The 283158-nt window shown below is 31.4% G+C and overlaps 5 protein-coding genes and 1 long non-coding RNA gene across 11 annotated transcripts; 2 read left to right on the top strand and 4 right to left on the bottom strand.

Annotated features, from left to right (window-relative positions):
• The first annotated feature begins 22525 nt into the window (after nucleotides 1-22525).
• Nucleotides 22526-48074, top strand: LOC139521841 (pantothenate kinase 3-like). 3 transcript variants are annotated; one of them, XM_071315498.1, is made up of 7 exons: nucleotides 22526-22649; nucleotides 33414-33766; nucleotides 34420-34670; nucleotides 35279-35455; nucleotides 36591-36714; nucleotides 37179-37304; nucleotides 42013-48074. In XM_071315498.1, exons 1-7 carry the CDS (start codon nucleotides 22631-22633, stop codon nucleotides 42082-42084), a joined length of 1122 nt encoding a protein of 373 aa, XP_071171599.1. In that variant the 5' UTR covers nucleotides 22526-22630; the 3' UTR covers nucleotides 42085-48074. The 3 variants fall into 3 exon arrangements, with proteins under 3 accessions (XP_071171599.1, XP_071171597.1, XP_071171598.1); XM_071315496.1 differs by lacking the exon at nucleotides 22526-22649 and adding an exon at nucleotides 27295-27540; XM_071315497.1 differs by lacking the exon at nucleotides 22526-22649 and adding an exon at nucleotides 32943-33110.
• Nucleotides 48075-55819: 7745 nt separating this feature from the next.
• LOC139519643 (salivary peroxidase/catechol oxidase-like) lies at nucleotides 55820-96923 on the bottom strand. 3 transcript variants are annotated; one of them, XM_071311848.1, is made up of 13 exons: nucleotides 96821-96923; nucleotides 70854-71059; nucleotides 68764-68899; nucleotides 65770-65984; nucleotides 65228-65407; nucleotides 63218-63275; nucleotides 62569-62675; nucleotides 62051-62152; nucleotides 60652-60744; nucleotides 59450-60167; nucleotides 58888-59057; nucleotides 58002-58104; nucleotides 55820-56907 (listed from the first exon to the last, which is right to left on the bottom strand). In XM_071311848.1, exons 2-13 carry the CDS (start codon nucleotides 71050-71052, stop codon nucleotides 56733-56735), a joined length of 2256 nt encoding a protein of 751 aa, XP_071167949.1. In that variant the 5' UTR covers nucleotides 71053-71059; nucleotides 96821-96923; the 3' UTR covers nucleotides 55820-56732. The 3 variants fall into 3 exon arrangements, with proteins under 3 accessions (XP_071167949.1, XP_071167947.1, XP_071167946.1); XM_071311846.1 differs by lacking the exon at nucleotides 96821-96923 and adding an exon at nucleotides 80175-80209; XM_071311845.1 differs by lacking the exon at nucleotides 96821-96923 and adding an exon at nucleotides 72725-72859.
• A 9672-nt stretch (nucleotides 96924-106595) lies between these two features.
• Nucleotides 106596-150724, bottom strand: LOC139519642 (TP53-binding protein 1-like). Its single transcript, XM_071311844.1, has 33 exons — nucleotides 150654-150724; nucleotides 142750-142907; nucleotides 142185-142257; nucleotides 141450-141531; nucleotides 140902-140990; nucleotides 139922-139973; nucleotides 139316-139455; nucleotides 138851-138935; nucleotides 138376-138437; nucleotides 137207-137280; nucleotides 136281-136385; nucleotides 135560-135641; nucleotides 134956-135054; nucleotides 134137-134428; nucleotides 133631-133716; nucleotides 129287-129404; nucleotides 127581-128451; nucleotides 126209-126790; nucleotides 125562-125684; nucleotides 124083-124311; nucleotides 123265-123519; nucleotides 122434-122521; nucleotides 120965-121041; nucleotides 120496-120571; nucleotides 117618-117818; nucleotides 116261-116391; nucleotides 115454-115651; nucleotides 114725-114805; nucleotides 113125-113271; nucleotides 112233-112330; nucleotides 110823-111016; nucleotides 109907-110037; nucleotides 106596-108440 (listed from the first exon to the last, which is right to left on the bottom strand). The coding sequence occupies exons 2-33, from the start codon at nucleotides 142873-142875 to the stop codon at nucleotides 108253-108255; spliced, it is 5235 nt and encodes a 1744-aa protein (XP_071167945.1). The 5' UTR covers nucleotides 142876-142907; nucleotides 150654-150724; the 3' UTR covers nucleotides 106596-108252.
• Nucleotides 150725-161929: 11205 nt separating this feature from the next.
• On the bottom strand, nucleotides 161930-173560 carry LOC139519640 (uncharacterized). The gene is made up of 5 exons (XM_071311843.1): nucleotides 173498-173560; nucleotides 168530-168745; nucleotides 167850-168079; nucleotides 167116-167476; nucleotides 161930-165998 (listed from the first exon to the last, which is right to left on the bottom strand). Exons 2-5 carry the CDS (start codon nucleotides 168735-168737, stop codon nucleotides 162298-162300), a joined length of 4500 nt encoding a protein of 1499 aa, XP_071167944.1. The 5' UTR covers nucleotides 168738-168745; nucleotides 173498-173560; the 3' UTR covers nucleotides 161930-162297.
• A 9614-nt stretch (nucleotides 173561-183174) lies between these two features.
• On the top strand, nucleotides 183175-226679 carry LOC139519639 (arrestin domain-containing protein 3-like). 2 transcript variants are annotated; one of them, XM_071311841.1, is made up of 7 exons: nucleotides 183175-183429; nucleotides 190371-190511; nucleotides 219255-219478; nucleotides 223411-223593; nucleotides 224315-224494; nucleotides 224982-225183; nucleotides 225720-226679. In XM_071311841.1, the coding sequence occupies exons 1-7, from the start codon at nucleotides 183312-183314 to the stop codon at nucleotides 225878-225880; spliced, it is 1209 nt and encodes a 402-aa protein (XP_071167942.1). In that variant the 5' UTR covers nucleotides 183175-183311; the 3' UTR covers nucleotides 225881-226679. The 2 variants fall into 2 exon arrangements, with proteins under 2 accessions (XP_071167942.1, XP_071167943.1); XM_071311842.1 differs by lacking the exon at nucleotides 223411-223593 and having other exon boundaries at nucleotides 225720-226009.
• A 23831-nt stretch (nucleotides 226680-250510) lies between these two features.
• LOC139519638 (uncharacterized) lies at nucleotides 250511-252745 on the bottom strand. The gene is made up of 2 exons (XR_011663636.1): nucleotides 252092-252745; nucleotides 250511-251007 (listed from the first exon to the last, which is right to left on the bottom strand). It is a non-coding gene; the product is annotated as an uncharacterized lncRNA (long non-coding RNA).
• Between the last annotated feature and the right edge of the window lie 30413 nt (nucleotides 252746-283158).

The following is a 283158-nucleotide window of genomic DNA, read 5'->3' as shown; positions in this document are numbered from 1 at the left end:
GGTTAGAGGCCTCACAACTGTTGGATAGATCATTTAACGAGGAAGACGAGACTGACGAAGAGCTGACACAGTTGAGAAAGTCGTTTCAAGTAGCCGGGGAGAGTTTGAAAAAGCAAAGAAGAGAAAATGAGAAACAGCGTCTTCGAGTGGAGCTTAAAAAGAAGCAAGATGAGCTAGAGCAGGAGAAAGATGAGATAGATAATGAGAAAGCTAAGAATAAGAAGGTTACTAGGACTCGGACAAAAAAGTCTGAAATCATAAGTAAAACTGACAAAAAACACGATTAAAAAAATCAAGATAAGCTAGTTGCTGACACAAGCAAACCGGATGAGGCAGTTAAGCTAGACGATTTGAGAAAATTTGAGTTTTTAAATGAGTTAGTTGACAAAAAACTTTCAAAGCTTGGTTTGATTGAAAACTCAAGTGATTCGAGTTCAGATTCTGAAGACAATACTATACGACGTAGTGAGAAAGCTATTATCATTTCTAATAGCTCTGATTCTGATACAGATTCACAGAGTTTATCAAAGCGTGAAAAACACAAGAAATCAAAGAAATCAAAGAAAACAAAATCAGGTATTAAAGCAAAGTCTTCGGATAAGGTTAAAACTCAGTTACTTAGCCTAGAGTGCCTTACAATATGAATATGTCAATGAGCAGGTGTCCTTTAATAACTTAGACATGAAGCTATTTACAGCTGGAGAGCTGGAGATTATCACCCGAGCAGATATTTCTGAGATTGAACGAAAGGGTCGCTTAAATTTGTTGAAAAAGATTACGTACTACAGTCAATTTATTCTTGGAAAGGCCTTTTAGACTTTTACGCAGCCTGGTTAAGGAAAATTGAACTCGGACAAAATAAATGGTCTGATGATCCTTCTGTTATCGAGCTTCCTATTTTAACACCATATGTTTTATCAAAATCAAAATTTTCAAACAGCTCGCTCAAAGTTGAAAGTAAAGATGAGACAATTTGGTTTTGTACATTATACAACAGAAATCGATGCACTTATCATGGTTCTCATCAGACTTCTATTAGAGGTGTCCAGCGAACAGTTCAACATATTTGCGCTGTTTGTTGGAAGCAAGACAGAAATAAACTTTACCACCCAGAATGTTCCAGTTCTTGTCCTCAATTTCCTCAAAAGAAGGAATGACTAGGTAAAAAGAGGGGGGGCAAGGGGTTTAACTGTTATGCTGTTATGGGGCAATTTAATTCTTTGTTATCTGTTATTTTGAAAATGTATTTGCTGTTAGCTGTTATTGTCTTATTCTTTGTTAGCTGTTATTGGGCTTTTAGTTTTTTTGTTATCTGTTATTGTGATAATGTATTTGCTGTTAACTGTTATTGAAAATTGGAATGTTAGCATTTTTTTTGACAGTCAATATTCGGTATAAATTGAAGATCATTGGCCATTGGGGTCTACCACTACTAATATGTTTGTCCCGTATTCAGAGAAGGATTCCATTAACATATACCCATCACAGTAGTGAGGTCCAGGACAATTCAAGTATATCTTATGATTATCCTTTGTAATAAATTTCATTTTTTTTTTATGAATGTGTATTAAGAATTATCTTAATTTTTTGTATGAGAATAATGTTCCTTGTTTTCCGTACGAACATATTAAATTAAAACAATTCTTAATGTGACAAAAAGGAAAACATATGGCCAGGAATATCTGACAAGGATCTCAATTAAGGACTAGGTCCTAACAACCACTTAATCTTTTATATAATATGGTACATAAACTCAGCTCTGTGATTCTTTTTCAAAGCAGAACCAAATGCATTGTACAATGAAAGTTCCAACCATTTACTTGGGTCCGAAGCTGCACATAACTCATTACAAACAAAGATTTATTTCGTTTCAAGCCACTGTTTCCCTACTAAACTATGTATTCTACTTACTAGTACACTTGGTACAATCAAAAACCTTAACTGATAAAAAAAATTTCAAATAAGGCCTTTGAAAATAGTGGAATAAATTGCTTTTAGAGTGTCAAAATTCCTTCGAAGTACTTGATAAATTGCATGCTTATAATTGGTGCTTTTGATTTTTCTACCCTTTATACCACTTTGCCTCATAGTTTTATTAAGAAAAATTCACACACCTCATTAAATGGTCATTTAGAAAAAGTCAGAATATTCAAACTCTTTTAGGTCACTTTTTTGATTAGCAACAAAGGGAGCTTCAGTCAATATATATAAACAATACACCAACGTTTCATGAGAACTGGAAACAGTGACCACGACATCGTACTATTAGACCTAGCAGCTAAAGTAACAAGACCTAAACCTACTAGTAGAACCATCTACCTCTGGAAAAAAGCCAATATGGAGGGAATTAACAAAAGCCTTACTGATAACTTCACTGAATTTCAAACCACCAATTTCAGTGATATCAACGCAATGTGGAATAAATTCAAGAGCATCATCATGAAAGCAATGACCACATACGTACAACTAAACAGACCAAGGAGAGATACAGCCACCCTTGGATGAACACACAGTTACGTAAAATTAGCAACAGCAAACAGCGTGCATACACCAAAGCTAAAAGAACTAAAAACACTAAAGATTGGAAACGCTACAAATTTCTCAAGGCAAAGCTACAGAAAGAATCTAGGATTGCTCATGGAAAATACATGGAAGACATCATAAGCACAGACCACAAGGAGCAACCAAAACGATTTTGGTCCTACATTAAGAGCAGGAAACAAGAATCCACAGGCATTGTTACACTCAAAGACAAAGATGGACTTCTCCACAGTGATACACCAACTAACGCTTCAATCTTAAACCAGCAGTTTCAATCTATCTACACCAAAGAAGACATACATAACATGCCACATATAGGACCAAGTCCATACCCAACTATGGACAACATCAGAGTCAGCCAGGCGGGAGTTTACAAGCTACTCCGTGGACTAAGACCATTCAAAGCCACCGGGCCTGATGAAATTCCAGCCTATATACTCAGGAAGCAGCTGAACACAAATCACCATATCTGACCATACTTTACCAGAAATCTTTGGACACTGGAATTATTCCTGACGACTGGCGAGCTGCCAACATTGTCCCAGTCTTCAAAAAAGGAGAAAAACACAAAGCTTCTAACTATCGGCCAGTCTCATTGACTTCAATCTGCTGCAAACTATTGGAACATATTGTTCACAGCACCATCATGGATCACTTTGACCGCCACCAGATCCTTTGTGACCATCAACACGGTTTCAGATCCAAAAGATCTTGTGAAACACAACTCCTGATAACACTAGACGAAATTGGCAAGAATTTAGACCAAGGAGAACAGACAGACATCACCCTGCTTGATTTCTCCAAAGCCTTTGACAAAGTGCCCCACAAGAGACTCCTCCAAAAAATGGACTATTACGGAATACGTGGAGTAACACTCAAATGGATACAAGACTTCCTAAGCAAGAGAACACAATCCGTATTCCTTGAAGGGCATAAGTCTGGCCCCCTAGACGTCATCTCAGGGGTGCCTCAGGGAATAGTCATCGGACCCCTATTATTTCTGGCTTACATTAATGACCTGCCACAATCAACATCTTCTGAGGCAAGGTTATTTGCAGACGATTGCCTAGTTTACAGAAAAATAAAAAATGTAAAGGATAGCGAGACACTCCAAGACGACCTTAACAAACTCCAAGAGTGGGAATCACGATGGCAGATGAATTTCCATCCTGAGAAGTGCATCTTGATACGGATTACCAACTATATGGTCACACACTAGATGCAGTCGAGCATGGGAAATACCTGGGAGTCACCATAAACAATGACCTACAGTGGAAGACACATATCAACCAGACGGTAGGCAAAGCATCAAGGACACTAGGCTTTCTGAGAAGGAACCTAGGACGGTGTAAACCAGAAGTCAAAGCTAACGCCTACATCACCATGGTCAGACCTACCCTGTAATACGCCTCCACTGTATGGGACCCTTACCAACATACCCTTGAAAAAGACCTAGAACAAGTACAGAGAAGGGCAGCTAGGTTCGTGTACAATGAATACCAAGATGTATCCCCAGGTTGTGTCAGCTCCTTAATGGAGAGACTAAAATGGGAGCCTCTTAAAGATCGCCGCTGCAAAGACCGACTCACCATGGCATACAAGATCCGCAATAGATTGGTGGATATTGACCCCTCTAATTATTACAAACCCGGAGATTCAAGGACCAGAGGAGGCCACCGCATACACCAACAGCGTACTCTAAAAGACCAATACAGGTACTCCTTCTTCCCAAGATCAACCAGGGAATGGAACACTCTACCGGAAAAAGCCACAACAGCAGCTACACTAGAAGAGTTCAAGGCCAGCCTTACCATCCTGCCAGAGGCCTTGACAGGAGCTTCACACACCTAGATCTCCTTTGACCCCAGATGTACATAGTTTTATTTGTAAATAATTTGTCCTGTAAATAGTTTTTATTAAGTGAGGAGGGAAGGCCTCATGATTTCACGAGCAAGAGTCATTTATACACTCAAGAAGAGTCCGACTCTGTACTGAAAGAAGAAGAACTGCTGAAAACATTTTAAAAATTTGTGTTAATGTCTGAAAACTGGAAAATCACCCCTTTTTAATTAATAAAACCCGTTAACTCGGAAACGTAAAATCTAAAATTTATAAAAATTGAAAGTTACCTCATGTTAATAGATATATTACAATTCACCAAAATTCCTTGCTTTGTGAAAGCATTTTTGAGATATTATCAGAAAACTGAAAAAAAATCTCCAATTCTATTGAATAAAAACTCGTTACCCAGAATCTTAAAATCTAAAATTTATAAAAAAAAAAAAAAACCAAAACCAAAAAGGGAGCTCACGTCAATAGATATAAACAATTTCCCAAAGTTTAATGCAAATGGTTAAAGAGTTTTTGAGTTAATGTCCGACATGTTGACAAAAGACGGACAACAGTTTACCATAATACGTTCCGTAAATGAGCGTATAAAAATATTATAATATATTGAGTAGTAATTTAAACACATTCTAGATACATAAATTAATACTAAAAACATAGTCATAAAAAATGGAATGCATTACAAAGGATTATATCCGTAATAAGAAATATTGATTTGTCAAAGACCGAATTATTTTAATATTTCATTTACTGTTATCTGTTTTTGTCCATTTTAATTCCTTGTTATCTGTTATGAGCCAAATCAATTTGCTGTTTTGCTGTTATTGGGACCCCCCTTGCCCCCCTCCTAAAAACATTTCAGAACTAAACCCTTCAGCAGATGTTTTTATCCGGAATATATGCGTCGCCAGAACAGCGATGTTTTCGCTTGTTCTCCTGTTTTTGTCGATGGTAGGCGTAGTAAATATTGTAAAAACTAATAACGAAGAGAAGGATAAAAGATCTGATGAGTTATCAAATAAAATTTTAGATGAGTGTACTATTTGTTCTGATTTGGTTTCTAACACGTCTTGGTTGCCTATTCAAGATAAATTTATCTCAGATCACGAAATTATTTTTAGCTCGAATATGTATAACCATGAAGGTGTTCGCATACCATTGGATACTCATTTGAATATTGAATTTTTCAAATTTATGCTCTCGGATTACCATGGCAGAGATATATGCGCTTTACTAGAGTTTGGATGTCCTGTTGGTTATGATTATAAAAAACATAGGCACTGGCTACGGTTACATGGAAATGTAACAATAATAAAAATATTATTGTTACATAGGAGACTAAATGCCAGAATGCAAAGGCGGATAAGGAACCGATTAATTACGAATGTAACAATAATTACTGAGGCTACGGTTACATGGCGTTATTGTTACATGAAAAACAGCAATCATTCAACTTAAATTTTGTCTAGTTTTGTTGCCTTAATCTTGCATATGTACGAAATAATACTTGTAATAATGATAAATAATAAATATTATCGTTAACAAATGGTGTTTAAATTGTTTTTTCTAACGTATAAATGGTTTTGGTGTTTTAAAGATATTACTTTAGATAAGTAGTGCCAAAGGCGAAAATATAGACCAATGGTTTGTTGTTGAGAACTCGGGCTGAGAAAAGTGTTCACTTTAAGTATTTAACTGCACACCTACTCGTATTACTGTCATTATACAATGCACAATGGATGAAGAGATTCTTGTGACCAATCGAGTGAAAAAATATTTCTCACCGGAAGCATGGCAAACATTAAAGGTTGCATTATCATCAAAAAGGGATATCGCAGAATGGAACTGTACAGTATGTGATACGGACGTTCACAGTGCGGCATCACTGGTGTGTGATGGCTGCTTGGAGTGGTTTCACCAAAAATGTGTCGGACTCAGAAATGCTCCAAAAACCACTTACCATGCTTACTGGATATGTAGAAAATGTCATTGCAAATAAATATTTAAAGAATTAATATTTAATAATTGTATGTATTGTAAATATAAAATAAATGTCTTTAATTTTTATTATCTAGTACATTTTAATAGACCCATCGTATATTGCTGTTTTTCATGTAACAATAACGCCATGTAACCGTAGCCTCAGTAATTATTGTTACATTCGTAATTAATCGGTTCCTTACCCGACTTTGCATTCCGGCATTTAGTCTCTTATGTAACAATAATATTTTTATTATTGTTACATTTCCATGTAACCGTAGCCAGTGCCAAAAACATATTCATGGTGCTTCTTGTACTGTACAAAATCTGACAGAGCTCCAGATAAGCTGCGTAATTTGCGTGATCACGCAATACAAATAATAAAAAAAACCAATGCAATTGCCCATTGCAGGGTTCAATAACCCAATTAATTCAAAGGAAAACCCAATTATATTCAAAAACCATGAGTTCTCAACCCCTTTATTGGTTACCATTTGCGTTATTTACCCTTATCTGTTTACAATCGTCGCGTAAACTATTTTTATAATATTTACAAGTGTGGACACATATGAGTGTGGATAGTATGTTTGGATGTTTGACAGTGTCTTATGACAAAAGAACTTCTATGTTTTTCCTATATGGTGTTATTAGTTGTGTTGCACGATGACAAACAATCTGAGCATTAGGAGTGGTTTATTTACTATTTAGTTTTTATGTTCAAGACGGGCATGGAAGAGACATTAATTGCATTAGTTACCAAATGATTATGATAGAATATGTTCCACATCTTTGATTTTGGATACATTTTGTAGCTAGGAGAGCAACACATAATACATTTTTCTAGGTTCATTTTTTCGTGTGTTTTTTTTTTCTAAATGGGAGATGATATCTAGATTTGAGAACATGATATAAGGAGCCTGTAATTCAGTGGTTGTCGTTTGTTTATGTGTTACATATTCGTTTTCATTTATTTTTTGTACATAAATAAGACTGTTAAGTCTTCCCGTTTAAATTGTTTTACATTGTCATTTCAGAGCCTTTTATAGATGATTATGCGGAATTGGCATTGCTCATTGTTGATGGCCTTACGGTGACCTGTAGTTGTTAATTTCTGTGTCATTTTGGTCTCTTGTGGAGAATTATCTCATTGGCAATCATACCACATCTTTTTTTATATGTATTTGCTTACTATTTGTATGGTTCTATTTATATTACTTTGTGGAGGATCGTCAGTATCATTAGTAAAAAAAATTGTTAAAAGGTCGAATTGTTCCTCAGATTAGAATACATTTATTGGTTTTTAGTAATGACAATGCCTGACAAGATGCTAGGGGCTAGATGAGCTAGGAAGTAAACTTCTGTGCTGATTTTTATCAATTCTTTGATAATATTTCCTCCAAAGCTGGTCGAAGCAAAAAAAAAATTGACAAATATGAAAATGATTTCACCAAAAGAACTTTTTTGAGCATGCTTCAAAGACTCAAAACTGCTCCAAAAGTAATCTAAAAGAATTTCAAGCATGTCAAGTGGATATTATCAACATCTACTTAATTAGTCTTAATATGTCTAAATATCTAAAAAGTTATAGTATACAAAAGGTATTGCAAAATTATTCTCTTTTCATTTTTGTTTGTTATATAGATACAAATATAAGTGATACATGTACCACAAATACAGTATTTGTTGTGGTATGAAAGTGTAGTAATTAACATTTACTGTTACAATGTTAATTCACACAAATTTATTAGAAATAAACAATTGAATGAAAAATGTTGAACATGTACAATGAAACATAGTTTTAGAAATCAATTAGGCCAGATAGGCCTTATAATTTTTTTTAAACATATAAATCGAATGACCATTTACACTCAGGACCAAGTCATCAGTAGGCAGTACAGATGTATTAAAACAACCTAGCATCATATTGCTAGTAGCGGGAGTAGCATTGTCGGGTAAATTTGTTCTTTTTATAAATTTGGTCAAAGGACATATAATGTTTGGTTCAAATCGATATATGCTTTTTATCTCCCTATTACTTACATTGAAGAAAGAGGTGATACTACTTTGACAAATCCTTGTACATGAGAGTTGTCTGTCAAATCTTTATTTCACAAAGAATGAATTGCATAACAATGAACTGAGCTCAAAGCAAAGTACTTTAATAATACACTTAGACAAAGAGCTAAATCCAGTGATATACTTTGTACTGCAGGTTAACGTTCTTCATGAACATCCATTGACCAAAACCATATCTCAATAAAATGCCATACTACATGGTTGGATCAGAAGTCCTGAAAAAGACATGTTTTTTTTCATATTTTAAGTATGCACAGGTTAAAACTTTCTTGTGGTATAATCATTCAGTATCTACCAACTATCAATTTGCTTCATGCACAAATTGATATAGGTTGAGCGCTCCTCTGTTAGAAATAAGAACACACCTCCTGGCTCCACCTAATTTAAGTCAACTGATGAAGAAACATTCAAAACTATAAAATATTATCCAAGACTTTTCAGTGTCTATTTACCATTGCCACTGAAACACTGATATATTTGTACACATATATATAAGACCAAAACTGATATTCGGTCTTAACTACATCTTCATTCCCCAAGTCATTTTCAAATTTTCCAAATTTAGCTATATTTAAGCTAACTACTCCTCACACACATGTATAGATTATCAGTTTTTCTACACATGAGTATCGTAAGATATTTGCTAGTGAGCCGCAATGAATATTTTTAGCGAGTGAGCCCAGCTAATGAGCTAAAATGAATCAAATTGTGTACTCAGTCAGAGTTGTTGATATTTTAAGGTACATGTATCTTTACAAAGAAAACCTGCAAATCTCAGTGGCAATTCAGCACTTTTCATAAAGGGATGGCCTCTGACTTTCCTAAGGGCTGCCTACCTGTCAAGTTTTGATGATTTCCTATATAATCAACTAAATTTTCCCCACTAATAGGAGGATCTAGGGGGCAGACCCCTCCCCCCCTTTTTGTTGGAAAAATTTTGTTGATTATATAGGGAATCACTGAAGCATGATTGGAGCGGGCCCCACCTTATGAAAAGTTCTGGATCCGCCACTGCCACCCCCTGGGTCTGTCTATGCATCTGTTTATGGTTCTGCGTAATAGTACCAATACTGGTTTTTTTTTCACCTTCCTTACTTGGCCCTAGACAGTTGCTTATCTGGTTTAGTGGTTAAGGTTCTATCACTAGCTTTTTTTAGACTAGAAATTTCATGCGTACAAATTAAACCGGACCTCAAACGCATGTACTACAGACGAAAAGAGACAAATAATTTTATATAATAACCTTGAGATTACTTTGACTACTGATATGCAAACCAAAAAACAGACACAAAAATATCATAAAATAGCGATTGAAAGATTGATTGCACTTTGAATGTATAGTTCAGACTGAGACACGTGTTACATGAGGAGCTGGTTTGTTTACAAATAATAATGTCACGTGATCACTCACTGTCACTGACGTCACAATTTGCACCGATCTTGCAGTACACTAGACAGTTCGCTCAAACAGTACCCATTATCATGCAACGCAAATGTGATTGGTTATCAAATAATATAGAAATAATGCATGTACAGTTTTAGAAGAAATTTAATAGTTCATCAAATAGATTAGATTTTCACTTTTGACACGAATAGGTCGGGTTGACATTTCAGTCATCGGGGATAATATTGAGATAAATGGGATTAAACTGACCGTCAAAGATGTCTAGAGAAGCACATCTGGAGAACTTTAACATAAATGAGCCATACTTACCAAAAATTACTCTATATTAATAAACCCTACATGTATGTCAGTGAAATTTCACAATGATTACGATAAACAATTTTGATACTGACGATGATGCTAGTCACGGTTAAATTGGCGCAAAAAATATTCTTACTCCTATTGCTTTACGTAATAAAGTTTGTATAGAATTGAATTTGACTGAAGTTCAGCATACAAAAAAACGTGGATATGCAGAAGCATGACAATATATTACTGATAAAGTGTGTATATATTTCTGTAAACGAAGTTGCCTGTATACTTCACTTGAGCGAAAGGATATCTCTATTTGTGAATCGGTTTATTAACCCTTTGAACCCAGGGTCGAAGTTCAAGATGTTAACATATTAACGGAAATTTTTTGGGTTGCTTTTACATCATTGAGGCTATCTACATTGTATTTTCATTGCGGGGTTTCACATATTTCAAATGGAATTATAGAAAAAATAGAATGTTGTTAGCAGAATCAAAACAGAAAATGATGAAACACTTGATTATTTTTAGCAATACATAAATTGGATTGAGGGTCTGTGTACTCACATTATTTGTAAAACTCTCCTTAATTATTCCTGTGAAGCGTGTGCTTTACATAGAGGCTTGCTATGCTTTACATAGACGCCACAGTGCTTCAACCAATCAGGGAATGTTTATTTGGGGCATTTGACCTTTTCTAACTCAGATTTTTGAACATTTTAATCCAAATTATAGAAAAATGGAATATTGTTAGTACATATAAAATAGAAAATGATGAATACTTTTAGTTAAAGATGAATTGGATGGGGGTTCTGTGTATTCACATTATTTGTACAACTCTCATTACTGATGCCATATTTTGGAATTTCCGTGACCTAAATGGTTCGCGAAAATTAATATTTTTATATATATAGTATAGTAATTAAACTTCAAAAAGTAAATTGGTTCGATTGAAGTATTATAAGGCGGCTTCACTGTTGTGCCTTTAAAATACACCTATACTGCACGTACAAACTATGCTAGAGGAAAAACGATGATTTTTCAGTGTTATTTTCAACCCTTTTCAGATGCATAAAGCATTATATTTAGGACTATTTGGAAATGCCCTTAAATTGTCTGAAGATCAAGAATAACTGTATTTACCAATTTCATTCACAAATTATTTCTAGAACGGGTTTGTTGTGACGCCTCCGGGTGTGGGAGCTTCTCGCTGCATTGAAGACCCATTGGTGGCCTTCAGCTGTTGTCTCCTCTATGGTCGGGTTGTAATGGGTCTTTCCCGCATAAGCAATTTCACACAGCAAAATATAATGAACATGTTTACTTTTATATAAAGTTTCTTTAATATTAGGGAGTTTATTAGTAAATTGAGTTGTTTTCGCATCACTTAAGTAATTACATGTAACGAACTAACATAGGTCCAAGTAATGTGCAGTGGTTGATCCAGGGGAGGGTTTTCAGTTGGAACCGCCCCTTTTTTGGGGTGATCAATGCATTTGAATGGGTACATGGTTGAACCCCCCCCCCCCCCTTTTCACAAAATGGCCTGATGTGTTTCAGTTTAGATTAGAGTAACTGAGACAGATCCAACCATTTTTTAAAAGGGGGACCTCACCCAGAATAAGCAGAGGCGGATTTAGTAATTTTTCAAAAAGGGGGGCTTAATGTGAATTGAGTTTTTTCGCATCACTCACTAAATTATTAATAACATAGGTCCGAGTAGTGTGCAGTGGCGGATCCAGCAGGAGGGTTCCCGGTTGGAATCGCCCTTTTTGTGGGGTGATCAATGTGTGACGGGATTGCTTCCCTTAGAAAAATTTAGTAGATACTTAGTCAGCCGTAAGCGGTTGAGCTAAGGTAGTACTTCTTTAGCTCAGTCGGTTAGCGCGCTGCCTTGTAGACTTCAAGACATATGACTGTCATGTGTTTTTTTGGCCGTTTTAATTACAAACCATCGAGTTAAAATTAGCATGGTTCTTATATAAAATGGTTGTTCAAAATCCAACTATTCAATATTTCATTGACAATTTTTTTTTATACATCCTTGATACATGAAGATGAAAACAGTCTTAACTTTTTATATTTAATCATAAATTTTGAAAACTGCATTTTATTTTAGAAAAAATAATGTATTTTGTACAAACCAGGTGCCAATCTGAAAATTAATCAAAATCTAAAAATTTCATCACACGAAACACCAACCTTACACTATTTACTAGTAATTTTTAGTACTGAAAAGTATTTAATTAATAACTTTTTTTATGATTCAAGCGATCACCAGAACCACGACTTTAGAAAAAATTTATTTCCGGATTTTGTAGTCATTTCCTGTCCGTGTACTGATCCAATTTTTATTTCATACGAAAACATACGACGCCGTTTTTTTGACATACAAAAATCGCAAAGTAATCGGAAACAGTAAAAAATCGTAGAAATCATTGACAAAAAAACTAGATACCTAAAATCAATCTACAGGACATGCTTTTTAAATCTGAGTAAACACCTAAATAAAAACTCAACAGTAAAAACCGTAAGCAGTGAAAATTGTTATTAGTACGAAAACACATTACACGATGATATAATGACTCTTGAGGAAGGGGAAGTGTGACGGGGTTGCTTCCCTTAGAAAAATTTAGTAGATACTTAGTCAGCCGTAAGCGGTTGAGCCAAGGAAGTACTTCTTTAGCTCAGTCGGTTAGCGCGCTGCCTTGTAACACAGAGGTCCCGGTGGAGACCAGCAATTTTGTAATGAAATTCGTGCTCTCCGGTTACAAATGAATTTGAATGGCATCGGGATCGTTCGCCCTGATTACATGTTCGCCCTAGGTTCGTTCGCACTGAGTTTGTTCGCCCTGGTATTCCGTTCGCCCTGAGTTCGTTCGCCCTATTCTCATAAATGATATGTATATGTTATATGTAATATGTTTCATTAATAAAAGAAATGTATATTTATATATATTAAAATTTATGTTTATCTATTAAAGCTGAATACAGAATATTAATTAAATAAAATTCGTGGCTGCATTGTTACACTTTATTTTATAATTACTTTTAATTACTGTTGATTGAATTTTGATTGCTGATTAGGTATAATTTGAAATCTTTGATATCCCTGATTGTTATATGAATTGTCTTTGATGGATTAATAATGAAAATAAAATTTTTCTCAAATAAAATAGTCAGCTTGGATGGGTAAAAACACTGTAGGCATGAAAGGGAAATTATTTTCGCAGCTTGGCTTCTTTGATCTCAAGTGTGTTTTGACAAATTTGTTATATATGGAAGTGGATTATGGAACCGGTGCATTATTCCATAAACTATGGAAGTGTACATGTGTATTTCTTGTGACAGAGAGGTCCGACCTCGTCAACATGCAGTATCATGGGGACATGGTTGGACCCCCTTTCAAAATGCGGCTAGATCTGCCACTGATGTGTTTCGGTTCTGACTTGACTTGCTGAGACAGATCCAGCCATTTTTAAAAGGGCATCCTAACCCAGGATAAAGGGTCAGTTCCAACTGATATCCCTATCCAAATGAATTGATCGTCAACAAAAAAGGGAGGTTCAACCTCCGGAATCCCCCCTCCCCTAGATCCGCCACTGACCAGAGACTTAATGTGTACAAACCTGACGTAAAATTATGTACTATTGAATAATAAATAATATCACATTACCTCCAAAAATCAATAACTGTTACAGTACATTTCACATGTTTCAATAATCCAAAAACGATGTTTATGTAAGAAGTTCCCGCGCAAATGTCATGTGTTACCGAAACGGGAAACACACAAAAGAATTGTAGGTGCATGTTGTCATTCGCATTCCGATTAATTTACACAGTTCAATAAAATATATATGTTAACATTATCTATATTGGTTTTGAATTTAGTTACTAGATCAGAAAAATGATTTGTTTCTCGCAGACAACACAAAACAATATACATATTAACTCGACACTTAATCTAAACATCCCTACAACAAAATGGGACGACCAAACAGATTTCCTAATTTTGATAAAGGTGAAATAGGTAGAATAAGAATTGTGCACTCTGGAATAAGATCATAAATAAAGCCCTATTTAAAGTGTAAACCCAAAAAAAATAATGTATGAAATCATTGTTTATTACATCTGCTTGCATAATAACATAATAATATTGAATATATTGTTATAGTGTATGTTAATAATTGGAAATTCCTTTCGTTCTAAAAATAGATCCCTGCATCAAGTAGCTGAAATGGGTCCCTGTTAGAGTTTTCCGTTGCTCTAGGTACACATGTTTTTGAAAACATTTCGATCTTCTCGGCGTTTTTCCAATTAGCGTTTGTCATGAAGTCATATTTTTTTCGCATTGCTTGGGATTTATCATTGTATACATTGAATTAAAACAAAAGTGAATGTCCGGTAAAAATATTGAATAGAAGCATGTTTTCTGCTTCTTTTGAAAAGCTTAGGGGAAGTTATGATGAATACAAGACTCAGCCAGTGTTTTTAGGAAGCGTCCATCGAACACACGGGCGTGTATACGAACCTTAACGAGAACATTGCTAATAAAAGCAGGGTTTCCTCAAAAACGAAATCAGTTGAAAAAAGTGAAAGGCCAAATTAATTATGACATGATAAAGCATCAGAAACCAAAAGTTCTAATAAAAGACACCTAAACCCAGATTTATGAAAATTGGAATAAAACAAAAACATTCAAGTATAATTAGAGTTTACTATTTTTTTTCATTTACTGATATACGGTTAATTAATAAATGAGGGGGAGGACAGGGGTAAGGGAGACCGGGAGAAAGGGGGTAGGAGAAAGGAGAAAGGGGGTGGGAGAATGGAGAAAGGGGGTAGGAGAAAGGAGAGGAAGGCTGGGAGAAAGGAGAAAAAGTTGGAGAAAGGAGAAAAAATAAAATATCTCTCCTTTAAAAAAAAATTCTAATATTTCAAGAAAAAATATCTCAAAAGGAGATGTTTTATTCTAATGGGAGAAAGGAGAACAGGGGTAGGAGAAAGGAGAAGAGGGGTGGGAGAAGGGAGAAGGGTACCCCCCTGTCCTCCCCCTCATAAATACACACACAGGCACTGGTCTCAGAATTTATTATATATATAAAGGTATAAGACGAGTGCCTGTGAATACACATATCCGTTTTTTTACAGTTTATAGGAGAAAATACAAAACTGGCAGAAGGTTTGAAACGGAACACAAATTAAACCTACAATTGCTTCTCAGTGAATAAACCAAATAAAACAGCTAAACAAAGAAAGAAACATATTTAAGATGGAAAAAAAATCTGGGGTTGATATTGCCTAAATATTCAATATTGTGTTGATGAAAAAACCCAATACATTAAGGAGCTTGGTGGTGAAAAACCCAATTTGATATTAACATGAGGGGTGAATTGGAATTAATAATTCAATCAAAAAACTTTATCACCCAATTATATAAGAAAATGGTGGGTAAAAAACCCAATTTATGAATTCTTATCTGGAGCTCTGAAATCATAAAGGGGCGATACAATTTTCTAATGACATTGATAAATATCTTCGAAAAGAAATAGAAAAAAAGGCTTAATTGGGTCCTTTTCATTCGAACCCATTTTCTCACGAAATCATCATTTCACCTCTGAACAGCGTTCCTAAAAATGATACTGTGGAAAGACGTATTATTTTAGATCCTATTACTCATGGAGGTGGAGGTGTCAAGGGTGGTATAAACAAGGATTTATATTTAGGTGAAGAAGTTCATTTAAAGTATCCAAACATTGATGCTTTGGTTGAAATCATTAAAAGCAAGGGTCCTGGTTGCCTTTGTTTCAAACAGGATTTGAGTCGTGCTTACCGCCAAATAAATATAGATCCACACGATGTTCATTTAGTAGGTTACCGCTGGAGAGATCATTTGTATTTTGACCGTGTGTTATCTATGGGTCTATGTTCAGCAGCGTAAATTTGCATTTAAGGAGCTTGAAAATTTATTTCTGTCTTGTGGTATAGAGGAATCTACACACAAGGCCTTCTCACCATCCCATAGAATGGAATTTTTAGGTATTATTTGCGATACAGTCAAGTTAACTTTAGAAATCCCTGACGATAGGGAAATTGAATTTTTTAGCAACATATGTGCGTCCTGGAAGTGTCTTCATGTCTCGTTCACTTAACTGGCTACGTGAGGTATATGACAGAAAGGGTTACATTTTCATTCCGTCAAACATTAATAAAGATTTATGTAGAATACGCAAAAACCATAATAAGCATAATTAAGGGGTTTCGGTAAAACAATTGCATGGTTTTGTTATCATATAAAGTAAATATTTTGGTTTTAAAAAAAGTATAATACCGGTCAATCGTTTTTTATTGTTGTTATATGATCTATTGATTTTACGAATTGGTCATTATTTGATCCATCTAAACACTTCACATATATATAAAATTAATTTGAAGACTCGTGATATAATTTGATTTTTATTAAGAAAGCATAAATTCCCAGTTTTTATCAAAAATACTTACATTTTCACCCAAAATTATCACTTCCTATACTTCAAAAATCATCATAGTTTATATTTCTTTATTATTGTTATAAGATCTATTGACTTGATTAAAAATTATGTACGTTGCTATTTTCGATTTTTAGTCGCATCAAATTTTCAGTTTTCGGCGATTTTTCATCAAAATCCAAGGTTTTCACCCAAAATTTTCAATTTCATGATCTTTGCAGTTCATCAACATTTACATAAATCATAACTATAATAAGATCTAATGACTTTCTTAAAAATTGTGTCCGTTGCTATTTTTGTTTTTTAGTCACGGCAAATTTCCAGTTTTCGGCGATTTTTCATCAAAATCCAAGGTTTTTACCCAAAATTTTCAATTTCCTGATCTTTGCAGTTCATGAACGTTTAAATAAATCATTACTGTAATAAGATCTATTGACTTCATTAAAAATTATGCAAGTTGCTATTTTTGTTTTTGAGTCACGGCAAATTACCAGTTTTCAGCGATTTTTCACAAAAAATCAAGGTTTTCACCCAAAATTAACAATTTCCCTTCATCCAAACATTCTCGATTTTTTTTATGTTCAACAGAACACCTAAGCCAGCTTGGAAAACTAGAAGAACATTCTGTTGCAATTAGTTTGAGGTTTGGTCATATTTTGGCTAGAATGGCTGGACTATAACAAAGATATCGTATGGTGGCAGAAGTTCGTCCCGTTATATAATGGGATCTCTATGATGTCGTTGGAAGAGTGGTCTAAACCGGATGAAATTTTCTCCTCTGATTCATGTATTACTGGTTGTGGTGGATGGTTCAGCGGTCGATTTTTTTTCACAGAATCGTTCCAAAGTTTATTCTAGAATATAAGCTTCACACTAATTGTCTGGAGTTATTAGCAATTGTAATTTGTTTAAAACTCTGGGGTCAATTTTTCAAGGGCCGAAAAATATGAATATCGTGTGATAATCAAGTGTCAGTTACAGTGATAAACACAGGAAGATCCCGAAATGAGTACTTACAAATGTGTCTGAGAGAAATATGTTACGTATGTGCACTATCAGAATTCGAGGTACGAGCATGTCATGTGCCCGTAAGTGATAATAGAATCAGTGATTATTTGTCTCGTTGGCAATTGTCTGATTTGCATCGAACTCAATTTTTTAACTCTGTTTCCTCGAATTTAGAGGAATTTGAAGTTGAGGACAGTCTATTTTCTTTTAGTCACAGTTGGTGATTTATATATATATACTAGAACACACCCGTGATATCGCGGGTCCGTGACTGAATTAAAGTATATAACTATGCGTAAGCCTTATTTTAGTTTTGGTATTGTCATCTGATAAAGTCGTGCCGATTATAAGATACACAGTTTTCTCTGCTTTCAAATCTTTCTGTTTGAACCCGTCGACCTGGAACTTTTCAATTATTGGTAATATTCAGGTTCTGGAATTGAGTATTTTTTAATCAACAGCATTGTCCAATAAAGTTCAAATCTTTGATTCGCTGTTTTGCGTCATGCCCGCTAACAAATTGAAAACTGTACCTATACGCCTTAGTCCAAATTTTTAGTATTCGTATTGTTATCTTAGAAACTTTACTAATTAAAAAACTACAATAGGGAACAATTTGACAATGATTGAATTTAGTTGTGTCGACTTTGTGATTATGACCCGTGTATATAGTAAAATCAAATACACCATTTGGTGGTGCGCCTGTTAGATGTGGAACGTACAGATAAGGTAATGGGTAACAGGTGAATATACTTTTGGTCTCGGTACCGGATTCGACCCGGAACTTGTTAATTATTGGCAATATTAATTATGTGGAAAACAAAAGGGTCTGGAGTGGTGTAATTTTTAATCTACACAATTGTCCTATATTAGCTATATATAAAGTTGAATTCTTTGATATGCCGTTTTTACCTGATGCCGGCTGATAAATTGGACCTCGTAATTTAAGTATTATAGATATACATATATATAATTCCCTTTTTTCACCAGATGTTCAGTTTAAACAGTTAGAGAAAGTCGTAAAAAGTCTACTAAGTCTGCGTTTGCAGTAGGAACTAAGAAAAATTTGGTTTCACAATGGAGAGCCTTTTTGCTCTTTTGTTTTTATTTTGATATTGCTCCTATTCCTGTCACTTTTAAAACGATTAACTGTTATGCGCAATTTTTAAGTCGATCATTCAAATCGACTGATTCTATCAGGAATTATATCAATGGTCTTAAAATTATGCATTTTTATTTAGATCTTCCATTTCCCCCTTTAGATAATTTTGAATTTAAGTTGTTAATGGCGGGAATTTCTAGAGTCAAACAACACTTTCCTAGACAAGCTAGGCTATTACTCCCGATTTGCTGAAAGAGATGCTTAAATTGGTAGACCTTGATAATTGTAGATATTGTGTATTGGTGTTTATTTTTATTTGCCTTTTTTCTTATGTCTCGTAAGTCTAATTTAGTGCCAGATTCTGTAGATTTTTTTGATTGCAAAAGGCAACTCACTAGAGGCAAAGTTTTTATGCATCAAAGAGTATAGCTATTGTGGTGTTTGAATGGACTAAAACTATACAATGTGGTGAACGAATTTTAAAAATACCTTTGGTCAAAATAGATGATTCTATTTTATGTCCCGCGCGTTACTGCATACAATAGAGTGTGCCGCATGATTCCTGCTCCTGAAGAATCTCCTGCTTTTGTTATCAAGAGAAATGCTAGTCTTAAATCAGTAACTTACAAACAGTTTCAATCTAAACTTAAGCGTATCATTTCATTTACTGGGCGAGATCCTCGCCTTTACTCTACACATTCTTTTAGACGGAGAGTTGCGTCATTTGCCTTTCAGGCTAGAGTCCCTAGTGAACTGATACAGCTGCACCGTGACTGGGCAAGTGATGCCTATAAGCTATATTTGAATTTTACTATGCAGGAAAAAATATCTGTTACAGAGTCAATGGCCAAATTTTTATAATATTTTTTTCAGACATAACCAACAAACATGTACTGGTGTGATCTGATTCAATCTGTAAACATTTATCTGGCATTTCTAACATGGACCTTCAAGCTCACAGTAGTGCTCGTATTTCCTCTATTAAGAAGAAACTGGATAAAGGTGAAATAGACTTGAGTAACTATTCTTACTGTCTTATTCATGTTGGAACTAATGATTTAAGGACTTTTCTGTAGATCGTATCATTGCTGATTTCAGAGAGTTATTTGTAATTTAAATCTTTGTCTCCGACCGCATATCAAGCTTTATATATCTTTTATTTTACCAAGACCTGTAGATTTTGATTTAACTGGTTTTAAATGTGCTAATATTAATAGGCAATTACTTTCTGTATGTTCTAAATATAACATTATTTTTTATAAAATCATATAAAAGGTGTCTTGTAAGAGGGCATCCTATTATGTCTCTTTTTGCCTTTAAGGAGGGAGGGTTGCATGTTAATGAAGCTGGTTTATACGAGCTTCGCAGATGCTTTCAACATGTTATCAGTCATATATAATCTGTATTATCTACTTTTTGTTTTATGATAATCATCTTAATTTTTGTTTGTATGCTTTGTATATTGTTAGGAGGTTATCGATGTTATGTTATAAGGGAGCCTTCTGGCTCACCTGATATTTTACTGTGATAAAGTCAGTATCAAAAACAAAAAGTCCTTTATTCTTTATGTATGTCACAAAAAGGCTTTTGAAATTGTCTGAACTGTAAACCCCATTTTGGTGAAAAGAAGTTTGTAATATATTTTTTGTGTAGCTGATATGCAGTTGAGTCTAACAAAACTGGCATTGATCTATATATGAACGACGTGCGTATATTGCCCTGAATATAGCGCTGAGCTCAAACTTGTGTTTAAAAAAAAAAGACAAAAAAGATTACTCTAATTAAATCTAAATTTGGAGTGATAACAATGACAAATACCAGACAGTTTGATATGAGAGGAATACTATATGAACATCGGGTGTAAAGATGTTACAAGATGATACTGGTCTCAACGTCAATGTTAAACGGGAAACAAGTATACAGAAGACCAGAAGACATCATGGCCATTCGTGAGTATTGAAAGTAGTTAAATAAAATAGAAAGCAACTTTCATTTATCTGTTTCTACCGGATTTTAAACACGTTCATTTGTGCACACACCAATAGACAATACTCCATCATCCGCAGGAAAACACTTTTTATCAAGTTAAGACAACAAACATTGTAATTTTGTTTTCTACTTTTCTGTTCGAGGCAGAATTTAAAATCCCATTTCTAACCATGTTTATAAGGTACTCTTGTATCAATTGATGAAAGAAATACACTGAGATAAACAAAACTACTTTTTCTAAAGAAACACACAAAACAGAAGTCTCTGAGTCATATTTTGTTTAAATCTGAAAGGGAAATATGCTAGCATGCACGAAAGTCGCATACACAGCGAAAAAATCAAGTAAAAAGGATGTTAACTATTTAGATGAGGTTAAAACTGAGGAAGAATTATAGCTTCTAATTTTTCTACAAAATCCTGTCTATGAAAGATGGTAGAAATGGACCGAATGTTAGTTACAACACATGGAAGTTTTTAACGACCTTGACTGGCTATATACAGCCCTTGCACGGTCGGTCAACAGAAATGTTAGTTGTGTTGTTGGTGTTGATTTTATTCCTGAACAGATTAATTAGATGCTGATAAAATTATTCATTTTATTTTGTCGGATGCATGTTACTATAGCGCAAAACAATTTAGAAACTACTCACTTCTATTGCTATTTAAAAAAATTCAGAGCATTCCGGCGAGTGCAAATTGAGCCGAAAAGTATTGTTTTGTCGTCACATTTTTCAGACTCAGAACAGACTATTTGTAATCTGCTAATTAAGCCGTTTGCGCGGATTTCAAATTTGTTTTAATTTTTCAAGTTTAAAAAAGTCCACTGAAAACTTAATAGTGCAGATCGATGCATTGAAAAACAAACCGTTCGTAATTCCTCGTTTACACTGGCAACGAAATTGAATCGATCTTTATTTGAATCGATCTTAAAAAGACCAGTTTGCGTTTACATTGCACAAGCAAGATCGATCGATCGATCTTATTTAATCCAGTGCGTTTACACTACAACATAAAAAGAGCCGATCTTACCTTCATTTTCACATCTAACTACAACATTCACCTGAAAAAAGATCGATCGCAATCGATCTAAGCGTTTACACCAACAAAAAAAATTCGATTCAAATAAGATCGATCTTTTTAAAACCATCTCTAGAGGTAGACTTTTTAATTCCGATTGAAGATCGATCTAACCCGTTTTACACTGGATCAATTCGCAAAGATCGATCTTTTTTGTCAGTGTAAACGGGGTCTTATACGCATCCTATGTCTGGTATTGAGACGTTAAAATTAAATTCGATGCTTCGGTAAGTGCCACGCTCTTTGCACGCCAAAGAAGCCTTGTAGCAATTATTTGAAGCATATGTAGGTGTCCGTAGCAAATTTGGTTTCAGCATTTGGGAACTACTAGCATTAAATCATTTCTTCATACATGGTTAACAGTTGAATAGAGTCGGACGCTTGTTAGAATATTTATAGTAAACTGATTTCGGTTGTAAATTATTTTGACTCGGGACTATTACATCATAACAAACAACAGATAATTCGATAATACAGCTTGTTTTAATATGATTTAATTCAACTTAGGCAGGTCCGGGATTATATGTAATATGTTGGTATAAGTAAATAAATATATTGAGTACAACGGAATTTACGAAATATGTAAACTTTAAGATATGATTCAATATTTCAATGTAACATACATTCATTAAAAGTCATCATACTTTCATCTAGAACGTCAATGAAGTTATTTTAAACTGAAATTCAAATATTAGAAACGTGCATTATATTGATGAATTATTAATTTTGGACTTAAATGGAACCAAAAGAATTTTACCAGCAACAAATTTGGTATTGTGTAATCGTCTAAAAGTGATCAACCGAAATTCTGAGAGAGAAAAAGACATGTTTGGACTTTTTGATTGTAAGTATATTTCTTGTGTGTAAAACGATTGATGATTGCTTTACGTCGCATCAACAATTGGACAAACATTTCCGCATTTGTGCAACTTTCTTCCTATGAAACATAACGTACAGCTAGCTTTACTGTATACTATTTTGTTGATATCAAGAGCTGTTAGATCTTCTGAGACAAAAAAAAATATAGATGGAAGTGGTAGATTGGCTTGAATAGTAAGATGACTTTTTATTCATGCTAATTACATGATATTTTTTTATCATTAATTTCAACCTTTGATTTTCGATATTTTGGCTAACAGGAAGGTCGAAAGACATGCATATAATACCAGGTAGTAATACGAACATGCAGGAACTAAAATACATGTCTGTGTCACCGGGAAATCATTTCGTCATGACATTTATAGGAAAACAGGGGCCGGTTTCTCGAAGCTGTCATAGGACTGGTTTTATGACATATCTTAGTCCTAAGTGGGTTTCACAAAGTGGTCGTAACTTAGGACATCTCTTAAAGTTGGTCATAAAGTTAGGACTACACGAGAGGTGTCTTATGGTGGTCTTAGGATAGTCATACGTTTATTTATATAATTTACACTTATTTTATATATTAATTTTGCAAATTATTTATCTATTATCTAATTAGCAAATCTCCCTTTACTGCTCTTAACTAATTTTTTACAGGTTGACAAATTATCAACAATGATTCATCAATAAAAAAAACCATTCGATATATGTTTAGGAAGAATGCACGATTATTAAGTCTTTCCACAAAGACCTTTTGTTTTTCTTCTGATTATTAGGACTTTCCACTTTTCATGGAAAGACCTTTTGTTTTTCTTCTGCCGTCTGAGATGCTTTTTTGTCTTACAAAATATCGATTGGATTTTTGGCCAATGATGTTGTACAGTGATGGGGGTTTCAAAACTCACCCTGTGTGACCGAACACTTATTCTTATGGGAGTTATCTCCCGGCGTCCCCTTTTTCTTGTTATCGCTATATCTCTAAAATCGTAAAAGATTTTAGCAAACTGTTTTCACCAAATTGTTCGTCTACCCTTAAGAATGATTTGGTTAATTTTGACTTGAGTGATCGGAAGACATCTTATGGGAGTTATTTCCCTTTGAAAATTTAAGATAGGCGATTTGTTGGATAAATTCATACGTAGAGGCCTACAGTCTTTTGATATGAAGTCCTTGGTCCATTTGAAGAAAATTGAGGTCAAGGTCAAAGGTCAAGGTCATGTAATAAATTTCAAGTTTGCTTGTTATCGTTATTCCAAAGAAACTGTGACAGTGAATGATATGATGTGTTTGCCAAATAACTGTTTACAAAAAGGCGAACGTCAACCTATTTAAGTCGAAGAGTTTTGGTTAACCCTAAGAGGAGTTTTCTCCCCTTTTGTATTTGAAATCAGTATTTCTCTAAAGAGATCACTGACCTACGACCTCAAAATTGAGATCAAGGTCAATTTGACGTTCTAGGTTTTGACCTTTGCTAAAAATTCTTTCTGGTTCATTATAAAACAATTAAGTCTTCTGCATAAACCTATAAATCTTATTTTTTTTTATATCAGTTTGATTTACCACATAACATTAACACGTAGTGACATTTTCTAACCTCGTTTTTTAAAATTTCATTTTTATTATCGAGGTGGAAAGACCTAGCTTCAATTGTTCTCTGAAGAATTGGGTTTTTTTTTCTTCTGCCGTCTGAGATGCTTTTTTGTCTTACAACATATCGAATTTTTGGCCAATGATGTTGTACAGTAATGGGGGTTTCAAAACTCACCCTGTGTGACCAAACACTTATTCTTATTGGAGTTATCTTAAGATTTTAGCAAACTGTTTTCACCAAATTGTTTGTCTACTCTTGAGAATGATTTGGTTTATTTTGAGTTGAGTGATCGGAAGACATCTTATGGGAGTTATTTCCCTTTGAAAATTTTAGATAGGCGATTTGTTGGATAATTTCATACGTTATAAGTTGGAGAGGCCTACAATATTTTGATATGAAGTCATTGGTCCATTTGAAGGAAATTGAGGTCAAGGTCAAAGGTCAAGGTCACGTTCTAAATTTTTAATTTTGCTTGTTATCGTTATTCCACAGAAACTGTGACAGTAAATGATATGATGTGTTTGCCAAAGAACTGTTTACAATAAGGCACAACTTGAACCTATTTCAGTCAAAGTGATTTGGTTAACCCTTTTACTGAGGAGTTTTCTCCCCTTATGTATTTCAAATCAGTATTTCTCTACAACCATACAAGTGATTGACCTCCGGTCTTCCGTTTTGAGTTCACTGACCTATGACCTTGAAATTGAGATCAAGGTCGAAGGTCAAGGTCATGTAATAAATTTTTGGATTTTGCTTGCTATCGTCATTCAAAAGAAACTGTTACAGTTAATGATATGATTTGTTTGCCAAATTACTGTTTACTAAAAGGCACAACTTCAACCCATTCCAGTCGAAGTGTTTTGATTAACCCTTATAGGAGTTTTCTCCCCTTATGCATTTGAAATCAGTATTTCTCCACAACCATACAAATGATTGACCTGGGGTCTTTTGATTTGAGACCTTGAATTTGAGGTCAAGGTCAAAGGTCAATTTGACGTTCTAGACTTTGACCTTTGCTAAAAATTATTTTCTGTTCATAATAAAACAATTAAGGTGGCTCGTGGGTACAAAAATTTTAGCAAAAAATTAAACCTCTATTTTTTCATTACAAATTTTATTTATTACACTATTAGTTGTTACTTTATGATATGGTACAAAAAAACAACCCAAAAAAATGATTTGGTTTGGCCCCAGATGACTTTAAAAATTGAAAAAAGCTCCAAATTATCTCCCTTTGGTGCAAAAATGCCATTTTTTGGCCTTAAATTTGAAATATCTTTTTTAACTCATCGGTGACCTATATTTTTTATTATTGTTTTCAAATAAGCTGTACATAAACTAAATAATTGTAAAATTTAAGCGATTTCTTATATTAGGTTATTTTTTTATTTCGATATTTCCTCTTTTTCTCCTATTAGTTCAACAGAAAAAAAGGACATTAACAAAAATGTATGCCTCTTCCAGAGGCAGATTTTAGCTTAAATGAACGGTGACCCCATTTTTTTATTTCATTTTTCTTTTAAGTATATGATAAAGTTCATTCATGAAAAAATATAGCGAAATCCTATATTAGAAAAAAAAAATTATTTATACCCAGGAGCCCCCTTAAGTCTGAATATACCTATTAATCTTATTTTTTTTATATCAGTTTGATTTACAACATTAAATCAACACGGAGTGACATTTCAACATCGTTTTTTAAATTTCATTCTTATTATCGAGGTGGAAAGACCTTCAATTGTTCTTTGAAGAATTGGTTTTTAATATCCTTTGACCTAATTCATTTACTGTAACCGATACAATGACAAAATGAATTACATCACTTTTACCCGCCCCCCCCCCCCCCCCCCCCCACCCAACTGAATTTTTATATGTAAATTGGTGCATTATTAATAGATTATTTTTATATATTACACTACTATTTTATGTTAGTTTTACAAATTATCTAATAATGGAATATTAATCAATACGTTAAGTAATTTATGCTAACCACATGCTACATGTACATGTACATGAATGTTTCAATAAATCCATGTTGATATTGAAAATTTGAACTTGCGACAGGTTTAGTATATCTTAGCTAAGATCATCCTAAGACAGCTTCGAGACGAGGTCTGAGATATGTCCTAGGATAGTCATAAGAGGATCATAAGACATGTCCTAAGACATATCTTAAGACAGGTCTTAGGATAGCTTCGTGAAACCGGCCCCAGTACTTTTAAAATCATTAATTAAAAAAAAACATGTAGTAAACTTTGCTTTTAAAATTCCTTTGCTTATAAATAGGACAACAAAATAATGTTGGAGATGGTGTCATGATATAAAAGTTCTGACACAATATTTGTTTTTAATGGAAGAAATATAATTCTGGAATGCCATTAGTTTCTATACTAATAATGAACATTTGAATAATGGATAATATACAATGTACACTTAGTAATGGACATTTGATATTACACCATTTGTAACTAACGGAATAAGGAGTGTAAAATATTTGCTACAACAACAGTTGCCAGAAATTAATATGGCACTGTATTTATAATAAGAAATTTTCCACTTTACAATAGGTGTCAGACCACCAATTAAAAATCCCTATCTGTTCAACCAATTTTGCAATTTTCACAGCTTTCTAAATATTTTACATTAAGTTTAACTTCAAGGAAACCAGGTATATCCTGAATTGTACATGTATCACCTTCCTACATGCCAATTTTCAACCAATGTTTAAAGTCTTGTAACAAATTTCTGATTTTGAAAAGACAGGTACTACCAAAATAACTCCCGGTTTTCTGGAAATCTTAAATTAGTGTACTATGTAGCGCATTAATCCTGAATTTTTAATGCAAACTCATAGACAAGTGAATTTTGGCTCAAAATGGTCTAAATATATTCCCCTTTCACCAAAAGTTTCATTTCTGCAAATTTGTTGGTTAGTTTAAGTAAACAATGACATCAAAAGCACTATTGGAGGGAGTAATTGGTGGTCTGACACCAATACGGAACTTAGAATACGCTCCGTGTTTGTGTATGGCTTTACATATCCATACCTAACTTCCGGTTATTTTTTTGTATGAAAATCCAGTTTTTCAACTCGAAATGTCTTACCTGTGAAAATGCAAAGGCTACAATGAATTCATTTGAATCACACATTTTGGAATAAAGTAAAAATTTGAGATGTCAGACAAACCATTGGTCATAGATGTCAATGGTCATGATAGCAACGATTTCCTTGGAAATGGAATGGATAACGATTTGCTCAGTCCCAGGGATGCCCCAAAGCCATGTATGTTTACAAAGTCACATTTCGATGATTTAACATTAGGGAACGCTCTGTACATTTTGTAGTGGTTTTGTTTAGGTGTTAAAATTTCAATTTTTGGGAGATCTGTAACGATACCAGCTGCAGAACATGCTCTTACGCAAACATGTGTAGGTGTCAACAGTAGTCAGTACACCTGTCAGTTATTAGTTTAAATTAATATTAGAAAGATGTCATTGAAACAAGTGGCAGTATTATGACATATTCCAAGTTCAACCAATAAACAGATAAAGTCGTGCATATATGATAAACAATTTAAAAAAGGACATAAGAATTATAGGATTTCGCTATTTTTTTTTCTATAAATGAACTTTATCATACATGTATCTATACTTAATAGAAAAATAAAATTAAAAAATATGGTCACCCTTCATTTAAGCATACAATCTGCCTTCAAAAGAAGCATGCATTTTTGTTATGATACTTTTTATGCCCCACCTACGATAGTAGAGGGGCATTATGTTTTCTGGTCTGTGCGTCCGTTCATTCATTTGTTCTTCCGTCTGTTCGTCCCGCTTTTGGTTAAAGTTTGTGGTCAAGGTAGTTTTTGATGAAATTGATATCGAAGTCCAATCAACTTGAAACTCAGTGCATATGTGCCCTATGATCTGATGATATGATCTTTCTAATTATAATGCCAAATTAGTGTTTAAAGAAGTCAAAACATATACACTGTATTTATTATAAAAATGTGTTTTCAATTTTAGACTTATCTAAGTCAGAAAATGGCAAGACTTGTTTAGGTCTATTTATATTCATGAAAACACTTAAACTTACTTGGTGGCCAAAGTACACCACCTATGACAGCAAAAACCTGTCTGAGAGTTCACAAGGACTTGAGCTATCTAAATTAAATTATCTAATTGAATAAACTTACTAAACACAGATGTTGTACATTTTTTACCTCATTAAGTGTGGTTCCAGGTGGTTGCAATGTAAGGTTAATTAACTCCGAATTTTTTACTCTCATTCATATTTTTCTTTAAAAGACAAAGCATTGTCTTTCAATGTTGTCATTATTTGATTAAGATGCATGACCTTTTTATAAATATGCGTTGGTCTTAAAGTTAACCAATTTTGATAACTTATCGACTTGTAGGACAGGGATGGGGTTGATTACTTTAAAATGTAATCTATTAAATTACAATTACTTTGCTAATAAAATTTAATCGATTACATTACAATTACACCCTACTTCATATGTAATCGATTACATTAGATTACTTTTCTTTAAAGTAATCATGATTACTTTAGATTACTTATGATTACATTATATATTGCAATAATAAAGGTTTCTCTATAACTTTTTATCCTCACAAAAAAGCTAATTTTGGTGATTTTTTTAAAAGCCTTAATTTATTCATCTTATTTAAAATAATTTTTAGACAAGTACAGTGTACATGTAACATGTGCAATTTGATAACATAGCTATAGACAAGTGTCCTTTCTCTATGTAACATGTGTAAAAGATATAACTTTATTTTTTTCTACAAATTTTAACCAACTGTCTAATTAACAAAAAACCTGCACAAATAAGGAAAAATTAATTAATTATAGTTTTATTGTCTGTTGGGACATAATTGACACACCCATTAATGTTTTTACAGGTGTTAATCACTACTTCCATTTTTTTTTACAAACAATAGGTGAGCTTGGGTATTAAAAATTTATTGTCTTACAGTGAGTTGACTGTTAGCGTTGCTCTCCACCAATTGCAACTCATTCAAAATTTTGACCAAATTGCAATTTGTTTTATAAAATCAAATTGTTCAACTGGTCAGAAATTTGAACCAACTGCTGTAGAAAGCCACAGCCAAGTCATTAAAGTGCAAGGTGATAAAATAAAACATACTTACAATCCTATAAGACTTTAACTCCACTTTAATGATGTTGTGACAAAATTAGTTTATCAGTTTGTATAGTTATATGATATTCATTTCCATGCTGAAGGGGAACTGTTTATTTTGAATTGCTATTAAATTGTCCAAACTAAGCTTTCATATAGTTTTTCTTTCTAAAAGTATTCTATATTTATAAGAATCAGACATTATGTGAATTAAAACATTTCATATTCAGTAAAATATGTGTAAAATTGAAATATATGTTTGTAGGAAGTTTCCATGGGGGAGATAATAAATTTTCTTTCAAAAAGTCTTTATTCAAAAGAATAATATTTTAGGTTATCTCCCCTGAAAACTTATCAATAGCATATTGTTATTTCACACATATTTTACTGAATATATGATGTTTTATTTAAAATGATATCTGATTGTTATAAATATAGAATACTTTTAGAAAGAAAAACTATATGAAAGCTTAGTTTGGACAATTTAATTGCAATTCAAAATAAACAGTTCCTCATGGAAATGACTATAATATAACTATACAAACTGATAAACTAATTTTGTCACAACATCATTAAAGTGGAGTTAAAGTCTTAAAGGATTGTAAGTATATTTTATTTTATCACCTTGCACTTTCACATTTTGACTGAACAATTTGTTCAATATTCTGACCAACTGAACAATTTGGTTTAATAAAACAAATTGCAATTTGGCCAAATTTTGAATGAGTTGCAATTGGTGGAGAGCAACACTAACAGTCAACTCACTGTAATATTATTCTTTATTTACCTTAAACAATACAGTTTATCCGTATAATATGCATAAATATACAGTTTACAAGTTATATAGCGTTAACATACACATAAATAACAAACATCAGAAATATCGGTTACATATTATACAGATTGTGAGTTTCAGACTACATAATATCAATAACAATATCAACATGATCAATAAACATGTAAAGCTAAAAGTTGTTGATTGTCATTATTTGTTTGAAAATTTTTAATACTTGATCTAATTAATAATTGATAGATTTATTGTCAGGTGAAAACACAAAGCAGCTTTGTAACTTTTGAAAGTATATACATTTCTCTTTAAATTAAGAAACAGTTTATTGTATAAAAGATATTTTGTATTGATGAAACTTCTGACATCACCTATTGTTTACTATGTATATTGTTTGTAATATTTTGCCATATGTATACACTATACATGTACTTATTTATACTGATGAGCCGTAAGGCTCAAAGTTAATAAAGAATAAAAGTTAGATAGCTCATATTATACACAAATTTATCGAAAACAAAATTTATTCAATTTGTCAATAAATGAAATCTGGTTTTAACTTCCATTTTGAATTAAGTGGGCTCATATATTTATGTCGACCATCAAAGTCAAATTGGAACTAAATGTTTTCTGCTTTGAATTTCAATGTAGTTATGAAAAAATATTGGGTAAACTTATATGAAATTGGAGTTAATATCAGATGTTTTCAATCAAGGAAAAACAATGCTTTCAAGGCATATTCTTGTATCATAAGAGCTCAATCTCACAACAAAATATTGGAGAGGCAATTTCCTTTAGTTAACTGTTAACCATGTTAACAAAATAAAACACTTGGTTATCCAAATTTGTTATACATGTTATATAGATGATACAATTTATCACATTAAACAAGGTCCCATCATTGTGAATACTAGTTTAATGATTTTTCATTCAAGCTTTATATTTTCTTATTTTCATCTTGTCTATCAAAAACTGTATGTATGAAATTCATATATATATACAAGATTTGTAATCAGCAAGTAATCATATGAATGTAATCTTAAAGTAATCTAAAAGTAATCATGATTACACCTGTTTTTGCAATGTAATCGATTACATTACAATGACTTGTAATCAGAAATGACATGATTACTGATTACATAGGATTACACTGCAAAATGTAATCGATTACAGCTGATTACGATTACTGATTACGATTACCCCATGCCTGTTGTAGGAGTCGATATTTGCAACTTTTTGATTCTGTTTTTGGTGAAAATAAGATTAAAACTTTTTGAGTTACAGGACTTTGTAACTAAAACAGGGGTGTGTTTTTTCCACATGTCACGTCATATCTCAAAAACGATTTATGATTATTGCTTAAAACTTTACACACTTCTAAGTTATATTTATTTTAAGATCTGTATACTTTTTAGTGATGATTCAAAATTTATTTTTGAGTTATTGAGTATTTTGTAAAAAAGGCGGAGGTTTTTTATACATGTCGCACCATATCTCAAAAATAATTTATAATTATTGCTTAAAACATTACACACTTCTTAGTGATATTAATCTTGAGATCTGTATACTTTTCTGTTTTGATTCAAAATTCAATTTTTTAGATATTGAGGTTTTTTTCCACATGTTGCGCTGTATCTCAAAAACTATTTATGACTATTGCATAAAACTATCACATACATGTAAGACTATGGCTCATGACACAGCTGTTTATTGGTTATCATCTTGAATATTATTATAGATAAAGACAAACTGTAAACAGCAATAATGTTCAGTAAAGTAAGATCTACAAATAAGTCGATGCCTTTTATAGTCAATATTTATAATTTTTTGTAATCTTTTACAAAAAATCTTCTCCTCTGAAATTAATAAGACAAATTTAACCAAACTTGTCCACAATCATCATTAGGGTATTGAGTTTCAAACGTTGTCCCATGACCCTGCCCACAAACCAAGATGGCCTACAAATGTACATGGCTATAAATAGTACATTAAAATGCAGTTTTTGGCTCATTTCTATGAAACCATAGCATTTAGAGCAAATCTGACAGGGGATAAAATTGTTCATTAGGGCAAGATCTATCTGCCCTGTTATTTTCAGACCAATACCGGCAACGGGTTGTTGTGTTGCAGCCCCTTGATTGGTAATTTTAAGAAAATTTTGAAGCTTTTGGTTATTATCTTAAATATTATTATAGATATCTTGATAAACTGTAAACAGCAATAATGTTCAGCAAAGTAGGACCTACAAATAAGTCAACTTGATCAGAATTGTCAATTGACCCATTAAGGAGTTATTGCCCTCTATAGTCAATTTTTAACAATTTTCATTAATTTTGTAAATTTTTGTAAATTTTACAAAATATTTTCCACTGTAACTACTGTGCCAAGTTTATTAGAGATAGAGATATATGTAAGCAGCAAGAATGTTCAGTAAAGTAAGATCTTTAAACACATCTCCATCACCAAAACACAATTTTGTCATGAATCCATCTGTGTCCTTTGTTTAACATGCACATAGACCAAGGTGAGTGACTCTAAATCATGTAAATTATTGCAAAGTAATTTTTTTTTAATTTTAAGCAGGGAAAGTGTTAAAGATTATAATATACAACAAGTCAACATACATGTACATATGTATACATGTATGTACGTTACATACATTTCTTGCATACACATGTCATGTATCTTTATTTTCCTCCTTATGAAATCGAAACTGCACACATCATGTTTTGTCAACACACTAAGCTAATTAACAATACTTTAATACTCTAATGTTCGATTTGAATGAAAGATTGAATAAAGGTTCAAAATAATATATATAAAGAATGATTACTTAATTTCAGGGTTCTTTTGAAGCCATGGCAAGTCCAGCAGTGAGAAGATGAAATTTTATTGTTACATGTATATGATATAATTTCAGTCTCCATGACAAAATAGAGCAGGGAAATGATATCAAATTTAGATTATTCTTTAACTTTTGTTACATAATGATGACATGTTAATATGTGCTCAGTGGATACAATATTTTACCATTTTAATGCATCTTTGGACTCAAAAGTTTTAAAAAAAAAGTCCAGACAGATTTTTATGAGCCAAGGACTCATTGAATCGCCTTACCAAGAACTCTGATTAATTTAATTACTTTTTTCTTTTATCCAGCTATGCCCTGATTTGGTATGGACTAATCTATTTTCTTTTATCCAGCTATGCCATGGTTTGGTATGGACATTGGAGGAACACTTACCAAGTTAATATACTTTGAACCTAGTGATATGATGGAATTAGAACAACAAGGGGAAAAAGAAACACTAAAAACTATACACAGGTACTTGGTCGGCAATATAGCTTACGGAAATACGGGTATTAGAGACACACACCTAGAAATGTCAAATCAGCAGATTGGTGGTAAAAAAGGAACATTACATTTTATACGATTTCCTACCAGTGAAATGAATGCATTCATTAATTTAGCCAAATCTAAAAACTTTTCAACTTTAGCTTGTGCAATATGTGCAACTGGCGGTGGTGCTTACAAATTTGAAATGGAATTCAAACAGGTAAGTCATTATACATACATGTATATGAATTAAACCTTCAAAGAAACAGTCATTTGCCTATTATATAATTACAACAACATAAAAGAAAATAAGAAATTGGAAATCAAATGAAAAAACATACAGGAATTATTAAAAAAAGAAGTAAAAAATATGTATTTTTCAAATAAGGAAATACAATGACCATCTCTCTGGTTCATAAGGTAAACAATATTTCAGCATTAAAATTAAAGCTGAGTGAGAGCATTTGGCTTGGACAATGTTAGATTAATATATAAAATTAGATTAATATATAAAATTGATTCATAAACATAAAACAGTGCATATCCAGCAATTTTCATTAATGGAGGCCCACTGACTGCCTAAGAGGGGCCCGCTCTGGTCAAGCTAAAGTGATTCTTTATATTATCAACCAATTTTTTTTTCCAGAAAAGGGGAGGTGGGCCCAAGGCCTCCCCCTTAACCCACCTCTGATTAATGGAGTCAATAAGGCATTTACATTCAAAATTTTCAAAACTTTGATAATTTTTCTTAAATTATTGATATTACATGTACAAATGTATAAACATAACTCATTTAGGAGGGGATTTTCAAGGATCTATGATTTGCTATGAATAACAATATTTTTTTAATTCTAATTGATATTTGTTTTTCAGAGGATAAATTTAACACTACATAAATTTGACGAACTAGATTGTCTCATCAAGGGTATTCATTATATAGATCGTAATTTTCCATTAGAATGTTACTACTGGAAGGATGCAGATAGTGACAAACCAAACAGCTCAAATAAGGTCCCGTTTGACTTCCATAACCCTTATCCTTATCTTGTTGTGAATATAGGATCTGGTGTCAGTATCTTAGCTGTTCGGGGACCATTTGACTATAAAAGAGTTTGGGGATCAAGGTAAAATATATATGCTAATTAGAATGTGTTTAGAATAAATATTACACTGTCAAGATATATACATATTGATAAACCTGTTTTTACAGAAAAAAATCATAAAAAGTTATAGGTTTAAGTGTCTCTTTGATGAGCCAATTGAATACATGTATGTTTGCATTATCATGATTATGAGCAAATTTATTTAAGAAGAAAGTAGGTATAGGAAGATGTGGTATGAGTGCCAATGAGACAACTCTCCATCAAGGCCCGTCTTGTTCTCTCTTTACCCTGATCACTGGCAATATTAGTAAATGGAGAGTTTTCAAATGATAACCAGAATTGTTTTTCTGATGCTTAGGGGAAACACTGTTTATTATATGAGGTTGTGGATTTTGGAGTACTATGGATCTATTATTTAGCTTGTACCAATTTTGGTGATTCCATTTGTATAAGTAAATCCCAATTGAAGTTCAAACATAAATGAACCCACAGTATCAGTAGTTTTTTAGTAGAATTTAAACATACTGCTTTCTTTTTAATAATTTTATAGTTAATTAAAGAGTAGGTACATGCATATGAAGTAGTACATTTTGTACTTTGTCATATTATATGTTTATTTTTCATTTTAGTTTAGGTGGAGGTACATTCCTAGGTTTATGTTGTTTATTAACTGGCTGTACTACTTTTGAAGAAGCAATAGCATTAGCTGCTGAAGGAGACTCACATAAAGTAGACAAGCTAGTCAAAGATATATATGGTGGGGACTATAGCAGATTTAACCTCAAAGGTGCAACTGTAGCTAGCAGGTATATACTTGAATAATTTTTCATTTCATCTATAAATGTAAGACAACAAATGTAAATGAGCTTATTTATATTTTTTGTCTAGCCATATCACTATACGTGTGATCCTGTTCTGCCAAGGGCCTTTAAGCATCATGGTAATGCGAAGCTTTTTGAAATGATTTCCTTGTAGAATGTGTTATAAATGGGATGCTATAATTTCTAATTTTTCTCCTAACCAGGATGATTGAGAATGATTTATGAAATATGTGGTATTAGCTCTTGACTAGTCCTGACCTCAACAGTGAACGTTTATATAAATGAAAATCTTTTGTTTATTTATTTAAGCAATCTGATTAAAGTACATATCCTGGTCCCAAGCTTTGAAAACTAGGACTGAACCTTCTGTTTAAAAGATTTTTCAAGATCCATGCATTGAATAAGTTAGATTAATACACACCTTCAAAAATTTGAATGCTGAAATTTCATTGGCTGTTGTAATCATTACCAGAAAGTAGAATGGAGTGTTGTCAGATCCTTGTATGCAAAGCTTGGACACATGATCTGTATTTTAATCTGATTGGTCTTTAAAAAACAGCCAACAGTTATAAAAAGAGAAATCTTTTGTACATGTTTTTATATGGAATTGACCAATTACAGGAAATTTGCAAACATATAAAATTATTAATACTGTATCACCATGATCACAGTTATTGTAAATAAACCCAGAGTTGTTAAAGTTGATACATTTAGATATTGGGAAAGTTCTGTAGGGTAAAGGTTACAAATAAAAGCAACAATAGAATAAACTCCATCATTCAATAAGTATGTTTAACCCTGCCACATTATTTATGTATGTACCTGTCCCAAGTCAGGAGCCTGTAATTCAGCGGTTGTGGTTTGTTTGTGTTACATATTTGTTTTTCGTTTATTTTTTGTTCATAAATAAGGCTGTTAGTTTTCTCGTTTGAATTGTTTTACATTGTTATATCGGGGCCTTTTATAGCTGACTATGTGGTATAGGCTTTGCTCATTGTTGAAGGCCGTACGGTGACCTATAGTTGTTAATGTCTGTGTCATTTTGGTCCCTTGTGGACAGTTGTCTCATTGGCAATCATACCACATCTTCTTTTTTATATATATTTATCTTTATTTTCAGTTTTGGTCAAATGAATATAGAAGAGAAAAGAGAGCAAGCTTCCAAAAGTGATTTAGCTAGATCAACACTTGTAACAATAACAAATAATATAGGTTCTATAGCAAGGATGGTAGCTACAACAGAGGTATGGACATAACAAATAATTTTTATTGTTTTGAATGCACAAAGAGAAAAATGATTTTGAACAATTTACTGTTATACATAAAAATATATACTGTTGGTGAAATTGATGCAATCATTTTACAACTAGGCTCTAGCTAACTTTTAAATAATGAAAAAAATAATTACAAGATGAAAACTAAAATTTGATTGTAGGAACTTCCATCGAAATAAGCAATGAAACATTTGCTGCAATTTTATTGATTTAAGCATTCTACAACAAACAAACAAAAACAGAAATTCTTTAATTTTAATTCTTACAAATAAAGGGCAGATTTTCCAGTTTAATTTTAGAAAAAGTAGAAGAATTTCAAGCAGCATATATATTTGTTCTTGAATGTGTATTTATAGACGAGAATGTTATTGTAAGTATACAGCTTTCACAAAATATATACAATATAACTTAGTTTTCTTATTTTATCTTTTCAGAAAATAGATAAGGTTGTGTTTGTAGGAAATTTTCTACGTGTAAATACTATATCAATGAAGTTATTAGCCTATGCTATGGAATATTGGTCAGATGGTGCTCTTAAAGCTTTGTTCTTAGAACATGAGGTACGTGAAAAAAACATGATAAATAAAGCTCTTCAATGGTTATTATACGACCGCAAAATTTGAAAAAATTTTCGTCGTATATTGCTATCACGTTGGCGTCGTCGTCGTCGTCGTCGTCCGAATACTTTTAGTTTTCGCACTCTAACTTTAGTAAAAGTGAATGGAAATCTATGAAATTTTAACACAAGGTTTATGACCACAAAAGGAAGGTCGGTATTGATTTTGGGAGTTTTGGTCCCAACATTTTAGGAATTAGGGGCCAAAAAGGGCGCAAATAAGCATTTTCTTGGTTTTCGCACTATAACTTTAGTTTAAGTTAATAGAAATCTATGAAATTTTGACACAAGGTTTATGACCACAAAAGAATGGTTGGGATTGATTTTGGGAGTTTTGGTTTCAACAGTTTAGGAATTAGGGGCCAAAAAAGGGCCCAAATAAGCATTATTCTTGGTTTTCGCACAATAACTTTAGTTTAAGTAAATAGAAATCAATGAAATTTAAACACAATGTTAATGACTACAAAAGGAAGGTTGGTATTGATTTTGGGAGTTTAGGTCCCAACTGTTTAGGAATTAGGGGCCAAAAAGGGACCCAAATAAGCATTTTTCTTGGTTTTCGCACCATAACGTTAGTATAAGTAAATAGAAATCTATGATATTTAAACACAAGGTTTATGACCATAAAAGGAAGGTTGGTATTGATTTTGGGAGTTTTGGTCCCAACAGAATAAGGGGCCCAAAGGGTCCAAAATTAAACTTTGTTTGATTTCATCAAAATTGAATAATTGGGGTTCTTTGATATGCCGAATCTAACTGTGTATGTAGATTCTTAACTTTTGGTCCCGTTTTCAAATTGGTCTACATTAAGGTCCAAAGGGTCCAAAATTAAACTTAGTTTGATTTTGACAAAAAATGAATCAGTTAGGTTCTTTGATATGCTGAATCTAAAAATGTACTTAGATTCTTGATTATTGGCCCAGTTTTCAAGTTGGTCCAAATCGGGGTCCAAAATTAAACTTTGTTTGATTTCATCAAAAATTGAATAAATGGGGTTCTTTGATATACCAAATCTAACTGTGTATGTAGATTCTTCATTTTTGGTCCTGTTTTCAAATTGGTCTACACTAAAGTCCAAAGGGTCCAAAATTAAACTTAGTCTGATTTTAACAAAAATTGAAATCTTGGGGTTCTTTGATAGGCTGAATCCAAAAATGTACTTAGATTTTTTATTATAGGCCCAGTTTTCAAGTTGGTCCAAATCAGGATCTAAAATTATTATATTAAGTATTGTGCAATAGCAAGTCTTTTCAATTGCACAGTATTGCGCAATGGCAAGAAATATCTAATTGCACAATATTGTGAAATAGCAAATTTTTTTTTAATTAAAGTTATCTTTCTTTGTCCAGAATAGTAAGCAAGAAATATCTAATTGCAAAATATTGTGCAATAGCAAGAATTTTTTTTAATTGGAGTTATCTTTCTTTGTCCAGAATCAACTTAAATCTTTGTTATATACAATATACAATGTATATTCACTTTTTACTACCAACTGATAAATTAAAATAATCTTTACCATTCAGTGATAACAAGCAGTTTTTTTTACATCTTAATATTTTATGATGTATTTAAATGAGTAGTTATTGTTGCAAACTCCATTAGAAATTTTAATTGAGATTAGTTTTGGAATAAGGGAAAGGGGGATGTGATTAAAAAAATTGGGTTCAATTTTTCTCATTTGAAATTTCATAAATAAAAAAGAAAATTTCTTCAAACATTTTTTTGAGAGGATTAATATTCAACAGCATAGTGAATTGCTCTAAGAGAAAACAAAAGTTTTAAGTTCATTAGAACACATTCATTCTGTGTCAGAAACCTATGCTGTGTCAACTATTTAATCACAATTCAAATTTAGAGCTGAATCCAGCTTGAATGTTGTGTCCATACTTGCCCCAACCGTTCAGGGTTCAACCTCTGCGGTCGTATAAAGCTACGCCTTGCGGAGCATCTGGTTTTTACAAGAGGTGATGAAAGAATTGTTCTTCTCCTTGGGACTCTGCTCAAAATTAATATGTTTGTTTAGTTTGTGCTCTAATTCACACCAATCACTAAAGGAGTAGGTCCGGTAAGGGCAGATTTTGGCCTCAAATTTCAGGTTCATCTGACGAAAGATTTTGGACACTTTTTAAACACTAAAGTGTCTATTTCAGTTGATTCAATTAGTTTATGAGAAAGATTTTATCGATTTACTCAATAAAAATGCTCCAATTCAAGCTTAAATATGAAAACTCTATCAAATATGCCAAAAAATGTCACTTTTCAGATGGTTTTTGTCAAAAATGAAAGTTGCCGCATCCATGTTCATCCTCAACCTTTATATATTTTATGTCTTATCAAATACAACTCACATTACAATATTAAGAATGAACACAAATGCGGCCACTTTCATTTAAGACGGAAACCATATAAAATTTAACTAAAATGCCAAAATTGTGAAGATTTCAGTAATTTAGCAAGACTTAATGATGCTAGTACCCAATATATGTGCATTGTATTGTCAAAAACAGCCCATATTTATGTAGCAGAAGCGTTTACTTTCCAATAAAAAAACTATAATTTTACATATTGACAATTTGGTAAAACATATTATTTTATATACATGAGTTTTTATTATGAGTTACATATTAAAGAGATCGATTATTGTTAGGCCAAATAAAAATATATGTGTGGTCCAGTAACCCACCCTTCCCTTGTTTAAACCCCCCTACCCTATAACTTTTTTTTCACTTCTAAAAAAAATAATTTAAACATTCAAATTTTAAGGATTGTAAATTTAAGTAATTAAATTCACAGATTTCTGTCATCTGAATTTCCATCACAAGTATCCGTTATGGCTAAAATGTAACACAACAGAATGAAACAAAATCAACTAAAAAAGTAACTGTTTATTTTACAACCAAAAAAAACATGTAAAATGGCGCACTTCCAGTTTGGACGTTTGTAATACTGGAATCAATTTTGGTAAACACACAATTTTTTTTCTGAATTTTGACAGTTCAAAATAAAAATTTAGAAAAGAAATTTAAAAAAAATTGCAGATCTACTGACCCTATTTTTATACACCTGTCAAAATTTTGACGGGACGTATTATGGTATACAAATGTCCTGTGTCCGTCCGTCCGTGTGTCCGTCCTTCTGTCCGTCTGTCTGTCCGGCGTAAACATGTCGCACCGTAACTTAAGAACGACGTATCCAAATTTCATGAAACTTCACATAGTTGTTTCTTATGATGGTCAAATGATCTGTATACTTTTTGGTGAAAATAAGATTAAAACTTTTTGAGTTAGGGCACTTTGTAACTAAAACAGGGGTGTGTTTTTTTCACATGTCGCACCGTATCTCAAAAACGATTCTTGATTATGGCTTAAAACGTTAAACACTTTTTAGTTATAATAATCTTAATATCTATATACTTTTTGGTGATGATTCAAAATTTTATTTTTGAATTATTGAGTATTTTGTAAAAAAGGGGGAGGGGTTTTTTACATGTCGCACCATATCTCAAAAACGATTTATGATTATTGCTTAAAACTTTACACATGTCTTTGTTATATTAATCTAAAGATCTGTATACTTTTTGGTGATGATTCAAAATTTCATTTTTGAGTTATTGAGTATTTTGTTAAACAGGGGAGGTTTTTTTTTACATGTCGCGCCGTATCTCAAAAATAATTTATGATTATTGCTTAAAACTTTACACACTTCTTTGTTATATTAATCTAAAGATCTGTATACTTTTTGGTTTTGATTCAAAATTTTATTTTAGTGATATTTAGTTTTTTGTAAAAAAAAAACAGGGTTGGGGGTTTCACATGTCCTGCTGTGTCTCAAAAACAATATATGGTTATTGCTTAAAACTTTCTCAGAAACTATTTATGATTATTGCATAAAACTTCCACACAAGACGTCGGGCGTATCATGCTCTCATGGCGCAGCTGTTTATTTAAAGGATGTAACTGGAACCACACATATATTTTCATTTGACCTAAAAGAATAAAAGTTAAGACCATGGATTGATTGTTACTACCCAAATTTGGTCTTTTAGTACCTGATCACAGTAAAGAAATTACTACAACATATGTTTATCAGACCTAAATAGGTTCTAAAGGTTTAGGTGTAATACCACCATTGATTTTCCCCTATTAGTCTTTGTTAAATTTGCACTTTTCAAAAAAATGTGCAAAATTTATCTTTGTTTCAAATAAAAGAAATTCTTGGCATGAGTAAAGTTTTATCCTGTCCAGTACTATAGAAAAAATTTCCCATAACATTTCATTGCATATAAGAAAATAACCATCACTGGAAGTTACCCAATCAAATTTCTCCCCTTATTTATTCTGTGTACAAGGTTTAGTAACCATGTAACCTCAAGTTTACAAAATATTCTAATCTATAGAAATCCCAAATAAAAAATAATGGGGCTTTGAAATACCCAAGACATATGTTTATGACACAGAAATGTTTTACTGCAATAAAATGTAGGATTAATTACCTACAATTGTCAAATTCAAGGGAATATTTTTTTTCGACCTATTTTCGTATGCAACCGGATGTGACGTACCATGATTTGGTGGTATTACACCTTTAAATCTCATTCTCAAAATATTCTCAAAATGCTAATAAAGTATAAAAATACATTTTTTCCATTTCAGGGTTACTTTGGTGCAATGGGTTGTATAATGGAGTATGTGTCTATGAGTCAAAACTTCTCTAATATTAATTAGCATTTAAAAACAATGAACTGTGATATTTGCGGGACCATTATGGAAAAATTCTGAAAAAAAGTTGTCATCACGGTTGGGATGAGATGAATATACTTCTTGGTTTAGTCTTTTAAATTGTTTTAATGGGCATGATTGTATGACAGATAGTCAACAAAATAGTTTGTATCAAACATTTAAATGGGATATATGTTTTAAGTGATGACTTGTACAAGTATGTATATATTATTTCAGCAGCATAATTCCATTGTATTTCTTACTTTGACTTAAATAAAATTACGTGTAGAATTATTTCCCTTGCTAACTTGAAATATTTCATAAGGCAGAAAAATGAACCATTTTCTTATATCCAAATTTCGACATGTACTTTTACATCTTTGCACAGACATATTCTAGTATACATGTTCATTTTATTGTCTTAATTTAGTAAACAGAAATTTAAAAACATGTTTTTGTTTAAAATTCTTCAGAGGATGTTCAACTGCAATTGTAACTGATGGCTAATGAGTTCTCTGTCTTCTTTTATAATATGCATTAACATGCATCTAATGCATCAAGGTAGACAACTCTAATTAACTTTTAATAAAAGGTGTTTTTGTACAGGAAATGGATAAAAAGTAAATGTTTCCGTAAAAGATATTAATACTGTTTGAAACTTGTCTTTAAATCACTTACAAAAAACCTTATGTCATTGCTGATAATGCCATAAAGAGAATGTTTCAGTTAAAGATACTAATTTTTTTGAAATTTTTCATTTCATCACTTAAAAAAACCATCATGTCATGGTTTTCAGCATGTAAAATTTTGATCAATCTCCTACTTAAATTTTATGTAGAAAAGATTTCCAGTTATTGTTTTTATATTAGACAATTCATTTTTGTAAGAGGCTTGTGTGATGTTTTTAAAGAGAGTGATGACTTAATTTTATTTCACTTTGTAAAAATAACTACCGGTCTTAAAAACAGATTTTCAAGTTTTTTAACAAAATTAAGAATTAAAAAAAGATATGGATAACTGAGATTGTTGATAGTGCAATTCTAAATAGAGATTTGAGATATGTTGCATATATAGATCTTTTTTCCTAAAATTCATACTTTTGGTTGGCTGCATTATGGTTTTTTTCTTACAGTAAGGCTGAATATGAGTGAAAGGTACAAATCATTAGTTCTTCTTAGCAAGGGAAATAACTCTCAAAAACATAACTTTACTGTGTTAAATCAAAAGGGGATGTTGGTTGGTATATCAATTGATTTCTTTGTGTCTTACTATTATGATATATTTGTACCAGTATTTTATACTGTATGAGTTACACTATATAGATTTTATTACATAAAAAAGCTATTTGGGTTCAAGGTTTTTCTTTTATTACAATGCATTTACAAGTTTTTAAGCGATATGTCAAAAGTAAGCAAAGATCTGTTTTAATTTTTTTTGTCAGTTTGACATCAGTAAAAAAAAAGAATCAGTTTTGTTTGCCTTTAACATTTTCATTCATCTTTATTGTAATAAAATTCTTTTTAATCTTCAAATTTCTAGCTTTTTGTGACCTAAGCACAAAACAATAGAAATCAAATTTTTGGCAGCTGGTTTTTAATATATCAACTATAAAGGTTTTTTTTTTGCATTTTGTTTTTGTATAATTTTTGTATTTGGTTCAAAATGTTGAGATTTTAGTGTCAGTCATAATAATCAGTGCAGCAGGTAGTTATTTCATTTAATTGCATCACAATAGTGTTAAAACAATTCAAGGTATATAACAACGAAAATATACAACTGAGATTTATATTTTAAAGAAGTTTTCCAAAATAATTGTTTTTGATCATTTGTTATTTCTTACACAAAAGCATGAATCATAAATGTAATCTGTTCTTCTGTTTCATATAGAAGTTTTAAAAATCTCTCTTTTTAGCTCACCTGGCCCAAAGGGCCAAGTGAGCTTTTCTCATCACTTGGGGTCTGTCGTCCATCGTCGTCGTCTATCGTCGTTAACTTTTACAAAAATCTTCTCCTCTGAAACTACTTGGCCAAATCAAATCAAACTTGACAATAATCATAATTGGGGTATCTAGTTTAAAAATGTGTGGGGTGACCTGGCCAACCAACCAAGATAGCCGCTATGTCTAAAAATAGAACATAGGAGTAAAATGTAGATTTTTGCTTATAACTGAAACAAAAGCATTTAGAGCAAATCTGACATTGGATAAAATTGTTTATCAAGTTAAGATCTATCTGCTCTTAAATTTTCAGATGAATCGGACAACCAGTTGTTGGGTTGCTGCCCCTGAATTGGTAATTTTTAAAGATATTTTACCGTTTTTGGTTATTATCTTGAATAGTTTTATAGATAAAGATAAACTGTAAGCAGCAATAATGTTCAGCAAAGTAAGATCTACAAACATGACCAAAATTGTCAGTTGACCCAGTAAGGAGTTATTGCCCTTCATAGTAAATTTTATAAATTTTTGTAAATTTTTACAAAATATTTTCCTCTGTTACTAATGGGCCAAGTTCTTAATAAATAGAGATAATTGTAAGTAGCAAGAAAGTTCGAATTCAGAAAAGTAAGAACTTCAAACTCATCACCATCACCAAAACACAATTTTGTCATGAATCCATCTGTGTCCTTTGTTTAATATGCACAAGGACCAAAGTGAGCAACACAGGCTCTTTAGAGCCTCTAGTTCTATTTTTTATCTTGAAATTGAGGTGATCATTCCATGTTTAATTTGTTACATGTGATTTATTTTATATATGATTTGTAGAGTTATTTAAGATACACAGAGTTAGTGAGAATATAGTTTGTCTTTTATATTTATTGGATTTACATTGTGTTTGATCATCATTTTTCTTTTAACCATTCCACCAATTTCCTCAATTTTTCATATTTCCTTCAACATGGTCAAATCATATGAAAAAAAATGTAGTTGTATATATAATGTTAATTATTTTCAGAAATGCCTTTATAACGAACTAAAATCAGCATAAAAAGACTATATATACTCTTCATTCAACTTGTTGACAGATAAACACATTCTGTCCATTGAAATAGATATTCAATGATCACTAGCTTGGCAACTCTGGAATTATGAGGTTGAAACCTACTTGTATAAATAGTGTTCGTCCTCAATTATAGTAATTGACAAGATTGCCAGTTATATTGCTGAAGGTCAGTGGCTTCCTATACCAAAAACTTCTGATAACAATGATAAGGCAAAGGGTCGCTAAAGTGGTGTAAATCACCAAAAAACATTCTTCTATAAAAAATCTAACATCTTACATTTGATAAGACTTAAGAGTCAGGTGTTGGTGTAGATAGATATAAGAAGATGTGGTATAAGTGCCAATCAGACAATTCTCCATTCAAGTCACAATTTTATAAAAGTAAACCTTTATAGGTCAAAGTATGGTCTTCAACATGGAGCATTGGCTCACATCCATCAGCAAGCTATAAAAGACCCAAAAATGGCTAATGTAAAACCATTCTAAAGGGAAACCCACTTGGATTCCGTTTGTTGTACTGTCCAAAATGTTTGGTTATTCCTGATATCCTGATATGTATTATCTGCATACCTTGTGGCAAGGACTTCCAATAAATTCAAAAACAGGAAGCTGCATTTATTTCATTATTCAAAAAAGTTTGAATAACTGTTCAATTATATTATGTGATTATATGATATTTTTTATTCAATGCACAGTAATTACCCATTATAAAGCTCAAAATTATATTGATACACAATTTATTACTTAATTATTTCTTATTAATCTTACAGATATAATAAATCTTGATAAATTTGATAAGCATAGTATTTAAAGGAGTTTAAAGTCAACTGATTGCAATTATTAAATCATACAACAGTAAGTTGTCACTCATCATAAATTTATCTTTCTATTGTGTGTTCAAGATTTTGTTTATATTTAATTTTTGTTTTTTTCTGTTTGTTACATTATTTTTTTAGAATTGTTTATTTCTTTTTTTCAACATTTCATAACAGAGTCATTCAGTAGTTTTAAAAAATGCAATATACAGCCTTCATCTTTTGGCTAAATGATTATACTCTATTTAAAGAAAAAATATGATATTTTGAGTGCATTACTGGGCAGTTTAAAAAAAACTGGGTATCAATAGATACAAAATTGTCTTCAGCATGTATGTTTATTTAATTTTAATTTTTTCATCAGTTGGTTTTTATCATTTTATGTGAATAAGTGTACTATTTATTAAAATTAAAATTGGTTGAAATAAATGATAAATTTCTGTTGAACAAAAAATAATACTTGTGTTTATATCATCAGAAAATGAGAATGACGTAGTACAAGGATTAAAGCAAATAAACATACATTCAAGATCATTTTGCTTGCAATGATACCAAGTTCATTAAAATCCAACCAAAAATAATCTGAAAATAATTTTTGAACACTCATAAATGAAATAAATATCAAACTATTGAAGGTAAAATCAAGGCTTATTCCATAACACTTAATTCTAGTGTTTGCATTGTGTAATAGAGTTCAAATTCATCAAAGGAGACTGATACAAAAATTGACCATAAGGGTACTCACCCTTTGGCACTATTTGTAATACAGCTGTTCACTTGTTATTTCTATCTTCAACTGTTTGAATGTTACAAATGGAGAGTGTTTCAGGAAAAAGTACTTTGAAAATATCAAATTAAGTGAATTACAAGTGACTATGCTATGAAAAATAGCAATAAAATAGTGGTATGTTTACTTTTTTTTATTTATTAAATGGGTACAGGGTTTATTTATGTAATGATTATTTATACCATATCCATTCAAACCATCATTTTTCATTTAGCTGTGTATAAAAAAATGAGGGGGAACTTGTTTAATTTTATCAAAAGTTTTTTTTTCAAAAACATCATGAACATACTGATATTAGTTACAGCTCTTAAAACCCAAAATTTGTAACAAATAAGTCTGAAAAGTCTGCAACATTTGCAGTATGGACTTTATATATCTTTGAAATGATTATATTTTTCAGATAAGACAGGTTTTGATTTACAGACTTCAAAATACTTAAATAGATAGAAAGGTTGTTCATATTTGTATGATAACATGCGAAACTTCACAAATGTTTTCTTTGATTAAGATTTTTATCCTAGATTTTCGACAATAATATGGAAACATATTTTCAATGGCTTGTGTAGTGTCATAGATCAAGAATTTATTGAAATCCATAAAACATATTCTTAGACTATGAATATTTAATATTAAAACAAACCACTATTATTCGAAGTTATACACCTCTAAATTAAAAAGTGTTGAAAATTCGGCTATAGATTAACAGCATAATTTTTAATCAATATGCATTTCTTATCCATATGTACCTTTATGTACAAGTAGTAGGTATCATTGTTGATTAAAGGGAATAGCCAGTGTTGTCAAGAAATCGACTTGATAATATGTTTGTGTGTACTATATTTAAAATAAAAATGCTTTGTCATATATATGTAAACAGAATTCAGTTTTGTAGATTTATATAAGAAACTAGATATGTAGATTATACAAACAGACAATAGCTTTGTAAAATTATACAATCAGACTTTAGAATTATAGAATTAAACAATCCGATTTTAGATGTGTAGATATCATTCTAACCAGGCATTTTAATCTAATTTGACTAGGATTTCCAGTTTTCCTACATTTGGTCATGGTTCTCTATGTAAATGGATTCTTCAACCAATAAAAATGATCACCACGTTATATAGTCAATAGTGTTGAGAGTGGTGTTAAACACTATCGATCAATCAGAACACACAGAGAGCATAGACATTTTTCACCCCTGAGAACAACTTTTTCAGACACATATTTGTAATATATGGTATATTTGTGGCAAAGACCACATTGTAATTATGGCCTGTCAAATGTCAGCTAGAGGTAATAAATTTTATATTATTTTTATTCAGTTTTGTATAATTTATTGTACAATTTTATTATCATTATGGTTTGAAAAAAGAAAGGATGAAAAATCATGTAGTTATGTTTTTATTTCCACAATAATTGTGGTTGGTAAAAGTTGATTAATGTATGTCCTTTTTTCCAGAACCACAAGTTATTTTGTATGCTAATATTATATCTGACCATATTTGGATGAAACGAAAACACACATCAGATGGCGCTAAAAGCACAATAGCACTAAAAAAGAGTTCAGTTCATTTGGAAAAAATAAATTACAAAAATACCGCGGAAATTCAAAGTGGAAAGTCCCTTATCAAATTGCAAAATTAAAAGGTCAAACACATCAAATACATAGATAATAACTGTCATATTCCTGACTTGGTACAGGCATTATATTGTGTAGACAATGGTGGATTAAACCTGGTTTTATAGTTGGATAAACCTCTCAGTTGTATGACAGTCGCATATTGACAACGATGTGGAAGCAATGTTGTTTAACAAACAAAAACTAAATTAAATATTTAAAAACAAACAAAATGAGGAAAACTTGATAAAATACAGGAAAAAGGAAACCAAGGAAAAAGGAAGAAGAGATATGAATGACGGAGATCTATTTCTCAATTTAATATTGGAATTACAAAACAAAATTTCATTTATATGAAAATTATCAAATGCAGTCCTCTTTCAAAATTATCATTTCATGAAAGATCCAGGCTGATGGAAATCTGTTATTTTGCAATTGAAGATGGCGAAAGATCTATCAACTTGGTTTGAGGTAATAAAATTTAAATTGAAATGACAGTAATATTATTAGTATTTTGTACATGGTATAGAAATAATTGCTTTTGTAGCTATTCAAATGAAGTGTTCTGAATGCCGAGATGGTCCTTAGCTCTTTACAGATAAAGAGAGGCCAATATAACAAAGGAACATTCATATTCATAAGTAAAAATAAAACTGTTTTTAAAAAAGCAGGGGTAATTTGAGGTGTTTGGTAAACTTCAATATAAGTAGGATGTTTGGCTATCCATAAAACCAGGTTCAAACACCATATTTTGTAATGCCCTGTACCAAGTTAGGTGTGTTTCCCTCGGTTTTAGTTTGTTATCCGGATTTGTTTTCGCTTAATCAATTTCTGACCATTGAATTGCAGTATTGAACGTCTGTTGCCTTTATGAAGCACACATCATCTACAGGCAATACAGAGTCGGTAGGATTCCCCTTGAACAGTTAACACAAAAACATCGATGTTGCCTTCAACAACTTTATTATTCTTCATGTTAAATGCCAGATTTCTATTGGTTAATACGAGGAAGACAATTTACTCTATCCCATGGCTGAGCTGGAGACAATTATATTATTTTGAATGTCACCCTCTCGTCCAGATAAATCAAAAATCGTTAATTGAAAGGACAATGAATTAAATTTACATCAAGTAATTGAATACAATGCTTAAGTTCTACGTTTTGGCTCAGATTTTATTATGTGACTGTAAAAATAAGAAAATTAAACATCTTGCCTCAATTTTGTTGATTTTTCTAATACCCGTAATGTTGTTATGTGGGTGACGTCATAGAAAATACTTTTAAATAAAATTCATCTGTAAAAGACAATATTGATAGGACATTCAGTATCATTTATTAAATAACACATCGTAAAAGGGTGATAGAGCGGATTGGTACCCCTCAACAAAGCATTGTCAACCTTGGCCTCGAAGCGGTTGACCATTTGTTCTCGGGTAACACGCTGCTCTATCACCCTCTCATCTATGTGTTAATTATATAGTGCGTATATAACTCATTATGTATAAACTAATTAAAATATTTGTACGCCGACATACGCTTCGTCTAACAAAGACCTGTAGGTGACGTTAGAATAAAAAAAGGAAAAAAGTATAAAAAAAAAAACTACGAAGTTGAAGAGAATTGAAGACCCGAAATTCCGAAAGATTTTGTCAACTACAGCTAAGATTACAGGGGTGGAACATTCTTAATATTCAAAAAAATACAGTTTTTTCAATTTACTTTTATGAACATATCAATGATAATTAATATCAACACATAAGTGCTGACTACTAGGCTAGTGATACCCTCGGAGAGGATATATTCACCAGTAGTGGCATCAACACAATGGTTGTTATTTACTCATCAACGATACCAGGGTTAAAAGTTTATACACCAGCAGCGCATTTCGTCTTCCAGAACTAATTTATTTGTATAGAAAAAAAGACGTTTACAAGTGGTACATCAAATCAGTCATTATCACACTTCATCTGTAGTTTAAGGGCCATGACTGTTAAAATAAAAAAAATCTGTCAACTGGTACTTATGTTTGTTATGTATCGTCATTCTTAAAATGGCAGTTAAAAATTGACAAGCATACATTCCTTCTTACATGTATCATGTCTTCTTAGGAACAAATCGAAACGGACGTGATTGTCTATTCGGAAAGTACAAAAATGTAAGTAGTAAAGCTCAAAAGGAAAGGAAGTGTTCTAACTGTGAACTTTCAGTTTCTATGTATGAACATTTAGCATCATCTGCTAGATTTTATTTCTCCCAGTTACTATGATATTCCTGTTGTTGGTTACAAGTATGCTAATAAACCAAGGATTGATAAAAATGAAGTTGAAGTCACCCCTTTGGAAGTTTAAAGTGCGCTAACGTGAGTTTATTGACCAATTATGAGTGTTTTTTCATAGATGACCATGAAAATGTTCAAATTGTCGTAGAAATTGTCCTGTTCTTCTTTTATGACACACCGAAAGACTTCACACATAAATTAAACTTACCATGATAGATTCAACTAGTGGAGCAGTGTTCACCACCTGATATTACCCACGCCCTTTCTTGGGGTTCGTGTTGCTCTATCTTTTTTGGTGTGTAGTACTTTCTGCATTGCTTTGAAGAAGTCATTTTAAAATATTTTGTATATTTATACCATGTGCAGGGCCGAGAGCTTGCAAACAGATCAACTGCCATCACATCTTGTAGGTACCCGTAATAATTTAGAAGCATTAAGTGGTAGTTTTTGTTTGCTTCTTGTCACATGTGTACTTAGTTGATTGGTTTGTCGTAAATCAAACCGTGGGTGTTTTCATTTTAGTAGTTTTACACCATGTCTTGGTGGGTCTTTTTATATTTACCCGTAAGATAGGGCTTTACTCGTTGTTGAAGACCTTTCGGTCACCTATCATTGCATACATCGATGTCTGTTGGTCTCTGTTTGATATTTGTCTCATACGTAATCATTGCTACTCGTAAAAATTATAGATTATTTATCTTTGAGCGTATTTCATTATTTTTTTCAAATCGACTTATACTAATATACTAATCCATTTGCAAGAATTGTGACGAATTGTTTGTATCTATTGATGCGAGTTCACTGTCGATTTTTTAATATAACAATTTTCGAGTTATTGGATTTTGTTCGTTATAAAAGGGGGATTTTCCAGTTTTCGAACATTAACTGAACACAACTTTGGGTAGTTTCATTAAACTTAAGTGAATGGTTTATATCTATTGACGGAAGCTCCCCTTCGATTTTTATAAATTTGAGATTTTACGTTTTCAGAGATTTTGTTCATAAAAGGGGTGATATTTAAGTTTTGGACAATAACTCAAAAGTGTTTTGAGCAGTTTTCAGTAAACTTTGATGACTGAGTTCTATGTATTAAGATAACCTTTCTTTAGTTTTTATGATATTGCATTAGGAAGTTCTTAATAAGGATGTGTATGCAGTTTCCTTTATACTGGTGTTATTGATATTGAGATTTCATTTTAGTGGTCCAATGGTCTTGATTGCTTTGTTACAGATGTTTCTGATGTGTTCGTTCCATTTTAAGTCTAAGATAATGGTACATCCTAGATATCTTGCATATTTTACAGGTTTCAGTGTGTGGTCATACAATTTGTACTCTCTAACAATAGAGTTGCGTTTTTTTGTTAGTACACTGCATTTATCAGAATAAAAGGCCATTTTCCATTTTGTTTCCCAGATTGCAAGTTTGTTGATGTCCTTCTATGGTGTCATCTGCAACGAGTCTAACGCTTGAGCGAATACCTTCTAGCATGTCGTTAATGTAGAAGAGGAACAAACTGGGTGCAAGTACAGAGTCATGTGGGACGCCTGCTTCTGATTGTGTCAGATTTTTCTCCTTCTACAACTACCACATGATTTCCTGTCAGAAAGGAAATTCTCTATTCATTAGTTGGTTTTACATCTGATGCCATAGTGATCCAGTTTGTGTGAAAACAAAACTGTGACTTACTTTATTAAAGGCCTTTGAAAAATCCATAATTAGGCAATCTGTTTGTTTCCCAGTATCCATGATTATGGTGATATCATTTATGAAGTCTGTCAGTTGTGTTTTGCAGGATAGGTCTCTCCTAAATCCATGTTGTAGTGGGTAAAGTATATCATGTTTGTCAGCATGGGTCATTGTGTGGCTTGTTACAATGTGTTCCAGGATTTTACAGCAAATGCAGGTAAGTAAGACTGGACGGTTGTTTATTGCGTCAAAACGTTTTCCCTTCTTCTTTGATATTGGACTTATTTTTGCTCTTTTCCAATTATCTGGTAAGTCACCTGGTTCATAGTACCGCCTGTTGATAGTTGTTAATATTGGCGCAATCTTTGATGAAAATTCTTTTAGTACCCTTGATGTTAGAGAGTCTTGTCCAACAGCCTTATATGGCCAGGGGTTCAGATTTAATAACAATTTTATTATGTCATTTTCAGTGATTGTTAAGTCCTGGAGTGAAGGGTAAAGTTCATTTGTCATGTTGCAACGGTCTTTAAATTCAAACGTTTCATACTGTTTGTTAGTTTGCCGTTATTTGGATCTGGTTTTATGTCCTCTTTGTAATTTAGTATGCTCGTCGGATTTCTCTCTGCAACAGTCTTTGTATGTTTTTTTGTATTTTCAGTGTTTGTGAAATTTATTTTATTAAGGGGCGCCTACATTGTGAGGCAAGTAAAAAAGTACAGTATCAAAATAAACTATTTAAATGTACCTGGCGTGCATAAGCACAAAAAGCTGATTGAAACTACTTATTTAAGATTTTTGCCTTTTCAACTGCGTCTAGATGGAATAGCCCATTGCTTCGTAAAGTTATTATTTGATTTCCATCTGTTTTGTGTTTGATAAATGTCCAGAAACGTTTCAAACAGTTTGGGTTTTATGTCGTTATTTGAAACAGGTGTTATCTTGTCGGATTTCTCTCTGCTTTAGATCAGCTGGTAGTGTTTGTTCCGTTTTCGAGTTAGGCGTCTGCTGTTATCCCAGAGTTGCCTTCTTTTGGTCTGGCTGTTTTCTGTGTTATGTTGGTAACTATGTTATTTTCTAGTTTGTCCTGAAAATGGCAAATGGGAATATCCACTCAAGGCTTGGGTCTTTATTTTATGAAGTCCTGTTGTCATTTTTTTCTATTTGAAATTAACAATGAGCAGAACCACCAAACAAAAAGGAAGATATATTTCCTAAAGTGTCCACAATATAATTGTTATAATGTTGTATGCTTTAGTCGCAGTTCAGTGTACCAATGACAAGTATTCACTTTTCACAATGAACGAAACTTTTCAGAGCCTTGTGTTTAATAGTTTGATAGTACATTACGTGACATTGATATAATAGATGATTATCTTTGTATTGTTTTAAAAACTATTATATTTACTTACTTGACAGTGAAACTTGTAAACTTTACTATAAATGCCAGGACTGCAATTCATCTTGATTTGTTTCCTTGTAATGTCTACTTTCCTCTTATTCATCATTTTGTCGTTTTTTATGTAAACTTTCGATTTATCAAAAGTTAGTTGTGTAAAGTTTTAAAGCAGTTGACATTGTATTTTAAATATTCCAAATAATCATGAATCGTGTGTTTTGTGTTCCTTTTTTCATATTTGGAATATTGTTAATTATCAATCAAGAACGTGTCCCAAGTACACGGCTGCCCCATCCGCATTACTAGTATCATATTTTATGTTCAGTGGACCGTGTAAATGGAGTAAAAACTCTAATTTGGCATTACAATTAAAAAGATCATATCATAAGGAACATGTATACTAAGTTTCAAGTTGATTGGACTTCAACTTCATCAAAAACTACCTCGATCAAAAACTTTAACCTGAAGCAGGACGAACGAACGAACGAACGCACGGACACACAGACCAGAAAACATAATGCCCATAAGTTGAGCATAAAAAGAAATAGCAATAGAAAATTATGATCTATTGTTGTAGTTCTGTGTTGTCTACTTCATCGTTGACAGCTGGTAAGAAATATAATTTCCAACTCAAAAAAAGCGTTTGTATCAACCTTAATAATGAAGAATAGTACTACGCGACTTTTGAACAGTATCAAAATAAACTACTAAAATGTGTCTGCATAAGCACAAACCAAAGTACACCTTACTAAAAATAAAGACATAACTAATCGAAACGTACATAGGACACACATGTCAATTTATGAAAAATAATGTGTTTACACGTTGTCGATCCATTTGATAATGTACATTTTAACCTACTTCACAAGCTTTTGAATTTGTTATGTATAATTTCACCGTGAATCGTTTCAACTTATTGTGATTTAAAAATTGAGAATTTAGTCGTTTTATGGATATATGTGTTTTAACAAGTCTATGGAAATGATTGTCATCTATAAAAATTCGGATTTTAGTGTCGTCTGTTGTTTGCACTTGCACATGTGGTTTGAATAATTGTCAATTGGTTATTGCTCTTTGATTTGTATATATCTTGTAATGTCCTTTAAAATATTTGCGACATTTTCCCCAATGACACAGTCGCGTTGTTAATTTTCTAGATGTATTGTTTTGTTTTGGTAAATACAAAAGAATTACAGATGCTATAGATAAGATTGTTCTGTTAGCGAGGGTTTTCCGTATTAAGTAAAACGAAATCAAAGAAAAGAAACTTAAATCAAATTAAAAAACAAAACAAGAAAAACCCAGAACAAAAATACAAGAACAAAAAAGAACTGAAAAATAGAATTAAAAGAACAAAAAAGAACTGAAAAATAGAATTAAAAGAACAAAAAATACTAAAAAGTAAAATGCAAACATTTTTGGAGAATTCATATGTACCCTATCGCGATTCAAAACCTCGGACATTCGCGACAAGAGGGTCTGATTTACAAACTTAGATGATAATGGTCAGCTTGCTAAGGATCTTTTTTGAATATTTTAACTTGAATGCTTCATTTTACATGATTTCATACGAAATTAAATTAGACCATTTGGATGTAAAAATAAAAAGGCGGTGTCAAGCAACCTCAATGTCACTCATCAACCACTCTCTTAAATGATTGATTGATTGGTGGAGATTACTTCCACGATCAGCATAATATGCTTTTTCAAAGCTGTCAGTTTTTATTGCTGAAAGAAGACGCACTCCCTGGAGAGATGCATCGACCTCCGGCAGAAATCAACATCAGAGTCGAATGCAATTGCGAAATTACAAATCCCTCTCAGTGTTGATAAGATATCACCTGCTCCAGATGTATCATCGTATATTTGTTTCTTCTGAAAGACGTCTCTTTGCAAACCTTGTGAAATGCAAGATAGCATTTTTGGTCCTGTCAGAACAAATATGCTCTACCCTTTATTGCTAAGGAATAAATACCCGCCTTTACTATTAGCTTCCAGCGGAAATAATAGTCCACAATATTTTTTTAATTTGGAGTTGAATTGTGAAAGATCTAATCCAATTATGTAAATTCTCCTGATATCTTTGAAGAGTTATTTGCATAACATACTTGATAAGGATTTTAGGGCTTTAGATTACAACATAACAGTGTAAAAACAATTGAGTATTTTTTATTAGTGAATTCGTATCGCATTTCTTAAGAAATAACCAAATATGTTCTGTAATTGTGTATTTAATTTCATTTTGAGTGAATAAATGTTATTTTCAGATCTTTATGGAACATACATTTTCTTTTTACAATGGGCTTAATTAGGATTGATTGTTTGTGTTTTTGGAGATTACTAGTATTCAATTATGATGGATCGATGTCCAAGAGAACTTTGAAAATAATCATTTGAGCCAAAAAGTAATATAAGATTGCGCAATAATTGCAACAAAAACCAAAAATAAGTCCGTAGTATTTTGGAGCAGTGAACGAAGCTGTGAATATCAAATTGAATACATTCTTTTGAAATGATGAATTGGACTTAGTGTGTATTCATGTCATGTTATTGCTATCAAAATTTAGGTAAATAGTTTTCTCATCAACACTTTTTAATATAATAAAACAAAAGATATTAAAATAAAAAAAACAATAACGACAAGATAATCTTAAGCTAAGATGGCAGTCTTTCCATGCAGTGTATTAGTTAAGCGACTGCATTATTTATATTTTTTTCTGTATTTCTATGTGTCCCTTTTGATTATAAGGCAAACACAAAACCGTAGTTTTCATAAACAAAACAACATCATTTGATATAAAACAAACTGTAATAACCACCAAGTATATTATGCTAAGATAAGAAATTATACCAATGTATCGTCCACAAATCGAGTAGGCAATTTGATGCATTTTAAATCAGTCCTGTTTATTTTCTCCTATATTGAAATGCATCAAATTCCTTAGAATAAGATATTGTCGATATTATTTGAAGCATCTATAAAAATAAAAGAACTGCCATAATTGTCCACAAAATAATCCCATTATTATTGTGTACAAAAGGCAATTTCCCTTTAAAAACTATTTCTTAGTAAGCTGCAATGTGTTTGTATGCTTCTTGGAAATGTCCTGGTCCAAGATTACTCCAGATAGGGACCGGATTGGATGGAACAGGGAAGAAAATGTTTGTACGCAATTCACTTGGTTCTGCCCATGCCAATAAATTAATATCTGGAAGTGCGTGACATGGAATCTTGTGATTACTGAAAACATAAAAATAATCCAATGTATAGGAAAGTACTCATAAATAAAACAAAACAAGGGGAAAATGTATATTACATTCTTACATATATATTAGAGCAGTTTTCCAGTTAACTTTACATATGTATACGATATTTCTACTTATTACTTAGAATTTGTAAATAAAACATTTATTTATATTAAAATGTGTTGATTTACTCTATTAATATATATATATATAAAAGAAGATGTGGTATGATTATCAATGAGACAACTCTCCACAAGAGACGATAACACAGAAATTACCTACAATAGGTCACCGTAAGGCCTTGTCAGCTATAAAAGGCCCCGCAATGTCAATGTACAACAATTAAGTTCTTATATGATATGTAATTGGTATTTTTTCATTAACATATTATAAATAAAATCAATTATAACTATAGCAATTAGAGGTATAAAACTGAATTAGAGAAAATTTTAGTAATCAAAAAGTAAAATCACAGAAATACTGAACTTCGAGGAAATTTATAACTGAAAGCCCCAAATCAAATGGCAAAATCAAAAGGTCAAACACATCAAACGAATGGATAACAACTGTCATATTCCTGACTTGGTACAGGCATTTTCTTATGTAGAGTATGATGGATTAAATCTTGTTTTAAAGCTATACCTCTCACTTGTATGACAGTCGCATCAAATTACTTTATATTGACAACGATGTGTGAACAAAACAAACAGACACAATAGGTAAAAATGTCACAAATAGGGGAGCAACAAGAACCCAATCAAAAAATGAGGGCGATATCAGGTGCTCCTGAAGGGTAAGCAGATCATACTCCACGTGTGTCACCCGTCGTGTTGCTTATGTTATTACAAAGCCGGTAAATAGTTTAATTCGGTAGGTCACATTCGTGAAAAGGGAACAAGTTGTAGTAACGACATAAGGAACATTTCCAATATCATCTGTGAAACGGGTATTCCATAACGGTCAACCAACTCGTGATGGCGTCCATAAAATTAACGAAGTGATGATTTCAAATTGACACATGAATTAAATTAATTATAATCTGAGTATAATATAAAACCATACAAAAGTCATAAAAGTTAATATACTCACTGTTTTGAGGGTAGTAAAAATGAATCCGGTTGGATATGATCAATTTTGGTGTTCTCACAAATAATTTTTGATATTTTGTGATGTCTGATGGTTTCAAGTTGTCCTAAAATTGAATAAGTTAAATATATTATTTATCATAAAGTTTATATTATGAATTTATAAATATGTCACTATTCGTAGAAATATTCACCAATATATTTACAGTTGTCAAATAACATTGACAATGGAAATGGGGAATGTGTCAAAGAGACAACAACCCGACCATAGTCCAAAAATCAATATTGACAGAATTCGTACACACAATTCTATGTACAATATATTCTTTACGTTCATAACTCGTATTGAAATATATACAAACATATGCTAATTTTTTTTGGCAATATCTATATATATATATGTGTGTGTGTGTGTGTGTAATGGCACACTCGTATTATTACCTCCCACTGATAAACTTTCACTTACCTATGGTACCATCCTTACTTAGCAAATTATTCCAGTACTATTTTGGTTTAAGGAATGTTTATAGTAAATTTTCAATCTAAAGATAATGTAAAGATGTGAAATGCAGGCGTAGGATACAAAATGGACATTCAAACTCACCATTCGAAAACAATCTGACAACGTCATGGCCAAAAACGGAAAAAAAAACAAGTTGACAATGCCATGGCCACAAACGGTAAAGACGAGCAGACAAACAACATCATATAAAAAAAACCACATAAAACCAAAGACTTCGACTTCGACAGAAAATCGTTTCTAGTGCTTTGAAACCGAACTGATATGAATTTTATGACAATGAATTGTAAGAATTTACACATTATGCCCATTGAAATGACACTAATGACAGACCTATGCATTTTAAATTCATATCATCATAAATACTTACTAGGGGAGAATCCAGTCAGCTTGAAGTCATTTTCATACCAAAATCTATCGCCAAATTTCCAGTTGGCGAATGATTTACCGATTAAACATTGGAATGTTGGACCTGTTAATCCACCTTTTACTCTTCTCTCTGACAGACCTCCGCTATATAAATCAATGTCGTCAACATGTCTAAAAAAAATATAAGAAAATTAAATCTTATTTCACATTATTAAACGTGATACTTGTATTGCAAAATTGGTATTATCATTTCGTTTATGTTATTATTTGCAATAAGCAAACGGTGAATGCAAGTATAGATACGAAGGAAATTAATGCAATTGGATGGCGATATTGGTAGAACATTACCATCATATATATAGATATAGGGTATATTTTTCATTATTAGTTCCATCATCATTATTATTTATTCTGGATTCTAAATTGATAACTACGCATGCAAAGACAAGGAGAAACAATTTTGTGATTTTGAAATTTGAACAGATCAAGGAAATCCGGTTCAGCCCGAGATTAGCGTGTACAGCTATTTCTCAGCACATTCAAATATTGAAATTGTTACTTACTTATAAGATTTGGAAAGTCGAATAATTGATTCTTTGTCGTGATCAACTAGACCACCTGGTCCATGACCAAAGTGAATTACTGGTGGAAGTCCACACCATTTCCTCCACGCATTGTATGGAGGCAGTCCATGATCTCGTCCTCTTTGTATATTGACTGCTACCAAGTCAAAGCTCATACCATGATGATCCATGAACAAATAATTTCTAACACCATCGTTAACACAACGATCATTTTTAGCGTGACTATCGTCTAACATCCATTCTCCAATCCAATCATTTCCTTTGCCCCCATGTGACATCAGGACACCTGGTCGGTTGTATGTTTTGTAAATTGGAAATTCTGCAATCTTATTACCCCCTGGAGCTCCGTATCCGAGGAAATTCGGAATCATTGAATGTCCAAATCTGAAAGCGGCACCTGCCATAACGTTAGCTGTAGTTGGGTCCAATTTTTCGTTGTAGACTGTATTATATTTGCCATATACTGAGTTAAGACCATACATGGTCATAAATTCTTTGTTTAGAACCAGAGGAAGCCATTCGGCATAGATGATATGTTGGAGAACTCCTCCAATTATCTTTCTGGTTTCTTGGAAAATTATTTCATCAGTCCAGTGGGGGTTTATTTTACCTAAAGCTACAGCCAATCGATTGTGTTCTCTTAAGAAAACGATGTGGAGGAAGGCAAGAGACGGGACAATTGTGTTTCTGTCATCCCCTGTAAATTTAAAAATTATTCGATAAAATCATTACCCCAAATTTGAGGAAGTTTTTTATTTTTTTATTTTTTTTTTCAAATTTGAAAAAAAAAGTAAATTTTTCTTCTTTATCTAGTTTTTTTAATTTTCCTCTAATGTTGGTATTTGTTGTTTTTATACATTTTTTGTTAATATTATACATCAGTCTACATATATTCACCTTGGTAATGTGTCTATGTGTTTGATATTGTAAATTTAAACCTTAAAAAGAAATAACATACATACATTCTTCACACTATTGATTACACTGACATTAAATTTAAGAGATACTTTCAGATTTATTGGAATAAATAAGTTTGCAGGTTATATATGATCTTCATAACGAAAAAAAACCACCAATTTTATCTAATTCCATCTCCTTCATTGCAAGCCATGACTTCGACATATGCACTAATATTATATTCCATACAGTACTTGATCGAATAAACCAAGTTGGTTAGTTACCTGCTCCGAAGCAGTATTCCCCAGGACTTTCCATAATACAATCTCCATCATCATAACGAGGTAAAAATCCACCATCTGTCATCTTCAGTAAACCTGCAAAAGAAATAAGTTAATTACTGTTTTCAATATTTATGTGACTATTATACAAGTGAGAGGTTTAGCTAGCTATAAAACCAGCTTTACCAAGTCAGGAATATGACAGTTGTTGCTCATTCGTTTGATTTGTTTGATCTTTTGATTTGCCATTTAAAAAGGGACTTTCCGTTTTGCATTTTCATCGGAGTTCGGTATTGTTGTGATTTTACTTTTTCCTATGTAAAAAATATTATTCTTCAATCAATATTAGGTTTTTGCATTTTTCGTTTTCAATTCAAAAATAAGATTTTCATTTATTGATATTGTTTATGCTCTCATAGATATATATTAACATTACTAGCTTGCGGATTATAAAACTAATTGTTTAGTCCATTACGATTATATTTAGCTATATTTCTGTGTGTGCTACGATCAGTTTAGTTGATGATCATTGGATCAAAATACGAAAATGACCCTTGCTATATTCCACATATGGTGTCTGGATTGAATTGGAAGGCAGTTTTGCAATGTTGTCGTTTCCACTGAAATTTTCACAAAACAATATTTGCTCGATTTATAATCCTTCTTGTCTCGTGTTTTCATCGTTTAAGGTAGATTCATGGTAAACCGCCATTTTGGATTGTAAAATCGCAGTACAAATTCGGTCTAGTCATTTGCCCAAATCTTCAAATTTGGAGACATATTTCAATTTAACGGTTAGACTGTTGATCTATATTAAGAAAATTTGGCGATTTATTGTATTATTCTAATTATTTAAACAAATATCATCTTTTGTGTTTTAGTATGATTTTTTCAAATGAGCCATTTAAGGGGAGATAACTCTATTAGTAAAACAAATATACTAGACGAATAGGGAATTTTTTTATTTTACTTGTAGCAAGAAAACAAGTTCGTTGACACCATTTTTTCTTTTTATTTTCTTTAAACAAATTATAAAACCTATCTTTTCACAATTAATTTCGAAATTCTATCTTATAGAATATTTTTTTATTCACATAAATGTGTTTTTTTTATGAACAATCTAACCAAATTCGGGCAAATTTCAACGACTCATAGCTTGAAAAATAGCACGGTGACCCATACTTTTTATTATATTTAAAAAAAAGCATAGTAAAATCTTCGTTTTGGCAAATTATAAGAAAATTCTGTCTCAAAAAGTATATATACATATCATCTGCCTTAAATGCAAGCTACTGGAGTGACATGAAATTGTGCGCCTGATATATACGTATACTAATCAAATTAAACAAAAAAGTGAAGCTGTTAAATTTAAGTACATATGTTAGACAAAAAATATGCTCACCTCCTTTTCCAAGACGTAGATATGTCTGCTCCTTCATTGAGTTTCCATAAATCATAGACCCATCGATAAAGGAAGACTGTTGGTTGATCTGATTTCTTGGTGCTAAAGTAAAACATGAAGTCGTGAAGATAAATTAATTCTTTAAAAAATCGTAAAAATCTAATTTCTATATTCCAAAGGCAATTTTTGAAGACTGATATTAAATCATTGATGGCAATCATGTCCTGAGATATATGCCTTAGTTACAATTTTCTTATTGCATCATAAACACAATATGTAAATGAATTTATTTACCACAAAAAAAAAAAAAAATCTTCGTTTTAAAAATGTCCATGGCTCCCTAAGAAATAATAACATGTACAAGTTTACAGACTTTAGTCCTTCTTATTTCTGATAAAGTTCTTTGTTTCGACTTGCTTATTTATTCCATCTGTGCTCATTTGGATTAGAAGTATCAATGTCACCTTATACTCTAAGGGAGTATTACAAATATTTATATGTAAAACCAGCATACATACCTGGTTTACAGTACAGCTCTGGTGCAATAGAAGAACGAACAAAATTCATGCAGGGGTTATGGAAACGTTTGTCTTTTGGTGGAACTGGTATAGGGAAACAGGAACCTCTACAAATTGCAAAAAAGAAAATATGTGTGTTAATTCTGCATGGTTTTGTTTTTGTTTTTATGCAATGTAATGGTTTGTTTCTACAGTAATGTTTTCTTTTCTATCAATGGTTTTTCAGTAAAACATTTTACATTTTAAATTTTGAAATTCCATCCTCAAGATCTACAAACGCGGAAAGGATGCACGAAATGAAATAAAGTGTTATTCTCATTGGCAAATTTTTTATTAAATTATATATCAAAGTTTTTTTGTTTTTTTTTAAGGGTGCAGTTATTAATGATACTGGTCTAGATGTTTCACCTTTACTTGTCATATTAAATAACGTAATGTATAAATAGAAAGAAAATAAAGTGGAGACACATTGCATGACTGTTGGCATGAAATTGTGTTTACCAAATATTCATAAAGCTTTCTGTTCTAATAGAGATAATGCTTTAGACTAAAAAAAGTGTATGAAAATTCTTTTCAAAAAGTTAACACAACATGACAAGGTAAATATATACACTGCAATCGTATTTTGATAATGTTGATGTCATTATACCTTTTATCTCTTGTAGTGGGATCTAGATCACAACACTGGATTTGTGAATTGTTGAAACCTGAAGGAGAAAACAAGGACTATGAGTATATGCTTTATTTGTAGAATGATAATTTTTAAATGCTGAAAGTAAAAGCCTTAAAAAAAAATTGTAAGGGAAAACAGGAAAAGTCCTTAGTTAATATCCTCCATTTATTGGTGGTGTTCGTTTTGCGCAGTATTAAGTTTTATATTTTATGTTTTGTATACTATTGTTTGTTTTATGATCGTTTTTCGTTTTTTTGCCTCGGCATAAGCAGTTTGTTTTCAAGCTTGATTATTCCGTCTTGGTAACTTTCGCCTTTCTTTAAAGAATTCTTTGTGATTAATGTGAACACAGCATTACAAATGTGTTTGACATGCAGACATGAAGAGGTCATGTTCGGGCCAACATTTCAACTTAGGATCAATCTCAATTGACATCAATCACAAAGCAATGCTATTGGATGTTTCGAGGAACTCAACGACTGATACAAATATAGTGATGACAAGTATTTAACTAACAACCACTGGATTTCAATTCATATTTAAAGGCAAATATATCTGATATTGCCCGCTGCATGCGATTTATACGTTTTACTTTTTATTTACATTAGTGTCGAGATGGTATTCACTCTTTAATTATCAGCCACTTTATATTGAAAGACATAATTTTAATAGAAAATTACAGAGCAATAGAAATAACTGTTTATGGTTTGACGTCATTTTAAATTATAAAGTTTTTTTGTCAGATGTTTTGATCTTTGAAAAAGTTCTCTAATACAGACCTACGGGAGACATTTAGTGTTTAAATAGGACAGTACCAATACATCTAGAAAATAAGGTCGCAATCAAGAAGCTATTTATTAGAGTTCACATAACGTGTATGTCAAAAATCTCATTATTTTCATATAAAATTGGGCAATAACCTTATTAATTGTTAAAATGATAGTAAAACTTTCAATGAAATAGTTATTTATATTTTTTTCATTCATGAATTTTGTACACTAATTCTATATTAATATCATAGGCTAAGCATTGTAATGTAAAATTCCTTTGTAATTATGCCTGTTTTTTTCTATATGACAAAGCACAATACAAATGACATATTAGCCGTTTGTTCCTTTATGAGTTCTTCTTTCGAAATTACGAAATAATTTATTTTTATCAACATCTTTTTTTATATATACCTGATAGTATAATTATACTACGAAACGTATTGCTTTTGAAATTAAAAAAAATATATATAATTGAATTATAATGTTTAAACATATTTATTTTTCTAATGTAAATTTCTGTCTGAAACACATTAAATGTTTTATTTTTTATTGTATTTTTAAAGGGGATCTCGTCAAAGTGCGTGTGTTGAATTTGATTAGGCAGTGTGCAATAAAAATCAGTTTACCATTTCAATTTGGATATACATGTATTCTTCATCAGATTGTTATCTGTTCTTTATATCAGTTTTGTTTTGAAACGCCTGTTCCGTTAGTTTTCCACGAGCAATTTTATTACATAAAAAATTTCTTACATATTTTCCTGCTATAAAATGTTAACAATTTCTTGAACAACGAAGTTACTTAGATGAAAAGGTTTATTAACGAATGCACACGCTTAGATAATATATCATTTGAAAGTGGTCTTTATTTTTCACAATAGTAATGTTGTATGGAAAATGGTCACATTAAGCAAAACTTGAGGTCAACGTAAAAGGGGACCAAAAAAGGATATTAAAACTCATCATGTGTCGAACACAAACTGACAAAGACATAGCAAAAACAAAAAAACAGTCAATATACGAATGATAGTGGACAAAAACACATCTAAAATTGGTAAGCAGATCTCGCACAACCTGTGGCATACTTTTTATTGCTCATGTATGTATAAGCCAGATGATCGTTAATGCGTCTTTATGATGTTTCAAAGGGCGATTTAAAACTTACAACCGTATATAAAAAAAGATTTAAAGGATCTTCATCCGAATACAAATCTTACCTCTGTTTGTTGGAGTTCCAACGAAGTCATGATCCAGAAACTGACCAAACTGCATCATCATCATTGATTGTTTTGGTTCCCTGAAATCACTCATGTGAGCATTGTGGACCACGTTACTGATCAGTCGAGGACTTGGTAGAGATGCGCCGGTAACACTGTGAATTCTTGGAACATTTAAACCTATAATTAGACAACATTTTAACCTATAATTACACAATTGATTAAAACAATCATCATGCAGTCAATATAGTAAATAAAATCATCAAAGATACTAGGCTTACAAAAGACTCAGCAGTGACACTCGAATCAATGAGTAAAAAGGGCTAAATAAAGTACAATTATAAGAAATGTTTTATATTGCACTTAACAACAATGAAAGAAAAATTAAGAAAACTATAACATTACAAAGTTACTGCCAATATTACGAATAATCAGTTTATTGTACAAAGGCATGGTCTGTTCTTTACTATCTACACGACTGGGTATGATAAGGTTACTTTGGGTTCCAATGACTAATTCAGACAGATTATAAATAATCTTACCATCAGAATAAGCTGCTGGGAGCCATCTCAGTTGTGCTCGATTTGCTTGTCCCCATGTTGGAACATGGAAATTGTTGCATCCACCATCTGCTGTTCTGTATGGGTATTTAGGGTTACACTTTGGAATGGGACATTCACAATATGGAGCTATATGTTTTTGCCATTCTTCAACTAATTTGAAGTCATTTTGCATAACATGGATCGGAACTCCAGATCTGTTTGAATATAATATAGAATTAAATATGAATTTAAAATGTATATCTCATACTTAAATAACTTAGTGCACACAATCATTATGACACATTCGAATTATCAAAAACCATGTATTTAATTAATTGATACAAGAAATCTATTATTATAAAGGCAACCGAAACTACATTTCAAACACACACCAAAAAAATATATTAAACAACAACTCTTTTGACTGAAAAGAAATTTATCACAATATGTCGAAAAGACACATTGTGATAACTGATTATTGAAGAACAATATCAGAAGGTTACTGGAGCACACGATATCAATCTGTGGTGGAATTCTTAATACTCAGACTTTAGTTTGCTGTGAAGTATTTAATCGACTGTTCTTTTCTTTATCTTCATTTTTCTTGACAATAAGATTGTCTTTTTTCTTTGACTTATGGTTTTTGGTTGTCTCATTTGTACATGTAGCGACAGCATTTTTTGTAAGCTAGACTGTCTAAGCTGTTCTTATTTGGTTACTTGAGTTTTAATATTATATACACTAGGCCATCCAGATTAAGGCTGTGTTTTCCATACAGATGTTTCGCGCAAATGGGTTAAATATGTGTATGTTGTAACCACTCACAACAGTACATAATTTAGTAAACGAAATAACTTTGTTAATTATTTCATTTCACCTATAACGCAATTTTTATTATGACTTTTATATCGAAATCTCAGAAGTTTTGTATTTTTATATAATTATTTCTCAGGTGTGACAAAAAAAAATACTCATGATAGGAAAAATGAATTATGGGGCATCATGAAATAAAAATGCCAATACGAATGAGTCATGTAATACGAAGTAATGTTTTCGATATGCTGACAAATCATATACATTTTAACGTGAGAAAACACTATAACCGGACTTGGCCTTGCTGTGATGCGCAGTCAAGACGTTGACTTCACCTTGATGATTGGTCAAGATATTAACCTGACCTTGAGGAGCGGTCAAGAACGAACTAACCAATATAAATATAGATGTCACATCAACATTTTCTGACTTTGATACGCATGCTAACATTTGTTAGAAGTCTCTACATTTGTATTTGTTCAAATTTTCAAAGTTTCAATAACAACGGTCATTATTTTAAAATGTTGTTACCGGAAGCAAATTGTCAGGTTCTTTTAGATTGAGGAGTTCTAAAACTGTAATAGTAATTTTAATGTGTGGTGAAACCGATTTGTCTGATACTTAAATTGAGAGGTTCCAGATCTAAGAAAATAATGCCTTTATATTATATGTACAGTCCGTAATATACTACAGTCACACTGACTCCTTAAAAGATACAAATAAAAGAAAGAGACAAAAGTCATTATCTCCTGATAATTTGTTAAGTTATGGAATGTAGGTCAGACATTTTTTTTCAAGTTTAGAACGGTAAATGCACATGTAGGAAAGAGAGAAAATGGTTTTAAAAACTGCAGTGAAAATTCACCATGGCAACTATATGAATCATACAATCGTGGCATAATGCCATCAAATTCGCCCTATTTCTATATTTTATTTTATCATAAATTTTATTCATTGACCATTTTATCATGTTATTTCCATGAATAGTATTTGTGCAATGTCATCGGTTAGAAAAAAAGTTCTTGTCTGCAAAAATGGCTAAATGATTATATTTACATTTCTATTGTTACTGTTAGAATAATTATTAAAAAAAGTCATAAACATGTAACAGCTTATCGGTCAGTGCTATATTGAGGTGAGTGACTCACAAACAATCTGAGATTTGAAACCCTCCACAGTTGTTTAATTTTACCTTATTAATGTAAAAAACAACAAACAAAAAACAAATACGATAAACAGCAAAAACCGACAACAACAGAACTGCAGGCTCCTGACTTGCGACAGGTACATACAAAATGTGGCGGGGTAATCATGTTTGCGGGCGCCCAAGTAATTTTTTGTTGTTATTGTCCTATTTGGTAATTACAGCTTTGTAGACAGATGTTTTAATACTAGTAATATTAATAAATATCAAAAATGATATATAATAGTAATATTAATAAATATTAAAAAAGATATATACTATTAATATGTATAAATATTAAAAAAAACGATATAATTTATTGGTAGAACTGCATGTTGCGAGCCGAGTATTCCAAAACAGTTTGGGCCAATGACACAGTACGTAGTTTCAAAGGTCATATAACTTATTTTACTAACTTACACAAAAAGCATTTACCTGATTGCTCAGAAAAAAATTGATGTGATTTAATCTTATTGCAATTTAAACAACCATTAAAAAAAGAAGACTGCAATTATTAAACATGGTCTTCTAACGGATAATGAACAAGAGACATTACCGTACAATCTGATTACGTTATCGTACTGAAAAAGGAAAGGTTTAAATAACAAGGGCAAATTAAGGCCATATGTTGTAAATAGACCGATAACATCATGGCAAAAAAGGAAACCGATCGGACGCTCAACAAAAGTACACAAACACTACACAGAAAACTATAAATCTTACAATAGCCTTAATCAAAAACCGAGGGGAGAGGGGTTGACAGGTCACATTTAATAATGTAACAACTGGGTAACAGTAGACGGGATGATGCGTACGGCATGTGTCATTTGATTGTGGTCTTCTACGACAGATATATCAATAATGGTCAACCACACTGACTTTAGTTGGTCAGACTATAATATTTATATTATTATTGATATTGATATTTATAGTTTATCAAATGAAAAGACCTTAGCTGTAAATATTTAAAACACGTTGCTATTTGTAATGTTACTTACAGTTTCTCAAATTCCGCCAGTGCTCTAAGATTTATAAAACCCTTTTGATTGAGAACTTGGACTTTGCTATACTCCTTCAAGTTCATGAACATAGACCGATGCCATAAATAGCTGCCCTTCGATACCTTATCAAAACCTAAAATGAAAGATGATTATACATTGAATATACATGATCCCTGAATGAATTAAAATAATCAATATTTAATTAAAATGGTTAGAGCATGGTATGAGCCATCAGTTGAAATTGCAATACAGTCCAGTTGTTTGCAGTTTTGTCTTGATCAAATTATTAAAAAGTGCATCGCTTATTTTGATCATTCTTAATACTTTTTAATTTTCGAAATTTAAGGGGGCTTTAGACAAGTAGCCTTGTCGCACCTCCTCTTTTATTAGTAAAATGAGTACTTTATATACATCAAATCATTTACAAAGGTTTTTTTAATCATCATGTTTCCTTTTTTTTTTATAATTTCCTTTTTCGCATTTTGCATATATATGATCCTATATGGTTTATTCTTAGGTCTCACAGAAGACTACAATATATAAACCAATGCAAAGGTCGACAACTTCACCAAATCTACTTTCTATTTATTTGAAAAGTATGAATGCCCATTTACAGGTGGGCATGCTTTCATTTCTTATTACAGATTTTGCATAAATGGATGCCACTAACTTAAATTAATAATAATGTGGCAATATATTATAAGCTTTCTTTTGTAATTTATTATGTTTTTCCTTCACTGTTTAACACTATTGGTACCAGTCAGAAAAAAAATAATCTTGGTTGATTTATTGAGTTGTAAATATCATAAATAATGATTTTCATGAAGTTCTCACTGCAATATCTGCTTCTTCAAAACCTAAATAACAGTCATGTGTCTTCGATAATGTCAAACAAGTAAAGTATTTGTTTACTTTACTTGTTTTATAATTTTACATTTCCATTTCATTAGATTAATCGCAGATCTGTACTTTTGATGAATGTGTGAAGCCAAAGAATTTGATGTGAAAAGTGCGACAACCTTGTAAAAAAAGAAGACATATTTTTAGTTGAATTTGTTTTCTAAATTTACAACAATAAAATGTTATGATGAGTCATAAATTTAGCAGCTTGTCTGTTTTTCTATATATCTTGATAAAGGCACATAATTCATTATGTTGGTGTTGATAATTTAAAGGGCAAGAACTGTGTATCAATTCATGAGACAACTTCACTACACGCAAACGAAAAAAAAACATGAAAAAGAAATTCAACAGCACATTTATTGCTGATCTTCATGTCAATGACTTCAAAATGAAGAAATATGTCTCACCTCACTGCAAGTTAAAGAAGACCCTTATATATAGATTTAACTCGGTTTATTTTTAAATTCATACTCAAGAAAAGTTTGATTAAACTTCCAAGATTTAATTCTCTATTTTTTGTTTTACAATCTTGAGTACTACTTGCCTTTTTAGTTTTTGGGGACATTGACCTAAATGAAAAAGGATATATATACCGACTTGCATCTTTGTTTTAAACAAAACTCCTTCTAGCAAATTATATTTGGGTAAACATTGTAAAAATCTTAATATTAAATCGCAGATCTCAAAATGAGGCAATTTTGAAATTTGAAAATAGATCCTAAATGCCAGAAATTTCAAAACCATAGGCTAATATCTGTCCAACTAGTTTTAGCTTTTTGTACACGGCAAGGGTATTATTCGAACTGCAGACTTCTTTGTTTCTTTCAATTTCAAAAGGGTTATAAAATTAAATCCTAAGTTAACAAATACATGATACTTTGATTATCATTAACTGGTTTTATTTTTCACTATGTTTTTTATTTGTTTTTAAAATTTTTCGAATGAAGTAGAAAAGAAATTTCATTTTCCTATCTTTTGATATTGCATAATACGCTATTAAGACTTATTACATGTGGTATGCACTGACTTAGTTCTTGTGGGTATATATATATAACAGCACAGCAATGTTAAATCTGCAAATTTGTGGGAGCAAATTTTTGTTCTTCCGTCGAACTCATGCAATTGAGAAAGCGAGACAACACCGTATGTAGATTGAACTACATAGTACATATTTTATTGCTTACCTGAAAGGTACATTTGTTTTTCCAGTTCTGTACGTATAGCCCAGTCTTTAAGGGCAATCTGTATTGACTGTGCCATCATGTCTGATATGTGCATGCCACCACCTGCTAGTGTTCCTATAACTTCTCGTTTTTGCCTGTCCTTCCCCGAAATAACGGTGAAACAAACTATGGAAGCTACAAGGAGAAGTTTAGTGGTCATGGTGGCTCTGAAAAAAAAAATAGTTTCAATTATACATCTTCCTAAAGTTTTCAATTGGTCTCTCTCTCTCTCTCTCTATCTATCTATCTCTCTCTTTCTTTCTTTCTCTTTCACTTTTTCGCAAATTACATATACTAGTACATAGACGCACGTTCTTACTTATTTCAATAATGCTGAACTGGTAAAGGGATAAGGAGATGTTACAATTTTGGATAAAATTGAGAATGGAAATGGAGAATGTGTCAAAGAGACAACAACCCGACCAAATGAAAAACAACAGCAGAGGGTCACCAACAGGTCTTCTTTTACAAAACGCTTCAAGGCTTTCGCGAAGTTTAAAATCTTAGTTAATAAAGTATGATTGACAGATATAATTGAAATAGTCTTCTTTATCGATGTCATTTAAATGATTTATTCATCTTGATAATTTTAAGAACCTTTACATCAAATCAAAATGGCAAAATTGTTGCCGCAGAAATTTACACACATATGTAGCCAATCATAAGTTAATCATGATTTCTTCTGCCATCACGGACAGATACCATAAACATGACAATGTTAACACAGGTCAAAGTCTGAGCATGTTTTGCTTTATGATGTATAAACAAAATTGACGAAAAAAGGTCCTTAATTTTATTCAATATCATAAAATACAAAAAAAATATGATTTGTAAATGAAACATTTGACATAAAAGTTCATAATAAAAAAAAATATATAATACATAATTGATACGTAATTACATGAACTAAATTCATATCAATTGAATAATCAAAGGTGGGGAGAAAATCTTCCACAAAGCCACATATGTGTAGACAATCATAAGCTACAAATGCTTTCTTATGCAAAACTTTCTATTGATTGATAGTTGTGTTATGTGTCATTTTGAAGTTTAAAAGGCAAATGAGAAATATTTTGTACTTTTGTCAATTTTAGGAGTATGATTTCCTTGTTAAGTTGTTTATGTTTACGCCCAAAACCGAACCAGGAAATTTATACCGTGATTTATTTAGAAATATCAGAAAATAAATCATCAAATTTTACAGAAAATATGAGAATGATATCTACCCTCTTTTTAAAAATAAAATTAGAAAATGGATTTCTACTAGTATTACAGGCTTATTTTAATGCAGAGCCATTTAGTTCGTTTTTGAGCTCAGAGGAAAGCCTGGTATCTTTGTTTATTTGATTAATGATATGGTTAATCATGAACTTAAACTACACAATATTGAAATTTTACTTTTAGTTAAGGTTAAAAAAAATTAGACCAACCTATTAAATGTAAACGGTTTTTCAAATGTTCCAACTTATTTAAACGCGTGAACAATATACTGGTCAGCGAAACTTTAAAAACAATAAAATAAAACTATATTATGTAATCTTCCCACTCAAATGCTCAGCTTGATAAAAATTGTCCAGAACAAAAGCAGTTTTCAAACAAAGATGACTGCGTGATTGAGTTTAATAGAATCACTGAAGATGATTTCATCACAAAAAATGTGATTATTTAGAAAAAAAAGACTTTTTCATACATTTGTCACGTGCTACTTTTTTTTTTATTTTTAGTAAATGCAATTTTTCTTAATGTTTCGTTTTTACTGTTTATCAATTCTTTTTTTCCTTTTTTTTCCTTTCTATAATTAATAGAATTAACCTATCAAAATCCCAACTAACCTTAGCATCAGTCCTGTTTGAAACATCCATAAATTGTAAATTATCATAACTTTTATTACATATTCATTGTTAATCATGTGACAAGCTATGATAATATATCATATTTTGAAGGGTATCTTTTGTCCATTCAAAAGTTATACATCTTAATTCATAAAGTAATAAAACTGCTTGCTCATGGGCAAAAATAACACACGTTTCAGAACACAGATAATGAAGCTTTGGAGTAAAACGATCACGTTCGTCGAAAAATTACCTGACAGATTTCAGACTGTTTCGTTTGAATTTAAGAAACCAATGACACTATTTTTAAAACCACACCAGTCATAAGAAATTCTGATTTTCATTGTGTGCAGACAATTGTGGTATCTATTGTTAAATTGATATAACTGTTGTCGAACATTTTTTCAAATTGTTTAACCTGGAGCAAAATATGTCTTGCTTGCATATATATGACATAGTGCTTTTATATTATGAATGACACCGTTGTAATAATATTGTAGAATATGTTCTATATTTCATTGTTTTGAACAAGCCTTTAGTATATTCTTATTTTGATTAGATAAAAAAAAACTAGTATGATAAAATTCAGTTTCAATAATACTGTCAAGCTTTATGCTGCTTTTTTCTGTTTAAAATGTTATATATAATAGATCGAGTAAAGGAAGATTAAATGAAAAATTGATAATGAGATTTTCCATATAGCTGTCTTTTTTTTACTGCTTTTTTAATGTTTAAAATATAATAGACCAATTATGTAAATATAATAGACAATAAATAGTGTGTATTTTTTGTTTTGTTTAACATAGTACAGAGTGTGTTGATTTTAGAATTGTAAAATAAAACTACATTTTTTAAAAAGGAAATCCATTAGATTATTTTTTTTCATAATTTGATTACTGGGCATTTCTTTGAAAAGTCTTTCCATTGAAATTGCTGCATTTTGACCAAGCTAAGAAAAAGTAAAGATATTATATGATTGCCAATGATGAAACTATCCACAAGAGACATATATGACTTAGACCTGAACGACTATCCCAGGCCATAGTACGGCCTTCAGCAATGAACAACTATCCCAGGTCATAGTAAGGCCTTCAGTAATGAGCAACACCCATACCGTATAGTAAGATAGTAAAGGCTAGCTGACACCACAAAGTGTATTTAGCAATTCAAGTGCATGACCTTGTTTGACAACTTTGAAGATTTATAATTTTATTTGACATGATCAAATTTATTAAGTGTAGAAGTATTAAAACAATTCTGAATTTTTATTTTTTATTTGATGACAGTGGTGATAAAACATTTATTAAGTAGAGCCACGACCTTGCAAATAAACAAAATTGACGGTTTTTATAGTTTTGCATATATTTATCTCTTTAAATCAATTCCTCGATTCCATACTCAGTCTTGGACAGAATTTGCATTATACAAAAATTTATACAAAATAAGAATCTACTGCAAGAATCTAGAGTTTTGCATATCTCTTCAAATTAATCCATAGATGCCATACGCATTTCTGTACTCAATTTGCATTAAACAAAAAAAAATCAAAATCAAAATCAAAATCTACTGCAATAATCTTTCCGTAATGTCCATGAAATGATTAGAAAGTAAATCGTCACATTCTTTTATTTCTTCATTATTAAGGAAGCCAAAAAGAATATTTGAAACTGCGCAAAACTAGCAAGCGCTGAGATTATTTTAATAAAACGACTACACGGTTGCTTACCTCACAAAAAAGGGAAATATAAGATTTCTTTTGATTTTTGTGTCGTTGGGTTGCACTTTTTTGACGTGTTGCCCAAAACATCTTTTAATCATATTGACAAAGATTTTTTATGCGTATTTTGATTTTAAATGCATTGTATGGTTGATACAAGTTTTCTTTAATGTATGCATCAAAATGGATTAGATGATGCAGTACATGAATAAAGTGATTACCCTCAATAAGAACATGCATTCTTCCCTTGTATGACATCAGCAATAACCTAAATTTGTGTCAAAATATCTGTCTTTAGTGATGTAATCTAAGTGGTAAAAAATAAGTTGAATAGCAATTAACTGCACATAATTTTATTTCGAGATCAAAATGGATTAGATGATGCAGTACATGAATAAAGTGATTACCCTCAATAAGAACATGCATTCTTTCCTTGTATGACATCAGCAATTACCTAAATTTGTGTCAAAATATCTGTCTTTAGTGATGTTATCTAAGTGGTAAAAAATAAGTTGAATAGCAATTAACTGCGCATAATTTTATTTCGAGACAGCCTAATACATGAAATTTTCAACAATTATTAAATATTGTGGATTTTTCCACCGTTCTTTTAATGATTTGACGGTATGGTAAACGTCACGATGCTTCGTTTACGTAATATTTCGATAGGTGAATCTAAATTTTTAAAGCGAACTCTTTTAAAAACTAATATCTCCAAATACCATGAATTCTAATAACATGAATTACAAAGAATTTTATAAATATCAAAAATTATCCTTAAAATATATCAACCAATAAAAAATTAGGATTTTTAAAATGTTTTAACACTCATTTTATATAATTATCACGTATGTATCTAACATTTTTTGATGAATGAGAATCGCCTCTTTCATTCCCAAATCGGAATATGGATGGATTTGTCAACATTAGACATATTAAGGGAAATAATATTCGAATAATTGCTCCAAATAGTTTTAAATGAGGTCACTGGATCAATTACAGTCCAAAGTTGAAACAACTTCCAAAAAAAAAAGAACTTTTTAAAACATAAGCTTAGCAAATTAAAAGAATTGTTTCAACTCAGTTTTTTACTACATGTACTAGTATAATTGACAATAACATAAACGGTACCATTTTTTTTCTGCACCAGATGCACATTTCAACAATAAATGTCTCTTCGGTGATGTTCGAGGCCAAACTATTCGAAAATCCAAAGTTTATTAAATATATGAAAAGCGTCTAAAACCAAAAAGGACAAACATGTGTAGCTTAAGCCGAGCAAGGAAACAGGGCTTTGCACGAGGGAAATATACATTCCTTGATTTTTAATAATTTCCAAATCTAAATAACATAAAATCCATATTTTCATGCCAGTACCGAAGGAAGTACTGACTACTGGGCTGGTGAGACAAATTGATCAGACTTCAAACCATTTTACATGATACGTTTTAATCAATATGAACATAATTAGCTAACTAGATCATCATAACAACACATGTAAACCAAAATAGACTTCTGGAGGTCAATGCACGACCTTCAAAAATGAACAAGCCCCAAAAACGTGTGACCTTTACGTAAATTATGCAAATGTAATTTTTACCACGATTGCACACTTTCGAAATTTGTTGATTAGTGATAAATCATAAATCTTCCGAGCTTATCTATTTATTTTGCATGTGTGCCAATGCTGTTCACAGGAAGCGCGAAGAGAGAGCAACATTAATGTATCTAGAAGGGTAAATATATAAAGTGAAAATAATAAGACCCCTGTTTAGTTGAAATCTATATAAGGGAGCTACCATTTGATTTTTATGGGGGGGGGGGGGGGGGGCTAGGATGAAATTTGAAAAAAATAGGCAGGACAGGAATTTTGAGTAAACAAAAAGGCAGGATGAGACACTTGCAAAAAAAACAAAAGTCAGGATGACAATTTAGGTAAAAAAAGTCAGGATAAACTAAAAAAGAAAAAAAGGCAGGACCGATTAGAGTGAAAAATAAAAAGGCAGGACAGAGATTACAACTTTAAAAAAATGCAGGACAAAATTTTTCATTGCCATGTGTGTGATGTACTCTTGGTGGCATTTGTTTTGAACGAAGTTTGCCTGGGTTTAAAAACATCTTGCTTGTAACATGACCACAGTTGTCTTTTATACGCCACTTAAGGGGAATATTATTGCCCATGTGTGCATGTGTGTGATGTACTCTTGGCTTGGTGGTTTCTGTAAGAACATGCGTTTTAACACAGAGTTGATGAAATGATTATGTACCTGACAAAATCTTTGATGAATAAGAACATAGTATCGTGAGACGGTATATGATAGATGTTTAAAACAACCTACATAAGGCAATTCATCATCACAAATTATTTCTTGACCATAAAACGGTATTTAATGTCTAAGTCTTATATTTTTTCCCTTATGATTTGAATAAAAAATACCAAGACAGGTGATGTATGCGGTAATGGAATGCATAAACTTATTGTTTGCTACTCTTAGGTATATTGTAATTGGGCAAAAATTAATAAGTACAAATATCGAAAACTTAAATACGTCATTTATAGTTTTAGATGGAAAAATACTTATTGTTTGCTACTCTAAGGAATATTTTAATTGGGTAAAAATTAATAAGAACTAATATTGATTATCATTACAATGAAAACCAAATGACGTCACTTATAGTTACAGATGGACTAATACGTTGGCTTTAAATGTTACTAATAAGTTAAACAAATAGTTTACATGATAAGTGATCTGGGTTACTTTGATCTTTCTATTATTATTATTTAGGGAATATTTTATTGTTTTTGCTTGCTATTTCGGCTAATTCATATTGGGCCATTCCAGTTAATATCTGTTAAAGGGGGTTTGATGGTCCTTTCTGAGGGGTGTAAAATTCATACATCTTAGGGGTGAAAATTTGGGTTTTTTCATCTGACATGTACACTATACGCAAAAAATTTCTGAGGGTCATGCAGCAGTAAATAATTTAAAATAAGTACATCTAAGGGGTTTCAAAAATGCCTATGTTAGATCTTATGGGTGCTTCTGAAAGTAGACAGTTACGTATCATGCATTATCTGGTATTGTATTTAAAAATCTGATGAGTACAATCCTTGCACTAAAAAATTCTGATAGGTCATTTTTTCCCATGAAAACCCATCCACCCAATATGAACAGAAACCCTACATCTGATAGGTCTTAATTTTTAGATCTGATAGGTAGTTTTTCATGTTTTATTCTGATACGTATAAACAAAATTCTCCCCGTCCATCCCCACCTGTCAGAAATTAACTAGAATGGCCCATTCTATCTTAAAGGGGCACTAGCTGTCAAATTCATTGTAACCGATTTGACTCAAATTCTCATATTTGGTTTATAACAATGTAAAACATTTATCCAAACTATCAAAAGTCTAAAATAAACAGTTTACAGAGCATGGGGTAGATAATATATAGGTTCGTTTCGTGTGTATTTTAGTCCAGACGCCATCTAATTAACTATCGATTTGACCTCAGATGACCATATAAGCGATGTAAACAAAAATAAAGATACGAATAGATTAAACCAACACGTGCAATTGCATTTTTATAGGTCTGTTTGATTTTATTTTATAGATTAAAAATAGATGTTTCTCATTGTTTTTAACCATATAAGAATGATTTTATGTGCATCGAATTAGTAATCAAATGATTTACCGTAGTTTCACTTTCATTGTTGACATTCTTTTTCTTTAAATAACCAGTGCACGTACAATGCATGCGTTGTCAATCTCTAGCTAGGGGTTAACTTGAAGTTCACATGAATACCGGTTAGAATGATGATGACGTTTTCACTTGCAAGTGAATCAGTCAAAAATTATGTTTAATCGCTTATTTCAGCAAAATTAAAGGAAATTGATTGCTAAAAGCAAATTATTATTTCATTATTCCAATTTGATTAATGATTGATCTAAAAAAAAATCATACTTTATTTTTTTATATATATCGTAGCTAGTGCCCCTTTAAGGACATCATTACAAAATTTCGTTAAAATCTAAAATAGATAAAAAAAAAAAAAAGTATTTTATACAAATTGAATATTAGTTTCGAAGCACACATTTTTTAAATGATTTAGTTTGCATTAAATGACGACAAACGTTTTTAATGTTAAACGTTAGTCCCTTTTACGTCACCCTGTCTTGTAGGAAATAATAAAGAAGTGGTAAAGTGTTCCTGTAGAAATTAAGGCAAACATTTTAAAATGTGTTGGGCAATTTCAATGTGTATAAAGATATATAAGAGCACACACAACACATGCATGTTTAGATATGTCATTTTAAATGCCTGCAGATATAATTCAGAAACTTTCAAACAACAAAAATCAGATTTTAGATGAATAAAACTAAACAAAATAACAAACAAAAACAGGAGACTCCTCAGCAATATTTTCAATGTCATTGAAAATGTATTGACAATGTATGAAAGCACATATCTGCACGCCAAAGAACTCTTGCCATAACTCTTTCGGGAACCCAAGGGTGACCTGTTGCAGGAAAAGATTATGGCCCTATCCAACTCACTCCTATTTATCCATGATAGTCCTAATTATATATTTTTAATCGTCATTGTTCCACTTCGCAGAACCAAGCTATATGTTTTATTATAAATGTGTTTTAATCTACAGTTTGAGTGAAATATATGCTACTGGACTTTAACATCAACCACATAATTACTTAATTAATCTAGTGTGTGTCTTTTCGAATAAAGAAATATTTACAACCTTCCTACAAAACTAACCTAACTCAATTACAATCATTTCCTTAAAGAATAAGAAATAGAAAAATAAAGATATCGATAAAACATTGATACATGTGTTGATATAAGTTGTAAAGAAAAATAAGAAGATGTGGAGTTTCTCGCTGCATTGAAGACACATTGGTGGCCTTCGGCTGTGGTGTCTGCTCTTTGGTCGGGTTGTTGTCTCTTTGATATAATCCTTATTTCCATTCTCAATTTTATGATTATCAATGAGATCATTCTCCACTAGAGTCGAATTTACTTTGTATTTATCAACTCCAGACTATCGTACGACCTTCACCAATGAACAAAGCCTATAGAAAGCTATATGGTTCATGAATTTATAAATGTTAAACGATTTGAACTAGAAAACTAAGTTAAACGGTCTGATTTATGTACAAAAATTTAAAAAAAAATCGAAAAAAAAATGATATACAGCAACGAACGACATCAACTGAATTTCATGCATCTGATATTAGACAGGCACATATAGAAGATGGTTGGGTTGAACTCGTTAGCGGCCGACTAACCCTTCCCTACATCGGACAGTGGAGTTATTGTTTATGTTGCATTATTTTCTTTTTCTGTCTGTTTATTCAATATATATAATATAAAAAAAAACAAGACATGTTTTATTCCACTAGACTGTTTTATAATTTTTATTCCAAAAAAAGATGAATGAGGGAGAAATGCATATCTTTATTCTAGTTTTGTTCGCGATATTTGACATATAGACCTATCATTATAAAGTTTCCAATGGTCGGGTCGTAATGTTCTAATGTTTAGTACAAGAACAAAAGAATGATTGATTTAAAAAAAGTTTTACTTCGTATTAATTACGATAACATCACACTATACATATGAAAAACATTAAAATGATAGAAAACTATTCTATTTTATAAATATAAAAAAAGTTAATCATTTTGAATGATCATATTATAAATTTTAGCTTTACTTACATAGAAATCTGAGTGATCATCGAAGAAATGGATTACAATTTTTTGGAATTTGGAAATGATAAGATCTTGATTTAAATAAAAATTATGATGATGATGATGGATGGCTGTCTGACGTCCAACGGCAAATTATATGCATATTCAAAACGGTAATTATGTAAATCAATATGAATATTATCAAAAACTGGTTTGTACTAGAACGACACACTGAGCTGGATTTTCATTTATTTATATCTTAATACTGTCAAACCTTTGCAATTACAATGGTATAAAGACACTGCATAACACCAATGAATAGACAAAACAACATGAATACAGAGAGCAGGATATGCAGACCGGTCCAAGGACACAGTTATCGTTCTTTGTTTTTCGTGAATATAGTTTCTAGTGTGAACAGTGTATAACTTGCAATTTTTTTTTTGATACACTTTCCCAATAAATTTCTTGATATTAAATGCATGAAATATTAAGTAGGGGGGTGAAATTACATGTTGAAAAAAATTGGGTGCTGAATCTTTGTTTAAAAGTAGAAATTTGGTCTAGTTAAAAAAAAAAGTCAAATTTTAGTACGTCTGAAGCTGTCAAACTGAATTTTAGACCCCCTTATCACAGAATTGTCAATATTTTGAGTTAGAGCTGGTAGAAGTTTCTATAATTTTGATATTATTTGTCCCTCTAGTAGTACACAACACTGTAAAAAATCTTTTTTGAGAAAGAGCAGGTGCGCCGGATTTTTTTAATTTGAATTTATTGTCTAAAAGAAATGCACTACGAAATAACTGTGTTCTCGGACCGACTATTACAATTATACTGATAGTATTTAGACAGGAGAGTGCACATGGGAGTTTATATATCTAATGAAAGTACACAGTTTTCTCAATATAACTTTTTTAAGTTACATTCATAACTTCCTCAAACAAAGTTCTTGTTTAATGAGTAACAGTCTGCAGATAAAATAACGCCCTACATATGGACAGACTACTCCGACCTGTCTTTGCTCTTATTTCTTAAAGCCCAGTGGCGGATCAAGAATTTTCATACTGCATAAGCGGGGGCCCGCTCCAGTCATGCTTTAGTGATTCCTTAAAATAATCAACCTATTATGTCCCACAAAGAAAGGGGGCGATCCCCCTGGAAATCCCTCTAAATACGCCTCTGAAGCTGCTTTCTTTAAGTAGCAAATACTAATTTGAAAGTACATGGTTTGACCCGACCGGTGTTCGAAACTATGATCTTTTGCATTCGAGGCGAACACATTACTACGAGACAACATTGGCGTTTAAAGAAAACTATTAATTAGCTAGGGCCCTCATGGGGTTTTTGATTATGTGATTACTTGGCCGTTTTTTTAATGATTATTTGATTATTAAGCCAAATATTTCATGATTATTTGATTACCTAGGACTGTATTTTTAGTTTATGATTATTTGATTACTAAAGATAAGCAAATATTTAATGATTATGTGATTATATTGGCAAAAAAATGGTGATTATGTGATTACTAGGACCCCCCATGAGGGGCCTCATTAGCATTTATATTTTATTAAGTTGGGTTTTGTAGATAGTACCAAATGTTTCATTTACCTTACTAAACATATATAAAAAAAAAGAAGATGAGGTATGATTGCCAATGAGACAACTGTCCACAAGAGACCAAAATGTCACAGACATTAACAACTATAGGTCACCTCACGGCCTTCAACAATGAGCAAAGCCCATACCGCATAGCCAGCTATAAAAAGCCCCGATATGACAATGTAAAACAATTCAAACGAGAAAACTAACGGCCGTATTTTAAAAAAATGAACGAAAAACAAATATGTACCACATAAACAAACAACAACCACTAAATTACAGGCTCCTGACCTTGGACAGGCACATACATAACTAATGTGGCGGAGTTTAACATGTTAGCGGGATCCCAAACCTCCTCCTAACCTGGGACAGTGGTATTTATAACAATACAACATAAGAACGAACTATAAAAATCAGTTGAAAAGGCTCAACTCATCAGATGGACAAAAATACAAGTGGACGTAGCCGGGTACTTGTATATCCCGATAGCAAAAAGACACTAGGAACAGATAGGAGAGTACTCGCAGTTATCTGACAGCTAGTTCAAAGCCACTAACAACTAATAAAAAAAATCATGCCTCCAAACTATTTTGCCATTTTTACCTGAATCATTCCATTTATTGTAATGGTTAAATCTTTGTCGCAGTGAAACAACGCCCCTGGACAGGTTATTAAAGTAAGGCAAACGGACACAGTGAAACAACGCCCCTGGGCAGGATATCCGGGAAAGTAAGGCATTGAATGTAACAGACACAGTGAAACAACGCCCCTGGACAGGTTATCAAAGTAAAGATTGAATGTAACAGACACAGTGAAACAACGTCCCTGGGCAGGTTATCAAAGTAAGGCATTGAATGTAACAGACACAGTGAAACAACGACCCTGGGCAGGATATCCGGGAAAGTAAGGCATTGAATGTAACAGACACAGTGAAACAACGTCCCTGGGCAGGTTATCAAAGTAAGGCATTGAATGTAACAGACACAGTGAAAAAACGCCCCTGGGCAGGTTATCAAAGTAAGGCATTGAATGTAACAGACACAGTGAAACAACGCCCCTGGGCAGGTTATCAAAGTAAGGCATTGAATGTAACAGACACAGTGAAACAACGCCCCTGGGCAGGTTATCAAAGTAAGGCATTGAATGTAACAGACACAGTTGCATATGATTATATGCTTCAGAAAAAAGTCCCGTTTAAAATTTATGTACGTAACTGTTTAACACCTTGATAAAGCAAAACGTTGTTTCGATTTGACGGTATGTTTCCATAACAATTGATCAATGCGATTTATTTTTTATCAATTTCCAAAATTTATTATCAACAGTTCAAATTCAATTTTACTACTTCAAATGCTTGACTTAGGACAGGTGCAAACATTTGCAGCGTGATTAAACGTTTTACGGGTACCAAACCTTCTCCCCATTTCTGAAACAATAGCATAACATCACAACATAGAAAAGCACAAAATAAAATATCTATTGGCAGGCTTAACTCAATAGAAAAACGTAAATAAAATCACAATGAACGAATAAATTTGATCTGCGATATCTGAATGCAAATGCACAGTTAATAAAAGATTAGGGACAAACATTCAAGGCCAAAAAGCAAACAAACAAGTCCAAACAAAGCCATGGCAAGACATCAAGAAATATTTAACCCTTTGAAAATAATCACTTTTGAAAAAAAAACGATTTTAATAACAACAGGAAAATGAAAAATAACTTTGTCGTTTTAGGTACACTACTTATGTGTATAACATTCTTCCAATAACTAGGAATACCAAGAAAGTTCTGTCATGTAAATACATAATTTAACACTAGATACAAATTGGGGTGCAATGTCTGTTGCTTTTGTGGGTACAGGTGAATATATGATTGTGAATATCAACAATAAAAATATACAATTAGAGCTAGCTAAAACTTCCTTGAACAGATTTAAGGAGAATAATCTTGAAGTTCATACAAATGTAGTACGAAGAAATGAAAATTAGAAGATATACCAAATAATCAAAGATGGTATAAAGACAAGAGCTAGAAAAACAAAAAAGGCCCAACAAAAGTAGTCAACCCTTGGCAAGAAATAAGAGCTACTCAGCATTTGCTTCGCGACTTTCCACTTTAAGGATATATCTACAATTAAAATTGATACTATAAGTCGAAAGAGCATTATTTAAGGAACGCACGCAAAAAAAAGCTAAAAATAATGATAGGTATTGGCGCTCCTTTTCGATATATAAGAAATTCAAAAAAATGGCGGGTAAGGACTCTGACTTTTACCTTAAATTTCTATATTGGTGTTTTTTGGGTCTCAAATTGAAAGAAAAGAAATTGAGAATCTGCTCAAATTTTGGAAAATGACCTAATGAAGTCTTACAAGAAAAGAAAATGGGTGTTATGGGGCAAAATGATTAACCCTGAAGGAAGAAACCAAGAAGTTACAACGTCTGACACATATTATTAAACCTTATACATCTTTAAATAGAATGAATTCACTATATAATTTAAAATACTAACTTTATTACTTATTAAAAATGATTTAGAGGAAAACAAATTAAGACTTTATTCTATTTCATTCAACCCTTTGATTTACTTGACACCTCATACTTTTTAGTCGAGGCGTACCTGATGGAACTATTTCCATAAAATCTTTTTAAATATAATCAAATATTAAAATATACAGTCCAAGATTATCAAATTAACAAATAACCAGGAAATATTTGGTCTGTTAATAAAAAAATCACTATAAAAAAACCCAGCAAAGTCGACGTCATCACATAATCAAAAACCCCATGAGGAGGCTCATCTTAAGATTTTTAATATATATCCATCATTATAAAGATTAAGATAAGAAGGAAATGATGGATTTTTTAATTCATTTTTAATTATGATAACGTTATAGTATACATATTAATAACACTAAACTGATAAAAAATTGTTTGATTCTATATATTTATAATTTATTTTTTATTTCTTTACACCTATTCACCACAGGCCTTCAAGCTCAAAGTGTCAAGATCACGAAGCGATAGTTGGAACAACCTACTTTAAACTAGTTTAATTAAAAAATATATATGCATATACAAACTCAACATTTGATAAATGGCACGATCCATTTCAGTTTATAAATAAATAAATGAATATAAAATTGTTCTACAACGACGATTTCAACTACCCAACATGACACAGATCTTAGATTTTGTCCATTCTATGAAGGACTTTTAGAAGGGTTGATTTTAATTAGTTTTGCGCTCAAAATTGAATCTCGGAGGTTTTCTATTTATCTACTTTTAAAATGTTTAAATATTGTAGGGAAAACTCTAAATTAAGCATGGTTTGTCGTTTAAGGGCAATAACGACTATGAGAATTCAATTGATGGTTTCAGTTGAAGGGAAATCATTGAAAAGTCAACTCGCTTCGGGCATAATTATTAAAACGTGTTATTTTCAATTTTCAGTTTCACTGCAATTTCTACAGAACTTGTTTTCAACTTTGGGTGCACAACTATTCGCAGGTAGTCGTAAATAATTTTCAATCCATCAAAGTGTTGGGTATAAAAATGTTTTGACAAGATCGTTGAAATGCAGCTTACATTGGTTTAGTTTTCAATAACGTTTAAATTTTTGTTTCGACTTACATTTAATTTTCAAAGAGAATTAAAGGATACCGGTTTTGCAAACATTATGCATAAAACACTTCATTCCTTTCACACTATGTAAACTTTCGCAATAAAATGTTGGGTATCATTTCCCCTCCCCCCACCAAAGTTTTAGTATTTTGAGATTATTTTTTTCTCAACCTATCAAAACAGTTTTGTCACACTGATATCAAACAATGCTTTAGCTATCGCTGTTGACTATGTGTAAGCAAACACTTTTATATAAAGTAACTTAAAACCATATATCTATTTTAAATCAGTCTAATTTATGCTATCAAAAGCATCAGAGGAGTCCGTACGTAGGGTAATGTCCTGGTTTAAAACGGAATTTTATGCGACTGTCATACAAGTGAGAGGTTTAGCTAGCTTTAAAGACCAGGTTTAATTCACCTTTTTCTACATAAGAAAATTCATATATCAAGTCAGGTATATGACAGTTGTTATCCATTCGTTTGATATGTTTGAGCATTGATTTTGCAGTTTGCAGGGTGGACTTTACGTTTTGAATTTCCCTTGAAGTTAGGTAATTTTGTTATTTAATTTTTTTTATCTAAATTTCAGAATATCAATTATAATTGATTCTATTTTGCTGCCATCAAGTTGATACCTTATCATTCCCTTTTTTTTAAAATATGAATCGCTGTCCCCCCTTTCCAATAATCAAAACTGAGCCTTTTTGCTGATAAATGATAACACCTCTACAAATGAGAGGTTAAGCTAGCTATAAATCCAGGTTTAATCCACCATTTTCTACACAGGAAAATACCTGTACCAATTCAGGAATATGACAGTTGTTATTCATTCGATTGATGTGTCTGAGCTTTTGATGATGCCATTTGATTAGTGACTTTTTTACATATATAAATGTTAAATCCCAAAACAAATGTCTTTATATTAATGAAAACAAAACGTCAATTTTTTTTTAAATAGTTAATTGACTCATGCATATTTAGACGCAGTGGGATTTTTGTCACACGGACACAATCTTCTAGGTATGCAATGGTGTATTATTTTATTTGATTACAAAATACAATACACAGTTTTATACCTAGACAGATATTTTATCATAGAACATGATAGAGCGAAATGCATATCTTTTTCTAAATTATCTTGAGATTATGATATTTAATAATTCCATCATTATAACATTTAAAAACAGGTGGAGTTCTAATGTTTATGCAAGAACTAAAAAATGATGGATTCAAACATTTTTTTTCATTCATTCTAATCACCATGATAACGATAACGCTCTACTATACATATTAATAACTTTAAAATGAGAAGATATAGCTAAATTAAAGACAAAGTAAAAACAAGGTGAAGACAAAAAGTACAGATCTTAGAGAACTTGAAAATACTTGAAGCTAGTCCAACGTAAAAAATACTATTAGAAAGATTATGCATCAAAGAGGGTGGTAAAGGGGGCCCTGAACACAGAACACGTGAAATAAAAATCGGAAAAACGTGGACGGAAAATAAAAATCGGAAAAATGAAGCACGAGAAAAAAAAATCGCAAATATTAATGGAAAAGGTAAAATAATTTATTAATCATCCGTTCTTGGAGATCATCTAGTCAATATATAATGGAGATGATGACCCTCCAGTCATCTATTAACGTCCGCTATTTGCAACTGATTTGCCAGAAAAATATTATTCAAAATAATAAATTTGATAGCAATTTTTAATATACTGTGAACACATAATTTTAAACAATCTCCGGATTGTCTCTGAATTTAGTCCTGGTTTACTTTTTAATCAAATGCGGGACAAGCACGAGAAATTAAGAGTACCGATACGAAACACGAAATAGATAAAGGAGAACACGAGGCACGCACGTCGAACCAAACACAAGAAAACGAGAAATAAAACGTCAAAACACGAAAACACGCGAAATAAAAAGGCCAAAAACGTTGCACGAAAATAACCCTTTACCACCCTCATCAAAGACTAAAGAAAACCAGTCCGCAACCAATTTCCTTTTGATTTTATGTAAAGATGACATAAACAGTCGGAGAAAATCTTGACCCCGTGCTATATTCCAGCATATAATTATTGACAGATTGTAGTACCATAAAAGTACATATATATGTATAGCAATTATATTTAGTAGGTTTTTAACTTATTGATAATTAAATTTTGTTACAGATAAAACAATATTCAAAGATCTAATACAGTGTTGAATAGACAACCTTTTGGAATAAGTTTATTTAAAGGAAGGAAACATTGACTTGGATTATGTTGGCTTTATTGGCGGGCGTGAGGTCCAAATAGCTACTCCGAGAGTAATGAAGAAGAACGACTGAAACTTCATAAGTTGTTATAATAACGAATTTGTTGCACGATATGATATGTCTGTATCTCAACTAACTAGCCACATGTTTTTGACCTGATACATCTTAATTCACAAGAAAAGTTGTGTCATCTGTACAATTTTACTGATTAGGTCCGATTTCTAATCCTGACAATTGGATTGATTGGGGATTTGCATGGCGGCTGACGATTACACTCTCAACACATCAAGCGTCACTGATGAGCTTTATGGAGACGAAACGCGTGCGTGTTGTTTTAAATTATGAACCTGGTACGTTTGATAACTATCAACGCAACCGATCTCACTCCTTTTGTATGTCATGCAACTCTCTCCATTTTTGTTTGTTTGTTAGATTGATTTATTTATTTATTCCTGATGATTTACGAGAATAAACATCGTTAAACTACTTTTGTCTTAATTTATTTCATAGTCATACCTTAATAAATTGTTCTTAACTTTGTATATAATTTAGTTTGATGGCAGATCTATGATTGTATTTGTTTCATTTATATTCATAACTTGTATAGACTATCAACGATCTAGTGCTTGACCTAGTATAGACACCTATCTATTATCAAAGACTTTATGATGCCCTCTAGGGTATTTTTGATTATTTTTGTCTTATTTTGCTCTTTCATTGACATTTTCCTCAACCTCCTGTTGTATATGTTTAATACTAAAAAAGATCTTTATAAAATTTGCTTCCTATGCACTTTTCTGGATTTAGGTTCATTAGGAACGATCCAACTATTTAAGCAAAATTTGAAGGTAGGCATGTATAAATACAGATATAGGTTAAGAGATATATATATAACAAAAAACATACAAAAAAGTAAGCAATATTCAAACAAGGTCAATTTATCAATAGGAATTTGAGAAAAGAAAAACATATTCATTATGCCAATACCACAGCACTGACTTCTAAGCTGATAATACTCTCGGACCAACCAGTTCACCAGAAGTGGTAATTGTTTAACTTTCAACTAAAGTCATAATAAAGTACAATTTTTATTTAATTCTTTAGATTATTAATTAGTATTTTATATAACCCTAACTAAGCTTGCAAATGCTTCTTATACGGTTTATTACAGTTCTTTTTTGGCTTCCTTTATGTTTCATACTATTGTCGTATATATGCTGTATTTTAAAACGAAGTATATAAATGCATCATATATATCAAATTAAACAAATTGTACGCCAGAAACGAGTAGTTTGCAACAGAATCATAGTCGAAAACATAAAGATCAAAAGAATTAAGACGAAATGAAAACGATAACAACAATATACCAAACATTATATTAAGGTGGTACCCAACACATTCACTAAAATTAATTTGACTCGTTTAATTTTCATAAAATTTTGACAAAGTATCTACTTTGACCCTTTGACAAAAATATAAAAATTTCTAAAAATTTGAACCAACCATTTTATCAGAAAAATTACACTGGTTATATAGCAGTTTGACAAACACTAATTTTGATCATTGAGAAGCTTAATATTCCCTTATGATCACAACGTAATTAAAACGTTTAGCTGATATTACAGAGTTATCTCCCTGTTGTATTAGGTACCTCCTTAAACACTTAACATTGATCAACATGATCCAACTGGAAGTCTGAGATGCACCTAGGTGCTCTGGAAAGATAAATAACTTTTGTGTAACTAGTGTTGGTTATAACCAATCATTTCGGTGAAAATTCACTGTCGATGGTATCATGAATGAGAACATTACGGAGTACAAAATGTCAATAGTGTAGACACAACACACTGAATGAATATTTGATCATTTGTTACAATCATGAAAGCATTGTAAAAGGAAAAATCACAAAAATACTGAACTCAGAGGAAAATTCAAAACGGACAGTTCCTAATCAAATGACAAAATCAATAGCTCAAAAACATCAAACGAATGGATAACATCTGACATATTCTTGACTTGGTACAGGCATTTCAAAAATTCAATTCTTAAGAATTCACTTTTACGACAAAGAATTGTTGACTCAAAAAATGTTTTTGTGAAAACAGCAATCGTTTGTCATGTTTATAAAGAAAATTTAAAACACAAATCCTGGATTATCATATTTGTGAATACATAGAATCAATAAGTAGGCGCTGCTTGTATGTTGTAACATACAGCTGGAAATTCACAATTGGAAAACTGAAGCAATTTTTTTGTTGAATATTCAACCGACCAACACTATCAACTGCTACATATATGTCAGGATATGAAACATGCATTTAACTGACTTTAGATTCATATATCCTAAACAAATTGTCATTGAAACAGCAGTTAATTGACTATCATTCATGACGCAATGCGATTACAGGTGTTATGCGATGGAAAGTTTATTAGCTGTCAAACTCCTGGTCACCGATTTCACTCAAATTCTTATATTTGATATATAACATACTGAAACGTATGCATAAATCACAAAAAGTTTAAAATAAATAACTATCAATGCATGATTTCGATGGTATGTACCAGTACTTCGTGTGTATTTTAGTCTAGGAACCTTCTAATTCACCATCGCGATGACCTGCGAAGACTACCGACATTAATGTACCCCGAGATAAACATACATATAAATAAATAGCGAACACGCGAATGTTTTTTTGTGTTTGGTCTTTTAATGTGAAAGTATTGGTTAAACAAATATGTTTATCATCGGTTATAAAGGAGTAGGGGCATTAAGGCCTGGTTTTGGCCCAAGAAAATAAAATGTTTGATAACTTTTTCAAATTAGCACATAATCTTTAGAATTGCATAGGGTCAAGAAATATAAATGAAAAACATTAAGATTCTTAAGTGATGACGTCACAATTACGTCATAATATGTACTGTTTTCACAAAAACGATGAAAATTCAGAATTTATGCAGTTTTCCATCTTTATTTCTGTTGTGGAAACATCGTGCGCAGCCAAGAAACAACAAAATGATTTAACTTAAGCTTTATTATTACTATTGACAAAATCTCACCAAATATAAAGTTGTTTCTTGGGTGCGCACATACTTTTCCAATCGAAAATATACTTAAAAATTTGATGAAAAACAAGGAAAATCACAAAATTTTACAAAATATGCAAATTAAGGCATGATTTGTTGCCATGATAACTTGTTCAATGTCCTAAACTATTTTGTTTTTCTGAATTCCTTCTACCTGAGATACTTTTCAGTAATTTAAAAATATGTATGATAACTTTTAAATTTGCAGTAAATTTTGGGCCAAATAAGGGCCTTATTGCCCCTACTCCTTTATAAGAATGGGGTTTTTTTGTGGATAGAATCAGTCAGCAAAAGGGTTTAACCTGGTTTCACTTTTGATATTGACATTTTTTTCTCTCTTCAATAGTTGAACCCGTCTAGTTTATGGGTAATTATTTTGCAGCTAAGGGGTTAAACGACGGAAGTTATTAACACGAGGTTAAGATGTAAGTTAATAGTACATCATTGATGTTTTTGAGCTTGTTTTGACAAATTTTATGCAAACTGAGAGCTAATAACGAAATATTGTGTCAAAATTACGCTTTCATTAACACTTGAAACAAAAGAATCGTATGTTATTTTTTGTCTAAATTGTAGTTAATACCGCTTTCATAACAGAGCACATGTACATGTGATGATATTTAAAACGAATGTTATTTATTAGTTATTCTAAAGATAATTTTTTGGTGATATTTGTTGTGATGCTGAAAGTATTCAGATTCAAGTTATATTCATGATATAAATTCGACACTGTATTATGAATATGTCTTGTCTTACAGTATTATGATGGAATATTTGTTTAACTTTTGCGGTCAACGAAAATATTCCACATATAAATTGGTCAAACATAATCTTTCAGTCGAATAGTCTTCGATGAATTCAAATTGAAATGTTTCAAACCATAATCCAGCATTTTAACTTTTTTTTATTGCTTTTTTTTTCATAAACATTTTTATGACATGCCATTTAAGAATGTGGTGATATTGAACAAAAGTGCGTGTTCTCTCTCCGGAATTAGGTTTGCATATATTAGCCTTTATAATACACGCTGTGAATATTCAAAAGGGCAATGACACTTCGGTGAGTACTTTAAGTGGCATTGTTTATACATGAAATATCATTTTTTATATCTTCTTATCATTTTTTATCATTTTATCATTTCAGATATGATCAATTGGTAGAGGGATCAACCGAATTAGTTTTTTATTTAGATTTGTCTGAAATCTGTAAGGTTAATTATGTTGTTTATGTCTGGATTGTAAGATCATTTGTACCAAGTTATCATGAATTTAATATTGGCTTTGAATTTTCAAAATGGTGACTACGTAAATAAACTCATCATAGATACCAGGATTAAAATTTTATATTTACGCCAGACGCGCGTTTCGTTTACAAAAGACTCATCAGTGACGATCGAATTTCAAATTGCTTAAAAGGCCAAATAGAGCACGAAGTTCAAGAGCATGGAGGACCAAAAATTCCTAAAAGTTTTGCCAAATACAGCTAATGTAATACGGTAATGCATTTATTTTTTTTACGCTTAAAAATTTAGAAAGTGTTTTTTTTTTCTTTCAAACTACAAAAAGGTACTAGATCATCGTGGTAACAGACATATACTTTTCTTGACAAGCAACCAATTAAACATTTACAAGAAGAAATATGAATTTACCGATGTTAATTGATTTGAAGATTTAAGTTAGGCTTTCAGTTTGAGTGCAGCTAAATACGTCTTAATAGTCTTCCACTTAATACCATTTAAAACAGTACACAAAACGCCTTTATTCAACCCTCTAACGTTTTACATATTGTAGATTTAAAAAATACCCTGGTCTATCTTTCAATCGTTTAGAATTAAAACCTAGTGCAATTAAAGTTTAAAACCTATAATGTTATAATAAAACATATAGTAGGTATTCTGATTCCAAGAAGTATAAAATATATAACAAAGTTAGGCGATGTAATATAGCTAAACAACGATCATTTGACAAGGCAAAATGTTATAATTTAATAAACAAGATAGAAATGGATGAATTGTAATGAACACCATGTCTTCACAAAATATGATACATCATCAAGGAATAAAAACCATGGTGTGCTATTTTGTTTGTAAAGGAATGATTATTTAAGAAATTATCAACTAAGCATTAAAGTCCTTTTTCATGTACCAATAAAAACATGTGACTGAATGTTTTTATCAAACGTTTTTATTTTCTTTCATTGTAAACTATGGCAGATTCTTTTTCAACTATGAAAATGCTGGTTAAATAAAGGCTACGGTAGTATACCACTGTTCAGAAGTCATAAATCGATGGAAATGAACCTGTGAATTATTCTATTATCTATACACCTTCGGATACAAGTTTGAAAATATAATTTTCATGAATGCATACAAACTTAGATTGTTCCTATACTATTTTAACACGTTATATCACTGGTTTAATTGCATGCATTTAGAACGCATTTGTGTCATTCTTATCATCTGTCTTAACCAAGTTTTTTTTAATGGAAGAGAAGATGAAATTTATTATCTTCACCACAAACAAAGTAGAGAAATTAGGTTAATTTACAAATAAAAACGTAACGCTCTTTCGATCACTGTTATTCTTGCATTTTTCATTCGGTTTTTCTATTATGAGAAAATGAATAATAATAAATTTTAAACCGTAAAACACTCTTTTCAATTCTTACATGAACTGAAAAAATGATTTAGAACATATTTATTAATTTTCATACAAGTATCTTTTCATTTATGTCTAGTGTTTTCAAACAACGTTCGTTTAGGATAAACTGCTGAACCTCCCAGAACACGAGTATTTGTGCTACCTTAGGTTTATGGTGTTTATAGGTTTATTGCTCAATAATAATTTTTCGGTGAATCATTTTGTGTTGACTGTTGATTGCTTTTTGTCGCTTTTCTCTATTGTTGCCTTTGGGTGATTTATAATACTTTGGATTTCTGATAACTCCATTTGGTATCTTTTGTATATGTGTGTTGAATGTTTCCTTTGTATTTTGTTCCATCCTATTACATCCCTTTTACGTAAGTATTATATGACAAGGTTGTAATCAAATTACATAAATTGGCAATACGTCATGTGTTTCAAGCTTTACACATCTTCAATAACTGATATATGATTTTAAAATAGCACTGCTTAGTGAAGTATTGGCAACTTCCCACATCAAAGACTATCATAATTTATTCCACCTTATGTAATAATGCTGTATTTTGATTGGATGAGAGACATGGTATTTTTCACAAATCTCTATGTTTTGAGATTTTCTTTTCTCTGCCGGGGTATTTGTCATTAGGGAATTCCATGTGTCGGGGTATTTGCTAGCAAATACCATGGCAGATGGGGAATACCTTGTCTAAAAATAATCCAATGAATTATTTATGATCTAATAGGACAAATTTATGGTCATTCTTAATATACTGTTCAAATGAAATATTTAGGATAAAAAACATCGTTATTGAATTTGGAGTAAATGACGTCAAAATTCCGCGAACCTGTACTTTTAATGACGTCATAAATAAAACTCAAAAGAAACACATTGTCAACCGGGCATACACATAAAACTGGAATCCACTTGTATTACGCTTCACTCAAGCTGATGAAAAAAGTGTAGTTGTCAGCCGAGAACCAGCTTATCATAAACAGGGATATATATATATACGGTCAGTGACTGTACATCAAAAATGAGCAGAAATGATTTTACGGCCCATGCAATTTGACTGCACAAATAGCACAGCTGCAGTATACACAAAGATTATACATTCAAGTAGAAACTCCATATGATACCTGATTTCAATAAACTTTCTGAGGTCAAGTAATAAGATAGAACATTCGGTGGAATTAAACAATTATATCATGCTTACAAGGGGTATTTGCCAAAAATAACGGTTTCGAGGTAATCAAATTTCCCTCGCCTAACGGCTCTGGAAATTTGTACCTCTCAACCGGTATTTTTGGCAAATACCTCTTGTAAGCATGATATATTTGTATAAAATACACGTTATACGTTTTATATATCACATTTCTATGTCAATATATAATTATACATTTAATGCAAATGTATACAAAATTTCGGAAGAAAGAATGTTTTATGACACCTATTTATGACTTCCGCGATATAACTAGCTGTTGATAGTCCTATATGAAATAATATGTTCTGTTTATTTTTGTCATACAACATGCACTAAATCTCACTGACATAAAACATACTGCCTTATGGTTTGGTCAACAACCAAAATGACAACCGCTGTCTTAAACGCCAACTTTTATCTTTTGGTTCTTGACCTGTAGTGACATGATGTACATTTATCGTCATCAAATTCTTCATTCTTTCATCAGTAAGACAAGAAACATCAAATAAAGAGGTGTTTTTCCAGTGATATTTCAAACATTTCTTCATCTTTTTCTTCTTCTAAGATTTTTATTTTTACTTGTTTTAAAAATATTTCTTATATGGGATAGTTTGATTGATTATGTTCGCTTTTAAAAACTAAAAAAAAACTTTAATGTCTCATAACTTTTGTTGCGATTCATGCATAATCCCCATTTTTTTCTTTTTATTGTTATTCAAGAATAACATCATTTACTAGCATGTATATTCATCAGATTATTATATGCGGTGTCCAATCATGGATCTTTTATAAAGGAAAACATAACAGACATAAAGCTTAAAAATGCTAGTCAAAATGGTAGATAAAAATTACTTCGGTCCTTTTATTTGAATATTTATGTAATAAATCATCATCTTGTAACAACTATAATACATATACAACATGAAAACAAAACATTAAACACAATTATGTCTCGTAAGTTTGTAGTTTAATCTAGTAAAACAATCCGTTGATTAATAGTCTAATTTGTACCTTAGAAATATAAATTGCAAATTACAATAATACAAATTAATATTATAAACAGTTTTCGGTTGTTTTTATATTGTCCTTTATACTAGTATGCATTTGAAAATATTTATAACTTTTTGATAACTTACAAGTAGCATTTAACAAGCCAAAACTTTCTCTTAAGCATGCTTATAGAAATAAAAGTATACTTGCGCATTAAATTTGCCAGCCAACTCCGTAAAATATAAATTGTATATGTTTGAAAATTAAATGTATTCCAAAAGGAGGCTTTCGTCAAGGATACCCCTTTCTTGACCGTTTTTATAGAAAACAAATGTATAACTGTATGTCTGTTTAATCAATAATTTAATATTATTTAGAAACAAATCATTTTAATTCTAACCATTTTTAAATGCAATTATAATACTTGCATTTGTCCCTCTTTTGAACATTTTAAAGTCTATATAATAGAATGAATGATTCTATGTAGACATTAACATACTTTACGTTTGATCATGTTTCCTTTAAAAAAAAATATGACATACATCAAAGATTAGTTGTTTTTGGAGTATTGTGAAACGTATCATTCACGCAGTCTTGTTTGAAAGCATGTGAACTATTTAAAGTCAAGAGAATGTCAAATAAATGATAAGTATAGGCATCAAAGACTTTTACTTGTCAAATGTGTTAACACATTCAATTTTAACATTTTCAGCGATAGTAACATGATAAATGTAATATTTATATTCAAAATGATTTAAACATCAAATAGAAAGCTAATATTTATTGATATTTAATGCCTGTCAAAAAGATTAATTGAAATGGACAAATTACCATATCGTTTGAAATATCCAGTAAAAGTTAAATGTAAAATAAATCGAATTGATTGCAAAGGGAACTAAAAATTATTCAAGTATGAAATATCGTATGTATCGATATTTAAGATACCAAATAATTAACGAGAGAGAGAAAAATTACATGATAAATGTAATATTAAATATATTCAAAATGATTTAAACATCAAATAGAAAGCTAATATTTATTGATATTTAATGCCTGTCAAAAAGATTAATTGAAATGGACAAATTACCATATCGTTTGAAATATCCAGTAAAAGTTAAATGTAAAATAAATCGAATTGATTGCAAAGGGAACTAAAAATTAGTCAAGTATGAAATATCGTATGTATCGATATTTAAGATACCAAATAATTAACGAGAGAGAGAAAAAACCCGAATTAAATTATATAGAAAAATAAATGAAACTCTCACCCGTTCTGTAGTATCAGTTAGGTAAACCACAATCCAATGATATGTATAAATGTTTGAATGATTGACAAGAAAATCTATTGTAATCTGAAATATGACAGTAGATTTGATTGATGTATAGCTCTACATGTTACAAGTACAAAAGGTTTGGATTGAAAATAATGTTTTTTCCTATTTTGATTTCTTTTATTTTCAGTTGTTTGTACGTTGTATTTATACTTTATCAGTGTTTTTTGATATAATAACAATTCATAAACCAAATTTTCTATGAATTAAATATTATATTTCACGATCTTGTGAGCAGCGGTTTTCTTTGTCGAGTAGTGCGAGGCAAAATAAAATCGGCGATATTGGTGAAGAAATCATAAGCATGTGTAAAAAAATATTATTGCAATCAAGATAAGAATATCGCATTCAGAATTAACCTTCATTCTGATTATATTTAAAATTTTATGGGCAAATTAGATGTGAAAAACCAACATTTGGAGAAATGTAATTCAACGTTACCTAAATAGGATAGTCTTTCTGTCTTATATCTAAATTAACGTGTAAAATATAAAAATAGCCTTGTTTATTGGACAAGTGCACTTTCGTTCAATTGTTATCCTGAAATGTGATGGTTGACATGACCCAAGTAAACAGATCGTTTACACATGTTAGAAACGTGAATATTTAAGGAGATATGATGTAATAAACAAGGCTTTATCATGACACAAGGACAACTGTCTGAGTTCCCTATTAGAATGTGTTCTGCAGACAAAACATCTACGTCAATCATGACGTCAAAAAGTAAATATTGTTTCCATCGAGGGGACCAACCTGTCACGGGACGTCGGTAGTTGAGAAGCCTGAGTATTTCACCTACTGTATCATTAGCATGTCAACACTGTTAGTTTCAGGTTCGAACAACACGTGGCGCAGGCGAGTGCTTTTGACTCAGATCTTAATAACTGCCTGTTATTGCAAGTTTCTCTGTCTAAGGTTTAATCATTTAATCCTGTACAAACTGACCTCCAAACAATAGCCAAAAGTGAGGAAAAGTGATGTTTAACATCAATAATGAGGAAAGATGATGACGGCGTAATAAAGCTTACAAGACCATTGCAAAAACAAAACAAGACAAAACCCCATGAAAATCAATTTTTGATCACTTTTTTGAAGGTCAACACTCCTCCTCATAGCAACTGTTTGAATGTTAACATAACATCTGATTTTTTTTATGTATTTTATAAGAACAACTGTATATTCCTACTAGGTTACTTTCACTTATAAATAATTATTGCTAACGACTTCGTTTGTTGCCATTTTTCGAATCATAAGCTTACTTTTAATCATAGTCGTTTAACTTTTAACCAACTTGCAGTATCTTCGACGAAATTTTTTCTAGACATTTAGATTTTACAGGTTTTGTATTTTTAAGTATGGATGTTTTCGGTTGTATGACCCGAGGGAAGATGATTTTTTTTCTTATGCTTATTTACATGGAGGAGATACCATGGAGGTGCTTCACATGATTCTCTCCGTGTATAAACCATCAATGCAAGAATTATGCGAAAATATGAAATGACGAAAGCATTAAATTATCAACATTGAGTATAAACAAAATTATTAAAATGTTTTAATAGGGATATGACCTCACAGGTCATTAACCAAAAGAACTTTTCACGAAAACTCATGTCAGCAAAATTATTTCCACCAGACCAATTTATAATATTATTAATAAAACGCAAAAACCAATTATCATCATTAACTAAAACATAAACCTCCTACGACAAACCCTTTGGGAATTTCGAGAATTAGATTTTTTTGTAGATCTTTTCATCCTTGTTAGTTTTGATGTGTAAATAAAATCGATTTATGTCTATTTTTATATTTGTATCGGGTGATATGACCTTTGTAATTTCAATGAGCACTATTTGCGCACCACTACTGGTAGATTTGCTTTTATACAAACCTGAAACAGAAATCATTCGAAACATTTTCAAAGACAAAATGAAAAGGCATTTATAAATAACTCACATTTAAATAAGTGCATACATCTCGTAAATCCCCATGAACTTTATATTAAGGATACTATTAAAGTATAAAGTCCGTCTCATTCTTAATTTTTTCTTCGATATCGAGAGAGATGGTCCAGTTCCATCTATAATCTATGAATATCGTGATAATTTTAACTCTCCAATTTGCAACTTCCCATTTATCAGCAGTATCAATCAACTGCTCCGTTGTTTTGTGTTTTCGTATTTCAATCAATATGTTACGCTCGTGCATGTACTTTGCCACATGAGTTGAAGTAACGTATATGTTACAATTGTGATTGAGGTTCGCGTTGCTGCGTCTCAAGTATTTTATGAGAATAATTTGTATTTGTTTTGCCATGATTGTTTTTCGATATTGTTTAAATTCCCATTTAGTATATCATTCGTCTTTTTTTTACACAAAAACAAGGAAAAGTAAGTTGCCACGAAGGACGGTTCGGGTTGTCAATCTTCCTTAAAAGAGCCTTTAGATCCGATATTTACAAATTTAATGAGATTTAAATGTCAGTAAACTACTGTTTTCTATAAATTAAACATTTCATCTTCAGTGTGCATTTCTTTAAAAGTTATTAATCTCGGTGTGTTCCTATTTATTAATCTCAGAGTAGAAGTGTAATTATCAGTGTGTGTTTTAACATTTTTCATCTCGGTGTGAATGTTTGCTCGAAAAATAGCTAAAACTTTGAATATCTTGTCATATAAGACTAAACGAAACAATTTACTTGATAGGTATTTTTAAAGAATCTAGATTTTTCTGAATAAACAATCCAAGGAATTTGAAGAGTTTCCACTGGGCAACAATCTCAAATGGAAACCTCCAAGATTATTAAAATTTGTATTGCTGTCCTTAAGATATCATCTAGAATATGATGATATCTAGAAAACAAGAGGCTGGATCCATCCAACAGATAACAACCAACTATATTATTTTCGTAAATGTTGTATTGCTTAAAATGTTTGCAGTACAAAGACTGTGTCCATCTTTAATTTTGCCGAGATAATTCAAAAACACAAGAAGTCGACTAAAATTGTGTGTTTTTACTAGTCTATAACAGTTTTCAGATAATTGGCTAAACATTAAGATATTTCTTTACACGATCTCGGTTTTTTTTTATGTAATTATGATAGTATTATGAATATGAAATTAAAATGCAATATTAAACCATGTAAACTAAGCTAAACTTGCAGTCTATGAACCGTAACTGAAGGGCTAAATAACCTACACGAATATGGAAAATGTCAATTCTTATAAAACTGCATACCACATACCATATAGAATCAGCACGAGTGGTCATATCTTAACTAACCTAAACACACACTTTATTATGAAAACTACGCAAAAATTTAACAAAGTCAATGAACCATGATGATGGGACAAGGTCAATCATATAATGTCAATGGAAAAAGACTTACAACTGAAAATAATGTGTTTAACATGAGTGGTTCACCTTAAAATGATCTATCACAGACTTTTAACATGTAAAATATGCAAAACATTCAAAGTCAATAGAAGAGGACTATATAGCAGGTCCAAATAATCTCAATGGAAATGAAATGGACCACTGCATTCCAATTATAATTTACCTATCACTAGTAGTTTTGTATACACTGCATGACCTTATCATAAACTTATGCATTATTGACGCTGGTCACTGGCGGATATAGCACACATGAGACTCGGTTTTTTGACTAGGTCGAAGTATGATCAAGTATGACAAAAATAAGTAAAAAAAACCTGTTTTAATTATATCAACTCATATACAACAAATGGATGTTTTTAACGACCTTGACTGGCTATACAGCCCTTGCACGGTCGGTCAACTCATATAAAGACTCAGCTAGCCAATAGTATTAACTATATTTTTTCCCATGTTTATCGTGTATTACCCGTCATTTTTGCTGTTAACAGTTTTTATTTATATTGTCTTGTTCAAGAGATAAATGGCAATAAAAATTGTTAAAAATATTCTTTTTAATGAACATTAACCGCTAAAAGGGTCATTAGCTGTCAAATTCATGTTTACTGATTAGACTGAAATTCTCATATTCGACTAAGATACTAAAACGTATATCCAAATTATAAAAAGTATGACAAACAATTTAAGATTCGTATACTCGATAGACTCAGAATTTTGTGTGTGTTTTAGTCTAGACCATCTTATAAAACATCGATGCGACCCAAAGACCGCCGACGTTTATAATACTTCATATAAACATATAAATAAATAGCAAACTCGCGCAATACGGTTTTTTAAAGGTCTGTTTGATTTCACAATACAGGTTACGAAAACATGTAAATAATCGTTTTTACCTGTGTAAATATGCATTGTTGAAGTATATTCCGTATCAACTTCACAAATAATATAAGAAGGTCTTGAAGTACAAATTCTGGGTACTAACGTTGTTTATCATTTTAATAACATATTTTAGTATTTTTTTCATTTGTCTTTATGAATATTACTTTTACTGTTTAGTCTCTGCTTTTGGTGGTATCCATTTGACGTGACTTTGTACTTATACATCCCCGTCATTCTGTGATTGTTCTATGATATTTTTTGTATTTCTGTCTTTCTATTTTGTTATTGTTCTTTTTCTGTGTGCCTTTTTAGTGTTTCTTTGTGACATATGAAGTGGCTCTGTACTTATACATCCCTGCATCGTGTTATTGTACCATGCTTAATGTTTGTTTATACATCTGTTTTTTTAATAGTGAATAAGATAATAACACAATGTTGACTGCTCTATCCTTATTTTTGACATTTTTACCTATTATGTCCTTTGATTTTTTTCACAAATCGTTGTCAATATAATAGAATTTTGTACGACTATCATACAAGTGAGAGGTTAAACTAGCTACAAAACCAAGAAAATGACTGTACCAGGTTAGGAATATGACGGTTGCTTTCCAGTCGTTTGATGTGTTTGAGGTTTTGATTTTGCCATTTGCCTAGGGATTTTTCGTTTTGAATTTTCTACGGAGTTCAGTATTTTTGTGATTTTACTTTATAATAGATCGAATCAGTCAAACAAATGGTTTACCTTTGTTTCACTTTCAATGTTGACATCCATTTTCTTTTATAGCTGAACATGTCCAGTTCATGCGTTACCAATTTCTAGCTAAATGATTCAATAGAAGTTCACATAAATACGGATTTAATACGTCGAATTGTTCACTTGAAAGTCAAGTGATTAATTCATTAACGTATTTGCTTATTATGACAAAGCTGAACCAAACTTGCTGTAAAAAGGGAATCACAACTCCACTGTTTCACTTTCATTAATGTTTGAACAACAAAATATCATACTTGTTCTTTTTCTATATTTCGTAGCTAATGCCACTTAAGGACTGACATGTTCTACCCATCTATTTCAATTTTCAGAATATTTAGGAAAAGCACAATTACTCCTAAGACTCGTACAATTATGGTGAAAATAGGAACTAGGTGGATCTTTACATCTTGAGCATTTATGTAGTCTGAACAAACTTTATACCAGAAACCAGAAGGATCATACTACCCACGTTTGGTTGAAATTGTTTAATTAGTTTCATAGATATTTGAAAATTATACATCGACAGTAAGTGTACAAATATTGTCATTGAAAGTCAAGCTACAACTCCTTGAGGGTCACCCAACAGTTTTGTTTGTATAATCATGTTTGTAGATCTTATATATCTGATTATTTATGGCTGATAACTATTTAAAGAGTCATCCAATGGTTTGTCATATTGAAATCTTCAAATGCCATTATTTTTGTTTTTACAATTAAATTTTAGAGTTTCTACCTATCTGATATAATAGATCATGATAATATGAGCACTTTTACATTGCCAGATTTTCTGTCAATTATATTTTTCCAAGAATAAGAAAATCAAAGTATTTTACCATTGAAGCCATATTTGATGATTGACATAGGAAAATAAAAAAAAATATTATACTAGATAGTAGATACTATATGGATCATTCATTTGGTCCAAATTGAACATATCAATTCAGAGGGGAGCTCTGAAAAGGGAAATAAACTGTTAGAATGAAATTCAAAACAGTGTGGCTGTGGCCATTGATTGACACATTAAATTCATCCATTGACTGGGACAATTTAGGTGAACGTTTGTATGTAACGACCACTGCTCACTGTGTACTTTTTAAAGACACTTAAACTATGGGGTCACTAAAGGTACTCAACACCTTAATAAAGTTATTCGAAAAATTAATCAGAAATAACACGATGTTTTGATTTATATCAATTATATAAATCAAAACATAAAGGTTATTCCTGATTTAATCATTTTATAATTAAAGGCGTTAAGAAACCTTTGGTGACCCCACAGTTTAAATGTCTATCGTAGGTACGTCGTGAACAGTGGTCGTTACAGAAAAACGTTCACGTAAATTTTCCCAGTCAATGGATGACTTTAATGTGTCAATCAATGGCCACAGCCACACTGTTTTGAATTTCATTCTAACACAGAGCTTGTTCTCGTCTATTTGTTATTTTGAGAATGCAAATGTTGAAACTAAAATAGCAATACTTTAATATGTATGTTATGCAAATATTCAGTCAATGGACCAAATAATCTTCATGGTAATAAGATGTGCCGAGTCTAATAAAACTGCATACCAAATAGCATTGGCCTAGCACTAGTGGTTCGCCATTTAATAGGGGGAAAAGATACCAGAGGGACACTCAAAATCATAGATCGAAAATAAACTGACAACGCTATTGCTAAAAAAGACAAAGACAAACAGACAAATAATAGTACGCAAGACACAACATAGAAAACTAAAGACTAATCAAAAACCAGACCTAATCACAAACTTATATGTTGTTGAATGCGCTGCTGTCGACAACAGCATAGCCTTGTCTCACCTTGACTCCACCAAGGCAAGACAAAAACACAGACATAATGAAAATGTTAAAGATTTTCTTTTACAGCTATTATTCATTACAGATAGCGAATATCTGTTTAACAGATGATTGTGGATATGTTCCTCGTGTCGTAACTACAATCCTGTCCCCTTTTCCCAAATGTGACCTACCGAATAAGGCTTACATCGGGGGTAGTACTAACAGGAGCAACACGGCATGTATCACATGTGGAGAAGGATCTGCTAACCCACCTGTGACTACCACAAGTTTTCGTAGGGTTTGTGTTGCTCAGTCTTTAGTATTCTATGTTGTGTTTTGCATACTATAGTTTTTCTGTTTTCGTGTTGGTCTGTTTCTTATTTAGCCATGGCATTGTCCGTTTATTTTCGACTTTTAAGTATTTTCATATCAATGATAACTCAAGTCAACACAGAAGAGCTGACTACTGGGTTGGTGATACCCTCGGGGAAATAAGTGATGGGAATAGCTGACATGGGCCAGGTAAGAAGGTGGAAATAATACAACACAGAGTGACAAGATTTGTAACCAACAATTACAATTTCCAATTACAATCATTCTTCTTTTGTATTATCAGTTTTAATACAAATATAATTTCAAGAGCTCTGCTGGTAGGATTATATTGGATGATGGTTGATATTGTGTTATTAAATAACACCATATCAAATACTGTTTTCAAAAACAGCCAATCAAAAACAGCCAATGCTGTTAAGATGTTGTTCATCTCTGGATGTTTTTTCTGATTGGGTTAAATAAAGCCTATGTAGCTAATAATGATATTATCCAGGATGATTAATAATTTTTAGGAACTAATACCATCTATTGTATTACACATACAATTTACTGGAATATTCTACTAAGTAAATAATGAATAAAATGATTTTACATTTACCACCTGAAATTGAGCCTTAGTACCAAAATTATGATGACTTTAAACAATAGTGTTACACAAGACCATTCAATATCAAGTGTATTAATGTCAACTGCGGTCTGTTATTTTCAAAATATATTAGTTATTCTATGATCATATACAACAGGCGGCATTTCTCTTATGGTTGTGGCTTGTTATTTATTTCTTGCAGAAAGAGATATTTCTCTTATTACACTGCACAGAGTGTGATAGGAATACTGTTTTAATTTGATTGGTTTATCCAGCGATTCTACAATATGTCATTGTTATTCGTTAGGTAATTGTACCTTTAGCCTGACAATAATAATAAAATATGTGTAGAAATCGTTTGACTTATTTTTCACAATAGCAATGAACCAGAAGATAAGTCTATTAGAATTATAAGTATTTTAAGCTAATATTTCATCCCCTCGTACAATTAAGAATTGACTGCAGTTTTCCAAAGGGGTTGGTTAAAATTTCTGACCAGTTCAACAGTTAGGATTGATCAAATTAATTGCAAATTTGGTTAGAATTTTGAAACTACAATATGTAGAAAGCAACACTAACGGTCAAGTCACAGTATAAGCTTATGAGAGTTTGCAGGATAGCCAACTCATTACAAAACCTTTAAGTCAATCATGTAATATAGCCTTTTTGCGCTGATGACATCACTGAGATGAGATCTATCTCTTTGGGCTCCTCTGTTAATAAAATGTGGTAAAAAATTTGTAACTTAACCATAGGTCATGGGGCCGTCAACTGAAACCAAAGTATTTGACCTTGAATTTTGACCTAGGAAGTTGTACATACATTATGACACACTCTCTGTTTAATATACTTTGAAATCATAACAGTTCTTCAGATATAGAGCAGGCACAATTTGTTATGGATGGATGGATGGATGGATGGACAGACAGACTGATCACTATAGGGTGACCAGCCACAAGGCCTGGTCCTCATTAATCTACTGTGGATTAATTTATTCTAGTAGATATTCAATTTCCAGGTTTGTCAAAAATATTGCTTACAAACCTATAGAAAATGTATACTTTGTTGAACATTTTAATCCTTGGTTACCCAAAACCCTGCAATAAAAAATGTGGTTCATCACAAATAACCAGGGGCTCCGCAGGGCACAGCTTTATACGAACGCAGATGTCGAACCCTGAACAGTTGGGGCAAGTATGGACACAACATTCAAGCTTGATACAGCTCAGAATTTGGATTGTGATCAAATTTTTGACATAATATGGGTTTCTGACACAGAACAAATGTCAAGATCTTACAAAGTTTAGAATTTAAGAAATTTGGAGAAAAAAAATTGAAAACTAACACCAACCCCCTTTTATTTTTGCAATTAGTCCAAAACCTGACATTTCTTTATGCATAATTTACAAGTAGTGTATGGGAGGTAAATTCGAACATACCAAACATTGTATGTTAAATGTTTTTGAATTACCTCCCTTACACTGCTTTTAAATTGTCTTAATTGTCCATTGACCAGAAAAACATAGTTTTTCCCCTTTTTTTGCCCCTAATTCCAAAACATTTTGAGCCAAAACCCTCCAAATGCAATACTAACCATCCCTTCATGGTTTGGAAACTTGTGGTATAATTTCAGAGAGATTTATAAACTTAAACACAAGTTAATGTTTGAAAACTACAAAAATGCTTATTTTTGGCACCTAATTCCTAAACTTTTGGGACCATGACCCAACAAAAATCAATCCCAACCTTCCTTTAGTGGTATTGAACCTTCAGATAAAAATGTATAGAGATCCATTCACTAAAACTAAAGTTATTCTCGAGAAACTAAATGCGTCTTCAGGCAAAGACGGAGACCACACGATAGCATTACACTACGCAAATTTGTTTTTGCGGTAGTATAAAAATAGATCGAAAGTATACTAAAATAAACAATTCATCAATTGAAAGAGAACAAAGTGAACTAAACATCAGATCAATTCCAAATGCAATCATCTTTAATATACTATACAAACACAAACAAAAATCATTAGCACCTATCAACATGATCAACATTTCTAATTAGCATGAACAGTTTGTGACAGTTAAAAGTGTTGTTATTAATTCATTACTGATACAGGAACATTTAAAACAAAAAACATTATTAAAAATGTAAGAAAATATAAAATAATTATTACATTTAACACTGTATCATAACTAACAACAAAACAAACAATAATAATCTTAAAACCATTACTAAAATAATCATATCTAATGATTGATTAATATCAATAGTACATATGATAATTGTTTCTTTTCTATATTACCATCATGCATTCATAGTGAACAAAAACAAACATTTTATAAAAATTACATATCTTGGTTTTATTAAAGAGACAGTCACCGTGACTCACCCATAAAAGATCACTGGAAGCTGTAATTATCTCCAGGTAGTCATTTAACCTATTCAGTCAAATTTTCTTGAAAAGCACCAACATAAACAGAAAACAAAATTAAACAATAATGGAAATAGTTTGATTGAGCAAATTCCAATTTAACTAATGAGCTTTCTAGGTTCCTTAACTTGTGCACCGAGAAATCATCTTTCATATCTTTTGATTATCATACAAAATGCTACAAGTCAACCATTCATATAGTTAAAATTATATAGCTAAAAGATACAGGAACAGCAATTTTGTAAAATAGCAATCACTTTTTTTAAAACTTCAATGGAGAGAAAATTAAAATCAAGATATTGTAAGAAAGTTAGTCACACATATAATCAGGTATATAATTCAATCAAATTTTCTGTCTTGACTCTTTTCCATTATATCCTTTAACATGATAAATCATTCTTATGACACATTATGATATCATTTTCATGATGAATTAAATTGTAAATAATTTAAGTTTAAAAAATGATCTTGAAAAACATGACTTTAAAGAAGAATTCACATCATTTATGTAAAAATTGATAAAAAGAGTCAGATTTGAAATTGTGTTTTTTTCTCATTATTATCATACTGCTGATGCCTACAGCTTCTTAATCATTTCAATGTATTTAAATTGTAGTCGATCAATATTCCACTATAGGTTCCCAGAAAAGTCCATCAGTTTTCCACCATGAACCTATAAAAGAATTGGTATGGCAAAGTGATATTTGCAGCATTCAGTTAATTCCATCAGTTGTCAATGAATAGTGAAATATAAACCATTCTGAGAGTGAGCCCTGATTTATTCATTATGGTTTATCACTTTTCCATGAATAAAGTAAAAAAGTAATGCAATGGCATAGTGATATCTGAGTCATCAAGCAAAGTATATCAGTTATTAATGTAGTATGAAATATATATAACTGTGAGTAAACCATGATTTACTCGTTACTTTCACACTGTGAGCCATGATTTACTCGTTACTTTCACACTGTGAGCCATGATTTACTTGTTACTTTCACACTGTGAGCCACGATTTACTCATTTCATTCCAACAAAGCGGTGTAATGGCATAGTGATATCTGAGACATCCAGCAAAGTCCATCAGTTGCTTCAGAATAATGAATTACTCATTAAAATCCACCAGTTGTCCATGAATTGTCCAACATATCATTGTACAACACAAAGCAAAACCGGAAATATCCATAAAAATTTGATGTCTCATATCACTTGACTATCAATATAGTCATAATCATACATAGGATGTCCAGTGAAGTCCATAAGATGACCGTTGATTAAACACTGAATTAACCACTCAGTTGATACTACAGGAATTTTTAATGTTCTGGCTGATCGTAGAATCTGGGGTTTACAAGAATTGTCTGTCACTACAACTTGCACAATTTCATCTGTAAATATATATCATATAAAGCTATTTTTACAGTTTATCTAATCAACTAAATCTAATCTTCCACCACCAGTGAAAACAATATTTAATCTTATTTGGTCTGAGACCACAATTGTCGTCCCTTGATTTTCGTTGTTCACGAATATAGTCCCTAGTGTTGACAGTGGGTTACTTGCCATTAATTTGTATACCCCTTCCAAATTTATTTCTCCATGTTTAATGCCTCAAATTGCAAGTAGGGGGGTGAAATTACACTGTTAAAAAATTTAGGTCCAGAATTTTAAAGGAAAGTAGTGATTTGGTCCAGCTGAAAAAGGTTGAAAATTAGCACTTCGGAAGCTGTCAAAAGATTTCAAGACGCCCTAAACATAAAATTGTCCATATTTTGAGTTAGAGCCGATGAAGTTTTCTATAATTTTGATATAATTTGTCCCAAAAGTAGTACAACACACTGTAAAAGTTTCTTTGAGAAAGCACAGGTGGGATTTATGTTCTAAAAGAAATGCACTAAGAAATTATTGTGTTCTCAGACCATTTGATATGAAATTGTGAACACGGATATGTCTAAGGAAAAGAAAAAGAAACAAAAATTTGACAACAATTAACAAGGAAAAGCCAGATTTGCTTCTTCAATGTAAATATTAAAGTATAACAGGATGCTGTATGTATTGAGGACAAAGAAAATATATAGTTGCTGGTATATTTACAGTTAAATATAGAACAAATTACATTGTAGTTTATATCTATAATACTAAAATTACGAGGTCCAATTTGTCAGCCGTCATCACGTAAAACCGATGAATCAAAGAATTCAACTTTATATATAACTTATATAGTACAATGGTGTTGATTAAAAATTACACCACTCTAGGCCCATTTGTTTTCCACGTAATTAATATTGCCAATAATTAAGAAGTTCTGGATCGAGTCCGACACCGATACCAATAGTATATTCACCTGTTACCTATTACCTTATCTGTACGTTCCGCATCTGACAGGCGCACCACCAAACAGTGTATTTATAATTTTGCTGTATACTGTTGAGTAAAAAATACTCCATTCCAGGCCCTTTTGTTTTCCAAATTATTAATATTACCAATAATTGAAGGTTCAAGGTCGACGGGTTTAAACAGAAAGATTTTGAAAGCAGAGAAAACTGTGCACCTTATACATGTTATAATCGGCATGACTTTATCAGATGACAATACCAATACTAAAATAAGGCATACGCATAGTCATATATCAGTCACGGACCCGCGATATCACGGGTGTGTTCTAGTCTTTATTAAAAGAATGGAAATTAACTTTCAACAATTAAACATTTGGTTTTTGTTGAGGAAATCAGTTTATGAAACAAACACATTTGATATGGTTGAAATTTTTGCATTTTGTAATGGGAATGAAAATAAAAATAAAAAAAACAATGTTGCATTATAATATCATGTTTATAATACTATAAAACCATACCAGTTGCTCTTCTGCTGTGTAATTTCTTGACTATATTTGCCCCAGCTATTTCCAATATATTAGACCATTCTACCAAATTCTCACCCTCTAACATTATTGTCATATCCTTTAAATCTCCTCTATGTGCATTCCTAGACAAAGTAAAAACACATATTGAATAATAATTGCATATGTCAGGAATATGGTCACAAATGTTTTTTGCAATTAGTTAATACTACTCAATTCGGTAGAAGAGTTTCCCAATTTTTTTTCGAATCAGAAATAAGCTCCAGCTCTTGTTAAGTAAATGAATCAAGCTATTAAACTTGAAAAAATTGATAGCTAACAATTTAGTTTCTCAAAAAACAAAGTTACATTTACCAGAAATGTAGGTCATGGAGACCTAAATGTTACTGGACTGCCTAGTACTACATCAATGAATTGTAGGATAAAAAATTACTCAGAGATTACCATAAATATATCTCTGTAAAACTGAACTAGTACAATTTTTTGTTAAGGTGAAGACGCCTCTGGGAAGGGGATTTTCTCGCTGTGTTGATGACCCATTGGTGGCCTTCAGGAGTTCTCTGCTCCTTGGTCAGATTATTGTCTCTTTGACACATTCCCAATTTCCATTCTCAATTTTATTCTTTGAATATTTGATTGAGAGGTCAACCTTAACCCATGAAAGATGGTATTCAGTGAATAATAATGAACCAACCGTTTAAAAAAAACAAATTACTTGATTTTTCCAGTTCAGTCAAAACAAATAGATTTTTTTCCAGACTTTAATGCTTGAGGTAATATACCATTCTAGGCAATATAGGAAAAGTGTACCGACAAAAGAGGTCTCAAAACACATTAGCTCCAAATAGAGCTTTCGTTAGTAGAAGCCATATTAATTATGTGTATCAGCGGGGGGAAAATGTTAACATACCATTCTACTTTCTTTTTCTTCTCTATACTGATTCCTGCTTGTAACATATAGGATTTATAATCTAGAAGTGTTTGCTGTGATACAGAGTCTAAAATCCATCGATGTGACACACAGGGATAGCCTGCTGCTAATGCTTGGAAATACTTGACAGTCCGTACATATGAATTTGATATCAGGAACACTGATGATTTGTTCTGAAATATTTCATGGCAATTTAAAAGCAATCAATAATACAAGAACAGTAAAATATTTCAGACATTGCTTTGATTCTTTAACTTTCTCGCAAGTGGTCAATTTGAATTCTATCAAGATCTTTTTAATGAAGGATTTTTGAAACCAAAATAGCTCAGATGGAACTCTGGTAAATATAAGGTCATTTGAATCAAGTTGTTTCATCTGAGAATTTAATACCCAACAGTTGGTTTAAAAAACTTAAATAACTCTAAATAAAATTCAAATTGAAGTGACCATTTAAGAAACTGATTGAAAGATGTAGTTTTAGTTTTTGTGTACAGTTAACTCCTAAATGTCGCAATGGTCAAAGATCTTTAAAATCTAATGCGAAATACTGTTCAATTGAAGATTTCTTCTTGAAATTTGATTTTTTTTGAAAAAATAAAAATAAAATATGAACCCCTTAAAAAGATTGAAGCCCCTCCCCCTCTTTAAACTCAATCCAAGCCTTCCCTTTGAAGTGTGGAACCTTGTTATACAATTTTATTTTTGGCCCATAATTCTTAACTGTTGATACCAAGACTCCCAATATCCATCCCAACCTTCCTTTTGTGGTATTGAAACTTCTAGGTATACATTCATTTAAACTAAAGTTATTGTCCTGAAACCAAATGTGTAATAGCATTATACGGACCAAAACAAATATTTGCAGTTGTATAAAAATTCTGAAGTACTTGAATTAATCAAGTCTTTAAATGATTTTATTTTTTCCTTCCATTAACTTGTCAAAAGTTGATGGTTTACACAAGTCATTCTGGATACATGTATACCAATAATAGTGACACACAACAAATGATAAGTATGTAAGGAGTGTAGCATCAAACAGATGTCTTTTTGTTAAAATAGTTTTTTATACTTGCATTTATTCTATTTACATAATCATAGAGTCAATAAATCAAAACATATTGTACTAGTAATACATTTTTAAAATTTTTTCATCAGTTTTGAAAACACATGTGATTTACTGACATAGAACATTTGCTTTTTATTTTACACATCAGTCCTTTTTTTTGTATATTCATTAATATTCAATACTGTATAAATTTAAAGTTTCTGATTCAAATATCCCAGAATATTCTTTTTAAATCAAACTTAACATCTATATATATTTTGCAACAACATACACCACATGTATATAAATTCATGAAACTATTTCACATTCTACATAAAAAGTACCTGTAAAAAACTGCTGTTTATTTTATCCAATATGATTCCTCCTTCTCTCGTTATTTGGCTTTTCAAGAAGTCTTTATCAAATGGAACCTTCTCTTCATCTAAAAAAAAAAAAAAGAAATAACTAACTAACTAATAACTAATATCAATATCACTGCTCCCAAAAATAATGAAAAGTAAAATCCACTCAACTTTGCTAAAACTAGTCAAAACAGAGTTATCTCTCTTTAAAAAGTATACTACACTTTGGTCGACTTCCATCAAATTTTAATAAATCCAATTTAAACAGTTCCCCAATGGAATTTCCTTGGGAAAGTTATGGATAAAAAAAATCAGATAAAAAATTAATATGCAAATATTTTTAAGGATTGCACCACAGTATAAATTTATCATTGCATAAATGAGATGAAATCAGAAAAAAAACCCTTCCAATTCTCAACAAAATTTGTGTAAATTTAACCACCTAATAAATCATTTATTTTACAAAGTTGTTTATTTACAACTGGAGATTTGAGAATTTTCAGCTGGAGTTTGGCCTTATAAATGAAAAAATAAAAACAGACAATTCTTTTGTGGTTGATACTTAATAGAAAACGGAAGAAATGAATCATAAATGGGAAGGATGGAAGAGGACTTAAAAATAGAGATTTTTTAGTCCTGCCAGAAGTATCACAAGTATAAAAATGACCAAGTCTTAATCACAGATACTGTTTAGTCAGAAATTATAGCTTGCATTTATCATTGCGATTTTGTCATTTAAGACTTAAATTCGATCATAATTTTTGCGATATTGAGAAAAATCCTGTTAAATTCATATAAAAAACTTCAAAATGAGAGTTTGAATTATCGCAATTATTTCTGAATTTATAGTATTTTAGTTGTGACACAAACATACCATCAGGACCACTTTCCTCAGCAGACGTCTCTTGTGCAGAGTCTCGTAACATCTCTTTCTCTCTTGCTACAATATCGTATGTTTTCTTTACCTGGGTGAACATGAAGTACATTCCTTGGAATAATTTCTGTGGTAAATTAGCTGGACCTTTATAAATGGATAAAAATATTTTAATTAATGTTCAAAGTAAGATCTTACAATTATATTTGCAATAACAGGTACCTCTTTCCACATACTTACAGTGTTGTGAATAATATTTGTCATGTTCTTACATTTTCATTATTATAGTTACAAATTGGGAATATGTCCATGGGACACAGATGATGCCTCTTGCTTGCATATTACATTATAAAGGGACATAGCTCAAGAAAGGTAAAAATGACGCTACCCAAATTCATACTTGATCTGCATCTTTTGGCAAAAGCATTGCATACAAGTTTTATAACATCTGGGCGAGGCAAACTTGTAAAAGAACGGAAACAAATAAGTCAGCAATTTTTCCATTTGTAAACGGGCATAAATCTAGAAAAGTAAAAGTGAGGCCACCAAATTCGAACTTAATCTGTATTTTGTAGCAATAAGCTTTGTGTAGAAGTTTTAGTTCAGGCAAACTGAAAGTTGCTGAATGCTTCATCCATTTCAGTGGGCACATGAAAATAGCATGGACGACTTAAGAAATAATTCTAGCCCTAATGAATTATTTTCATTCTAATATAATAAATATGGCAATTATTTTGGATGGAAGCACTCTAAACAAAAGCAAATATTTGCTGTTTCCTTCAATAAACACACAATTACATTGACATAAAATAAGGGAGCAAACTGAACTAGTGACATGCTTCAACTATCAAAACGTATTTAGCTTTGGATAAACTTAGATGATTATTTTACTTATATGTTGAAATAATGGCTTATAATACATTTTATCCTTTACTTTTCTACATTGGTTAGAGGTATAGGGGGAGGGTTGAGATCTCACAAACATGTTTAACCCCGCCGCATTTTTGCGCCTGTCCCAAGTCAGGAGCCTCTGGCCTTTGTTAGTCTTGTATTATTTTAATTTTAGTTTCTTGTGTACAATTTGGAAATTAGTATGGCGTTCATTATCACTGGACTAGTATATATTTGTTTAGGGGCCAGCTGAGGGACGCCTCCGGGTGCGGGAATTTCTCGCTACATTGAAGACCTGTTGGTGACCCTCTGCTGTTGTTTTTATTTGGTCGGGTTGTTGTCTCTTTGACAAATTCCCCATTTCCATTCTCAATTTTATTGTTCCTTTATGTTTCCTTGTTGTGGTGATATGCCTTTTACAATTGTGCATTTTCCAATAAAATGCTGATATTCTTAGGTCATTGTTTAATGACATCAGGTAGCTCATTAAAAGTGTATGAGTTGGGAGTATGATGGGAACAGCCCAAGCAATATATTCATATTTTACCACAGGTGTGTACTAAAAACGAAAAGAAGAAGTTTTGAAAATAAGAATGATAAACTAGAATTTATTTCTTATAAAACAACTTTAATAAGGAAAATAATTAAACGAAAGAGGGACTCCGAAATATTACCTAAATTTCAAAAAAGAAAATACAGTTAAAATTACCTTTCCCTTTCCGAGGAGATCTTCTATGTGATATTGGGGATGTATCTCCACTAGGAGGGGTAGTTGACTCAGTAGCAGCATCTAAAATTAAAACCATTCAAAGATGCTGAACAAATTGTTTTATATAAACTATTAACAATTACTGACACCACTGATGCCTATAAAAGCAATAGCCCTAAGTGAGACAATACCATCAATATCTATATATAAAAGTTTTGCAAAATATTTATCTGTAGTGATCATGCTATCAGATATACAATTTCTATAAATTATGCACTGAAAAATTCAACAATACACATCAAAATATCTAATACTACAAATACGGCATTTTTTTTGCTTTAATAGATCATTGAAGAATTACATCTATAAATTTTGGAAGATATAAAAAGGATATATTAAATTTGAGAGGACCAAATTTCATTACATTTGTTCCCTTTTAAACTGCAAATAAACATTGATTATCTTTAAGTTATTTTCTTTTCTTTTCATTTATTTCGATTAGAATTATAAATTAGAACATGTCTTTTTGTAGATGTAACAAAAGTAGAGACACAAATTCTGTTTTATTTTGAACATTGATCTTGGGTCAATAATGGTAGAAGGTCCATTAACTGTATAAATGCAAAATTTAAAGAAAGCATGATGGTAGTGGGAGTGTTTTGGATTTACATTCCTACCATCCAACAAACATCTTAATTGAAAAGCCCTTGAATTATTTCAATATAGTACCTCCTTCTATTTTCCTACGTTTGGCAACTCTTGGCGTACTGGTAGAAGGTCCGGAAATCTTTTTTCTTTTTCCAGGAGTGGGAGAAAAAGGAGTTTTACTCTTCTTTATACTGCTAGGTCCTGGCTTTGGCTCCTCAGTTGACATGTTTAATTGTTCATATCTACTCTCTTTCCTTCTCTTTCCCATTACTAAATTTTCTATAAAATAAATATAAACATGATAAAGAACTTTCCTACATGCAACTTAAGTCGATTTTTCATTGAAGGTTTGCTAATTTTATTTCCTACAAAATCTAATTGTGGCTTTTGCATATTAATTTCATTGAAGATATGACATGTACTGAAGAACCTGAGATTACCCCCAGTTTTTTTAGGGGTTCGTTTTGCTTAGTCTTCTGTTTTCTATGTTGTGTCTTGTGTATCATTGTTTTTCTGTTTGTCCTTTTCTTTTTGAAGCCATATCGTTGTTTTTGATCTAAGAGTTTGAATGTCCCTCTGGTATCTTTGCCCTTCTTTTACTATAAATTAGGATATTTTTGAAGGTTTTACTAGAAATGTAGAGGTCAAATTGTGGTGTGTCAAGTTTCCAGACTTTTTTCAATACAGTTAACAAATGTACAATTATTAATTTTGAAAACGAAATGCAAATGGCTGTTTAAAAGACAATGATTTATCAAATTTCTACAACCTTTAGGGAAATCATTAAAACCCTTATAAGCATTTTTTGGCGTAAAATTATTTTGACATGTGTTTTACTTTCACTGCAGTTTAACCTTCCTGTTTTACTGTGTACATTGCTTTACTTACCTAAGCTAACATTAGCATTGTGCACAGTAGGTTCTTCAGTGTCTTCAGACTGATCACCAAGTCGACATTGTAAGTCTGCTATGAGACAGGCAGCCTGGTCCTCACTAAGTATAACTTGACTGGATCTGAACCTGGTAAAGTAAACACCAATAATCATATCTCTCATATGTGAGCAAATAAAGATTTCTGTCAATGAAACAGCAAATTTGACTGGTTGTCATTATCTGCTGTTACATGTTTGTTTTTTGTTCATTTTTTTAACACTAATAAGGCTGTTAGTTTTCTTGTTTTAGTTGTTTTACATTTGTCATTTCGAAGCCTTTTACAGCAGACTATGCAGTATGGGCTGTACAATGACCTATAGTTGTTAATTTCTGTGTCATTTGGTCTCTTGTTATCTCATTGGCAAGCATACAACATCCTCTTTTTTTATACACAGTATTTTCCTGGAAAATCTACTTCACACTTAGACTTAGTAAAACCATTTTTTTGTGTTGATATGTGAGTATTATGCATTGCAAATAAGTCATAGACAATCTGCACATTGTAAAATGAAAGAAACACCTAGAATGAAGATGGATATTAATACCAAAGTCTAACTTATTGAACTTTGTTGTAAAAGACACAAAAGTTCAGGTGACAATGCAATTAATACTTAAGTATGCAATGTTTGCCTTTCAACAGATTGTAACAATATTACATGTAAGTTTCATCAGAATATGTTATTTTGAGGCATTCCATATTTGTATTTTATTTTCCAATACAATGCAACATTCATGACTGCTGGTGCAATGTACTTCTGATGACAATAATGCATAGGAAACAAACAGAAAGCTGGATTTATTACATATAAGATAGAATGTCATTATAAGAATTGAATGTTTTCTTAAATATTTCCTAGAATTGAAATAGGGTCGATTGTGTGTATAAATTTTATTTGATTTAAATGTTTTTTTTCACAGCTTACTATACAGTATTGGTTTTTGCTCATTGTTGGAAGCCATACAGGGACATATATAATTGCTTACATCTTTGTCTTCTGGAATATAAATAGTTGTCTCATTGGTAATCATACAACATATCCTTGTTTTAATATTGACTTTATCATATTCAAAGTGGTGGTGGAATGGAATCAGGTGAAAGAATTTTGAGCTCTTCTCTCTGCTGTTCTTGTTTAAATCAGCTGTACTTTTGATTTTACTTCTTATGTATATAGAAATAAGAAGATGTGATATGAATGCCAAATAAACAACTCTCAATCCAAGTCACAATGTGTAAAAAGAAAACAATTATAGTTCAAAGTACAGCTTTCAACACGGAGCCTTAGCTCGCACCGAACAGCAAGTTATATACTTACTTTGCACTCTGACCATTTCCTTGGAGTACTGTATACTGAATTACATTCCCTTTCTCTGTTTCCTCTGTTATGGTACCAGGATAAAAATAGCCATCTTTAGATAGAACCATCACTGGTTGACTAACAGGTAACTTGTCTATCAAAAGTATATCACAGCCTTTTATAACAAGAACATCACCATCATCAAATCTTACTTTATATCTGAAAGAAAACATTGTAAAATGACCATATCAGCATAAATAGAAAAAACAAGTGAAACTGCGAGCTACTGCTCACTGATGATACCCCCGCCGCAAGTGGATAATATTAATAGTGTAAAAATATGCAAGTGTTCCGTAAACAGGAAGTTGTCGAGTGATGAATCTGAAAACGCATCACACGGTATAGCTGACTTATAAAAATCCTGAAACCAAATTTCAGAAATCCTTGTATTGTAGTTCCTGAGAAAAATGTGACGAAAATTTTTAACTTGGTTATCATGTGTAAAATCATACAAGTGTTCGGTAAACAGGAAGTAGTCGAGTGATGAATCTGAAAACGCATCACACGGTATACCTGACTTATATAAATCCTGAAACCAAATTTCAGAAATTCTTGTATTGTAGTTCCTGAGAAAAATGTGATGAAAATTTTTCAACTTGGCTATCATGTGTAAAATCATACAAGTGTTCGGTAAACAGGAAGTTGTCGAGTGATGAATCTGAAAACGCATCACACGGTATAGCTGACTTATATAAATCCTGAAACCAAATTTCAGAAATCCTTGTATTGTAGTTCCTGAGAAAAATGTGAAGAAAATTTTCAACTTGGCTATCATGTGTAAAATCATACAAGTGTTCGGTAAACAGGAAGTTGTCGAGTGATGAATCTGAAAACGCATCACACGGTATAGCTGACTTATATAAATCCTGAAACCAAATTTCAGAAATCCTTGTATTGTAGTTCCTGAGAAAAATGTGACGAAATTTTTCAACTTGGCTATCATGTGTAAAATCAGACAAGTGTTCGGTAAACAGGAAGTTGTCAAGTGATGAATCTGAAAACGCATCACACGGTATGGCTGACATATATAAATGTTGATACCAAATTACAGAAAGGGTGGATGTGTAGTTCCTGAGAAAAATGTGACGAAAGTTTCATGGGACGGACTGACTGACGGACGGACTGACAGACAGAGGTAAAACAGTATACCCCCCCTTTTTAAAGCGGGGGTATAAAAAACAAATATTGCTAATTTGTGACATTAAACCTGCAAAAAAAATAGTCAACACAAAACATGTATTTCATGACTGCATATTACAAATGTGTGAATCACCACATTCATGTCATAAGTTCAATGTATAGTATTTAGTTAAATTCTGGGATTATTACTTTGGATTCATTATTATTCGAGAGTTATCATTTTTTTTGTAGATTTAGTGATTACAGGTAAACCATGAATTGAAATGTTAAATGAAGTACAAATGTTCTTAGAGCTTCAAAATTAAATCAAATCAAATATCCACTCAATGACAACATTTCCTCAATCCAAGAAAATTGGTGCCTACGGTTTAAATGAATCTACAGTACATTGACATGTGAATAAAGTAGAAAATGTATGCAATTTTTTTTTTTCTATGTGATCTTGGTTCATTTTGATGCAACATCCTTGACAGCATCTTGACAACACCTAATGTATTTGACGTCAGAGGAATGAATAGACAGGACTTATTTCCCCTGAGAATCATACATTTTTATTCAAATGTGAAATCAGTTCTTCATTGTAACCATAAAATCAAGATAATAATAACTAGTATCAAACTTACACCATATCAGAAACAATTATTCTATTTGCTAAAATGTTTTCGATGGTGAAACACAGTTTTATGAAAATTTATTAGATTTTCTAATTTCATGACATGGAATGTCAGTTAATCTTGTGCTGAGTTTCAGAAACTCTTTTTCAAATCTATGTTAATTCTATTGTAGTACACATATATATATATTTCTAAATGTGTTATTGCGAACCAAATGAAAGTTTACCACAGAGTCGTCTGCTCTTGACCAAGGTATTTAAACTTTTGCAAGTTTACCTGTCTATTGTTCTCTGTGTAGTTTATTCACTTGGACATTTAAATTTCTTCTAGGAGAAATCTATCACTCATTGATTAATTTGACTGACCAAAAAAAAATCTTCTTTGTTGATTGAAATACATGTATAAACCCACATAAACTGCATGTGATACAGTATGTATTCAATTTCAATAAAATATTTTCAATCTGTTCAATATAAGCACTGATTTAAAGTTTATTTCTGATTTTTTTTTAACTACTGCATGCATATTTATGTTTTAAAGAATTTGCATTTTTATTGTGGTTGTTCAGTTATAAAGAATACATTTATGTATAGACCTTTATTTAAACATTATCATTTTGTGAACAGACTTAAATAAAGCAAATTTTAATAGTTAGAATGTTGAAATTTTATCAGAAATCAACTTTTAATTTTTAAATCAGTGTTTATATCAAACAAATTGAAAATGTGTTATTGATTGAATAAATACAACATCACATGCAATTTTATAATTACTTATTTGTACATGTATTTCCATCATTGACAGTTCAATTTTTTGTTCAGGTAAATTAATCAGTCAGTGATAGATTTCTCTTGCAAGAAATTTAGCTATTGTATTTGTTAGATGGGACAATAGAACTTACAAAAGTTTAAATGGACAGGTAACTTACAGATGAATCTGTGGAAAACTATGATAGGGTTGCAATATATATGGCCTAAACCTTCAATCCAATTCACATAACTTGATTTTCCTAAAACTTCCTTTATAACACCAGGATAAAAGTGAGTTATATATGTCATAAACCTTCAATCCAATTCACAAACCTTGATTTTCCTAAAACTTCCTTTATAACGCCAGGATAAAAGTGAGTGTCCTTCCACTTTGCCATTATTCTTGCATCTGTAATTCATAAATCATATTAAGTTTAAATGATGATAACTGATTTAATTTCTTGATTTTAACTAATTCTAATTTATGAAGCATTTTTCGTATGAAGATTTTAGCAAAACCATGAAATCAAATATCCACATAAATATGATTTTCATCAGTCTATGAATTTGAATCAAAGATAATAAATGAATTCACAGGATATAATATGTGTTAAATTAATATCAAATCTTGGTTTAATCTATAAAAGATAAGTTAAAAACACAATAGATAATTTTTTGTTGTTGATAAAACAAAGTTTGCAGTGATTGTCTACTTGGAATTTGAAAAGATACACAAATAGCTTAATTCATATTGGACACATGCATGATAAGCAAAGTGTTCTAATTATTATTCAACCATCACCTATTTCTTTTGATGTCACTTCAACTTTGTCTGGCTTAGTGGTGGACACAGCTTGGTCCTGGTATGGTATCTCTGGGCTGAAATCATAACAATATACAATTAAGGAGGTGTGGTATGATTGCAGATGAACTAAGACTATTATCATATAACTGACTTATGACTTCGATTTATATTATTTTTCGACAGGTTACCTACAACATCCTGGTACTCATTCAATTAAGAGCAAGGTAAAGAAGTAAAATCAAACATTTAATCAGTGTGGTTTGGGGGGAAATTTTACTATTTTCCGATGAGTTTGTCGTGTAAAGAAAATATGAAGCTGTATATTTTCCCCAAGATTTGTAACGGATTAAATGTTTGATGTTACTTTTCTATTTTGCAACAAAATTAACAGTCTAAATGATGTGGATGTAAGCAACTATGGGTCAGTCAACAGCTTTCAACACTGATTAAAACCCATATCTTACAATCAGCTATAAAAGGCCCTGATAAAATGTTCAACAACTCAAATGCAAAATCTAGTAACCTAGAAGTTCCTTACTAAATAAAGTATAAGGCCATAAAAAAGAATAGGTTTGTTTGCCCAAACGCTACCTACCCAGACAAAAGCTGCCTACTTAAATTCTTTTATTGTCCTGATTTGAAGAAGTTTTTTTTTTATCAGATAGGCATGAAGACTAATAAACACCCGGTACTTCAATTTCTCTCTTTGAAAAAAAGAATAAGAAAATGCCTACCTACCTTCCAACTGTCTCAACCTTTGGGTAGGGTTTGGGCAAACCATAATATTTTTAATTGTGGCCTAAAGCCTTCTATATAGAGGAAACATCACAACACTTCAGTGTGCTTTAATGTGTGAGTTCTTTAAAAACTTTCTACGGCAAATTAATTGAATGGATGGCAAAACCTTCTAAGGTTCACTAATTGGTTTTTGAAGTTGAAACCTACTCTATGTTCCAATTCTCTCCCTCATCAAATCTTCTTAAAATCCTTGAAAATGCACTAAAGTGTCCCGTTCAAATGTATTTTTTCTGGTAACAGTACCAATATTGTAAACTGGTTTGTATACTTAAAACAGAAAGTATAGAACAATGACATCTTAACTATTTGAATTTGTATTGATGATTGAAGACTTAATAATTTCATAAGTATGAGACGTAAGATACAAGGATGCCATATAACAGTAAGATATTCTGATGTACTGTGGATTCATTTATTTTCAAGGATTGAGGAAATCTTGCATTTTAGTGAATATTTGATTTAGTTGTTTTGCCAAGTCTGCATATACATTCTTATAGAAAATGTTAAATTTTTTGTATATTGGAATTCAAATTCAAAAGGGTAAGGACGATTCCAAATCCATGAAAATTGGTATCCAACGAATATTAAATCCACAGCATGTGATTTCTAAAAATTTCATGCTTTCTCTACAAGATCAATCAATTGTTGACTTTGGTCATAAAACCTACCTAATTTCATTGCTTTCGGCACTTGACCCAGTGGTTGTTGGCTTTGGTAATATAAACAGAGGTTCTGACTCTTCACCACTTCTTGGAACTAAAATAAACAAGGTTGTATCTAAACTGAATATACCTTTAGGATGCAATTCTAAAGCTTGCTTGATTAAATAACTTTATAGTGAACAATGTGATTCTTACTAATTCAATAGAGTGCCCAGGAATAAAACATTCAACCTGTAAATTCTGCTAGGGCTATTCCATTTAAATGAAGGTTGGAGGGTAGAATGAGAAGTTCCATTTCTGAATATGGGTCATGCATTACTTATGTCTGTGACATTATTTTGTATACTAAATTACTGAAAGAAATATATTAGGTGTGGAGGGATTCTGAAAGTCATTTACATCCATTTGCCATGAATAAGCTACATGTATTTATATCAAATCCATTAAAATTACAAATATCAAAGTCTGTCATGTGTACTTCCTGATTCCTTTAACTCTCAACCAAAATTTAGGCTGTCACTTAGCTTTGCTCAAAATGATATCTGACAAAAATAAAGGATTGGTTATTCCTATTTTTTTTAATTCTTAAGGCAAATGAAAAGAAATGTAGGTGTTTACATAATAATAAAGAAAAAGTATGTGATAAATATACAACTTGTACTAAAATGGTTCCCATCATTTTAAATTTTAGTCATATAACTATGGTAGCTCTGGATATTTTAGATTAACCCTTCATGAAAAATCATGGGATTTAAAAGGAATTCTTTGTACAATTTCTATGTTTCTCATCAAACTCTAGATCCGTTGTATTGAGCATAATATTCTGGTATAATCAACCTGGTTCAGTTACAATTTTCCTCTGTGCACAAGTTATAGCATCAGAAAGGCTACCGGTCTCAATTTTCTTGACTTCCTCTTCTCCTTTAGAAGTGTCAGGACTTGTAAACAGATTTTCTGAGCTTAATCTACGATCAACATCCCTGTGTATACTGGACACCTCCAAGGGGGAATAAGTCTCTGATCCTGATACGTGGTGAATGTCTCTAGGGCTTGCTGTAACTGGTTCCCTCAACAATAATACATTCCTTGAGACTGAAAATAAAAGGCAATAAAAAGTATGAAAACTAATCTTTGTCTTTCTTTTAAGCTGCATTTTGAATTTAAATGAATAGCCTTTCTAATTCTGAAAATAGCATATTACTTTAATGTTTTTAGACTCTTATTTAAAAATCCATTGCTTTCTGTCTAAATTGAATAAAACGAACAACTTACAAAGAATTACTTCAGAATGTCATATAAGACTGACATTTATTTGTTCCTACTTTTTGTAAATAAGTGTAAGTCACTAACAGTTAATTTATAAAAATAAAAATGAAATTAGGCCCAAAAAGGCTAAGGCATGAAAAAAGATATTCAGAATCAAGAATGCATTAAGTGTAAAAACCATGAAAAGACATAAAACCAGCTTTGAAGAAAATTATACCAAACAATAGAGAAACAAAGAAATTAAAAACATTCTAAGGAATAGAAATTCTGATCAAAACAGTTTTAAATACTGTAAATTCAGTCATTTTTGTTTCATATATAATTCAATCGTGTTTAAAACAAATTTCATTTTCTCATCACCAAAATTCTATTTAATATTTGAACGATACCTGCAGATTCCAATGACTGGGATACCACAACTTCTGATCCACATGATCCAAGTCTGTTGACATCTAATGAATTAGGACCACTACTTCCTGACCTTGAAAGTGATGAACTGATATCTCCAAGGTCACCAGAGGTCACAGTACTATTAGTCTTTGATGGAGACATAGGTGACATGATGTATTCTTCAGTTGTTTCTGTTTTCTTTTGAAGTGTTTTTATAGGAATTTTTTCCTGTACACAAATGATAATGACAAACAATCAATATATATAAAGAGGGTGGCAAAGGGGGGTTGCTTGCACGAAAAAAACGTGAAATAAGACATAATTTCACTATGAACGTGAAATTATTTCTATAATGAACGTTGCACGAAAATAAATACTTTTATGTGAACCTTTTGTGACTGAGTCACTGTCTTCTTTTATATATTAACTCTTTGTTTTACTTGATATGATTATGATATAATTGGTTTACGGCTTTTAAAAAAGTATTTCTTGACGATCCCTGCCAAGTGTTTGAATTTTATTTGAAAAATACAGAGCATGCAAAATAAGACTTTGAAAATCACGATGCACGTAAAATTAAATAAGCAGAACACGTGAACGAGGCACCCGTCTTGCACGACTGAACGTCAAATAAAAAAGTAAAAACATGTTGAACGTGAAATAAAAAACGGTGATCACGTTGCACGAAAATAAACCTTTACCACCCTCTATAAACCAGTGGCGGATCCAGGGGGGGGTTCCGGGGGGGCGCACCCCCCCTTTATTTTTGCCGATCAATGCATTTGTATCGGGACATATGTTTTGCACCCCCCCTGCACCCCCCCTTTCGAAAATTCCTGCATCCGCCCCTGTAAACATTATTTTCATACTTGTTCACATTATTTAGCATAACAGATGAAAAAGCCCTCACTGCAGTCGGAATTAAAAAGCAATATACAAATAAATCTAAAATTGTTTTCTCTGTTTAATGTCTTTGGAATATATGCAATATAAACAGGTTCTGGTTGAATTAATGCTAACAAATAACATTCAATGTCAACTGGTATTTAACATGCTTTTTCATAAATTTTAAAGAGTTACAATTTCACACAATTTTGTATATATGTCTGATGCCAATAATAGACAGCATTGTTTTTCACAATTAAACACCAAAGAAACAATGCATTATATAAATTATTTAGAAGTTGCTGTACTTTATTTTGTCGCTATTTATGAAATTTTTCTTTGATCTTACTGACTGATAATTTTCTTTGTCAGCACAGTAGAATGATATGAAAGATTATTGCTAGAAACTAAGGGTGCATGTGCTGTTGTCAAAGAAATTAACAATGTTGTCATAGGTAAAATAGTGATGTCAAACCTATTGCTTTCCTCACTTTCGCCGTCCTGGCTCTAGTTAGAAAATCAGTCTCGTTGAGATGACAATAGATAATCTATAAATATTGAACATATTGTCCATATTCATTGACAATACATACTGTGTGCTGTGATAAAACTTTGACAGTTCCATTTTTAAATTTGATTTTCTCCACTGTTTCCACAATCTTGTAGGTTACTAGTGTAGTTGTTACGGTTTTGATTCTAATGTCATCTTGTATATCCTGAAACAAATAAACAGAACATTATTTACATTTATGTTTTATGTTAAAAGAAATTCAAAAGGTTATATCTACATGGATATTAGACTCAATTACCTTGCAATTAAATTTATATCTTGCATTTGTTATAAACATGTTAAAGTTTGGATAATGTCCATAATTTTAATTTATTCTTTGTAGTAACACTGTTCTGGATCTAACTGACTTTACATGTGCTAATAACAAGTCAGGAGCCTGAAATTCAATGGTAGTTGTTGGTTGCCGGTTGTCATTTTTGTTTTTCTTTATCATATTTCATAAATTATATACAGTATAGTATAAATTTTTTGTATTGTTGAAGGCCAGTATAATTTAGTTGCTTAAATCCACTTCATTTGGACAGGTGGATAGTTTTCTCATTGGCGATCACATGACATATATACTTATATGTATTGTTATTTAGTAAACATGGCAGTCATCTTCAAACTTGCAGCCTCTATGCCAATAGTAAAGTACCTTAGTCATTAACAAAAAACGAGACATCTTACCTGACCAGGTTCTAATTGGGAGCCACTTTCTGGCAACACAAGAGTTTCTGTTCTAGTCAGCATACCAGCTGTTGTCGATGGTGTTGTGACAGTTGAAAGTGCAGATACTACTGTCAATGAGGTGGGACTCCTTGCAGACAAGGGAACTGATGTTGGAGGTCCCATTTCTGTGGATGTTGTTGGTGTCTGCTGTTGTTGTTCTGCTACTATAGGTTCTTTTAACAAAGTTACAGGTATATTAGGATTCTGAAAATCTTCTTCAATCCTGTCCCGAGGAGGTGAATATATTGACGAAATTTGTTGGCCAGTCCTGGTGGGAATACTTCCTAAATCTGCTCTATATTTAGAAGATTCTGATTTTTCTGATAAAGAGGACAGGTTTTTGGCACTTATTGATTGTGATGGTGGAGTGGTCAGACTTTCAGTTACAGGACTGCTGAAACAGACATGATGTTCTGTTGAAGCCTTTCTTGCAGGTTTTGTTTTCAGACCGGTCTTTTTATAGACTTTCCTTTTCCTTTTTCTCGATGAAGGTGGAGTTTCACCAGGCTGTGTTGGAATCTTTCTGGTTCTATAGTATTCCTAGAAAATAAATTGATTACTCCATTTTGTTGTGTGTAAAAAATGTTACTACTTGCAGATACAATTTTAATTTCACTGTCTGATTCATTACTGATACAACGTAATTCTTTTATACTTATCTTAAAAATATTTTTGTTCATAGTCCCTGAGTGTCATTTAGTACTTGAGTGTGTATTCATGATCACAAATAGTCCTACAAAAAATGTTTAAACCCCCTGCATTTCTATGCACCTGTCAGAAGTCAGGAACCTGATGTTCAGTGGCTATCTATAATTTGTTTATGTGGTTCATAAGTCAGTTTATTAAGTGTTTTCTCTATTTTTACATAGATTAGACCATTGGTTTTCCTGTTTGAATAGTCAGTTAATAAGTCATTTCTGGGGTCCTTTATGGCTTGCTGTTGGTTGTGAGCCAAGGCTCCATGTTGAAGACTGTAATTTGACCTTTAATTTTACAAATTGTGACTTGGATGGAGAGTTGTCTCATTGGCACTCGTCTACAACAGTTTCTACATGAGTTTCTTTTACTATGCATGTTTTGAAGGCTTTTTTGTGTAAGGTACTGTAAATCTTAAAATTATTGTGTGCATCTATCAATGCAAGTTTTGAAAAGTGAAAAATAATGAAAGATTAATAATTTCGATTTCAGGAAAATTTAAATACAGACATATACATAAAATGTCAGAATGCAATTTTATACTATTGTGATTCTAAACCAGTCGCAGTTTTTGCATTTATAAAAACCTCAAAATAATTTACACTGCAATTTATGACTTATTTCATGAATTTACCACTGGATTTACTTTGCTCTCATCAGGCTTTTTCATCTCAATATCTTCTGTGATTTGGGACTGACTACCATGGAATTCATATGGATCATGTTGTGCTCCAGTCAATGAAATTTCAGGTTCTTTGTTGCATGTCTCTCTTCCACTGCCATTATTTCTAACATTTGGATTTATTTCTTTAAAACTTTTGGCTGTTTTCACTGTAACAGTTTTGGAATTCTTTTTTATATTTTTCAATTGTCCTTCTTGTCTGCTAGAGTTCTGAGATGGTGTCTTTTGTGATGAAACTTGGAAACTCTTTCTGGAGACATCTTCATTTTGCAAATTTTTATTATCAACATCAGCAATCTTATCTTTGTCAACAGTAGACTCATTGTGTGCAAATACATCTTTTTCAGTTGTCAAAATTTCAGAATTATCCTTAGTATTTTCTTCAATTTTTAAATACTTTTCAGTATCATATGATTGAGTTTTGTCTACGTCTTGCATGGAATCATTTGGATGACTTGAAGCATCTCCTGCTGGATGAAGATTAGTGTCGACTGAATATGTTGATATATTTTCTGCATGCTGAACAATAGTGTCTCCTACCTGGACAGAAGTGTCTCTTGTATGATCATCAGTATCTCCAGGCTGAGCAGTAGTGTCTCCAGGCTGAGCAGTAGTGTCTCCAGGCTGCACTGTAGTGTCTCCTGGATGAGCTGATGATTGTAAACTTTCAATGCTGCCTTGATATCCTGTGGAAGTGACTTCACTTGATATTGTACGAATCATTTTCAATTTTGGAGGAGTATCTTCTTTCTCTTCATCTAGATTCTTGTCTTTTCCTTTTTCTTCTTTCCCTTCAGCTGTCTTAAAGGATACTTCTTCATCACTGAAATTCAATACATTAAATCCAAGTACTACCCAATATATCATAAATTAAATCAATGAATTTCAATCCTTAATGCATAACTAGTACTGTTATATAGAAGACATAGATTTTCTAAACTATTACAAATGGTTAAATTTTTAACTTATTTGAAAAGAGACAAAAGTCATACGGTGCTTAGAAATAGGTAATATCTGTTGGATATAGAAAAGAAAGTACTGAAACTGAGACAACTGATAGAGATAAAAATACAGGTATTGAGTAATATCAAAGAATGAAATTCTACATATTTCATACATATATCAATTGTCTTTTGATTTCATTTGGATATCTAGATTGTATGTTGTTCTCAGTAGTTTGCTTTTTTCACGATTTGTTGCCTATTGGTGGTCTGCTGTGCAGTCTCCTTTTTTATGTGACTTTTATGTATTTAATTACCAATCCTGTAAGCTGAGCTGTAAAAAGAACTTTTCAAGAACTCCTGACATAACTACATTTTTTTAAACAAGATTTTAAATCTCAAGTATTAGTTTTCAAGTTTTTCTGCTAATTATGAGAGATGTTTCGACTAAATTGTCGTTTCTGTGTAGTATTTTAATTAACACAATGCATTTAAAGCACCTGGTTTAATCTTTTAGTTATTGATTGTTTAAGGTACTCTCTATATGTATACATTTCATAACCATTGATAGGTTCCTATGCAATTCTTTTAACAAACAAGTCCAAATTTACTAATACATGTATATTATGTCCTTGATTTTCTATCATATTTAAAAAAATGTGGTGACTATAAAATTGATAATACTTTATTATCAGGGTAAAGACCAAAAGTTTTTACCTGTCATCATGAATTTGGTATCTAGAAGTAGATTTGTCTGATGATTTTATTTTTCTAAATACATCTGTTCTGGTATCTTCTTGAGGAGACTGTTCACTGCCAACATGTACGTCTGGTCCTGCAAATAAATAAGATTGATCAATACCAAGGTTTCTTATGCAGGAGTTTTCATGCTTTTTTTTCATGGATATTTCTATTTTGTGTTTAGCCATTTCTAGTCAACTTCTGTCTGACTTATTACTTTGATTTTATTTTCATCATATATTTTATATTTTATTTTCGTATATGTAATGATTCATACTTGTGTTATTTTTTAGTGGCTAATTTTTGCAGAAACAATTTGGTTGACTATATATGATTGCATCTGAGAGGTGTAATAGATATGTCTGTATATCTTATATCTAGGAAAGGTATATTTGGAATCAATGATGAATTTCTTTAAAGACATTGAAGAACAGATTGTAAAGAATGGGGTTTTATAACATGTTTAACCCCACCACATTATTTATGTATGTGCCTGTCCCAAGTCAGGAGCCTGTAATTCAGTGGTTGTTGTTTGTTTATGTGTTAAATATTTGTTTTTCGTTCATTTTTTTACAGAAATAAGGCCGTTAGTTTTCTTGTTTGAATTGTTTTACATTGTCCTATCGGGGCCTATTATAGCTGACTATGCGGAATGGGCTTTGCTCATTGTTGAAGGCCGTACGGTGACCTATAGTTGTTTTAATGTCTGTGTCATTTTGGTCTTTTGTGTATAGTTGTCTCATTGGCAATCATACCACATCTTCTTTTTTATATTTAATGTTTTTCTTTGTAGAGACGGAGACGGTGACATGTTTTCATACTGAAGTAAATTTCTACCTTTTTTTTAACTATTTATTTTTTAATTTTAAACTTGAAATATCTTCTTTTTTTAATTTACCACAGTACATGCAGTAATTCTTTCATATTAAACCAGATGCTCCGCAGGGCGCAGCTTTATTAGACCGCAGAGGTTGAACCCTGAACAGTTGGGGCAAGTTAGTATGGACACAACATTCAAGCTGGATTCAGCTCTAAATTTGGATTGTGATTAAATAGTTGACACAGCATAGGTTTCTGACACAAAATGAATGTGGTCTATTGAACTTAAAATTTTTGTTTTGCCTTTGAGCAATTCACTATGCTGTTGAATATTAATCCTCTCAAAAAATGTTTGAAGAAATTTTCTTTTTATTTATGAAATCTGAAATGAGAAAAATTGACCCCCCCCCCATATTTTTTTCACATCCCCCTTTCCCTTATTCCAAAACTGATCTCAATTCAAATTTCTAATGGAGTTTGCAACAATAACTATACTCATTTAAATACATCATAAAATATTAAAATGTAAAAAAAAGTGCTTGTTATCACTGAATGGTAAAGATTGTTTTAATTTATCAGTTGGTAGTAAAAGTGAGTACCGTAAAAATCGTTAAATAAGCCGCAGGTTTTTTTCTCTGTCTTTGTCCCTGCGTGTTATACTCAGGTGCGTGTTATGTATGTATTATTTTCTGTTTTCAGGACGACCGTGAAAAAAAAATATCTGGATTTTTTTCTGGAGACAGTCAGATTGTCAAGTGCTTGCAGTGACTTGATAAATTGTTAATGTGGCATATTTTGTTATGAATAAATAAATATATTTACTTTATCGTTTGTTTTTTATTTCATTCAATCATTGTTGGTTTACAGGAAGTTGATAACCATGTGTTAGTGTGCATTTCATAAACAAAGAAAGATAACTGTGTCCATACAGGATATTAATTGTGTATTTATCATAAATACGTAGTTGTTAGTTGATTTAATGTGTTTTAATATAAAATTTTCTAATGAAATAATAAAGAAAGTCATTGTGTGTCTTGACAATATTCCAAGTTTCTTTTAATGACGATGCATGTGCTTAAATCGACACTTGAAAGTGTTTCATAAACAAAGAGAGATAATCGTGTTTGAAAAGAGGTACCATACAGGATATAATATTGAGGAGTAACTGTTTGTCGTTTTATTGTGTTTCAAAATGAAATATCTTTACGAAATATTATTGGATGTTTAAATAAAAAAAAAAAAATACTAATTTTTATAATTTAATCTGTTAAGACATTTATTTATTGCCATCTTTTTTGAATTCCCCTTTTCATGGCTCATATCACTTTCATTTAAAAATAGACAATGACTTGTAAAAAGTAAATGGTTTTGTATGTGGTATTTATCCAAATTAAAATTGAAAAATGTTTGTTACTTCCAGAACTTCAACTTTTATTTTATAGACAACAATAAAATTCTTAAGATTGATTTAATTAATTTTTTTCTGACTTATCGGTGAACAGTTTTCACACTTGGGTACAGGTAAGTAGGTCATAATCAAGGTAAACAATGGCAGTTTTATGGCTTGGGTGACCTTTCATGCATACATTTTTAAGATTAATTAAAATCCATAATGCCAATTCAAACAATAAAGAAGCAATCAATACCATACTAATTTTAATCAAAACAACAAGGTTCAATGGACACCCAAGCTGTCAACACATGGCCATTCTTGACAAAAAACAACAAACGAAACTGGCATAATTAAAACAATGAGAAAAGTATAATTATTTTATTAAGATTTTTTATTTTAATATGACACAAATAAATATATTAAAAAATACTCTCAACTTTCTCACCAATCTGAAAATAGAAATGAAACAAATTACGGTGTGAGTTGCAAAAGGAGGAAATATTCATGACACTATAAGGTCAGTAGAATAAATGTACGTTTTCTTCAGGGTGCGCTTAATATTCAGGTGCGTTTTATGTAAGGACAAAAACAATCTTCCCCCCTAAAAACGGCCGTGCGGCTTATAAAACGATGCGCTTTAAATTCGGGAATATACGGTATACATTGTATATTGTATAAAACAATGATTTAAGTTGATTCAACTACTATTCTGGACAAAGAAAGATAACCTCAATTGAAAATTTCTTGCTATTGCGCAATACTGTGCAATTGAAAATACTTGCTATTGCACAATACTGTGCAATTGAAGATTTCTTGCTATTGTGCAATACTGTGCAATTGAAAATTTCTTGCTATTGCACAATACTGTGCAATTGAAGATTTTTTGCTATTGCTGAATACTGTGCAATTTAAAATTTCTCGCTATTGCACAATACTTAATATAATAATTTTGGATCCTGATTTGGACCAACTTGAAAACTGGGCCTATAATCAAAAATCTAAGTACATGATTAGATTCAGCATATCAAAGAAGCCCAAGAATTCAATTTTTGTTAAAAACAAACTTAGTTTAATTTTGGACCCTTTGGACTTTAATGTAGACCAATTTGAAAACGGGACCAAAAATTAAGAATCTACATACTCAGTTAGATTTGGCATATCAAAGAACCCCATTTAATCAATTTTTGATAAAATCAAACAAAGTTTAATTTTGGACCCCGATTTGGACCAACTTGGAAACTGGGCCAATAATCAAAAATCTAAGTTCATTTTTAGATTCAGCATATCAATGAACCCCAAGGATTCAATGAACTAAGTTAAATTTTGGACCTTTGGACCTTAATGTAGACCAATTTGAAAACGGGACCAAAAATTAAGAATCTACATACACAGTTAGATTCAGCATTTTAAAGAACCCCAATTATTCATTTTTTGATGAAATCAAACAAAGTTTAATTTTGGACCCTTTGGGCCCCTTATTCCTAAACTGTTGGGACCAAAACTCCCAAAATCAATCCCAACCTTCCTTTTATGGTCATTTTTCTTGTGTTTAAATTTCATAGATTTCTATTTACTTATACTAAAGTTATGGTGCGAAAACCAAACAAAATGCTTATTTGGACCCCTTTTAGGCCCCTTATTCCTAAACTGTTCAGACCTCAACTCCCAAAATCAATCCCAACCTTCCTTTTGTGGTCATAAACCTTGTGTTTAAATTTCATTGATTTCTATTTACTTATACTAAAGTTATAGTGCGAAAAACCAAGAAAATGCTTATTTGGGCCCTTTTTGGCCCCTAATTCCTAAAATGTTGGGACCAAAACTCCCAAAATCAATCCCAACCTTCCTTTTGTGGTCATAAACCTTGTTTGAAAAATTTCATAGATTTCCATTCACTTTTACTAAAGTTAGAGTGTGAAAACTAAAAGTATTCGGACGACAACAATGACGACGCCAATGTGATACCAATATACGACCACAAAATTTTCAATTTTTGCGGTCGTATAAAAAATCCAGAATATGAAGGTTTATTCTACACTGATCTTTATTCCAATCATATGAGTAACAATTGACATCCTCAATTAATTCTATGCTTAGATTGTACTTACTGTTGAGTTTGAATGAATGTTCAGAAACTTGTGATTCTGTTGTGATCATTTCTATAGACAAAGATGGAGGCTGCTTCAAAGGTGTCCTTTTATAAAATTGAAACATATTTTGACATTAGAGCTTTTATTTGTTCATAAACAGATTTTTTGGTCTAGAAATTCAATTTATAACATTTTCATTAATGATTTTTTTTTAAATATAGTATTATACAAAATTTAATAGAAATAACAAGAGTTTGAAAATATTTGACAAAAGTATACTTGAAAAGTTCACACTAAATATGACTATTGGCAAGAGTATTTCGAAAATGTAAGAACTAGAGCAAATCTGTTAAAAAATAATATCACAGATTTGTTTCCAAAACAATATAGTTGAACAAAGCTGAATCTCAACCGCACATAAAATAACAAAGCTTAAACATTTGGGACTGCAGTTTCCTTACCCTTTTATAACCTTTAATAGCTTGGTCTGATTTAAATAGTATTATAAGTGTTGATTTGTATACCTTGGTGGACTGCTTTCAATTCTTTGACTTGAAGGTTTATCTGTAATTTGACTAGAACTATTTTCTTCCCTTCGACTTTTAAATTTCTCTACATATTCTGCAGACTTCTGTTGCCTTGGAAACTCCTGGGGTGTTTGAGTAACCATGTCTTCTTCCTGGTCATGCTGACCTTGAGATGACATTTGTTTTGACTGAGATATTTGTTTCTTTTCAACCTGGACTACATCTTTGTCAAACTGATTTTCTGATGACAGCAGAGGGTCATCTTCTCTTGGTAGTTTAATATGAAAACCTGAAATACATGATACATATTCAAAATTCTAATGCAATTTTTATGTTACAATTTTTGTCATTGACTAAAACATGTCATAACTAAGAAGTGTCCCACCATTTTGATTTTTTTTTAATGAAAACATATTTGATTAATACAAAATTTTTAAAATAAAATAATATTTTCTCAAGAACGTTGTTTTGATGTGATTTATCCAAATTTGAAGAGTGGTAGTGCAATGTATTGTAATAACTTCAATTTATAACTTCTCATATGCATGATGTCATGATCAGCCTTAAAGTCTGTGCAGCAAAATCTTTCAACGTTTTATGAAATTTAATTTATTAAATATTTAAAAATAAATTCAAGCTAGAGCATAGTATTTCTTTTTCTATAAAGAGTAAATCTGCATTTGTAAATGTCTTCAAGAGGATAAAGAATGAAAGTGAATAACTATAAAATAGATCAGTGTTGAGTATTTTTTCAATATTGGACTATAGTGATCTATAACAATAATTGTTCAATTGTTCTTATATGATAAACTGTACCTTCACTACACTCTGATTTATAATCTGTAGATTTACTTCCCCTTTGAGTTGACTGGGACTGGGATAAATGCAACATAAATTCTTGTGATAATCCTTGGTCTGTTCCAAATACATAAAAGATATTAAATATTTTACAATCAAAGCAAAAATAAACATACATAAATTATTTTAGTTTCTTATAAAAATTACCAATATGATAGTGTGATCCAAATGAATATTTGATGCTTTTGTAGTATTATGCTAAACAATATAATTATCTACTAACAGTCTATGTTTATCTACTTGATCCATTGTCAGAAGCCTTGCCACAATGGGCATAAGCCCAGTGCGGTAAATGACTCACAACTAAAATTTGAACTCTGTGTGCATCTTGTAGTTCTTTGCATTGTGCATGAGTTTCATAAAGTTTGCATTTGGCAAACTTAAGATAGAGTGTGGAAACTAAAATGGGAAGAACAGAAAGATGGACCCATGACCAGAAAGACAGTCAAGGGTAACACTTTATGTCCTCCTTGCTTACGTCTGGTGCGTAATTAAACAGTTTGCAAACGATGTTTTAAGCTTTATAAATTAAATTTTACAGAAAATTATACTCCAACTGTACCCTCTTGTTCTCCATCTTGACTTATAACAATAACATCTTCAGACTTTTCTAACACCTGGACTGAAGCTTCTTCTTCTTCTGTCTGAAAAGAATAAGCATGTCCATGAACGTATGCGCTGGTGAACCCCAGATTGATAAGCTTTATTATGCAATCAATAATAACAAGAGTGTATGTTTTAATGAATCAGTTATATTAAAAGGTTCAAAACTTTATGAAAAAGTTGAAATGAAACTAGGAGGGAAACCATGTGGAGGAACAAGTGATCATTATTACACGCCATGCTGAGAATTATTCAAACTATAAAGGTCATGCAGGGTTTTAGTTCTATTTTTCATTGGACACAAAAGAGACATGCATGAACTTTAAAAGCAAAGTAGTTTTGATATAGAAGTATAATAAACTTTAATGCAGTACATTCTCATTACACATATCTTAGGATAAAGCGTTTAGGTATTTTTTGGTGGACAAAGGTAATAACAGAATAGAAGCTATCCCACTGAATGTTTTTACTTTTATTTCTTTTGATCAAAAGATTCAAAACAGCTTTGAAATTTAGGGACTAAATAAAAACTCAAGCAAATGTCTACTGACATAGTGTATTCAATGTTTAAAAACAGCCAATTTATATTTTATGTTGGAGAAAAAAAATAGCTACAAAACTCCATGTTACTGGAAACTTCAAATATACAAATATGATAAAGTTTAAAGATAAACAAGTACCTGTTTTGGAGAATACTCAGTACAGCTGAAGTGAAGATGGAATGATTCCTGTGTTGCAGACCTACTTTTGTTAGACTTCTGAGACATATTTCTGACAACTGTTCCCTAAAGTTACATAAAAAGCAATGCATCTGGATAAAATTCATTTGACAATTCAATAAATTGTTGAAAATATTTAAATTTTCTTTTCATTTCCATTTATAATGCTAAGATTATAAACAAAATTTGAAATTTCAATTTTCAGAATTCAGAAACAATTGCGTGCATTTATTATTGCAATTTACCAAAAATGGACAATAACATGAGATTAATTTTTGTGATTTAAGGAATTCTGCATACAGATGCATATATCAGATATCAGAATGTGTGTTCTAATTATTGCAATACTAACCAAGTTGCACTATTCACATGAATAAAATCCTCACAGTAATTTCTGAATTTACAGTACTCTTATAAAAGCATTTACAAATAAAAGATGTGTATGTTTATATCTCTAATATTAATATTAATGATATTATGAAAATATTTCTACTATATTTCAATGCCTTATACAAAATGGCTTGTGATCTTTATATACATGTATATCACAGACAAATAAGGAGACGCTGGTCTTTTTGTTGAGGACCTTTTGATGTTGTTTAGTTATTTGTCATGGGTTTGGTGTCTCAATGATATGAAACCTTCTTTTCTTCATACTTTCTACATATAAAATGTATTATTGTATCAGAATTTCTCCTTAAAATTTAAAATAACTTTACTAGACAAATGAACATAACATCATTGACTTACATGTACTTTAAAATCAATGTTTTGATCTGACAGTAAACAAAACTAATTCAATTTGAGTATAACTGATGCAAATTTTTCCAATAAAATAAATGTACAATAAATTTATTAGACAGTTTAACATAATGCCATTGACTCACATTAAAATCCACATTTTGATCTGACAATGTTTGTTCTGCTGTAGGGTCATATTCTTCTTCAGCTTCATTATATACTACAATATTTATCATGGTTATATATAGTGTATTTTTAAAGTCAATTGTTTTACTGTAAAAAATATAACAAAACAATACAATGAATGAATGAATATAAAACTAGCAAACATAAAAAAGTTAATTCATAAATGTTTTGTTGTGGGAAACAACCAAACAATCAGTTGCATATAAAATACTGGAACATTTACACATAAACTATTTTGGATTATTTTTAGGTATTGGTACATGTATTTTCATCACTCACAGTTTATTATTTTTATTTCACCGATTGCTGCCCAGACAGAAGCTACTCTGAGACGATGGCTTCCCTGGCTACTATTACTCAAGTGGGAGATCTTCATAATAAATGTCAATAAAAACTTGTTTGTAGTTATTTGTGTATTTATTTCATTCACTAACACCATGTTCACAGTTTTATTCATGTTTTAATAATTTTTTCTTCTTAAAATATTCAAATTTTCAAATTTTTGGCATTTTCTCGGTGAAATTCTCAAAATTCTGCTCTTTGACCCCAAATCGTAATTTTTTAACCCAAAACGGCAAAATTTTGAAAATTTTTATGAGGCTGTACAAATTCCTCACACTGAACGATGTCCATTGCAAGTGTTTTGTACTTAAAACGACATTTTTTGTCAAAAAAGTATACTAGTTTGGCTTCAATTCTTCCATATTCTTTCAAAAAAAATGTTCCCTCATTTCAAATTCTCGTAAATTCCGTAAATTTCCTCTGATTTTGACACGGTTTTCAACAAACGGAAGCGTCATGTTTACACTTTCATCCGGGTATTCATCAAAGAAAGATAACTCATGTTTGCACTGTTTTAAGCGGGAAACATAAAAGAGGTATTCCGATCCCGGTAAAACGGGACTCATCGTCAGCTGTCTGAAGCGTGAATCCCGGTAAACCGGGACTCATCGGCGAAAGGGTTAAGCTATTGTATTAATTCATTGGAACAATTAATGTTGCAAAAATTTAAATACCCCAATGAACAGGTACAGATTCTTGTAGAAAGGTTTCATTTCTTTCAATAATACACTCTTTAACCTTCCAATTAAGGTGAACTGGATAAATAAAAATCAAATTGGATATATACCATTAGTTGGTGAGTCAGGTATAATATGAGGAAAATTGTCTTGTGATGGTGATACAGCAAATCTGAAAAATACAAATCAACATAGATATAAAAAGATGTGGTATGAGTGCCAATGAGACAACTCTCCATCCAAGTCACAATATGTAAAAGTAAACCATTATAGATCAAAGTATAGTATTCAACACAAAGCCTAGGAGAGTGTGGTTTAAAACTACATAAGCTACAGTTTTATTTTTAAGAAGCTGTTGCTTATTTGATTTATACTAAGGATCTGGAGAGTCATATCTGTCAGTCTTGACGTATTTAAAATACAAATATCTGAAAAGATAATTCAAATTTGTTGAAATCTACTTTTGAATTCTGGTATAATTAAAATTAATTTTTGCAGACCAAACAAAAAATTGAGAAAACTGGAGTGGAATTTTTGACACTAAACATAAAATATCAACATGTAAGTTTTTTGTTGAATACTTACATTTCATCGTCTACAGTTTCTGGGACTAGCATAGGCTGTGACAAGTGTAGACTTCCAATGTGTTCAGCAGGTGTGGCTGTTATAACTAAAAATAGAATTTTCAATAACTTACCACTCAGGTATAAATCATCTGCATCATTTGAAACAAAATAAAATCACATTTAAAAGAAATCCATTTAAAAATAAATGAGGAATGTGTCCAGCTAGCATATAACGTTATAAAGGGACATAACTCAAAAATTGTAAATGTGAAGCTGCCAAAATTTGAACTTAAACTGAGTTAAGTGGTAATAAGCATTATACATACATTTCATTATATTAAGTTAAGACAAACTTAAGTTAGATAATAGAAACGAACAAATTCAGCAATTTTTCCATTTGTAAAGGGGCATAACACTAGAATGGTAATTAAAGTGCTTAAAAAAATTTGTATAGACTCTCTATGCAAGCGAACCTAAGTAATACCTTCATCATCAGGAAATAAATCCACCTCTGAAGGATCAATACTTTTAGGAAACACGTGACCTCTAAGTTTTGCTCCTTGTGAGTGGGACATCTCAGCAGTTGCATACTTTCCCAAGTCTTGTTTACTGCTTGATGTAATGCTATAAAAATAAGTTCAATAGATCAAAAGTTATATTATATACAAAATCAAGATACTGTATTCAAGCCAACAAAATAGTACTTCATTTGCAATGTCATCTGCACTATCAACAATCATGAATGGGATACATATACATCAATATGTACCCATGCTATTATCATTGAAACAATTCTAATTTACCACATCCTTTTTATAAACCACTTAACCCTGATGCCATAAGAATACCAGTGACAAATTATTTTCAAATGAATTTTTCTATATTTTAGCAAACATTTTTCTTTAAAGAACACAGATAAAAGCCACTTATCGTAAACATGTTTGAGTACTCCATCTGCTCATAGAACAGTAAAACCATTATGGTGTGAAATAATATGGTGTCAATGATTGTAACAGCACAAAACAGAGAATAAATGCCATAATTTCATTTGGACTGGCATATATTTGTTTATGCTTTTAACTAATTTTACCTGGAACCACTATCTGACTTTTCTTCTCTTTCAACTCCTTTACTAGATTCAGCTGAAAGAAAATGAAAATTTTAGACAATAACAAACTTCAGACACAACTTACAAAATCTAAAATAAAACAACTAAGAACTAAATCCTTCTATTCAATAACTCTTACAAGGTTAATTTTTACTTGGATATTTTAATATTCTCTTTTTCTTTAATCTACTAAGTTTTGTTCAATAAAACATAAATGGCTTCCTGCCCCTGGGAAGGCACTGAAATATCTCAACTATGACTGGTGGTCAAATACTTTTTTGTACAGTGAATAATGAGCAGGGATGGGGTAATCGTAATCTGTTTTCGTAATGGATTGTAATTGATTACATTTTTTCCCAGTAACCGACAGTAATCTGTAATCTAGGACATTTTTAATAATTTCACGCATGAATTACAAAAGTATTTGTCGTAAATTCGATATAATTGTTTTAAATATTTTGATTGATTTAAAATGTTAAATCATTGTAGTTATGTGACTAATAGAATATTTTCGTTATTATCCATATTTGTTAAAGGGTCAAAATGACATTTCACCCATTTTCCCTCCAAAATTTGGATTTGAAGGCAAAATAATTTTTTTCCCTTATCCGTGACCTATGTTTTTTATTGGCTCATTCTTTGAAGCTATATTACGGTTTTGGACCAAGTGTCATGGAACGTTTTTTTGACATTCAGATAATATGTCAATACCTCTATTTTCCCTATCATTTCATTGAAAATGGTCCCTTTTACATACCTGTTTAAAAGTAAAGTTTTGAGCTTAAATGGTCCGTGACCCCCTATTTTTTTTCAACCAATTTGATTAACTTTCTATAAAGAATAAAATAACAAGAAATACGGCACTTCTGATAGAAACTTCAAATAGGCCCGAGCAACCTTAACCTATTTTCAAAGGTGAATGCAATATAACCCCAACTTTAAGAGTTTGAGTGTAATTATACCTTTTCTTTCTATCACTGTAACTTCCATTTGATCTTCTGATTCCGCCACACTTTGGTCTTCAGATTCAACAATCATTATAATAGAGTCACTAATAACAATAAAAAAATGTATTAGTGTCATTTGTGTGGGGTGCATTTCAAGAAATTTCATAAGTAAATGGAACCAAGATTTACGTTTCAAACAAAAAAAATACAGATTTCCTATAGCAATATGTAGAATATTTTTTTAAAACAGAGATTAAGTATCCACATTTTTTTCCCCCTCTTATTCATCGAAATTTGGTACTTGTGAAACTATTTCAAAGTATTCTATGTGTATGCACATGAAACAAAAAAACATGTGTTCCTGTCAAGTTACATTCAATTATTCAACTATACAGTTCAAAGGGACATTAATTATTCAATATAATAGGATGTATTACACAGTTATATCAAATATTAACTGCTTTTTTTTAAATTTCTTGCATATGTAAAAAAGTTTATTTTTGAGCTTTCTGCCAACTGTACTTGAACTTTGAATAACATGTAACACTGACTTAGATAATCACCTTGAAGAGTTTGCTGATCTCCTTTTTGAAGATTTTCCATGGCTGTCATATTCACTATCAGATACTAAAACATTGACACTTTCTGTAATATAAAGACAACAGCTTTACCCCAAAAAAATGATGAAATCATCTCAATTTGAAAAGAGGCATGATAATGCAAAATCCTTTCAGGTATTTACACATGACCTGCAGATATAATGATTATGCAGTAGGATAAACATTTTTACTAATTAAAAGAATATGGTTGAATGAACCTCAAATACACTTTAAAAAACAAAGTAACAATGATGGTACAATGTACATGTATAGAAGTTAGCTATTTTTTAAATATTAATTTCTAACTTGCAAAGTGATTATCACAGAAATTTACAATATTTATGGATGACATGCATACAAACAGTATTAATGACAATTGCTTACACTTGTCTTTTGACCCAAATAAAGTTAAACCAACAAAAACATGTTGGTGATATACAATACAGCTCAGGCAGGGCAAAAATTTTGCATCCCTGCCACCCTTGCCTACCTCATCATACAGAATACTGGTGTTTACATTCTGTTTTTGTTTTTTTAATGAGACTTAAAAGTGTTATTCTTTTATACAAACATACTACTCATACATTAAATAAGCCTATGTTTTCAACATTTCTAAAACAAATAATAAAGGTTTATATTAACTTCAGCAGATATGGGTGGTAAAACCTGTATCAATGGGATTTGTGGTGTATAGCTTACTCTGTTCTATAGTTGTTTTTGTTAGGTTCTCTAATATCTTGGACTGACTGTCTTTCCCTCTCTGTGACTGTACCTATAAAAATTATTATATACCATAACATTGTTAAAACATTATACAACAAACTAAAAAGTCATTACAAATACCAAATTGTTTTCTAAACTGATACATACATGTTATAATTTTAAAATGTTATGTGTGATTATTCATGGCAAGTGTGTGCAAATATCTAACTGAACATGTAAATAATGTACCAGATACTTGCATATTTTAATGAATCACACAAATTGTGACTTTACCTGGTCTTTTTATTCAATTGTACATTTTTTTGGTATATGAATCCTACTGTTAACATGATTAAGTTCAAAGTTCCTGTTATTGATTTTTCCAATTGATTACAATTACTTTGTTTTCATACTATGACCTAGTCATCATACTATATAAATGATATACATCACAATGTGTAATAAAATTTACTTATTTAATTTTACTAGATGCATAACAATAGTTTTTGAAATGACACAAATAAAGGTACCGTCAGACTAGTAATTTGGAACTTAAAATTACTTTTGATTGCTGTAGGGCTGGAAGATGCATTATATCTGGATCTTCTGACTCATACTGTGAATCCATAATTATAAATTTAACAGGATCTGAAGGAGATCCTTTACCATTTGAATCTGAATCTTCCATTACAATCTAACTCTAACATGACTTCAACATATCTGAAAAAAAGTTTAGATATATTTAACTTGCATACTATATAATGCGTAATTACATTGTGCATGCATACATTGTACACTTGTTCACAGTGTTATGTCCTGTATTTCAAAAAGAGTTCAAGTTTGATATACATGTAGCAATTCTTTTTTTAATCAGCTGAACGTTTTAATCATGTTCTATTGTTGTGAAAATATAAAGTTTATCAATAATCAAAAATTAATGTTTGTGAAATTGCTATATATCCAATGACTTTTTTACGATATAGTATGGTTCCAAGTTTTTGAAATTTTAATATTTTTGTCAAAGAGTCAAAGTAAATATTTTGTCAAAATTTTATGAAAATTAAACAAGCCAAATTATTTTTAGGCAAGGTGTTTGGTACCACCATAAGGTCCAAGGAACACACTGTAATACATGATGTTTTAAATCTTTACTAACTCAAGCAAATGTAATGAGAGCTCTGTTCAATGTAAGAGGAAGAAAGTTCAGTGTTATTCCCAATGACAATAGGAACTTTACATTGTTTGTAACATATATACATTGTCAAACAATATGAAGTTGTGCTTAACATTGCTAAATTTTTAATAAATAAAGTTTCATATTTCATTGATCTGTTGATACTGAAATAAACAAGGCTTTGTCACTGGTCTAGTTTGATACCAGGTATAAATCAGTACCTCGAATGACCGAATAACACTTGTAAGGACTGAACTTCACTTGAAATTTTAATATTAGCACATACTAGTGACTTTTAAACAATTGATTATTCAATAATAGTATATACATTTTTTTGTAATAAAGGTTTTTATAACTTAAAAAGGATATATATAAAGAGCAGGTAAGTTCATAAAGATTGTTATAAATATAGTGTCAATAAGTTTTTACATGCAACATGGCAACCAAGGATAACCCCTATATACCATGTGACATGGTCGCCATGTTGGATGTACACACTTATTGACACTAACGTAAGGGTACCCAAATTGCACCTATTTAGAAAAAATAGCAACGGAAATCTTGTAACATTTCCCAGAGACTAAACAATTTGTATTTTTTTGATTTGATACTATGCACGTCTTTCAACATAGGTAAACATATTTAGATATACACAAAACGTTCACAGTATTTATCAACAGATGGACTGTTTACTGAAAAAGCAAAATGTTCGAAAACGTCACTGTACGACGTCATCAAAACGTCATCTTTTTAAAATTAGCAAAAACAATATATTATAAGCATCCATTTTGTAAAATATGAAGAGTAAGCATGGACTAATATCCAATTGTTCAAAATATTTGAAGAAATTAAACAAAAGCTCGGTTATTAGACTTTTGACGATGTGAATTTAAGCATGGATGCAATTTGGGTACTCCTCATTACAGAATCCTGGATAGTTTGGAGGTTGATTCAAACCCATTTTTTTATGGACTCAGTATGGATTAAAAATCAAATTAGTGTACCTATACAATGAAGAAGGATAGGGCTACAAAATAAACACAGTATGGACATATTTTACTTGATCATAAAAAACGTAGGTGAAAAAACTGTCAAAATAGGTGCAATTTGGGTACCGTCACGTTATATTTAAAACGATCTTTTATTATGAATTTACCTGCTTGCTGTTAATAATTTTTAAGTTATCAAATACACTTTTTATATAATATTATTTAATAATCAATGTCTAAAAGTCACCAATATGTGCTAATATTAAAAATAATGTTATTCAGTCATTACAAGTGTTATTCAGATAATAACGGTGTTATTCGGTCATTCGTATTTCCTGGTATAAATGGCTTGTCTCACAGTAGAAAATACAAGACTTGGAAAAAACTAGCTATACAGTTCAAATGTTAAGACGTCATAATTATTTTGACAACACCTTTGGCCATGTTAGCAGTGATGAAAAACCGTAAAAAAAAAGATTTTCTCATGCTGAAAACATAATGCATATTTTGGGCTTTTACATCTCTATATATAGCTAGTGAATGATAAGCCTGGTATCCCGGCCCAATATCTAGCCGCCCGTCTGAGTAGTCAGGAGCCCAGGCTTATGGCAAGCCAAAGTGGACAAAAAGAGCTATTTTCTAACATTAGAAAATCATTAAAAAATAGCTCTTTTTGCGGCATGACTTTTTTACCCCAATATACCTAAATAAAGAGTTTCAACATATTATTATTGAATAACAATATTATTTTATGCATTTTCAGGTTATTATAACACCAATAATACTTTATTTTATAAATATAATTTTAATTTTAAATCACTTTTTGCATTGAAACTTGTTCAATTCATGTCAGCCGCTTACGATCACAAATGACTTTTTACCCCAATATACATGTACCCAAATAGGCTCGAATAAACAGTTTCAATACAATTTCAATGATAAGGAATGATATAACATGCAGATATATGAAAATTTAACACCACTGTTTACATTTTTTGTGCATTTAGAAGCTTTTAAAACGTTCTTTATTCATGTATTGACGAAGGTTTCACTAAAAACCAGAACAAACAAACCTAAAAAATCTCAAATATTTTTTTAAAGTAATAATCCTTATATATTTAACATTGAAAGTTTCTTTTATGTCAATAAAATGTGGGTATCTTTCACTCAGTGAGGACATTAGTCAGCAGAAATTCAATGTGGGTCAGGTTTGTGTGTTCACATTTCTTGGACCAACATACGCCAAGAAATCCTTGCTCAAAACTCTGATGGACGTACTCCTTCAACATCCATTAGTAGTTAAAGATTAAATAAAAAAATATATATAAACCTTTCAAATGTAGCGTTTATGAAATTAAAATATTCCCAGTGGAACACCCTAACCCCCCTTTTTTGCACTCTCCATTTTCAACCTTGAAATAAGCTTTCCCATCTAAGTAAAATTAAAACCTTGCTTTCTAACCGATCTTTTTATGTACCGGACAGGCAACAATCGTTAATCATTTTATAAGAAAAGGGTAATATGCCGTTATACACATGCATGTTGTCTACTTGGAGTCTCCGCACAGGCACTTGACTCAGAATAAACACCGAATATGGAAAGTGGAACTACAATTCAAAACATAAAGTCCGATGTCTCATGGAAGAATTTTTTTTATGTTTATTTTTGCAAAAGATGCCGGGTAAATAAATCCTCCCTGTGTTCAAAATATACATGAAATATCATAACCCAGAGATTTCGATCTGTTACATGCCAAGAAATTCTTGCTCAACACTCAAGTGGTCCTCCTACGGCACCCTTTAGAATTTGATTTCATTCAACAAAATAATTTGTCCTTCATGTACGTATAGCTTTGAACACGGACATATACAAAATGGTCAATATGAATCATCCATGAAATTACTCTATGGCAATTTTTAAGCTCGTAAAGGGAAATCCATGTCAGAGAAAGGTGTTGTTTTTTTTTTTGTCAAAGAATTTAATGAAATTTACCGATAAATATAGTTACAGTGAATCATGGAAGTAATATTGTGAATCTACTCAATGCTGGGAACAGTACAAATAAGTTCCTGCTCAATGTAACTAGAGCTGCTCGCCTTGGTCTAGGTGAACATTAAACAAAGGACATTGATGGATTCATGACAAAATTGTCTTTTGGTGATGGTGATGTGTTTGTAGATCTTACTTTACTGAACATTCTTGCTGCTTACAATTATCTCTATCTATAATAAACTTGGCCAAGTAGTTACAGTGGAAAAAGTTAGTTAAAATTTACAAATTTTCTGAAAATTGTTAAAAATTAACTATAAAGGGCAATAACTCCTTAAGGGGTCAATTGACCATTTAGGTCATGTTGACTTATTTTTAGGTCTTACTTTGCTGTACATTATTGCTGTTTACAGTTTATCTCTATCTATAATAATATTCAAGATATTAACCAAAAACGGCAAAATTTCCTTAAAATCAAAGAGCTGATAGCTCTGAGGTGGAAGAAGGTGAATAAAAGGTTACTTGAATTACCATAAAAGCTTTGTTCCATTATCGTTATGACGTATTTTTTTTTCTTCAAACAAGAATGTGTCATGGATTTTCCATCTGTACAATCATTTTCTATGTTTAGTGGACTGTGAAAATTAGGTAAAATCTTTAATTTGGCAGTAAAATTAGAAAGATCATATAATAAGGAACACATGTGTACTAAGTTTCAAGTTGATTGGATTTCAACTTCATCAAAAACTACCTCGACCATAAACTTCAACCTGAAGCAGGACGGATGGACAGACCAGAAAACATAATGCCCATAAATGGGGCATAAAAATAGTAAGACTTGTTACATACCCTCCAACTTTTGAAAGTTCCCATAGGGGTTTTTAGTGTGCGACAACAATTTTAAAGGTTACAATTTTTAGCGAAGTATTTTGCACGATCTGGATTGTCTAGAAAAAGTGTCAATATTTGTATGATGAACTTACATGCCTTTTTCTTAAGTCTGTTTGCATGATTCTAGTTATCAAATCGGTAGAAAAGATGAACATGTAGCTAGCAGACCAGGGTTTATTTTCTTGTGTAAGAATATTAGATGCTTGTTGAAATTTCCAATTTTGAATTATGCACAACATGCACAAAGATGGACCTTTAACAGGTTGGGAACAACACTCCAAATGAGGGGTTGTTTGTTGGTCTTTGTGAAAAAAGAATAGTACATTGTCCTTTAAATGATATAATTGAATACAAAAATAAAATATGTTACCACAAGTATAGTCCGAGATTACTCTGACGTCCGACGGCTGTTTTGCCAGACAAGCTGGGGCCGTGGGACGTCAGAGCTCGTCCCATATCAAAAAGTGGATATTTGCCCACCCAAAATAGATGCACTGCTTCGTCGTTTCTGGAGCCGACTGAGGGCCTTGGAATTATATAAATCGGGCTTCAATCTCTTCATTTTTCATTTATCTCTTCATTTATGTAAGTTTCACCTACCTGCCAAACCTTTATTTTTCTATATTTTAACATTTGTTTTACAGTATTGACTTTTGTTTATGTTTAGGTGTGAGTCATTTGAGCAAAATTCATTCCATTTCTCAGTAATACTAATTTTTGTGTTGCACTCCTGACATGGCACACCTTTTTTTTTAAACACATCTGTATCAAAACGGTTCAATAGAAAAGCTTCATTTTGAGCTAAAATGATTACTAAGATATAACAGTTTTAAAACAAATAAGAATTTAAGGCATATCACTCCATTAAACAATTTGCTGTCTTGAAAAAAAGGTATTTTTTCAAAATGTCACAAAAAAGTGTTGCACTCCTGACAATTTTGGCATCTTTTTTTAACATAATTTTTTTAATACTTGAGATTTTCCGAAGATGTTTTGCAGGAATATTCTACACATAAAGCCACATCATTTGAAATCAATTTATCCAATCAAATTATCATCATAGTTGATAAATATTGCTATATATGCAAGGAACCATTTATTTTAACTTTGCCCAAATGGGGAATGTGTCAAAGAGACAACAACCAGACCATAGAGCAGACAACAGCCGAGGGCCACCAATGGGTTATTCCCAGCTTCTATCATGTCTATACAATATTTGGTCTCTGGAGAAAGATTGTCTCATTGACAATTATACCACATCTTCTTATTTGTATGTATATATTTTTTTCAATTTTAAGAGCCATTCAGATCTTTTCATTTTATAAATCGACAGTCGCTTTCTTTAATATAATCCAATTTTGCAGAAGATCCATTGAACATATAAGAGTTTTACAAGTTTCAATAAATCTACCTGTATATTTTTAGAAACATTTAGGCCTTTTCCTTTTCCCAGTTCACTTCTGAGAACAGTAATAGCCTGGAATAAATTATTGTATTCGACACTGAAAGCTCCAACTATATAGAAGTTTTCAAGACATTGATTACATAGATGATGAAATGTTTTATCCTGCACCACATTTTTTTATCTTTGATCTTTAATTGTAAATCGACATTCGGCACCTACTAACAATGTAACACACACGTATTGAATACTCTTTATTGAGTTTTTTAACTACTATATTAAAGAAGAAGAAGAGTGTTGGCTTATAAGACTTTTTTCTTCTTCAAATAAATATTTAATATGCTATCTGCAGAATTGTAGATACATGTACAATTCGGGAATATTCAGGCTTTTTAAGATATACCTCCTACATGTATCTAAAAATATGTTTTTCTCAATTTTAGTCCTAACTAAAGGCTGGAATAAGACAACAAATGGAAGTTTTTAACGACCTTGACTGGCTTTACAACCCTTGCCCGGTCGGTCTGGAATTAGTGATAACTTATGAAGATAAAGAAATGAAAAAAAATTAAAATATACAGAATTTCTGGTCTTGATGTCTTATAATGTTATCGTTAAGGTCCATGTTTTTTTTTATATTACAAACATTTAATTCTTTTAAAACTTGGTTGATTTTAATTAAATGACTAGCCTCGACTTTATAATAAGGAACAGAGAATAAGAAAGAAATCTATTGAATAAATAGTTCTTCAGTTAAAATGAACCCCACCGTAAGATTGATGTCCATTCAAGTCTTTGAATCTCCCCATTCAGGCATGAGTTGTGGCATCAGAAAAATATTTTTTCATCTAGATGAATAGAATTTAACAAATTTTATTTTTTACAAGTTTTCAATTTGAAGTTTATCTATTGAAACTACCAACTTTGTAATTTCTGATCCTTCCAAGTTTACGTAAATTTTAAACATGTGATTATTAAACATAATTTGTTCAATGAAAATTTCAAAATCTAATTTCATGTAAGAGAACATTTTCAAATTTTATTTGAGACATTTATTTTAAAAATATGAGAAAAAAAAATCAAAAATCAAAATTGAAAAAATATTTCAAAACATAAGTAAAATATTTCTAATTTTATCTACATACAACTGTATGAAAAACTTTTCAAATTTGATTAAGAAAATACAAATTTTATTGAATAAAACTTAAATTTGAAGGAGTAAAACAGAAATAGCAATTTAAAAATTGCCCTGTGTATTTTCAGGTCCGTTCTGGTCTTTAGTGTTACCATTATCATTATTCGAGTAAACTATAGTTTTAAAGCTTCTAAACACACACAAATGTGCATAGGGTTGTTTTTTAAAATAAATATGGGTAAAATATCATTTCACAACAAGAATATTGTGCTGAAACGTTTTATTGGAGAATATTGGGGTATATTGGGGTAAAAAGTAATTTTGTGATCGTAAGCGGCTGACAGGAACGGAACAAGTTTCAATGAAAAAAGTGATTTAAAATTAAATATATTTATAAAATAAAGTTTATTGGTGTTAAAATAACATGGAAATGCCTAAAATGATATTATTATTCAATAATATTATGTTCAAACTGTTTTTGAGGTATAGGCCTATTGGAGTATGTTGGGGTAAAAAGTCGCACCCCTCTTTTTGTCCACTTTGGCTTGCCATACAGGCTAGTGAAAGATATGCCTAAAAATCTTCCAGATTCACAAGATCGTACTTAGAGTAAATTCGTAGGTGACTGTGTAAAAAAAATCATTTTTTCCAATTTTGGTCATTGTCTAAAGTTATGAATGTTATCATGTTCTGATTAAAAAACATAAATAACCATAAACGATTTTGTTACTTTCTCTTCGTCTATCGTGCAGAAATAAGGCTCTGATCAAATTGTCAATTGCAGATACAATGAATCATTAGATAAATGTTCACTCCTCAGATTCAATATTTGGTAGAAGATGATCTATGTGAAGAAATTGATAAGAAAACCAATTTTTCGCTTACTTATGCTTCTTTTTCAGAAATCCCGCGAGATATCTCGCGTTGAGTTGCTTCCCCTTTATAAAAGTAAATCTAGCTACTTAAATCGGTTTAGGAAACAGCAAAGAATATCCGGTCTATTTATAAATTAATATTGTATTGTATAACTTTATTTGAATTTAGTTTTGAACTTAACATATCTGTTTGGGAATTTTTTATTTTTTTTAGTGTGTGTCTATATTTCATATAACATTTTGTGAATTACACAAGGTTTATTTTATTTTTTTCTCCCAAATTACTTGAATATTTCAGTACACATTTTAACAGGGTGTTGCTAAACGGCGGAAACGGAAAACGGAACGGAACGGAAACGGACACGGAAAGAAATATTTATATGGACGGAATATAAGGGGGAAATGGAAAGAACTACGAAAATGATTAACGACTGAAGTATAAATGAAATCACACAACAATTATGTTGACAATAGAATAGGAGCTAGATATCAAAATATAGCAAACAGTTTTGGAAATACATAACATTATTAGCTTAAAAAACACTGAAGATGATAGAAAGAGCACGTGCCATTCATCCAGGTTTTTGTGCATCTTAAACAACAGGAACTCCCCAACCGTGATTATAGACTTGAATAGTTCATGATAAAAATCTTTCTATCTTCTTTAGTTTTTACCCAAAACACAAGAGAGGATGAAAAGTCGTCCGTCATTTAAGGTCAATCATTAGTTTAAAAAGTCTACTTACTATAACGGAAATATTAACTTGTTTGTAGATCTTGTCTTGCTGACTATTTTTGTTTCAATAGTTTCTAGCTATCGGTTATATATAGTTTTCAAGATATTTGGTAACAACACCAATGATCGGTAAAATCATTAAGAGCGAAGACTCTAATAACGAGTCGACTAATGATTTCGCCGGAAATTTTGACCTCCTTGTAAATCTTGTTTTGCTGGTAACTTTTGCAATTAATAGTTTTTAACTATTTTTATATTTTTCTATACTAAAGGCAAACATGGAAAGTGGTAAAATGTGTTATTAAGGGTGATAACTCATATTAGAAATCATATGACCATCAGGTTTTCGCTATTCATAGAGGTTTTCAATAGACAGCACTTGCATTGCATTTTAACAAAAACTGTTAAAAACTTCCATTAAGACATGTGCTTGTAACATTTTTGGAAAAGTTATCAAAGACGAAAACGGACGACGGACGTCAAGTGACGTGAAAGCTAACTTGGTAGGGCCAGGTCAGATTAAAAAAAAGAACTCTCAAAGTATACCACCACTAAAGACTAAAACCAGAAGAAAACGAACATGACAGAGCAGAAACACTGAATGAACAATTCAATTTATATAATTACATTAATTAAGAAGACATAGCCTAAATATTAAAACAGCATTGGAGACCTATTGGTGACCTTCTGTTGTTGTCTTGTTATATGGTCGGGTTGTTGTCTCTTGGACACATTCCCCATTTCCATTCTCAATTTTACCACTAAATAAACCGTTTAATCCAAAATGAAAAGACATAATAAATTAAGTAGGGCGAGAAAGAAAGAAAATTAGAATATGGACTCAATACATCAAAAGTATGAAGGCCAACAGAAATAAGCCATAGAATGTCTAAAAAATATATCATGAATTAGCGGCTAAACATTTTATCATTATTTACTAATTTTGCAACAAATTCAATCATCAATACCAGCTGAATACCTGATGAATGGAGAACAGCAGACGTTTGTACATTTGCCCTATGCATTCTCTCTAAGATGCCCTTACATATAGTATGCTCCAACATAATGCGTAACCGGCTGGATTATTATAATATCATCAATGCTTTTAGTAAATATCGCAGTTTAGTTTATATGTTGTGTTTTGTGTACTATTGTTTGTCTGTTTGTCTATTCGTTTTTTTAGTCTTTTGGTCTTTTTTGTGTTTTTAGTCATAGCGTTGCCAGTTTGTTTTCGACTTTCGAGTTTGAATGTCCCTGTGGTATCTTTCGACTATCTTTAAATGTTTTAAATAATAGTAAAACATCATACTGAATGAGTGACACTATTTTCCATTGGAAAAATGAAGAAAAAAATCACGGCTCCTTGAGAGGGACTGATTTTTCAGAGAAGAATTAAGCGGTATGATATTTAAAGCTGACTTAGTGTGGACATTTGGAGTTTGAAAGGCATAGGACATGACTACGACTATATTGGTAAGGAAACTGTGCAAATCGTATATCCATGTAGGCTACTAATTTTCCGCCACTTGTTTCACATCAATTCGTATTTATTAGTTTTAAATTCTAGGAGTTGCATATTTGCTTTTCCGACGGTAATACCAAACAGCGTACTTCAGTATTGTAATCGGGTGAGAAAGGTTTTTATAGTAAGCGATTTTGTCAATTTAATTATTTTCTACATAAAAATAAAGATTATATTATTCTAGTTCCCGGGTTTCCTTATCGGTTGTTGTCCTTACATCATTGTCCCATTAGGTTTCTTTTTAGTTTTCTTTCCATTATACACGAAAAGTTACAACGAAAATCACTAATGCAGAACAACGCAACAAGGCCCAACAAGAAACACCACAGGAAAATTCAAGACAATTGAAAATGAAACAAAAGAAAAAATTGATGAAAAGCATTTTCCCCAAAATGTATGACTTCACAACCTATCTATAGAATCGAGGCCAATGTCCATCTTTTTGGCCATATGTAAATTTATTTTTGTGCTGTTGGGTAACTATCTTATTGACATTTATTCAACTTTTTTTTTAAATAAGAAAAGTCGAACCGTTTCCTGAATCACATAAACGACGTATGCATGATCTAGCCTAGGATCTTGTATTTCAGTCTCATCATTATATGTCCTGCTAATTATTTCAATACTTTATGCTCTAAAATCTTTTATTTTAGATTTATTCCTCTGTTTTTCTTTCTTGTAAACATGTGTTATACTTTATAAAACATGCCTATTTAGATGAGATAACCAAAAAGAAAAGATGTCAATTCTTTCAGTTTCCGTTTCCGTTTCCGTTCCGTATTCCGTTTCCGCCGTTTAGCAACACCCCATTTTAACAACACTATTTCTTAAACATTAAATTGAAGTAATGAATAAGCACAAGAATATTCTATTTTCTAATTTATCTTTTTGTGTTTGGAATGTTGGGGGCTTAATTTCTTAATCCTACAATAAATTACATGACCCCTCATTTCTAAAACAGATCATTCATTATGATATTATACTATTGACAGAAACACATTTGGGATATAACACCCCTATTAGTGTTGAGGGATACAATTTTTCCCCAGTTTGTAGAGTACAGTCCTCTAATTCAAGATTTTATGGGGGCCTTGGTATACTAATAAAGAATATTATCCGTCCAGGCATAAACATTTTGCAAAATACCAGTAAAGATTATCAGTGGATTAAACTGAATAAGAACTTTTTTAATCTAACAAATGATATATATCTGTGTCTAGCCTATATAATTCCAAGTATGTCAAGTTATTTACATCAGTCTGATGATGATGTATTAGATATTATTGAAAGGGATATGACATGCACTTATAAACATTTAGGAGATATTATATTATGTGGTGATTTGAATGCTCGGTCAGGATCAGGGCCAGATTTTATACAAAATGATGTTTATGATACTCATTTACCTATATATATAATGATTATGATTGTGATACTATTCAAGATGTAAGACATAGTTATGATAGTAAGGTTGATGTTAGAGGTAAACAGTTATTAGATTTATGTATATCTACAAAAATGAGAATTTGAAATGGAAGAGTATTTGGAGATTTGTATGGTAAATTTACATGCCATAAACCCACAGGATCGAGTGTTGTAGATTATGTATGGCAAGCCGTTCTCGTCAAAACTATGTTTAAACCATTTTTCGAAAAATTTACACACTGAGAATTACAACAAAGCACACTGAGATTTAAAAACTTCAAAACGCACACTGAGAATTGAAAATTACACACTGAGAATTAAAAATTACACACTGAGATTTCATAAAGACGCACTGAGATTACAAAAATGAAAAACGCACACTGAGAATTGAAAATTACACACTGAGAATTGAAAATTACACACTGAGAATTAAAAATTACACACTGAGATTTAAAAAAGACACACTGAGAATAAATAAACCGAAAACACACACTGAGAATTTGAAATTACACACTGAGAATTTAAAATTACACACTGAGAATTTAAAATTACACACTGAGATTTGTGCGCACTTTTTATGCGCACATATCTAATTAGCATACTTAATCTGAATCTATTACAAGCTTAAAACAACAAGGGGACATAACTCGTTAGTCCTTCGATTTGGTTCCAAATTATTAATATAAAAAAAAATTTAAAAATACAAGAACTAGAAAAATACCCACTTACTCTTATTACAAAATATAACCAAATGGTGAAAAACTTTACTAAAATTATAAGAAAACATTGGAACAATCTGCAAAAGAATGCAGTGAAATTTTTACTGAAAGTGTCTATTATAGCATATAAACGTAACAAAAATATAAAAGATTAACTAGCGAAATCAGGGAGACAGTTGGAAGACTTTTGAAAAGGGACCCACGGTTTTAAGTTAAAAAAAATCATCCCGATACACTGGTAGTAATGATCTGAATTATAGGCAACAAACTTATGAATATGAGCGATGTTAAGTCTTGAAATTTATTACGAATGTTGGTTGAAGGAATCACATTTCATTATAATGACAAGTGTTCTTGAGATCAAGATATTAATCTGTTGAATTATTCATCTCATGAATATTCATTAGTAATTTGCATATTAATCTCAATGTGTATTTTTGAAATCTCAGTGTGTAATTAACAATTCTCAGTGTGTGTTTTTCAATTTATTTCATCTCAGTGTGTCTTTTTAAAATCTCAGTGTGTAATTTTGAATTCTCAGTGTGTGTTTTTTATTTTTTTTAAATCTCAGTGTGTAATTTCGATTTCTCAGTGTGTTATTTTAGGTTTTTAAATCTCAGTGTGTATTTTTTTTCGAGAAAAGGGTTTAAACATAGTTTTGATGAGAACGGCTTGCCATAATTATGTTATTGTCTCAGAGGCACTTTTACCTAAAATTCTATCTTTCAAAATATCAGATTTCATCCAAAATTTTTCAGATTGTCATTGTAAGTTGTCTTTTGGAATTTTAGCAACTTATTCTTCACATTTAACTATTAATAAATTTAAAATGAATGCATTTCCGGGTGGTTATAAGTGGACAAAATCATCAACAAGTCAATTTCAAGATGCACTTTAATTGCCACCCTGTTTGCAAATCTCTTTTAAATAATTTTATGAATCATGAATATGGCAATGAAGATTCAGAGAGAGCAGTTCCTGATTTTTTAAACATAATAAATGTTGCTGCTACAAAGGCAAATATTTTTCGCCATAAATCATCTAAAAAAAGAAAACCTAATTGTAAATGGTTTGATTCTGATTTAGGTGTAAAGAGGAAAATTCTAGTATCTAAAGGAGAATTATTGTCAAAATTTCCGTATGATCCTATTGTCAGAGGTTCATATTATAAATGCTACAGAGAGTATAATAAATTGCGTAAATATAAAATGCGCACATTTAAACAGTCCATCCTGAATAGCCTTGACAATTTAAGAGATTCTGATCCAAAACAATACTGGAAACTTATTAATTCTTTAAAGGAGTCTACAGATGATAGTAAAAGAAGGTCAGTAGAACCAGAAGTCTGGTTTAATCATTTTTCAGATTTGAATAAATCTCCTTCAATTAGTGAGACAAGAATTAAAGAAATTAATTCTAAAATAGAAAATATGGAAAAAAATAAAACTTTTTGTGAATTAGATTCTCTACTAAAGAAATATTTGAATCAATATCTAAACTCAAAATTGGTAAAGCCTCAGGTCTGGATGGTATACCTAATGAGATGCTAAAGGCAGGAAGTTTAGTTCTAGATCCTTTAATTCAGAAACTGTTTAATCATGTTTTTTCATCTGGTATTTATCCAATGCAGTGGTCATCAGTCTATTTATCTGCTGTTTTTAAGTCTGGTGATCCAAGTAAAACAGATAATTATCGTGGCATTGCCATTAACTCTTGTGTTGGTAAATTATTTAACTCTGTTTTGAATAACAGACTAGATAAATTTTTGGTAAAAGAATCAGTGATTAATCCATGTCAAATTGGATTTTCAAAAAAATGTAGACCATCTGATCATGTTTTTGTTTTAAAAACCATTATCGATAAATATATAAGTAAAAAGTAAACTATTTGTCTGTTTTGTAGATTTTAAACAGGCTTTTGATAACGTGATCCATGAGGGTATCAGATATAAGCTTTTAACAAACAATATTACTGGAAAGTTTTATTCTATCATTAAAGATATGTATAATAAAAGTGACCTCTGTGTTAAAATTGATAATGAAATGACTCCATGTTTAAAAATATTTATTAATGATCTACCTGACAAGTTTTTATCTTGTCCTGATCCAGTAAATATTAATAACCGTAGAGTAGACTGTCTTATGTATGCTGATGATGTAGTAATTTTTTCAGAAACACAGGAAGGCTTGCAAAAGAGAATTAATATGTTACATGAATATTGTTTAGAATGGTGTTTTGATGTAAATTTAAAAAAGACAAAAAGTATAATTTTTAACAAGCCAGGAAAATTTTTAAAAATGCTGTTTACATTTTGGAGGTAAAGAGATTGAAAGTGCAAAATTATATAGATATCTTGGAATCACATTTACATCTAGTGGTATATTTAAGCAGTGTAAAGATGAATTATACAACAAATCTTTAAAAGCTTGTTTTAAGCTACAGAGATGCTTGTCATCATCTAACCCTAGTATTGCCACTTTTTTACATCTTTATGATCATACAATTAAACCCATACTATTATATGGCAGTGAAATATGGGGAATGTTTAGAACGGATTCAGCTGCTTGTAAAAAAGATAATGATTATATATTAGAAAAAGTCTTTGGTCAGGATTCTTCTGAAAAAGCTCATACCAAATTTATGAAATATATTCTTGGTGTAAACAGAAAGTCAAGTAATATAGCTGTAATGTCAGAGCTTGGTAGATTTTCTATGTATTTTACTATAATTTTATCAATGTTAAAATATTGTCATAGACTGGAACATTTGAAAGAAGGATTATTATTTGATGCATTTATATGTTGTAAACAGTTACATAGCTCTAATGTAAATACATGGTATTCTAGTATAGATTATATTCAGAGAGAGATTGAATTACCAAATTTTGACCGATCAATTGGTTCTTTATGTCAGTATGTTAAAAAAAACTATGTAAAAGTTATTTCACATTTTGGAATAAACTGAAGTATCAAACAATTAACTCCGAAAAAGGGAAGCTTGGTACTTATTTTTCTATAAAAAATTGTTTTAAAAAAGAAAAATATTTAGAATTGCAGGACTTCAAAAAAAGACAGTCAATTTGTAAATTAAGAATAAGTGCTCACTCTTTAAAAATTGAGACAGACAGATATTCAAAAAAGCATATAGAAAGATCTGAGCGTCTTTGTTCTAATTGCTCACTTGGTAAAGTTGAAGATGAGCTTCATTTTTTATTAGAATGCCCTCTTTATGATATTCAAAGGGACAATTTTTTTCAAGACATTTCTAACAATTGTTATAATTTTATAAATTTAAATAAATCTTCTAAATTTTTATGGCTCTTGACCCAAGAAAATGTTACTCTTTATGGAAAAACTGGGCTGTTATATTTGTGACTGTTTTGAATTAAGGAGATCAGGTATGAACACTGACACTAAGTCAAGTAAATAATTTGAGAATAAATACATATACATGTATAATGTAATTTTATTATTCTTTTATTCACAATATATATGTGTTTTTTGGTTGGTTCTGACCAATGCTTATATTCCAAATATATATGTATATGCCTCTATTATTGTTGTTGTTACCAATTATGTAAATCAATTGTATCTGATTTTATGCCCTTTAATTTGGGAAATAAAAATATTCTATTCTATACGACATCAAATTAGGAAATTACAATGATTTGTCAAGTACCAGTTTGTTGCTTTCAGTAATAATAGTGTTATTTGATTACCACCAGTCCCGCAACAAGTAAAAGTGATAGGAAATATATGCTTATTCTCTGAGAATCCCCCTGGCCGCGAATTACACGGTGTTATGAAGTGTTTAAAAAAAAATTCGGCTATTTTTTAAAAAATGGGCACGATTTCAAAATAGCATGAATAAGGAGGATAGCTACCATTTTAAATGACATATAACTTATATTTATATCCAGCCGTATCCTCACGATCCATTTAAATCCATTATTTTCTGACCTAACTATCTAATCATATCAAAATTATTAAAACTCTTATTAAAAAAGTCAACTTCGTATAAGCCTCGGTTCTCAATCTGCATTGTTGAAAATTGGTACTGTCTACAAGGAAATATACTCGAATAAATTTCAATGTTTAATCCTTAACTTTGATAGAAAAAATCATCTGCTCCTGAGTGCCAAGACTGAGTATAAAGAATCAATTTTGAAATAATCGATACATGTACACTTTTTAAATGATTTGAGCTTAAATGTTGCCTTGTTTGGCATGCGCTATATTTTCATTTTGAATTTGTTAGGCCATATCTCATCATTTCGTCTTTTTGTCCATGTTTAAATTTATTCATAAAAAAATTGTGATCATTTTCGGGATAAACAAATCTTTAAATTTGATCAAGGATATGCATGCTCTTACCATACAAATCCATGATTCAATGAATATTCAAACCCATGATTCTTTATTATCTGAAACATGGATAATTATTGGTGCTCTATAAGCACATTGCAGACAGTACAACACTGTTCTGATAACTTGATATGTTTGCTAGAATATATGTCTTTAAAATGATGATGAATGATTGTTGTTTGCTTTACAATTTAAAATGAAGCTCACTTTGTAACTTTGCATTTTAGTTTATTGGTTTTGAACTGTGACACAATTTACCTAACAGGATCACAGATACCACATATCCTTTCAATACTTTCCAAATTTCAATTACAGTAATCGTGCTCATCTTAAATGTTATATATTATGCAAACGTATCTCGTATGAAAATTACGTTAGTCGGCATTTCAAACAGTTTCTTACCTAAGTGTCAATCTTTTATATTATCAAAAATGTAGAGCTACAACTTTCAATAACAAGACCGAAAAACATGATATTCTGATTTGATTCGTTAAAACGGTCCTTCTTACACTGATCTGATGGTTTAAATACCTTCTGGCATCTGGTCCAAATACTGCCGATTTCAGTTAAAGTTTATTATAAAACATCTTTAACCTTTTACTACGAGTGTTGTTTTAGACCTGTTTTTCACTGAAGCAGAAGTATTCAACAAACACCTGTTGTCTCTTACTAATACAACTTCCTGTAATAGTGATAACACTGATTTCATGTTGACCCTATTGTCCAAATTTGTGCCGCATTTATATCTTTATATAGAAACATTCAAGCAGCGCCTGTATATGAAGTATATATTTTTCAGTTGATATGATATCCCAAAGCTTGCATAATGATAGAAGCCAGGTTGTTGTTTACAAATAAGATATTGAACCAAGACTAGAGTTATAATTGGTGAAGTTGAAATCATCCCACCGAAAATGTTACGGACGGTTTCATGATCGAGTTGTTTGACCATTATAGAATACCTGTTTCACATTGTTGTAAACACAATATACCGTCCTCTTTTCCTCTAATGTGACCTCCAGAATAAGACTTTATCACAGGCTCTGTGCTTACAAAAGCAACACGACAGATTGCTTACCTTTCCGGAGCACTTAGAGCACCTTCAGGTTTTGTTGGGTTAATTGTCGCTTATCTTTAGATGAATTTGGCTATTTATTTTAGGTTTTTTACATATAGCTCTTCAACAGTTTCGGTACTTATACATCTCCGGATTTCAAATGCTTGGCTTTGAGCGTTCCCGATGAAGGTAAATAAAAAAAGCGCTTCGGACGCAAGAAATTATTAAACGTGTTGTTTTCATTTTTTTTTCAAGGAAATATTTCGATCAATTTGTTAACGATTGAAGACCAGTGTAATTTTTAATATTACAATAACAAAAAAACAAAAAAATAACAACAACAAAAAAATCCATATAAACGACGGATAAAAAAATTAAATTAACACACTGCTTTGTAATTATAATCGTTCCATCAAAACAACGCTGTTATAGGACCCAAAATAGACAATAAAAACCAAAAAACCTTTGTTTTGTTAAATTGATTAACCCCCAATTTATGTATAAAACAATGACTGAAAAACCAATTGGATATTCAACAATAAACGACAACTACTAAATTACAGGCTCCTGACTTTACAGGCACATACATAATTTATAAAAGACAGAACAATTTTCCAAAATGTTTGCTTGACATTTGGTTCCGATACCTCACAGTTTGATGCTATTCATAAAAATTTCAGGGTAAAAGCATTTTGCTTTCATTTTAGAAATAAAACACATTTAAAGTTTTTAAACAGAGAGTGACATTCATCATTTAAGTCATTTAAATTGCAAAACTCACAGAGTCGGTCATCATGTTCAATTAAACGATTATGTTATGTTGACAATTTATGATTCATACATATCAAAATTAAAATATACCCTTCGAAAATCATATGGTGGTAGATCATCAATATATCTTTTTTTCCAAATTATGAACTGTTTTGAAAATTCTATAGTTTAAACACTAAGCTGAATCATAAATAATAGTAACACGTGTTTGCTCAAAATGATCACAGATATATTGTTAGACTAGATTTGAAACGATTATATTTTTTGGTACACTATATATGTGATGCATGATACCAATTCAGACATGTACCATCATCGGATCAACTTTACAACCAAAACTTTCTTCTATAAAATTGACACAGGTAGATAACACATAACTAGGATTTATGATGAAACGTGACTTTTTTGTTGTCCAATTATCAACTACCTAATTCACAATAATTATAGTTAAAAAAGAACAACAAAATATAGAACCAAACCCGAACAAACATCCAGAGCTTTACATTTTGCGTCTTATTCACCTGACAATCTAACAGCAGAGATAAAATTTTATAAAAGATGAAAACATTATTTGGTCAAATCTATATGAGAGAATAAAATCAACGGTACCAATTTTGTTGCACCAGATGCGCATTTCGACAATATATGTCTCTTCAGTGATCTTATAACATTAACAGAAAAAGTATGCCGTATAAAAACTAAGTAATTTTATTTGTTCAGCAATCGCAACAGGCTAGATCGATGAATACAACCGTTTTTAATCATATATACTATATATATATATATAGTATTAACAAGTTGTTAGCTGGCTTGTTAGTTATCTTTTCTGATAAATGCCAAACACTGTTCTTAGAACATTTGCCATCTGTCTGTTCTTCTTCTAAATAATATTTAAGTTGTCATGCTTACAACGTTACACATTTTTCATAATTTATTAATTCCTTAGTTGGAACTAAAAAATGTGATTGATTACGGATATGCGTCGGATTTAAAAGAAATGACATCGCAGATGGTTGAAACGAAAATATCTTTGACTGATGTGTATTGTTCATAATTGTGTCTATTCGCATAAAGGTAGAAGTGTTAATAGTCCAAGTATTATAATAATTCGTGAAATGATCCATTTTATATCAAATTCGATTTGTGAAATTGAAGAACGAACAGGACATACTTGATAACCTTCTTGAAATGGAATCATATCTCTACAATACATAGCTCCGTTTCTCAGTAAATCTTTTATTATATTTTCATTTCTAAATTCTCGTACTGATGCAATATCTAGAGCAGTTGCACCAACGTCGGACCTGATGTTCAAATCAGGTTTATAGTGCAATAGCAAATTTACGACTTTCGCACGACATGATCCACAAGCAATCATTAAAGCAGTCCTTCCCATGTGTGTTTGCGAGTTAATATTGATGTGTTTTTCATGTAATAATGTTTCTATCAATTTCAAAGAAGCGCCTTTTTGGATCGCACAGATCAAGGCAGTACCGTTTTTGTCATTAAACTTTGATTCGTTACTATTTTGTCGTATCCAAATGCCCTCTTTTAATGTGCAAAGAATTGGTATATGTTCAGATGTTGAGTTGATATTAGATCCATATGTCAACAAAAGTTTTACAATATCTGTGTGTCCTTTAAAAGAAGCTAACATTAGCGGTGGGATACCAGAGTTTGCTCTTTTTTGTACTTGTGCTCCATTTTTTAGAAGTAAGTTAACGATTCTATATTTACCTCTAAAAACTGCATCATTTAACAAGCTACGAGATGTACGTGATTTTACTTGACGTACGTTTGCGCCATTGTCAAGTAAAAATGTCATTATATCAATATGTCCACATCGATAAGCTTTCGAGAATGCTTGATTAATTTCCTCGCTCACTTCAGTAATCGGAGGGGAACAAAATGCGTATGGCAATCTCGCAAAAGCACGTCTGTAGGCATTCTCTTGCGTCGAAAGTTCTTTCTCCTTTGTGATATAATACTTGTGTAAATTGGCATATATATTCTCCATCAAAATCGAAACAACTTTTAAATGACCCTTCCTACTAGCAACCATCAGTGCTGTTTCGTTTTCGTGACTCCGAATATAAATATCAGCTTGTCTTTCTAAAAGTCTTTTGACGATTTTGCAATGCCCATTTTCGGCGGCTTTTATTAATGATGTCCTATTTTCATTATCACAAGCATTTACAGATGCATTATGACACAATAAATTATCGACGATTTCTTGGTGTCCCCTGCTTGAAGCTTCCATCAATGGCGTTGATGATTTGAAGCATGCAGTATTTGTAATTGCTCCATTTTCTAGAAGAAGGTTAACAATATTTATGTGTCCCTTTTTAGATCCATACAATAAAGCAGTGTTTTGAAACATGTTTGTAGCATTTATATGAACATGTTTATCCAGTAAGAATTTGGCTAAGTCATAATGACCATAACTAGACGCAAATATCAATAACGTGCACCCCATTGGGCCAGTCGATTCAATATTGGCACCATTCTGGAGCAGATTTCGTACAATAGATAATCTCCCATACATAGCTGCGTAAACTACTGGTAAAGCAGTACGTGATTTGGCCACATTATTCGATGGGATACTGATTTTGTTTGGATTAGAACCGTTCAGTAATAACAGATTAACAACGGCTTCATGACCAAGGATTGCTGCTAATGCAATACATGTTGGACTTACTTTCATGCGACCTTGAAACTCATCACCAATAGTTTTTGGTAGTGGGAACTGAGGACACTGAAACTCTACTCTATTCTGAAATAATTTGATAACTATCGGCTGAACATCAGAATTAAATTTTTTATATATTAACTTATTGAAATTGTCATCTTTGGTGAAGAAGAGCATGTATCCTACTTTCCTATAATACATTATAAAGTTATCAAGATTGAAGTCAGACCATTCAACTCCACAATTTAGATTTAATATATTTTTTTGTATAAACTTCGCCAAGAACAATTTTACTCTTTCTTTATAAACTGAAAATCCGAAAAGTTTTCCAATTATGTGAAGCAGGTCGTCTGAAGTTATCGATTCATTCAAACAGGTGATGCAAATATCGTAATGCAGAAGACATTCTACAATATTTGTTCGACCTGTCACAACCGCCCATTGGAAATCTTGAATTAAAAATGTATTTTGAAGTAATTTATACCTTAAATTTCGCCATGATGTTCTTTTCTTTTGAACGTTCAATATCCAAGAGTATATATTTAGATCTCCTCCTAAAATTGCAATTAATGTGCACGCACTATCAGCTTTAAACAATTCATTGTACACATCGCTACATACTCTTCTCTCTAATAACTCTATAATTTCGAAAAGACCCTTTCCTAGGAGACAGTGGAAGGCTGTATTTACAATAAAGTCAAGATATGACTGAAATTCTAAATTTACAGGGTTTATATCAAGAGTTTGAGCCCAGATGTCCATAAGTTTCAAACGCAGTTTTTGATTACGATCTCCTTTTTTGTCTTCAACTAGAAAAAAAATTGAACGTAATTCATCGTTACTCTTTTTTTCTAAATAATTTGTAAATGCTCTTTGAACCCATTGAATTTCTAACTGGCAGTGATTGAAAATCTGCCATACATTTCCCATTTTAATTTCCGTGTAAAGTCTTTGAAAAAAATTAAAATGATGATCTTTTGGGATAAAAATTTTATACCCGATTGTTTCAGTATTCTTTTTTAATTGAACTCTTTCAATTATTACCTCTATATTGGCATGTTTGAGAATAATATTTGGGGAGTGTTTCCCAAAGCAAACTGAAACAATATCCATTATTATGTCATGAATGAACATAAATGTACCATCAACTTCTTTTAGATAAACATCTTTCAGACTTTGAAATATGTCATAGACGGTCTTGATTGAAGTACCTCTATTCAGACCACACACACTATAACAATCTTTCAAAAGCTTTTTATATCTATTTGAGTGAAAGAGATCCTGCTTTGGTAGCCTGCCGTTAAATAGTAAGCACAGTACTAGAACACAATAGCTAACTGGCGAGTTGATTCTCAAGGATTTTATTTCGCACTCAATTACTTGAATAGGAGTTTGAAAGAATGTATCCAAATCATTGATAATGTTCTCTGAATTCGAATCTAAATTTTCTTTATCGTTATCTTCGACTATGTATAATGATCTAGAAGAAAATCGACATAATAAAGGAAATGCATCGTGAGAGTTTAAAGATTTGTCAGTTATCCCTAGTTCCTCATAACCCTTTTTGAAATACGATCGAAAAATGTCTTGTCTAGTTTTTAATGACAATGCGTACTTTTTGTCTTTTAGATTGATAACATTTTGAGATAAAACTTTTAAATCGTGTAACGACTCGCTATTCAATATAGAAAGCCTAACTGACACTAGCAGTAAAGCACCAGATTGCAACACACAATCTTGGATAACCTGTCCATAGTCTAACCAAGCCCCGCGTTTCTGTTGATCTACTGTATGAACCCCACAAACATCATCCAAAACAAACACTTGTTTTCGTGTTTCATCATGGTATTCTACAATGGTTTTTGGCTCTATAACTGGAACTATTTCATAGCCTTGCGACATAAAATGTAGGGCTAAATGTCTTATGAGAGCAGTTTTTCCACAACCTGCGTTTCCAGCAACTGTCAAAAAAGGATGTTTCTTAAGTAGATCTAGCGCATCCATTGCAGCATCGATAATAACATACTTCTTCTCGTCATCAATCCATGTTTTTATCTGACGCACTATTTTTGCTGAAATAAAGTGAATTATAAATATTCAAAACAATTGTATTTTCCATAGCACGAGGTTGAAATTACCGTTATCGTATCATTACGCACAACTATGCAACGATTGTTTTTCTCCACGAAATATACACTATCCTGGACATCTTACAAACAATAAATCTACGTTTACATTCCACTTTTAGAACTTAGATTTTTTATGATGTAGTATACTATCATAATAACAACATTCTGCTGTAAGGAATTGAATAAAGCTTGTTTTTTAATGATAGTATACAGTCACGTATTTTATCGATTGCATTCTATTATAGATCGAGTTTCTGTATGATATTGTTTTGTTTGAAAATTGATTTTGATATTGTGTTATTATTATGTGATTACTTTTATTATTATTATTTTTTTCTTTTTTTTTCTTTTCATGGCTTTATTGAAGGTACCCCCTCCCTTACCTGATTTTGATTTGTTGTGTTTTAACACAACTTTTTAGCACCGCTTTTTGGCTATTTCGTGACGGCTAGTTTTTATTGGTTGAGGAAGCCCCGAAGTGCCAGGAGAAAATCACCGACCTTCGATAAGAAAACTGACGATCCTAATAAAGTAAGATTGGAGTCGAGTGCAACTGCACGAGCTGGGTTCGAACTGACAACATCAGTGTTGACTGGCCAGTGATTACAGTAGTCTATTATCCCTGCTAATAAGTTAACTGTCGCCTGCGTAGTCGATTGTCGAAAATAGTTCATACAAATTCAATTCGTTACTGTAAAACCTACGTTGTACATTGGTCAAGTTTATATTTAATACGAAGAAAACAACAGTTTTCTGCCAAATAGCTTGCGAGTCAGATAATATTTACCTATTAGTATATTTAATTCAGATCTCTGTTCAAAAAATGCAATTACTAGAATAGGATTTAGACGAAACTAATCAAAACAATTCTCGATCAATTTATAATAATTGATACGGGGATGCTACAACCACCTGTGTACACAAATCCCTGTTTGACCTGCATTTGGGTTACGCGGTACATTTTGTACATGCCATTTAACAATGGATTGTAGGTACAAATTTCATAAACTAAGCTTGTTGTATAGTCAAGTAAGATGAATTATAAAAGAACACAATCTACCTTTCATATTACGTGGAATAGTACTTTGCGGTGTATTGAGACAGTCTAACATGCCATCTAGTTGTATTTTGAGATTGTTCATACGTGTTTCCAAAATGCACACCGCTTCCTTATTTTTACTTTGGATATCTTCTATTAACTGTTTAATAATATTCTCATTTATTCTTGAAATCATTTCCTGTTTTATCAAATCACTGGTCAGCTGGTCTTGACTAGATTCTAGTGCAGATGCATGTTCTCTTAGTGTTGCTATATTTCTTGAAAGTTCTTCGCACAGGGCCTTGTATGCCATGTTCAAATCTACTCGTCCTAATAGTTCACATTCTTGTTTTAAATGAGCGTCGCCTAATCTGTCTACTACCTGTTAATTGAAAAAAGGCATAATTTACACATTCTAAAACACAAGGCCGCGAAAATAAAGGGGACTTCAAAATCTCATCAGTCACAGAGAAACTGGCAAAGTAATGACGAAACAAGAAAGACGACGAAAAGGCATAGTAGCCTACGTAACACTACGGAGAAAGCTTAAACTCCACAATAACTTTGAGGTAATGCTAAACCATGTTAGACTAGAATTTCTAAACGTTAAATGATACGATATCAATCTTTTGCAGACTAGAAAGAATCTTTATATTTAGGCATTATAATTCTTAATCATTGATCATGCATGTGACATATTTGTTTGGTAAATAATAACACCGTATACTACAATAATGGAAAAAAACCTCACTCACACTGTATAAATGTCTCCACGCCTCCGTATAACATTCTTCATCAATTGTTCCGTCTTTTGAGTGAGCTATTAAGTTTCTATAGAACTTAATTCTCGCCAAATCGGCAGCAGGTGTTTGATCAAAATCAGGTGGAAGCACATCGTATCCGCTGCTGGGTTCTGTTTTTATATGAAAATGTCGCAGTAAGAGTGTCATTATCGCAACATCAAACATGCACGAAGATACAATACCTGTAAAATGAAGAGACGATTAATTATTTGAAGGGAAGCTTATTATTCTCCACTATTTAGTGCAATTATCAATATATCTAATAGTTACAGTTTAGCTCTGATGGAAAGTTTTTTTTTTAAATTTGGCAAGATAACATTTTGATAGGTGCATGTCTTAATTGACATTATTTAAATGTTCCATACCACGAATTCAACAAAACAAAAAACACTGTAGTTAAAAAGATGTTAAGGGAGAATACAACGTTATGCTAATAAAATCAGACAACACTTATGGCCAAAACATAAAAAATACGAAAACACAGGATACGTCAGTAAGATGCGCCTTTCGTCTATATAAGACAGAGTTAAATAAAAATTATTTTAAAGCCAAATCAACTACGATGTTTGAAAGCATTGAAAACCCAAAATTCAAAAAGTTCTTTTAAAAAAATTAAAAAAACTCAAACATACCATTTGCAGGAAATAAGGTATCCCATTGAGCGTTACTCATCACTTTTTTCTGTTTCAGCGTCTCTAGTCTTTTTCTTAACACGCTTGAAAGTTGGGTGTTTAGCAAATTTGGTGGAAAGCACCGGTCAAAGTAACTTCGAACTGCATGTAGTCCTGGCCCGTAAACAACTGCCACTATCCGTAAATAATTCTGTTGAGATTTATCCATTCTCCTACCTAAAAATGTACAAATGTGTATAAGTATATGTTGTTTCCATATATATCTAGTATTAAAATGCTATGGATATTGTAAGTAAACTAACGTTGAACGTTAACATTAACATCTAAAATTGCAAAAACACCTTCATTTTAGTTTTCTTGTTGCTATTTTTACCACTTGATATATAAAAGTGTAATACTAACGATTTAATAATTCATATACATTTGCAAATACTTGACTAAGCTATTTTACTGTATAAACAAAAGGTAACAGCAGTATGTCGCTTTTCGAAATTCATAAATTGATTGAGAGAAAATCAAATCCGTGTTACAAACTAAAACTGGGGGAAATACATTATATATAATTATAGGAGAACTACGACACAACAGAAACACAATATTAAAATGTAACACACACACTATAAAATAACAATGGGCATTTTCCTGACTTGGCACATGACTTTTTGAACAAGCAGATCAACCCCAAACAACATCGTTTTTGTGTGTAAAACTCATTACATTAATTGCTTGATAAACGAATTAGGTATTGACAATTCAATTGGAAACTCAACATATACCCTCACGACACTTACCAAAGAGGAAATCCTGGATAATCATAGGTCTGTTCTATGTTCCTTTGGAATTTCAACCAATGATGAAGAACTGAATCTTCCATCACTGTATTGGATATGTTACAGGCATTTTCTAAATTCAGGCATTTTGTAAAATGACTGAATTTTCAGGCAATTTATAAAATGCCTAAACTTGACAGGCATTATACAAAATGACTAAAAATAGCTGGTCATTTTGTAAATTGACTGAAATTTGGAAGCCAAGTTCAACAAATTGGCTGTTCAGTTTCAGGCAATTTGTAGAAGAAGGCTATCATTGACAAAAGTGGACAAAAACAAAATATACTGCAAAGAAAATATCTAATGGTTCGGTAGAATTAATTTATTTTCCGAAAACCAGCTGGGAAGGTTTGTATGTCATATGATGTGTACTTTTTAGTGAAACTACATAAAGTACATACTCAATGAATTTGATTATTTTGTCAAAATGGCAGGACAAGTTGTTCTGTCAATACAACAAAATTTACAATAAATTTTTTAGAAATTCTGGATTCAAAACAGTAAATTAAAATAAAACATAAGAAGCAGAGAAAAAGATTTTTTTTTAATTGACATGGTTTTTGTTTGCTTCCAGTCGCAAATATGTAATTTTTTTTAGACGTGAACAATTTGGTTATAATTCATTTGGGTTATTTCTGGAGAGGATTGATCCTGATATAGGACAGACATTTCAACTGCCGCTTGCAATTGAAATGAAGGTATTTTGGATAGGGACAGAAAATTGCAACTGCAGAACATAAAAAAAAAATGTAGAGTTATTAACGTGAAGAAATTTAGTATTGCATTTCACTTACATATGACAATATTTAATATTCCAATTTAAAAATAATGAGAATTTTAATTTTATACACCCACATCGAAAAAAAAATCCCCTCTAAAGTATGGGTTTTGCCATACAAGGCTGTGTTTTGGTGTGATGCAAAGATATGGTTGGCAGTGTCATCGGATACATTTTTCAATCAGGATAGCCTATTGCAAATTGTGGCTAGGTTTAAATTAATTTGTGTAAAAGATTACAAAAATTAAAAACAAAAATGTTTAAAATTGACTGTTAAGGGCAATAACTCCTTAAGGGGTCAATTGACAATTGCTTATTGTGAAATACAATGCTGTCGAACGTTAAGTGTTTTGTCAATAAGGGTAATGAAAGAGCTAAATGTGTGATGATTCCGGTTTCTCCAAATATGGTTGAAGTGCTAAAACCAGATTTAATGCCAAACAATTATGTATTTACAAAAGTTCAGGACAAATATTGTGTAACAGTTCTGTAATACAAACATTTTGAGAAATGATAAATAATTGTAGAGTTTTTTGGAATATTTAGTAAAATTTATTCTTGATTATTTAAACTCTTCTTTTTTGATTCAGTAATAACTATCATAAATAAAACTGTTCTGTTATTCAATGCTTTCAATTGTTTTTATTTTTAATATTTCATTTTTTAGAATAATTTCAGGCATTTTGTAAAATGCCTTTCAATTTTTCCAGGCATTTTGTAAAATGCCTAGAAAAATTAGTCATTATGTATAATGACTGAATCTTGCAGGCATTTTAGAGAATGCCTAAAATTTTCAGGCATTTAACAAAATGCCTAAATTCAGAAAATGCCTGTAACAGATACATTAACTACATAAGTGTCCTTACAAACAACGGTATATTGCTGGGTCTTCCAAGTGCTCCACAAAACCTCTTTCTAAATTATTAACATCTATTTTATCAGCAATCAAAGACGGGCTTTAAAGTTATTGTGAAACTGCCTATTCTAGAGGTGGCGTGAATCAGATGTGGATACTTAAAAATTTCAAAGATCTTTTAGAGTACATACAATCTAACTCTCTTTCATCGTGTAATAGTATTAAACATTTGACTTTTCTACACTTTACACAAGTATTCCACATTCCAAACTAAAAGACAAATTGAAAGAGTTGGTATTGCTTTGTTCCATTAAAAAGAATGGCCAACGTAGATACAAGTATCTTGTCTTAGGGAGGGATAAATCCTACTTTGTAAAGGATCACTCTGATTCAAACAAAAAATTCTCTGAAACTGACATTATCAAGATAATTGACAACATATTTGTTACGTTCGGAGGGCGTGTTTTTCAACAGACTGTCGGTATTCCAATGGGTACAAATTGACCCTCTTCTTGCCGACTTGTTTCTGAGGCTGACTTCATAAAGGAACTTCTTAGGAAGAAAGACAAGAAGGACAAGAAGTTAGCAATATCCTTTAACTCTACTTTCCGCTATATAGATGATGTTCTTTCACTAAATAATTCACAAAATTTGGTGACTATGTTGAACGCATCTATCCCATCGAACAAGAGATAAAGGATACTACTACAGATACAGTTAAGTCAGCCTCATATCTTGACTTACATTTAGAAATTGACAATGAGGGTCGGTTGAAAACAAAACTTTACGACAAAAGAGATGATTTCAGCTTTCCAATTGTGAACTTTCCATTTCTAAGTAGCAACATTCCAGCAGCACCTGCATACGGGGTATATATCTCCCAATTGATACGATATTCCCGTGCTTGCATTTACTATCATGATTTTCTTGATAGAGGGTTGCTGCTCACAAGAAAACTATTAAACCAAGAGTTCCAAATGGTGAAGTTCAAAGTTCAAATCATCCCTTCGTAAATTTTACGGACGCCATCACGAGTTGGTTGACCGTTATAGAATAACCGTTTCACAAATAATATCGGATATGTCCCTGACGTCGTAACTACAATCCCCTTCCTTTTCATGAATGTGACCTACCGAATTAGACTATTTACCGGATTTGTTATCACATAAGCAACACGACGGGTGCCACATGTGGAGCAGAATCTGCTTACCCTTCCGGAGCACCTGAGATCACCCCTAGTTTTTTGTGGGGTTCGTGTTGCTTATTCTTTAGTTTTCTATGTTGTGTCATGTGAACTATAGTTTGTCTTGTTTTTTTTCATTTTTAGACATGGCGTTGTCAGTTTAATTTCGATTTATGAGTTTGACTGTCTCTCTGGTATCGTTCGTCCCTCTTTTAAGAATGAAATTTGCAATACAGATGTTTAACTCGTACAGATACTGACTTTTAATTGACGCTTGTTAAATCATCTGATTACGCCATGTTTTCAATTGATGTAACGGCAACCAAATAATGAAATGATTAGCTCCAGTCTAATCCAAATAATTATGACGTCTTAATAGGCTATTTTTATTATTTTCTGTCATGACTTCTAAGTATTTTTTTTCTGTGATGCCTTTCTGGGTATTTTTTTTGTCTGACTCCTTCCTTCGTAGTTTAGCGTCACAGTAAACATATTCTTTCAAGACGGCATAACTATTTGAAAGATGTCAGGGAAAAAAATCGAATTAGTCTTTTAGTTGTACTAACCCCAGTCACGTATTTAAACAAAACCTTTTTATACACATGTTTGTGTTCTGTGTTTTTTTAAGCGTAAAAAATATATATTACTTGTATATGCTGCAAAATAAATGTTTAAATAAATTACAAAAGTAATTATTTATACATGTCATTCCCTCTTTGTTTGCTTTTTCAACATTTATAAAAGGTAGTGATATATGTTCAATATATGTTTTAGTTCATTTGATTCTTTGCCAAAATCTTTTATTGAGAAAACCGCCTTCAACCTATTTCGAATACAATCGTTGTCAACATTCTACAAAAAGTGTTTGTTAACAACAGGTAAACACCGAAATCAAATAAGAAGGAAATGGATATTTTATTATCAAATCAGACCGACAAATTTTACTTAACTCTTATTAAAGTATATATACAACCTAAAATATGTCTCATTATCAATTCAAATATGTATTATAAAATCAATTGTTCCTTTCACTGAAACCAATGTGCATGCAATTATAAAATTTAAAACAAAGTTGAATTACGTACAATTCTACTAAAATTACACGGGACAGTATGCAATAGAATTGGTTGTAACTATACATTATCTTTTATATCCATTTTAAGCAATTGCTCAGAAATAATCATGTTACGTCTCTTTCTGTTCTCAGTTTTTATCCTAGTTAGTAATAATGCAATTAAAGTGCATGTTATATAAAAATGCAAATAAAATAGTAAAAATCAGAAAGTAACTTTTAAAATAAAAATATAATTAATCAACTTACTGAATTTGAAAAAAAACGGACTGTTACATTCAATTCGTTCTTTAAATGACGTGTTTGCCGACCAGCTATATATATATATATATGAATAAGAAATCTAAATTTAGAAAGAAGAATTCCGAATTCCTTTTATAAACTTGTCAAGGTTAAATGATATCTTGATTACAGCTTTGTTTTTTTTTGTAAATATGTTAAGTTGCTTTCAAACTGAGAATAACACACCATAGATTTGATGTGTCTAAAGCGCTTTTCTGGATTTACCATACCACATATACAAATAATACAAGTATCCCAAATATATGTTTTCCAATAACTCTTTTCATGCTAGGATAGTTTGAATTAGTTCTGTAGTTTATACGAATTGTCTTTCTTTTAACAGCACATACAAAGTATAAAAAGTATAAAAATCTGCTTGTGCCTTAAAATAACGGATGTTATTTAGAAGAATAACAATGAAATTTGAAGACAACCAAAATTTTCAAGGGAGATTTGTTTTTAAATAATTTCATTTAAGATGTTAAAGTTTATTAGAATAGTTGTGCAGTTTAAAACACATTTTTTAAACAAAAACAACAACATTTTTTAACAAAGCACATTCCCAGATCAGAAATAGGACTCAGCTGGGTTTTTTTTTACAATTCTATGTTTTCATTAGTGGCTATACATTTACATCAGAGAAATTTACACATTGTTTCCAAGCGATTTTTGTAGTTGAATGAAATAAAGCGAGGATGGAAGCGGTCAGTAAAATACAAAAGAAAAAAGGAATCAAATCTATAAATAAAGTAAATATCTTAGTTAAAAACGTGAAATATTTCATGCTTATAAGATTATTAATGGACATAAAAAACACACAAAGTTTATGTAAGAATGAAGCTGAGATTATAGTCGCGAAATACATTGTTATTTTTTCAAATTTTGATGCATAAGAATAACTTTTAAAATAAACAAATACTGAGAACCTTAATCAGTAAATGTTTGTCAGAGCAAACCTACTTTTTCAATGGGCGTTTCGTTTGCAACGATAAGATTCCATCGAACAGACTAACTGATAAAAAAAGACTACGTAGTTCATGAACTTTTAATAATGTTTGCATTTCAGAAATGTACAATATCGGATTAAGACACGTATTTTGGATTGGAATGATTGAGACGAAAAAGTGGCAATACAAATTTTTTGAGAGCAAACAGACTTAAATATTGTTGAATGAACAGCCCCAAATGGACTGCTGCGTGGTGAATAGTTCAGGCGGACGCTTTCATGGAGAACGCCATTTTAATATGTTTTTGTAGTGATAAGATAATTGTAAAAATGACCTCCATACGCTCGGTGATAGTTTTAATATTACGGACATTTACATCTTCCTCCCTTTCCTCATTTCCAAGAACACTGGATCTGCTCCTTAATTCCTAGTTCACAAATAGAAAAAAAATGCTATCACATATTATAATTGTGTGTCTTTCTATGCAGGTTATACATGTCATGCTTATAAAATTCTGTATCCTACATTTTTTAAATTTTTTTTTTAACTAGCCACCATTACACCTTTGCAGAATGCAAATATGCTAATAGTGCGGTGACAGAAGTGTAAAAAGTCGTCTAGATCGCGAGTTTAATCTCCCCAAATAACACACGGCTAAAACTGGTCTTAACTTAAAGACAAATATGTCTTCTTTAGATTTTGCCCTGTCGTCCGACTTTCGTACGGTCACATTTTTCTAAAAGTCGTTTTAATGACTAGTTGTATATGGGAGAGTTTCAACCCCCCTTTTTCAAAATGAAAAATTGTGTATGTTTGCTTACATTTAACTGAAATATTTTTTCCTGAAAATATTTTTATATATCAAAATATTCTATTCAGTATTTCATTTTCTTATAATCTATAAAATTTGCAAAGTTTGGGCTGTTTAAAATTGAGGTAATTTTAATTGCAAATTCAGACACAAACTTTAGTTTCTTCTCCATAGAAGAAATAAAAATTATCCCAAAATATTTTAAGCATGTAGTATTTCATAAAACTAATCAGTGATAAAAATTTCGGAACCAAAATATGAAAAAAACCCTTAAGAAATCGATGGAAAAAGAATGGAATAAAAAACTTCAATTTCAACACGGAACTTAATCACTTGCCTTCCGTCACATTTTGTGTATTAGTCAATAATTTGCTCTCAACTGATTTATGATATATCTACCTTTTCTCTTTTATATACACATATTTTTGATTGAAGTGCACTGATATACGCTACATACTTTGTTTGTATGTGTTTATATTCTATGTTTTTTGTTATAAAAAATCAAATATACTTGTCAGAGAAGTCTTATTGTAAAATCAAAAAAATTGACGGATAGTTTCAGCAAATATTCCGTGATATGTCAAGTCCGTTGCAACTTGCTCCATTAAGTCCAAAGCAGAGACAAAAGTTGTTAAATTTTATGCAGTGCTTAATATTCAAAGAAAAGAAAAATACCTCGACTGAAATTTTGAGTCAATTTACCAGTATAGGGAAGTCGATGTTTGTATCTGCATTGAATAAAAGATTAGATGAGGTGAACATCAAGATGTTTCATGCGATAGCTGTTAATTTGCCGAAGTCCGTGCAGGCAGTTTATCATCGTTCATGCTACAAAAGTTACACAAGTAAACATAGTTATTCCCCATTTTAGAGGGAGGAAGCTTCTAATTTGATATTTAATGACGACATACAATTATCGGATTGTTGTTCCTCAGTTTCGGGTATGTCTACGCGTTCTAGAATGCAGTCGTTCAATTGGAGCGCTTGTATATTTTGTTGCAACAAAACATTTTAGAAAGATCAAAAACTACTCAAGTTTGAATCAGATTAGAGTATTAAGAATGTTTTAACCGTGTCAGATAAAGTTAAAGTTGAAATAGTTTCCCGTCCATCTTTTAAACTTCAAGCACTGTCATTTTGGTTGCATTACAAATTATTTGCTAAAAACGAAAAAAAATCCAAACCCGTGGAAGCAGATATCTCAGATCACGATACTGTTTTTACTAAAAACAAATTGGCTATTGACAACGATTTAATGGTCATTTCTCATGACGCCGTTAATATATAAATAAAGATCTTTTCTTCCAGCTGATTCTAATTTAATATATTGTACTTGTAAAATGCAGTCTAAACTCATTGATTTCTATAGAAATTCAGTTGTCACACAACTTCAACAAGTTCAAGGCAAATATAACAATATTTTGTAACAAAATAACTATTTGAGATGCCATATCAGCTGCTAGTCAATTGAAAACTGACCTCAAAATCTTAATGTCAAATGTGATAGACACAAATAACGGACAGATATTTCATTTCGCTGCAAGCATACAATAGAAAAACATTTCTACAAACTACAGAAGTATACCCAACTTCGGAAGAATTGCCTCTTTCTTCTTCAATCCAGTCAATGCCTTCGTCTTTATTGCAATTCATTGTATGGTAACTCGATGAAACTACATACAGCCAAGAATATTCTCAGGAAATGGCACCAGAGAAATTGCGTAAATGCTAAGCAATTGTTGAGTCAACCGTTTGTGTGGCCATTTTTTTTTTACTCCTTTTCATTTAGGATTGGCTTTACAAATGTACCATGAGTTTGGTTCGAAACACCTTGTTGAAACATTGAATGCCAATGGATTTTATGCTTCTTAAAGTAAAGTGCGACGCTATCTAATGCGTTGCTAACCATGAAATTGAGCGAATTCAAGATAGTGTGTACATCTCATGCATAATGTTTCCTCATCATCTTTGCAGACAAGCACATGGATGTCATCTTAACCCCATTTTAGATCTCTGCTAAATCTTGGATGAATTGAAAGGGATGGTTTGAAGCTGGTATATTTTTGGGGGGAACAAATGTCTTCGGCCTTCCTACAATACCTTGTCTGTACTTGTAAAGAAAAACCAAAATAACGTGTTTGCTTTGAGCAGAACCTTTCATGTGCAGACCTGTGACCATGAGTGAAATGTGTAGAAATATAAAAACATGTCTTGTGACGTTTGATGAAAATGAAAATGATGGAGATGACGGTTGATTAGGTATAAAGCTTGTTGCACTGATACACACGGTCCCAGCCCCCGGTTTAGGGGAATGTTGGCGCGCCCTTAAAAAAGTTAAACCCCGCCACATTCTGTTTGTGTCTGTTTCAAGTCACAAGACGGTAATGCAGCCTGAGTGTTTGTCGTTTGTTTCTATATACTATATATGTTTGTTTCTTATGTATTTTGTGCATTAATCAGGTTGATAGATTTTGATTTTCGTTTGTTAAAACATTTTTCATTTCGGGAATTGGTGACTATGCAGTATAAATTTTTCTCATTGTTGAAGCCCGTGTGGGACGTATTGGTAATTTATGTCTCATTTAGAGGGTTACATCATTTGCAATCATATCACATCTTCTTTTTTTATATGGAATACTTTTGTTGGTTTTGTGGTACGTTGCAAGTAAAAAAAGGGGGGATATAGGTACAAAACTTATAATGTAATAGATATTAACCAGAGTAAAATAAACAATAACAGATAATACTATATGGAAGCAGTAATAATTGTGAAAAAAACCAAAAGCAACGAGTAGTCTATAATAAAACCTGAAGTATCCGCAATTCAATTTGAGGTCATATTTGATTGTAGTGCTCTATTGCTTTGATTTCATACCTCACCCAATATGATAGTTAAAAAATAATTTTAAAGTATTGCCCTGCATGCCACTTGATGTTTACCTGAAATTGAAATTTTTCATAAGGTTAAGGTGCTCTAAACATTTTATAGGTTGAAAACTTAATTTTTGAAGTTTTGTTTATAAAACGTCGTTTTAAGGTGTTTTTTTTATAAAATAAATCTCAATGATTAAGGTTTATGTATAATAACCAACATTAATAAAGCCAAAAACAGTATCATTTGTATTTATGTAGAGTTTAGAAATAGAAAAAAATGTCAAAATTGAAACCCTCCCAAATTTTTACAGATTTTTACATATGACCTTTGACCTCAATTTAAAAAAAAATGTGACCATATTAAGTCTTGACGACAGGCATATTATTATAGTACACGATTTCCTCTTTCCAATGATATATTACAGGGGCGGATCCAGGAATTTATTAGGGGGTGGTCACCTTTTGAAATCTTAAATTAAAATTCTATCTTTTTATGGCCCCTTATAGGAAGATTCTGTTTGCCGCAAATTAAAACACACTTGCATATAGATTCCAAAACAGTTCTGTTTGCTTTTATACGTTAATTCATTGCTTTATCAATAAAACTATTTAAATATCAGTAGTCCTTTGCTCAATGTTTTCAAGAAAAAGTTGAGCTTTTGCTCTAGCTTCAGTATGACTTTTTTTACATGATTTTTATATATAGGTGTGTGTTCGGTGGAGAGATTAAATTCAAAAAAATCTACCTGCAGTCACCGCACTATAAGCTGTATCATGACGTTATTGAATTCCGTATATAGCAAGTGGTTGTTTCTAGAGAGTGTAAAGGTACATTTCAGTTTTCATTCTGGAATTTGTTTACATTGAAATGATGTTTAAGGCTTGACGTTATGTTCGATCCACCATTTTCATTCTTAGTAAATAAACTACAATGCAAACTATAGAAACACATCATCAAAAAGATTTTAGAAAAAAGTATATCCTTCATATGGACATTGATTTTTAGAAATGAATAAAATATGTTAAAACAAACGAAACAATAAATATAAAAAAAAAAACATTTACGTTGGACATTCGGTATTCTCAAAAAGAAATATGTATTGAGTATGCCTAGCTCTAAATCGAATTGTGTCTAAATAAGCAGAATTAACTGATATTAGCATTGAATGTCAACACAATCTGCTTACAGCGCGAGACATAGACCAATATTTATTATCAAATTAGAATACTGGTCTGTTTATTTAGATTTTTATGTTTAAATAGTGTAAGAACTCCTTAGTTGGCGAGGAAAGTCCGATTTCTATCTTTCTTGACAAGAATTGCCAGTTTTCCAAACGAAGGTCGATAAAGCGCCCCGACTTCCACTACCAATACAAAAAATTGTCGTCATTGCATAGCCAATGTTGCCGAAAGTGACATTTTCCAAAACACATAATACAAAAGTGCCACTTATTTTTATTATTGGTCAGTCAAGTATACATAAAGGCAACAGTAGTATACCGCTGTTAGAGTATACAATTCTCAAAATGATTTAGCCATCTTCATTTCTTAATGCCCGTATCACACTGTCCCGATTTTTATATACGATGGACACCCGAATGCGAAAATCGTAAGTTCGTACGAAGTTGGTCCCGATCTCATTAAAATACCAAAAAGTGACCGAAGCAAGTACGATGAATAACGAAGTCTATACGATGGTGCCGAAATTATATACGATAGCAAACGATGGACATACGAAGGTTAACCGAAGACGGGTATTTAAGCTTCATGTCTCAGCCGAAGCCTACACGATGGATTACGAAGGCTACACGATGGATTACGATGATGGCGCGATGGCCATACGATGTCTAAAAGACGTCGTGTACAGCTAACGATGCATTTAAATTATATGCCGAAGGCTTCAAGCATTTTAAATTGTTTGATCAATATTGAATATATATGATATTGTTCACTTGAACAGTAAAATGTGTGCACTATTCTAGATAATCTATCTTAAAGGTAAGGTAAAAAAAAACTGCAATGGGTTCGTTGATCCCTTTTATTCAAAAAGAGTTCTTTCCAGGAGAATATCATAATAATATAGACAAAAGGAAGGATGTGCGGAGAGCAACAAATGCGGCAAAATATGACATATAGAAAACAAAATTATGGTTATGGAGTAAACATTCGTGTGACAACAACTCATACGATACATAAACAAGAATGTGTCCACAGTACACGGATGCCCCACTCAAACTATCATTTTCTATGTTTAGTGGACCGTGAAATTGAAATAAATTCTCTAATTTGGCATTAAAATTAGAATGATCTTATCAAAGGGAACATGTATACTAAGTTTCAAGTTGATTGGACTTCTACTTTATCAAAAACTACCTTGACCAAAAACTTTAACCTGAAATTTGCACAATCATTTTCTATGTTCAGTGAACCGTAAAATTGGGGTCAAAACTATAATTTGGCATTTAAATTAGAAAGATCATATCATAGGGCACATGTATACTAAGTTTCAAGTTGATTGGACTTCAACTTCATCAAAAACTACCTTGACCAAAAACTTTAACCTGAAGCGGGACAGACGGACGAACGGACGAACGAACAGACGGACGAACGGACGCACAGACCAGAAAACATAATGCCCCTCTACTATCGTAGGTGGGGCATAAAAATCAGAATAATGAAGAAAAAGTTGGTTTCCCTATATACATGTACGTGTACCTGTAGTGTTTGTGTACGAGGCGCGTTTATGATTTTCATTATGTGACTTGATATGAAAAATTGACAAAAAATAATATTTTACTTGTAAAAGTAAATCCTGAGCCTGTAATAGCTGCTCTTCTTGTTCCATTTGAATTAATAGAAACAACGCTGTCGCATTTCTTGTTCTCATAGAATCATATGATATGAGCTCCATGTTTTGTGAACGTCTTTCTTAACTGTCGTATTAGACTGACCAGTGCATATTGCGCATGGCACTTTAAATGTATTTTAGCGCGAAAATTAACTTACATTTAGCTGGATTTATTGCCGTCGTAGTTCCATCTTGTCGCCTTCGTACTTTTATTCGATGGCAACACGACGGGATTACGAGGTCTTCACGAAGTCGTGTTGCCATCATAAGACCTTCGGGTAGCTTCGTGATTCATTCGTGTAGACATCGTAATGTCAAAACTGCCCGATTGAAACGATGGAAACACGAATGCAATACGATGTTCAAAGATGCATTCCCGGTGACATTACGATGATGAGGATGGTGATACGAACTCAATACGAACCCTCAACATCGGACGCACCTTCGGGGATTTTTTAACATGTTAAAAAATTTAGAACCCTTCCCGAAGTTGTCCCCGAAGGCTAGAAAAAGTAGCCGATGGTTCTACGATGGTTAAAGATTGCACTACGAATAGCCCGATCTGGATACGATCAGTCCCGATTTTGAAAATTTCCATAATCGTGTTGCCATCGGCGTAAAAATCGGGACAGTGTGACACGGGCATAAGTGAAAGCATAAATATTTCTACTCCTTATTTAAATCGATTTATTGGTATTAGTATTGCCATCTGATAAATTCGTGCTGATTACAAGGTGCACTGTCATCTGCTTTCAAAATCTTTCAGTTTGAACGTGTCCAGGTTTTCTTAATGTAACTGGAAACAACTACATTTGATATGTTTTTCGGTCGTTGCCATGGTATTCGTGCGCCATCCAGGGTGTACTTTTTTCTTTAATTATGTTTGATGTATGTTTTATTGCATCTTATTTATTTATGTTTTGTGGAAGGTTAACATTGAATATCGTTATTTTAGTGATATAGATAATTAATTGTTAGCTTCCGTCGTATGTATGTTGGTAATAACTGTTTTTTTCAAGATATTGACTAATATCATTTTTATAATCTGCTTTTGAATTCCGATGATTAATTATTATTTGAAATTAGTTTTTTCATTGCTGGTTTAATATACGATGTAAATATAAGATATTTGTAATCTAAATAAATATACAAATTCCCCCTCCCCACCTAAATTACACAAACAAAAAACAAAATACGACAAATATGCTTTCAAATTTAGTATTTCTTGAGCAGACAGTCGAAAACGGTGGCAATATAGATTTTAGAAACAACGCATACAAATACCCGATCACAAAATTTATGATATCTTCAAAAATAAAGTGCACTAGTAAATGATTTTTAGTCTTTAATCGTCATTTTAATCTTAACAACATCTGAAAAGCCTGAACACTAAATTGATAAGTCATGGTCAGTTATTAAGTCAATTTTCAGACTTATCCACAAAGGTAAATTCAGAGCTGTTCGTACAATTCGCTTGCAGTCGATTCAGAACTGTTTCGAACTTTTTCAAACAATTCATATGATGTTGATGAGTACTGAGGTAAAATAAAATACTGAACAGTACGAAGAAAGAGACTAAATTGACCTTAACTGACTAAAAGACTGATAATAATATAAGTTTATTTTTCCGTCTTTCAAGCTCTATTCATATCAAGATGACAGTTTCAGAACAAAGTTGTTCTACTAGATCGACTTGATTTTTTAGTCGACAAAGAAGGACTTTTTTTTATTTTGTCTGTTAAATTTATTAATAACGCAACATATTCTTAAAACAAAATTTTAGATGATATATATATATATAACTTTTAACAACAGTTCTTCATTAGAACAATGTTTGATGTCCTCTCTTTGGCATCATTTTGTTTATTTGGAATCACGATAAAATATCATTAATGGTAAAATACATTCTCATAACACTGTTACCTGTAAGATACATTAATAGAGAGATTAGTCTTTTATTGGATATGTTGTTCTAACAAAGACACGACCACTTACAATATATCTATTAAAACCATGTAATCAGTCTTCATAAAGAATGAATAAATTATCAAGATAGTATAAGTATATGTCAGTTAATTGATTTTCTATAAATTTACTAATTTTAAATGAAAATTTCATCAGTGTATATAGTGAAGAGACAGTGTGTACAACTAGTTGACACAATAAAGCAATTTAAATTTCAGTAACGGAAGTCAATGTTGAAATATTGATTATAATTGAGTTATAATAGTGATGGATTAATAAAAATAGTGAGAGTTGGAATAATTGATGGAAATGAAATCGTAGAGAGTTTTTTACAAAATGGGAAAGTTGAACAAACTTGAAATTCAATTTGACAGATCCAAAATGGTGTGCTATTCGGGGGAAACTCTAAAAGGAACTGTAGTAATTGATTTGAACGGTAACTTAAAAATTAAAGGTAAGGATGATTTGTGACTATTATCAAATGTGCATAATAGAAAAGTAACAAAATACAAAACACACCAAGGATTGAGTAGTGTTTGTAAATGATAACTCTTCGTTAGCACAATAATAATAATGATTAGGATATTAGGTTCAGATCTTTCAAAAAACTTTACAATCAAAATGTCGATTAAAGGCTAAAATGCATTTCATAATAATAACTAAAATAATAATAATAATAATAATAATAATAATGATAATAAAAACCCTGAAATACATAAGGACAACTGGTTCAGCAGTAATACAGAAGAAACTTGGATTCAAATGAAACCAAACATTAACCGACAATACATATAGATGATTAAAACTACTTTACTTTCAAATTATGTATAAATTATGTATGATAACCTTGCCTCTTGAGACGTTTAAATACATTATTATATGGAATGATATTGTTTTAACGTTAAAACGTACTATTGTACAATTTTATAGCGTTACTCTGACTTGTACATTGTATCATACTTAATAATCCGTAATGGGACTGTGGTCTCTTTTTTTTTTTTGGTTTTGAAACTGTTTCAACGTTACAACTAAACGCTCTAATACATGAGAGATAGATATTATAAGATTTATTGTGGCCGTAAGTTATTTGTGTTGCAGATAAGATATAGTTGTCAAGGTTAATATAACTTTAGAAAGGGTAAATATGCCAAAAGAGGATAACCCAGTAACTGCATTAATATTGTTTTTTCAAAATAAAATCATCTAAACTATAAAAATAAAGAGGTTGATTAAAAATCACACCTTTCCAGGCCCTTTTGTTTTCCACTAACTAGTAATTGATAAGTTCCGGTTCAAATCCAATACCAATTGTATATGTCACATGTAGTTTCAGTTTTAAACGTGTTACTTTTTGTAAATCCTTCCTCTATCAGTAGATTCTGGAATTCTTTTTTTTTTTATATCTATGTTACACTATTGAAGACACTTGAACAGTAAAATTGAGAATGAATATGGGGAATGTGCCAAAGACACAACAACTCTACAATAGAGCAGACAACAGCCGAAGGCCACCAATGGATCTATAATGCAACGAGAAAATCCCGCACCCGGAGACGTCCTTCAGCTGGCCCCTAAACATATATGTACACTTGTTCAGTGATAATGGACGTCATACTAAACTCCGAATTATACACAACAAAATAAAATTAAAAATCACACAAGACTAACAAAGGCCAGAGGAGCCTGACTTTTAAAATACAGAAAGCTTTTGAAAAACTGTGAACCTTACAAATCAGCATAACTTCATTAGATGATATCGGATATATTCCTAATGTCGTAACTACAATTCGTTCCCTTTTCACGAATTTAACCTACCAAATTAGGCTATTTACCGGGTTTATTATAACATGAGTAACACGACGGGTGCCACATGTGGAGTAGGATCTGTTTACAGATTTGATGGGTTTCGTGTTGCTTAGTCTTTAGTTTTCTATGCTATGTCTTTTGTACTATTATTTTTATTTTTTATTTTCTTGACATGATTACAAAAAATCCAGGCCAAAATGCATAAGTACTTTAATTCAGCCACACCCCGTGATGTCGCGAGTATGTTCTAGTAAGCTTTTAAAGGAGAAGCTAAATATACCAAAAGATATTCAAATTTATAAGTCTAAAGCAAACTGACAATGACATGACAGAAAACGAAAACGACAAAATGACAAACAATACACAAACCACAACAAAGAAAACGAAAGACTGAGTAACACAAACCCCAAAAATAACCAGTTGTGGTCACGGGTGCTCCGTAAGGCTGAGCAGATCACACTCCAAATGTGACACTGGTCAATTAACCGTCAATAACTTATCCCGATAGCTTACTCTGATTTGCCGAAGTCTAAAAAAACAAAGATACCGTATTCCAAAGAAAATTTAAAACGGAAGGTCACTGAACAAATAGTAAAACCGAAAGCTCAAACACTCCAAACGAATTGTTGATAACTGTCATAGTCATATTCAAAGTTATCAATACGTACTTTATAATGGACCTTTTCAGAGGACTTATTGCGAGAACAAAAAAAATAATAATCAACAAGACGAAAATAGCATTCTGCATTTCTACAAAAAAAGAATGCCTGTACTAAGTCAGGAATATGACAACTTTTATCCATTCGGTTGATGTGTTAGAGCTTTGTTTGTGGGATTTGATTAAGAACTTTTTGTTTTGAATTGTCATCGGAGTTCGGAAATTTTGTTATTTTCCTTTTTTTTTTTTTTTATCTTATTCGTCCCAACCGCCCTTTTTATTATCCCTTTTCAAGAACGCTCCAGCTCAAATATTTGAAAGCCAAGGATGCAAAAGACGAGATCGCACGATGGAATTTATGACTAAAAATAGTAAAATTGATTTTTATAATGTCAGTTGTACATGAAGGAGTTTAAATTGAAGTTCTCGATAATTTTGGCATTTCGGAGAATTTTGGAAAAGTTTGTAATAACATACTTCAGGACCGCAGCAGTGACGACAAAATATACACTAGGGGGAAGCAGAGTATTCACGGACAAGTTTCGGTTTTAACTTTATCTATTCAGCATAAACCGAATTGGATATTTGCATCAGTCAAATGTTGTGTACTATTTCAAAAATGGAAAAATACGATTGTTTAGCAAATGTATTAGTACTAGTTAGATTTTTTTGTCCATTAGAATCTGCATTTTCCCGAGTTTGTTCATCATTGTACAGTTGTAACGCCGACATTTATTACAGTATTTTAGTCAACAGTAATTACAGTCGGTAACGAGTCTTGAACATGTGCTATTCAAGCTTTTGCTTCATTTTGGAAGCCAGGCAATTATTTGTAGTGAATTGGATGACATTTCTTACTTTTAAACAGATTGTCATAAATGAATCGAAATATATAAAATATATTGTAAAGATTAATATAACTGATAACACCAATTTGATTCGCCAAGTTCAAAATGAAAATGTTAAAATATGAAACAAACTAATTATTTTTTATCGGTCGTGTTCATAACTAGTAAATAATTCATAATAAAGTACAAATGAAATAATATTGTAACATCATTTGAATAATTTGCCTGCTATTTACAAGCTTATAACATATAATTTAATGGGTACTATCAAGGTAAATAATGAATTATGAAATCAAATTTGATATTTCCTTGTTTTCAATGCAACCAATTTAACATCTCAGGTACTAACTACTCTTGTAAATATCCCTATTGACAATCAGTATCAAATATTGATTATCGATTGCTAGCTGCTTTTAACATGATGCTGATGCTATAACATTGTCAAGTATCCGGTTAATTTTAAAATATGATTTCCGCGAAAACTGTAGCAACTGAAAATGTCCAGATTATTATCCGGATGATAGAATTTCCCCCACGATGCATCACGAAATCACATTTCGGCTACGTTTGAAGGTGTATTGATACAAATGTGTGATAAATAATTAATTTGATAATAAATATATATATATATAGAAACAAAAAATGGTATTGAAATTTAGCAATTGTTAGTCAAACAACATGAACACTGAACATTGAAAAAAACACCCCCACACTCAAAAGCAAACACCAATTGATTATAATTATAACAATAACGCCTTGGTTTCCACATTTTGTCTGTAATTTCGTTCTTAGAATTATCATACATTTGACGCACAGTTGCCTGTTTTACTCGTAAACCTATTTAGGTAAAAACACCTTGGAAAAGTCTTGATCCGTGCCGATGTAATAATGATACTAATAATAATAATAAGACTATCGATAAAAATAACATTAGAAAAGTATTTATCTTATAGGTTAATGTATTCATCATATACATGTATCATGTAAATCAATATCCAATTAAAATTCTTAAAATATTTATACTTTTATCAATTTGTTTATACTAAAAAACGTTTCTAGCAAGAGAAAAATCAAAAAGATAAATGTTAGTAAAATTGAAAATGGAAATGGGGAATGTGTCAAAGAGACAACAACACTACCAAAGAGCAGATAACAACCGAATGCCACCAATGGGTCTTAAATGCAGCGACACAATCCCGCTTCCGGAGGCGTCCATCAGCTGGACGTAAGAAATCCAGATATAACAATATTTCCTTATCCTTGTCAACCCTTGAAAGTTTATATATACCTCAAACATTTTGTACAACTATAAATCAATTGTTATTTACTTTACACTTTCCCTGTTGAATCAGTAAACTAATATAACAGGGATATCCTGTTACTGAAATATTTGTAAAAGTAGTTGATGCCATACTGTTGTATATTGACATGGCTTAAAGGATTTATGAATCGTGGTTTGAAAAGGAAATGTTTGGCGTCAAACCAGAAACGATTACATATTCTTCATACAAATATCCACTAAGAAAACACATGCTTGTCGAACACGGAACTGCTAACATATATCTTAAACTGTTAGGGTAAACAATTTGTATGACAAAACAATAATGGTTTTCATTTCGCTATTCATTCGTGAATGTAAGGGAAAAAAGTATACTAATTAGGCAATTGTTACTTATGTGACACTAGAAAGTCGAATTAAGAATATGAATTACATAGCCAACTTGATTTTAAGACTTGCTATGAAGGTATGGACTTTGTTTCTTGTAAAAGGTCGATTTGCGGCGTATAATTTCTACGTCATTTGGTTTCTGATGGATGTTTGTCAGATCGGCAATTGTATTACATCTATTTGTGTCCCCTAAATATCAAAATACTATAGTTAGTGTTTTGCAACTGAGGAGATTTAGTACACACTTCTCTTATTTTTTCATTTTGATTAAAAAGGTTAAAGAACAGCACAGGTGACTTAATGGTTTGAACTCCCTTTGGCAGAGTTGCCGTTAGACTGGACTGGCTATATTTCTAAGGTCCCTGTTGGTCGCATAGGTCCTGAAGTTTTCACATTTGCTTTGCTTTTTCGTTTTTTTTTTTTCGTTTCCGGTGAAGCGTATCTACTAATGCGCATCTGGCGCACACAAAGTGTGATCTTTATATTGTTATAATTTTTTAATTGCAACACTGTCAAAAAGATGCATAAGTTACTCTGAGACGGGTTTGGGAACGTAGGTCCAAATAACAATGAATAATTTGAAAATGAATTATTGCATAATATAATTTTTAAAATACATACTTACTTAAACAAAAGACACGATATGTATAATGGAATCTAAAAAAAACCCCTTTAACTCAAATGTTGTTTTCTTCCTCATTAACACATAATATATCCGACTATGTTGAAGCCTCTACCCCATTAAACTTATAATGATTGATTTATCAGTGTACATCATATCTTAACTTGTATCTTGAAAAATAATAATACTTTATTCCGAAAGCAATACAGCTTATAGGATACATATACATAATTTTACACCAATATAAGAATTTTACAAGAGATATATAATATATATGAATATAGAGTTGTGCACATAAGAAAATATAATACATAATACAAAATACGACAGGGTATACCAAGGAAATATTCAATAGTAGTTCAATAGAAACTGAAAATGACTTAGTTTCCAATCCTTCAACCATTTAGTATAGTGTTTCAAAGATTTAATATACGATTGCGTGAAATAACACTATAACGTTATGAATGTTTTGTTTTATAATTTAAACCTAACAAAACATGTTAAAGGGGCACTAGCTAAGAGATATATGAAAAACCTAATATATTTTTTTTGACTCAATCAGTAATGAAATACAAAAAGTGAAATTATTATTCCTTTTTAGTAGCCAAAAAGGTTCAATTTTGACAAATTAAGCAAAAAAACATTGATTATGAATTATTCACTTGCAAGTGAATAACTCGACCTCATTGAATCCGTATTCATGTAAACTTTAATTTAACCCCTTAGCTTGAGATGGATAACACGTGAATTGTATGTGTAAAGTTATTTAAAGGAAGAGAATGTCAACATTGAAAGTGAAACAAAGGTAAATGATTTGATTGACTGATTCGATCCACAAATAATCATTCTAATACAGGTAAAAACGATGATAAACATTTATTTTTTATCTGTAATATGAAATTAAATAGACCTAGAATAATTCAACAGCACGTGTTTGCACAATCTATTTATATCTATATTTATGTTTACATCGCTCATATGGTCATCGGATGACTATAGAGGTCAACTCGATAAATAATTAGATGGCGTCTAGACTCAAATACTCACGAAAGGAAGCTACGTATTTTCATGCCTGTGCCTTGTAAATTGTTTTATTTAGACTGTTTATAGTTTTGATAAATGTTTTACATTGTTATAAATCAAATATGAGAATTTTATTAGAATCGGTGAACATGAATTTGACAGCTAGTGCCCCTCTAACATAGACATTGTAATTTTATAAAATGTTATATTAGTGTAAAATGTCGATTTTGCATTGATTTTGGTTAATTTTTCTTTTTGTACGAATTTCTTGTTCACTATTTTTTATAGAAAAGGGTCGTTTGAAAACTTAACATTAATGAATTAAATTCCTTTGCAATAGCATGCACATGTGCAACAAAATCCGCAACAAAGTCAGTGGTTATCTCATTCTATGTCATATCTTAATTTTTCCGTAAAAATGCAAATATCGTCTTGTTATAATGTCCTATGACGTGTTTTCCCAAAATGACACAAGGTCAACCTTGAAAGTTCAGTCATCAAATTGAATTGGGGAAGTCTAATATACAAAAAATGTTGATGGGTGATTTTAAGTGTTTTAATTTGATCTTTTCACTGTATGTATCGTGTAATAGAGTTCGAGTTGTACTCTAGAAATTGTTTTATTGGTTTGTTGTATCATTGGTTTACTGCTTCATCGGTATCTACCCTACTTCTCCTTTCATTCTTTTTTCTCGTATTTCAAATCTGTAAACCGTCCTTCCCGCTTTTGTTAAACTGATAAACAATATCATTGTACGTTTTATTACAGGAATACGGCTTCGTTTCCATGGTTACGCCAGTGTTCATTGGGTAGAACGATACTCATCAGGAACAGGAAAAAATAAACGGACAGTAGCGAAACACTTTGATGCGGTTGAACAGTATTTTGACCATTCAGCATACGTTTTTGGTAAGTACCATAGGCAGTCTGAAATATCCTTCCTCCTAAATTTCAACTAAAAAAAGAGCTTGTTATATATGTCTAATATACTCACATTACATTTTCATCTCTAATTACCATCATATGTGTTGAATGATTTAGATAAAAATCATAGAAAAGAAACGAATAATTTTACTATTGGATCTAATATTTGCAACGGAAAAAAGGTATTGAAAAAAAACATTGTCGTATTTAATCAAGATGGGATTATAAAAAGGCTATTTTTTAATAACTATAATAACTTTTTATCAATTTTGATTCGTATTTTTATTTCTCAAATTTTCTCCATCTATGGCTATCGTAAAAACATATATTAACAATATGTATGCATATCATAGTTGTTGACGTGGTAACTAAAATTAGCAGGGAGTAAGAACCAAATTTATTCCTTGATCTGACTTTTGATATAAAAATTGATGGAACCTGTATATATCTATTGAATATAAGTTTAAGTGATGGTAAATATTAAAGATGCATATTGTACACTCTAAATGACCAAGCTTTTTAATATCAAACCTAAAAAACCTTTGTATGCAGTGTATCTCTGTATGCTCTGAGTATCCCCGTTTTGTATCTATGTTTTCAAAAGAAATACAGTTACAAGTATACATGTTTTGCATTAGAAATCCCCACCTGGGCTATCCGATGTAAGTACGCTGGCAACACATATCGAACACAGTGAAAACGATATCATTATATTACAAAAACTGTTTTAACATGATTGACAACATTAATTAATTAGTAACTTTCATCATAAAATGGTCGATTTTGGTTTACATCTGACTACGTAATTAAAATGCCTTCAGCAACGTGGCGGGCGATAATACAGTTTGGGTTTATGTTTTCTTCGATATATTTCGTAAAACATCAAAAAGGAGTAGACATGCAATAACTTCCACAGATTTGAATATCTTTTTATGAAAAATATGAAGACATGCACCAATAATGTTATATTTGTTATTCTCATCGGATTTTGTCTAATGCTTAGTCCGTTTCTGTGTATGTTTCATTTAATGTTGTGTCGTTGTTCTCCTTTAATATTTAATGTGTTTTCCTCAGATTTAGTTTGTTACCCAAATTTTGTTTTTTGTCCATAGATTTACGAGTTTTGAACAGCGGTATACTATTTTTGCCTTTATTTAGGAATATAAAAACAGAAGATGTGGTATAATTGTTAATGAGACAACTTCCCAGAAGAGACCAACAGACAAAGTAGCACATATGGTATCACCTGCCTAATACTATGACATTCAAATACTTATTTATTGGATGTTTCAGGCTAGTTGTCTCATTATTTATCTTACCATGTCTCCCTTTTATGATGAGTTTATTTAATACTCATTATAAACATTGATTGCATTTTGTTTTATCCTCGTTTTGAATTCAAGTCTTGTTTCACAACCGATTTGATTTGTATTTTTATATCTTTGTGATATGATCAAAGATACTAATTCCCATAAATTATACTTTTACACAAAAGATGAAGGGTATTTTTGCGATCAGAAACCACTGAAAATTGAATTAACATAACAAAAACCTTGAATATATTCTGGAGTATTTAGTGACTTCAATCGTTATCGAGAGAAGACATATTCAACCTATATCGGAGATCAAACTCCAGATATCAACAATGATAGTATTAACCTAAAAAGTTGTGTTATTGACGAGGAGGCTTTCAATGTTTTGATCGATGACACTTGTTAGATTAAGCTTCAGCTTTTTGAAAATATTTTTATCGATGATGCAGTTATGCTGTTATGCTGTTCAGTCGTTTTCCTTCCTATAAAATTTTGATTCTAATAAGTTCATCCTAAATGAGGTACTAGTATCCGTACTTTGTTTATTTTTATATATATATCCATAAATTGTTCCTATGTATATGTCCTCCATTATATTCTCAAGCGGCAGATTAAATTTTTGAGTGTGGTATAGAGGTTTCGTAAGATGACAGAGAAAATAAGTCATGGATTATTAATCATCTTTGTCAAGCATCGTTGCAGATATTGCATCTGATGTTTGCAAGGCGACTGCAGTCAACTGCCCACTTCTTCCGCTGTCAAAATCTATACATACTAGTACCTATAATCTTAACGTATGACAGCTATACTTTTAAAAACAAAACCAAACAAGAGCATTGAATAAAACTGCAATCAACATTTATGTTTAAACTAAAATGAAATTTGGTGTGTTCGACGGGTAACACGTATATTCGAAAACCAACACAAGGATGCATTACTTCTTGAATACTTTAGTAAATATATATTATTAAAAAAGTACATTCAATAATTGTTGAATAAAGGCCAAATTAAACTTGCCTGCTGGAGTTGTAACCGTAGTGTATGTATATATATTTTCTGAGTTATCCCGGTAAATTTCAGGAAGGTTTGTCAAAGAACGTATGAATAATTAAATACTTGAGTTGCTAAATGAACTTATGTATATTACTAAAAGAGAGGAGAAAGGTAATAAGGTGGCAATCCTACTCATAATTCGAAAACAAAAACACAAAACCACGACAAAAAGAAAAGAAAAGTAAAGACTAAAAGACAAACAATAGTGCAAAAAACACAATATTTTAATAAAAGTCTCAGCAAAACGAATGCAGTAGTTGAAAAGTCATGTTGAATTTGTTTTAAAAGTGAACTTCTTTTTTCATAATAGATAAGTATTCTTTGTTTAGCTCTATTTTGATATGAATGTCACTGATGAGTCTTATGAAGACAAAACGCGCGTCTGGGGTACTAAATTATAATCCTGGTACCTTTGATAACTTTGAACCAGTACAATTGTCTTTCTCCTGTCCGAAACCTAACAGTGTATGAATATAAAAATCTTGCAGAATGTTGTTCTTGTTATTTTGATATTTTCAGTTGTAAGCAATAATGTTTTCATTCAAGATTTAAGTTATCGTAAAAACGGATCAATATTACTGTTTGTCTACCCTTTAAAGTCACACATTCTTGACAAGTAGCCATTTCACTTGACAGGTAGCCATTGAAATTTACCTGATTCTGATTGCCAATAGTATCAACGTGTTTGTTAGGATAAAAGACCATTGGTTAAAGCATACGCAACGGTTCATCCTGGTGTATTTTATTTCTAATGGCGATATAATATAAATCATGTCACTATACATATATATGCACAATAGATAAGTTCATCGTTGAAATATGGTCCATTCGTTAACAAAGTGCATTCTATTTTCTATTTATACGCATACCCTTTAGAAGATTTGTTCAAGTAAAAACCGTCTGTCTATCAATAACACTTCAAACTGTTTTTGAACAATTAATTATCCATTATCGTGATAAATGTTCAATATCATATCTGCTCTAATTCCACTCTTGCTTCGAAAAATATGTGCAAATGATATAAAATCCAATAAAATTTATTTTGCATGATCATGAAAACGACACATAATTGATAGAAACGATTTATTATAGCTTTTAAATGATCACTATATGATTTTGTTTATTGTTGATTTTCTAAAATAGAAAAAAAATATATAGTTATGACATTAAATCATTATATGTATGTATATCAAAACAAAAGCAAAAGAACAGATATTAGTTTTACTCATCTCAAAGTATTTGTAAACAAAGAGTCGATCGAATGCAATATATAAACCTTCTTTTTAAATTGGCTTCCAAAATTAAAATAAATTTGAAAAGGAAAATAGAAAAACAAACTTGAAAAAAAGATATACAGACAAAAAGATGTGTGCTGATCAATATCGAGTTTTTTACTGGTAAAGTTGTACTCTGCGCAACCCTTGTGGATTGCTGAAATAAAAATCGGAATATTTGGCTTATATACTGTTATGAAGGTCTTAGTTGTTATATATTATCGTTATCAATGATTGGAAACAAGTAAAAAAGATATTAAAGATATTTTAATTCTATTTCATAAAGTTTGATTCACTTTTTAGAATAAACACATTGACAGCAAGTGTTTCCAATCCTCATTATAGTTCTGCATGCAGGTTCATGTAAAGTAAATTTTGGCATCCTCATTATTATTGTGCTGTTTTAAGCAATGTGAAATCTGCCATTTCTTCTTCTTCTTCTGCAGTTTCAAGCGGAGTGGATTTTTATTTTTCCTCTGCAGTTTGTTAAATCTTGAAAATTGACGTTTGGTCAAACTTATCATTAGCAGACATATTATCTTATCAAGGCGAACTATAGATTTTCCTGCAAATTTGACATAAATCTATCTGTCAGTATCTATCTTATTATTACCAGAAAGAAGTTCTAAGTTCAATAAAACTATTTGTATATACGTTTGATGTTCTTAAACTTTTTTGAACTGAATTATTAGCATTGTGTGTTAATCATGTTCGAACGATGGCAAGAGTTAAAGATTATATTAAAAACCTGTTTATTGCTATTATTTTTATACAGCACTGACCCTTATAATTCAAACCTTATAAAGAATAGGGTGTTGGTTTATTGTGTAAATATATGACTTGAAATAATAAACATTCATTGGTGAGAACAAAAACTTAATATTATCAACGGATACTTCACGTCTTGTTACCCCATCAGAACACCTCTTTAAGTTTTTAAACTTAATATAGGACTAACGTGCCATGCCGTTGTATCAGTTCCACTATAAAAGAGGGGCAAAATATACCTGGGTTTTGAAGTCATTAAACTTTGCTCAGTGCTCGGAGCATAAAAATCATGTTCGAAATATGAAATTCAGCATTTTGATTGGTTGATTTTGGAGTACGAGTACTAAAAACTGACTCGAATGTTTTATGACTTCAAGGCCAGAAGGGAATACAAACGTTTAAATCAATTAATTCCAAAAAGGAGTTTAAATAAAGTCATTAATTACATTTGCATGTGTTCTGGTAGTTTTAAATGTAAGCTCTTCACTGGGTTTTCATCAATAAAATTAACGGTACCAATTTTCATGCACCAGATGAGCATTTCGACAATACATGTCTCTTCAGTGATGCTCGTGGCCAAAATATATGAAATCCAAAGCTTATATAAAAGATGAAGAGCTATAATCCAAAAGGTCCAAAAAGTATAGCCAAATCCGTGAAAGGAATCAGAGCTTTGCATGAGGGAGATACATTCCTTAATTTATAATAATTTCTAATATTTTGTAACAGCAAATTTTAATAACACAAAAAATCCGTATTTTCATGCCAGTACCGAAGTACTGGCTACTGGGCTGGTGATACCCTCGGGGACTAATAGTCCACCAGCAGAGGCATCAAAGTATCCATGAATACATGCACATTGTCAAGATAACATTTTTGGTTTGGATGCTGTCGTATTGACATTATCTTTTTTAGGTATCAAAGTTTGCTTTTATTGATTATATTTTCTAAGCTAAGTACATGCTATTTATTACTTTTTTTAGCAATATCTATTTCTTATCTTATTAATTAATGATGCCAACAGGGACTCTTATAATTTACGATTCATTGACATACTTATGGAGTTTTCTAACGAATGTAGGACATCGATGCACGATTTTTATATGTGTGTTTAATATTTCATTTTAAAGACTGTATTGATATGTGCCAGATTATGTGCTGCTATTAATTTTATATCTTTTTTTTTATAAAACTAAAGTTACGAGAAAGAAAAATACGTTATTAAAAGTAGTAGGTACATTTATTGTTATTTGGTTTACTATTCATAAAAATTCATAACATTCAATGTTCATTAAAGAACAAATCTGTAAACAGTCCAGTAAGTCTGGTAATTAAATCTTCATGTAGAACTCTAAACCTTTTACTGTTAATCATTCTGATTATTTTTACACATTAGATCTTCTTATGTTTTTAAAAATATCCTGGATTCGTGTTTTGCAATAGGTGGGTTCATGTGATTAAGAAACGAAACGAAACTCCATTGTTGAGTGAAGTGAATTCTAATCAAGTACATTAATTTCGTATTTGCAATATATATTGCTATTAGAGAATCATTGAACAAAGCTCAATGTTATAAGACCATACTTGCTTGCTATCTTTATATGTGGTTAAACGGTGTATTCATGTCTTTAACACTATTCAAATAACTCGGATGTAAAATTACCAGAACTTTACAAAACTTAAACTTTGTTCTTCAACTTATAGTCAAGGTGAATTTATCAACACGCATACAATCCCAACCTTACTGCAAAAGCGTCTATCATCGGTTTGTATTTAATCCGAAACTATTATTATGCAACACTTTTTTTGTTAAATGATGATTTTTGTCTGCCTATTAATGAATTGAAGGTGTTAATATATCTACAATAGTCTGTTAAATGTATTCTCCATTCCAAATTAAAAGACAAATTGAAAGAATTGGTATTACTTTGTTTCATTAAAATTAATGGCGGATGTAGAAACAAGTATCTTGTCTTGGGGAGGGATAAATCCTGTTTTGTTATGAATCACTCTTATTCAAATAAACAATGATCTGAAACTGACATTTACAAGATGCTTGATTTTTTTTTTATTGACAACATATTTGTTACGTTTGGAAAACATGTTTTACAATAGACTGCTGGAATTCCAATGGGAACCAATTGTGCCCCTCTTCTTGCCGACTTGTTTTCTTTTTATTATGAGGCTGACTTCATACAGGTACTTCTTAAGAAGAAAGATAAGCAGTTAGCAACATCCTTTAACTTTAAGTTCCGCTGTATAGAAGATGTTCTCTCACTAAATAATACAACATTTGGTGACTTTGTTGAACTAGAGATAAAGGATACTACAGACACAGTTAAGTCTGCCTCATATCTTGAATTACATCTAGAAATTGACAATGAGGGTCGGTTGGAAACAAAACTGTTCGACAAAAGAGATGATTTCAGATTCCCAATTGTGAACTTTCCATTTCTGTGTAGCAACATTCCAGCAGCGCTTACATACCGAGTATATATCTCCCAATTGATACGATATTTGTATTTCCTATCATGATTTCCTTGAAAGAGAACTGCTGCTCACAAAGCTTTTAAACTAAGAGTTCCAAATGGCGAAGTCGAAATCATCCCTTCGTAAATTGTACGGACGCCATCACGAGTGGGTTGACCGTTATGGAATAACCGTTTCACATATGATATCGGATATGTTCCTTATGTCATAACGATAATACCCTTCACTTTTCACGAATGTGACTTACCGAATTAGACTTTTAACGGATTTGTAATAACATAAGCAACACGACGGGTCCCACATGTGGAGCAGGATCTGCTTACCCTTCCGGAGCACCTGAGATCACCCCCAGTTTCTGATGGGGTTCGTGTTGCTTAGTCTATAGTTTTCTATGTTTTGTTTTCTGTACTATTATTTGTCTGTTTGTCTTTTTATTTTTTGTCCCTCTGGTATCTTTCGTCCCTCTTTTATTATGAACCCTTTTTAGACTCGGTCAATGTTAATGCTTTTCCTATGGGCATTATCTTTATCGGTCTGTGTTTCCTTTCGTTCGTTCGTGCCTTCGTTCGTCTGTTCCTTTTCAGTTTAAAGGTTTTGATTAAGTTAGTTTTTGATGAAGTTCAATCAACTTCAAACTTAGTACACATGTTTCATATGACATGATCTTTTTAATTTAATGACCAATTAAATCTCAAGCTCACGGTCTACTTAACATAGAAAATGATAGTGCGAGTGGGGCATCTATGTTTTATGGATATATGGATATATCCTTGTTTTTTCTATCATTTGTTATCCAGTATCCCGATTGATATTTGCTATCAATATATGCTCTAATTCTACTGTTGCTTGGTAAAACTTTCTATTTCTATTTTGCATGTTCATGGAAACAATAATGATAGCTATAGCATGATCACGTTGAAGCTTTGTTCTTTTTAATTTTTTTTTAATAATAAAAAAATATTATATTCACGACACTAAATCATTATATTCTAATGTTATTTCAACTGATCGAGCGGAGCTTACGTTTTAATTTACATAAGGACAGTCTATTTGAAGAAGTTTCTGATAAGGATGATGACCGTTATAATTATAATTGATTTCTAATCACCTATCAGTGTCACCAAACGGATATACAATGAAGTGAGTGAATGATATTGAGCGAATAACTGGACACTTCGGTGATGAGTTATCCCGACACACCTGTCTATAGATGGACCGGCCTTACATAAGAGAACCAATAAAGCCCCGCCCAGTCAAGTGAAATAAATCAAGTAATACGTATGCATAGAAAATCAACAGCTTAGGAACATAGCTTAGATTTTGTATTTTCCTGAGGATCCAAAATATTTGTATTCGATTGCGATATACAGGATATAAAAGCTTCAATTTGTTGTTTTGCTTGCAAAATTTACATAAGTTTGAAAAGGAAAATAGGGAAAACGTAAGTTTTGAAAGAAAGGTACGTTTTTGTACTACTTTGGTAGTTTTCTGTGTGACATTTGAAAATTGCAAAAACTGAACACCAGGACTATTTGTTATCAGACCTATTATATGCAAGTGAAATTATCAATGAGTGCATTCACTATGATATATTTGTCAGTATCTGAAATTAATATCAAATGATTTCTCGTTTATATATGGACTAAATTATTAGCATTGCGTTTCAATTATTTTCGATTAATGAAAATACTTAATACTTATATCAAAGGGGTTTTCTGATAATCCTGTATATACTGTACTGATCCTTATAGATGAACAAATTACTTCATCATAAGTAAATTCATTTAAAAAAAATGTAGTCGATAATTTTATCTATGACCAACGTTTGATTAACAACACTCACTATAGGATATATTTATTGTTCGGTTATCCACTTGTACCTATTTCTAAGGAATATTGAACTATTTTTAATAAGATCTATGCCCTTATTGTGTTGATATCAAAACACACAATGCAATATACTAGTAACATTTGGATCGTTTAGGTTCTGTAAACAAACGTCTTAGAATGAACATATATTGATGGAACAAAGGCGGAAAATGAATAAAGGGTGCTACGTTTTGTAATCATAGCATATATAACTTTTAAAACTCTTCCAGTGCTAACTTGACCGATTTTGTATTAAAGTTGCATCGTTCCCCTTGTGATGAATATCAGCTGCAAAGAAAGCATGTAGTTCTGTTTGTGATTCACCCCTTTTAGTTTTTAGATTGAAAAAATCCCCATTAAAAACACAATGAACCCAACATAAAAAAAGGCGTTGAAATCATAAGCATCACCAGTTCCCGTAGGCTACAGTTCTTTGAACCAGTTGTACAGCTTTTAAAGAAAAACCAACAAAAGAAAGATAGGTTAACAAACAGTACGGACATCAAATCAAACTTAAAAATCAAATTATCCAGATAACTAAAAAATCATTCAAGTAAAAAAGGTGTCATTATCACCATTGTCCAATTGTGTCAATACAGGATATATCGATTCAAACAGGTATATCGACCTCGTATTTTGTCCTCGGTCCATACACTTCTTGTAGGTCAATTTATCCTTGTATCAATCTCATACAAAGCTATAATTGTATATTGTTAAAGAATTTCTTGTCATATCGTTATACTTGATATTTGTTCATCGATCTAAACTGTTTCAATATTGTTATTCATTACAGATTGAAGATTGTAAATTTTTTATATCTTATGTTCAAGTCTATTTCACAGCTATAGGTATTTCTTATATCTCTACATATACCTATATATAAATATATACATTTGATTAAATACCATAATATATAATTTTTTATTCTTAACAAAAAAAGCACATATCGACAACTTTCAGAACCGTGAGCCTGTCATCATCAAATTATTTACAGTTGTTTCAACTATTAAAAATAACCTGATAAAGATTATAAACTCAATGCTCACATCTGAATACGTCAGATACCCTTTATTTTAAATCAGCATCTTTTTACCGCTCCGTCGCAACTGCTAACACATCTGGTTTTTTTCGGTGTCTTAAACTGTTATTTGCATTTTTCATTTTTCGAATTTTGTCATGACATTTTCGTTTGTTAACGACTTCTGAGTTTTGTATCTTTCGTATTGTTTGATACATGAAAATAATATCAATATATCAATTGTCCTTTAAATATTGAAAGCAAAACCAGTGTTTGTGCACGCGAGAACATCCCTGAAAATGTTACCGTATTTGCACCGAGAGATGTTACAACACGACATTGTCATGCTTCCTGTCTAGGATAATGTCTATGTTTGTTAAGTTAATAGAATTATGTGGATTTGTAAATGTTCACAATTTATCATTTCTATTTGTATAAAACTGATACTGGATGTATTCACAATAGTTATTGAAAAGTACATTGTATAGCATGACTATTTTGGGAATATTCAATAAAGCTTATTTTGTTTTTACCGGAACAGAATTAACTACAGCTCTGTACATGCTTCATCTCGGAAGTGATTATTTCAATTTTCAAATGGAGAAAATGTGCATTAAAGTCGTTTTTCGATAATCCGTCCAACCTATTATTCTCGATATTTGAATAATACTATGCTCGAGACAAATTTTATTTTTAATTTATATGGTAAACCATGATGAATGTTCGGGTCTTTTAACAATAGTCATCAAAGGTACCAGGCTTATAATGTAATACACAAAAAAAAACAATCTTCTCTTTACGGTAGTTGTGTAAATACGGTACGAACAGATACAGCTAATTATAAACTTCGTGGAAACTTATCAAGACATATGGTCATATGGGACAGAGATTTTATATCACTGGTAATTGAATAAAACTTTCAATGAAACGACCTGTATGAACTCTTACTCCTAGTGTCTATGATTTTCAGAAGCTTCTTTGAAAGGAATCTAGATTATCGTTCAAAATTAAAGAAACAGTAGTTTACCGCCATAAAAAGATTAAGCGAAAACACACCCGGGAAACACATTAACTTTATGGGGAAAACAACGGAATATCAGAAACACTGAACTGCAATAAAACAAAAGCCAACATAAATAGTAACGGAATTTTGTATAACAAATGCCATAAATCTGACTTGGTATAGGACGTTTTAAGAAAAAAGGTGGATTGAACCGAGTTTTATGGTTTTCAACAAAGGAATTATACAGTGCTTATTTATGGACAGAAACTACGTCAGTCCTGCAATTTTCTAATGGTTATCATGAATATAATATTATTCTTTTATTCTAATAAATAAAGTCTCATATTACAAGCTGTTAACCATATCGGTTTTAATATGTTCTGCATATTAAATGAAAGAGAAAAAAACGAAATTTTAAACTGATTATTCCATTCTTATATTTTATATACATTGTATATTAATGCTGTTGAACTAGTGAATGGACAGATGTTCTATATAATGTTGTTACATGTGACTCTATTGATGTGGTACACTAGCACATGTGCTCAAATTGAAATATAACAATAAACGATTTCGTGACGAACATGTACATATGCTCTTTAAATCCTATGTTAATTTAAAAGTTAAACAAAAAATGCCAGAAAATATCAATTGCAAAGAAATCCAATTTTTTTTACTCAGGTTTTGCCTGGTGACAGCTGATGTTGAACATAGGCCGGTTGCCGCCACTCCAAGACATTTTTTCCTTAAAGCCAGTTCTTTGACATTTGCATCATTTCAGTGATATTTTACACTTATTTGTCATATCTAAACTACAATTACCATTATACTAAAACTCTTTCAAGACAAACTTGTCTTGAACAATCTTTGCTGAACTACTAAGCACTTAGATCCATCTGTTTACAAACAAACCTGCGAATTTTGTTTGTAAGACTTTAGATTGTGATCATTCTTAATTATAGCTAATTCAAAACCAAATGTAATGTAAACTTTTATCATGTTCTGTTATACAAAAAAAAAATTGGGGGGGGGGGATTACCGAATACTTGTAGCCATAGTGATCCTCAAGTCTATTAATTTGAAGATGTCAATACGAATGGAAAGGTAATAAATATAATTGTAAATGGAATACTAACTTTTGGAAGGGCAGTAAATGTGGTGGTAAATGGATTACTAACTTAACTATGCCTTAATTTCAAACTTAAACAATTAAGATTGCAAATATTGATTAAAATATTTCCGGATGATACTACAATAATAAAAAGCAAAGAATATGGAGTATCCATGATCCATGACACGAAATAAGTTCATGTACAGAAAAAAAACCCAACCAAACACACATGTATACACATACACACACACAAAGCAAAGTATTCATTATAAAAGTCAAATGGGATTGTAATGCAACGTCGTATGTGACGTATGTGACGATTGAATGGCGTCTGCTGTCAATTTCACGACTGACGGTTGAAATCTCAAGTATCAGACCCAGCCAAACATAAATTGTTTAAACAGGTCATGAGGTCCAGTAACAAATATTTTTTATAGGACCTCCATTTCTGTAACAGGACCTACTTATTATCACCTTTGGCATAATCAAGTATTTTGTTTGAATTCAAGGTGTAGATGTGTTCCCATTTTTATACAGCTCAATGCAATATGAGCAAGTCATGCCAGTTTCATTTTTGTTGTTGAATTTCAACCAATCTCTACCTTCTCTCCATTTGTCATAAAATTTCCTGACACCACGCTTTTCCTCGTACGCTTTCCATGTCTCTACTTTTATTTGGCGTCCTGTACTTGGATCATCGGCCTTCTGCACAATGCAGTATTTTGAATAGTTCATTTCTTTGTAATACTGCATCAAAATAAAGTACTGAATTTGAATAGAAACACTAATTCAATAGAGTTGGTTTTGTTATCAAAACTGCTTTTCCGAAGGCCATCCACGGTGGAAACTCTTCAATTATAGTACTGGTCATTTCTTTAATATGATAATTTTTACAATACTGTCAATACTTAGATATACACATTTTTCAAACTTATTTTAATTGTGTCATGGAGGTTTTTTTTAAACAATGATACAAAGTATAATACCACGGCGCTTTTATTCATGCTTCAATTTTTCCAAAAATAACAGCATATTTCGTAACAATAATGACGCGGATAAGCAATAATAATATGAAAACAATGATAGAAGTCATAAAAATAAATTGCGAAGATAGCTGTCATTATATCCATAATACCAAAATAATACCAACATATACCTTTTTTACCTGAAGTATGACAATCAGACATGTATCATTTATTGTTTTCTCAAAAAGAAAGATCTCCAATAACGCAACAGTTTAAAGCGATTTCTGATCGTGTTGAATCGATTCTTTAAAATATCTTCGAGTTTACATGAAAAATTGGATATTTTTTTTTATCTTGTAGTGCGTTTAAACTATCTGGAAGAACAAACAATTTACATAAAGAAATTTGAGCTCATTATATTATTGTAAGATGAGATAAAATAGTTAAGATGTTTGTCTTTGATGAGTTTTTTAGTCATTAAAATGTCATTACCAGCAAACAAATTTCATGTAATTTATCAATTTGTGTAATTAATTATCAATATGAACAATTCGTCTTCTGTGTTTATGAAGGTTCTTGTTTTACTTTTACAAGAAAAATGAAATGCATTGGACATCAGTGTAATTGATTTTCCTTCACACTTAGTCAATTTGAATGATGATATGTATTATATGATACAAAAATCTTTATTTTTGTCAGCCAAATTTTTCTTTTAAACTGATGACGTGAGAAGAAAATACTCCAAGGATTCGAGTTCATATGCAAAATATCTAACACAAGGTTTGCGATAAAGGTCATTTATTCAGAAACCATAAAAACATAATACAACTGAATGTTATGAACAATTATGTAATAAACCCAAACCGAATAAATGACAATAATTTGCAAAGGTGGGGAATAAATACCGCCACAATCCCCTAATCACAGAGTTCGGGAGCCGCCATCCGAGAAACCTTGGAGATAAATTTTATAAGAGTTTAATTGAAATATATAAATGTTTGCTTTCTTTACATCCAATTGCAATCATTTAATTCAAATTAAGGACCACATTAAAATAAAAAGAGAAAGAAAACATATGTCTATAAAATAAAGCATTGCCTCATGTCTGAATATTAAGGTTATAAGATTATAAAAAAGCAGAGCAAGCCATGTTGACCTCTACCTTTTATGTTTGAAAGTACACATGCCAAAGTAAGGCAAACTCTTTTGATCCTCCCTACATTTCCATAGCCTAATGAATAAAAATTACAACTTCTTATTGTATTCAACCTATAAAAGGTTATTAAATATATTGAGATAAAAAAATATGTATAACAAATAAAACAAATATCTTGATGTCATGTATTTGTGTACGGAATGCAGAATGTAAAACAAAAATATTAATTGAAGACAAAATACATATGCATACATGTTTATACATGCAGATGTAAGATAAGCAAAACAGATTTAAAGAACAAAACAATAATTTGTACATAACTATTCAAAACAATTTAATATAGTGATAGAGCAAGCTTTGTTGCCCTCTATCCATCGCCACATAAAAAAGAGAGATTTGCTGGTATTCTTGAAACCTTACTTAACTACTAGAATGTAGATCAAGCCCTGTTGACCTCTACTAAGAAAATTACTTTTTGGCAAAGCAAGCCCTGTTGACCTCTGCCTAATACATGATATAAAAGTGTACAATTTAATATCATTTAATTGTGCATTCATTTAATAATAACACTCTTGTAGCTGTTTAATAATGCAGCACCTGGTTTAAACTATGATCCTTGTAACATTCTGGGCTTACGGCTTTAAAAATAAAAGGGACTTCAACAAGGACTTAATGGAAAACGCCCATTGATGTACCACATGAGAACTGAAAAAGGGGGCTAATTTATAAAATATTAATTCTGCTTTCTACTTCCACAGTTAAAACCATGTTTCTTGGACCAGCTCAATGATAGTTTCACCAATTTTATATGAAACTGTAATGAGTGACCAGCACAGGATTTTCCTTGCACATTTATTGTTGGAGGGAATGCATGGAATGCTAAAGACTTAGTTATGAAATATTTTTAAACTTAAACACGTGAATTATTTCTATTTTGACACCAGTTATAGCCCAGGAAGGATGAAATTGTTCGATTTATTTTTATTCTGAATTGCAGGCGACTTCTTACTTTTACGTGTGACTTAAAAAGATCAGTTGTTGTTGTTGGTATACTTGTTATTAATAATATAAAAACAGGATCATGCATCCTTTACAACTGCCCAATCAAACTTCATCACTCTGATTACCTTAAGAAATGTTCCATCATATGATTTTGCAATATTGAAACCAAATTGTTTTGCCAATTAAAAGGCTAATAATTTATACATATTTAAAAAGATATTCCAGATATTTACATAATATAAAGACATAAATATTACAAATTGCAGTACACTGATGGATCGACATAATTTACGTGTGTTAAACCGCCTTTGATTCCAATAAATGTCAATCATCTCTATCTTCACTGAAATTTGGAGAAAGGATTTCTATAAAGTTATCAGCACAAATGTCTTTTCTTGTTTTTAATTCAAATTCAAGCACAAGGGCAAAATCTTTGTTGAGAAGTACGTAACTGTCTGGCCTAATACAGAACTGTCAATACCTAAAGTTCAATCTTCTTACATTGGGTTGCTGTGAGCATAAAATGTGCTGAAACATATCGGTCTGCTGTCACATACGGTTCAAGGGAACAGTGTACAGCGTTTGCTAATGTTGAAGGCAACATTTCTGTCTCTGTTTTTTTGAAAATGCAGGCTGTGTTAAACTAATGTTGAAGCTACACATGATGTACAATCTGTAATCTGCCAATGATTTCAACACGCTATCGGTTATAAAATAAAAACCAACACTTTTCCATTCAACTGAGCAATCACCGTCGCTGCCATTTCTTTAGCTGTTGGCTGTGTTATAAATGAGGATGGTGAATTGGTACATCTTACAAAAGTATCGTATGAGCTGTTGAGCTTCGTATACCATTATTATTTCGTGTCTGTTTTCGTCTTTTTCATTGAATCATACAAGCTGTCACATCTGTTATAGCAGTAATTCCTCTTACCCCAGCTTTCTGATACAACATCTATAAAAGAAACAAAATAGTGGCCCAATAAACAGTATCAATGACAAATATAAAATAACCATACTTGAAAATAACTAATATCATAGACCTCATGATTAACTTAAACAATAAACAATAACACTGTATGTATAGTGATGGAAACATGTATATTACTATAAAATAAATCAGTGTAATTATTCATAAAAAAAAGAAGATGTGGTATGATTGTAAATTTTGACGACAACTACCCAACAGTGTCAAAATGTATAAAATTAGAGCAACTCTACACCACCGTACGACCATCGACAATGAGAGCAAAAACCATATGTAAAATGATACAAATATAACCACAGAAAACCATATGTATATAACGATACATATATAAATATTACCTATATGTATAGAGATGTGATACATATATAACCATATAACACCAGTTGTATAGAGATGTGATACACATATAACCATATAAAACCATATGTATAATGATACATCATTTAACCATATAAAACCATATGTATAATGATACATAATGTAACCATATAACACCATATGTATAGAGATGTGATACATATACATGTATAACAATATAAAACCAATATGTATAATGATACATACATAACCATATAAAACCATAAGTATAATGATACATATATAACCATATAAAACCATATGTATAAGAAACCAATGGTATAGAGACATACGAATATAGATTAAAATACAAAGTATACAATAATAGATTCAAATAGAAGGTAGAAATATAATTAATTTGAATGCGTGTCGTGACATCATCCACGACTCACTTAGTACTTACTGTATACAGTGATTAAAACATACCACGTAAAATGGATAAAATGAAAAAAGGTTCGTATAAAAAATAGACAAAAAGAACTCAGCCTTGAATCAATTTTCTGAAAATGATATCGTTAACAACATAAACTTTTTGCCAACTATTTACAAACAGAACCGAATATTATGAAAGCTCAAAATATGAACTAGGTTCGGAATGTACACAAAACACCTTACAAATATATGTTTATTTTGTTTTCAATCCATTATTCCAGTATTTAATTGTTTAACATAATTACTAGTGCACTAATTTTTTAAATAAGGTCTACGAAAACAGTGGAATTGGAGTGTAAAAAAAATCGTAAGAGGTACTTTATAAATTGCAGGCTAATATTGGGGTTTTCGTTTCAGTTGATAGTTTTGAATTTTGTACCCCACGTACCAATTTGCTTCATTATGTCACGAAGAAAAATCAAATACCTAATTTAATGGTTATTAATTATGTCAGAATGTGAATATATATGTTCAATTTCTATTGGGATAATTTAACTTGACATGCTTTGATATGGTAATTACACTTGAATATTTATTAGGTAAAATATTTGGTTGCAATAGAGATTCCAGATATCGAAAAATGATAGGAAGTCCAATGGGGTCTTATTATGAACTACTCATTATGAACCTGTTTCTGTATTGTAACGAACTACAATGTTTGTATAAAATCAACAACGCCTAACCGAAACGACATCTGATACTGAAATGCATAACACTTTCATATATTGATGATATTTCGTCTATCAATAATGACGTCTTAAGTATGTGTACTGTATCGTGTTGAACTTTATTCAAATAAGGTACAAAACTTTGAATTTTTCTTAAAAATAAGGATTTTCTTATCCCAGGAATAGATTACCTTAGTCGTATTTGGCACAACGTTTAGGAATTTTGGGTCCTCAATGCTCCTCAACTTTTTTCTTGTTTGGCTTTACAACTATTTTGATCTGAGCGTCACTGATGAGTCTTATGTAGACGACACGCGCGTCTGGCGTATTGAATTATAATCCTGGTACCTTTGATAACTAATTAATATAATAATAATGATTACTGCACTTTCCTGTATCGTGATAGATTTATCTCTATGAAAACTTGATATTAAAATATATGATTAAAGAGGTGATTTTTCATTTCATATTTTGAATTATCCGGTTTCACAGAAAAAGTACCTTTGGTACCATCGAATACTGTGTATATATCTAAACTTGTCCGATAAACTCGTATATGTAACAACGAATTTGATTTTAACAAAAGAATAATATACTCCACTGTTTTTGATATCTCAAACTTTTCAAAACTTTTACTAATTCATATCATTGCTACAAATACATTGCTTCTGTTAAATAAATCAACGCAGACATTTTATACATTACAATATATCGATCACATGCCATCTTATATGGTCATATTCTTAATAAAGCACCAAAAAAAATCGTCATGCATCTCAAAAGCTAACCATACCTTTAAACAAGAATGATATTCACAGAAGAAAAAGTTACGATACTGTTTTCAAGTAAGTAATAAAAGTTGACATGTTTTGGAATTAAAATTAATTCATTCATAGAGTCTTTGCATCGTAAATAAACACATTTATTCTGAAACCAGTTGTTGGCATGATACGCGAACCCAGACCTGAACTTACATTTGGAAACAAATGTGATGACACATATATTTCAAAAGAACGCGAGTAACATTTATATCATCTCTATATAAACATGGAGGAAATGAACCAATAAACTATGAATGGTAGAGACTGAAGGTCTCGTTTAAAAAATGTAGTTTGTCTTTACTAAATATTTCATACAAGTGCAACATTTTTAATTTCAAGAGGTATTTTTTAACATAAATTTTCTAAAAGAAGTAATTAATTTATTTATTCTGGGAAATTATGATATTTGCGTCGTAAAGAATTGCCTATTTGCGAGAACTGTCGTTGTATAAAACGGACCCGGGGTTGATAAAGTCTTTTTACTCTAGATTTTGCTATCGCAAATATCTGTTTACTAGGTCAGCTACGCTTCACTAGAAAATCTCACCTAGAGAGATACACTTAACTCCAGGTTCGTTTCTATCCAGTTTGCACATATATGTTCTGAATGCTTAGAAGAGAATACTAATGATATTATTTAGAATGTAAAAAATAAGTTGCTGAAACCGGATAGTTGCAAATAAAAAAGTTGCTTTGAACATTTTGATTAGATTTAAGGAAAGATGAATTTTCCTATATCATTCTGTTTTAAACAATTTACATTTTATTTTTTTTCTGTTTGAATTTGTTTTTATATAACGTAATTAAAGTACATTGCATTAAATATATAATGTGTTATGTGGAATTGATTGGAATTTATTATACCTCAACTTAATTGACATTTTTGCATACTTTGAAGCGATAACAAGAGTTGAAATTGCACATCAAAAGATGTACTGACATTCAAGTGCTTTTTTGTTGAGTAAAAAACAACGAAACATAGAATTCAGTAGGAGTATCCATGCGTATCAAAAATAGCATGAAATATGATTTTTTTTTCAACAAAATATAATTTTATTCATACAGAAATAATTTTCCTTCTGTCAGGAATATTATGTACTGGTTTAATTTATTGTGCTACAATTTTAGCAGCTTTAAGATGATGTTTTCGTCTGACCTACTAAAAATATGATTCATGGATTACTCTGTGACAACAGTTATGACCATATGCATGAGATCAAATAGACCTATAGATGTTAATTTCTGTTTCATTTGGTCTCTTGTGGAGAGTTGTCTCATTGACAATCATACCACATCTTTTTATATTGCATGAAACCATAAACTCAACATTAGCAGTTTTCTACTAACAATACTTAACTATGATTTTATCATTAACATTAAATGATTGATTCACATTATGTATGATATGTTTTTATACCAGGATACGCAAAGTGGGGTATTTGAAATTATAAACCTTATAAATGATTAAATGAGTATATGAATACTGGAATCCTGACCAATTCTATCAGTATACATGTTAGATTTCATTGTTTAAGAGAGAAAAATACGTGGTTTTTATTTGAGATATGTATGAATTGTATGTGTTTGCATGCTCAAATATTTATGAAGTGACTACACACAATCAAAATATCTGTTTTGCCGATAAAATCACTAGTAGGAACAAATCAAAAATGTTTGTTCAGTTTACTTTTTCTTTTATGTTGCAAAAACAGATTTATCAACCCACTACTTTCTCTTTACTAGACATTGCCGTTATGACGAATGCATTATTGCTGTTTTGGATGTTTACAAGACGAATTCTTATCCGTGGCATTTGGAATATATCATGTTAATTCCATTTGACCTTTGTGAAGGTGTTTTGCATATTTATAAAAAAGAAATTGATTGTACCTCTTCCAAAGTAGATTTTTCATAATTATCTTCTTTTCTGACAAACTTTACATAATATGATATTGCTGAAAAAGGTTAAAAATTTCGGATTTCATGTAAAGATGTTGAAATCGGTACCTCGCGCTTAAAAAAGCTTTCTGAATGATAAATCGTTATGAGAATTATAATAAACAGGTTCCCCAACAGATAAATCACTATTTTAATTGGCACCAACTTCACACCATTGTACTACGAAGACTGTTTTGCAACAATTAAAATGATCATTGAAATAAAACACATTATTCTAACACAACTAATTAAATATTTATTGAACATATTTCCTGAGTGATTAAAATCCTTGTAGACTTAAAGAACAATACTTTTTGTATTCAAAATCAATTAATTGGATATAATGTTTGAATAAAAGTGGTAAAATTTAAAAACATAAACTTCATTAGCAAATAACATTAGGAAATGTTCACACCTGAAAATAATTACAGGTAGTAAATCAAATAAGAAAAGCAAACTAAACAAATACAGAGATGACAGCGAACACAAACATATAAACAAAAACAGAGATGACAGCGAACACAAACATATAAACAAAAACAGAGATGACAGCGAACACAAACATATAAACAAAAACAGAGATGACAGCGAACACAAACATATAAACAAAAACAGAGATGACAGCGAACACAAACATATAAACAAATACAGAGATGAAAGCGAATACAAACATATAAACAAAAACAGAGATGACAGCGAACACAAACATATAAACAAAAACAGAGATGACAGCGAACACAAACATATAAACAAAAACAGAGATGACAGCGAACACAAACATATAAACAAAAACAGAGATGACAGCGAACACAAACATATAAACAAAAACAGAGATGACAGCGAACACAAACATATAAACAAATACAGAGATGAAAGCGAACACAAACATATAAACAAAAACAGAGATGACAGCGAACACAAACATATAAACAAAAACAGAGATGACAGCGAACACAAACATATAAACAAATACAGAGATGAAAACTAACACAAACATATAAACAAATACAAGACGACAAAACTTGAACATCAGAAAATCGGGAGTTTTACACATGCATTACGTCTGATGATGATATACAAAAATAAGAAAACAATATGTTTTAGCAACTGGAAGATTAATTAAGCATATTTGTTTGCGAGGAAAATATAAACACTAACTTTTACAGAAACAAAAATGTATTTTTTGCTGGATGTGTTTCATTAATGAAGACAAAAACGCAAAACATCTCAATAGTCCAGACCTTTTACACCTTGTTTATAAAATGTTCTTTACTTGTTTTATGTGATATCCATTTAACGTGGCTTGGTACTTAAACATCCCGTCAATGTGTTTGTATTGTCTTTCATTTTTAGCTGGTGTGTTTTGTATATGCGACTTTTTGTATTTCTTTGGTTCTTATAACGTGACTCTGTACTTTAAAAGATCCCATCAGTATGATATTGTTCTATTTTATGTCATTATGATATATTTCTATTATGAATTAGAAAATACGTTGAACCACAACCGTCAAAATTATTCAATCGCGTAGTGGAATGAACTATTTGTGGATTCTTATATGTTCTATATAACTTTTGGACTATTTTAAATCTCGGTCTATTTCTGAAATTAATTCTTACATACTTTTGATTTTTTAACCCTGTATGCTAACATTGCCTATGTGAAATTTTAAAATTGTTTGTATATACATTGAACGACAAATATATGTGACGTATAAAGTTTTCTGACGTCAGACACGCGAATCAATGAATGTGTTAGAAGATAGATGTTTTTGTGTTCTGTTAAATTGTTCCTTTTAAAATTGTTACATGATGATGACTGCTGTACCCATATTTTGACTATTTTATTTATTATGTCTGTTTATTTCACGCATTATTGTAAATATAACGGAATTTGATAAAACTGTCATCAAAGTGAGAGGATTAGCTCTATAAAACCAGGTTTAATCCACCATTTCTACATTTGAAAATGCCTGTACCAAGTCAGGAATATGACAGTTCTTGTCCATTCGTTTTTTATGTATTTTGTTATTTGATTTTGCCATGTGAGTATGGACTTTCCGATTAGATTTCCCTCTAAGTTCAGTATTTTTGTGATTTTACTTTATTCTAAATAACTATCAGTTATGCAGGATATCAAAAGCAGATAACATATGGATCTACCAATAAAAAAGGTCGTAAACAGAAAATAATCTGATAGAAAGAGTCAATTTCACGTGAGTGAATCTTACATGATTTAAAAATCTGATACGAAAGCACTAACATCTTGTGGAATGAAGAGAGACGATATTAAGCTTGCATGTTAGCAAGCGTTTAAATGAATCTATAGATAAAATGTGTCTGATATTGCGCTGTAGAGGTTTTTATGGTCTTTTGCTTTATACAGTATCATTTCTGATTCCTTATCTGATGCGTGACAAACCGCTATAAAAGGCACAGTGTTATACGTAAGATATAAGGATATCGACTTAAGCAGTATGGTTTACATTGTAATTCCAATATAAAGGTTGACTATATTACTTTATGATCTTAGAGAATAGGCATAAATTGACTATTTGTTTTGTAAAGCAAAAGAGATCAGAGGGCTAAAAGTGTGTCTTGGTTTGAATGTATGGTTGCTGTCGGGTAAACTTTAATTAACGTCTTATTGTAATCTTGTCATAAGGTGTTTTAATAATTGATTTAGTTGTCAATCAGATATCATGGTTTTCATTTCAGACTTAAATGCTTCTTTACGTAATTTCATATGGATGTTAAAGCGTTGACCGAAGCACATTTTGAATGAAGCGCAGAATTTTAAAATATTAAATTCTGTTTATTGTTCATCTGCATTTTTGTGACTTTGTCACGGGAGGCTCATGATTATGATTATGATTCAGAAATATAACCTAATTTTTGTCAGCCAATCAAAAGTGAGGATTCTTATAAATCGTAAATGTAATGAAATTAATAAATGTTAGTCTACAAATTATCAGTCTAAACACATGTTGATTTTTTTAATATGTTTATATCTTTTGACATCAAGTTGGAAAACGTTAAACAATCGGTTCTGCACGAAATTATTTTGATTTACAAATATCAAGGAATGCAGTTTATTGAGAATCCATCAAGAACATTGTTCTAAAAAAAATACATTAATAGTAAAAATTGTATGTAAATTTCGAATGTTGGCACTAATTTTTAACTCCAAGTACTTTAAAAATATAAACTTTATATAATTGTCTATAGTGGTGTGTTGCGTGAATAATACACATGTGTGCGTTGTTGAAATATGTATAGGTGTAATACCACCAATAGTTTTCCCCTATTAGTCTTTGTTAAATTTGCACTTTTCAAAGAATTGTGCAGAATGTATCTTTGTTTCAAATAAAGAAATATTTGGCATGAGTTTTATCCTGTCAAGTACTATAGAAAAAATGTCACATAACATTTCATTGCATATAAGAAAATAAACATCACTGGAAGTTCACCAATCAAATGTCCCCCCTTATTTAACCTGTGTACAAGACTTAGTAACCATGTTAGCTCAAGTTTCCAAAATATTCTACAGAAACCCCAGATAAAAAAATAATGGTGCTCTGAAATACGCAAGACATATGTTCATGACACAGAAAATGTTTTATTGCAGTAATATGTATGAGTAATTACCTATAACTCTCAAATTCATGGGAATATTTTCCCGACCTATTTTCATAAACACCCGGATGTGACGTACCATTATTTGGTGGTATGACACCTATAAACTTGTATTTACATGTACAGCAATAACTTGTTTTTAATGAATAGATTAACAGATGATACTCTTTACAGTCATTTTGGATTAAACGCATATTACATACTAGTTCAGGCATACAATAATATAAACAATCTTTTTATCATTTAATACACCTTATCGCTATATAGTCCAATCCTGGAAAAACAGTCATTTACACAACTTCCTGTTTGGGTCATGCCGCCGATAAAGAGGCCATCAATAGTGAGCCGAGGGAAGAAAAACTTTAGAAAGCGATCATTTAGAAACTTTGATAGAGTATGATCCATTTTTTCGAAATTAAAATTGAAGTAAAAATATTTTGTTTGAAGTATTTACGGTATAAACTACCGTAAATGTCTGAACAGGTCTCATAAAAAAGTATCATGCATGGTGCATTGTTTAAATAGCTGATAGCTTTAACTGGATGGAAAAGTTGTTTAATTTTAGAACTTATCTGAAATGGAATAAATAGCGATTAGGTGTATTCTACATTTTAACTATATTTATCGAATCTGATCGGTTGGTGTATACAATATGGGTCGATACTACTGCTGATGTACTATTAGTCCCCGAGGGTATCATCAACTCTGTAGTCAGTGCTACTGTACTCACAAGATCTATCACAAAATACTGAACTCGAAGGAATATTCAAAACAGAAAGTCCCTAACCAAATGGCAAAATCAAAAAGCTCCAACACATCAAATGGATGTAATCTACTGTCTAAGAAAACGACTATCATGAAACTTGTTAGATCCAAAATACATTGCGAATAAGATTAAAGTTTTTAAAGTAGAATAACAGAAAAACTGAACACAAAGGAACATTCAAAACGGAAAGTCCTTTATCAAATTGCATATTAAAAAGCGATATTTTCTCTTTTATTGTGGATGAAAATCCTTTCTGAAGTCATGGAAAACTTTCATCATCTTTCATTTTGTTAAAAAAATATCATTAACTTAGGAAGGTTAAAAGTTTTATATATAATTAATTTAGACAAACATCTTTTGGCAAAGACTATAAGTACACCAGAATCTTTTATTAGATATGCTTCAAATCTGAAACTATGGTTGAACTGAACACCAATTTATCAGACATACCGAAAGTATATGTTGAGGTTTATTGTTTAATGTTAAAAACAAGCAAAAGCATAATGAAATGAATTTTACTAATTAAATTCTTTAAAGTTTCCTTTCAAATGTATGTCAGCTGAAGCCCGCTTCCGAATGTGGGATTTTCTGGCTGTGTTGAAGACTCATTGGTTTCCATCGGCTGTTTTCTTCTTTCTTGTCGGGTTGATTTCTTTTAAGCACATTCTCCATTTCCATTCTCAATTTTATTCAGAAAAAAATACAACAATTACCGTGTTTACTGTTTGCTTATTAAAAAGAAAAATTGCCCATCCGCATTTTCGCTCAAAGATATATTGACATTTCTAACAAATCAAATATTTGTCACAAAACTAATTTGTTTGAGAGTTTTGTTTACTCGTTAAAATTGTCAGAGTATTTGCAAATTATAACTTTGCAAGCTTATTCGGTAACTATTCATAAAAATAAGATAGACGTTGTCAATATCAAGCGACCTGTTTTCAAACCATTCGATTTTTGCTGGTATGTATTTTAAAACATTTTTAGAGTTGATCAATGTATGCAGCATAATGAAAAAATATATCAAGTTGGACATTAAAGAATAAAGAGTATTATCTTTATATTCATAAACGGTTATTTTTGTTTCTCTTACAACGATCAGATGTCCGGGATGGTTGACAATAAGTCCATCAGGCAATGATAAACCAATCAGTCAGTGTTTCGCCATTGACATGATCAAGAACATATATCTTGTTTAAACTTTTCTCTTATACATTAAGCAGTTTTAAGAAAATAAGGTTCTAAATCTGTTAAGCGAGGTTGAACTAAAACTGTTGTGAGTTTCTTTTGATTCATATAGCTTTTGTTTATATAGCTAGTATATTATTTAGCTCCGGATTGTAAAGTTTTGGATATAAGCGTTTCTAAGGAAGGAAAATCCTAAACAAACCAAATGTATAAAACGATATAATCATATATTCATAGTATAATATACATCACGGCAACCGTTATAACTTATAATAGTATGGTATACCATTTATTCGTTGGCTTTTTACTTATTGGAAAAGGACATCCAGTTCGGACTATATTTTACAAAGGAAATATCATTTATTGTATAAGACATTATTTTATTGTTTCTTTTACAGTTTTTTGAAAATGTACACGAATAAATATAAAAAGGTGATCACGCCACTCAAACAAAGATAAATCTACCTCTTACAGCAACTCTTTGTCTTTATTTTTATTGAATTGAATTGTTTGTCTACAAGATTGTTTGAAACTGAAGAGTTTATTTATTGTAGTTTTGATCAGTCAGGGAAAAGAATGAAAACACACACAAAATTCCAATCAATTGTGAATCTGTTCTCCGTTTCATCAATGCACTTACACCAACATCTTTTGTGTTTAATGTAGAATTATTTCACTTTTCAATTTATTTATTCGACCAAATAACTTCATCTTTGATCTTTTTTCCCCATTGTATTGGAAAAGTATGGCGTAAAATTGTTTCATTAATTCATATTAATCTAAATGAAATCCTTAAACAAACAGAATCAAGCCTGAAATCGCAAGTCTATCAGGCGATTTATTCCAACTGTGATTTACTAGGTCAACACCGTGTCACAATATAACATAGTAACATTTTGAATTAAAATAAAGTACTTTATTTAACACTATAATTCAAAATTTCATTTAAGAATTATTGGATACAAGACTATATCTATGTATTAATGTGTTTGGAATGGAATTCATTATCACATCTAGAATAATGGACAACACAATTGATGTTTGCACTGTTGTAGTAAAATATGATCTTCACAATATCGTTCATTCTATCATAATTCATGATCTCTAATAAATTTGAAATATTCGGAGACAGTTCTTTACAATATCGTTTATTCTACTACAAGCCATGATCTCTACAAATAGTTATCAAAGGTACTAGGATTATAATTTAGTACGCCAGACGCACGTTTCGTCTACATAAGACTCATCAATGACGCTCATGAATATCAAAATATTTATAAAGCAAAACAAGTAAAAAGTTGAAGAGCAATGAGGATCCAAAATTCCAAAAAGTTGTGCCAAATACGGCTAAGGTAATCTATGCCTGGATTAAGAATACATGTTTGCCCGATATTGTATTCCAACAAGCAGTCTAGTCTCATCGCCTGTCAAATACGTCATATTATACAATATTGAGAATGCATTTTGATATGCTTATATAGTACTAGAAATAAAAATGTCAATCAATTCTGTCATTTTTGATATTTTAGAAATGCTATATTCTGATGTTAAGAACGTTGATCAATATTCGTTATATAAACCATATTATGTGTTGCAAGCATACTGAAGATAACACTTGAGTAACAAATGACAATGGGTTTTATCATTATGACTTATCTTTTTGTGGTTAAACTAATCTACTCAACTACTGTGTTGATACCTTGTCTAATGAGCTGATGAAAGTAATAAAGACGAAAGCGTTTACGATCAATAATATGTTTTTATCCTGAAAGATGAGTTTCCATCTTAAAAGAAAAAAATATGTGTGGAAAAACTATTGCGGGAAATATCATGAATCATTATATCACCGCTACCAATGATCAGGAAACAAAGTGAAAAAAGGATGAGTTTATTTATTATCCCTTATCAAAAGGCAATCTATAAGAACTTATAAATTTGCCAAAAGATCTGGGTACTGATTACTCTTCCATGTTACCACCAGTTAGTTAGTTACTTTGTTGATGTGTTACATATTTGTTTTTCGGTCATTTTTGTACATACATTTTGCTGTTAGTTTTCTCGTTTGAATTGTTTTACATTTGTCATTTCGGGGCTTTTTTATAGCTGTCTATGCGGTATGGGCTTTGCTCATTGTTGAAGGCCGTAAGGTGACCTATAATTCTGTGTCGTTTGGTCTCTTGTAGAGAGTTGTGTCATTGACAATCATACCACATTATGTTTTTATATATATACAAAACAATAAATATCGGTGCCATTTGATCAAGTAAAAGTATCCACAATACTTTCATATGGTGCGCATCACGACAATGACCTGTTTTGCCTACTGTTATACTAATATCAATATATTTTTCATTCTGAGGGATTTTTTATGTATTATAATTTGAAACAGGCTAACTGCAAAAAAAACAAACAATGTGTATATATAGATTATACCACTGTATAGAGTGTAATACGATATTTATAAACTTGGGACTGTTTATTTTCATATTTACAACGAGAGGCGTGGACTGGATTTCGTGGTGGAATTTGTTTCTCTAATGATTTTTAAACAATATACAGACAAACTCAATCCTACCTTTCAAATGAACTGCAAGGAGATTTTTTCCGTCTATATGTCATCAGACAAGGTCGCCTTTTTTCATGACGTCACAATAGGAAAATCAGAGGAAAGCAAGATCCTTTGAATTCATAATTTCGACCAATGAAGAACTGAGATCAAACGAACCACATATTGATTAGATACACATAATCAACATGTTAGGCATATGAATAAGATAAATATATATTTCCCAATTTGATATTATTTTTTTATGAATGACATTGTGTCATTAAAAGAATTCCAATCAGCATTCTGAATACAATTTCTAGAACACGATACTTAAATTGTTCTTATACAGACATTTTATTTTTTGTAGGTGCCAATAAAGCAGAGACCCATTATCTCCCACAAGGAGTACACAAATTTCCGTTCGAATTCTTTGTACCAACTGGTTGTCCAACAACATACGAGGGATCCATTGGGCGTGTTCGGACATACGTCTCTGCTACCCTAGAGAAGCTATGGGTAGCTGATATATCGACCTTGAAACCTTTCACTGTCATTAATCCCCTGGATTTGAACAAAGACCCTCGTGCTAAGGTGAACATTTTATAAAATTATAATTTCATCAAATATATTGAATTTTGAACTAAGCCTAATTTTGAAAGTTAACTTAACTTAGGTTTTGTCATCATAGTACAGAAATAGTATGTACGTCGTCAAGTATTGATAAGGAAAAGCCATAAAGCTTAATTCGATGTTGTGTCCTGTGTACTATTATTTGTCTGTTTGTCTTTTTATTTTTTAGCCATGGCGTTGTCATTTTATTTTCGATCTATGAGTTAGAATATCTCTCTGGTATATTCCGCCCCTCTTTATACATGTTAGACTCAAAAATGTAAATTTACAGATATAAGACAGGTTGAATGTCTTATGAACACTGATTTTGAATGGGCCTCAAAATGACCTTATAATACTTTCGCCGTTGTAATGTCAATAAAAAGTTTCTGGGAATTATTGAGCTACTTTTATCCAGATATGTTCATTTGTTTTACATGCAAATTTACCTATTTTATCTTTCAAATTTTAACATAATTTACGTTTAAGATAGTTTGTTTTCTTCATTTAATCAATTTAGTTGAAACTGAAAATGTCTTAAGAATAACTAAGATATATCAAATATACCATAGCTTAAATGTCTTAGTCTTTGAAGTTCTGGTGAATTTGAGAAGTGGTCTGTTTATTGCATTGATATATACATATGATTAGTAATAGAAATTTATTAATAAGAAAACACGCAGGCACCTGTTACTGAAAGACGAGTAATTCTTTATTATAAATGAATAATATATGATACTGTAATTTAGTATGTATATATTCAAAAACATTATTATGTAATATTGTAAGTATATATGAATTTATGAAGAACTATAGGATTTAATATATTTTCTCGCAGTTATCTATGTGTTTACTAGTTCAACTCACCACAAACTAAGGACGCCTGAAGGACTTTTATGAAAGACATAGAGTGAATTGCCTCCGTTTAAGCATCACTAATCTGGAAAACTAAATAGGAAAAACCCATTTCGTTTACTTTAAATATACACACAATCTTTTTCTGACTTTTATTTGTGTGTGAGTGATTTTACCCTCTTTAAGCATTTATTAGAATATATTTGAAACTGATATTTTGTATGAGTTTCTCATATTTCATATTTATAACTTCTTTTTTTTATTTCCGTAATTGTCGTACATAATCGTTACGTGATAAGTATTGTTCAGTGAATTCAATCCACTATTTTGAAAGTTTTTGTTATGAATAGTCCAATGAACACGCTGTACCGAAACTGTAAAATTAACCTCGGTCTAGAAAACTTGTAACCATCCAAGCTGCTGTCTCCTCTGAATTGTTTTACATTTTGTCATGATTGTGAATAAATTTTAGCCTACGTTCTTTTCATCGATTTTGGCTTTCCACAAATTAAAATCTTTGTGGAAATTGACTATTTCCATTAACACTACGATTGGAGCATCAGAAGCAGTTTATGAATACTACTCCGGAAAACCTGATTTATAGAGATAATTTTCTGTTTTGGTGGTTATGCAAATTGCCCGAGTTTGAATATATAAGTGTTTATTGCTTGTTCGTTAAAGTGGCATCAGTTTTCGTATCGTATATATATAAACTCATCATAGATACCAGGGTGCGTGTGATGTTCAGTAGGACAAGACAAAATTTAGTGTTTAAATTTTTACAACCAGGTTGACATTGGATTATTTTGTTTTTATATATGTTCCGGACCATATGAGAATTTGGACCATACGCGTATGGTCGGACCATATGAAAATTGGTTATTAACGGGCTGGACCATATGAGTATAATACTCGTTTGGTTATTAACGGACTGGACCATATGGGTATTTGGACCATATCGGGTTTTTTTTTTTAACAAATTACATTATAAAAGTTTCAATAATACAAAAACTTTATCTAAAAAAACAATGATGGTTACATGACAATGCATTATTTTTATAATTCAAATACTACGTAAGAATTGAATATTGACGCCATAATTAGTTTTGATTGCTAATTACATTCTTGCATGTAGGCTTGGGTGACATTTACTTCCACATGGTATCATAGCTTTTTTGCATTTGCAAGTCTTGGTTGTGCACGATCCTTTTCATTTACACCATTTGTTTGCGAGTAAAAAACTAGCCTTTTAGTAGCTGCGTACAGTGATACCGAGGTCTTGGAATATTCCGATATGTCTACGGTGTTTTATGAAGCTCTAGATCTCAAATATCGTAACATGATTGCAATACACCATATTCACAAGACAACTTAAATAAACTTTGTTACTTTCCAGAGCCTTCTTGTGTAACAGTTCATTAAGACATTTTTGGAATTTATTTTTTTAAAATATGTTTATTATTGTCACTCGTAACAACAAATCGGTAATGACCATCAGTAATGACCATCGGTAATGACCATCGGTATAAAATATGTTTATTATAGTTTGAACAAGTAAGTAAAATTGACTATGTGAAACTTCTAATTTTTGTTTAGCTAATCTTTTTATTATAATATAATAATAAAGTTATAGCGTCTTTTTAAATGAACGGTCATACCATATGAAGAGTTTAGAAGTATTAAAAGTAAACTGTAACAGAGTGCTAATGACCACGACCATATGAGTATATACCCATATGGTCATGACCATACGCGCGTATGGTCCAAATACTCATATGGTTCGAAACATATATACCGAATTTCGTTACGTTAGAAATTCAACTGTGATATATAAAAAAAACTGAATCTACAAAGGTCGCTCAAGTCATTATAAACACAGAAAACGGAAATTATATAAAGTGTGATATCAATGAAATATATAGTTGAATGTCTTTATAGTTACCTTTTAATTTAGTTTAATGTCTTCAGTTGATCGTGTCAGGAAAACAAATGTATTCTCTGAAAAAGAGACAGGAAAATATATAATTGTGAAAACAATCTAAAAATGAAAATGAGGAGATATCGTCTGATTATCAATGAGACAACTATCTACCAGACCCTTACTGGTGACTATTTCATCAACTAGACGGCACTCAACGGCTTTAAACAATGAGAGCCGAATACCAATCGTACTGATACATTGTGGTTATATGCAATTTTCATGAAGACTTTCATTCGGGAAAGGTAAAAATTGATGTAAAAATAAATCTACAATAATTTGCAACAACGCACATTATAATCATTAAACAATTTGCTATTGTGATCTTTAATTTGTTTTTAAGTGACGGATATCAGTTTAGCCTAAATGTATTCTTAATGCATGCATACGCGACTGCGATTGTTAAGTCATCGAAGTCATTTTGCAAATAGAAAAAACATATGATATATACAAACAGGAACTTCGTGATCTATTGGGTATTTTGGGAACTATTTTTCTGTTTAGTCAAAAGTGACCTGCTTCTCGACAGGGTAATTGTTCCTTCTATGCATGTATTATCAGCCACGCAAATCAAGACTCAGTCAAAATGTCAAGATTAGAATGAATCAAAGTTTGTACGTTCAAAGATCAGACGAATGTTGTTATCTATGAAGATATCTAATCTCGAAAAAGTATGAGCTGAGAAATAATAAAAAAAAATATATCTTATTATTTAAATTTGTAAAAATATAAATTCATTCATACTGACTTGCAGACAGTTATTATGGAAAAGATCAAAAGGACAACAATACATAAAAGATCACTGCAATGCAATTAGAGCGAATTGAAATCAAGGAAAAACATACTTGAAACAGAGTTAATGAGCATTTACGTCGTATATAGCCAATTTATTACATTCCGCACGTCATACTTGAGATTCGAAAAAAATAGATGGCGCAATACAAAATAAATAGACAGAGGCGAAAGCCAATTACAACAAAATTATATTTTTTTCTTTATTTAATATCATACGTTATATGATAGATGACATACAGATAGTCTTAATTTGCAAAAGCATTTATTTTTATCACCCTTTTTTCAGGAAAAGTCAGAAGCCATCAATGAAGCAACATTTTGTTGCTTATGTTGTAAGTCAGATCCAATAAGTGTCAAAATCTCTGTTGATAACATAGGATTTGTTCCGGGTCAAGCTATTCCTATAACTACTAAAGTATTAAATCTGAGTCGGAGAAAGATTTCGGTCATTAAGGCGTACTTGCACATGGTAGGTAGCTCCTTAAAAACAAAAACGTTTAGGCATTTAGAGGTTTTACGACATATGCAATAATATTAACACTTACATTTGTGTAAAATATCATAATATAAACAAGTTAAAAATACCAGAAATACAGTTCGTCATGCAGTCGATAGTTTTAGTGCTAAAGCAACAAGAGGAGAAGATACACATCAATTATTCGAAACTAAATATGACAAACGACGAAAAGACGAAAAGTCGGGCAACAGTACTAAAATCATCACATTCGCCTCAAGCAAAGTAAACATTAAATGTCATAAAGTCAGGCAACAGTTCTAAAATCATCACATTCGCCTCAAGCAAAGTTAACATTTAATGTCCTTTTTGTTCAAATAACACTTCACGGGTTTATGTATTATACATCATAGACTTCCAAATGTCTAAGTGAGACAAAAATCCTTCTAATCAGTTATCGATGATACTAAAAGAGGGGCGAGAGATACCAGAGGAACAGTCAAACTCATAGATCGAAAATAAACTGACAACGCCATGGCTAACGTTGTTTGTGTCAATATTGTCAGACAAATCTTTAACGTTTTAATATCTTAACTATTCAACATTTTCCAGGTAAAAACAATTATAAATATATTTTAAGAAATTATGGTAAGTGTAGAATAACCATCATGTTCAAGTATGATATTGTGTATTAAGTTAAATTCACCACCAAAATAATATATAATTCATGTTACAGAATGTTAGATATCATTCCCAGAAGAAGTCAAAGACACACCAGAACGTAATAGCCCATATGAAAAGAAATGTATCAAAGTCTATTGACACTGATGTCCTTGAGGATAAGATACTGATACCGTCCATCCCACCTTCCTTTCTTAATGGCTGTAATATAATTGATATTTCCTACATTCTAGAAGTAAGTCAAATTATTTTAGTATGAGATTCAGAATAGATTAACATAATAGAGAATAATGAGCAAAACATAACAACAAAGTATGACAGGAAAAATAACTAAGAATAAGATTAACTTATAAAATAAGGAATACACAAATGCAGAACCATCATCCAGACCCTCCAATTATTCTATAATTTGTTGAAAAACTTATTAATAACTAATCAGTTGTTTTTGTGGCTTTTTTGTGTTTCTTACTATAAATAGTTGTCTGATTACAATTATTAACAGTTTTAGTCTCATTGTTGAAGGCCGTACGGTGACCTACAGTTGTTAATGTCTGTGTCATTTTGGTCTTTGTGGATAGTTGTCTCATTGGCAATCATACCACATCTTTTTTTTATATTTAATGTCTCTTTGGTATCTTTTGCCTCTCTTTTATGCATCCTTCAAGTTGCAGTTGCAGTTTTTAATTAATATCATTAAATAATTGTTTACCTCATCATTTCAGGTTATAATACAACCATCAGGATTATCATTTGATATACCCGTCAGAATGGAACTTATAGTAGGAACATATCCAATGGAATCGACCATACGGTCATTAACACAGTCCACCATTATATTGTCTAGTCCTAATTCTACAAATGGAGAGAAACACACGAAGAAAAAAGAAATACAAAATGGTTTAGTTGTATCTGGAAATCCAAAAAGTGAGTAATCAGAATATTAGTTCGTATGGGTTAAACTGATTGAAGATAAATTACTAGTATAATTTAGATTAACGGAATGGAAAAAGAAAAAAAACCCAAAAAAAACGAAATGCGAGGAACGATCTAAACGGAAAGTTTGTAATCAAATGGCAAAATCAAAAGCACAAAGACATCAAACGAATTGATAACAACCGTCATATTCCTGATTTGGTACAGACATTTTCTAATGAAGTTAATGGTGGATTAAACCTGGTTTTATAGCTAGCTAAACCACTCGCTTGTATAACTTATTATATTGACAACAATATGTAAACAAAGACTTCAATGTTTTAAAGCTAAACTTTTATGCATATTGAAATCATATGTGATACTGTACCACATAACGCTGCCTTAAAAATTATATGAATAAGTCAAGAAAAATACTACTGAAGAATATGTATATTACATTCCCCGTTTCCGTTCTCAATTTTACTAGTATCCTTTTGAAATTTAAACAAACCAAATATAATAATCATGCTTATCATTATTTTCCCCAGGCTGCATGTCGTTTATGGAGAGTGTTATCGGAAAAGTGACTATTGAAGACGAGGAAGAATCAGATAATATAGAAGATAAAATTGTTTACACACCAGTTTACCCTTATCTTAGTGTTCAACAAAATACGGACTTATTCTGCGTTGATTTAACTTCACGATGATGGGATGTGACACTTAATCAGTGCATTATTGTTAAAATTATGGAAATGAAATGGTTTCTTGTTTCAAGGAAAGATGAATGAAACATCTACACAATTTGAGAAATTATAGTATTATTTGTGATCGGTATTCCATCTTTTATATTACTATACTGGAGTTGTGTCGTTCCTATTCGACTGTCAGTCACCATACGAATCATACGCCCAGTTGGTAGTGTAACAGTACCGTATTAATTTATAATCACTTTTATTTTTATTTACAGACTAACAAAGGTACTTAAGCTGATATAACATATTTGTTTATCTGTTTCGTACTTTATTTGGCATTTTTCAATTTTTAATTGAAGCGTCACTGATGAGTCTTTTGTAGACGAAACGCTCGTCTGGTGTGCACAATTTCAATCGTGTTTTATAAGTTTATTAACATTCGATCCTTTTCATTTAAATTTTCATTAAGTATTTATTTATTTGTTTGCCTATTTAAATATGATTTCACGCATACCTGATGTTAAAAGATGCATTAAAATATACACCATACGTTTATATTGGGTCTAGAATGTTGAGCAGAATACAATTTCCTGAAGGTTTCAAAAACCCCATGAATAATTGAATTTTCAAAATGAGTCGCACAATTTTTATATGTGTTATAAGTCTATCCGTCCTAAAATGAAGCATATGAAATATATCACTGTTTTAGCTATTTATAGAGAGTACAACAGCTTTTAGTTATGAACAATTTAACACCTTTTAATCATTTTTATGACCTATATATATTTATTTAATTATATTCATCTTTTTTAAATCATTGTTATTTCATTTATTGAAGAAAAGAAGGAAGATTAAGCTTTTAATCATAATCTGAATTTTAGAAAAACACAAAAAAAAAAACAGAACTGAAAGTGGCGAGAAGACAAAATATCTCATATAATTTAGACTGGAAACAAGGAATGTGTCAATGAGTCAGTAATCCGACCAAAGAGCTGAAAACAGCCCAACGCTGACAAGGGGTCTTCAACCGAGCGTGAAAATACCGCACCCAGATGTGGGCTTCCATTGGCACCTTAACATTAGTTCAGCGAAAATGAAAGTTACCCTAAACTCTGAACTGTGAAACATATCATTGAACCATCATTTACAAGACTAACAAAGGCCAGAGGTTCCTCACTTTGGACAGGGGCAAACATGCGGTGTGTGATACGTGTCAGTATGGAATAAACAAAATTACAGCAACCACAAAATAAAACTCACTATAAAAGAAACCAGAATCCTATATTAGAATAGGTAAAAGAAAAACTTTAGCAAAATGACAATTTATCAATATGAATTAACAAACGACACAAACACTTACAAACATGCTTGCTTTAGACATCAATTAAACTGATTTTCTGGAGAAAAAAATAAATGGTGGTTTAAAACTGGTTTTATATCTAGCTAAAAATCCCACTTGTATGATAGTTGTTTATAGTTCCGTTATATTGACTCAATTGGGCATTCAACCCAAACAGACATAATGAGTTAATGTGATCGTAATTGAGATCCAGCAGCAATGTTGTGTAAACATATACCAAAGAAATAAAATGCAAAATACGACTGACAAAAAATTATACAGGCATAATTGAATGTGTTTTGTATATTACTGATTCTAAAATTTAATTTGATTTTCTTGTTTTGAAAAAATGTGTTGTGTGTCGTTATTCAATCGTACTAGGAGGTTAGTTAGAGGGTTTGGTGGTTTCCAATTTGTTTACGTCTGTCATATTTGTTTTTTAGCGAATTGTTTTGATAAAAAAATAGGCTGTTAGCTATTGTTTCATAATTTTCATGCAGGGGCCTTTTATAACCGACTATACGGTATTGGATTTTTTATTGTTACAGCAGTCGATAGGCAAATATGCAGGTTCGTCCGAGTGGGAATGTGCTTTCATACATACGGATTTAAATCATCAAGTTTGTGACAAAGTGTTTCATCACTCATTCTTTGGGTTAAACCTTTCTAGAACAAAGCTAAACTATATTTTGTATTTGACTTATGACCGTTAGAAAGTTCTGTTATAGAAAATGTTGTCTTTTCCAAAAATGTAAGAAAGAGGCAAAAGGTAGTAGCTAAACATTAAAAACCCTACTTAAAAACGATCAGCTAATATCATGACCAAAAGAAAAACAACGAAACTTTGAGTTCAATATCGTTTAAATTATGCAGCAATTAATCCGTCATCATTTCCTAATTAAACGACATGTTCACCAAAACAGTTAAATGTGCGATATCTTGGATGAATAGAAAAAATCAGGGCCGATAAAAAAAAAAGAAGCTTTTGACCCTTGATAATATAGATATCATCAATATACTTCGCCTCAAAGATCGAAATATTGAAATTTAAATCCAAGTTTAACATAAGCACTCTTTCAGACAACATGATAATTTAAGTCATTGTAAGCATTGTACAATCTCAGCTTAATGAAACTAAATCAGCGATATCTCTAACTTTGTAATCATCTTGTTTATTACCTTTGGACTTTCTATCTCTAGAAAGTTAAATCATTCTCACTAGAAAATATTCAGTTCTTGTGGTAAAGCAATTTTAGCGACCTCATTATTTATGCAATAACTAAATGCAGTTCATCTACATTTTTAACAACCTCGAATACCATAACGGATGCCACTAACGAAACAGGAATTGCTTTTCATACAAAAGCAGTGGGTTCATTCCCAAAATCTGTTATTGGAATTGATATGTTACTCACTCTTTTAATTCTCGTTATAGTGATTTTTTATAACTTGCTCATTGTTGAAGACTGTATGACCTATAGTTGCTTCATTTTTTCTTATTGGCAATCATACGACACTTCATTATATTTATATTAAACAATATTTCTTATATCCTTTTTTCTCACTGGAATATAATATAATATATTCTAAACTTCACATATGTGTAAGAAAATTCTAAGATTAAAAGAATACAAAATTGACGCACATTTTGGATTTGTTTTCAAATGATTTGTACTACAGTAAATACTGAGTCAAATTTACTGTCAACAACCATTGTATCACTCGCAGTTACATGAATGACATCTCCCACGTTTAGATGTACTGCTACAATGGCGGCGTTAGACTCAAATCCAGAATCTCCATGTTATGAACCAGCCGCTATTATATCATTATTTCGTTCGATACGAAATTTAGCACTACTGGTATCTGTCCTGATAAAGCATGAAACAAGGTAAAATCCGTCTTTTTTTACAAATGAATCTTCCACGGTTCCTTATCGGTGACAAGTCTTTGATTCCATTAGAGACCTGAATTTTGGTGAAAGGAATTTCTCCCCGGCGTGTGTAGTGGTAGTATCAGGCCATGCTGAGAACAATGCTGCAAATTACACAGTCAATGATTGATAGTTAACAAATGTTAAACTAAGAATAACTCAATTATTAGTTGTCTGTCATTTGAAAAAATGACTTTTTTAACCGCTAGACCAATGTTAAGGGAGGCTATTCTTTAACATCTTATGATTATTTGTGACAGTCATTGTCCTAAATATGTTCGTAGCTCTGTGTAAGATAGTGTTATACTTCTGTTTCACATGATTGCATACCAGTCAAAATTGAAACTGACTATTATGTCAACGCTTATGCTAAGTGGTCGGGGTTGGAATACTCTACTGATGTAACGTCCTAGACCCTCTGTGTGCCTGAAGCGGCACCATAACCCTAGCCGATGTTAGCTTATTATTTTTTTAAGATTGTGCAGGCTGTTGATAATACATCTATTGAAGATGATTTGATTAGGACTGTTCTGTGCGCCTACCATTCTTTTTACATGTTGGAGTTTTGTTTCTATTGTTTTCTATAAATCGTGAATGTTGCTATCCTACATTCAATAGAATATTACGGATGTTTCATATTAATGAGAGATGCTGTATGAACCTTAAACATAAAAATGACAATCGCATTCAGCTGGAAAACATTAAGAGAGCAAAAACTCATCAAGGGAATTAGTTATATGATTTTGCTTCTAATAGCTTACAACGAAAAATATATTTTGTTATGAAGTTGACGATCAGATTAATAACATTGTTTTATATATCTAATCAAATACCATTCACAACATCTTATGAAATTTTGTTTTTCCAACGATTAATATCAAACTAAGGAGATGTTGTTTGATCGCCAATGAGACAACAGTTCACTAGAGTTCAAATGGCGTGGATGTAAGAAATAAGTCAGTTATTTGAGAAACACAATTTGAAGCACCCGAATGATTATTTATATTCATTCGTCCATACTACCAATTCCATGAAACATCTCGTTAGTGTAGTACATTTACAAATAATATTTACAACGATAATGCTTCATAAACGCAAGCTTTGCTGATAATAGATTAACTCTTGACACGTTTGTTAAGCTTTGCTTTTGTTGATAGTATTGTCATTATGTTTTAAGATTGTGTCTGCCTTTATTGATCACTTTCGATTTAAAACTATTTGTTCGCTTTTTACCGTTTTATGATTAAATTTAACAGGCAATAGTTAACAGGAACTTTGTTTAATTGCAATATTTTTACAAACATATAGAATTCTTTATTAAGAGGCATTAACGAGTGTGATGGTAGACTTAATTTTTAGTAGCTTCATCCGAACTTAAGATAAAACTATTGGTACTTAATTCCCGTTCAGTCAATATGAATTATTGACTTGAATCATACTAACAAAAACCAAGGATCACAAAAGCAACCGATTTTAGTGCGTTTTAATTAACCTACATGTAAATTTGCAGACAAAGGAACGACAGGTAAACAACAAATCATGCCGAGTAAAAAAAAAAATTTGCTTATTCAAAACCCGAGTACAAGATAGTGGGGGGGGGATGTTACCCTACGGTACTTAAACCCCTTTAACAGTTGGTTAACATTAGTAATATTAACTTTAGATACATTTTTTTATTGATTTAATTTAAAAACAAATCTAAATTCTCATTTCAAAATTGCAATACCATATCACTTTTAACTGTCTGCGGGTCAATATATAGCATATTTACGTGACGATATCGGGATATCGGTATTAAGTCGGATCTTAACATGTACTTGTAATTTGTTACAAACCGGTATTTTTAAAAATAAACAAACAAACGTCGAAATGTTCAGGACTCAATTAAATCTGTATTTGGGTAAGATGATGCAAGCATACGATTTTCATTGCGCTTACACTTTGAGAAGCAAATAATCTCTTACTACTTTATTAAAATATTGTGTAAAAACGTTAATTATGAGCTATGAAAGTCAAATGGCTCGAAGGTGGAGCACGAATGCACAGTTGATTAATTATATTGATGTGCCATTTGTATGCAAGAGTGACATTCCATTGTATTATGTGCCGATTCGAAAAAAAAAGTTATGCGAGTTTTGTCTCCCTTTAACAGGTTCATTATTTTATAATTAAGTATAGGTTTCTGATATAATCTTGAATAATAACAAAATGTATCAATTCAATATATTTCAGTTTTTGTTATTGGTGTATCAAAAACATTAATGTACGAATATAATTTTATAAATTTGAAACGTTTAAAATGATTACATACCAATATAAAGAACCGTTCATCATTTTTGAAAAAGACTATAAATGAAAGTCGAATTATTTGTTACCGACCGTGCAAGGGTTGTATAGCCAGTAAAGGTCGTTATAAACTTCCATTTGTTTGTCGAATTATTTATCTCCCCTTCATGATATATTGATTGGGAAATTAACCAGAGTTATCTAATATTAATCACAGAGAGGGACTAGCAAGCAATTTTTAATTGTAGCTTATTTAACGTTAAAACAATTTTCCACTATAAACGAATGTTACTTTATACAAATATAAGGACTTTTAAATCTACAAATTTTATTAGACATTATGAATTTTTATTACAATAGATTAATATGCTACAATATATATATGCACCTTGATTCCCTTTAGAAAATAAAGATTAATTGGTTGATGTACTTGACACGCAAACATACAACAAGATGTCAACTATACTAAAATATATGTTTGCTATGTATTTCGTCGATTTCAGACTGTCGGCATTCCAATGGGAACAAATTGTGCCCCTCTACTTGCCGACTTGTTTCTTTATTATTACGAGGCTGACTTCATGCAGGAACTTCTTAGGAAGAAAGATAAGAAGTTAGCGATATCCTTTAACTCTACTGACCGCTATATAGATGATGTTCTTTCATAAAGTAATTCAAAATTTGATGACTATGTGGAACGCATCTATACCATCGAACTAGAGATAAAGGATACTACAGATACAGTTAAGTCGGCCTCATATCTTGACTTACATCTAGAAATTGACAATGAGGGTCGGTTGAAAACAAAACTTTACGACAAAAGAGATGATTTCAGCTTTCCAATTGTAAACTTTCCATTTCTAAGTAGCAATATTCCAGCAGCACCTGCATACGGGGTATATACCTCCCAATTGATACGATATTCCCGTGCTTGCATTTCCTATCATGATTTTCTTGATAGAGGGTTGCTGCTCACAAGGAAGCTATTAAACCAAGAGTTCCAAATGGTGAAGTTGAAATCATCCCTTCGTGAATTTTACGGACGCCATCACGAGTTGGTTGACCGTTATGGAATAACCGTTTCACAAATGATATCGGATATGTTCCTTACGTCGTAACTACAATCCCCTTCCCTTTCATGAATGTGACCTACCGAAATAGACTATTTACAGGATTTGTTATCACATAAGCAACACGACAGGTGCCACATGTGGAGCAGGATCTGCTTACCCTTCCAGAGCACCTGAGATCACCCCTATTTTTTGGTGGGGTTCGTGTTGCTTATTCTTTAGTTGTCTATGTTGTGTTATGTGTACTATTGTTTGTCTGTTTGTCTTTTTCATTTTTAGCCATGGCGTTGTCAGTTTATTTTCGATCTATGAGTTTGACTGTCCCTTTGGTATCTTTCGTCTCTCTTTCAGATAAAAAAAAACCTTTATGATTATAGCACAATGTTCACTGCTTTATTTGACCACAATATTTGACATTGTTACTGCATGTCTGTTCATTTTGATCACACATTGTTTGCAAGAGAATGTTATGCAACTGTCATACAAGTGAGACGTTTAGCTAGCTATAAATAAAGTCTAAAGGAGTATACTGCTGTTCAAAATTCATAAATTGATTAAGAGAAAACAAATCAAGGTTATAAACTTAAATTGAGGGAAACATATCAACTAGTATAAGAGGAAAACAAAGGAAAAACAGGAATACTGACGTGCAACAAAAACAAACGCCAACCAGGTTTAATTTACCTTTTCTACAGAAGGAAATGTATGTACAAAGTCAGATATGACAGTTTATTAATTTGTTATATGAGTTTGAGCTTTTGATTTAATCATTTGATATGGGATTTTCCGATTTGAATTTTACTTGGAGTTTTGTATTTTTGTTATTTTACTTTATGTCTTACCTTCTTGAGAGAGTAACTGTACTTAAATCATGGAATTGGTAGTAAAAGGGTGTAGATTGAAGAACCTATTGACCAGTCTGTTTCTTTATTTTTTAAATTGACTAGGATAGTCAGTTTTCCTACCAAAGGACTGATGTTTTCTCCAGGCACTCCGGCTTCTTCAATTAATAAAACTGACCGCCACGAAATAGGCTTAATGTGGTGCTAAAACTTGGCGTTAACACCAAAAATCAAAACTTTATTTTCTATAGCTATTAAACATGGTTGAAATGAATGATTGTTGCTTTTTTAACTTTTAATGGCAATTACATGTATAACTTGCATAATTAGGAAGAGCACATATTAACAATCAATATAATATGTAGGTTTTGCAAGGTAAATCAAACGGTATGAAGTTCGAGCATGCCACTGGCAGATGAGACTATGTTAGATTGGGACAGAGATTTTGCCTTGCCACATGCCATCTACGGACCCATGAGAGAGTAAGGGTTCTTAAATGAACCTAAAGAAAGCGTGGCACTCACCTAACACTAGGCATCGGATTTAATGTTCCCATTCTGTTGGCCGTGGATGTGTATTTATATATCCAGCACAGCCAATCGTTAGGCGATTTCATGCCTTACGGTAAGACATCCGAAATTGTTAACGTTATAAATAAATGTTTTTACAGGTTTTACGATATCCGCTACATATATTTGAATTATATTATATGCATGGTTAACGTACTACGATAAAGCAAATCAACGGTGCCCGAAAAGAAATTATAGCGATCGCAATTGATAACTTCTCAATGACCATTCCAGGAAAAACTTGATAAAGAGAAGGAATTGGAAACAAAACTAGTAATATAATTTGAGAAACGTTCACGAAAAAAAATCATATGTGTACATCTGAAAGAATGCATATATTTTAACACATTTTAAAACGTCTAGAAACATTAAGGAAACAAATGAAAAGAGTTTTCACGAAACAATAAATTCGTTATATACCCGGAATTACCAATACCATTGTGTTATCAAAGAAACATCACTGATATTTCCGCTTTTTGTTGTTGACATTTCTGTGCAATGTTTGTTTTTTTGATTTTGTTTTACATACTTCATCAACCAAACTCAGTGTGTTATTACAGTGGATATTTCATAACTAATTTCTGTCAAGTTCCCTGAAATTTTTCTTTCATTTACTCTTAAGACTGCTGAAAAAATGAATTCATATTAACCCAACTGTAGAGACTAACTGTTAATTGATTACAACCATACATCAATAATATGAAGCTTGGCATTTATTTCGTTTACTCATAGTCATAGTTTGATTACGTATTAAGACTCTTTTCGTTCCAAGTTGCAAAACTTGTGTCTTATCCTATTGTCAATGTTTTGGACAATACAATATGTTTTTAGCGACTCTTTAGTGTATTAAACGGCACTTACAAACACTCTAATATTTCCTCAACATATGTACCTTTGTAATATTGTATAATGTCTATGTTCTTTTGAGTACCTTTGTATATACTGCGGTTTATCAGAATAAGGAATATAATAATATTCATGTGCAATACGCAACAAACTTGCATAACACATGTGTAAACAAAATACACCTTCATAGTGACATTATATCAGTTATTTTGAGTCTTGGAGTATTTGTGTAAGAACCAGTCTCTGCCGTGTAATTAAAGATACCACTTTACAGCATTATATGAGAACATGACATACAGTGTTATATTCAATAATAATGTAATTTTGTATGAAACAAATACATTTTCTTAATTTTGTCTTCATTTTATTTCGTTCTCTTCATAAGCAGTATTTCCAAATTTTTTTTTCTCTAAGAAATGAATGATTGTTGCTTTCTTAACTTTTAATGGCAATTACATGTATATAACTTGCATAATTAGGACGAGCACATACCAACAATCAATATGATATGTAGGTTTTGCAAGGTAAATCAAACGGTATGAAGTTCGAGCATGCCACTGGCAGATGAGACTATGTTAGATTGGGACAGAGATTTTGCCTTGCCACATGCCATCTACGGACCCATGAGAGAGTAAGGGTTCTAAAATGAACCTAAAGAAAGCACTCACCTTACACTAGGCATCGGATTTAACGTTCCCATTTTGTCGGACGTGGATGTATATTTATATATCCAGCATAGCCAATCGTTAGGCGATTTCATGCCAAAGGTTTACAGTAAGACGTCCGAAAGTGTTAAAGATTATTATCATTTTTTCAGGTTTTACGATATCCGCTTCATATATTTGAATTATATTATAAGCATGGTTAACGTACTACGATAAAGAAAATCAACGGTGCCCGAAAAGAAATTATAGCGATCGCAATTAATTACTTCTCAATGACCATTCTAGGCAAAAGTTGACAAAGAAAAGGAATTGGAAACACAACTAGTAATATAATTTGAGACACGTACACGAAAAAAAATCATCTGTATACGTCTTAAAGCAAGCATATATTGGAATACATTTTAAAACGTCTAGAAACATTAAGGTAACAAATGAAAAGAGTTTTCACGAAACAATAGATTCGTTAGATACCCGGAATTACCAATTACAATGTGTTATGAAAGAAACATCACTGATATTTCTGTATTTTGTTGTTGTCATTTCTGTGCAATGTTTGTTTTCTTGATTTTGTTTAGCATATTTCATCAACCAAACTCAGTGTGTTATTACAGTAGATATTTCATAATTAATTTCTGTACAGTTCCCTGAAATATTTCTTCATTTACTCTAAAGACTGCTGAAAAAATTAATTCATATTAACTCAACTGTAGAGACTAACTTTTAATTAATTACAGCTATACATCATTAACATGAAGCTTGGCATTCATTTCGTTTACTTATAGCAATAGTTTGATAGCGTATTTAAACTCTTCAATGCATTAAACGGCACTTACAAACACTCTACTATTCATGTTCAATACGCGACAAATAGACAAACAATGGTTGCATAAAACATGTGTAAACACAATAAACCGTTATAGTGACATTATATCAGTTATTTTGATTACTTTTGGTGTATTTGTGTAATAACCAGTCCCTTTGGTAAAATAAAAGATACCCCTGTAATGCATTATTTGAAAACCTATCATACAGTGTTATTTTCAACAATAGTGTGATTTTGATTGAAAACAATTACATTTTTTCAATTTCGTTCTCTTCAGAAGCAGTATTTCAAAAGTATATTTTCCTAAGAGCCGTCTCCTAAAATAGGAAGCAAACTCATCTCATCTCAGTATCAAGTATAACTGATGTCGCATAAATTGTAGATATTATAAAATTTATAAGAGCTCTCCAGCTTTTGATTTTCTGTATGTAATTTGGACATCTGGTTCTTTAACTCCAACGTCTCAACCATTCTTGACACCTCTGTGTCAAATTTACTATCGTTCACTAAAGCATCGTCATCTGATCTTGATGGACCAGAAGTTGTGATTCAGGTTTGATTGGTCGGTCCGACATATATTTTTTGGATCATGATCCGTTACTACCAGATCTCCTTCTGCCTCTTCTTCTACCCTTACCCTTACGTAGATTTTGGATGCATGACTGCGTTGTTTCCAAGAAAATCTACGTATCAATGAGAAATAAAAGGAATGATACAGTATTTATATGGAACACGATGCTGACGTTTTTGCAAGGAGCGTAGTAAGATCGCGATGTAAACGTGGTATGATCGAAGTGTGGTCGTGGTAAGAGCGTGCTATAATCGCAGAAGAAGCGTGGTAAGATCGTGTTGCAATCGGATAAATCGTGGTATGGTCGTTGTGAGGACGTGATGAGCGTAGAAAGATCGTGATAATCGTAGTGAGGTCGCTGAATAAGCGTGTTGTGAACGTGGTATAATCGTAGCGTGATCGTTGTAGAAGCGTAGTTAGGACGTAGTAGCAACGTGATTGAAACAAAAATTAACATTTTCATGCCGCTCATATCGCGACCTCACCACGATCTGAATTTAATTGAGATCGCGGAGAGCGTGGTGTGATCGTGGTCTAGTGGAACTGGGGCTTAATAAATGCATATAAACATTAAAGCATGCTATAATCTTATCACTTACGTTCAAAACGGTTCGTTGTGATGTCACTCTTACATCATGCGATTGTTGGAAAGTACATACATATATTTTATTTATTAAAAAGGGTCATCTTACATATAGTAATTGACAACATGAGATATATGCCAAGGCATTACTACGAATTAACATATTTGAAAAAAGACATCTAGTTGCAAACGGTCTTCTTCAGCAACGCAGCGACTCATTCATTAATATGTATGACGACATCTCAAATTAAGGCTATTTTGTCAATATCTGTAGTGTTTGTGGCAATGAAGTTAAAGTGATAATGTGACCAATGCAGCATACATGTAAGACTCTGAGTTTGTCTTATGATCATTTATTTTAAATGGGCTTTAAAAGTCTTAAAACGACATTATCATACTTTCCCCGTTCTGCAGTCTATTAATAGATTCTGGAAATTACCGAGCTTATTCGTGCATATTGATTAATTATTATGTACTTCAAGGGTTCCATTCTTTTGACATTTGCTGATTTATATTATCATAGGATTTCAATATCTGTCATCAATCACTGAATACTTTTATCCAGATAGGTTCATTTGTTTTACATGCACGTTTACATCTTTTATCTTACGATTTTTAGCATGATTTACGTTTTGTTTTAGATGGTTGTTATGCTTCATTTAATCGATTAAGTTGATACTGAAGAAATATTTAGAAGAACTAAGATATATTCAATACGCCATAGATATATGTCTTAGTGTTTGAAGTTGTGGTGGTTTTGGGTTGTGGTTTGTTCTTATTTAAATGATATATAATTAGTTAAAATAAAATCACAAAAATACTGAACTTAGAGGAAAATCCAGTCGGAAAGTCCATAATCACATGGCAAAATCAAACGACAAAACACATCAAAAACGAATGGACAAGAACTGTCATATTCCTGACTTGGTACAGGCATTTTCAAATGTAGAAAATGCGCTAAACCTCTCACTTTGTTGACAGTCTCATCAAATTCCGTTATATTTACAATGATGCGTGAACTAAACATACATAATAAATAAAATAGTCAAAATATGGGTACAGCAGTCATTATTGTGTATTAATTTTAAAAGGAACAATTTAACAGAACACAAAAAAAGATAATAGACACTAATTAATAAGAACACACGCAGGTGCCTTTTACTGCAAGAAATTAACTTTTGTAATAAATGAATAATCAATAGTTAATTTCTACGGTACTGTAACATATTCAAAAACATCATTATGTAATATTGTAGATATTGATGGATTTTTATAGATGCGTATATGGCAGATTATTTATGTGTTTAAAAGATCAATTCACAACAAACTAAGAACGCCTGGAGGCCTTTTTTGGAAGACATAGAGTGAATTGCCCTAGTTTAAACATCCCTATACCGCGAAAAAGAAATAGGAAAACCCATTTTGTCTTGACATTGAATATACTTACAACGTGAAAACGAAAACTTTGTTAGACTTTTAATGTTTGTGAGTGAATTGAGACACTTTAAATATCAATAGAATATATTTGATATTGGTATTGCTGATGAGTATTTCAATCAGCATAATTCATATTTTTATTTAATTAGGTTTTTTATTTACGCAACTGTCATACATAATCGTTACATGGTTTTAAGTTGTAAAATAAAATCAAGCCGCAATATTGAAAATGTTGGTTATGAATAGTCAAACACGTTGTATCGAAACTGTAAAAGTTCCCTTCAGTCTAGAAAGGCTTGTAACCAACCAAGTTGTTGTATGCCGTATTGGTATTTTCTTTTTAAATTGTTTTACATTTTGTCATGATTGTAAATAAATTTTTGCCTTATACCCTTTCATCGATTTTTGCCTTTGTCAAATAAAAGTCTTCGTGGAAATTGGCTATTATCATATTGATAACGATTGGGGTGTTCGAAGCAGGTTAACAGTACCCATCGGAGGCTCCTACTATTGAGTGATATGTTTTTTGTTTTGGTTGTTATTCAAATTGCCCGAGTGTAAAAATATAAGTGTTCATGGCTTGTTTGTTCAAGTGCTAACCAGCTTTCATATGCTTGCGTGTGTTTTGCAGTCGGACAAATTTTAGTGTTTAGATTTTTACTACCAGGTCGACATTGGGATATTTTGTTTTTATATATACCGAATGTAGTTATGTTTGCAATTCAACTGTGAAATATCGAAAAGCTGAATCTACAAAGGTTGCTCAAGTCATTATAAACACAAAAAATGAAAACCATATAAAGTGTGATTACCATGAAAAATATAGTTGAATGTCTTTATAGGTAGCTTTTAATTGAATTTGATGTCTTCAGTTGATCGTGTTAAGAAAACAAATGTATTCTTCTAAAAAGAGACAGGAGAATATATAATTGTGAAAACAATCCAAAAATGAGGAGATATGGTCTGATTGTCAATGAGACAACTATCTACCAGACCCTTACTGGTGACTATTTCATCAACTATAGGGCACTCAACGGCTTCAAACAATGCGAACCGAAAGCCAATCGTACTGATGCATTGTGGTAATAGGCATTCTTTATGAAGACTTTAATTTGAGAAAGGTAAAAATTGACCAATGGATGAGAAATAAAAATAATCGAATAATTTGCAAGAACGAACATGATATTAATCGAACAATTTGCTGCGGTGATCGGTTATTTGTTTTGGACTGAGTGATATCAATTTAGTCTATATTTATCCTTGATAGAACATGCATACTCGACTGTGATTGTGTGATGTTTATTTGCAAAGGGAAGAAGCTATTATATAAAAAAGAAACAGGAACTTTGTTTTCTGTTGGGTACTTTGGGAACTATTTGTCTGTTTGTGAAACACGTTCACTTGAATGTTTGGTCGTTCTGTTTTATTTTGTCTTTGTTTTGTTGTCTGATTTACATTAACACCACATCTATCTTGTACATTTAGTTTTATTAGTGACCAGGTGCCTCGACAGGGTAATTGTCTCCTGTTGTGAATTTATTATCCGATACGCAAATCCAGACTCAGTCAAAATGTCACGGTTAGAATGAAGCACCATCGACAAGTTCAAAGATCAGACGGCTGTTATGTTATCTAAAGTAGTTATCAAAAGTATCAGGAATATAGTTTAGAACGACAGACGCGCGTTTCGTCTACATAAGACTCATCAGTGACGCTCATATCAAAAAAGATTTTAGATCTCGAAAAAGTATGAGCTGAAAAATTGTAAAAAATAATATCGTAGTATTTAAATTTGAAAAAATATAAATTCAATATCATGGAAAAGATCAAAAGGACAACAATACATAATAGATCACTGAAATGCAATTAGAGCAAATTGAAATCAAGGAAAACATACTTGAAACAGAGTTGATGTGCATTTACGTAGAGTATAGCCAATTTATTACATTCCGCACGTCATACTTGAGATTCGAAATAGTCAATAGTTTAGCACCAAAGCAACAAGACGAAGAAGATTACAAATGTATAAGTCGAAACGAAACAGACTACATTTCTTAATACGGAAAACGACGAAACGTAAAGTCAAACAACAATCATAAAAAAGCTACAAGCAAAAAGCTCTTCGCATGTTTAGATCGTTACGTCAGTGACTTTCAAATGTTAGGGTTTGACTGTTGCTTATGAAGATTACCCTAGAAATCCAATTCAGACGCACGGCATAAAATGTTCTTTTCATTGTGAAAGACTGCAGCTTCCTTGGAGAGCTGATCATTAACGGTGTTGACTGTTCCATCTTTTGAGATTATGCTTTTAACCGCTTTGAATGGCTGGTTTTCAAAATCTTTAGTCTGAGACAATAATAAAGAAGATAATTCAAACACAACATATCGTTCGATCATTTATACTTTTTGAAATAATATACTATATAATATTAAAATAAGGTGATGTGGTAAAATTACCGATGAGATTTTTAACCCGAGAAAAAAAACACAAAGATTCATGTAACTTAACTTTCACTGTACGGCATAAGACCATGACCCCATACCATAAAATCACCTATGGAAGTACTCTACATGACAATAAAAATCAATATAGGAATATATTAACATCATAAAAAGCAAATATGGCAGACAGCAACCAATAAATGAACTGAAAACAACAGGAATCTGACTTTTTACATTTTACATGTACATGGATTATCCAGGCGATGTTAAAAATGTTTGTGAGCACATTTCCTTTCCCTGTACGGTACAGCGACGAGACGTCATTACATAAGAACTGAAAATCATTGTTTGAAATGGCAAATACCTGCTCAGTGTATATAAAGTGCGAATCCAGCTAGTTCATTTTCACTGTCATATGCGGGTATGTCTATTGTAGAATAAAGGATCATGGGAAAACTGTATTTGTTTACGTTTTGAAAATACCAAATTAATTGATTTGAAGGAAAGTTTTTACATATTTTCATTGTGATATGTCTTTATTATGTACAAACATAGCATTAAAGTTCAAATAAGTGTTATAAAAGCAACGAAATATAGCATATCGATTTTTGAAAGCGATCCATTTTAACTATAGATGCGATGAATTATCACTGTTAGTGCAATCATTTCTGATGTGGAATTTTCGAAGATGCGAGGAATTTTTATTGTAGAATTATGTGATAAATGCACTTGAAACAAATGAAAAAACTTAGTTGATGACTTTAGAATTTATGATAAATATATTTTCAAATTGAAATACAACTTGAACTCCTCATTCATTCTTTATCAAATATATAGCTTTTCAAACTTGTAACAAAAACGCTTCTCAAAATGTCATATTGTATTCTTCAAATTACGTTTTACCTTGATTTAAAAAAAAAATTAAAAGATATTTCTGTATTTTTTTTAAGTCAAAGATTGATATTGCGGAGTTTAAGTGCAGTCTGTGTAAAATAGAGACGAGTACATTTGAGGACGTTATCTTCCACGCAATAAATACACTTGCGAACAGAGAAATATGCATCTTGAAACGCAATGGTGACAGAAAAGCTTATAAAAGATTAACTTTCCCCAGTTGTACCCTCAACTGCTTCAATTTCCATATTCTGAAAAAGACAGTTTTGGTAGAACAAATGTTCTTGACTCGATTGTTGCTTGCATGATTTTAACTGTATAAGGTGAAATGTAAGGTGTGGGCGAACATTTTTGTTTGCATTGGTACGTGAAATAGAGCACCCTTGATACAAAAAAAAATATCAGTAATGAACAGCTCGATACCAGAGGAGGATTTAGGGGGACAGGGGGTTGCCCCCTTTTTGGGAAAACATTTGGTTACTTTTATATGGAATCACTGGAGTGGGCCCCCTCTTAGGTAGTCATTGGACCCCTACTTATAAAAATTTCTAGATCCGCGAGTGGATACTACCACAGAGGTCAAACAATGCACATTTGGGTAATTGTACACAACATGCATGCTACAATTCATGTTTGATGATCTTAGACCCTTTGGACATCTATGTGGGCTATTTTGGTAACTTGGTAAAAATCCCCAAACTGGATACAAGGTTAGATTCAGCATGTCAAAGAACCCCAAATATCCATAAGGTCTTTTGTCTATAAAAATGCATGCATGGGATACATTTGTTATTGAAGGCATGACTGTAACAATAGGATGAAGATAAAAAAATATCTTATTCTGGGGTCTCATTGGGATGGGGGGGGGGGGGGGTCTGATCCCTGATCCTTGATCCCGCTTACTGCTTTATCAGATTCCCGTATCCCGCTTATACTATGCAGTTCTCATTTTTTTTTTAATTTTCCGTGTCCCGCTACACTTTATTTCTCGTTTTCACGACACAATCATTTGACTATCACGTGTCACGCTTACAAAACAATCGGCAATTCCGCGTCACGCTTACAAAACAATCGGCAATTCCGCGTCACGCTTATACCCCAACGCGACCCACTATTCTACTCTTTTCTGACTCATATTAAGCCCATTATAGATATATTAAAAAAGTGTGTTTTTTATCCCTTTTTATCCCGTCTCGTTTCGGGTTGAGCCACAGATAGATAAGATGTCATATGTGACAATGAGACAACTATCAAAACGAGTCACAATTTATAAAAGTATACCTTTATACGTCAAAATACGGTCTTCAACATGGAGTTTGGCTCACACCGAACAGCAAGTTATAATGGGCCCCAGTGTAAAACCTTTTAAACGGGAAAACCAACTATTCAATCTTTATCAAGATGTACGTAATTAGTGGTGAAGTGTCATGGAAATGGATAAAAAAAAAAAACAAGGATATGGAAATGGATAAAAAAAAAACAAGGATAAAGATCCCTATACGATTCATAAGAAATTTTAAAAATGGAATACATTTGAAATAAATGTTATTTCTATTGAATTTATTTAGAGTGTTTTAAAACCAAACTTTCCTCCGTAAGTTAAATTTTATCAAATCCGTTTCTTACTTTATCTATTGTTTGAGCAAGTCGGCTAAATTAAGGCTTTGCAGCTAATTTCCTAATGCATGTAAAGCAAAACTTTGGTTGACTTGATTGCTTAGTTTGTATAATTGTTTATACAAACTTTGTAAATAAGATTGACATCTTTAAACAATATGTATCGGCATAGTTTAACCTGTATTTATATAATTATTATATTTGAATTAAATTGGGTGTTATCATAATGATTGTACAAAAAAAACCAAAGCAAGCACGCTAACTAAAGTCTTGCTTTACATGCTTAAAAAAATACGCCGTAATAGATAAAAAAAAATATATATCATACAGTGAAAATGCACCGCATATACAATACTAATGAATCGCTCTACAGTGAAAATGAAAGAATATGATCATTATTCGACAGTAAACATGACTCGCATAAAGAAAGCATCATAGTGGAATTCAGTTCAATATGAAGAAACTGAATGACAAAACCTATTCTACGTTATACAACTTTAATAATTGTGTTGAAATGAATATTTTTTCTGCAACAACATCTTACCTGTTAGTTATAAAACACCTGCACGATCTGTTCGTGAAATGTCCTAAATATTCACCTATTTTGGTATATATTTCACAGCTATTTGGATTTAGGCGCGAAAAAAAACCCTTTCGCATCTCTGACTTTGTTTTATTAGTATTATGTGTTTCTTAACATATACTTTTTAACTAATTTTCTTCATTTTCTTCAAAAATTAAAAAAAAAGTCGTCTGTTTATTTATCATTCTACATAAAACATTTCTGGCATATACAGTGAAAATGATATTTTAGGATCCGCACTTTACTTACACTACCTGCTTAGCAGTTAAGGAGGATACTACTTATAATCACACAGGAAGACACGATTGGATTTATTTCAGTTTAGTAAGACAAATCTTTTATGATTGAAAATCTTTTAACTACTCAACATTTTACAGGTAAAAATATATTGAATTTTTAAGTGAAGAATAACCATCTTCTCCATGTATGATATCGTATTACGTTAAATTCACCTTAATAGTTATCCCATAAGGACGCGGTGTGTCAGTGTAAGATCACCCCGATGGCCGGAGGCCAGAGGGTGATCTAACACTGACACACCAAGTCCGACTGGGATAACTATTTTACATCCCAGCTGTTTTAGATTAGACGAAAAACCATTTACGATTCATAAAATCTAGTTTAGAACGCCACACAACCATAACAATATACTTTATATATTACTATATGATTTATACCCTTTTTGACCCCCAAACACGATGAGTAGATATCAAACAATGTCAACTCGCCCCACTTGCCAATCGGCCCACGCTATATCGCCACTTTATAAAAATATCGTCCCAATCTTGTTTACCGACTTCCCCCACTTTGAAAAAGTGTAAAATCAAATTGAACAATCAGTCTGAAAACTCACAAATTAACGTAAAAGGTTAAAACCCCACTGAAAAAAGGTTTGACATTTCGCCCCACTAATAAAAATATCTTGCTTCCTTTAAGTATGTCAAATTACTATTATTTCGTATCAAGTCGTCCTGGTGTAGTGGTATGTGTCGTGGCTTGATATGTTAAAGGTCTTGAGTTCGAATCCCAGCATATCTACTGGATTTTTTCTACGTGAATTTTGATAGATAGTCTTTTCCGTAAAATTAATTATAAGTTTTATAGTGGATTTGACATTCCCGCCAAAATGTTACAGAACAAAGGAAAGCATGCATAACAAAGAAACTCAAACTAGGGTGATCTGGCAGGGGTGATCCGGCTCAGATCACCCCTGTTAGAACAAAGGAGCTGGGATGTAACTTCACATAATGTATAATTCATGTTACAGAATATCCGATATCATTCCCAAAAGAAGTCAAAGACACACCAGAACGTAATAGCCCATATGCAAAAAAATGTATCAAAGTCTATTGACGCTGATGTCCTTGAGAATAAGATACTGATACCATCCATCCCGCCTTCCTTTCTTTATGGCTGTAATAAAATTGATATTTCCTACATTCTAGAAGTAAGTCAAATTATGTTAGTATGATGTTTAGAATAGGAGTTACAGAATGGATAATAATGAGCAAAACATAACAACAAAGTATGACAGGCAAAATAACTAAGAATAAGATTGACTTATAAAATAAGGAATAAAGAAATGAAGAACCATCATCCAGACCCTCCAGTAATCCTATAATTTGTTTGTCCTACTATAAATAGATTACCATTCTGAACAGTTTTACATTAAAAAGTGCAAGCTGCTATACGGTTTTATTGTTTCTAAAAAATAACGTATACATAATTAGTTTGTAACGGTAAAGATAACCTTAAAACATCTGCAAAAGTCTAAACAATAAATTATCAACTGTTAAAAAAATTTGCCTTTCAGCACTTTTTAGAAAATTGATCAAACCTACTGAACAGTTAGAACATAGACTGAAAAGTTCGAAATTGACTGCAAACAAATGGTGTGAACAGTACTGAATATTCCGGGGTCGATAAATAACAAAAGTGACCGAAAAACCGAAAATTTCTTAATAAACTGTCCGTTGAAGAGCAGATCAAAATAACCACTTCAGACTAACATTTGTTTACCTGTGGGTTCTTCGAACAAATTGAATGTGAATTAAAATATTTGTTTAGAAAGCTAATGATAATTTTAACGGTAAGATAACCTCAATGCAACAAACAGTCTATAACAATATACAGGTGTTTATACACAAATCGAGCTTTAATAACTAACAACCCCCTAAGAATGTGTAGGAGCTTCTGTATATCCTTCCGGAGTATTGGAATCTACCACAGTTTATGAGGGGATTGTGTTATTTAGTTTTTAGTTTTCTATTTTGTGTTTTAGGTACTGACAATTGTCTGTTGGTGGTTTTCTTTTTAGCCATGGTTTAGTCAGTTTATTTTCTACTTCTAGGTTTGAATGTCTCTTTGGTATCTTTTGCCTCTCTTTTTATGCATCCATCTATCATGTTGTATATGTTATATAATGACATATGATATACAGTTTTCAGTTGCATTCAGTGGTAGTTTTGACTATACAGTTTTCAGTTGCATTCAGTGGTAGTTTTGACTATACGGTTTTCAGTTGCATTCAGTGGTAGTTTTGACTTAATATTACTACATAGTTTACCTCGTCATTTCAGGTTATAATACAACCATCAGGATTATCATTTGATATACCCGTCAGAATGGAACTTATAGTAGGAACATATACAATGGAATCGACAATACGGTCATTAACTCAATCAACCATTATATCGTCTAGTTCTAATTCAACAAATGAAAAGAAACACACGAAGAAAAATGAAGTGAAAAATGGTTTAGTTGTGTCTGCAAATCCAAAAAGTAAGTACCACTTTTGCTATCAGTATATTAGTTCTTATTGGTAAGGCTGTATAAAATGCTGATTGAATATGGATTACTACTATTTTGAACAAAGGTATGCATCCGTATGTCAAATTGTCTGAATACACAAGGTAAATACCATCTGCATTATAGGAAAGCTCCTATATGGTATCTAGAAAAATCTCAAACACATCAAACGAATGGAAACATCTGCATTATTCCTGTCTTGGTTGAGGCATATCCCTTTGTAGCATATAGTGGATTACACCTGTGTTTACAACAAATCTTACTAAACTTTTCCCCTGTATGACAGTCGCAAAAACTAACATTATACTAACAGCAATTTGTGAACAAAGCAATGTACAGTCAAAATTGTATCACAATCTTAAATACTTAATATTATATTAACAGATATGTCAACAAAGAAAATCAAAGTTGCATATATACATAATATAATTATTATGTTTTAAATAACAACCGTAGTAATCATTATTATTTCCAGGCTGCATGTCGTTTATGGAGAGTGTTATCGGAAAAGTGACTATTGAAAACGAGGAAGAATCAGATAATATAGAAGATAAAATTGTTTACACACCAGTTTACCCTTATCTTAGTGTTCAACAAAATACGGACTGATTCTGCTTTGATTTACCTCCACGATGATGGGATGCGACACTTAATCCGTGCATTATTGTTAAAATTATGGAAATGAAATGGTTTCTTGTTACAAGGAAAGATGAAAGAAGCGTCGGTACATTTTGGGAATTTATAGTATTATTTGTAATCGGTATTCAATCATTAATATTACTATACTGGGGTTGTGGCGTTTCTATTCGACTGTCCGTCACCATACGAATCATACGCCCAGTTGGTAGTGTAACAGTACCGTATTAATTTTATAATCAATTTATATTTATTTGCAGACTAACAAAGGTACTCAAGCTGATATAACATATTAGTTTGGCTGTTTCGTACTTTATTTGGCCTTTTTCAATTTTAAATTGAAGTGTCACTGATGAGGCTTTTGTAGACGAACGCACTTCTGGCGTGCACAATTTTAATCCTGTTTTGATAAGTTTATTAACGTTAGATCCTTTTCATTTAAATTTTCATTTAGTATTTAATTTATTTTTTTGCCTATCAAAATTTGATTTCACGCATACCTGACGTTGAAAGATGCATAAAGATATACAACATACGTTTATATTGACTCTAGAATCGTGAGCAGAATAAAATTTCCTGAAGGTTTCAAAAACACCATGAATAATGAAATTTTCAAAATGAGTCGCACAACTTTTATATGTGCCATAAGTCCATCCGTTGTAAAATTAAGCATATGAAATAGACCACTGTGATAGCTATTATAAAAAAAAACATATCATTGAACCACAATTTACAAGACTTACAAAACGCTAGAGGTTCCTCACTTGGTATAGGCGCAAACATGCGGTTGGGTAAAACTCAGTATAAAAGAAGTCCGAGTCCGATATAAGAATAGGTAAAAGAAACAATTCAACAAAATGACAATTTATCAATATACATGTACCGTACAGAGGGTTATTTTCGCGGGATGTAAATTTTTGCTTTTTTTCGCAGATTGAACAAATCGCCAAAATAAATTCCGCCAATTTGAAAGTGTACATGCAAAGGTATTTATAAAAGTTTTAAATCCGCCAAAATAATAATCTTGTTTTAGACAAAATTACGAAATTTTACACCCGCGAAAATAGACACAAAAAGTTACAGAGATACTAGCTTTAGACATCAATTAAACTGATTTTAAAGAAAAAAATATAGGGTGGTATAAAACTGGTTTGATATCTAGCTAAAACTCCCACTTGTATGATAGTTGTTCATAGTTCCGTTATATTGACGAAATTGGGCATTTAACCCAAACAGACATAATGAGTTAATGTGATCGTACTTGGGATCCAGCCGTTAATGTTGTGTAAAAATATACCACCATATACAAAAATTCAAAACACGACTGACAATAAATTATACAGGCATAATTGGATGTGTTTTGTATATTACTATTTCTAGAATTTAATTGAATTTATTGTTTTAAAAATTGTGTTGTGTGTAGTTATTCAATCGTACTAGGAGCTTAGTTAGAGGGTTTGGGGGTTTCCAATTTGTTTAAACCCAGTTATTCAATCGTACTAGGAGCTTAGTTAGAGGGTTTGGGGGTTTCCAATTTGTTTAAACCCGCAACATTTTGTATATGCATGTTCCAATTTAGAAGCCTGTAGTTCAGTTGTTGTCGCTGGTATATGTCTGTCATATTTGGTTTTTAGCGAATTGATTTGATAAAAAAAATAGGCTGTTAGATATTGTTTCATATTTTTTATGCAGGGGCCTTTTATAACCGACTAGGAATCTGGGTTACAGTAGTTGTCGTTTGTGTATATAATTTTATACGTGTTTCTCGTTTCTCGTTTTTTATATATATTAGACCGTTGGTTTTCCCGTTTGAATGGTTTTACACTAGTAATTTTGGGACCCTTTATAGCTTGTTGTTCGGTGTGAGCCAAGGCTCCGTGTTAAAGGCCGTACATTGACCTATAATGGTTTACTTTCATAATTTTTTATTTGGATGGAGAGTTGTCTCATTGGCACTCACATCACATCTTCCTATATCTATATACGGAATTATTTGTTTTAATTGTTACAGCAGTCGATATGCAAATATGCAGGTCAGTCCGACTGGGAATGTGCTTTCATACATACGGATTTAAATCATAAAAAAGTGTTTCATCACCAATACTATGGGTTGAACCTTTCTAAAACAGAGCTAAAAGATATTTTGTATTTGACTTATGGCCGTCAGAAAGTTATGTAATTGAAAATGTTGTCTTGTCCAAAAATATAAGAAAGAGGCAGAAGGTAGTAGCTAGACATTACAAGACCTACTTAAAAAACCTACTTAAAAAATATCATGACCAAAAGAAAAACGAAGAAAACTTTGAGTTCAATATCGTCTTTATTATGCAGAAATCCATCATCATTTCATAATCAAACGACATGTTTACCAAAACAGTTAAATGTGCGATATCTTGGATGGATAGAAAAAATTAGGGGCGGTAACAAAAAAAATTTAAAGCTTTTTACTCTTGAAAATTTAGATATCATCAATATACTTCCTCTCAAAGATCACATAACGGATGCCATTAACGAAACAGGAATTGCTTGTCCTATAAATGCAGTGGGTTCATTCCCAGAATTTTTTTGTAATTTATATGCTACTCACTCTTTTTATCTCGTTATAGAGATTTTTCTACCTTGTTCATTGTTGAAGACAGAATGACCCATAGTTGCTTACGTCTTCTTAATTTTTTTATTGGCAATCATACGGCACTTCATCATTTTTTATATATTTATTACTTTTTTTCTCACTGGAATATATTATTCTAAACTTCACATATGTTTAAGAAAAGGCTAAGATTAAAAGTATAACAAATTCGAGCACATATGCATTTTTTTCACATTATTTGTACTACAGTAAACACAGAGTCAAATTTACTGTCAACAACCATTGTGTTACCAGCAGTAACATGGAGGACATCTCCCACGTCTAGATGCACTACTGCAATGGCGGCGTGAGATTCAAATCCAGTATCTCCATGTTTTGAACCTGCCGCTATTATATCATTATTTCGTTCGATACGAAATTTAGCACTCCTGGTGTCTGTCCTAATAAAGCACGAAACAAGGTAATAACCGTCTTTTTCACATACGAAACTTCCATGATTCCTTATCGATGATAAGTCTTTGATTCCATTAGAGACCTGTATATTCGTGAAAGGAATTTCTCCCCCGGCGTGTATGGTGGTAGTATCAGGCCATGCTGAGAACAATGCTGCAAATAACACAGTCTATGATTAGTAGTTTAAAAATGTTAAATTAAGAATAACTCAATTATTAGTTCTGTTTCATTTGAAAAATAGCTTTTCGTTACGCGATAGACCTATAATAATGGACGCTACTATTTAAAATCATTAATTCGATAGTCGCAGTCATTGTCCTCAATATATAGTAATACAAGTTTTTACGTAAAATATTATCATACTTCTGTTTCACATGATTGCTTAACAGTCCCAGTTGAAACCGACGTTTACGGCCGTGAGGTGACCTATAGTTGTTCATTTTTGTGTCATTTTGATCTCTTGTGGAGAGTTGTCTCATTTGCAATCATACCACATCTTCGCTTTTTTATATTACAAACGAATGACTGATTTTAGTCTGACTTGAGGGAATGATATAGAATATCTTAATTTTTTGAAGCTCTTAAAATTGCTTTTGTTTAACGGTTTAGATGTTGTTTGGTATCAATTGAAATGAATAAAAGTGTTCCAAGGTTTGTGTGTCAAAATAAGACATGGTAAAGCTTAATATATTGTGTTAGTTTAGTTTATTGTTGCAGCTGAATAGAAGTTGATTTCATCCTTTTTCGTTTCGTCTCTGTTGGGTTGTTGTCTCATTTTGATCTTACTATGTCTCCTTACTTTAATAGAGAATCATTCTAAGTCCCTGATAAAAATATCTGCGCGAGAAAAAATTTATATTTCATACCGCACCATGTTATTTACAGGATTTAGAAAATGTAATATTTTCACCTTTTTGGCACTTTAAATCGATGAATACTGTGTTTGAATTCGCAACTACAGCAATCAGAATCGTTAAACTCGTTAAAATTAATGTGTGACGGTTTCAAAATAATAAATTCATTATAAAACAGATGTATAATGAATTCAACGCATTTTATTATTATTGATCAATATGGATTTTTTTTAACATAACATGGAAATAACGATGTCACGACAAGTTTGTCTTAGAACAGAGCATCCTATTAATTTTCTATTTTGTTTTTACTATTTGAATAGTCTTTACAAAAAATGTCAAGAATTGTGGTCTCGTTACAAATATATTAAACAAAATCTTACCTCTATCCGACCATGCTCCAAGTTTCTGAACTACATTTGTATACGTCTTACTTATATTGGATTCTAGTGCCAGTATCCGGTCATTAGTTTTGAACTCATTACTTAATACGGTATTCAGAAATTTCTTTGTACTATTTCAATTCTGTTTTATTTCTAATTGAGTAGTCTGAAATTTTTTATTAATTACTGTCGTCATGTTTGTAATCTTTGTGCGTGTCATTGTAATTTCTTTCGACGAATTTATCCCCATTTGTAAAAGTGTCACAATATCTTGCTTTAACTTCTTATTTTCAGAAATAATGAATTGGTGGTAGCTGCTTTGCGTATTATTAATACGTTGTAACTTGTGTTCCAAAGATTTGGTATAATTTTGTAAATACCCCATTTGGTTCTCCAATTGAGTCCTAGCCTGACGTTCCTCAATTATCAAATCCTTCAGAAAGTTAAACTGGTCAGTGGCGACTACACTCTTTGTACTAAGTGATGACTGGGTCCTTCCATCGAACAAAAATGCGAAACTAGCATATAGAAAACACAGAAAAATAAACGGTATATCCAAATTCATATTCAAACAGGACCTGAAAAGTCCGTCATTACAACAACAAAAACAGATAAAACTACCCCGACCTTGTTTTTATAAAACATTTTAGCGTTGTATTTGTAGAACAGGTGTATCATTATTTCAATGTTTGTATGTCAAACTTTAATACTTTATAGTACATCTAGTTTATTTTTTGAACATCAACAGATGATTGGATTGAATATGATATATGACGGTAACATTAACAAAACACCTTTTAAAGCGAAGTATTCTATTCGGCGTGAATGACAAACAAAGATATTGCATCTATGTATGGCACGCGGGAACCACATTAATGAGATAATCACAGATTATCGGCGACAATGATAGATTATCGGTCGACCATTATAGATGTACGGCGTAAAGTATACTTTACGGTTGTAAATGCATTTACGAAATTATCGTCGAGAATCTATCATTATCTAACATAAATGCATTAACGATCGACAATCTATGATAGATCAAAGCGAGAACAACATTATTTGATAAGAACAGTTTAACGGCGATTCGTAAATACATTTACGCCCTGTTTTCAGTGCAATTCATATGTACCCAACCTTCTACTTGTGATATTGAACCTTGTGGTACAATTTCAGAGCAATCACAATACTTGTACACAAGTTATTGTCCTGAAACTAGAAAAATGCTTGTTTTGGGCCCCTAACTCCTAAACGGTTGGGACCATCACCCCCAAAAACAATCCCAACCTTCCTTTTGTGGTATTGAACCTTCCATACACATAAACTAAAGTTATTGTTCGGAAACCAAATGTCTTCGGACACAATACGACCCCAATTTTTTTTTTTGCGGTCGTATACAAATGACTATAGCACCATATCACAATGGCGGGATGTATAAGTACCGATCAACGCCAAAAGATTATTACTAAAATTGACTACACTTTATATTTCCATCAACTGCAAAGGACTGCATATTTATTTATAGCAGCTCAAAAACAGGGTCCAGAGAGGGATGGCAGACATGAGATCCATTAAAACTGAGGGAAAATAGAAACGAAAAAAGTACATATAAATAAGAAGATGTTGTATGAGTGCCAATGAGACAACCCTCCATCCAAGTCACAATGTATAAAAAGTTAACAATTATAGGTCAGAGTACGGTCTTCAACAAGTAGCCTTGGCTCCAACGAACAGCAAACAAAAGGGCCCCAAAATGACTAGTGTAAAACAATTCAAACAGGAAAACCAACGGTTTAATCTATATATATAAACGAGAAACGAAAAATACCTATGAACCACACCAACGCACGACAACCACTGAACAACAAGCTCCTGATTATCTATAACATCTCAGAAAACTTCACTCAATATATTATAAAACAAATGTTTTACAGATGATTGGTATGTAATCTTAAAATTTACCCAAATTATGTTTTAATAAAATAACGTGTTTCTCGGACAATGTACCTCATGCATGTTAAAGAGCGGTATTGGAAAGTTTCAACTGCGAGATTAAACACACTTGGATAGTTCTCTCATCGGCAATCGTACCTCATCTCTTACTATACATTTTGGATAAATGAAATTTTAAGACTGCATTTTTTTGTTTTTTTGTTTGTGTTTGTTTGTGTGTGAGTGTGTGTGTAAAGGGGGGGGGAGATATCATGCTTATACAAAGCATGAATTGCAAATAAGTGTGATTTTGTTATACCCTTACTATTCTGAATCTGAGAAACATTTAACAAAATTGCAACATAATACAACTCCGGATTTCCATTTTAAATCGAATGTGAAAATATGTCAGCTGTGCAAACGTTCTAAATTTTGAAACACCTGCGATGTACATTTACCAAAGACAAGCATATGATACCGATGTCGTGATTAATTATACGTAAACATAATATCATTTTACAGCATTAACAATACAATATATTTATAGTTTTCTTTAAATGGGCAAAAATATATAAATCACCATAAACCTTAAAAATGTCAAATCATGAACTTTCTTATTATGTTACATTTGTAAGTGCATTGATAGGGTAGTTGCAATTATTATCCATTGTGAAAGGAAAGATATGCGATCTGTCGTGCAAAATGCAAGACAGTTTTAATTGAATTGTCCTCTTGTTTCAAATCATTTTATGATATACTATACTCTATAAGCTATTAAGTTGTGAAACTCCTTTCTTTCGTCCTGTTTTTGGATGTTAAGTACCTGAACGTATAAGATGTCTGCATGTTGATTTATATTTACATATGATGTCCTTGTATCTATGATGAAATTTAGTAAATGTTTTGACTAGTTTGTGATATCGAAAACCCTTATTAGGAATGGATTGAGAAACAGACAGGAAGATGGACAGATACATTTACCAAAAAAATAATACTCTTCTATTGGAGCATACAACTTAGCCTCACAAGATGTTATAATTGTTTGGACAAGCAAGATTAAAGCACTTGAACTAAAAATTGAAAACCACATTGCGTCACTAGACCCAGCCCCTACTATCGAAAGTAGAAAAAAGTTGACCGCCACTCAAAAATCGATTTTACAATCGGCAAGCATTTCCGGTTTTAATTCAAGTTATCGAATTTATGACTCGTGTTTTAATTCACTTGGTCGAGGTTAACTATCATTATCGAAACAATTCACATTATCGACCGTTAATGCATTATCAAACAAGTAACCATCATTATCTGAGCGCGAGTCACATTAATTAGATCATCTATGATGGTCGAACGTAAAGTATACTTTACGCTGACTATCTATAATGATCGACCGATAAACTATCATTATCCCCGATAAACTGTGATTATCTATTAATGTGGTTTCCGCGTTCCATATCTATGTGTTGTCATGGTTATCATGCCATTGCAAAAATGACTGAAACATTAAAATCATTCAACAATTGTCTATAGAAAGGTGACTGTGCCAGTAGCAATCAACATCATTAACAACTATATTGAGATATACTTTTGGCCTCTATTGGTATGCATTACCTGGATGGCATTTCATAGGCGGTAAAAGATGATTCGGAGGTGATAACAATCAAAACTATTTAAAAAATTAAATATTTACTAAGATGATAATTTAGATCGAGCATATCTAAATCATTCCGAAATAGCAAGTTACTACCACTGGGTCAATTCCTCTGCTGGTGGACTATTAGTCCCCGAGGGTATCACCAGCCCAGTAGCCAGTACTTCGGTACTGACATGAAAATACGGATATTTTGTGTTATTAAAATTTGCTGTTACAAAATGATAAAAATTATTATAAATTAAGGAATGTATCTCCCTCATGCAAAGCTCTGATTCCTTTCACGGATTTGGCTATACTTTTTGGACCTTTTGGATTATAGCCCTTCATCTTTTATATAAGCTTTGGATTTCAAATATTTTGGCCACGAGCATCACTGAACAGACATGTATTGTCGAAATGCGCATCTGGTGCAAGAAAATTGGTACCGTTAATTTTATTATCAGCATATTCTAAATAAACTCATCATAGATACCAGGACTAAATTTTATATACGCCAGACGCGCGTTTCGTCTACAAAAGACTCATCAGTGACGCTCAAATCCAAAAAAAATACAGCTAAGGTAATCTATGCCTGAGGTAGTTATTAAGCTATTATTCGATTTCAAGTGTGCTTGACACATTCCCCATTTTCATTCTCAATTTTACAATTTCTTACATGGTTCAAATTCATTGTGTCTTTAGAGATACGTATATCCATTGCTTGTCTAGATCCACAGAGTGTCTCGTTGGCCAGTGTTCTAAATAATTCATCTCAGTATTCATTAGGCTGTCATGCTCTGAATATCATTTGAAACAGTGAAGCGAGAATGAATGACCGGGTACTGGTAAATATTTGAAGGATGTATGCAAATGTAAAATAGAAATATGGAACATTAGACAGAGATATGTTTTTTTTAAGGAATTGGTTCATAGATCACAAATCTAGACTTGTTTTGTTAATCCCTACGTGGACGCCAAATGCAATAACTGACTTTTGAGTTTCATATAAAACTGAAATTGTTTTGCTAGTATATTAATTTATCTGATGATTTTCGGACTTTGGAGTTTGTTGGCACAGAAACTTTCTTTTATAACAAGAAATAACTTGTATACCAGAGTTTGAAACATACTTATCGTACTTCCTGCTACTCAAAAAATAAATCGTTTAATGGTTTTAACACATAACTATTTACCATACAGGAGATGCTACCATGGATTTAATTACCAAGTAATATAAATTAATGTAAAGGAAGTTATAGAAACATTTGTTCACGTAAAGCCAGGAAATTGTCTCATCTGTACGAATACTGTCTTTTTACTTTTATTAAGTATATTTCATGTCTTAAGTTTTGGCTGTCTGTATCATTCTTTCTAGTTCTAACATAACATTGCATGTGCAGTTCTCTTTACATTTCACGTAACTGATGTCCACAATAATATAAAAATTTTCACATTTGATTGAATGATAATTGTAATTCTTTTGAATGCAATTTTCTCTATCATATATGGAATATGAAATAAGATATGTGCTTTGCATTTTTAAATTACACCATCAATGAAAATCTTTTATTTCACGTGTGCATTAATATAACAAAATATGGGCATAAAAAGGTGAGAAAATGAGATCCAGGCAAAATAATTAATAGACCGACAACATTGAAATGAAGACTTTCGTTTTTTACCATCTCAGTAACTGATCTTGATAATTTTCTCTAAAAGTCATTATCATTAGAATATAAACCAATGCGATGAATAAACAATAAACAATAAACAGATTGATCTTCAACGTATGTTTTTTGGTGAGTTTTTCATGACAGAAATGGTATCTATTTCTAGATAATAGTTATCAAAGGTACCAGGATTATAATTTAATACGCCAGACGCGCGTCTACATAAGACTCATCAGTGACGCTCGGATCAAAATAGTTATAAAGCCAAACAAGTACAAAGTTGAAGAGCATTTAGGATTCAAAATTCAAAATACGGTTAGGTAATCTATTCCTGGGATAAGAAAATCATTAGTTTCTCGAAAATTTTAAAGTTTTGTAACAGGACATTTATAAAAATGACCATATAACTGATATTTATGTCATAATCGCATTGCTGACTACTGGGCTGGTGATACCCTCGGGGACGAAACGTCCACCAGCAGTGGCATAGACCCAGTGGTGTAAATAGTTATCAAAGGTACCAGGATAACACTTGTGCTAAGTGTGTGGGGTTGTAATACTCTACTGATGCACCACCTTGTGCCTTCTATGTGTATGAAGTGCGGCACCATACCCCTAGCCGATGTTCGAATAATTTATAAAAAAAAGTCTAGCTTATTATTTTTGGAAGATTGTCCACGCTGTTGATAAGACATCTATTGAAGATAATGCGATAAGGACTGTTCTGTGTACAACACCTACAATTTATTTCACATGTTGGTGTCTTGTTTCTATTGTTTTCTATAAATCATGAATTTTTCTATTCTACATTCAATAGAATATTACGGATGTTTCATATAGATGAGAGATGCTTTATGTTCGATTGAACCTTAAACATAAAAATGACAATCGCATTGAGCTGGAACACATTAAGCAAGCAAACAAATATCAAGGGAATTAGTTATATGATTTTGCTTCTAATAGCTTACAACGAAAAATATATTTTGTTTTGAATTTGATTAATAACATTTTTTTTATATATTTAATCAAATACCATTCACAACATCTTATGAAATTCTGTTTTTCCAACGATTAATATCCAATTAAGGAGATGTTGTTTGATTGCCAATGAGATAAAAATTCACTAGAGTTCAAATGGCGTGGATGTAAGTAATAAGTCAGTTATTTGAAAACGACAATTTGAAGCAACTGAATGACTATTTATATTTATTCGTCCATACTACTAATTCCATGAATCATCTCGTTAGTGTAGTACATTTACAAATAATATTTACAACGATAATGCTTCATAAACGCAAGCTTTGCTGATAATAGATTAACTCTTGACACGTTTGTTAAGCTTTGCTTTTGTTGATAGTATTGTCATTATGTTTTAAGATTGTGTCTACCTTTATTGATTACTTTCGATTTAAAACTATTTGTTCGCTTTTTATCGTTTAATGCTTAAATAGGCATTTAACAGGCACTAGTTTACAGGAACTTTGTTTAATTGCAATATTTTTACAAACATATAGAATCCTTTATTAAGAAGCATTAACGAGTGTGATGGTCGACTTAATTTTTAGTAGCTTCATCCGAACTTAAGATAAAACTATTGGTACTTAATTCCCGTTTAGTCAATATGAATTATTGACTTGAATCATACTAACAAAAACCAAGGATCATGAAAGCAACCGATTTCAGTGCGTTTTGATTAACCTACATGTAAATTCGCAGCCAAAGGAACGACAAGTAAACAACGAATCATGCCGAGTAAAAAAAAAATACGGAACATAAAAAAATGTATCTTGTCGTAAGGAACTTCTGTCTTAGTTTTTTTTTTAATTTTCAGTGACATAAAATAGTGTCAATGTATAATTAGCTTATTAAAACCGAGTATAAGATAGTGGGGAATGCTACCCTACAGTACTTAAAGCCCTATAACAGTTGATTAACATTAGTAATATTAACTTTAGATACGGGTTTTTTTATTGATTTAAAGTTTTTTTTTAAATCTAAATTCTCATTTAAAATTGCAATACCATATCCCTTTTAACTGTCTGTGTGTCAATATATACATGCGTCTTCATTCCCTTTAGAAAATAAAGATTAATTGGTTGGTGTACTTGACACGCAAGCATACAACAAGATGTCAATTAAAGATATTTATTTGCTTTGTATTTCGTCGATTAAAGATAAATAACCCTTTATGATTATAGCAAAATTGGTACTGCTTTATTTGACCACTATATTTGAAATTTTTTCTTCATATCTGTTCATTTCGTTCACACATTGTTGTCAATAGAATGGTATGCGACTTTCATACAAATAAAGTCTGAAGGAGTATATTGCTGTTTAAAATTCATAAATTGATTGAGAGAAAACAAATCAAGGTTATCAACTTAAATCCAGGGAAACACATCAACTATAAGAGGAACACAAAGGAAATACAGGAATACTGACGTGCAACAAAACCAAACGCCAACCAGGTTTAATTTACCTCTTTCTACAGAAAGAAATGTATGTACAAAGTCATACATGACAGTTTATTAATTTGTAAGATGAGTTTGAGCTTTTGATTTTGATATGGGATTTTTCCGATTTGAATTTTCCTTGGTGTTTGGTATTTTTGTTATTTTACTTTATGTCTTACCTTCTTGAGAGAGTAACTGTACTTAAATCATGGAATTGGTAGTAAAAGCGTGTAGATTAAGCATCCATTGACCAGTCTTTTTCTTTATTTGCCTTAATTGACTAGGATAGTCAGTTTTCCTATCGAATGACCGTCGTTTTCTCCGGGCACTCCGGCTTTCTCCACCAATAAAAAAACTGGCCGACACGAAATAGGCTTAATGCGGTGCTAAAATTTGGCGTTAAACACCAAAAATCAAATCTTTATTTTCTATGGCTATTAAACATGGTTGAAATGAATGATTGTTGCTTTTGTAACTTTTAATGGCAATTACATGTATAACTTGCATAATTAGGAAGAGCACATATTAAAAATCAATATAATATGTAGGTTTTGCAAGGTAAGTCAAACGGTATGAGGTTCGAGCATGCCACTGGCAGATGAGACTATGTTGGATTGGGACAGAGATTTTGCCTTGCCACATGCCATCTACGGACCCATGAGAGAGTAAAGGTTCTTAAATGAACCTAAAGAAAGCGTAGCACTCACCTTACACTAGGCATCGGATTTAACGTTCCCATTCTGTCGGACGTGGATGTGTATTTATTTATCCAGCACAGCCAATCGTTAGGCGGTTTCATGCCTTACGGTAAGACATCCGAAATTGTTAACGATTATAATAAAAATAATTACAGGTTTTACGATATCCACTACATATATTTGAATTATATTATATACATGGTTAACGTACTACGATAAAGCAAATCAACGGTGCCCGAAAAGAAATTATAGCGATCGCAATTAATAACTTCTCAATGACCATTCCAGGAAAAACTTGATAAAGAGAAGGAATTGGAAACAAAACTAGTAATATAATTTGAGAAACGTTCACGAAAAAAAACATCATCTGTATACATCTGAAAGAATGCATATATTGGAACACATTTTAAAACATCTATAAACATTAAGAAAACAAATGAAAAGAGTTTTCACGAAACTATAAATTCGTTAGATATCCGGAATTACCAATACCATTGTGTTATCAAAGAAACATCACTGATATTTCTGCTTTTTGTTGTTGACATTTCTGTGCAATGTTTGTTTTCTTGATTTTGTTTTACATATTTCACCAACCAAACTCAGTGTGTTATTACAGTAGATATTTCGTAACTAATTTCTGTCAAGTTCCCTGAAATATTTCTTTCATTTACTCTTAAGACTGCTGAAAAAAATTAATTTATATTAACCCAACTGTAGAGACTAACTTTTAATCAATTACAACCATACATCAATTTTGCGCCCGTCCCAAGTCAGGAGCCTCTGGCCTTTGTTAGTCTTGTATGATTTTTAATTTTAGTTTCTTGTGTATAATTCGGAGTTCAGTATGATGTCCATTATCACTGTACTAGTATACATATTTTTAAGGGGCAGCTGAAGGACGCCTGCGGGTACGGGAGTTTCACGCTACATTGAAGACCCATTGATGGCCTTCGGCTGTTGTCTGCTCTATGGTCGGGTTGTTGTCGCTTTGACACATTTCCCATTTCCTTTCTCAAATTTATCATTAATATGAAGCTTGGCATTTATTTCGTTTACTCATAGTCATAGTTTGATTACGTATTTAGACTTTTTTCATTCCAAGTTGCAAAACTTGTGTCTTATCCTATTGTCAATGTTTTTGGACAACACAATATATTTTTAGCGACTCTTTAGTGTATTAAACGCACTTACAAACACTCTAATATTTCCTCAACATATGTACCTTTGTAATATTGTATAATATCTATGTTCTTATGTGTACCTTTATATATACTGCGGTTTATAAGAATAAGGAATATGATGATACACATGTGTAAACAAAATACACCTTCATAGTGACATTATATATTACTCTTGGAGTATTTGTGTAAGAACCAGTCTCTGCGGTGTAATTAAAGATACCACTTTACAGCATTATATGAGAACATGACATATAGTGTTATATTCAATAATAATGTTATTTTGTATGAAAACAAATACATTTTTTTAAATTTTGTCTTCATTTTATTTCGTTCTCTTCATAAACAGTATTTCCAAAATATTTTTTTTCTAAGAACTGTGTCCTAAAAATATGAAACAAACTCATCAATTGAAAACGATTGGAATGATGACTACTGGTTATCGCATGAACTGTAGATATGATTTGTTTTGTATGTCAGTAATCGATTTAAGCTTCCACTGATTAAAAGTTATTGTTTTGTTCCTGTCTATGATTTCTTCTCCTATTCTCGATATACGACAAATTTATATTTTTGTTATGGTAGCAGATATATTGATAAAGGTATTCTATGGTACACTATCAACATTTTAGCTGGCGTTCTTGTAAGACATTTCAATGACACCAGCTCTAAATTGTTTTGCTTTTGCATCTACACAAAATATCTACAAAGGCTTCTATTTGCAAAACATATGATTTTTCTTATAATAGTTCAGAAAACCATCATTATAAGAACAAATACATATACCTTTAAATCTCAAAATAGTATTTGTAAGGAGATTGCAAATGAAATAAAACTCTATGAGGTCAATATTGTCATTAAATCTAATGCTAAAGTTTCAACGGAATGTCTTAAACTTTGACATGAGTCATTTTAAATGAGTAGTTCATTCAAAGCAGGAACTCTATAAAAGGAACGTTTGTTCAAATTAACAGACCTTTATCTTCATTGTTGTTTTTCAATGAATAAAAAAGGGAGACAGCAAATTAAAGTTTCGGTCAACACTTTCACACAAAAAAAGATTATTCAGTGACAAAAAAATATTTCTTGCTTGAGCTAAAGCGGTAGGGATGGTGGCGAATACTTCACTTTAGCACTTTTAGATGCATGAACCGTATTATTAAACGACTAAATGTTGGTTGCTATCTTACATCCGACATATTATTATGATTGTATCATATAAAAGAGAAATGATTTATATTCGATTGAACCCATGACATAGAACAGAAACATGACAATTGCATTGAAATTGGGGTTCGTGTTGCTTATTCTTTAGTTTTCTATGTTGTGTCATGTGTAATATTGTTTGTCAGTTTGTCTTTTTTCATTTTAAGCCATGTCGTTGTCAGTTTATTTTCGATTTATGAGTTTGAATGTCCCTCTAGTATCTTTCGTCCCTCTTTTTTAGCCACAAAAAAATAGATATCGCAAACATTGTGACACTACGGGAATAAGTTTAAATAGTTTCAACGGAGAATTTATACTGTCAAGAAGTTGACAATCAGATCATGAAAATATCAAATCACCATTCACAAAACCTTGTGAAATTCTGCTTCCAACGATTAATATCAAACAAAGGAGATATTGTTTGAATGCCAATGGAACCAACTGCTCGCGATAAGTAAGCGATAAGCCGGTTAGTTGAGAATTACAATTTGAAGCACTTGAATGAATATTTATATCTTATCGTCCACACTTTCCTTTACATGAATTATCTCGTTAGAGTAATACTATGAGAATTATATCAAAAACTATTACGCTTTATAAACACAAGCTATGTTGAAAATATATTAGTTCTTTTAAAACACGTTTGTTAATGTTTGCCTTCGTTGATACTATTGTCTTTATAGTTTTAAGATTGTGTCTGCCTTCATTGATTACTTTCGATTCAAAACTATTTGTTATTCCGTTATTCTTAAATAGGCTTTTAACAGGCAATATTTTACAGGAACTTTGTTTAATTGCAATGTTTTTACAAAAGTATGGGATTCTTTAACAAGAAGCATTATTAATTGTGATGGTCGACTTAACTTTTAGTAGCTTTATCAGAACTTATAAAACTATTGATACTTAATTCCCGTTTAAGTCAACATCAATTATTGACTTGAACCATGCTAACAAAATCTACGGATCACGAAAGCAACCGATTTCAGTTCGATTTGATTAACCTACATGTCCATTCTTAATTTTATGTAAATTCGAATCCGTAGGATTGACTGGTGAATAACGAATTATGCCGAGTAAAAAATAAATCAAACGAGGGCAAAAAAAAAAGGGAACTTTGAACAAATTTAACTTGTCGAAATGTACTACTATACATGTAATACGCACTGCAGAGACACGATACTTACAGCTCTATAATAAAAAAAAATGGTACCAAATTTCTGCACCAGATGCACATTTCGACTATCAATGTCTCTTCGGTGATGCTCGAGCCCAACATATTTTCCAACCCAAAGCTTATGAAAATTATAAATAGCTATAAACAAAAAAAGACCAAAAAGTATAGTCAAAGCTTGCCAAGGAATCAGAGCTTTGCATGAGGGAGATGCATTCCTTAAATTTAAATAATTTCCAAAATTTTGTAAAAGCAAATTTGAATAAAAACAAATCCGTATTTTCATGCCAGTACCAAAGTCCTGGGTACTGTGCAGGTAATACCCTCGTAGACTATCTGTCCTCCTGCGCATGTAGAGACATCACGTCAGCGGTAGTAATAACATAAACGGTATCAAGTTTTCTGCACCAGATGCGTATTTCGACAATCAATATCTCTTCAGCGATGCTTGAGTCCAAAGGATTTTATAATCCCACATTTATCAAAAATAAAAAGAGCTATAGACAGAAAATGATAAAAAAAAGTATAACCAAAAAGTCAGGCATAGAATCAGAGCTTTGAATGAGGGAGATGCATTCTTTAATTTAAAATGATTTCCAAAATTTGGTATCAGCGAGTCCTAGCTACTGGCTATGATGAGGATCCTCGAGGACTTTCAGTCCACAAGCATAGGCAACAATAGGCATTGACATGAGTAACATAAACTTTTAATACAGGTTTATTATTGATTTGATTAAAAAAAAATAATATCAATGTGTGTCAATACATCAATGCAACTTGATTCCATTTAGAAAAGATAGATCACTTGATGGGTGAACTTGAAACGCAGACATACAACAAGATGTCAAAACGTACATATTTCATAATAATATCGCATTTATCCATTTGTTGAGAAAATTAAAGAACTGCTTTCATTTTGCAACATCAAAGTTCCTAAGAATATATCACTGTTTATTAAGAAATTAGTTACAATATTGCAAAGATACTCTAAATTATATAATTATATGTTAAAATTGTTTTGTAGTAACCATAAATATGACTATGTATTTTGCCTCTTGTTACACATGGCGTCCCTTTGGTCTCTTTTGCCCCTCTTTAATATGTCTCTGAGTGTTTAAATCAATATATTGTATTGTATTGTATATTTAATCACCAACTACTAGAAAAGAAAAAGAAAAATTCAATGGTCAAAATAATGGTTTGTCAAACAGCTATATATGCAACCAAATTATTCCTGTAAATTGTTTGTGGTTTCAATTTTATCGAAATTTTCATATTTTTGTCAACAGGTCAATAAGTATTATGTCCAAATTTTATGAAAATTTAACGAGCCAAATCTATTTTAATGAAGGTGCTTGGTATCTTCTTGAATTTTTAGCGAATATGTTCACTATTCACTTATTATTTATTCCAATTGTAATAGATCGCATGTATATAAACCATTTCATGCAGTACTGTTTAAAAATATTTAATTTGATATTGCAAATATTCCTCGAAATATCTTTAATGGAAATAAAAATCTAACAAAACAACATATTACGATTAAAAATTAATGTAAATATTGTACCATTGGATATTATTTCTATACGAACATAATAATTTGTTGAAATTGCCTAAATATATTGTTCTCTTTCTTTATATGTAAACTATGCCAGTCATGCAGTTTCAAAGAGTTTTTCAATCTCTTGTAACATTTATGAATATGACATTTGCATGTTAAGACCTACCAAATCTATTATTTAAGGGATGGGTATTGGGATTCGAAAGTTGACAGTCATGAGGTGAATCTAATCAGCTGATTCCTTCATATCGTGGTTATAACTTAATTGTTTCTGTGTCATGTTTTACTTTTTTTATTGTTCAGTGTGTTTAACATTTAAAAATTAAAAAAAACTATACTATGCTTCTAACTGGCATCCTTCATTGAGAGAACGACTTCACCTTGCAATGTTGTGCTTTATCTACAAAAAAGATAATATTTCTTATTCCTTCTTTTAGATTATGTAAATCTTACTTTGTGATCTTCAACTGTTTCCAGCATCAATCATATTGAAGTTAACATTGACTACATTGATGTTGATCATTTCAACAGTTACAAAATGTGTGTCTACTTGCCAACTTGTTTTTGTACTTATATATATATATGAAGCAGTATGTATACAAACATCATGCGAAGTATATTGATGATATTGGTGATGTCCTGCCCTCATTATATCAATAAGTGCTTGCATATATTTTATCTGCATGAAGTATAGTTTTATCTTTTCCTTCAACTGTATGCCATTTTGTGCATTTTAGTTACATATTTGTTTGTTTTTATAGTGATTAAGACAATGTCGACTGCCGTACACATTTTTGTGAAATTTGTATCTTTTATGTCTGTTTTATTCACACATCGTTGTCAATACTATGGAATTTGACATACAAATGAGAGGTGTGTCTATCTTTAAACTTAGGTAATATGCCATTTTCTACGTACGAAAATGCCTGTACCAAGTAAGGATTATGACAGTTTTATCCATTCAGTTGATGTGTTTAAGCTTTTGAGTTTGCCATTTGATTAGAGACTTTCCTCGGAGTTCAGTATTTTTGTGAATTTACCTTTTTCATATTGACACATACAGATGACGCCAAACTAAAATGTATGTTGGACATGATGATTTCTATTTTTCAATTGTAAAATTTCAATTTCTCCTTTAATCGTATGGAGTTTTTCTAAATTAATGCTTAACGCTTGTCCGTACTCTATGACCTTTAATTTCAAGGATTTGAACCTGAAGCATAAACTTTTACCAAAAGTTAATGACGAAGCACGACTAAAATTGACACTGCTAACTCTGTTGGCGCATCTTGATTCATTGTTTTTGAAGTTAATGCGATTCCATAAATGTTGCTTCATTACCTTGGTTCGAAATTTCTAAATGAATTTCAAATATTTGGACATTGGTAAAATACTGTTTCTGCAAAATTAATCTATTAATTTATACTGTTGTGTTGTATGTCTTTCTTTGACTTTTTATAACAGTTGTCATGTGTTAAGACCACGTGATTCACACCTCTACACGTATAGTGCGTACGGTAGTTCTTATATTTTGGTATTTCCATGTTATAAAATATATACCTTTAATAGACAAGGTCTATAGGTCTTCAAACTTGTTTTGGTCATTTCTGTAGTATATAATGTTCTAATCATATCAAGTTGATATAAATTGTTTGCAAAACATTTGTGCCTTTGAGTTATCAATTTGAATCGTTCTGTTCAATTTGCATAAACAATGATAAAGTGATACAAATAGTAAACTTAGTGGAAAGATTCATACTTGCATAGTGTTCTTCTTTTACTAGTTTGAGAGGATGTAATTTAGAAATTAACGATTTTGATATAACATTAATAATTCAATGATTTCAATTTCCAGGAAAATTACACTAGATCTAATCGACTCCAGTGAAATTACAATTCAAACAATGAAGTCACTAGATTATGTAACCACAAAACCTTTGAATCTTTAATGTCGAATGGTTATAACTTATATGTTCACTTTGTTTACTAAGTCAATGAAACCTTATCAAAATACAAACGAACGATATACATCATGTCAGGTTAAAGCACGTTAACTTTATTTATATATCAATCATCAAGCAGTATACGGTCCCTGACTAGCGAACTAAGTCAAAGGTTGTATATGTATATGTTAAATAACATTAGAAAGAAGGATCTGACCCTTCCGGAGCACCTGAGATCACCCCTAGTTTTTTGGTGGGGTTCGTGTTGTTTATTCTTTAGTTTTCTATGTGGTGTCGTGTGTGCTGTTGTTTGTTTGTCTTTTTCATTTTTAGCCATGGCGTTGTCAGTTTGTTTTAGATTTATGAGTTTGACTGTCCGTTTGGTTTCTTTCGTCCCTCTTTTAATAATTGTTGTTGTCGTTATCGTGCAACATAGACTCCTTGTAGACCATGATTTCAGAACAATTGAGACTCTTTCATGTATTTGTCGTCATATCAAACTTTCCCCCTAAAAAAGCTTTTCATTTCCGAAATCAATTTTATTCAAATCATACAAAGATTTAAAGATTTGCATCAACTTAACTAAACTTTAGTTAAATGATCAGATATCTTATGCAGTAATGTTTAAAAAGACTTAAATATTACATCTATTTCTTAAGATAAATAAAAATCTAACAGAAGATCATATTACTATAGAACAATTAATATAAATATTTAACCATTGATAGTTATTTCTAAACGAACAACATACTGATTTACCGAAATTTGCTGTATTCATATAAAGTACTCTTTATTTCATTGGTGAATTATGCCTGAATGCAGGTACAAAAACTGGTTTTCCATACAAAGCTGTGTATTCAGTAAAGGATAGTGTGACTTGGAAACACAAAGTAATATCGTTGATCGAAGAAGCTGATCCTTACATGTCTAGCAAATGATTACTGTATTTCTTATATATAAGAAGAAACTTATATATTGTATTAGCTCCAGACTTCTTTTATACTGTACGTGTCGTAAACATTCATTTGTTCTATCTTAGAAATTGCTTAACAGACTCACAATTATGTTATCTACTGTATGGATCATGATTTAAGAACAATTTTGAATTTTTGTTGTAGTCTAGTGTTACACAAAAAAAAGTATAAACAGTATCAGACTCCAAGGTGAATTAAAAATGGGGATGTCCGTAAAAAATTTTATTAACCAAAGTTACGAGTAACAAACACCCGTCATATTCGTTACTGGTCAACAAATTTCTAATTCCATGTTAAATAGAAACATGCAAAGTATCTTTTCAAACTTGCATCAGCTCCACTTTATTTCATACAGGAACTCTTAGGAAGAAAGAAAAGAAGTTAGTAATATCCTTTAACTTTACTTTCCGCTATATAGATGATGTTCTCTCACTAAATAATTCGAAATTGGTGAACGCATCCATCCCATCAAACTAGGTGCATCAGTGTATTAGTTTGAGAGGAATTCCATAGTATTGACAACGATGTGTGAATAAAACAGACATAATAGATAAAAATGTTTAAAAAAATGTGTACAGCAGTCAACATTGTCTTAATCAGTATAAAAACAAACCAATATGTAATAAAAATCCACAAAATGGCATATAGTGAAAGAAAAGATAAAAATATACTTCATGCAGATAAAATATATGCAAGCACTTATTGACATACAAGACACTGGAGATACTAGTAAAGGATACAAGAGATACAGCTAACCCTGCCTCATATCTTGACTTACATTTAGAAATTGACAATTAGGGTCGGTTGAAAACAAAAATTTACAACATAAGAGATGTTTTCAGCTTCCCAATTGTGGACTTTCCATTTCTTTCTAGCAACATATCAGCAGCGCCTGCATACAAAGTATATATCTCCTAATTGATACTATATTCCCGGGCTGGTATTTCCTATCATGATTTCTTTGATAGAGGGTTGCTGCTAACAAGGAAGCTATTGAACCAAGAGTTCCAAATAGTGAGGTTGAAATCATCCCTTCGTATATTTAAGTTGGTTGACCGTTATGGAATAACCGTTTCACAGATGATATATGATATGCTCCTTACGTCGTAACTATAATCCCCTTCACTTTTCTTGAATGTGACCTACCGAAATAAGATTATTTACCGGGTTTGTAATAACATGAGCAACACGTCGTGTGCCACATGTGGAGCAGTATCTGCTTGCCCTTTCCGGAGCATCTGAGATAACCCCCACTTTTTTGCGGGGTTTGTGTTGCTTAGACTATAGTTTTCTGTGCTGTGTCTTGTGTGCTGTTGTTTGTATATTTGTCTGCTCCACATGTGGCACCCGTCGTGTTGCTTATGTGATAACAAATCCGGTAAATAGTCCAATTCGGTAGGTCACATTCATGAAAGGGAAGGGGATTGTAGTTACGATGTAAGGAACATATCCGATATCATTTGTGAAACGGTTATTCCATAACGGTCAACCAACTCGTGATATAAAATTGAGAAAGGAAATGGGGAATGTGTCAAAGCGACAAAAACCCGACCATAGACCAGACATCATAAACGCTTAAAGCCGAATATTTTGAAGCCATTTATATATATAAGAACCGAAACAGTTGAAAAGTTTTATGAACGAAAAACTAACAAAATAATACCAAAATTAATCCATGTTTTACTGTAAAAAAAGATTACAACATTACACCATTTCGATAGACGTACGTCAGACATTTTTTTCAAAATAAAAACATGTCTGCCATTACTGTAAAATATAGGAGTATGCATATCAGGTACAAAAATTGTACGAGCTCCATTCAGCACTTAATGTTGGGCTATTGAGTGATTGTCATTGATCATTCTTAATTAAATATGTTTGGTGATATGAATTTCAATGAAAATAATTAAACACTAAATCAATTTCAAATAAAATGTTGTTCCACAGCAAAATACAATGCATTTTATTGCAAACATATGTGAGTTATAAGAGCCTAGAATTTGCATTGCAATAAATTTCAGAGATGTTAAAAATTGTATTTCATTTTTAGCAAATAATTATGATATGTTTGGTTGGTTTGAATAGTTTTATTTCCTTAATTTTAACTAGCAAACAATGATATTCAACCCTGGATTATTTGATAATAATAAACAGTGAATAAATTAGAAGTTTAATGGATGCTGTCATGAATCTCATACTTAAAGCATATCGGGCAAAAATCAATGCATATATGGTTACATAACGTTCATCGACAAAAATGATGGTGAAATGATACAGGGAATGTGTAAAATTAAAACAACCCGATCATAACGGTCAACCAACTCGTGATATAAAATTGAGAATGGAAATGGGGAATGTGTCAAAGCGACATTCCCCATTTCCTTTATGACTGATTTTAGGGAATGATATGGAATTTCTGACATACTTTAAATTTTGTAGCTTATATGATTGCATTCATTAAACGATCTAGCAGTTGTTTGGTATTAAATGAAATGTTAAAAGTGTTCCAATAATTTGTTCTTCAAAATGATACATTTTATAGCTTAATATATGGTGCTGATTTAGTTGACAGTTACATATACAGAGCGATTGTTTTCATCTTTGTCGTTTCGTCTCTGTTGGTTAGTTGTCTCATATACTTCTTACCACGTCTCCTTACTTTTATATGGAATCATTAATATGACGATTTCACGAACGGTTTCTCTACGAAAATCTTACCTCTATCCGACCATGCTCTAAGTTTCTGAACTACTTTTGCATATGTCTTACTTATATTTGATTCTAGTGCTAGCTATATATATAGTACCCTGTCATTAGTTTTGAATTCATTACTTAACACGGTATTCAGCAATTTCTTTGTACTATTCCAATTCTGTTTTAGTTCTAATCGAGTGGTCTGAATCTTTTTATCAAGTACTGTCGTCATGTTTGTAATCTTTGTGTGTGTCTTTGTTATTTCTTTCGATGAGTTCGGCTCCATTTGGAAAAGTGTTACAATATCTTGTTTTAACTTCTTATTTTCAGAAACAATGAATTGGTGGTAACTGCTTTGTGTATTATTCATACTTTGTAACTCCTGTTCCAAAGATTTGGTATAAGCTTGTAGATTCCCCATCTGGTTCTCCAATTGAGCTCTTGCATGACGTTCCGAAATTATCAAATCCTTCAAAAAGTTAAACTGGTCAGCGGCGACTACACTCTTTGTACTAAACGAAGACTGGGTTCTTCCATCTAACAAAAATGAGAGACTAGCAGATGGAAAACACCAAAAAAATAAATGTCATATCCAAATTCATTTTCATAAAGGACATGTTGTATTTGTTAAGTAAACATGAAAAATATCTTGTTACAACAACAAAAACAGATAAAACTACCCCGACCTTGTTTTGCTAAAACATTTTAGTGTTGTATTTGTAGAAAAGGTGTATCATTTTTTTTAATATTTGTATATCAAACTTTAAAGTACATCTTATTCATTTTTGTTTCATCAGCCCATGATTGAATTGAATATGGTATATGTCAGTAACATTAATAGAACACCTTTTGAGCAAAACATTCTATTCATAGTGAATGACAAACGAAGGTACTGCATTTTTATGTTGATTCGAAGAACTATTATGCCATTGCAAAAAAAAAATGACTGAACAATCAATATGATTCAACATTTGTATTTAGAAAGGTTAATTTATCAGTAGCAATCAACATAATTAACAGCTATAATCTTAAATAGACATTTAGCCTCTATTGGTATGCATTACCTTAATGTCATTCTATAGTCGGGAAAAATTGATGAGGGGAGGTGATAACAATCAAAATCATTTTAAAAATAATATTTACAAAGATGATGATTTAGATTGAGCATATCTAAATCTTTCAGATATAGAACATTATCAGAATATTCTAAGCTAATATTGAAGTGTGCTTCAATGTCTTACCTGGTTAAAAATTATTTTGATAAGCGTATTTCCATTGTCTAGATCCATAGAGCGGCTTGTTGGCAAGTGGTCCTAATAATTCATCTAAGTATTTATTAGTTTATACACCGGCTGTTATTTTTTAAAGCTTTGAATATCATTTGGGCAGTGAAGCGAAAATAAATGACCGGGTACTGGTAAAATAATTAAATATAAGAAGGATGTATGCAAATGTAGTAAAGAAATATGGAGCATTAGACAGATGTATGATTTCTTTTTATAAATTGGTACCTAGATCACAAATGTAGACTTGTTTCGTTAGTCCCTTCGTGGACGCCAAATGTAATAACTGACTTTTGGGTTTCATATAAAACTGAAGTTGCTTTGCTAGGTTTCAGTATATTAATTTATCTGATGAGTATCGGACTTTGAAGTTTATTAGCAAGGAAAAATTCCATTCTGTATGACACTTTTGATATAACAAGAAAAGGCTTGTATACCAGAGTTTGGAACATACTCATCGTACTTCTTGGATAGCCCCTTGCAACAGCTACTACAGAACAAAATCGATTAGTGGGTTTCGTAGGGTAAACACTTTCTAACGCACAACTTTTTACCATGCAGGAGATGCTATCACGTTAGGATTTACTTACCAAGAAATATCAATTAATGTAAAGGAAATCATAGAAACATTTCTTCACGGAAAACCAGGAAATGTCTCATCTGTACTAATACTGACTTTTTACTTAAGTATAATTCATGTCTAAATATTGTAAATATTGACTGTCGGTGTCATTCTTTCTTGTTCTAACATAACATTACATATTCAGTTCTCTATACAATTCACTTAACTGATATCCACAATAATGTAAAAATCTTCAGGTTTGATTGAATGATAATTGTAGTTCTTTTGACTGCAATTTTCTATATCATATATGGAATTTCAAATAAGATGTGCTTTGCATTTTTAAATTACACCATCAATGAAAATCTAATATTTCATGTGTGTATTAACAAAATATGGGCATAAAAAGGTGAGAAAATGAGATGCAAGCAAAATAATTAACCAACAATATTGAAATGAAGACTTTAGCTTGTACCATTACTTAATTTTTTGGTTTGTGGTCGATAGATTTGTTTTTTTAACATTTTGTTTTATAGTATAACAGGTTTTTTGATATTTTTCTCTAATACCAATCACCATAACAATATAAACCAAAGCAATGAACAAATCAAACATAAACAACAAACAATAAACAAATTAATTTTCAACGTATGTTGTTTTTGTTGAGCTTTTCATGACAGAAATAGTATCTATTGCTAGATAACGCTTGTGCTTAGTGAGTAGGGTTGGAATACTGATGCACCGCCCTGGACCCTCTATGTGCATGAAGCGGCACCATACCCTTAGCCGATGTTAGAATACTTTATAAAAAGTGTAGCTAATTATTTTTTGAAGATTGTGCAGTCCTTTGATAATACATCTATTTAAGATAATGTGACAAGAATTGTTCTGTGCGCAACACCTACCATTCTTTTCACACGTTGGAGTTTTGTTTCTATTGTTTTCTATAAATCATGAATATTGCTATCCTATATTCAATAGAATATTACGGATGTGTCATATAGATGAGAGATGCTTTTTGTTCGATTGAACCTTAAACATAAAAATGACAATCGCATTGAGCTGGAACACATTAAGCGAGCAAAACATCATCAAGGGAATTAGTCATATGATTTTTCTTCTAATAGCTTACAACGAAAGATATATTTTGTTTTGAAGTTGACGATCAGATTAATAAATTTTTTTTTATATATTAAATTAATTACCATTCACAACATCTTATGAAACTCTGTTTTTCCAACGATTAATATCAAACTACGGAGATATTGTTTGATTGCCAATGAGATAACAATTCACTAGAGTTCAAATGGCGTGGATGTAAGTAATAAATCAGTTATTTGAGAAACGCAATTTGAAGCACCTGAATGATTATTTATATGCATTCGTCCATACTAACAATTCAATGAATCATCTCGTTTAGTGTAATACATTGAGAAAAATATCTAAAACAATAATGCTTCATAAACGCAAGCTTTGTTGACAATAGATTAACTCTTGACACATTTTTTAAGCTTTGCTTTTGTTGATAGTTTTGTCATTATATTTTAAGATTGTGTCTGCTTTCATTGATTACTTTCGATTTAAAACTATTTGCTCGATATGTATCCTTTTATCCTTAAATAAGCTTTTAACAGGCAATAGTTTACAGGAACTTTGTTTAATTGCAACATATTTATAAAAATATAGAATTTTTTTTTTCAAAAAGCATTCGCAATTATGATGGTCGACTTAATTTTAAGAAGCTGTATCCGCACATAAGATAAAACTATGGGTACTTAATTCCCGTTTTAGTCAATATAAATTATTTACTTGAATCATTCACACAAAATCAAATAATCACGAAAGCAACCGATTTCAGGTCGTTTGGATTAGTGATCGACAGAAAAACAACAAATCATGTCCAACCCGACCAAATGAGGACAAAAAAAACCGGTAGGAACTACTATCTTAGTTTGTTAGTTTCAGTGATATAAATTAATGTCAATGTATTACTAATCTCATTCTGGAACCGAATATTGGATATTGGGTTGGAGGTACCCTGCGGTACGTAGAGTCCAACAACAGTACGCCGTTTGTTTTCTCATTTGAATTGCTTTACATTTTTCATATCGGGGCCTTTTATTGCTGACTATGCGGTTGGAGCTTTACTCATTTGTGAAGGCCTTACGGTGGCCTATAGTTGTTAATTTATGTGCTACAATGTATTTGGTATCTTGTGAAGAGTTTTCTCATTGACAATCATACCACTTCTTCTTTTAAATAACACTAGTACATGCACTTTTAATTAAGATTTGTTATTGATTTGATTTTTAAAAAAAACACACATTAAAAAAACAAAAATAAAAAAATATCTAAATCTTCATTCAAAAACTGTCAATATCACATCACTTTTAACTCTCTATGGGTCGATATGTACATGCACCTTGATTTGATTCCATTTACAAACAAATAGATCAATTAAAAGGTGTACTTGAAACACAGACATACATCAAGATATTAACAAAATATATGCGTTTGCTATGTGGTTCATCAAGTTCGGATAAATAAACCTTCATGATTGAGAGAGTAATGATACCTAAATCATGGAATGGGAAGTAAAAGGGTTTAGACTGAAGAACCTATTGACCAGCCTGTTTCTTTATTTTCTATAGCTTCTTACTAAAGGCAACAGTAGTATACTGCTGTTCGTTATTCGTATATCGATTGAGAAAAAACATCCGGATTACAAACTAAAACTGAGGGTAACACATCAAATAAAAGAGGAAAACAACGACACAACAGAAACACTAATTTGCAGCACACAACGAACAATAATATAACAATGGCCATTTTCCTGACTTAATACAGGATATTTTAAGAAAAAAATGATGGGTTGAACCTGGTTTTGTGGCTAAACATTGTTTAAATGCATGACTATTGCTTGCTTAACTTTTAATGACAATCACATATATATATCGTGCTTATTCATGACGAGAAAAAAATTAACAAAATGCAATATGCTACTGGCAGATGAGATAATTTTGGATTGGGAAAGAGATTTTGCCTTGTCACATGCCATGTACGAACCCCTGAGAGAGAAAGGGTTCTAGAAAGATTATATCCTGCACAGCCAATCATCAGTCGTTCTTATGCCTTACAGTAAGATGTTCGGAAGTGTTAACGATAACAATTTATATTTTTACAGGTTTTACAATATTCGCTACATCTATTTGAGTTATAGTATATGCACAGTTAATGTACTTTAATAAAGCAATCAACAGTGCTCGAAACGCAATTATAGCGATCGCAGATAATTACTTATCAATGACTATTTTAAGCAAAACTTGACATAGAAAAGTAATTGAAAACAAAACCAGTCATATAATTTGAAAAACTATCACAAAAAAACTCAATAATCGAAAAACAATCATATGTATATGTTTTGAGAGCACGTGAACACATTCTAAAACATCTAAACACTATAATGAAACAATTGAGACGAATCTTCTCGAAACCGAAAAAACAAAATCGTAAGATTGTGCTATCAAAGAAACAGCACTTATATTTTTATATTGTGTTGTTGACATTTCTATGTTTTCCAGATTTTGTTAAGCATATTTCATCAACAAAACTCAGTGTATTATTACAGTGGATATTTTATAAGTGATTGCTGTCAAGTTCCATAAAATACTTCATTTATTTACTTTCAAGCCTGATGACAAAATGAATTCATATTATCTCAACTGCAGAAGCTAACTATTAATCAATTACAGTAGCTATATATCATTAAAATGAAGCTTTGACATTTATTTCGTTTACTCATAGTCATAGTGTGATTGCATATTTAGACTCTTAAGTGCAATAAACGTAACAAACATTTTAATGTTCAAAACGCGACAAATAAACAAACAATAGTTGCATAAAACATGTGTAAACAAAATAAACCGTTATAGTGACAGTATATCAGTTATTTTGTTTACTCTTGGTATATTTGTGTAAGAACCAGTCCCTTTTGGTGTAATCAAAGATACCACTGTGCAGCATTATCTGAGAACCTACCATACAATGTTATATTCAACAATGATGTCATTTTGATTGAAAACAAATAAATATTCATAATTTTGTCTTCATTTTATTCCGTTCTCTTAATTTTTACCCAAATATATGTTTCCTAGGAGCTGTCTCCTAAAATAGGAATTAAACTCATCTCGTTTGATAAACGATTTAAATGAGGACTTCTGATTATCGCATGAACTGTTGTTATGATTTATTTTGCATGTCGGTAATCGATTTAAGCTTCAAACGATTAAAACTCATTGTTATGTTCCTTTCTATAATTTCTTCTCCTATTCTCGATATACGACAAATTTATATTTTTGTTATGTTACCAGATATATTGAAAAGGGTATGTTATTATACACACTCCACATTTTAGATGTAGTTCTGGAAAGACACTTCACTTTTACCTATTATGTCTGTTTGTTTTGTTTACACATCGTTGTCAGTATAATGGAATTTGATGCGAGTGTCATACAAGTGAGAGGTTAAGCTAACTTTAAAACCAGGTTTAATCCACAATTTTTTACATAAAAATGCCTGTACAAATTCAGGAATATGACAGTCGATGTGTTTTAACTTTTGATTAGAGACTTTCCGTTTTGAATATTCCTCGGAGTTAATATTTTTATGATTTTACTTTGTTTTTCAATGACACCAGCTCTAATTTGTTGGCATCACTATACAAAATATCTATTTAGGCATTTATTTGCAAAACGTTTGATACCAGATATTTATTATATCAGTTCAGACTACCATCATTAAGAGTACAAACTTATCTTTCCCAAAACCTCAAAATAGTATTTGTAATGTTAATATAATTATAAGGAGATGTAGGAATATTGCAAATGAGACATAAACTCCATGAGGTCAATACTGTCTTTATATCGAATGCTTAAGTTTCCGGAATGTCTAAAACTTTGTCATTAGTTCATTCAAAGCAAGAACTCTATAAAAGGAACAGTCACTCAATATTTCACAAAATCAAGATAACAGGCTTACACAGCTGCTTTTGAATAAATCAAAAAAGAAGATGGCCAGTTAAAATTTCTGTCAACATTTTTACACAAAACAAACTATTAATTCAGTGACAGAAATTTCTTTTTTTGCAAAACTTGAGTGAGATGATGAAAAAAAATGCGTTCAGTTCAGTTCAGTTCAGTTTATCCGAACAAGAATTTCATGTGACTTTTGAAAAACACACCCAGCAAAACTTTCAGTTATATTTTGATAAATCAGAGTGGTTTATTTGTTTTTATATTTATCTTAGTTTATCAGCAAAAATTCCGCTTTTATTTTGTTAGTTATGTTTATAATGTGGAATGGCTGACCGAAATAAAGAAAAGGTAATAACATTAACGGTACCAATTTTCTGCACTAGATGTTTAATTTGAAATCAAATTGTCTTCAATGGTTCTAAAGGCATAGATATTTAAAGATACAAGTACTTATTAAAATGTTGCAAATGCTGTAATTAGATTTAATGAGGAGACTTAATGTGCATAATGCGCTAAAATGCTAGTAACATAACGTTGCTTATGAGACATATTAGACTTAAGCTTACATATGTTTATTAACCACTATTACAAAAGAAAAAAATCAAACATCTATATCATGTATATATCCAACCAAATTGATACGGTAAATTGTGTGGTTTAAATTTTATTAAAATTTTCCTATTTTTGTCAACAGGGAAATAAATGTTCTGTCAAAATTTTATGAAAATTTAATGAGCGGCTCCAAATCTATTTTAGTAACCATGCTGGGTATCTCCTTAAATGTTCGCCTTTCACTTATTAGTAAGTCAAATTTATAATTAATCGCATGTATATAAACCCTTCCATACAGTACCGTTTAAAAAACATTTAATTTGATATAATAATTGCAAATATTCCTCGATATACCTTTAATTGAAATAGAAATCAAGCAAAACAACATATTACAATTAAAAATTAATGTAAATGTTATACCATTGGATATTATTTCTATACGAACATAATAGTTTGTTAAAATGGCCTAGATATATTGTCTCTTTTCTTTATTTGTAAATTATGCCAGACATGTAGTTTCAAAGAGTTTTTCAATCTCATGTAACATTCATGAATATGACATTTGCAAAACAATTGACGACAAATAAATAATTTCAAGGATGGGTATTTGGATTCGGGAGTTGACAGTCATTAAGTTGATCAAATCAGCTGATATCTTCATAGTGTGGTTTTAACTTAAATGTTTCTGTGTCACATTTAACATTTTTATTGTTTAGTGTGTCCGACTAACCCTTACAATGTTGTGCTTTCTTCTACAAAATACGAATCTTTAATCCTTGTTTTAGTTTTATAAAAATTATACTTTGTGATCTTTCACTGCTTCCTTCAACAAATATATGGAAGGTAACATTGACTACATCGATGTTGAATATTTCAACAGTTATAAAATGCGTATTTCAATTTGCCAACTTGTTTTTCTTCTGATATAGAGATAAGAAGATGTGGTATGAGTGCCAATGAGACAACTCTCCATTCAAGTAACAATGTGTAATAGTAAACCATTACAGGTCAAAGTACGGTATTCAACGCGAAGCCTTGGCTCACTCCGAACAGCAATCTATATTGGTCCCCAAAATGACTAGTGTAAAACCATTCAAACGAGAAAAGGAACGGTCTAATCTATATAAAAAACAAAAATCGAGAAACACTTATAACCACATCGACAAACGACAACCACTGAACATCAGATTCCTGACTTGGGACTGGTGCAAACAAATACAGAGGATTTAAACGTGTTTGTAGGTACAATCCTTCACCCTTATCTGAAACAAAAGTGTAACATCACAACATAGAAAGACACACTATTAAATATCAATTGAAACGACTCAATTCAATCAAAAGACATTTTAACACTAGTGAACAAACACTGAACGAGAACATTTGACCTCTGATACAATGTAAATACAAAATTAATAAAATTAGGGGTGAATAAATAAAGGCAATCGTAGTATTCCGCTTTGAGATGTTAACACCCAGTCTCCCATAAAACCATGCAAAACAGTCCACAAGGGGTGTCGTCAGATTTGATTGAAACTTTGTTTGCTTAAACAACATTATGAAAGAAGTTCATATAAAACAAATCATATTTGTCTGGTTCCCATGTCTTTCGGCTTGGAGATGCTGTTATGTACCGGGAACTAGTTTTCCCATGTTTAAGGCAGTATTTTTCTATGAAATTGACCAATTTCAACACCCTGAAACTTATAAATGCGAAAAATAACGAGATAGAGAATGATGATTTATCGAACTATCAAGTGATAAAGCTTTAGAAACTCATCAGTACATACATTTATCAAGGAACAGTTTGTGGATTATTATAAGGGATATAATCCAGTAAAAAATATTTTCAGAAATCATAAAAAGTACATATTTTAAAAGCTATCCAGCCTTTGGTCCATTAAAAATATTAAGATAACTCAATTTATTTTATCAGTTGGAATACTTAATTATGCATTTTAGATAATAAACTTGCTGGGGTCTCTTTCAAGTATTTTGAAGAATTCTTCTCAAAAATGCCTAAATTTACATTTTCTCTCTATAAATCAATGAATTTAAACTAGTATTTTGTGGATATATTTGGGAATGTAAGTGTTTCTTTTTCAAAAGCAGCATAATAATTGACAAAGTAATTCAAAGTAACAATGACCATAGTTCGATTACTATGTATGGTGACATGTATATTGAATTTATATGGTACTGATGGAGATAATTCAGAAAAAATGATTTAAAAAAAAACTTAAAATAACCAATTTTAGGTACATTAAACATAAAAGTATATATATATTTGGTTATATTAAGAGACATAGTTAATAACGCATTTAAGCATACACGATGGGTGGGCTTTTGTTTTAGTACTTTCTAAAATTCTCCTTGAATAATATTCAAATTTGCCTTTCTCTGAAATCAATGAAATTAAGACATCAAACCGTAGACAATTTTGTGAATGTATTTTTTTTCTTTTTTCTAAACCATTATTATATCTAACAATGTAAGTTAAACTAACAATGTAGACAATACAATCAAAATAAATAATGCCATAAATATTGATTACCTATGGTACAAAGGGAGGGAATTCTGAGAAAAATGCATTTTCAAAAATCTGAAGAAAACAAATATATTTTTCTTCAAATTTAGTGTTCTACTCTTGATAAATATAAAGCGTTTCAATACTTACTTTCTTTTCATAAAGATCAATATAAAACAAAGCCTACACGGGTGTAATAAGAGAATGTTTAGACATTAAACAATCAGGATTTCTTGTACGATTCTGTTGAAAAATGTAAAAACTTGCAGTTGTTAATTGATAACAAAAATTCATAGAATAACAATCTGTATATCCATATAGTTTCAAAGAATATTTTAAAAAGAAAAGAGAAATAATTTTATAAGGTGTAACTACCTAAAAAAAATACAGTCAAATTAACATTGATTTTTATATGACCAATTGGATAATACAAAGAAATCCAAAATTATAAAAACAGACTTCTAAACTAATGTGGGCTGTCATATTTTTACTAGAGTCAACTCATTATTATTAAACCATCTCATGTATTTAAATGTTTCTTTTTATGAAAAAAATATTTTTTTTTTTAAAGTTGACATCTTTAGATCAAAGTTTTCAAGATACTAGGCAAACATAAAAAATAAAAAAGTTAAAAATCTTCATTATAAGGCTATAAGTCGTCTGAAGATTTAGCCATGCAGACTTTTTTGTAGTCCTTTGATTTTTGCCCCTTTAGTTTCTATACACCTATATATCAAACTATTACAGTTTATCCCATTTCAAAATAATACGCAAACACGCAAATAAATGTTTAAAATCGCCATTGAAGGACAATAACACCAATAGGAAGTAACTTTGCAAGTTTACTCATTGAATTGTTTTTACATCTTGTCATGCTGATAATTTATATTGATACTGCACTATTTATGTTGCAAAAGTGAGACATAGCGACCCTATATTCTTTCGTTGGTTGCAGCGGCGTCAACATTTTGTTCTTTTTTTTCAGACACCAATAACTTTGTTAAAACTAAGATGTTATGAAATTTGGACAGAGCTTGTTAATGTTAAGTTTTTTTTATGGGTAAGAGATAATGTCTGAATCAAACTTTAGAAAATACTTTTTTGTTATGTTGTTATGTCAAAAATACACATTTACACTGACACGAACAAAATCACAGACTTCATAACGAGGTCTTTTTCAGTTTTTTTCCACCTAGCTTATATAAAATGTTTCACTGAGCGCAGCCTGATACGACCGCAGATGTCGAACAGTTGGGGCAATTTGGACACAATACTCAAGCTTGGTACTGTCTGAATTTGGATTGAAATCAAATTTTTGACATCATATAAGTTTCTGACACAAAATAAATGTGGCCAAAAATCTTACAATTCTATTGCGCAATACTGTGCAATTGACTTCGAAATTTGAACATTTTTTGAAAAAAAATATTAATCCCTTTAATGAATTTAGAAAGCAATGGCATAATTAGATAACGAATAATTATACTAGATACTTTACAATACGAACCGGTTCCGGACACACGAACGTACAGCATTTATATATCCCCAGCTGCAATGTGATGCTGAGGGGGATAACAAGAATAGATATTGGGTATCTGTCAAGGATGCAACATTTTATCTCATAAGTTAACCAGCCAAAAAAAAATGTACACTCATAGGTCGCTACACGATCTGTAACAAACTGGGAAACCCGACACCATGTTGATAGCTTTATATGGCCTTAGCTGTTACATAACCAAAGTTGCATTTTCATTTTTATACAATATTCTGTTACAGTATAATTTAAATTTGCTTTGATTAATCTCACATTTTTGACGGTCACCATGAATATGCAATATAATATTATTACAAACATAAAGTTCTGAATTTGAAGTATTACCAGTTTAACATAACCTTATCTAGGATATTCTAAACTAACAAAATTGTGATATTTTTGTAGATTTTTTTTCGAAATTCAGGCATTTCCAGTAGATCGCGCTGTAAAATCTAAAAATAGCTTAAAA

The sequence above is a fragment of the Mytilus edulis genome, chromosome 4 (genome assembly GCF_963676685.1).
Source record: "Mytilus edulis chromosome 4, xbMytEdul2.2, whole genome shotgun sequence".
In the NCBI taxonomy this organism is placed as follows: Eukaryota; Metazoa; Mollusca; class Bivalvia; order Mytilida; family Mytilidae; genus Mytilus; species Mytilus edulis.
The sequence above is the reverse complement of the archived record's forward strand: the minus strand, read 5'-3'. Positions and strand labels throughout refer to the sequence as shown.

Excerpts from the sequence above, each read along its gene's own strand:
- LOC139521841 (XM_071315496.1), top strand. The coding sequence starts at position 27,432 with ATGTCAGACAAACCATTGGTCATAGATGTCAATGGTCATGATAGCAAC. Across the intron at positions 27,541-33,413 it reads CAGGGATGCCCCAAAGCCAT|CTATGCCATGGTTTGGTATG; the intron begins GTATGTTTACAA and ends TCTTTTATCCAG. Across the intron at positions 35,456-36,590 it reads GGTGCAACTGTAGCTAGCAG|TTTTGGTCAAATGAATATAG; the intron begins GTATATACTTGA and ends CTTTATTTTCAG.
- LOC139519643 (XM_071311845.1), bottom strand. The coding sequence starts at position 72,801 with ATGATTAACAATGAATATGTAATAAAAGTTATGATAATTTACAATTTA. Across the intron at positions 62,676-63,217 it reads CCCACTACAAGAGATAAAAG|AGGTTCCTGTTTCCCTATAC; the intron begins GTATAATGACAT and ends TGCAATTTGTAG. Across the intron at positions 60,745-62,050 it reads TCTACGTCTTGGAAAAGGAG|GTTTACTGAAGATGACAGAT; the intron begins GTGAGCATATTT and ends TTTCTTTTGCAG.
- LOC139519642 (XM_071311844.1), bottom strand. The coding sequence starts at position 142,875 with ATGGAAGATTCAGATTCAAATGGTAAAGGATCTCCTTCAGATCCTGTT. Across the intron at positions 142,258-142,749 it reads CAGCCCTACAGCAATCAAAA|GTACAGTCACAGAGAGGGAA; the intron begins GTAATTTTAAGT and ends TAATTTTTATAG. Across the intron at positions 123,520-124,082 it reads CCAGTCATTGGAATCTGCAG|TCTCAAGGAATGTATTATTG; the intron begins GTATCGTTCAAA and ends TTTTATTTTCAG.
- LOC139519640 (XM_071311843.1), bottom strand. The coding sequence starts at position 168,737 with ATGGATAAATCTCAACAGAATTATTTACGGATAGTGGCAGTTGTTTAC. Across the intron at positions 168,080-168,529 it reads TACCTTATTTCCTGCAAATG|GTATTGTATCTTCGTGCATG; the intron begins GTATGTTTGAGT and ends TTCATTTTACAG. Across the intron at positions 165,999-167,115 it reads TATTCCACGTAATATGAAAG|CAAAAATAGTGCGTCAGATA; the intron begins GTAGATTGTGTT and ends ACTTTATTTCAG.
- LOC139519639 (XM_071311841.1), top strand. The coding sequence starts at position 183,312 with ATGGGAAAGTTGAACAAACTTGAAATTCAATTTGACAGATCCAAAATG. Across the intron at positions 224,495-224,981 it reads ATATTTCCTACATTCTAGAA|GTTATAATACAACCATCAGG; the intron begins GTAAGTCAAATT and ends TCATCATTTCAG. Across the intron at positions 225,184-225,719 it reads TGTATCTGGAAATCCAAAAA|GCTGCATGTCGTTTATGGAG; the intron begins GTGAGTAATCAG and ends TATTTTCCCCAG.